This window comes from Anabrus simplex, chromosome 11, assembly GCF_040414725.1.
Source record: "Anabrus simplex isolate iqAnaSimp1 chromosome 11, ASM4041472v1, whole genome shotgun sequence".
NCBI lineage: Eukaryota > Metazoa > Arthropoda > Insecta > Orthoptera > Tettigoniidae > Anabrus > Anabrus simplex.
In genome coordinates this window covers 95,667,275-95,937,888 of record NC_090275.1, presented here as the reverse complement: position 1 = coordinate 95,937,888, position 270,614 = coordinate 95,667,275, and the positions used below count along the sequence as shown (strand labels likewise).

At 39.5% G+C, this 270,614-nt stretch overlaps 2 protein-coding genes across 7 annotated transcripts; one reads left to right on the top strand and one right to left on the bottom strand.

Annotated features, from left to right (window-relative positions):
* Window positions 1–30,014: 30,014 nt before the first annotated feature.
* Window positions 30,015–168,007, top strand: LOC136883478 (uncharacterized). 6 transcript variants are annotated; one of them, XM_067155812.2, is made up of 8 exons: window positions 30,015–30,107; window positions 112,792–112,944; window positions 127,226–127,333; window positions 138,512–138,623; window positions 147,599–147,690; window positions 154,787–154,910; window positions 159,327–159,416; window positions 167,500–168,007. In XM_067155812.2, exons 2-7 carry the CDS (start codon window positions 112,875–112,877, stop codon window positions 159,400–159,402), a joined length of 582 nt encoding a protein of 193 aa, XP_067011913.1. In that variant the 5' UTR covers window positions 30,015–30,107; window positions 112,792–112,874; the 3' UTR covers window positions 159,403–159,416; window positions 167,500–168,007. The 6 variants fall into 6 exon arrangements, with proteins under 6 accessions (XP_067011913.1, XP_067011914.1, XP_067011912.1 ...); XM_067155813.2 differs by lacking the exon at window positions 30,015–30,107 and adding an exon at window positions 45,697–45,781; XM_067155811.2 differs by lacking the exon at window positions 30,015–30,107 and adding an exon at window positions 68,544–68,674.
* Window positions 168,008–200,880: 32,873 nt separating this feature from the next.
* Window positions 200,881–265,646, bottom strand: LOC136883462 (mucin-2). The gene is made up of 2 exons (XM_067155773.2): window positions 265,544–265,646; window positions 200,881–203,715 (listed from the first exon to the last, which is right to left on the bottom strand). Exons 1-2 carry the CDS (start codon window positions 265,544–265,546, stop codon window positions 201,103–201,105), a joined length of 2,616 nt encoding a protein of 871 aa, XP_067011874.2. The 5' UTR covers window positions 265,547–265,646; the 3' UTR covers window positions 200,881–201,102.
* Between the last annotated feature and the right edge of the window lie 4,968 nt (window positions 265,647–270,614).

Here is a 270,614-nt window from a genome sequence, read left to right as displayed (position 1 = left end):
GTTGATCAGGGACCGGAAAACGAGTTATAGGACATGGACCGATCATAATCTTACTAAGAGGTTAAATGATAAAATTGAATGTAGAACAAAAGCTAAATGTTTCCACCTGTTCAATACTATTTATTGTAACCTTAAAAAAGTTACATATATTTGATGAAACTAGTTTCGGTCTTGGTAGAGTCAAAATCAATAAAGTTAAGGCAAGACATGAATTATAGATAAAATTTATGAAGCAAGCATGTGGTGTTGATATTCCATGCAGGACTAAGAACTTACACGTGACCTGTGATCGTGATGAGGGTTTAACGTCCAAATCTTGTCTTGCACCCTGCTATTATGTGGAACTTGTAAGAGATTTCTTGAATTGTGAGTTACCAGATCGCTGAATTGGGAGAAGTAGTCCATCGATTGCTTGGTCCCCTAGAAGCCCCGACATTACGCCACTTGATATTTTTTTATGGGGGTTTGTCAAGAATCAAGTGTACTAGATGCCAGTTCATGATTTACCAGACCTGTGCCATCGCATTCGTGCAGCTATTGAAATGTTATGCCTTCGATGATGCAGAAAACTTGAAGAGAAGTGGAATACAGATTAGATATGTCGCACCACTAATGGTGTACATAACGAGGTGTATAGGTGTGCAAAAAAGCATTTTGAGCCTGTTTGTAGAAACAAACCACCAATAAATATCTCAGCTACTTCTAAAGTTATTAAATTTTATACTATCGTACCTTTAACACGGACACGCTGTATTATGCTTTCCTTTTTATCTTTCTTCATTTTTCTGTTCGTACGTTACGTATAAATGTTGTCTAAATGTAACTTAGTTACTGGTAGGGGAATAGTGTAGAGATAAGAGTTGGCAATATTGATTTGGCAGAACATTGTTTTTGTAACAGAATATATGATATAGTTTCTCCTAGGGGGAAAAAAAAAGATAATAAATAAGAGAAGAGTCGTTAAGTCTTCAGTTGAGATCTTGTGTAAATAGTAGTGGAAATAAATATATACAGGGTGTCCCACCCAACTCTGCGACCCCAAATATCTCCGAAATGAAACAAAATATGATAATTCCAGTTGGCCAGGAACGTACCCATGTCAGGGGCTCACACAATGAGAAGGCACGCACAATCCACAAAGGCAAACAAATAACACCTCCAACACCAAGTTGCGCTTTTTTTAAATGGAACATGTATGTTTATTCTAGCAAAATGACAACTAGAGCTACAACTAGTGATAACACACTTGGTTCCACTTTTCTAAACACATTTACTAGTGGCCTATAGCCCTCAGAAACTTCATTGTTGTGCAGTACATCTGGCATGAAAAATGCACCCACAAATCACCAGTAGCATCTTGTCCAATGAAACCGCGTCACTTCAACAGATGTTCGAAGTGCCCTCCGTTTGCATCAATACAGTTTTGGAATCTGGTAACAAGAGAGTGTTGCACGGATTGCAGTGTTTCTACGGATATTGCCGCACACGCCACAGTAATACGATGTTGCATATCCTCTGTCATTGGCGGTTCTTGATACGCTCTATCTTTCACTGTGCTCCAGAGAAAGAAGTCTAATGGTGTCAAGTCTGGGGACCGAGGTGGCCATCGCACAGGATCTCCCCGTCCTATCCACCTATTGGAAAATGTCGCATCCACAACGTCTCTGGAAACTCGTGCTGAATGTGTGGGACATCCATCATGCTGGAACCTCATTGATAGACGCGTTTCCAATCCCACATCCTCCATGAGGAGCGGTAGAGTGTGTTGCAGAAATGATGAATATCGCTGTCCCTTTAACGTTTCCTGATAAAAATAGGGACCTAAATTACGGTTACCAATGATACCGCACCAAACATTGACACTCCACTGTCGTTGGCTTGGCAAATCCAGTGGGGATTTTGCTCGGGCCAGTAGTGCATGTTCCACAGATTCACATGACCATGATTTGTGAATGAAGCTTTGTCCTTAAACAACGTATTACGTAGTAATGCTGGATTACCTTGCAACTGCTGAAGTGCAAAACGACAGAATACAATGCGGGATTCAAAGTCCATCCCGTACAGTTCCTGGTGCAGTGAGATATGGAACGGATGAAACCGATGCCTTTGAAAAATTCTGCTCACACTACTGCAGCTTATTCCAGAACCTCGTGCAATCTGTCGGACACTCACCTTAGGATTGCGCGCTACAGCAGGCACAACAGCAATTTCGTTTCCAGTGCCAGTCGCTGTCTTTGTACGTTGTAACTTTGTGGGACCGCAGCTCCCTGTTTCCCTGAGTTTTGTGCAGATGTTGGCAATGTTACGAGGCGAAGGACACCGTCTATCTGGGTAGCGTTCAGCGTACAATGCCACAGCTGCAGTTGCATTTCTGCGACATTCGTCGTAAAATAAAATAATATCCAGGTATTCGTCTTTACTGAAGGCCAGCATATCGACTAGATGATGGCAATTTTTACACGCCACACGAAAACACAGTTTAATGTGTCAATGAAATGAAATGTCGTATGGCTTTTAGTGCCGGGATATCCCAGGATGGGTTCGGCTCGCCAGGTGCAGGTCTTTCTATTTGACTCCCGTAGGCGACCTGCGCGTCGTGATGAGGATGAAATGATGATGAAGACAACACATACACCCAGCCCCTGTGCCATTGGAATTAACCAATTAAGGTTAAAATCTCCTACCCAGCCGGGAATCGAACCCGGGACCCTCTGAACCGAAGGCCAGTACGCTGTCCGTTCAGCCAACGAGTCGGACAATGTGTCAGTATGGAAAGCAATATTCGAAACGTACGTGAATTACGGTACAGTATGGCAGCAGACTAGATCAGGAGACACTAGTACACTGAAGCTAGAACGTGCCCCGTGCTGATATCGGTTTGTTTACAGAAGGCTACAGGCCAGTGCAAGCAACCCCTGCTCTGAGCACAGAAGTACATGCATTGCATTATGTCAGAAACAGTGGCGCCATTGCCATCCTCTAACAGCCACGCATTTCAGAAAGTATGAGGCTTAGAAACGTGAAACCAAATTTGTTATCACCAATTGCAGCTCTAGTTTTCATTTTGATAGAACAAGCATACATGTCCCATTAAACAAAAAAAAAAAAAAAAGGCAATTTGGTGTTGGGGATTGTGCACACCTTTTCATTGTGTGAGCCCCTGACATGGGTACGTTCCTGGCCAATTGGAATTTTCATATTTTGTTTCATTTCAGAGATATTTGAGGTCGCAGAGTTGGGTGGGACACTCTGTATATATAAAATAAGAGTTTTGTCTGTACATTGCTCAGAATTGAAAAAGAATGGTAGTTATGTATCGGTCATGTCCACAGAAACAAGGAAATGCACTTTTTACCCTCTCTGTAATTTCTATCTGTCTGTATGTACGTACATACGCGCATCACGAGAAAACGGCTGGAGAGAATTGGATGAAAATCGATATGTAAAGTCGGGAAATGACCCACGACAATTTAGGCTATAAATAATTTTATTGATGCTGAGTGAAATGGTAGTTCAGGGGAAGGCCTAAAATCTAATTCTCAAATATGAATGTTATTAGTGGTCCTATCAATAAATACTACATAACTAAAATTATATAGAATTACTATTCCGATCATTTATGTCTTATACATTTTTACCGCATCTGGTATGATAACAGCAATATTCACGAATTTGCAATTTTTTGCTAGGTCCATATTAACGCCGAGCCACGAGAAACTGGGATAACAGAGTTTAATGAAAATAGGTATATAGAATCGGGGAATAAGAAGCTACAGTCTAAACTATAAACAATTTTATTCACCCTGGATGAAATGGTAGTTTAGGGGAAGGTGCCTAAAATGTAATTTTTTAAGTACCTATCTATTGGTCCTATCGAAAAGTACTACATAACAAAAGTTATAGAGAATACAATTTCCGATCATTTGTTTTATTCAGTTTCACCATACCAATTATGATTATTTATTTGGCTTATGATGAGTGACAACCTATAAACTATTTACACAACCAGTGAAAGATGAGTACAAAGTAAATACAAATTATCATATCTATACAGTCAAAGAAAGCAATTTACAGAGTTTGAAAGAACAAGAAGAAAACACAATATATTTACATCGCTATCCACCTATCAACTCTGACAATTCATATATACACACTGAGTGCGAGTGATGTACATCTCACTAAATGTGAATGTCCAAACCCGCCACCCACTTCACTGCTTCGGGTGTTGCTGAGTTGAGGTCTTCCATGGAGTGGACATTCCTGCACTACATGTTTCATTGTTTGTCGAACCTCCCCACAATCACAGTATGGAGAAACTGACCAGCCCCAGGTGTGTAAAGTAGATGCTGTTCTACCTACTCCACATCTCATGCGATTTAGTCTACTCCAGGTGCAACGTGGCAGATCAAAGCCTGCCAGCTTTGTGGATGGGTTATTAATATCCACTATTGCCCGAGGTGGGGATAAAGACCACTCTGTTAACCATTTAGAGGTGGGGTTGAATTCGCTAGATGTTATCTTCACGGCAGTCTTCCAAGCAGGCTGGTGAGACTTCAGGCGTGTGCATTTCTGTCTGATATCCTCATGAACAGGTAGATGTTCATTCTTTAGCATTCTGGTCCATAGCTGAAAAAGGGCCTTCTGTCTCGTGATATGTGGAGGTAGTATATTGCTGAGAACCGGTAACCATTGGGTCGGTGTAGCACGAAGTGTACCAGTTATGATCCGCATGGTTTGACGAAGTTGTGAATCTACTAGCTGTGTGTGAGCACTATTAAGCCAGACACCAGAGCAGTATTCTGCTGCAGAATAGACTAAGGCCAGAGATGTTGTCCTTAATGTGTTTCCATCCGATCCCCAAGAAGTTCCAGCCAATCATTGGAGAATGTTCTTACGACTTTTTAGTTTGTTGGCGGTTTTCTGCAGGTGATTTTTGTACGTAAGAGACCTGTCCAATGTTACTCCTAAGTAATTGGGATTGGCACAATATTGTAGTTCATGACCCTTGAAGAATACCCTTGGATGGTAGTTTGCTTCTGCGTTGTTCAGATGGAATGTAGATGTCACTGTTTTCTGTGGATTGGGATGAAAGTACCATCTTTGAAAGTAGTCATCCAACAGTTCAAAGTCTCAGTTAAGAACTATTTCAGCTTCTGCGAAGTTGGGTCGTTGAATTGTAAGGCAAATATCGTCCGCATATATGAACTTTCAGGACACTGTTTCAGGCAGGTCGTGGATGTATAAGTTGAAGAGAGTAGGAGATAGAACCGACACTTGAGGCAGACCATTGTTGACTTTGTGGAATTTGCTTCTGTTGTGTTCTGAGTGAACTTGAAATAGTCGGTTGCTTAACATTCTGTCAATTAGTGTAGTAATTTTTAAGCAAGGAACAGCTTTAATCAATTTAAGCATAAGACCTTCCCTCCAGACTGTGTCGTATGCAGCTGTAAGATCTAAGAAGACAGACGCTTTTCAATTTCTTCTCAAAACCAACCTCCAGATATGTGGTCAAGGGCAGTACTTGGTCACTGCAGTCACGGCCGGGTCGAAATCCTGCTTGCTCAACTGGAAGGAATGCTTCGATGGCTGGTGCTGTTCGGTTTAGTATCAGTCTTTCTAATAACTTGTAGGTGACGCAGAGTAGAGGTATAGGTCGATAGCTTTGTAGGAGAGTTGGATCCTTTCCTGGTTTCAGAAGGCAATAATTTTTGACTTCTTGAAGATTGGGGGAAGTCTTCCTGACTGAAGTATGGAGCTGAAGAATGCAGCGAGCCATCTTCTTGTAGCTGGACCACAATTTTTTTAGTAGTTCTGGGTAGATTCCATCTAGTCCTGCAGCTTTGCCATTTCGGAGTGATTTTAATCCCTCGTCAACCTCTTGTGATGTGAAAGGTTGTGAATAGGTTGCGTTCGGTTGTGTTTCTCGTTTTGCCTGTTTAAGCTCAGTTTTAACCCATTTCGTGGACAGTTTATTCCTTGTTGTTTTAGAGGTGGAAACGAGGTGATTCGCTATTGCTTCTACCTTGATTGGGGAATGTTGTTTTGGTGGTATGGATGTAGAATCTAATTTCCGAATAAGTGACCATGCTTTTCTGCTGGAATGGGTGAAATTCATGTCTTTTACAGTCTTTACCCACTTCTCTTTTCTAGCAAGTTCAAGTGATTGTAGTAAATCTGTTGCTTTCTCGTGACTGCTATTTTCTTCGAATTCCTTACTCAGTCTGCTGGACTCTTCACTCCTTCCCGGTATATAGTCTTTACGGAATCCTCTAGAAATACAGGTTTTTGCTGCTGATTTTATTAAGCCAACAAACCTCATGTAGTTCTCTGGGACAGGTTTAATCCATCTGATGTTGGCATCAGTAGACTTGGCATAAGCAACCCAGTCTGCTTTCTGAAAGTTCCAGCGAGGTCTGGGTGTAGATTGTATAACTGGTATCTGAATTCCTATTTGGTAGATTATGGGTCTGTGCTGGCTGTGCGGGAAGTTATTGAGCACTTGTCTCCTAACACGGCAAGATGGTGACATAAAACTGTATGAGACAAAGCAAAGGTCTGGTGTGTAGTCACATTTCCAACGGCCAGGGTGAAACGTTCCCTTATCTTTGGAGTCATATATCAGTGCAAGGTTGTTTACTTCAGCCCATTCTGGTGGCTGTTGAAATCTCCAAGGATGATGTTATTATGAGAGGGTATTATGGGAATGGGATCAGGCCATGTTTCATTGGGTGGCTTGTAAATATTTGTTACCATGATGTCTTCTATTTGTACTGAGGTGGAGAAATAGGTTGGATGATCGCTTACTGGTAGGGTACTGTAGTTGCAAATGTGATTTCTAATGTAAGTAGCAATTCCATATTTAGCATGGTCGTGAGCTGCTATCATTTTAAATCCTGGTATCTTTACCCTTGCCAATAACTCTTCAGTGTTCTCTGTATGTGTTTCCTGTAGTACGACAATGTCAACTGAGTGCTTCTGTAAAATGCTTGATAAGTACTTACTCTTGGCTCTACTAATGCCTTCGATGTTAAACTGGCAGATGTTGATCTGTGGGCCGATCTTCCGTGTTTGAATTCATAGTCCTTAGAAGGACTGTTCGACGAATATAGGTTATCTTGACCGAGAGGTCGTTTGACAGTTCGGTCTCATCTTGATCGTAGTTGCTCGCTTAGCACCACCCGGGGGACACGTGCAGGGTAATGGTAGGTAATACCTGCGGACGTGAGCAACAGTGGACCCCCACCAATTATGATAGGAGTGGTATTTCAGAGTTGGAAGAAAACTAAATGTGATGACCTACATTGTCGAAAGCTCTTAAAATTGATCAGCAATAACATTACATTGACCATTGTTTGTTGTGATGTTCTTTGTCTCTTATGCTGCCACTTATCTTTGATAGATGAAATTGCTGCTGTGCACAGCCTGTATGAATATTGGCAGGAATTAGCTGGGCATGCCACTCCTCTGGTTCACACATTTTCTGATACTACTGGTGCGTAGCACACTAGTTCATCATAGTATTCCAGCTATTCAATCCCTACTCTGACATGCACTGATTGGAATAATCAGTGTGCACACTTAACAGAATAATTTGCCTGCAATGCAGATAGTTTTTTCCCCGCTAGTGTAGTGAATTGAGATTTTCCGACTCATTGGGTACTCCTAGGAAATAGATGAGTAAAAGGACATTGTTTTTGCCCTGGAACTGTACACTGTTCGCAATCTTACAACAATTCTGTATACAATGTAGAATTCCGTAACGAAGCACAGGTGCATCACTTAGTTGCAATAATAAGACTGAATACTTGATACTTTAACTTATACCATACTATGCATCAGCAATCTCTTTGGGCCCGTTATTTTGCAAACATATTTCTAGACTCTTTATAGCCTATCACCATCAAGGCATTGTGTTCAGGTACATTAGGCAAGATTACTATTCAAGCCTAGTGAAACGCTGTTGACCTTCTGACGTCTTCAATTATAGATCACTCAGATCCTTAATTGGCACTTTAGTCACAATGCTGCAGGTTTCTAAGACTGCTATCTCTTCTGCAGCTCAATGTAGATGATGTTCTTAAGATTTAGCAGGTAAGGTTCATCCTGCATGTTGAATCTGGTCTAAACAACGCCTCTCTGGTAGCTCACTAAATAAGTTAAATCTCACTGGATGAAAACACATGTTTATTTTACATTATACACCACTTAAACACTAACAAACACATCGTGCAAAAACGCGTGGCATGGCCGAGCTCTTACTCTCTCACACACTTCCCATCATGCCCCTCTACTCTTACTCAGAGTCCTTGACAAGTGCTGCCACTGTTCCACATTTCGTTATGTGAACTAAACAGAGCTAAGCAACCAAACATGCTGCCCATCTAATTTGGACTACAAATTACAAATGAATGAACAACGTAACACAGAAAGGAGTATGTACATTTACAAGTCGCCAAAGAAGAAAAAGGAAACAATAGCCCTGTAAACTTTGCACAGTTCAGTCAAGTGGTTCTGTGGTATAACAAAATACATAGAATATATGACTCAGTAGCAAAAAAAAAACACACACACAACTACATGTCCATAGATAATGGGTGCCTCATAGGTCAGTAGGTAGGAAACAGGCATATCTTCGTCAGCTTCAGGATGAACCTCCTCTATGATGCCAGTCTGCCACCTAAATGGTGGAAGATTGCCCTCCTTGATGAGGACAAGTGTTCCCATCTGGACGTTGGTCTTGGGGTTATGCCATTTGGTTCGCTGTTGTAACTGAGAGAGGTAGTCACATGACCATCGCTTCCATATTTGCTGTCGACACTGCTGAACTAGCTGCCATCTGGATACATTTGAAATTGAAGTAGTAAGACAGTCTGGTTCAGGGAAGGATAAGAGTGATTCTCCAATTAAAAAGTGTCCAGGAGTGAGGAAGAAAAATTCATCAGGATGGTTGGGTAAGGGGGTTATTGGTCAGGAATTTAAGCACGCTTCAATCTGAGTTAAAAGGGTGTATATTTCTTCAAAGGTGAGAAGTGTGTCTCCGGCTACCCTCTTGAGGTGCTTCTTCACTGACTTGATTCCTGCTTTCCAAAGACCTCCAAAATGGGGAGCATGAGGTGGAATGAAGTGCCAGTCAATACCTTCGTTGGAAGCAAATTCCTTAACAGCAAACTGATGACTGCGGGACCTCATCAGGTGCTGCAACTCCTTCAGCTTTCTCATTGCTCCAACGAAGCAGGTTCCATTATCACTAAAGATCTTGCTGCATTGTCCACGTCGTGAGATGAACCTCCGTAGAGCTGCAATGAATGCCTCAGTAGATAGACTGCTAACAAGCTCGAGATGACTGCTGTTGTGGCCATGCACATGAAGAGGGCAATGAAACATTTGATTTGTATCCTGCTCCTAGGGGTGTCATGCTTGACATACAAGGGACCTCCATAGTCAACTCCACAGTTGAAAATCTAACACCAACCGACTTCCCGCGTGTAAAAGCGTATGATGTTCATGCAGGATGATGAGTTAGGTGATACGGTGTTTGGGATGGAATATGAAGGGATGTTTCTGGTCATAGGGGCTGAAGAGTTTTCAAGTCTACCGCCCACCCTAATCAAATTGTCGCTGTCAGGAAAAGGATGAAGTGCCACAAGTTTGCTTTCGGATGGGATCGTCTTCCCCTGTTGCAGGCTGTGTAGTTCTTGAGCAAAGGTGGAACGTTGCGACATGCCAACGACAACCTTCAACGTAACTCAGCCGTGGTCAATGACCCATGACGCCTTTCAGTAACATTACTTTGAAGATTTTGAAGAAATCTAAGCAGATAGGCTGTCACTCGTTGCAGTCTAGACCCACAGTTAACAGGTCATGGTTAACTGTTATGAGGCAAACAGCTGGCGCTCGCTCTTCTGGTATGTTAGAGATTGTTTCCTTTAAGACTGGCTAAGTTGATGGATGATTCTGAACCCAACTAGGTCCCGTCCACCATAGCAGCATTGTCTCAAGTTCCTGTGGTTCAAGTCCTCTAGAAATACAGTCTGCGGGATTGTCTTGTGAGGGAATGTGTTTCCAGTCCACTACTCTTGACAAGTCCTGTATTTCGAACACCCTGTTAGCCACAAAAGTCTTCCAAGAATTGGGTGACCCTGCTATCCAAGCTAGAACTATCGTAGAGTCCGTCCAGTCATATCGAGCGTCAGTCTACATGTTGATAGCTACAAACACCTTATTCATCAATCAGCTCAATAGTACAGCACCACATAGCTCCAACCGAGTTAGCGAGATTTGCCTTAGAGGTGCCACTCTCGACTTAGCAGTCAACAGGGAGACGGTAACATCACCATTCATACTAATGCACCACAGAAAAATACAGGCGCCATACGCTTTCTCCGATGCGTCCGAGAAACCATGTAGCTCCAGGCGAACCATTGCTCCGTTACATGTGACTCCTTGGTATGACGATGTTGCTCACTGCAGATAGGTGTTTATGGGTGTTCATCCATGAAATTTCAATTTGTTTGGGGAGGGATTCATCCCAGTCTACTTGTTGTTACCAAAGTGTTTGGATGAAGAGAGCTTGCATCATACAATAACTGGACCAAGTAGTCCCAGAGGATCAAATATGGCTGCTACAGTAGCCAGAATGGTGTGTTTAGTCCACTGTGGAGGAGCATCCTTAGTTAATGTAACTCTGAACTTGAATATATTTTCAACAGGGTGCCAGAGAATACCAAGTGCTTTCACAACATCTCCAAAATTTAAATTACAAGGGACCTGATTTTCTTGCAGTTGTAAAGGAATGGATGCCAATATGTCAGGGTGATTAGCACGCCATTTCCTAAGTCTAAATCCTGCTCTGTTTAGAAGGGAAGTCATTTCCGCCTGTAACTGATGGGCATCTTGGATGGAGTTGGTTCCAGTCAGCAGGTCATAAACATGGAAATCACGTGTCACAACTCCACAGGCTCGTGGAAATCTTTGTTGCTCTTCCCTTGCCAACTGAATCAGACATCTGGTTCCTAAGAATGGAGCTGCTGCCGTTCCATAGGTCGCCGTTGTAAGCCTATAGGTCTTCAGCGGTTGATGGGGTGAGCTGCACCAAACAATTCTCTAAATCGTGGTCTTCAGGATGGACGCTGATCTGGCGATACATTTTCTCGATATCTGCAGTTATGACGTACTTGTGGGTATGATACCGAAGGACAGTGGAGAACAGATCTTGTTGCACTGTGGGTCCGACCATCATAATGTCATTAAAAGATACTGATGTTGTAGTTTTAGACGACGTCGTAGTACTACCTTCCTTTATAACAGCATGATGGGGCAAGTAGTAGTATCTTTGACTTTGAATAGGGTCTTCAACTTCCTCCATGTGTTCCAGTTGGTGATATCCTTGCATGAAGTTAGTATATTCCTCCTTCAGTGCAAGCTGTCTTTCCAGTCTTTTCTCCAAGTAATGGAAACGTTTCTTAGCAGTGTCCAGTGAGTCTCCTAGGTTGCTCCGATTGGAACAAAGGGCCAGTTTAACCACGAAACGTCCCATTTCTTCTCGAGTGGTGTGCCTCTGAAAGTGTTCTTCACATTCCCTTTCTTCCTTTGTGAGTGGATTGGTCGTCACTTCTTCCTGTGCCCAGAAGCGCCCAACCTGTGCATGCAGCATGTCACCCTTTAAAAATAAAGCCTTAGTTGTAGCACTTCGATGCTGTACAGAGTGGTTGGGTATACAGCCAGCAAGTACCCAGCCAAGAGTAGTGTTTTGAAGAGTGGGATGTTCTTGGGTCCTGGTTACTGCAAAGTCTTGAAAGTATTGTTTTCTATAATAGAATCCTAATTTAGTTTTACGATTTTATTTTTGAATAATTGCTATTATAGACTTCATACTCAAAGAACTATTGGGTTTGGTAGGCTTAAGCCCCATCCATAAGTTAATAATAATAATAACAACAATAATAATAATAATATCCTTGCTGCTATATGGGGGCTTCATTCATTTGATTCCTGACCCGGTCGAATGACTGGAAACAGGCTGTGGATTTTCATTTTTTATTATTACTGCATGTATGAATTGGGCTATATATAGCATTTTATAGGACATACCTTCAGGTTTTGTAAATTCCCCAACAATAATATCATTTATGAATGTTATTTGGAATGTAATTTGCCGTTCCTTCAAACTGAAGCGTGTAAGCTCATTTCTCAATCTGCTACTTGGCACCCAGCCATACACTTGCTACATGTCAGTTACAGCAGTCATTTGTGTGGGGTTCAAAATAGTTCTCTAACATACTTTAAATTTATGAACCAGGATGAAGTGGGTGTGAAGATTTGAAAAGTTCTTAAAGCATTTTATTACAGCATTTTATTATTATTACTTCATGTATATTTTTACATTAATGAACTGTTTAAGTGATGACATACTTAAATAGAGTTTAAATTCTTGTTTATCTATTCATGTTTAGGAAGTGAGGGATAGATTATTCAGCTAATAGAGCAGAGAATAAATAGACATCATCATCTCTTATTCTCCGTAGCTAAATGGTCAGCATAGCAACCTTTGGTTCAGAGGGATCTGGGCTTGATTCCCAGTCATGCGAAGGAGTTTAGCTACGTCAGGTTAATTCCTTGAGGATCAAGTGTTTGTGTCCAACATAATACACTTTTTTTTTCTCCTAGTGGCTTTACATCGCACCGATACAGATAGGTTTTATGGTGACGGTGGGATAGGAAGCGGCCGTGGCCTTAATTAAGGTACAGCCCTAGCATTTGCCTGGTGTGAAAATGGGAAACCACGGATAACGATCTTCAGGGCTGCCGACAGTGGGATTCGAACCCACTATCTCCCGGATGCAAGCTCACAGCCGTGTGCCCCTAACCGCACGGCCAACTCGCCCGGTTAATACACTCTATGATTCGCAACAGTGAATACATCCCTTCACATGGGGCGATTGCAGAAATGACATCTGGCCATAAATTTAGGCCAGATCCACACCAACAGCCGACTCCAAATAATGTGGAAAAGGCCAGGAGGAAAAAGAAGAAGAAGAAGAAGAACTGTGTTCTTAAAAATGTATTTCAATTAAATACGAAATCAAGTTGGAAAAGACAATATTTACTCCGACCTTAACCTGTTCACTGCTAGCATATTGAGCGACTATCAGAACACTCCATGCTGAATTATTTTTTAAAATATAATTTCTAAAAATGTCCAACTCCTTGGCTGAATGGTCAGCGTAGAGGCCTTTGGTTCAGACGGTCCCAGGTTTGATTCTCGGCCAGGTCGGGGATTTTAATCGCGTGTGATTAATTCTTCTGGTGCGGGGACTGGCTATTCTTGTGTTTGTCTCAACACTCTCCTCTTCATACTCAAGACAACACACCACATTACCAACCACCACAGGGACACAATAGTGATTATGTTCCTCCATGCAGGGTTGGCGTCGGGAAGGACATCCAACTGTAAAACAGGGCCAAATCCCTATGTGCTACTCATTTCGCACCCCTAACCCCACAAGGTGTGGAAAAAGCTGTCAAAGAAGAAGAATATAATGTGTAAAAATTATATGAAATACTGTATATGAAAGCCAAAGCAAAGCAAAGTCACCTCCATACAGGCCATGAAGGCCCTTGGAGGAGTGGAAGGTAAAGGCTTCCACCATTGTTAACCTCGGCACGTGATCAGGTAGAGTGGTTAGCTCTACGCCCGGCTGCCTTTGCCCCCAGGAATTAACCTGGTACTCATTTTTGGTGTAGGCTGAGTGAACCTCAGGGCCATGTGCACCTCTGGAAGTGAAAATCTCGTTTCTTAAATTTTACGATTTCCTGATGGGGATTCGAACCCATGTCCTTCCGGGCGAACCGAGCACGCCTTTACCGCCTCGGCCAGGCAGCCCCTACTGTATATGAAAAGTGAGCAAAAATAAAAGAAATGCTATCTGAAATGTCAAAAGAATTCCAGAATACCTTTCAGTTTCATTATTTTTTTGTACAGAAATTGACAGAGAAAATCAGAGTTGTTCATTAGAGCAAAAAATACACTATTGTATAAAAAGTTTGATATCCATTCTCTGATATCTGAGCACTTGTTTTCTGTTTCAAAAGTATTCACAGCTTCTGTAAGTTTGAACTCTGAAAATGTGCACCATCCGTTACATGAAGCCATTTTTACAAGCCTAGGTTGCTTACTGAGCTGAGTGCATTATTTCAGATATTTAACTGCTGATAGCGTAAACATGCAGTCTTGTGTTTTGACTGATGACCCATTATGTTCCTAAAAGAGGTAGCTTGCTGCTGCTCAAGTTTGAAAACCAAAGGAAACTCCAAAGGTATCTTTTTTTTCCTTTCAAGAAATTTAGTTGAAGTTGCCAACGAAATATCTTGGGCACAGAAAGGACGTGATGTAACACTGCACACGAGATATCTCACGTGTCGCAGTGTAAGGGTTAATGTCTTTGGCCTTCTGTTCCCAAGATTGCAGCTGGAATCGGTGGCATTTGCGCATTTAAAGTACTCTGTGTCCTCTGCCACATTTAAAAAACTCCTGCACAACATAATATTCCTGGCACCCACCCCCAGTATCTGTTAAGATTATTAGCCATTACCACAGATGTAAACCATTATTGTTGTTCTACGTCATTACAAAAAAGAAAACATTTCCTTATTTATTTGAGATGCACGATACCATTTGTGATGTGAACAAGAAAAGATCTAGAAGACCTCATGCACCTTCAAGCCCTGCTTTTTTGGTTATGATCTTAGAAAAGTTTACAGAAGTCTGCTACATAACGTGCTCATGAGACAGGTTAGCGGTGTGAATATACAATGTATTTTGAAAGCTGTTAAATGGAAAGTGCCGGGCTGAGTGGCTCAGACGGTTGAGGCGCTGGCCTTCTGACCCAACTTGGCAGGCTCGACCCTGCCTCAGTCCGATAGTATTTGAAGGTGCTCAAATACGTCAGCCTCGTGTCAGTAGATTTACTGGCAGGTAAAAGAACTCCTGCGGGACTAAATTCTGGCACCTCGGCGTCTCCGAAAACTGTAAAGTGGGATGTAAAGCCAGTAACATTATTAAGTGGAAAGTGTACATACCAACATTATTGCACACAATAAAAGAGGATGATCCTGATTGCCGAATGGTGTTTTGCAGAATCTGCTGGGACACTAGATAGGATGAAGAGGTGCATTTGATTTCCCAGCATGTTCACCAGATTCAACACCTTTGGACTTTTACCTTTGGGGGGCCTAAACGATGCCATGTATCACAGGAAACCACCTATGCTGGAGGATCTTCACAAGAAATTACAGCAGCATGCGCAGAAATCTCCTCGAATACATTGACCAACACTGTTCAAGCAACTATTCGCTGTTGTGATGTGTGTCTGGCTAATGGCACCATTAAGAAAGAAAGACAATGCAATAAGGTAATACAAGAATATGATATTGAGCAAAAAGTAAATATTCTTGAATGTGGTCATCCAGCATATCATTATGATTATCTTATCACTGAATGTTTTTCTCACATGAGGTACAAGTTTACACAGATGGCTTGAGAACACCCAAAGAGGATTGTACTAATCTAGTAGGATGTGCCTTTGTTGTGTATAAAGATGAAGCAGAAATGTATTTTAAGACTATGAAACTTTCCTCCCAGTGTTCCATTTTTCAAGCAGAACTTCTTGCTATAAAATATGCAATTCAGTGCATGTATACATAGTGATTCGCAAGCAGCTCTGAAATCTATAAGTAACAAATATAATTTAAATTCTTTGGCATGTAGCATTAGAACAGATCTCTTACAGTATGGAAAACATATCTGTTTTAAGTGGGTTAAAGGGCATGAAGGTCTATTAGGTAATGAAAGAGCAGATGAGCTTGTTAAACTTGCAGCATTAACAGTGAAACTGTATACAAAAGAGCCCCTATATCAAAAGTGAAACGTGAATTATATAAATTCACAATCAGTGAATGGTCAAAGCTGTGGAACTCAAGTAATAAGGGTGAAGTTACAAGAACAATCTTTTTTCCCACGGTACAGGACCGCTTGGACTGCAGTTTATTAAAACCACACTTCACCAGCACTCAGTTTCTTTTGAGTCACGGAAAATTTAAATTTTACTTAAATAAATTCAGAATTAGTAGTAATAACAGTTGTTGTGGAGATGAAGAAACTGCAACTCACCTTATTTTTGATTGTCCATTCTTCAGCAACGCTAGATATATTTTGGAACAACACTTAAATTGTTGTACAGTAATGTTAGTCAAACCTGAATGAATATTGAATTTTCACGACCGCATTGTAATCGAAACTGACTTTCAACCTATTAGGTCATGTTACGTACATTTAGTACATGTTGAAGAGATGTCAAGTACAGAACAAAAATGACCAACCAGACACCAGTGGGATCCGAACCCACAACCTCCCGATTTCGCGTCATTTGCTCTACCAATTGAACTATGGTGGCCTAGGCCATCTTTGTTCTGTTGGAAAGGATCTAAGCTACAGGTCTGGTACTACTACCGTCACACTGTAGAGTGCGTTTAAGTTGCCCGTTGAGGGCCAAGTCAATGAATATTGAATTTTCACAACCGCATTGTAATCAAAACCGACTTTCAAATTATTAGGTCGTCTTACGTACATTTAGTACGTGTTGAAGAGATGTTAAGTAGAGCAACCGACGCAAAATCGGGAGGTTGTGGGTTCGGATCCCACTGATATCTGGTTGGCCATTTTTGTTCTGTACTTAACTTTTCTTCAACACGTACTAAATGTACGTAACACGACCTAATAGGTTGAAAGTCGGTTTCGATTAGTCAAACCTATTTTTAGGATATTTCACAAGATCTGTTGTTTGAATGCATTTTTTAAGTTTATGCAGTTTATTTTAGAAAAAATTTAAGAATAGTTTTCCTTTTCTCCCAGTTTAATTAATTTGTGTGTGTAATCACTCGCTTCAAAAATTTTGTAGTATATGTTTGTACTATTTAAGGTAACTAGTTATAACCTACAGCCCTAATATGCTAGACAAAGTAGGGCTTTTTCATGGATAATAAATAAATAATAAATGGCAACCATTTTGAGAACTGAAAGTAACTGAACAAGTGCAGGAAGCTTGTATTAAGCCTGTAATATATCATTCAGTTCAGTACTAACACACAATAAAGAATTTATATTTGTTAAAGTGTGTATATATATTTTTAACGGACTCTGTATTTCTGGAAGTGGTTACTTTTATACCTGTGACTTTAAACAGTACAATTAGAAAAGCAGAATGTAAGTATAATGATAAATGGTCCAGCTGCGAAGAAAGCAGTGAAAACATGTATTATTTTTCATTTAGAAAGTTAGTGTTGGAGCAGTCTAGCATGTCTTCTCGCTGTAGTACTGATCATATTGGTCCTTAGCGTCAAGTCAGCTTTATTGTAACATCTCCTGCTGTGAAACAGCTGAGAGTGAAGGATGCTATTCTGAGAAGAGAAGTACACGTGAATAATGACTCCTTCCATCCTCCCGGAACTAATGAGCAAGGTGCTGACACTTGGGAAGTTCCACACACATCAGTCTGTGTCACCCAGTTGAAAACAACATTCAAGTTAAATTCTTAGACAAGAATCCAGACTTGTTGTACACATTAAGGACATCTGAAATCTGATCTTCATCCCATACTGTTTTGCTATTGAAAGACTTCAGAAATAGTGTATGCATTCATCTTTCTAGATCTGAGGTTTGCAAATCTGACTCTTGCCTGGAGGCCCTAGGTTCAATTCCTGGCCAGATTAGGGATTTTTATCTAAATCTGAACATTTGATTAAAGTTCACTCAGCCTACATGAGAGCAGTTGAAGAGTTTGAGTGCGAGATAGTGGCCCCACTCTAGGAAGCCAAAAATAACTAATATTACGCTCACCACGTTTCACCTTGTAATCTACAGGCCTTTGGGTTGAACAGCGTTTGCTTGGTAGACCAAGGCCTGTCAGGGTTGTAGCAACGTGTTTTTTGTTTCTTTGTTCATTTTTTGGGAGGTCTGATAGTAAATGGAAATTGACCTTGGCTGAATGGTTAGTGCTGAGACCTTCAGTTCAGAGGGTCCCGTGTTCGATTCCTGGCCTGGTCAGGGATTTTAATCACGTCTGATTAATTTTTCTGGCTCAGTGACAGGCTGTTTGTGTTTGTCCCAACACTTTCCTTTTCATATTCAGACCACACACCACATTACCAGCCACCAGATAAACACACAATAGTGCTTACACCTCCCAGGTAGGGTTGGCATCACGAATGGCATCCAGCCATAAAACAGGGCCAAATCTACATGTTCAACACAATTCACACCCACTATCCCACAGGTATGGGAAAAGTGGTAGGAAAAGAAGAAGTCGATGGAATTTGAAATGTAGGAATGTATTAAGCTAGATAAGAAATGAAAATATACACAAATAAACCTGTGTACCTTCAAATTGTCAAATATATAAATTATTTAATTAATTTATGAGGTACTTTCAGGTACCCAAAAATCCGGTAATTTAGAACCTCATACCTCCAAAATACATAGAAAATTGGAAAATTTCCAAAACTCTCCTAGGAGGCCAAGCTAGAGGGTTCAAGTTACAGCTCAGAAGCAAAGGAGTATAAGTACATAAGCATCTTTTTCAGCCTATGGGAAACACTTTCTTCCAAAGCAATGACCTATTGTTCATACATTTATTCTTACTGTCAAACTCAAAGAAAGTGTTGAGGGAATTTTTCCAAATACTAAGGAGGTAATGATCCATAAATGATCAGTAAAGGAAACTGTATTGAAGTGATTCTGTCGGTTGGTCGTAGGTGAGGGGGATTCTGCTGCTAATACACATCATTAATCTGTCCCGCCGAGTGGCCAGTGTGGCATTTGCCCATGAACAAAAAAAACTTGCCTTTATGATTCTACTCTGGACAAACTGCTTGGATCATGTCTTTCCCCTAGCCATTGTTGTTTTCTTCCAAATCCTTAGTCCAACTACATTGCATTCCCCATAATACACACTAATTAATGCTCGGACTTCCGTGGATTGTCAAAAATCCGGAGTTGTCCGCAATTTTTCTTTCACTTTGCCTGTACTCTTATAGGTTTAATGAAGATGGTATGGTATGCAATCAGCAGCAGATATAAATACATAGACTTTTTTTTATTATGCTACACAACACTCCAGTGGAAACAATTTTAAAAATATGGAAGATAAAAAGAAAAAACTACTGTATTACTGTGCCATGGAAGCAGACCCGACCAGCAGCTGGAAACTGCATTTGATGATGATGTTGTGATGATGATTGGGCCATGATCAGTTAGGCTTTTTTTTTTTTTTTCCTTCAAAGGTTGTTCACTCTTTAAACATTAAAATAGGCATTAATCCTGGAGAGGGCACATAAAAATACTCTCGTGAGGAGGCGCGCACATTGTTTTAGACCGGGTCATGAAAATGTAACAAAACTTAAGCAAACTGTGTATTTAATGTTACAAAACAAGTAAATAATTTTGAACCAACATATAAATAACATTCAAAGGTGCTTTAACAATATAAAGGTTAGATGTTAAAGAACTTAGTCATTTTGCATCATCACTAGATTCTTGAGTTTCCGTGCTGCATTGAACATGTCACTGCCAAGTGTTCTTTACAGATATGTCGTTGGCATACATGGCACCTAGTCTTGGTTTTTTTTTTTTTTTGTTTTTTTTTTGTTTTTTTCAGTAGGTGCATTTTCAGGTCGTCCTAGTACTTGTGGAGCTGCAGAGGGTTCTTCTTCAGGCAATCCTAACATCTGGCGAATGTTTCTTTTTAGCCCTGTAGGGAGAGTTTGAATAACATTGCATTCTTGCAAATATGTTACGCATAACTGTTGGCTTAGTTCTTCCAAATAATTACGCCTTTGAATGTCAAAGTTACCTTTCACATGCTTGTAAATAATATATGAATTAACACCAGTAATGTTCAAGATAGTAAAAAGCAAAGTCATTGGCCAGTGGTTGCTTTTGCGTGAAACTGAGAAACATTCTTTATACCAGTCAACTGCATCAACACCCCATTTAGTTGAATTGTAGAACATCATGATATATGGCTTAGAAGCATCTTCAGATTCCGGGTCAATATCATCGCTGACGTGCATGCTGGAAATTATAATCATGACTTCATTTTTCTTTGGAATATAGGCCACCTAGTTAGGTTTACTCTGAAGGCAAAGATGCTGGAATTTACAGGCTTTCCTTTTCCGGTTCCTACTAATGTTAGATTATGGTCTTTCAACAGGGTTTGTGCAAGTGGGATAGAAGTATACCAGTTATCAGTAGTTATTGACCGCCCTGTGCCACTAACGGGTGCTATCATCCTCTTTACAACTGCAAGTCCAGAATTATCAACTCTTAAAGGTCCCTCAGGTTGTTTTCCTGCGTACACCTCCATATTAACCGTGTAAAATGTTTTTGCACATGCTAAAGAATGCACTTTGATGCCGTATTTGGCTGGCTTGTTCTTCATATATATTGCCTAAAGGCACACTGTCCCCTAAATGCCTCTACCGCATCATCAACGGTCACATACTCGCTCAAAGAGAAGCTAGTCTTGTATTTCTCGACAACATTTTCAAAAATGTCTCGAATGGGGGCGAGCTTGTCTAATAATCTTCGCTCTTGCATGTTGTGGCATCATAAAATCTTACGGCTCTTAATAGAAATTTAAATCGTTTTAAGTTCATGGTGGTTCTGAAGAACTCAATCCCAAACCGATCAGTTCCTCACAAATCCAATAGATTCAAATGAAATGCATTGTAAAACCCCGCCAAATAGAGAAGACCAATAAGTGCCTCTATCTCACTCCTACTTGTGTCTCGGGCATCACTTTGTTTCGAATACCCAGGTCGTACTTTTGAAATACGTTGGTTAGTAAATCTTACAATGTCATCCAACACCTCATCCACAACTAATATTTCCATGCTTCTATCAGTGAGTTTGGTTTACAACGCGTCATCCCAGGTAAGGGTCTCACTATATTTTGTGCAGGTGTTCTTGTATTTCTATTCCATGGAGAACAGTGGACAGCCCATGTTGTTATGTTGTCTTTTCCAGTGTACTGAGGTCCTTGGCACTCAACTTGCTCCTCTTCATCAGCAGATTCCTCTGAATTGGAACTTTCTTCTTGTATTTGTAGTTCGTCTTGCATGTCATCATCTGATGCAAGTTCATCAATTGCTTCAACAGCAGGTTCATTGATAAAGAACTAGTGCCTAACCGTTCCTGGATTTTGAGCTCTTTCCTCTTCTCTTGCCATTTCCTTCTCAACACTTTCTAAAAGTCTTAGGATTTTTCTCATTCCCTATTTCTATCCATGATATCTGTGGAATCAGTGTATAAGAAGGCACTATTTACACAAAAATAAAGCTCTACTGACACTTTCATACTACATTAACTGAATGAAAAGAATTAAAACTTAACTCATAAACATGCACACATCAGGGGGCGCGCCAGGAGGTTTAGACCGGGTCCGTCAAACAATAGGTTTTCTGAAACTGAGGAGCGGGAAAGGTGAATTGTTTACACCCACTGATAGTGGACGAGTCCAATGTAAGGTACTGAGGGGATGGAAGCCAGTAGCCCACTACGTTAAGAACTATAAACAATTATCTCTGAACCGGTCGAAAAGACCGTGACGCGCCCTCTCCAGGGTTAACTGTCTATTCTCACTATTTACATGCACCTACATATATTTTCATATCAGCCTGTTGGTTAATTTCAGATCATCCATTCATTTCATGTCATCAAATGCCAATGACTTATGTATTAATACAACAATCATCATCATCTAGATTAAGCAATATTATAAGCTAACACTAGGAGAATAATCTACTAGACTTGGAGTGGAAAAGTCAAATAAAAACCCAGCCATCAAAATTCATAGTGACCTGCAATCAGATAAGTAATTCTCTGATGTCTACATTGCTATGATGGCAAGTAGAATGGGAGTTGAGATCATCCATTCAGACTGAACGAGGTACCACAACACTTGAATTCCAGATGCAAGACCAATGTCTGGAACGTGAGTCATTGGGCTGCAGTCCAAGAGACAACCATCTTTCATTCATGATGGGTGGAAAACGGACAATACGATGTTAGGCCCCTTTAAACAACAAGCATCATCATCAAAGGGACAGTAGCAGAAGTACTAAAATCAACTGGTGCATCATCTGTGAAGATCAATAACAGTACTTTTCAGAACACACCAGGAATTGTGGGGGGATGCATAATTCTCAAACATACCCTGCCAATATGAACAACTAAAGACGAGTGAATTTTTTTTTTTCTTTAACAATTTGCCTTTAACATTGCAACAACACAGATAGGTCTTATGGCATTGATGGGATAGAAAAGGGCTAGGAGTGGGAAGGAAGCAACCGTGGCTTTAATTAAGGTACAGCCTGGTGTGAAAATTGGAAACACGGAAAACCATCTTCAGGACTGCCAACAGTGGGATTTGAACCTACTATCTCCTGAATGCAAGCTAATAGCTATATGACTCAAACTGCACAGTCACTTGCTCTGTTTATGGGGTTTAATTCAGTGCTGTATTTGGGCCAGTACACCATATGAACAAAAGTAAAAACATGTAGTTAGCATACCCACAAAAACCTATGGAATTGAAAATACTACATAGTTATTTGTTTGTTTATAATTGGGCTGCTATAGCTACTACTGTTTTTTTAATTGCATTCTATTCCCTTTGTTCTAACAGTTGTCCATTGTTTGCTTTTCTTGAGAACTATGAACAGCTGCCTGAAGAGTTGCTGCAGTATGATAAGTTAATTTCAAAATTTTTGTGGCTTGTCCTTAAATTGGGTTGTTTACTCTAAACTTATAGTATGACGCCTCATCAATTCTGCTGCAGTTTTGCTTATTTTAAGAATCACAAAGGCACCCTGTTGTCAGCTGTAACGCTCTAGGAGGACTGCTACAAGAGTGCATCAGGAGCCTCCTTTGAATATAATGCTAAGTGATTTTAACAGTAACCTAAAAAAAAAAAAAAATACAATTACAGCACTGATCTAACTGCTTAGATATTGATTTTGATATTGTGAGAATTGTATTGTAAAAATGTTTGTTCTTTTCTGTTACCTACTCTATATTGACCCATTGGGTCCTTTCCTCCTTTGATGTTTATCTTTTGTTCTTAGACCTTTAACTACCTGTATTCATATTTATCTCATATCTCTTCGATTTTCCTATATTTATCCAGCTTTATTTTTATTGTACACTTCCCTCATTAAGAGTGAACATCTGTTTCATGTGGACCGAGCTCGATTGCTGCAGTCGCTTAACTGCGGCCAGTATCCAGTATTCGGGAGATAGTGGGTTCGAACCCCACTGTCGGCAGCCCTGAAAGTGGTTTTCCGTGGTTTCCCATTTTCACACCAGGCAAATGCTGGGGCTGTACTTTAATTAAGGTAACGGACGCTTCCCTCCCACTCCTAGACCTCTCCTGTCCCATCGTCGCCATAAGACCTATTTGTGTCGGTGCGACGTAAAGCAACTAGCAAAAACAAAAAAAAAAACAAAAAAAATGTTTCATGTGGTCTTTGTCTTCTCTTTCTGTTGCTCCCCTTTTTGCACATTGACATATCATTGTGTTTATCCTAATACTTGTCCCTATGCAAGTTTGTTTGTTTGTTTGTTTCTTTCTTTCTTTCTTTCTTTCTATAAATGACTTTTTTCCTTCAGTATTGCATTGGTATCATTAAATTACAATTGTCTGCATAATATAAGTTATTTTCATTTGCCTTTTATTAAAACATTATTTATTTAATTGTCTGAACTTTATTCATCTCAAAATTTTGGGTTCCAAAAAGGAAAGCACAATTTAATTTCATCGATTGCAAATGTTAAAAACATTCCAGCACTTTAGATCTTTTCAGTCATGAAATTACCAGCATTTTACTCCTGTGTAGCAGTGGGATCATCAGTTGAATTGCTACAACTTTCCTAGATATTGGTAGTTGGTGCACTATTGAGGCACCACTGCAGTACTTCCACAAGTGGAAGTGTTTCATAATTGAAAAGTCCTAAAGAGCTTAAATGTTTTTATTCATCTCGTTTATAGTTTATAAATTTATTACATTTATGGAAAACACTGATTCAACTAAACTTATGTTCCAACTTTTTTTTTGCCGGGCTGAGTAGCTCAGACGGTAGAGCGCTGGCCATCTGAGCCCAACGTGGCAAGTTCGATACTGTCTCAGTCCGGTGACGTAAGCCTCGTGTCGTTAGATTTGCTGGCACGTAAAAGAAACTCCTGCATGGCAAAATTCCGTCACCTCGGCATCTCTGAAAACCATAAAAAAGTTAGTGGGACGTAAAAGCCAATAACTAACATTATTATTATTATTATTATTATTATTATTATTATTATTATTATTATTAAAAAATACATTTTTAAAATATCCTTCCTTCATGCTTTGTGATATGTTTGTTTTATCCTGCCTCTTCTTAGAGTATATTAAGTACTCAGACTACTTAGGACCAGACTTCCCTTTCCTTCGTGTTTGCTGGTAAGTTTTCATGCGCTGGGTTATCTGCTATCTTTGTCTGGCTAAGCGCTTCCTCTTCTCCCTTTCTTGAGTGTTTACTCTAGCAATCGCCCATTTCTGAATATTGTTTTTGTATGCGGTTCTGTTGTGTATAGTGTCCTGTGTATTGCCAGATTGTCTTATGTATTCTCTGATTCTGTCAATATATCTGGTGTATCGTTCATTCGTTGTCTGGCTCTATGACTAAATGGTTCAAGGGGTCTCAGGTTCTATTCCCAGCTGAGTTCAGGATTTTTTCATTTGTTAATACCTCTGACTCGGAGGCTGGGTGTTTGAGCTGTCTTCAGAATTAGAATTCATCTTAGGTAGGGCCTCATTCTCACAGATGCATAGTTTCCTGAAGGCTGTCAACTGGAAAGACCTGCACCAGACTTCTCCGAAGACTGCCGCTGTTATTATTATTATTATTATTATTATTATTATTATTATTATTATTATTATTATTATTATTATTATTATTATTATTATTATTATTATTATTATTGAAATAAATTGTTTAGTCAACTCAATAAACTTAAGATAGAAACACCTTTACAGTATATAATTTGCAACAGTGGTTGAGGGGTTATAAACATTTCAGTTGAAGGTTGAAGTTTAAATATCATGAAGGAAAAAGCATGAGGTAAGAGACAGGCGGCCAGAAGGACCTTGGAAAAGGTCATACCGGTACGTCGGGAAAAAACAACTAACAGAAAATCTATGAAGATAGAAATGATGCTTGATGTTTTAAGGGGCATAACAGTTAGGTCACTGGCCCTAGAAATTCAAAATTGTTCATGTGGAAAGTTGGGGAGGTTGCTAGTTAAATACACTTTATTTTATACAATTCTAAAGTAGCCATTGATCTGTTTGAACATTCTAAAATAAATGAATTCAGTATACAGAGTGCGGTATTTGAGACTTCTGTGGTGGCTTGGATAAGCAGAATCTTGTTGACTACTTTGACAGAGTGTCTGCAGTCCTGGTGACTGGACAATAAAAATAATAAGTTGTGCCTTCTATTTCTAGCAGCTGTTGTCTGCTTTTATGAGCTGTCTGAGGCACATGTGGAGTCTCTTTTACTACTTTTTTTTTTTTTAGCTGTAGGGAATAAAAGACATTCCACAACAGTCTTGCCTTTAACTACCATCTCTTCTCTGTCAACGAGTTGGCTTATATATTCAGACTATTTTGTACTGGTTTATGAGCATTCTTCTCTTCTGTATCCTATTGAAGTTTGTTAGAAAACTAACAAGGAAATTTGTTAACAGCAGTGTTTTGTTCTGTGTATTTATACTGTTCTTCCCTTCATTTATTGATTACAACTCCCAGCAGTTATGTTGTGAATGTAGTGGTAACCATGATGTTTTAGCTGGCTGGCTCTGGCATTGGCTCCACTTACATATGATTCTTCTTCTTCTTTCATCATGGCCTATTCACAGGTTGTTCTGTCATGGTTTCGGTTTGGCCTATCCACAGGTTGCTCTGTCATGGTTTCGGTTGTCTTCTTCTCCTCCCAGAACCTCAGTCCGACTCCATGGCTAAGTGGTTAGCGTGCTGGCCTTTGGTCACAGGGGTCACAGGAGTCCCAGGTTCGATTCCTGGCAGGCCCGGGAATTTTAACCATAATTGGTTAATTTTGCTGGCACGGGGGCTGGGTGTATGTGTTTTCTTCATCATCATTTCATCCTCATCATGACACGCAGGTCGCCTGGGCGTCAATTCAAAAGACCTGCACCTGGCGAGCCGAACTTGTCCTCGGACACTCCGGCACTAAAAGCCATATGCCATTTCGTTTTTCCCATTCTTCAGCTGAGATTTTCAGTATCTTCTTCTCTTGTCTCCCCCATTGGTGCTTCTCTATCCTGTTCCTGTATCTTTCCATGTCATTGAGCTCAAGCATGTTGGTTGGTGTATATTTATTTCTCCAGTTCTCTATCTCTTCCACCTTAATCCCCATCTCGGTCCAGTTCTTCCTGAATTGCACAACCTGCTTGGTTCCCATTTTTCCTCTTGCCCTGTTCATTGTCTCCCATACTCTTCTGGTCATTCTCTCAATGTCGAGCAAATTTTACTCTTTTGATTCTTGTGTTTCATTACAGTTCCCCCTTGATCTTCGTTCCCATCTTTTACCTCCTCGTTTGGTCGTAGTAAATTCCTCAGCATTTTTTTCTCTTCTTTCTGCAGTTGTTCTGCCCCATGTCTTCGTAGTGTTATCATTTCGGCTGTGTAGAGGACAATGTTCCTCACTGTTGTGTTGTAGGTTCTGATCTTCACGTTCATTGATATGTTCCTTTCATTACACTCTTCACTGCATCTCTTTCATCTTCACTATCCAACCTCCTGTTGCCCACCCCCATTCTCTTATAATGCTCATGGTATCTCTTCTTGATTTCTGTAGCATTGATCTCACGAACTCATTTCTGCAGCTTGAAGTCTGCTACTATCTCTACTGTTAATCATACAAGTTTCAAGGGCATATGTAGTTATTGGCATGAAATACCATATACCTACCTGATAAAGAGTTCTCTTCTACATAAAGGTATTTAGTTATCCCATAGAAGAGACCTAATTTGGTGATAATATTGTGCTCCTCTTTGGGCTCTGTTAGTGATTTCAGCAGAGAACTTTGCATCACTAGTTACAATACTACCAAGATATTGAAAATGATTAACGTTTTCTAGTTTCTCGCCGTCCAGTTGGATGTTAACCTGTAGGGCTTGCCTGCTGACTGGCATCACTACTGTTTATGTGTGGCTGATTTTTAGGCCAAACTACTAAAACTGCTGGTTCCAAGTGTTTAATTTCTGTTGAACTACTTCTCCTGTTCCTTCCCAAATTGCCACATCACTATGAAGATTAATGCATTGAAGTCTTCATTAGATTCATTCTTCACTCTCTTTATTACTTCATCCATCACCATAATGAACAGGAGAGATGACAAAGTGCCGTCGTGTTGCACTCCTTTATTTGTAGTGAACCAGCCAGAATAACCATCTCCTATCTGGATACAGCTCTGGCAGTGGTTGTACAACATTTTTACCTTGTTGGTAAGGTATACTGGCACGTTCCTTCTTTCCAGACATTCCCATAATTTGTCTCTTGGCAAGCTGTGATGTGCCTTTTCTATATCCAGGAAGACAAAGATGATATCTATTCCCTTCTCGCACTGTTTTTCCATTATCATCTTAAGTGAAGATAAGGTCTGTTGTTGTTCTGTTGCTTTTAAACCTGTACTGTTCCTCTTGAAGTTGTGGTTCAGTAATGTCCCTTAATTGTCGTTCAATAATTTTTTCCATCAATTTAAGTCCGTGTAACAGAAGTGTGATTCCTCTGTAGTTGCCACATTTTTGTCTGCTTCCTTTCTTGAAGAGGGGAACAATGTTGCCTTTTGTCCAGTCTTCTGTGATCTTCCCTTCTTATGCTAATAAAACCAGTTTTAAAACTATTAATATAGCTTAAAAAAACACAATACTTAAGATAGAAAGAATAATAATTAGAACATGCATAAATAAACAGTATTAGTTAATGGAGAATGGGGAATAGCATCAAATAAAACCGTTTATAAGGAAATTAAAGCTGAATTGAGCACAATTTGGAAAAAAAACATATATCATTATTTAGACATCTAATCACAACACTTGATACCAGAATTAGGAAATGAATATGGAAATATTATGTAATAGAAAGACCAAGATCAAGTGGATTACAGAAATTAAGGATGATATTAAAGAACTACAATCCACCTCTGTGGTGTAATGGTTAGTGTGATTAGCTGCCTCTGCCAGAGGCCCGGGTTCGATTTCCGGCTCTGCCACGAAATTTGAAGAAAAGTGGTGTGAGGGCTGGAACAGGGTCCACTCAGCCTCGGGAGGTCAACTGAATAGAGGAGGGTTCGATTCCCACCTCAGCCATCCTCGAAGCGGTTTTCCATGGTTTCCTACCTCTCCTCCAGGCAAATGCCGGGATGGTACCTAACTTAAGGCCATGGCCGTTTCCTTCCCTCTTCTTTGTCTATCCCTTCCAATCTTCCCATCCCCCCACAAGGCCCCTGTTCAGCATAGCAGATGAGGCCACCTGGGCGAGGTACTGGTCCTCTTACCCAGTTGTATCCCCTGACCGAAAGTCTCAGGCTCCAGGACACTGCCCTTGAGGCTGTAGAGGTAGGATCCCTCACTGAGTCCGAGGGAAAAGCCAACTCTGGAGGGCAGACAGATTAAGAAGGAGAAGAAGAAGATGTATTATTATTATTATTATTATTATTATTTTTATTATTATTATTATTATTATTATTATTATTATTATTATTATTATTATTATTATTATTATTATTATTGGTAATGGCTTTATGTCGCACTGACACAGATAGGTCTTATGGTGACGATAGGATAGGAAAGGCCTAGGAGTTGGAAGGAAGCGGCCGTGGCCTTAATTCAGGTACAGCCCCAGCATTTTCCTGGTGTGAAAATGGGAAACTACGGAAAACCATCTTCAGGACTGCCGACAGTGGGATTCGAACCCACTATCTCCCAAATACTGGATACTGGCCGCACTTAAGCGACTGCAGCTATCAAGTTCGGTAAGAAGAAGATTAAAGAACTACAAATAACAATGGATGGTCTTAAAAAAAACATGAAATTAAGATACTTCAAGACACATACACGAGGCTACAGACCAAGGTCAATAAAAGGTCTAATGGGAGGGTGTTTTCAGTTTAAGAAAGGAAGGCAGCATCTCTCAGAATGAAGAAATATTGGACTGTAAGGTAATCAAAAAATGCTTTGTTTAATTTGGCTTGAATAGTCCAATGTAGGCCATAAAATGTAAAATAAAATAATTAAACAAATAAATTATTAATTATACGAGGCAAAAGATGGGGTTGTACCTTAATAGAGGCCACTATCTTCAGTCCCAGCCCTTTACTATCACATTGTTGACTGTAAACTTGAATGTGTTAGTTCTACGTTACACTGCTAGCAAGGAAAACAAATATAATGACAGCTCATTGAGGGAGGAGGGAGCAACTGAAAGAAATGGCAAGGACAAACATGGAAACACAGTTCTAACATGTGTTCCTATATATATCTTTTTCTTTCATTTTTTGTTTGTTCCTTTCCATTACTCAAATGAAACTGTCAGTATGGTTATGCTTTGTGTGTATTCACATCCTCGTTCCTGTATTCCTGACTTAGATGAACGTAGGACAGTTAGGTAAGTCTGTGGGTTCAGCTTGTTTTCTTTGGTATTAATTCTGTGTGGAATGATGTGACCGTGTTTAAAGAGATTGTATTACAACAGAACAATTTGATGGGAGTAAAAGGAAAAAAAAAGAAACATTTATCTCAACTGCTTTATAGCTTGTTATTGTGACAAGCTTAATTATGTGCAGACAGTATAAAAAGTGTTGCCTGGCTATAAATAGGGTAGTCTCTCTCTTGGGGTCATGGAGCTATGGGCAGTTCTGTGCTCCTTGGGGAGAGTGTTGTGTGTATATTAGGTCACTGGTCTCAAGGTGAAGTTCACAGCATGGAGTACTGCATGTAAGTAGCTACAATCTCAACCAGCTGCTTTCTAGTAACTCATCTAGTTCTTCTGGAATTTTGGCTAAGGATCTCCATTCGTACACCTGAAAAAATAGCATGCCTTTAATGACTGTATTGTTGGTTTTCCCCCTTGATAGTTTAGTTACTTGGGTCATCACAGATATTTACCTGTGATATTGTACTGTTTGTGAGAGAGTATGTCATTTTTGAGCCTAGCAAGATGATGATGATTATTATTATTAAAAACAAACTTGTATTAAAATTATAATGCTATGTCTCTGTACTTGCTAGATTGCACATATTTTGCCCTTGAAAAGTGTTCTTCATAATGGAAGTACGCGGTGAGTTGGCCGTGCGGTTAGGGGCACACAGCTGTGAGCTTGCATTCGGGAGATAGTGGGTTTGAACCCCACTGTCGGCACCTCTGGAGATGGTTTTCCGTGGTTTCCCACTTTTACACCTGTACCTTTAAGGCCATGGCTGCTTCTTTCCCACTCCTAGCCCTTTCCTATCCCTCCGTCACCATAAGACCTATCTATGTCAGTACGACGTAAAGCAGCTTGTAAAAAATAATAATAATAATCATGGAAGTTACACAGATCTCTCACTTTTGTCCACTATTAAATGTTAATATTGAATCCAACTTTGAAAGTGAGTGCATAATACAGCTCCTGATCTTCCTTTTTTCTTTTATTTTTAAACATGCAATTTTGACCATTTAGGACTACAGTTAACACTTGTAATGTTTTCTGAATTTCCAGTAGTCATTCCTCTTGGTAGAGAATGTAGTTCTTCACTCTTCAGACCACTTTACACCAGTTTGTCTTCTCACACTTTGCAGAAGATCCATTATCCCACGTACCCAGATCGTGAACTTCTGCCTTGAACCGTGCCTCAGAGGCACCAGCTAGGTCCTCCTCCATTGCAGTTGACCATGAAGTGGTTCATTTCCTAGTCATCAGGAGATAAAGAATTCTGTGCAATATTTTGGTGGTAGGCATTCGAGATAAGTGACAGTAAAATACAACGCTTCCTGATAACAGTCTAGAGCTTTTCAAATTTAGAGTACCATTCTGCATTTGACCCCAGCATTTTGATGTGGGCAAAGGTTCTTTCATTTCGATCCTCTCAATCTCATTATGGTGAGCGATGACCAAGCACTCCATGGTATTTAAGGCTTCAGGACATACTCCTCCTGTGTAGTGACTGTATTTGGCCTGCCATGAGATCAATTTAGACTTACTGTATATGTGGGTTTACTAAAGTGAAAAGCTGATTTAATGCAATTGGCCCAATATTTCATGGCTTCTTTCTCTGATAGTGAAGTACTGAAATTTACCTATGATGATAATGATTTACAAATAGGTACAAAAATTGAAAGCTAAAAAATCTTTCTGGTTTACTCGAACTTAGCAAATATGTAGCACACTGTAGACACACCGAAGTGAGTGAAAGTACGGAACAGAGGCATTGGGTTAGGATATAGTACGATATCTGCAGTACTTATTTGATTACTGTTCGCATGAAGAAGCTATACCAAGTGAATAGAGAGTTGCTATTATAATCACAGTGTACAAAGGAAAGGGTGATAAACATAAAGCGGATATTGAAGTCCAGTCGGCTTGACATGTGCTGCTTGCAAGCTCAGGGAAAGCTTTCTTTCTGATTGCATTAGACATGTTTGTGAAATTACTAACTGGTTTGATGTAAAGCAGTTTAGGTTATTCCAGTGAAGTTCAACTTGTAGGAGTCCAGCAAGATATCCACATACGGATATAAATGTTCACACAGAGGCCCATTGACCCATTAGTCAGTATAAAATAGGCGTACTTTGTTCAATCCGTCATGGATTAAGTACAGCTCACGAGTACGTAATGAAGGATGACGAATTCTGGAAAAAAGTTATTTTTTCAGATGAAACAAATTTAAGATGGAAGAATGTTGGTGTGAAGGGAAATGAATACAGAGTTTGAAACATCCAACCTCTGGGCTACAGTTAAACACGGTGGTGAAGGTGTTGAGGTGTGGGGGTGAATGGTGGCTTCAGGTGTTGGGGACCTAGTGTTTATAGATGGAACAATGGAGCAGTATGTTTATTTGGATATTTTGAAAAACAATTTATGACATCATACCCAAAAATTGGGTCTACAGGCTGATTACTACTTTCAGCAGGACGATGACCTGAACCTGTTATTGGATTGTTTATAATACACCTTATACCCTGAAAACCCCTCCCCAGTCGCCCGACCTTAATCTCATTGAACATCTATGGGATGAACTCGAACGACAACTCGGAAAGCACCACATATCTGGCAAAAACCAGCTGAAAGAATTGCTTCTGCAAGAATGGAATACTGTACTATTGTTGAAGAAGTCGCAAGAAAATTAGTAGGTTCAATGCCCAACAGATGAAGAAGTTTTTATTCACGCAAGGGAATGCACACGCGTTACTGAACCGTACACAAATGGTGATAAACGCATAGTTTAAGTTGTTGTTTATGTCAACCCACAAAAAGACTAGAAGACATTTGTCTTTTAGCACAGCAGTTCTTTTAAGTTTGCGTATGAGTATAAATATGAGTATACAGTTATAAACAAAATGTATTTCTGTTAAATATCTATTTAAAAGAGCAATTACTATTGCCAATATGTTCACATGTCAAATGTCTGTACTGCTGTGGGAACACTTATGTCCGTCAGTGTAGCAGATGTCTTAGATTCAGGAGGTCAGGTGAACTGTATTGCTATTCACCTATCCTATGATAGGGCAGATCATGGGAGTCTACTGATCAAACTGAGGCCTATTGGACTAGGCAAAAGTGTGATTGAATAGAAAATAGAACTTAGAGTATTAGAAAAAGTGAAACATTATCTGATCCTGTAATGATTAAGATGGGGTTCCACAAGGCAGTATTATTGGATCTTAATGTTGTCATATATATAAATGATATAAGTAAAGAATTCGAGTCATTAATAAGGCTTTCTGCGGATGATGTTATACTTTGTGGAATAACAAATAAGTCAGTGTAAAAAAGACCTCAACAGTGTCTTGAGATTTACTGCAGACAGTTAATTGTATGTTGATAAACAGGGTGGTAAATTTCAACAAGAGAGGTCCTCTCAGTTTCAATTATGGTGTTGATGCGGTCAAAGTACTCCATGGGGTTCACTGTAAGTACTTAAATGTTAATATATAGAAAAATCTTCTTTGAGGTAATCACATAACAGGACTGTAAATAACGATCTCTTCATTTAGTTAAGAAGGTATTTAGGTGTTGTAGTAAGAATGTAAAGGAGAGGGCATGTGATTGGTAAGTAAGGTAACTATAGTTCCATTGCACAAGTCCTTTGCCAGGATGACTTTATTCAAGAACTGGAAAAGATCTAAATGGAAGCAGCACGATTTTTGTAGGGGTGATTTTCCATTAAAGAGTGGTGTTACAAACTTTGCAATGGAAAGACTTGACAGTAAGGAGATGAGCTGCTCAGCTAAGCAGTATGCTGATATAGATTTCGATTCCCATAGGGAACTTGAAGTATTTGTCCTGAATGAGTAATGTAAGGAATACAATTATTATCATATGAATCTACTCATTCATGACAAATATTTCAAGTTGCATATGGGAAATGAAATCTATATTTTCTGATGGCCTAGTAGGCATCAATTTTTTTTTCTTCTCAAGTCTCTCATAGTGCATTGGGACGGGCTGGGTCTCCAAGTAGCCTATGCAGTAACCTTCTCTATGTTTGTACAATCATTTAAAATGTTTAGCCAGAAGACCGATCATCTCAACCACCAACCTTACAACATCCATTAAGCATCTTCCATATCCCTCACCATTCTGCAACCCTCCTCTACAACTCTCCTGGACAGAGAGTATGCGTAACCTACTAGGTGGTCCACCCCTCCCTTTCAGGGAGGGAAATGAAAGCTTGTAAGTAGTAGTAGTAGTAGTAGTAGTAGCTTTCACTACATGCACTAGCTATGCGTCTTGGAAGGTGTGCTAGTTATTGACTGATGAACCCAAATTGGCACACTGGGATGAACAAATATTTCCCTATGGGAATTGAAATCTACATTTTCTGATGGCCTAGTAGGCATTTTTTTTTTATTTTTTTTTTTTTGTAAAAGAGACCAAGTCTTTCATACGAGTAAAATGAGCTGGAAAATTTATAATTTCCAATAAGGGACCAATTACATTGGACTTAAGCAGTATATTCTGAGCTGTAAGCAAATTATTGAGGCTCGCGGGACCCAGAATGATCTGGAAAAGGTAACTACAAGAATTTTTTTCCATATGTTTATGTGAAGAGTGCAACTGTGGAAGTGTGGAACCAGTCTCAAGCAAGTCTGTCTTGATTGAGTCATTGTTGTGTCAATTGCGAATAAATGTGAGATGGTTGTCAGTTTTGTGCCCCAGCAAGTAATGATTCAAAACGATCTTGATTATGGAGCGTGCCATGAGTTAGGAAGTGAACAGCTCTGGAATGAGGCTGCACTGCGAGAAGGCTTGTTGGGAAGCAGGAATTTGGCACGGCAGAGTTCTATGTGATCGCCCGAATGTGTGTTACGGTTGCAAGTAAAAACTGTGTTGAGTGGAAAACTCAAATGCAAGTGAACTTGCCAAGAGCTGTAGATAGTGGTTGAATAAATCTTGTGGATAGTAAAACATTCTACTTCTCAGTGCAGTTTGTTAACAAGGAAGCCATACTTTCCAGTGGCAACTTAGTAAAATGTAACATAAAAACTTTCCAGCCTGTCAGACACACAGCAATTTCAATATAAATTATAATGCTATAATCATACCTGTAAAAAAAAATTAGTATAATAGTGTGTAACCTAGTGAAACATCCGATACACGAATCTACATCATCATATGCCCTCACTCCATATGAGCACTGTGAAGAGGTTTAGAACTGAATCCAGGGTTTTGGCCTGAAATCTAGTGATTAGAAACTGTATACCACCACCTCTTGTACCTTGCCAGCCATTCCACCAACAGGACTCGACTGGCTAACCACGGTATCGGACCACACATACTTCACACCTTAACAATCATGGCCACCATGCATGCTAAGGACTCTGCCACAGTAATAATTTTATTTGTGGATATAATTTGGAAAAAAACAGTTCTTTTGCATCACCTTTAATCAAGTCATACATTAACACGTGTGTTTACATTTCAACTGATGGCCTGTCCATCAAGGAGACAGGAACACAATGTTTTATTGTGCTCATTTGCTTTACCTATCAAGAAACTGTAAAAGAATGCCTGGCTTAAGTCCAACACCTTGCGGTTCCTGTTGTGAGCTATTTGTAGCATACAGCAATATATTTCATCACACAAACAGCGTACGTATGCTGTGATATATAAGTACATGCATTCGTCATTGAAAACAGTAGCAGTGTAGCACTGCAGTTTGACGTATTTTGAAATGAAGAATAAATCTCTGTAGAATGGACATGTAAACAGTCCACAAATCAACAGATGTTATAAAGACTACTAACAGGCTCATAATGTTTCTGGTTGTATAGATTATTCTGAATATCCAGAACTTCCATTACTATCACCAGAAAACTTTGAAAACAGCTTTTATATTTTGCCAAGGAAAGACAGTATGTAGGCAACATAGTTAATGATACACTCAGGTGCCTTGCACCAGGCTCCTCACTTTCATTTTTTCTGTTTAAACTATCTCGGTCTACTCTTGTTTTCTTCTGACCCTGACTGTGTTAAGATTTTTTTTTTTTTTTTTTGCTAGGGGCTTTACGTCGCACCGACACAGATAGCTCTTATGGCGACGATGGGATAGGAAAGGCCTAGGAGTTGGAAGGAAGTGGCCGTGGCCTTAACTAAGGTACATCCCCAGCATTTGCCTGGTGTGAAAATGGGAAACCACGGAAAACCATCTTCAGGGCTGCCGATAGTGAGATTCGAACCTACTATCTCCCGGATGCAAGCTATGTGTTAAGATTAGGAGGTCTGGGGAGTTTTATGCCTTTCATGGCTCTCCCATTTCTGCAGATGTTTATTTAGTGTACTTCCCCTTAAAACAACCAATGCCACTGTCATCTCTCCATTTGTTAATACTTCCAGCCAATGTAGACTACTTCAAACACATCAGCCTTTCATGTGACAATGATGTCACCTGTCTTATGGCTCTTCCTGTATAACAGTTGATGATGATAATAATAATAATAATATAAAAATGATGACATTCACTGAAACTCTGAAAGTAACCCTAAAATACAATTATACCGTCATTTCTCCAAATGCAAGACGACCCCCAATTTTGCCTTCAAAAAATTAGATCAGGCTTAAAATGTGCTTTTTAAAATCATAATTTTATTTATAACAAAATTTCATTTGAGAAAAAAAATAAGTACCAGTACCATGCAAATCCTACTTACTTCCCTAATAATTATCATTAGAGGTATCCATAAGGTATTGAGTAAGGAGGATACTGTTCAACGATAAATCATTGTTATAGTGATTTAAAGAATATTAGCTAAGAGGTATCTGATACTGCCTTTGAAAGTTGAGGGAATTACTCTTCGCGAGCCCACATTCGTATCGCATCTCATGTTGTGACCATTCCGACCTTGAGATTTTCGTGCATATTCCTCACAATTTCATGTTTGACTTCTTTAAAGCGTCCTTGTTGCGAGCCACTGAATGCCTTTCTTGTGCAATGCGCAGTTTTAGACTATCTGTCTTCACGCCAACGCCGAACATTGGCATTAGTTATGCCGTAATTTTTTTGCGGCTGCACAATAGGGGTATTCTTTATTTTAACAACTTTTAACTTAAAATTGGTATTATCATATCGACGAGATCCCGTTGAAAATTTCCCGGCAATACCTGTTCTACGTGTCTCTGCAACACAACGATCCGTCATGAAAATATTCGTGTCGTCTCTAAAATTGTTACTTTTACTAAGCGTCAGGTATCTGCTGCCGCTAGACGCACGTCTAGCGATATTTATATAATAAAGACGCGGATGTTGAAAGTCAACGAGTTTAGCACGCCGTGAAGTGGCCATTCCGCCCTTGCGTTTTACGCCCACATAGCCCTCAATTTCATCTTCGACTTCTTTAAAGCGTCCTTTTTGCGGGCCACTGAATGCAGTTGTTTGTTCAGTACACACTTTTAAGCTACTTCTTCACGCCAACGCCGTACATTGGCTTTAGTTATGCCGTATTTTCTTGCGCCTGTACATTTCTTCTTCATTACCGCTTGTTCAATAACCATTAACTTTAAATTGGCATCACAGGCCTAATATAGACGAGAACCCGTTGAAAATCTGACGATCCATCGCGAAAATATTCGTGTTGTCTATAAAACTTATCTTTTTAAGCGTCAGGTACAGTAGACGCGTTATAACTCTGCCACTGAGTAACCGTGGCCTTTCTAAGAATTCTAAGGGCTGCATCCTTGCTATTCCAATTAGAATGACATTTCCTGCGCAGCTGGGGCTCGGAAGTACATTATGATCTACCTTGCAATCAGCTCAAGAGAGTAATGTTTTGATGCCATTCTGCGGATTTGAGAAACGTTTTTATAAAGGGTAGTAGAATGTCATTTACTCTTCACTATTTCCCGAGAACCAGTGACATTACACAGAGGCACTGTACCGGTACAACCCTCTGCCGCGGCTAGCGATGTCTAATAAAGACGCGGACGGACGTTGCTGGTCAACGAGTTATGTGCGGGGTGGGGTTAAGGGAAGCAGCGTGGTTCCGTTGTAACTGCCGGTAGTGTTCATTACTGTTAGGTCGCGAATGCAAGACAACCCTTGATTTTTCACATGCAATTTTGAGGGGGGAAAACGTCGTCTTGGATTCGGAGAAATACGGAAATATTTGACGATTTACAGTATCGCTGAAAGTAATTCTAATACATAATTATAATATAAGTATCATAATAATTTACCATTCACTCACATAAATAATGCTATTTGTTCGGGGCGTCGACCCATGTGGATCTTTTGCCCCAACTGGCACCATATTGTATGAACCTGAGTGTAATTGGAATGGCGGTAGTATGGAATGTTGTGTGTGAGAAAAAGGAAGAATAAGGACGTCACAAACACCCAGTCGCCAGGCCAGGGATATTAATCGTTACAATTAAAAAAACCCTGACCCGACCAGGAATCGAACCCGGGGCCGTCGGGTAATAGTCGGACGCGTTGCCCCCTACACCGCGGGGCCGGACTATATCTTGCCTTAGTCATCCGTCAACTAAGTTTGATGAATCAAGCATGTACCTTCAGCAGTACACCTGAAATTTCATAAGTTTTATAGAGGCTAGTAGAATGTCATTTACTCTTCACTGAAATGAAATGGCATATGGCTTCTACTGCCGGGAATGTCCGAGGACATGTTCGGCTCGCCAGGTGCAGGTCTTTCGATTTGACTCCCGTAGGCGACCCGCGCGTCGTGATGAGAATGAAATGATGATGAAGACGACACATACACCCGGTCCTCGTGCCAGAGAAATTAACCAATGATAGTGAAAATTCCCGGCCCTGCCGGAAATCGAACCCGAGACCCCTGTGGCCAGAGGCCAGTACGCTAACCATTTAGCCATGGAGCCGGACTACTCTTCACTATTTCCCGAGAACCAGTGACATTACGCAGAGGCACTGTACAACCGTCTGCCGTGGCTAGGGAGTTCTATGACCTGGCAATAGAGATTGTGAAACAGCAGTTGTAGACAGTAGTGTGGTGATTATTTGATGGGAGGAATTTAAAGTGTGATGAAAACTAATTTGGTTCATCTGCATTGAGCTTTCTGTCGAGAGCAATTTACGACGGTCTTTCGGTGGAAGCCATGAGAGTTTCCTATAATAAATTGTTATGTAGCTATTTAAAATCCTGTCCAGTTTCTTATTAGGGGCTGCCTGGCCGAGGCGGTAAAGGCGTGCTCGGTTCGCCCGGAAGGACGTGGGTTCGAATCCCCGTCAGGAAGTCGTAAAATTTAAGAAACGAGATTTCCACTTCCGGAGGTGCACGTGGCCCTGAGGTTCACTCAGCCTACACCAAAAATGAGTACCAGGTTAATTCCTGGGGGCAAAGGCGGCCGGGCGTAGAGCTTACCACTCTACCCCATCAAGTGCCGAGGTTACGGATAGTGGAAGCCTTTACCTTCCACCTCTCCAAGGGCCTTCATGGCCTGTATGGAGATGACTTTGCTCCAGTTTCTTATTACTGTCTTGAATTATGACCATTAAATGACTGCATGAAGAAAGAACATAAAGCAATGAAGTGAAAAGATCAAGAAAAAAACAAGTGATAAATGAAGTCATCTGTAGAAAGATAGCAATGGACAGGAGAACACAGTAGGATAAACACAATGACATATCAGTGTGAGAAGAGGGAATAACAGATAGAGGAGGTAAGGACAAATGTGAAAATACAAAAGGACAACAACAATCTCCATACCTTCATGTAATCAGAGTTGGGAAGTTATTGAGTAAAAGTAATCAAATTACTTGTAACAAATACTTTTTAGTAACTTTTACTTGTAATCATTACCTTTTACAAAATGTTATTTTTAGTAATAATGTTCTTGGCTTTACGTCCTACTAACTACTCTTTTACGGTTTTCGGAGATGCCGAGATGCTGGCATTTAGTCCCACAGGAATTCTTTTACGCGCTAGTAAATCTGCCGACACAAGGCTGACGTATTTTAGCTGATAGTGATGGGCAGTCTGAGACGAGGTCTCAAGACTTCTCGAGACTAGCGCAAGCACTATTTCTCGCAAAAAATTTCGAGAGATCTCGAGAGCGTTGTCCCTGCATTGTGTGGCGAGCAGCGTGTCGTAGGCCTACAGGTAGTCGGAGCCGAATGCTGTTTGTGCCGAGTATGCGAATAGCAAACCACGCGCCTTCTCCATTCCGTGAATGTGTGTCAACAAGCGACTAGGGCGTTCAATTCTACCGAGGTATATTTTGACACAATATAACATAACTATAAAGGATACGCATTCTGGCATTGTATGCACTGATAGGTACACGAATAAATAGGCTAAGTACAGAAACTGACGGCTACTGTAGGTACACGTACCTGGATACTCGGGACGATGCAAGATGCGCCTTGCTGCATATGCAACCACCATTACGCATGAGTGGAATGTGTAATCTAAAATTCTTGAGTTTGCTCCAATTCTTTTGACAGCTAGGTGTACAACGTACATCGTTATCAGACCCCATATTCAATATCATATGAGCACCGTTTGTGTTTACCGATATTTTGGTGACGAAGGAAATAATTCCTTACAATGTTATAGATTATTCGCATCATAATTAGGTACTTCGATATATGACGGTGCAATGTGTAATTATGTATAGTTGTACGTGACAACTTGAAGACGATGTCCGAAACGCAACGTAAGTCGTGGATGTCGGTTATTTTGAAGAGATGTCACATAGCACAGCCCGCTGCATTGCTTGTTCAAAAGAAGTAAAATATGTCGACAGAAATACTTCTGGGATGATCCGCCACTTAAAAACGCATGAAGAGGAATCGTCACAGAACACCTCCGGCCCGGTCTGCATTCACAAGTAGCTACCCTGTCGACAACGATTGCGAGGTATCCAGGTAGATGTACATCCTATCTACAGTTATTAGCAAATTATACTGATTATTCAGCCAAGAAGTCCACCTGAAATAACTCCTAAATTTAAAATACTGACATTCTGTTTTCGCTTTCGTTAATGGTATTTTAAGGAGCTCATAGTTCAACATGAAGTGCATTCCTAGCTTTTGACAAAATTTATAGTCACACACGTTTCCATATGAGAACTACTGATTATATACTATGAGGCTTAGTTTCTGGGACGTCACTCAGCTCGCAGCACACGAGAACGGTCTCGAGAGCGTTGCCCATCACCCCTGTCGAAAGTATTGGAGCAAACTCGGGAATTGTAGCTTATACGTTCCACTCATGTGTAATTGTGGTTGCATATGTAGCAAAGCACATCATTCCCCATCTCGAGTTTGAATAATGCACGTCTCTATTATCCAAGTAGGTGTACATCCTATCTACAGTCATTCACAAATTATGCAGGGATATTCAGCTAAGATGTCCACCCCAAGTAAGTCGTGAACAGTTTAAGATACTGACATTCTGTTTTGACTTTCGTTAATGGTATTAAGGGGTTCATAGTTAAACATGCAGTACTTTTCCAGGCTTTTGACAAAATTTATTGGCTCACGCGTTTCCACATGAGAACGTTATTTCACGCAATAGCTGCTGATGATATACTATCAAGTTTAGACTTGTAAGTACTAGTACATCGCACAGCTTGCACTACAGGAGAAGCGGTCTCCAGATTCTCGCGAGAGTCTTGAGATCTGCGACGTCAGTCTCGAGAGTCTCAAGCGAGAGCGTTGCCCATCACTATAAACACCTTCAAATACCACCGGACTGAGCCCGAATCAAACCTGCTAAATTGGGGTCAGAAGGCCAGCACCTCAACCGTCTGAGCCACTCAGCCCGGCAAATGTTATTTTTACTTGTACCGTAATTTACTTGAGAATGCTCAGAATAGCCTGGACAGATTTTGTAACCAATAATAAAGTGTTAAGGAGAGCTAGAGTTGAGCGTGAGCTGGCAGATGGCTTATTTAGGCCATGTTTTACGAGGTAGAAAGTATGGGCTTCTACAACTCATATTACAAGGAAACATAGGTCAGCGAGGAGCTGGTAGACCACCGTTGTCATGGCTTCAAAATGTCAAAGACTAGATTTGCATCAACAACACAGAACAGCTCTTTAAGTTGGCTAAAGAAAGGGGTGCTTTCTCCAGGGTGATCGCCAAACGTTTGGGGGACTGAATATGGCACTTGAACAAGAACTAATTTACTTGAAGCACAGTTGTAATAGCATAATAATAATAATAATAATAATAATAATAATAATAATAATAATAATAATAATAATAATAATAATAATCATGTTGTGGTAATCGATATACATCACATGGAAGCAGAAAAATTAAGTGGTGATGAAGATAACTTATTCACTTCCACTGCAGCAGAACCAGTAACTTCACCAGTGTTGGATGAGGTACTTTCTTACTTCCAAAGACATCAAACTTATTCTACAACCGGTCGAGTTGGCCATGTGGTTACGGGCACGCAGCTGTGAGCTTGCATCCGGGAGATAGTGGGTTCGAGCCTCACTGTCGGCAGCCCTGAAGATAGTTTTCCGTGGTTTTCCATTTTCACCCCAGGCTGTACCTTAATTAAGGCCATGGTCGCTTTCTTCCAGCTCCTAAGCCTTTCCTATCCCATCGTCACCATAAGACCTGTGTGTCAATACGACGTAAAACAAATTGAAAAAAAAACTACAATATCTGTCACTACTGGGGATGTTCTTGAAATTGAACACAGGTATTCTTTCAAGTGCCCTGTAGAGAGTCTTTTTAGCAAATGCAAAAATGTACTTTGGTTGGCAACAATAATGCTAAGAACCAATTATTTTGTATTCAAGTAATTAGAAAATTACTTGAAATACTAGAAGCCATTAAAATAAAAAGTATGGGAAAAAGTAATTTTGAAGGTTCCTCACCTAGTCATGACTTAATATCGCTATGCTAAAAGAAAAACAAAATGAATGAATATTTTTTTCTTGGCAAAGTTCTGCATCATGACAGCCCCATCAAAAAAAAAATTTTTGAGCAATTTCCTTAAGACTGGTGTTCTGTGCAGGCAATTCTGCTTTAACTGGTTAATTGTTGAAAAACTCATTTTTAATTGAGTAAAATATTTATCAGGTAACTGTAATCCAGCCCAATTATGTCTGACATGACATCACCTTTCTTTTCGGTCTGACGCTGGGTGTGTACTAGGGCTGAAATGCCTCTCACAAAATGTGACAACACTATTTTTGCATTGATAATATCTCTGTATCTGTTAATGATATCACCATTGTAGTTATATTACTACAAAAAAGAACTCTTAAACTACAAAATGACACCAAAAATATTTTCTGGGATATCGCCCATCAGAAGAAGATGGCCGCCAAAACAAGACCTCATTTTCGCAGTACCACACTCGAGGTCAATCTTTATAACTCCAAAACTGTCAGTCCAATATTGAAAAACAAGGTGTTGTTTGGAAACCTACATAATATCCTACAAAACATTTCAGTGGGCAAAACCGTTAGCAACAGATGTCTTTCTCGAAAAACATTTTTGAAATTTTCATAATATCCACCCCAAAACACAAAATAGAGCAAGCAAAAACATCCTATTATTCCACCATTGATAAGAGGACTAATTTTTTAACAAAAAGAGACCAAAATCAACTCTGCAGAATCAAAATTGAGTGTGCAGCAATCAAAAGAATATTGTCAGCACTAGTGCATCGAGTGCACCCATGGAAATGAACAATAGCATGGATACTACTGTTCGGTCGGTTGGGAAGGCATCTGTTGTGCTTATTAACTCCAGCGTCATCGGACCAGACGTTGTCACGCCTTTAAAGTTAATGACACTACTTCTGCCAACTTTTTTCTTGTATTCTTCCTGTCTCTGCATACAATGCCATCTTCAAATAGATTGGCTCTTTCCTCAATAATCCCAGTTCTTGTACATCCATTTCTTCTAAGGTCCCAATTAGCTTGTTTCTGCTTTCTAGCCTCATAAGGAAGGCGGACATCAACTCTCATTGAGGAGCCATCTTGACATATTTCTCCCTCTTGATGTGGAAAGCGAAGGATAAGGAGAAACCCTGATAAACACAGGAAAAGGGAAGGGACAAAAAGATAAGACAAATAAGGTGGTAAAAGATTAGGAACCCAAAAGAAACATAAAGGCAACCCAACAGGTCAGTATCAGTAATGGAAAGGAACAATGTGACGTATCTATATCTTCTCCTATGCGAACGGGTCACTTAGGACCATGCGGAATCAACATTTGTTAAGCTTTCTTCCTTGCCCAATAGTTCTTCATTTTGATTGATTGTTGTCATTTCTGTTGCTCCAACAAAGTACATGGTGTTGGTTTCTTATTATTTTCCTGTCCGACTCGATGGCTGAATGGTCAGCGCACTGGCCTTTGGTTCAGAGGGTCTGAGATTCGATTCCCGGTCGGGTCGGGGATTTTAACCTTCATTGGTTAATTCCAATCGCTCGGAAGCTGGGTGTTTGTGCTGTCCCCAACATCCCTGCAACTCACACACCACACATAACACTATCTCCACCATAATAACACGCAGTTACCTACACATGGCAGATGCCGCCCACCCTCATCGGAGGGTCTGCCTTACAAGAGCTGTACCCGGCTAGAAATAGCCATACAGAATTATAATTATATCGTTTTCCTCAAATCCCCTTTTCAGAACAATTTTCCTGATTATATTCCTATCCCGCAGATTTGGTGATCCCAATTCAGAGAGGTCTTTTTCTACTTGATTATACCATTTTGATCTCATACGTTGGTGACATGGTGCACTTGCTTTTCTCCACTCTTTAACAACTTTTTCAAGAGCACAGTTAAATAGTAAAGGGGAGAGCCCATCACTTTGATGTACACCTGTGTTTATTTCAAATTCATAAGAGTTTTTTTGTAAATTGTTCAGAATTTTTAAAAATGGTATTTCTGTATCAGTCGTGTCCACAGTAACAAGGAGGTGCACTTTTTAATTTTCCATCATGTCTGTCTGTCTGTCTGTCTATCACTCTGTCTGTATGTACTGTATATCCATGCATCACAAGAAAATGGCTTAAGAGAAATTAATGAAAATCAGTGTGTTGAGTGGAGGAGTGATGCACTACAATCTAGACTATAAATAATTTTATTCACGCTGACTCAGTTTATTGGAAGCTTAAAATTTAATTCTCAAATATCTGCATTATTAGTGGTCCTATCAATAAATACTCCATAATTAAAGTTATAAATAATCAAATTTCCCATAATTTATGTCTTAAACATTTTTACCGTACCAGCTATGATAACAGATATATTCATAAATTTTTGTTTTTGTTGCTAAGTCCATATCAACGCCAAACCACAAGAAATTGGGTAAACAGAATTCAATGAAAATCATTACGTAAAGTCGAGGAATAAGGCACTACAGTAAAGAACACGTTAAATAAAATGACAGGTCAGCATTGGAAGAGGCAACTTGAAGGGTCTTGCCTAATGCTGGCGGGCACTCAATCATAATTTTAGCTTATGTTTGAGAGCACAGGAAGACTTCTTTTCTCTCAGTCATTATTTTCATTTCACAACAATTGTGAATCATAGAAGCTTCTTGTCTAGTCATATATCCAAGAGAAACCTCCAGACAGCAGGAACATATTGTCTCTATCAAGAGTCCATTTGCTCAAGCCATTAACGGTTTCAACATCCATTCTGCTGGGTTATGTTCGCCAATAAAATCTTGGCTTGGCAACATCGCATAAAAACTAGAAGGTATGCTGTTATTTTTGGATCTTGTTGCAAGTTTGATTGCAGTGCATGACCAATTATCTAGAGCGACATGACGTGGCTTGTAGAAGTGTTAATCGCCTATCGTTAATATTTAGTTGTATTATTACGTTGGGGTGTGTAAACATATTGCATATACAGCACTTCTTGCTCTAAATACTTTACACTGGACTTCTTGGGACTTTACTCCCCAGTGAGATGTGTAAGCTGAGCCTAGCTCCTGTCTAAGGTAAGAGCTGTGGCTAATGTTCCTTACAAGCTAACAGCCATTGCTTACTAATGATTTGTATTTAGCTCTGTAACAGTTTACCTTTAGAAATCTGGGCCTGTAAATGAAACCACAAATATTTGAAGCATTCCTCTTTGTAACTAACAGTCTAGAATGGAGTAGGCATATATATGGATGGCATATAAGAGCTGAAATGATGCAGGCTGGTGGAAGCCTTGTACACATGCACGAGGACACAAAGTTTGCCACTGTAAGAGCAGAGATGCTCATTGCTCTTTGGTAGGAGATTAAGGTGTGAAGTTTATGCATGTGTTATTGTGCATGTTACACCATGGTGATCAATAGAAAATCTATTGAAGACGCCTTTCTGTTAGAACTCTGAGAAAAAAAGTGAAAATAAACCAGTTGAGTACCAAGCAAGTGGCTGTGGGATTTGGAACATGTAGTTATCGGCTTGCATTCAGGAGAGAGCAGATTCGAACCCCACTACTGGCAGTCCTGAAGATGGTTTTCCATGGTTTCCCATTTTCACACCAGGCAGATGCCAGGGCTGTACCTTAAGCAAGGCCTCAGCCGCTTCCTTCCTACTCCTAGCCCTTTCCTATCCCATCATCGCCATAAGACCTATCCATGTCGGTGAGACATACAGCAGAGTGTGAGTGAAAGAAACCAGTTGAGTAGGGCTATTCCAGAGTTAGTGAGTATTATCTTTATATTATTATATTTTTTATTATATACATTACTGTCTGGAGAGCCTCCAAGGCTCAGACAACAGCACGCCGGCCTCTCTCTGCTGGGTTCCGTGGTTCAGTGCCAGTCACTTCATGTGAGAATTTTGCTGGACAAATCGGAGGTGGGGCAGGTTTTTCTCCAGGTACTCTGGTTTTCCCTGTCATCTTTCATTCCAGCAACACACTCAAATATAATTTGATTTCATCTGTCATTCATTAATCATTGCCCCAGAGGAGTGCAACGGGCTTCGACAGCCGGCACAGTTCTTATGTTCACCACTAGATGTGGGCTTCATTCATTCCATTCCTGACCCGGTCAAATGACTGGAAACTGGCTGTAGAGTTTAATTTTCACATTACTGTCTGTATGTTGTTTACTTTCTTTCTACCCTGTACATTGGCTATGAAACATCAGTGCAGCTCACAATTGATTTCTTGCATGAGCTGCCTCTTGGGCAACAGTACAGCTATTTCCCAAGGAAAACATACACCAAATTCAGCAAAACTTTAGGTTTGTGATAAATGCTGTTCAATTAAAATAGAAATTGAATGTTTTATTCTTTAGAATTGATAGTATATGGCCTCTAAATTTTAAAATATAAGTTCCATATATTTTCATGAAAATATCATGTGTAGAATAAATTTGGTATTTTTTGTAACAATGAAATGACATAAAACATGTAAATGATAAACTTTATTTATTATATTTTGCTATCTGACTTTACTCAAGGCAACTGAAAGGGGAGACTAGGGGCTCTGAACATTGGAGCATGGGTTATGACCATAGCATTGCTTCCACCTACTTGTTTCAGGCTTGTCAGTTTCATCTGTCCTATCCGACCTCCCTTGGTCAACTCTCGTTCTTTTCTGACTGCCACAGTATTAGGTTTGTGAGACCTAGAGAGTAATTCATTTTCTCACCCATCGTGGCCCTTGTCTTTCTTTGGCTGATACCTTCATTCTTCAAAGTGTCAGACCTCTTTCATTTTTTCTCTCTGAATAGTGTTAATAGAGGATAGTTGCCCAGTTGTACTTCCTCTTAAAACAATAATCACCACCACCAACTTGGATACTACCAAGGAATAAGCTAAGATGTTATTTTTATTAATATTACATAAATATTTACAATGTGTTTACCAAGCAAGTGGCTGTGCAGTTTGGGTCACATAGCTCTCAGCTTGCATTTAGGAGATAGTGGGTTCTAACCCTATTATTGGCAGACCTAAAGATGGTTTCCCATGGTTTCCCATTTTACACTAGGCAAATACTGGGGTTGTACCTTAATAAAGGCCACAGTCACTTCCTTACCACTCCTAGTCCTTTCCTATCCCATCATCGCTATAAGATCTATCTGTGTTAGTGCGACATAAAGCCAAATGTAAAAAACTGTTCTTTAACGTGAAGGAAACTCAGCCCTTTCTGACGCCCCACACCGTATGACCAGAAATAATGATCCATGATGGACACCTTCTCTGTTGAGAGAACCATTATTGCAGAAATCAACACAACACTAAGCTCACTGTATGTCAGTTTACTATATAAAACAAACAAACAAACAAACAAACAAACAAACAAACAAACAAACAAATAAATAAATAAATAAATAAATAAATAAATAAATAAATAAATAAATAAATAAATAAATAAATACTGTACTTCATTACTAAGGAAGCCTGGATAACACATGAGCCATAATGTCAGTGTCATTTATTTTTCCGCATACTCTGCAAGTTCTGTAGATTTCTGACTTCAAATTTCTTATCTCTTTTGGTTGGTGAGAAGAAAAATATATTATTTTCAAATGATTAATATCAGTATCTTTCATCATCATGTCTTATGTCAGTTTTATTTTTGTAATTGAGTTGTCATAAAGAGGAAATGTTTTGTGACATTATTGAAAGTTATTTTCTTTGGCAATCTGCCCTCTGTCTCTCTTTCTCTCTCTCTCTCATGTTTGGCCGTGGAGGTTGATGAAGCTATTGAGACGTCACTCAGTCTCTTTTCAAACAAGTGAACTCCAAGGTATCTCCTTTATGTGGACCGTTTATTTGTGTGTCACTTTGTAATGTGAATAAAATGTTATAGTTTCACTTCTTGTATCTCTTCAGCCATTAGCATCTTTCATGTTAGTAAGAGGGCCTACAGAGATTTGGATAATAATACAGGAATGAAAGTCTCTCTACTCATTGAAATTACTTGATCTGTTTAATTGATTATTCAATTTTTTAAAAATTCAACTTCATTTTGTCATGAAAACATAGCCCGGTGCTGGGCACTGCACTGAACACAAAATGTGACTCTATTTTGCAATTATGATATCTCCCTATCCATTAACGATATTGCCATTGTGGCTGTTTTGTTTCAAAGAAGAACTCTTAAATTACAATTTGAAACACAAAAAAAGACCATTTATGTTATGTTATCTGTCAAAACAAAGATGGCCACCAAATAAGACCCCTTTTGGTGGTACTGCACTCAAGGGCAATCATCTTTATTTCCGAACCGTCAGTCCAATTTTGAAAAACGAATTGTCGTTTCAAAGCCCACATACTCCCTAACAAAACAATTGAAAAATAATTTCAGCCGGTGAAGCTACTAGCAAAAAAGAAATATTTTCTAAAATTTTCAACAAATTTTCATAATGTTCAACTTTAAACCATAATAAAGCAGCAAAAACACCTGGTTATGCCATCATTGATAAGAGGATTAAATTCCAAGCAAAATCAGACCAAAATCAGCTTTGCAGAACCAAAATTGAGTGGGCAGCGATCAAAAGAATACGCAGCGCAAACACCAACGTGCGACTTCAAACACATCAAGTATGCCCATAGAAGTAGACGATAGCGTTGATACTACTGTTCAGTCAGTTGGGGAGGCATCTGCTATGCCTGTTAACACCAGCTTCACCTAAGCAGACATTTTCACACTTTAAGTTAACGAGAGTCCACCGATATTTTAAAATTTAAAAAAAAGATTTCTCTGAAATTGATCCAAATTTTTATTTCTCCACTTCTCTTTCTTTGATAGATATTTGTTCCAACAATCTGATTTTTTTGTTCTTATTTTCTATTCACTGACTTTTTGGATTAATTTCATTGATATGCTGGCATTTCAATACAGCTTTGGCAGGTTGTTCTGCTGTTGATAGATGTGGTGTAATTTTGAGCATATCAGGAAATGATCCTTGCCCATTGTAGAATTCTGCTGTTTAAATGTTGTGCAGGAACTACCACAGCAAAACCTGTCCTCAGTGGATACCCAAGGGACCAGAATTTTTTCCCACTGTATACAGGATTTCGGTTCATAAAGATTGTAAAAAAAAAAAAAAAAAAAAAAAAAAAAAAGACATAAAAATCATAAGTGCATATATCTGTTAGATACAGGGTCTCTCATATAAATCCAGACCGAACGCACGGTGTTCATACTCTGCGCTACGGCAGCTGCCTCAGGCGAACTTATGCCACGTGCAGCCGCCTCGCTTTAAGTGTGTATACAGTATTATATTAAATCTTACCTTATAAAAGATGCTGGAAGTGTTGTCCTTCCTGGGTTATACAGGCATTGTATCTGGTAACCACATTCTGGCTGACACAAGTGAGTTCTGCCACCATAATGTTTCCTTTCAGTTCCTTCAATGTGTGAGGATTCGTTCGATTCACTTTTTCTTTCAGTTTACCCCGCAAGTAAAAATCACACACTGCATTTATTGCCATATCAAAAGAAATAGGCCCTATTATTCGTCTTGCACTAACAGCACACCAAACACCAATCTTCCTACAATAATGAGGGACTTCATAAACACCATTAAGATTTTCTGCACACCTATAGTAAGAGTTATGACTGTTCACACAACCATTAAGATAAAACCAGGCCTCATCCGAATAGAACACAAACTATGGGTCGAATAAACAATAATTCAGTGATACAAGATACCACTCAAAATATCTCACTGTTGTGGCTGGATCTGCGGGTTTTAACATTAAAACTGTTTGTGTGTGTGCATGCATATTGTTTATTGATCACTCACCTAGTAGTTTCAAATTTATTTACAATTTATTTATTTATAATTACTTGAGTCTGTTCTTGTGAAGGTGGCATTTCACCAGGAAATTGCTGAACAAATGCATCACGTACCTGTCAAGCCGATTCGTATTTAAAATGACTTTTGCATATGAAAATAACTGTCTCATCATGTTAACAGCTGAGATTCAGACTGGCGTCTGCTAGGTTGAATGATTTTGTTTGGTAGCAGATACAATAATGACTCTAATCTTACACTTGTACACACCAGTTCATCAGCACTAACACAAATCTGTTCTTGCTTAGAACCTCCTCACAGTGCACAGTAGTACAGTACAAACACTTATTTAGAAATAACACCAATGGTAATACTGTACAGTACTCACATTTACTTCTTCCAGTAATCCAAAATTGTACACTGGATACACGGATCTCAATTAAAATACGGCCACGGAAAATAATGTTGAACAATTGTGTGACTTTTTTGTTAGTGAAATAGACTGAATGTTCTTTACGGCTGTCAGAGCATGTTGGTAGGACTTCACATCACATAAACTATCTTCTTCATAGTCTTTGTTCTCATCTTCATCGCCGTTAATTTATGTTTTCTTTTCTTGGAGATGATATTTAAGAAATGTTTTCTAACGCTGACTCTGTCTCAGCTTGTAGATCAATAGTCATGTACTGTTCTCCACTGACATGAAACATAATTACATTGTTCGAGAGTTTGTTGTAGCAATCGGTATCTCAGCCATCTTAGACCCATGTGGAATACATTTGTACAGAAAAGGGTTAGGAAGGAAATTTAATTTTTTTTTATAGTCGCAAAATATATTTCTGTTTCCATGTCAGACAGGTTCCGCTAAATACAGGTAAAACTTACGTGAATATTAAACCATAATTCACGGGACCAGGAAAGTTTTCTGGTGTGGAAAGTTTTCCGCTAAAGGCAGATTTTACTGTATTAAAAGTCTTGAATTTACAAAGATGTGCTGAAAAACATCAGTGGAACAGATTGCCCACAGTCCATTGCTAGACTCACTGGTAAGCTGTAGGAGCATGGGTGGGGGTGGTGGGGGGGTTCACATTCATTACAGTAGTCCTGAATTATTAGTTAAGAGTTACTGATGAATGAAGTTGGAAATAAATTCATCAAAGCAGCTGTTGTAAATGTTGTCCATTGTTCTGGATACAAACTTTGCATCAGCATAAAATATTCTGAAACACTCGTATCTCCACCTCTGAAATTTCACTGATGAAGGGAATGGTAAAATAAATAGTTTTCTATCATTATAAGGTGTATTGACAAGGCGGACTAAAGTAAAACTATTTTAAATAGTTCTGTAATAGATGGACAGTACGCAATGGTATCATGATAAACGGGGTTGATGGGGTTGAAAGTTCCTTATGGGAATCATTGTAAGTACTTAAGTGTTAATATAAGGACAGATCTTCATTGGGGTAATCACAGAAATGGGATTGTAAATAAAGGGTACAGATCTCTGCACACGGTTATGATTGTGTTTAGGGGTTGCAGTAAGAATGTAAAGGAGAGGGCATGTAAGTCTCTGGTAAGACCCCAAATAGAGTACAGTTCCCGTGTATGGGACCCTCACCAGGATTACTTAATTAAAGAACTGGAAAAAATCCAAAGAAAAGCAGCTCGATTTGTTCTGGGTGAATTCCAACAAAAGAGTAGCGTTACAAAAATGTTGCAATGTTTGGGCTGGGAAGACTTGGTAGAAAGAAGATGAGCTGCTCGACTAAGTGGTATGTTACATGTTACAAATCTCATATTATGGTCCGTATTGAAATGTACTTAAAGTCAAAGAATAATACTAAAATTATAAATTCCACCTATTCAATACATAAGAGTTTTTTAAAATTTAAATTTAAGAAATAGATCTTAACAAATTAGATACAGGGATGTGTTTCGCTCATAATGAGGGCATCATGAGCACATTTTCCTTTTGACTTTTAATATAAGAAGCTACAACCACATCTACCTGCTAATATAAATATAGCTACCTTCCTGATGAGTATTTGTCCTCGCTCCTAAGTGCCTTAAGAAGAGTGCCGTCTTATCTTTTCACATAAGATTAACAACTTCAACAGACAAACAACTTTGGATTTTAATTTAACCACCACTATGAGTGACTTTTATCCTAAATATTAAGCTTGCATCTGGGAGATAGTAGGTTCGAATCCCACTATCGGCAGCCCTGAAGATGGTTTTCCGTGGTTTCCCATTTTCACACCAGGCAAATGCTGGGGCTGTACCTTAATTAAGGCCACGGCCGCTTCCTTCCAACTCCTAGGCCTTTCCTATCCCATCGTCGCCATAAGACCTATCTGTGTCAGTGCGACATAAAGCCACTAGCAATAATAATAATAATAATAATAATAATAATAATAATAATAATAATAATAATAATAATAATAATAATAATAATAATAATAATAATAAATACATCTTCTTCTTCTTCTCCTTCTTAGTCTGTGCGACGTAAAGCCCCTAGCAAAAAAAATAAATATTAAGCTATTATAAGCTCCTTACGCCATCTCCAGAATAAGGCACATATTTACCAGATTTCATTTCAACGTAGTAATTTAATTTTAACTCACTACTTGTTACCACATTTAAAAATAGGACATTCGTTAAAAATCTATAATAAGGATTGATTATAAGACTTTGTCTTAAGAGTACTTATAACTACTGTCTTCCACTTGCTAGTCTTTTTTAGACATTTGTACCTACAACAGTATCCTCTTGTTTATATTTTAGACCTTCGTTAAAAACTACAAATATGAACAATCAGGATCCTGATTTTTAATTTCTTTCAGGTATGAGATTTTTAGACCATATTTGGAAGTTCATTTAGATAATCTCCTGTTTTATATGTTTACAGTTTAAGTTGATTAGTAAATTTTTAGTGACATTTCATTTTACAGGAGTGAGGGGCAAGGAATGAGCTTCAGTACTGCTAACTGAATGGAACTGAAATCTGAATTGGATGAGTAGTATGATCGATATGGATTTTCAAAACTATTTTGTCTTAAGCCCACAACTGCATCATACACACACATATTATATCATGTCTTGTATGACCTTTTTCTTTATTATCCACAATAACATCAGTCACAATAAAATAGACTGGCCTGCCTCTTTTTACCAAGGATGCCTGGAGATTTGCCAGGGTGAGAGCAAAAAATGTTTTCATCCTCTTAATTATGGAAACAGATTTTTCTGTTATGCAACAGCTCATTCAGTCAACTTGCTGAGTGGGGAAGAGCAACTCTTTTGTCTTTAATTTTTTTTTTTTTATACCACAGCAGTCTGCTACTTAGGCTATTATTTTTCTGCCCTCGCTGTGATGTTTCTGAGTAGGTGTTCCAGGGTGTTCCTGCGATGTACTTGGCCATTGCAATAGCTTTCACCTGCATTTCTTTACTTTACTATATAAATAACAGTAGTATTCCAAAGTATGTGATTACACTGCCAGATGTCTCATGACAGTGCATAATCGTGTAAGCAATGAACTTCATTTTTAAGGTGCGTAATGATGGATGTGACTTGTTTTTTTATAAAAAGGAATTGACATTAATGACAATCAATTTATGTCAATGTATTGATTATGCCCCCCCCCCCTCCCAAACCCCATGGCACTACAGCCCTTGAAGGGCCTTGGCCTACCGAGCGACCGCTGCTCAGCCCGAGGGCCTGCAGATTACGAGGTGGTGTGTGTTCAGCACAACGAATCCTCTCGGCCATTATTCTTGGCTTTCTAGACCGGGGCCACTATCTCACCGTCAAATAGCTCCTCAATTCTAATCACGTAGGCTGAGTGGACCTCGAACCAGCCCTCAGGTCCAGGTAAAAATCCCTGACCTGGCTGGGAATCGAACCCGGGGCCTCCGGGTAAGAAGCAGGCACGCTACCCCTACACCACGGGGCCGGCTAATGTATTGATTAGGAGGATAATAAATCCTTTAAATAAGAAAATAAATACATAATCGATTCATTTTTTATGTCATAGATTAGCAATCCGTATCTCGAAGATAACAGAGGTCTACCGACTCAGTACTAAGGAGCCGAAGTGTCACTAAAAGTTTTATGGATAGTAATTGTTCAAATTCATGTACCCTGTGAGAAAATCGTAAGTCATTTGTGCTCATTTTGCATATTTGTTTTTTGGTATTTTTTGTGTGTCAAGAAGGTGCTTGGCATTTATCATCCACGGGCTGTCCCAGTTACAGAATGATAATGTAATAGAAAATTAAAGAACATACAGGTATATACACAAATATGCATATATATACAAATAGACATCTTCACATATTTTCTACAGACTATTCACATAATTTACAAAATTAACACATTCCACCCCTAAGAACAGCTTTCTGAATTGCAGTAGAAGGGTAGTGAAAAATGTCAAGTGACCCTTCCAGCTAATTTATGGTCCTAAGGTCTTCCATGAACCAAGAATTTTAGTGTGCAACTGTCCTACATTTGGGAAGGTGAAATGTACATTTCTGCCTTGTTCGCCTGTTTGGAACATGAAGGCAGTATAGTCAGACAGTCCACTTTACTCTTCAAGCATTCACTTGCTAGCATTGCGTTCGCACATTTTTCGATGCATTGCCAGCAAATTGATTCCAAGAATTTTTACAGATATTTCATACCTGCTTGAAGAGAGTGGCATGCCCAGGAATCCAAAACTAATCCACTTCATGAATCTTATCTGAACTCTCTCAAGATGATATATGTGGCTGTTTTGATACGGGAGCCACACCTCACAACCATACTCAAGAGAGGGTCTCACCAGGGAATTGATAAAATAACTTCTGATTTTATTTAAACTGTTTAGATTTCAAAGTTTAGTGATGGTAACAGCTTAACAATGTTTTCAACAAGTTCATACCTGTGGAAGTGACACAAGTCCTGCTTTCATTTAGTAGAACAATTCCTCTAAAGCAAAGTGCTAGTATACGAGATATTAACAGAGTTTCCAACCTTTGAAATGGGTTGTCAGTAATTCATTCCCCCTATCCTACTCTACCCACAACCATAAAGGCATGCTCAGTTCGCCCAGAAGGACATGGGTTTGAATCACCGTCAGGAAGTCATAAAATTTAAGAAACAAGATTTCCACTTCCGGAGGTGCATATGGCCTTGAGGTTCACTCAGCATACACCAAAAATGAGTACCAGGTTAATTCCTGGGGGAAAAGGTGGCCGTGCGTAGAGCTAACCACTCTACCTCACGAAGTGCCAAGGTTATGAATAGTAGAAGCCTTTACCTTCCACCCCTCCTTTCCCCTGTGAAGATATTTTCGTCTTCTGGACCTTAAGCAATTCCAGTGTAATGTACTGTAATGTAGGCCTAAATTCTGTTTTATTTTTCCTAACAAAGTGAAAGCTCCTTCTGAGGGAAGGTTACTGTGAGGTACATTTAATACAGTAATAATTCACATTGAATTTTACAGCGGTCATGGCTAGCAAAAGGAAGTCACGAGTGAATAACTTTAGTTGCAAACTCACAAGCATTGAAGTGAGGAGGGTTCAGGAGGAATGCTCAAAAGAATTGAACATGTTTCTTCTTTCCTTTTTTTGCAGAAAATTATTTTTAGGATAATGTAGCTTTTCTATAATAATTTCCCCTTGGCTTGTTATGCCGTAATCATGAGACAAAATCCATAATAGTTGGCACCTCTGCGTTAATTATACCAGAAGTCTGTTAAGTCATCAGCCCATGAGGCCAGGTGGAACCTTATAGAGCACCACCAAAAGTTATATGGTTGTAAGGGAACAGAAAAAAAAAAACCAGTAGTTGCACCTTCATGAGGAGTGCATTAGCTTGCCATTGCGTTTGTCACCGGTTTAGAAAAATGCTACTGAAGCTTAATTCACCCCACGAGCAACACCTTTCGTATCGCTCAGACACAATAGTTATGCTCCGAATGTCATTACCCATACTGTCACAGCCATAAATAACACAGACTTTGGTGGAAGCTTGTTGGCTTGTGCCAACAGACAAATACAAAAATATCACATCCTTCAAGCATTAGCAATAGCCATCAATCATCTTCTTCTTCCTCTGCCCATTTTTTCATGCCTTGGTGGGGTCATGAACAGAAACTGTCACATGTTGTTTTCCTGACATCAGCGCTTTGTGAGGGATGTATGCACTGTTCATGTTTCTGTAGTGGTTACACTTGGGTAGATCGTGGGAGATTACTGCCAAAAATGAGGGCTATTAAACTAGACAAAAGAATGATTGAATATGTGGCTATATGTCTAGAAAATAGAACTCAGAGAATTAGAGTAGATGAAATGTTATCTAATCCTGTAATGATTACGAAGGGGTCCCACAGGGCTGTATTATTGGACCTTTATCTTTTCTTATACATAAATGATGTGAGTAAAGAATTGGAATCACAGAAAAAGCTATTTGCAGATGATGATGTACTCTATAGAGTAGTAAATAAGTTGTAGAATTGTGAGCAAATGCAGGGGAACCTAGACAAGGTTGTGAGATGGACAGCGGACAATGGTATGACGGTAAACAGGGTGAAAAGTCAGGTTGTAAGTTTCATAAAGAGGAGAAGTTCTCTTAGTTTTAATTACTGTGTCATGGGGTAATAGTACCTCATGGGGAACACTGTAAGTACTGAGGTGTTAACAGAAGGAATGATCTTTTTTGGGGGTAATCATATTAATTAGATTGTAAAACAAGGTTACAGATCTCCTCACATGGTTGTAAGGGTATTTAGGGATTGAAGTAAGGATCAAAGGAGAGGTCTCTGGTAAGAACCCAATTAGGGTATGGTTCTAGTGTATGGGAGCAGGACTACTTGATTCAAGAACTGGAAAAGAGTCATCGAAAAGCAGCACGATTTGTTCTGGATAATATCCGACAAAGGAATAGTGTACTTCCAAACTACCTTAAAAAGATGTTCCATCAAATCAGCATTTGTTATGTACTGAACTAGTTTTATTACACTAGAAGACCAGTTTCAACTCATCATGGAGTCATCTTCAGTTCAAATATTAAAGTCAAGAACCATTATACAATTCCATACATACGGATAAAAAGTTGTAATAAAGTATCATATGTTACGTAATATCAAACTGTCAAGGATTCTGGAAAATAATTCCTCATTGTCCAGTTATTTACATTTATAAAAATGTCCCTGATTTAAAAACTCATATTGAAAGTAACTACCGTAATATTACATATAAATAAATAAGTTATGCTGCAGTAAGACTGAAATTCTTTCTCGTAGAACTTTAACACTTCTGTGAACTGAGGATCTGGTCTAGGAAGCCAAGATTAATGGCCGAGAGGATTCGTCGTGCTGACCACATGACACTTCGCAATCTGCAGGCCTTCGGGCTGAGCAGCGGTCGCTTGGTAGGCCAAGGCCCTTCAAGGGCTGTAGTGCCATAGGGTTTGTTTGTTTGTGAACTGAGGATATAATTATTTGTCTTTTCTGGTATGTGCCGTATTTCTCTGAATTCAAGACTTTTGCCTTCAAAAGAATTAAATCAGCCTTATAATGTGCTTTGTGAAATCATTACTTTATTTATACCGGTACTTATTTTCATTTTTAATTTGAGAAAAAATAAACACACACAAGTATCATGTAAATTCTACCTGCTCCCCTAATAATTTTCATTGGAGGTATATGGTACTGCCTTTGAAAGTTCAGGGAATTCCTCTTTACGAGTCCAGATTCGTATCGTATCTCATTTTATGACCATTCCGACCTTGTGTTTTTCATGCACATACCTCACAATTTCATCTTCGACTTCTTAAGCGCCCTTGGTGCGAGCCACTGAAAGCCTTTCTTAAATAGTACTGGTACGCAGTTTTAGACTATCTTTAAACTTTCTTGCAGCTACACTATTAGGTACGATATTCTTCATTTCCACATGTTTAATAACCATTATCCTAAAATTAGCATCATAATATCGACGGGATCATGTTGAAAATTTGCCGACAATACCTGTTCTACGTGTCTCTACAATACAACGATCCGTCACGAAAACATTTGTGTTGTCTATAAACTTGTTACTTTTACTAAGTGTCAGGTATCAGGAGTTAAATGTCAACGAGCTTTGTTCGTCGTGTTATGGCCATTCCGCCTTTGCATTTTAAAACTTGTTACTTTTACCAAATACAGTAGAGACTGCTTTTACTAAGCGTCAGGTATCGACTGCCGCTAGATGGACGTCTCGCTTGACGGATTTGGCCGGCTTCAGCGGCTAGCGATATTTAATACAGACGCGGATGTTGAAAGTCAACGAGTTTTGTATACCGTGTTATGACATCTCGTAGGCAATGGTTATGGCCATTCCGCCCTTGCGTTTTACGCGCACATACTTCACAATTTCATCTTCGACTTCTTTAAAGCGTCCTTTTTGCGAGCCACTAAATGCATTCTTTATTTGTAGGCCTACAGTATGCATTTTTAAGCTACAGTACTTCGTCTTCACACCAATGCCGAACATTGGCTGTAGTTATGCCGTATTTTCCTGCGGCTGCACAATTATTCTTCATTCCCGCGTGTTTAATAACCATCAACTTAAAATTGGCATCAGAATATCGACGAGAACCCATTGAAAATCTGCTGGCAATACCTGTTCTACATGTCTGTAGAATATGAAGATCCATCGCGAAAATATTCCTGCTGTCTATAAAGCCGTTACTTCTATTAAGCGTCAGGTAAGTTACAGTAGTAGTGTTATAACTCTGCCACTGAGTAACCCTGGCCTTTCTAAGAATTTTAAGGGTCGCATCCTTGCTATTCTAATTCGAATGACATTTCCTGCGCAGCTGGGGCTTGCAAATACGGTACATTATGATCGATCTTGCAATCAGCTCAAGAGAGTAATGTTTTGATACCATTCTGCGGATTTGGGAAATGTTTCTATAGAAACTAGTAGAATGTCACTCACTCTTCACTATTTCCCGAGAACCAGTGACATTACCCAGAGACACTGTACAATCAACTGCCGCCGTTAGTGATGTATAATAAAGACACGTACGGACGTTGATGGTCAACGAGTTTTGTGCGGTGGGGGTTGAAGGGAAGCAGCATGGTAACCATGGTAACTGTCAGGAGTGCTCATTACGTCGCGAATGCAAGACGACCCTTGATTTTTCACGTGGAATTCTGGGGAAGAAAACGTCGTCTTGGATTCCGAGAAATATGGTATTAGACTAATGTCAAATGGGTCTTGTTTGCAAAGTTCTGTCTAATCTGTCTAATTAGTTACTTTCAATGTGAGTTTTTAAATGAGAGACCCTTTTATAAATCAGTTTGGTATTATGTAACATAAGTTATTTTATTATAACTTTTTATCTGTATGTATGTAATTGTACAATGGTTCTTGATTTTAATATTTGAGCTGAGGATGACTCCATGATGAGTTGAAACTGGTCCTCTAGTGTAATAAAACTAGTTCAGTACTAAACAAGTGCTGGTTTGGTGGAACATCGTGTTTAAGGTACTGTAGTTTCGAAGTAAGTTAACATCAATATGGAAATGAAAATTATTTATCTAATGTTGCAAACTTTAGTCTGGGAGACTTGGGATTGAGGAGATGAGATGCTCAACTATGTGGCTGTCAGTGGAGAGATGGCGTGGACTGAAGGTAGATGAATAAGTTTGAGTGGAGTTTTTAAAAGTAGGAAGTATCTTAATGTGAAGATAAAATTGGAATTCAAGAGGGCAAATTGGGGTAAATATTCACATATATATATGAGGAGTATGGGAATGGAATAATCTATCAAAGGAAATGTTTGGTAAGTTAAATATCCAAGTTCTTTGAAATCATAAGAAAAGACTGGGTAAATAAATGATAGGGAATTTGCCTCCTGGTAACAGCCCAAAATGCAGATCATTGATTGGATTGTGTATGCAAGGAGCTGTGTATTGAGATGAACACAGGACATGACTATAATCCGCTAGCGGGTTTAAACCCCACTGTCAGCAGCCCTGAAGATGGTTTTCTGTGGTTTCCCATTTTCACACCAGGCAAATGCTGGGGCTGTACATCATTTAAGGCCACGGCCGCTTTCTTCTCACTCCCAGGCCTTTTCTATCCCATCGTCACTATATGTGTTGGTGCAACGTACACTGACTGACAGAGCAAATGCAACACCAAGAAGGAGTGGTCAGAACTTTATGCCAATTGCAGGGTAGACTGGCGTCACTGAGGTATGCTCATGATGTGAAATGCGCCGCTGTGCTGCGCACGTAGCGAACAATAAATGGGACACGGCGTTGGCGAATGGCCCACTTCGTACCGTGATTTCTCAGCCGACAGTCATTGTAGAACGTGTTGTCGTGTGCCACAGGACACGTGTATAGCTAAGAATGCCAGGCCGCCGTCAACGGAGGCATTTCCAGCAGACAGACGACTTTACGAGGGGTATGGTGATCGGGCTGAGAAGGGCAGGTTGGTCGCTTCGTCAAATCGCAGCCGATACCCATAGGGATGTGTCCACGGTGCAGCGCCTGTGGCGAAGATGGTTGGCGCAGGGACATGTGGCACGTGCGAGGGGTCCAGGCGCAGTCCGAGTGACGTCAGCACGCGAGGATCGGCGCATCCGCCGCCAAGCGGTGGCAGCCCCGCACGCCACGTCAACCGCCATTCTTCAGCATGTGCAAGACACCCTGGCTGTTCCAATATCGACCAGAACAATTTCCCGTCGATTGGTTGAAGGAGGCCCGCACTCCCGGCGTCCGCTCAGAAGACTACCATTGACTCCACAGCATAGACGTGCACGCCTGGCATGGTGCCGGGCTAGAGCGATTTGGATGAGGGAATGGCGGAACGTCGTGTTCTCCGATGAGTCACGCTTCTGTTCTGTCAGTGATAGTCACCGCAGACGAGTGTGGCGTCGGCGTGGAGAAAGGTCAAATCCGGCAGTAACTGTGGAGCGCCCTACCGCTAGACAATGCGGCATCATGGTTTGGGGCGCTATTGCGTATGATTCCACGTCACCTCTAGTGCGTATTCAAGGCACGTTAAATGCCCACCGCTACGTGCAGCATGTGCTGCGGCCGGTGGCACTCCCGTACCTTCAGGGGCTGTTCAATGCTCTGTTTCAGCAGGATAATGCCCGCCCACACACTGCTCGCATCTCCCAACAGGCTCTACGACGTGTACAGATGCTTCCGTGGCCAGCGTACTCTCCGGATCTCTCACCAATCGAACACGTGTGGGATCTCATTGGACGCCGTTTGCAAACTCTGCCCCAGCCTCGTACGGACGACCAGCTGTGGCAAATGGTTGACAGAGAATGGAGAACCATCCCTCAGGACACCATCCGCACTCTTATTGACTCTGTACCTCAACGTGTTTCTGCGTGCATCGCCGCTCGCGGTGGTCCTACATCCTACTGAGTCGATGCCGTGCGCATTGTGTAACCTGCATATCGGTTTGAAATAAACATCAATTATTCGTCCGTGCCGTCTCTGTTTTTTCCCCAACTTTCATCCCTTTCGAACCACTCCTTCTTGGTGTTGCATTTGCTCTGTCAGTCAGTGTAAAACAAATGGTAACTATAATCCGCAGGCCGCTGGGAATCATAATAACAGTAACCTATCAACCAAAGGACCAGACAACAGCCATCAGTTATAACAACATAAATAATTTTTTTCTCTTAAATCCTACCTCCCTTAAAAATTCCATGGTTCAACAGCCCATTAGGGTGACTACTGCCTAGCCAGATGGCCTACAGATACTGGAATATGACAGGGTCAGCGTGATGACATCCTCAGGTGACTACTTTAAACCATTTTATGATCATTGTCTATTTGTTTGTTGAGTTTTTGTTTTTATTTATTGTGGTGATAATTTTAGTTATTATAGGATTTATTTTATTATATATGATTTAGTGATTTTTATTGAGTGAGAAGTATTAAATTTGAATAGGATCAAAAATTGAGAAGAGATTACTTATCATTTTCAGTTTATGGAATTTGAAGTTAATGACATTTTATTTGTTGGTGTTTTCTTGACAGAAGCAAAATCCCTGAACTGGCCAGGAATCAAACCCAAAGTCTCTGGGTAAGAAGCAGACATGCTACCCCTATACGATGAGGTTGGTACCAAACCAACAACAGTTTAAATGGCACCATAATGAAATACTGATAAATTCCATTTAACGTAAACATTTAGTTGTTAAATTAGCCTGCCTGGTGGTCATGATGGTTAAGGCATTGAAATCTAAACAGTCTGATACCGTGGTTAGCTGGTTTGAGTCCCGTTGGTCAAAAAAATTTCACCATCAGAATGTTGGCTGGCAGGGTAGGGGAGGTGGTGGTATACAATTTCTAATCACTGGACTGCATGCCAAAAGCCTGGATTAAATTCCAAACCTGTCCGCAGTGCTCATATGGAGTGAGGGCTTACGACACTGTTGATTGTGATTCGTCTGTCGGATGGCGAGGTTAAGCCTTGAGCAGACCCCTTGGTGCTATTCGAAAGGAGTAGGCTATGTGCCGGCACCAGGTTTCACCCTCTCCCTTCCTACTATCATATTGTATATCACGTCATTTATTTCATCTCATTAACTCCTCTGATGAGGTTGACGTCATAAAAACCCGCCACGACAGATTCATCTCACCTCATACCCAACCCTGTTGAGAAACAGGACAAGGGTTGGACAAACAAACAAACAAACAAACAAACAAACAAACAAACAAACAAACAAACAAACAAACATTTTCTTGTTACATTCACTCTTTTGAACCTTTAGCGTGTTACTTAGTCTCAGACTTCTCACCAGTCAGTGAACTTGGCTTGATCTGCAGCCAGTTCATGATATGGAGCTGCTTTTCAATTTAAATTCCTTGTTTATTTGCCTGGAGAGCAAGGTGTTACACATCTCTTTGGTATAAATAGATTTGCTGGTGGGGAGCAGTGAGTTGAGTTATGCTTGCCACATGTCCAATGAAGTATTTACCGCATAGCTTACGTAAACATCATTTGCTTCTTAATGCTCCTTTGAGATCAGTTTATGAAAACTGCTTGACAGAAATATCAAGGAATTAGTATGTTTATTTAAATATTTTGTCATCTTCAAATATATCTGCCTAAGAGCTTTCTCAAATAAAAAGAATGTGATGTAATGTGAAGCAGTACTTATGCCCATGATCTTAACAGTACTACTACTTCAACTTATAAATCTCATTTTTATCCCATATTGGCATCAACTCAACTAAGGTTTAGGTTGAAGGGAGAATCTCACCTTCCAATAGTTAGTTGCTTTTTATGACAAGTCTATGTAATCACAAACATATTCCAGCTTAAAATCTAGTTGAATAACTAAAAAGTATATGTTTTGTTCCTCTGATACGGAACATCTTGAGTTGTTGACTTTTAAGTCTGTCATCATCCACAAGTTATTAATGCACATACTAAAAACTATAGCAATAACTCCAGCATTTTGAAGAAAGATCACTTTCTACGATTCCTTACACACAAATTTGAACATTGACTTGTTGAGTGTTTTAACTCATATGAAGGAATATTTTATCTCATCATCATCATAAGTGTTTTTTTTATTCATATGTGCCAATTTTTGTATCTTTATACACATTTTCAGCTGAAGATGTTCTAAATCAGAGAAATGAAACATGTACCTTTTTAGTCATTTAACTAGACATTAAGCTGGAATATGTTTCTGATTACATAGACAAGACATAAAAAGCAAATAAGTATTGGAAGGTGGGATTTTTCCTTCAACCTTAACCTTAGTCGACTACTACTACTACTACTACTACTACTACTACTACTACTACTACTACTACTACTACTACTACTACTACTACTACTACTACTACTACTACTACTACTACTACTACTACTATTACTACTACTACTACTACTACTACTACTTTTTGTTACGCCTTCAGTACAGAGGCCAGTTGGGTGCTCTAATAGGGGTATACTGAGCAAGACAAGGATAAGTTTGCCATTGCTTTCCTCATTGTTCAGAAAGTTCTATTGAACATGACTGACCAATGAGTAACACCTGTCATAACACTCAGACGCACTAGTTGTGCTCTGAATGCCTTTACTCAGCAATATCCATACCGCAGCAGCTTCCGTACTGTCATAGCTATGGAGGAGACTGAGACTTCTGTGGAAGCTACACTTTGATCTGGCCTGGATCAAGAGACAGTTGAGAAAGTATTGCAGCTATCAAGAAACCCAAACTTTAGTTGAGCTGATGTCAATAGGGATAAAAGTGAGATTTATAAGTTGTAACTTAGCCAATCAGGCAAAAAAAACCATCAAACACTTTGCCCAGGTGGTTAGAGGCGCGCGGCTGTGAGCTCGCATCCGGGAGACAGTGGGTTCGAATCCCAATGTCGGTAGGCCTGAAGATGGTTTTCCGTGGTTTTCCATTTTCACACCAGGCAAATGCTGGGGCTGTACCTTAATTAAGGCCACAGCCACTTCCTTCCTATTCCTAGGCCTTTCCCATCCCATCGTCGCCATAAGACCTTTCTGTGTTGGTGCGACGTAAAGTAAAATAGAAAATAAAAGTTTTCCGTTGTTTCCCATTTTCACAACAGGAAAATGCTGGGGCTGTTACCTTAATTAAGGCCACGGCCGCTTCCTTCCAACTCCTAGGCCTATCCTATCCCATTGTCACCATAAGACCGATCTATGTAGGTCCAATGTAAAGCCCCTAGCAAAAAAAAAGAAAATCATATCAAATGTGATGGAACTGGGTACAGCCCCAGCATTTGCCTGGTGTGAAAATGGGAAACCACAGAAAACCATCTTCAGGGCTGCCAACAGTGGGATTCGCACCCACTATTTCCCGGATGCAAGCTCACTGCCGCGCACCTCAGCGCGCACGGCCAACTCGCCCGGTTTTGAGATGATCAACAACTTGTCAAAGGATATGGTGACACAAGCGTACACTTTATACGTCTTAGTTTTTAACAGTCTGATGTTACAAGACCCTTTTAATGAACATTTGGACATACTGTTACGTTTGGATTGTAAGGAACAAAACTATTTTAAATCTGTGGATAGATATAGTCACCCCTTCTTACACCCCCACTCCCTCCCTCTCCCAGTTTAACATATATTCAATGTTTTAAGTACTAGAGAATGTTTTAAGACCATGTATGGAGACTATGTCTATATACTTTTTTTTTTTTTTTTAAGATTTTCACCTATATATATTTGTAACTGATGATGTTTAAATATTAAACAAAACATGTACCACTAATTTACAAATCTGCTTAAGTCAAAACATATTGTATCGAATAGGTGGAACAATTGTTAGTGATTTATTCATTTATGTTATACATCCATATGGACAATGAGGTTGATTGTTTGCAATCCTGATTGGGAATCGAACCCACGTCCTTCCAGATGAACCGAGCATGCCTTTTACTGCCTCGGCCAGGCAGCCCCTAAGAGAACTCCTACAGGACAAAATGTCAACACCTTTACATTGCCATAAACTGAGATCAAACCCACCAACATGAGCCCAGAAAGTCAGCTCTCCACCATATGAACTTTTTAGCCTGGCTATTTTCTTCCAGGCTACAAACAAGATCGTTATCTAGTTCTGTGTTAAGTAAACCCATTCAGCTGGCTTTAGCAATCCATATGTTGTGTCTGCAAGCTGCCCCTGGAATACTCTATCTACTAGCATATAATAAGGTAGATGAGAATAGGAAAAGTGGAAATTGCTGTTAATATAAAACTAGAGGGAAATAAATTGAAACAAGTAAAGTCATTCAGGTATTTGCAAGTTTGTTAACATGCAATGGAAACTGTACAGAAGAAGTAAGAAGCAGAATATCTATGGGAAATACAGCTATTGTAACTCCATGGGGAGTAATATTTTTTGGAAACGGAGAATTCACTTCTCCTTTAGCAGGTTAGCATTCCCTTTTTGCTAACATGGCGGGACCATGCACTTGGTCTGCCACTGCTAAGCAGAGTCCTGGAGGGGCGTGCCAATCCAGCTGATGAGCCCAAATGGCACGTCTGGGCGAAACTCTGCAAAATGCACACAGCCTAACCACCCAAAAGCTGGTTCTATTCATGTGATTGTAAGATCTGCAGCCGTGAAAGCCATTTTTGATATTGTAACTCCATGGGGAGTAATATTTTTTGGAAACGGAGAATTCACTTCCCCTTTAGTAGGTTAGCAATCCCTATTTGCTAACACGGCAGGACCATGCGCCTGGTCTGCCACTGCTAAGCAGAGTCCTGGAGGGGTGTGTCAATCCAGCTGATGAGCCCAAATGGCATGTCTGGGCGAAACTCTGCAAAATGCACACGGCCTAACCACCCAAAAGCTGGTTCTATTCATGTGATTATTGGAAAGATGTTTTTGACATCTAAAGCAATCCCTATAGTGTGGTGTCATATGGAGCTGAAACATTAACATTAAGAAAGGAGGATACAAAGTATTTGGAAAATTTTGAAATATGGTTGTGGAGAAGAATAGAAAAAGTGAAGTGGACAGATAAAGTGCTAAGAAGAGTAGGAGAGAAAAGACACCTGATTAAAATGATAAGGAAGAGGAAAATATCCTGGTTGGGTCACATACTATGCAGAAATTGTCTTCAACAGAGGTTGACGGAGGGAAAAATAGATGAAAGAAGAGGAAGAGGAAGAAGAAGGTTTGGAATGTTAACAGACGCCATGAACACTGAAACAAGATGTTCAGGACAGAGAATCATGGAGATTGTCCAGTTGATACCTGTCTCAAGATAGATTCACAAAAGAAGAATAAGGTAGAAGAGGGACCTGTAAGTAATACAAATTTAACAATACATTAATGTAAGTGTAGGCGGTAAGAACAGTAGGGGTACACCAAGGAATGAATATGACAAGCAGATTAGAGCAGATGTAGGATGCAATAATTACGTAGAAATGAAAAGGTTAGCATAGGATAGGGTAGCAAGGAGAGCTGCATCAAACGAATCTATAGACTGATGACTCAAACAACAACAATCTTATTGGAAACCTGCATTAAGTTAAAATTAATTAGTTATAAGATCACTGTATGGCATAAGTATGTAGTTGAAAATTTTAAGACCATGGGTTCAAACCTGGCAGAAATAGTCAAATTTTTGAAGGATGAAAAAAAGTCCATTCAACACTCTTTGTCATAGAATGTTGGCATATAATATATCTATGGTGACATATTCAGTGTTTTTGCCAGGCTGAGTGGCTCAGACGGTTGAGGGGCTGGCCTTCTGACCCCAACTTGGCAGGTTTGAGACTGGCTCAGTCCGGTGGTATTTGAAGGTGTTCATATATGTCAGCCTCATGTTGATAGATTTATTTGCACATAAAAGAACTCCTGTGGGACTAAATTCTGGCACTGTGGCATCTCCAAAATCCATAAAAGAAGCTAGTGGGATGTAAAGCAAATAACATTATTTATTATTCAGTGTTTACCTGATGTAATTAATCAGAACTAACAAAATATGTTCACCATTCCCAGTGGCAATATCATATCTCATATATGTTGCCCCTTTATGACAGAAATTAAAGGAATTGAAGGGTTTGCTGTGATTACTGCTGCCCATAGCATCCTTCCTGGGACTATCATACACTTTTTTTCAGTTATATTCTAGCAATATAAACTGATATGTTAATTGGCTAACTTTCAAAGCATTGTGTCTCTCTGTGTTTATCTAGTAGTCCCAGACTGAGTCCAAAAATTGTTAAGATAGGTTGGCCTTTTATCCTGTAGTTGTATACAAGAATGAAGGCAGCGTTCACTGCTATTAGTCCGCTCTGTCTATCATCGTGACCAGTGTTTATTATTGCTGATCTCCATCTGCGGGTCACACCCACACTGCCAGTATAAATATACTTCTGTGTGTGATATATGTTCTCAGCTTCAAAGAAAGATTGTTCATTCATGCATTTCAAAGAATGTTCCTCCACTCCTTCAGTTATTAATATTACTATGTCTCACTTATTTTTAGCTGGCATGGTGACATTAGTCACCCATAAGCCATGCATTAGACCTAGCCTTGGTTCAATTCTAGAACTCTCTGTAGAGTGTGTGGACTGAGATCTGGTGATGACTCTGCTGCCACAGGGCCCTCTGGTCAGCGTTACACCAACAGTAAGCTATAAAATATTCTAACTTTGTGTACTTTGTGGATATTTTCCAACAAGTATTACTCAGTAATCATTCAGTATTTTTTTATTTCAATATTGGCACCTGAGCCAAGGCTCTTCTTGGTGCAATACAGATGAATTAAAATGGCGGCTATATTCACAATACAAATCTTTAGTCGGTGTCAGAATGGGCAATTTGAAAATTGTTTTTAGTGCTCTCTTCCTAAGGACGTCTATCTTTCCAAATAATTATTTTTTTCCAGCATGCCCAGACATGGATCATGTAAGCGATGTGGCTTTCAATAAGAGTAGACTAAATACCCCTCTACAACCTCTCAATCTACTGAGGATACCAATCACAGGGTTAATTTTATTACAGATAGTCTCCACCTGATTATTCCATGACAGATTTTCATCTATAATCAGTCCTAAGAATTTAGTACTCTGCACTCTCATTACTCTATGAATGAAGAAAAGCAGATTTATATCCAAATTTAATGCATATAACATTTGTGAAAAATTATGTAGTTTGTTTTTGTTAGGTTAATACCTGCAGTTAATCAGCTGGAATTAAGCCATGTTTCAAGCAAATAATTTATCCTGTTGCATATTTTGTTCAAATTCATGATTGCTGGAGCCTGTATAGAAAATATTAAACGTTGCTAATATGTATGTCTGCAGTGATCATCCTATTCTGATTCAAATTTATGCTTTAAATTTCTTAGAGTGCTCTTGTGTCCCATTGATCATTGGTCATTAGTTTTCAACTTTCTCTATAAATAAAATTTGTGTATTGTCTGTACATTGTGAAAATCATTCCATATCACATAAAGATCTTGGAGATCACTGATTCAATTTCTGTTTGTCCACGTATTTGTTTGTTGGGTCACATGAAAACAGCTGGACATAATTTTATGAAACTCAGCATATATTTCATAATTGTGTTACCTTAGATGCTGGACTCATTGACCTTGTAATATGCAGAGAAAAAAAGGGGAGCTAAGAGGGTCATTGAAATGGTCACCATTTCAAACAAACCAAAACCAAACCAAACCCCACGGCACTTAAGGCCCTTGAAAGGGCCTTGGCCTGCCCAGTGACCGCGGCTCAGCCTGAAGGCCTGTAGATTATGAGGGGCCGTGTGGTCAGCACGACTCATCCTCTCAGCAGTTATTCTGGGCTTTCGAGACCGGGGTCACGGTCAGACAGTTCCTCAATTCTAATCACGTAGGCTGAGTGGACCTCGAACCAGCCCTCAGGTCGAGAGAAAAATCCCTGACCTGGCCGGGTATTATAAATTTACTCATTCGGGACAAATATTTCAGGTTCCCTATGGGAATCAACATCTATATCATCTGATGGCCAAGCAGATGACAATTTCTTGGTAATGAGACAGAGTCTCATAGTGCATTGGCACTGCTGTTGGTTCCAAGTAGCCTACGCAGTGGCCTCCATGGTATGCACTAGCCATGGGTCTTGGTAGATGTGCTATGTGCCAAATGAGCACAACTTAGCACACGGGGGTGAAACACTGGCAAACAGGAATGAGTTAGCTGGAAAATTAAAAATGTCCAATAATGGACCATTTATATTGGTATTATAAATTTACTCATTTGGGACAAATATTTCAGGTTCCCTATGGGAATCAACATCTATACCATCTGATGGCCAAGCAGGCATCAATTTTTGGTAATATAATAATAATAATCGTATGGCCTCAGGTACCATTTGCAGACATTTCGATTTGACGCCATCTGGCTGTCTGCTCGTCAATTTCGACGTTCCGGTTTACTCTGTCTGCCATCTAGCGGACCTAGAGTAAACCGGATCTCTCTTGGGCATCTATGGCTGAGATTTAATTAATTTTGTCGGGTAAATACCAAATGTATCACCAGAGATCTTTTACATGCCGACATCGTACGACATGGAGTGTCGATTGGACTTTTTTCCGCCCTTCAAAAATCCGACTACCTCTGCCGGGTTTGAACCCGCTATCTTGGGATCCGGAGGCCGACACTCTACCATGGATCCACAGAGGCAGCTAATTTTTGGTAATGGGACAAAGTCTCCAATAGTGCATTGGCACTGCTGGTGGCTCCAAGCAGCCTACGCAGTGGCCTCCACGGTATGCACTAGCCATGCGTCTTGGTGGGTGTGCTGTGTACCAACTGATGAGCCCAACTTAGCACACGGGGGTGAAATGCTGGCAAACAGGAATGAGTTAGCTGGAAAATTTATAATGTCCAATAACGGACCATTTATATTGGTATTATTATATGACATCTTGTTCTTAAAATTGAAATTATTTTTATCATGACGTTGCACTCCTGTTCGATTTTTAAGGACAAGAGGCCATATGTCATTTTTATCTATAAAGTGGACGTATTTCTCACTGTGTATATGTACCAATATCCATGTGACAATTTTTATAAGGTCTGTTATTCGACTGATGATGTTCCGCTAGAGATGAAATATGTATCGATTTTAATGTAGTCTATTTATAAAGACGCAAATTGTATAGTAAAGGTGGGATACATGATAAGGATTGATAAAGTGATAAAAATCAGTGTTTGAGTTTTGTTGGAATTCAGTAAGAGCACATTTGTTGTAAACCATTCACTTGCTGAATATAGGGTATCCTTTGTCAGCTGTACTACATCCAAGGTTATGAATTGACTACAGTTCTTCTACCATTACTGATATTTGTATCAGCAGCCTGCATATTGACTGAGGGAAGCAAGAGTAGGATCCAAGCAACTGAAATGAGGTTCCTGAGAAGCATCAAGGGAAAAAACAGATGAGTCAGGGTATGCAATAAAGTGACAAGACAGATAGTTGCATAAGCATAACAGGGATGATTCAGAGATGTTGAAGTGGTTTGGGCACATGATGTGTGTGCCTGAGGAAAGAATTTCTTTCTAAAATCTAAAGGCCAAGCTGACATAGTACAGTATAATGCCCATGAGATGGTAGAACATGCTATAAATCTATTTGGTCCTTGATAGTGAACAGGAAAAAATGAAATAAATAATAATAAGCACTCTACGGGTTAAATACCTCTTCCCTCTGTCAAGATGCCACTAGGTGTGGAGCTAAGCTGTGAACATGTGGGCAGAATTAGCGAGTGATAAACTCCTATTACTAATGACTTGCTTCAGCTGAGCTGTGTATCACTAGAGAGCCAGAGCCATTAAATATAGAACTAACATGGGCTGCAGCTAACGTGACAGTGGAGTGACAGATGTTCCCCACAAACAAGACTCATGTTCCAGCTCAGTGACTTGAATTATCTACAGGAGATCAATCTCTGGCCTAATTCTTAGCCACCCAGAAGTACAAAGAGAGAGAGAAACACTTGTATATATACAGTATTACAGGAATTCACATTCAAACCCCAACTTTTACACTTCTGCAGTTTTTCAGGACAGGTTATTTGTTTGTGTTGAAGCCATTTTTTTTTAGGTTTCAACAAGTTAACATATAACCTTTAAGTTTTGCAGTCTGTCAAAACTAATGCAAGATAAAGAAAACACTAAGAAATACCTAGAAAAGAAAACAGTTTATGAATAACAGGATCTATTATGAAATGTCTGGAAAAGAAAACATTTAATTAATAGCAGAATGATATGTTTCTTTTCTAAAAGAACATCATCACATTCTATTAAATCACTTTTATGATCTAAGTTTATAATTTTCATGTTCCATATTGATGGCAATATAATTATTGTAGATAAATGTGCTAATCCACCTAATCAATTTTTTCTTTCTTAATCTGTTTACCTTCCAGGGTTGGTTTTTCCCTCAGACTCAATGAGGAATCCCACCTCTGCCACCTCAAAGGAAGTATCCTGGAGCGTGAGACTTTGGGTTGGGGTATGAAACTGGGGAGGAGGACCAGTACCTCGGCCAGGCAGCCTTACCTGCTATTCTGAACAGGGGCATTGTTGGGGGATGGGAAGATTGGAAGGTATAGACAAGGAAGAGGGAAAGAAGCGGCCGTGGTCTTAAGTTAGGTACCATCCCGCCATTTGCCTGGAGGAGAAGTGGGAAATAACAGAAAAGCACTTTGAGGATAGATGAGGTGGAAATCAAACCCTCCTCTACTCAATTGACCTTCCAAAGCTGTGTGGACACTGTTCCAGCCCTCGAACCACTTTTCAAATTTTATGGCAGAGCTGGGAATCGAACCCAGGCCTCTGAGGGTGGCAGCTAATCACAGTAACCACTACACCACAGAGACAGACTAATCCACCTAATCAATACAATATAAAATTAGTACTTCAGTTTATTTTAATCATGGTACTAGTTTTGGCCTATTGATATTAGGCCATCAAAGCCATAAGGTCTTAAAACACTTAAAAAACTAATTGGCCATGCATATAACAAAAATAAGTCGCTCTCTTGAGGATGTAACAAAACACTTGAAAATTCTTATGATCTGTTGGTATAATTCAATAAATATAAATCACTGACTTGAAGGTCTATAAATAATTTGCTGAACACTTGTATAAAATTAAAAGCAATTGGTGAAAAATGAAGATAGAATAGATCGATGTTAAATTAGAAATCAACTAAGATCTAATTTTTATGATGCGTAGGTAATTTCAGTGTTGTTCTGAAGTGCCATATCATATATAGGCTATTATTAGGGTGGGGTCGCCACTCCTCAGGAGTACAGATGCCTTTTGCAACTGTTTCTCTGAAGTACAGATGATGCTGACAGGAAAAAGTTCTTCCGTTTTATCTGCCGTCAGTATTGGGTGATATCATTAGAAGAAAGATGAGGGAGAGGCAGGTGGTCAATGCCTTGAAATTGTTGACAGTTTCAAATCCCTAGGGAGTGAATTAATGCATAATACAAGGCTGGACATGGAGATTAGCAAAAGGGTGCAACAGGGCAATGCATTCTACCAGAGTGTAAGAAACCTTGTCTGGAATAAGGTAGTACCAAGGAAGTGTAAAGAGATGATGTTCAAAATGTATTATATTGACTTACGTGGACAATGACAAGTAGGGAGGAGAGTAGAATTCAAGCCAGTGAAATGAAATACCTAAGAAATATCATAGGAAAGGCAAGGAAAGACAGACTGAGAAATGAAGATGTGAGAAAGGAGGTCAGAATGGAAAGCTCAAATGAGAGAATTGATAGGAGTGAACTAAGATGGTTTGGACATGTGGAGAGGTTGGGGGAGAAAAGAATACTAAAACAGAAGATCGAGATGAAGTTCAAGGGAAAGAGAGCAAGAGGAAGACCTAGAACAAGGAGGATCGATTCAGTAAAGAGGAATGCAAGAAGAAGAAACCCAAACTGGGGCAAAAAATGATGGAAGAGGAATGGTGGAAGGAGAGAGAAAGGCGGAGAATTGCCGTAAATTCCCTGACCTGGCAGGAGCTGAATAAAGAGAAAGGATGATGATGATGATGATGATGATGATGATGATGATGATGATGATGATGATGATGATGATGAAATCATCATTTCATATTTGTGTAGATTAGATGGGGACAGTGTATTTGCTGATGGAAACATCACTATTTACATTTCACCACAATGAGAATTTGTAGCAGTTTGAATTTACCTTGTGATTTCTACACATCCAAATCCTAATGCTCCATACTCGCATGTCGAAAGGAAGATTTCATTGCACAGATTCTGTTAATGTGTATAGCTCATTTTTAGAAAAAGGTCATGCCTAAATAGTTTGAATTTGATGCATACTATATATATAAGGGTAAGTAAAAAGCAAGCTTCCCTAATGTTTTGTAGGTGAGCAGGTAAAGACAGGTCAACATGAATACTGTTTTATTTTGCACTGCTCTTGTAGTTTATAATATTTTTCTATAAATGTTAGAATCTTCAGTCTGCTAAAACTAATTATTTTTTGCTTGTCTCATTTTCAATGTAGTTAATGCAAATGATCAGTGTACAAAGTCCATTCTGCCAGGTGACAGAAATTACTTAGGTTTAGGTGAAGGCTTAATATTTCTTTGTTTTTATTTGTTTCAAATATATACAAATCTTTTTTTTTTTTTTGATACACAAATTTTGTGATTGAGATTTTGAGATTTTACCAGACAATGTGTAAATAATAATAATTTTATTGGCTTTACGTCTCATTAACTACTTTTATCGGTTTTTGGAGATGGCCAGGTGCTGGAATTCAGTCTCGCAGGAGTTCTTCTACGTACCAGTAAATCTACCGGCACGAGGCTGACATATTTGAGTACCTTCACGTACCACTGAACTGAGCCAGGGTCAAAGCCAGACAATGTGCTTGGTTTTGATTTTAAGGGGACGTATTTAGGAATGATTTTCAACTCTAAATATTTTTTTATTAAATGCAATGGATTTGTCAATTTTCATGATTTTAAATTTTGACTGATTTGAGTCTTTTGGATCCCTAATTTGCCTGACTGGCTGAATAATTTGTAATATCTGAAGCCATTTCTTTTCATTTTTGACTTGGTTAATAAAAAGTTTTTTTATATAATCATCAGAACAATTGGAACATTTGTCACAGCGTAAAATGGGACTGATGCCATGTTTGTTGGACACCCCTAACTCATTCAGTATTACACAGCAGTTATAATTGTTTTCATGAATGCATCCGATATTAATGAATGGCCTCTCCACTCTTCATGTTTCATAGTTCTTTGAGCTTCTGCATATTCACACCACCATTTCTGCACTTGTTGGGCAGATGTCACTTTCTCTCCCAGTACAGACATATTTCTCCTGTCACTGTTGAGAAGTTCCAACTTTATGCCCATAGAAAATGGATCAATATATGGACCTCCTCCCTTATGATCTCCTTTCTGCTTCCCAACTTCATCTGCAGTGAGGACTTCAACACTCATTGAGTACGATCCGGACAGATTTTCAGTCATAATGATGGAAGTGTAGGAATGAAAAGGAGGCTGGATAAACACAGGAAAAAGGGAAGAAATTTAAGATAAAGATGAGTACAAGAGGTATCTCTATAAACTGGTATTGATGAGGGATCTATAAAGGTGGCATTGTGTGAAGATGAGTTTGTAATTTTTATGTTTTTATGTTTATTCGTGTTCCTACTTTCTGGGTACTCTCTATCCACATTCATCATGTTTTATCCACCTTGGTAGAAGTTCCAAGACTTATGGTCATGAGATTTAAAGCTACATAGACTTACTAGTGAGTAGGCTGATTCTGGCAGAATGCCTTCTGTCTTGTTATGTTAAAGGGGGACCCTTTTCTTCATTACATTGGTTGAACCAGAGTAGCAAACACGAGACAATGCTTTTCTGTTCTAAAAATAAATGACTGTCAAGGAAATTAATGAGAGGATTTCTAAAAGCCATTCTGCACCATTCATTTTGCCTAACAAAATAAACACAGTATTGTTTCATCAATATTCTATGGCTAATGTTGGCTTCATTAAATCTTCCAGTTATTGTTATTTCTTGATCTATTTTTACTGGTTGAGGCTAAGCCATGGACAGTGAGTTATGCAATCTGAGTGTTGCTTAAATCGTTCGATCACACTTGCACTTCAAAGTGTGATATGTAGGTTCTGGATTTTTATGTAATATTAAAGTGCAAAATGTGTACTGTACATTAAAATGTAATAAATATTGGTGAAATATTTAATATTCATAAAATATGTGATATTAATAAAAAGATTAATTACTTAATTAATGCACTAAATTTACAGAATGTTTGTATATTCCTTTCATTATGACTTATGGTTATGGTACGAGACAATAAAATTGTATTAAATACCTCCATATTTCATGACAAAATCATCGTTGTTGCTTTAGATAATTTATAGAGTCTACTGTCTTCTAATTTTGACAGTATTAAATAATCAAATTAAAGGCATAATCTAAATACTTCAAATATTTACAGATAATGTTATGCAATGTAGCTCATTTCCTGTTGCTCGCATGCTCTGAAAATGAAAACATATAATTAATGTTACTATATAAAGTTAATATAGAATCTGCCTTCAAACCCCTATTAAGTTACACAGATAATACGGTAACTTTTTTTTATCATGATGCACAGTGTGTCACCGAGTTCTTCTGTATGTTTTCCTTTGTGATGTTTCAGTGTTGATCTGATAAAATTCCCTTGTAGGCTGAGAGGACCGTTCAACATCGCAGGAAGTCACAGTGTATATTTTGAAAGATAAAACTAGCTGGGTGAAATATCTTCTGGGGGCTCTTCTTGTTTGCCACTAATGATTGTGCAAACAGACAAGGAGCTTGAATAACCTAGATTTCATTTATAGAGTTTGTTAGAAATTCTGACCAATGAAAGGCACCTAGCCTTCCCAGATTCTGTGAAGGGATTAGTGCTGTTGTCTGCAATTGAGGCGCTTGGACCTACTGTATTTCACAGACAAAGGGTTAGAAATCCCGGTTTTAAAGGAATTTTAAAGCCTATGTTAAACAGTTGAAATATATTTTATAAAGACAAACACAAAGTGACCTCTGTACAGGCCATGATGGCCCTTGGAAGAGTGGAATGTAAAGGTTTCCACCATTGTTAACCGCGGCACGTGATGAGGTAGCTCTACGTCCAGCCGCCTTTGCCCCCAGGAATTAACCTGGTACTCATTTTTGGTGTAGGCTGAGTGAACCTCAGGGCCATATGCACCTCTGGAAGTGGAAATCTCGTTTCTTAAATTTTACGACTTCCTGACGGGGATTCGAACCCACATCCTTCCGGGCGGACCGAGCACGCCTTTACCGCCTCGGCCAGGCAGCCCCTGAAATATATTCTATATGACATGTAATTCACCAATTATTTTATTATACACTCAACTTTAAGTTTACTGTAATCGGATCAACCGTGTTGCGGCTTAACCGCGATATCAAAAACACTAAATATGCACGGTACAAAAGCAGAAAACCATGACTGATCATTTTCAGAAACAGTAAAGTTAGAAAGTCTGAATATTTTTCTTTGCCTTATTAGTTTCAACGAAAAGTGCTGTTTAGTTTTCCATTTATTAATTGTGCTAAGTGTTACTTTTACTGCAATGTATTGAGTAAGTTAATGAAAAGCAATACAGTAGTATCATTTATTATAGGAGAGCCTCTGTGGCTCAGGCGGCAGTGCGCCAGCCTCTCACCGCTAGGTTCCGTGGTTCAAATCCTGGTTACTCCATGTGGGACTTGTGCTGGACAAAGCGGAGGCGGGACAGATTTTTTGTCCAGATACTCCTGTCTTCCCTGTCATATTTCATTCCAGCAACACTCTCCAATATCATTTCATTTCATCTGTCATTCATTAATCATTGTCCCAGCAGAGTGCGACAGACTTTGGCAGCCGGCACAATTCCTATCCTCACCGCTAGATGGGGGCCTTCAATCACTCCATTCTTGACCCGGTCAAATGACTGGAAACAGGCTGTAGATTTTCAGTATCATTTATTATCATTTTAACTGTACTTTCAGTACACCTGTTCTATTTTTTACTTTTTGTGGGTTAACCATGATTTTACTTATCCCAGTTAATCAAGAGTTGAGTGTAGTCTGAAAATTAAATGAGCTGACACAATTTTTAATTTTTTTAAATATTTATATAGATATGTAAAAAAAAATTACATTGTCCACATAATGAAAAAATGTACTGTAGTATTACTAAGAATATGTCTGCCGCCGTAGCGTAACGGTTAGTGTTATTAGCTGCCGTCCTCGGGGGCCCGGGTTCGATTCGCGGTACTGCCAGAAATTTAAGAATGGCAGGAGGGCTGGTATGTGGTTCAAATGGTACACGCAGCTCACCTCCAATGGGGGTGTGCATGAAAAGAGCTGCACCACCTCGGGATGAGGACACGAGTTTTACTAAGAATATGTAAAAACATGTAAACTGAAACACAGATATAACCATATCGGAACCATAATTCACCAACATTTTTCTTTTTTTCAGTTGTCCACAAGTAAGGGAATGGAATATGTAATATGTAAGAATCTGGGCTCTAGTGATGTATAATATTTCTTCAAGGAGGAGAACCTAGCTTGAAATATAGGAATAGGTTCTTAGCTAGAGAGACAATGTAAATGAAATATCAGAATATTTAGGATGGAGGAGAGGACTAGGCTATTAAATTGAGAGACAGTGTCAGAGACATATAAGAATGTTTCAATAAATCAGTCAATTAAAATCTCTTTTTGCATCCAGGAGATAGTGGGTTCGAACTCCACTGTCGGCAGGCCTGAAGTTGGTTTTCCATGATTTCCCATTTTTATACCAGGCAAATGCTGGGGCTGCAGCTTAATTAAGGCCATGGCCGCTTCTTTCCACTCCTATCCCATTGTCGCCATAAGACCTATCCGTGTCCGTGCGACATAAAGCAACTCATAAAAAAATAAAATCTCTTTGCAAATTAAATACTTTTCCTATGGGATAAGCAAATCAATGAGGACAAAATACCCAACTCATACAAATATTAAATACATTAAATATATATATTTCCATACAAGCAATGAAAAAGGAACTAGGAACTGACAGATAGTCCACAGCTGAGTGGTCAGAGTTTTTGCCTTCGGGGTCCACAAGGCCTCAAGTTCAATTTCCTGCCAGGTCAGGAGATTTTGATCTCAAACAGTTTGTATCCTTGGCATGGAGAGGAAGCAAGTAACTCACTGACAATGCTGCGTAGCCTGCCTAAATATAATGAGAATTCTACTTTTGTCGCTTTTCTCACATCTGTGGGGTTACAGGTTGATTTGACCCCGTTTTATGGCCGGATGCCCTTCCTAACACCAATCTTATATGGAGGGATGTAATCACTATAGCATATTTTTTTGGTGGTGGTTGGTAGTGTGATGTGTTGTCTGAATACGAAGAGAAGAGTGTTGGGACAAACACAAAGACCCAGTCCCCGAGTCAGAAGAATTAATCAGATGCGATTAAAATCCCCAACCCAGCCGGGAATCAAACCCAGGACCCTCTGAACTGAAGGTCTCAACACTGACCATTCAGCCAAGGAATCAGACCAATATCTAATGAGAATATGATGAGTTTAATCTACAGTACAAATGGAAGGTAAAATGAAATGTAAGTAAGTTATGAAAAAAGTACATAAAAGTAATCTGGGAAGAGAAAGTAGCAGATTAATAAGTGACAGACTGCCTTGAGGAGTTCTGGACGGAGTCCATCAACCTCATTCATGCTCCTTTCAAGCAACTGCAGATGTGAGTCTTCCCAGTAGATGAACAATAATAAACATATTGGAAGGTCATGTAGTAGTTAGCAAAAACATAAAGCCAGAGACTGGCGGTGTTTATTAAAGATCTGACAACTCACATTCTGCTGAGAAAAGAAACAAATTCTTGATATATAAACATCCTGTTAGGAAGCAGAAATGTCCTGTGAAATGCTATAATGAACTTCAGATGATGGTATACCACTTTATTTAGAACTTGTGAAGTGACTCACCTGACATTTGTTTTGGTAATGTAGTTCTAGTTTCTCATTGGAGGTTTCAGGTTGAAACCCTGGCAATATCATACTATCCAAACAAATCTGTTTGCAAATGTAAGACTTACAAGAAGCTTGCAAACAATAAACTACATGGTGGTTCCCTAATGACTTACAAGGTCTTGATTTCAATTATTATGTATTTTAGATATATTTCAGCTAGCTATGGACCACGTTAATCCAAATGTTTTCTTCCTCGAGCTTTAACATTTCCTCAGTAACATTTCATTCATTGCCGATGTTGTTGCATCCTTTCTTGAGTCCATGTCTTGCCTGTTTTAAGCTTAGGCTTTTCTTGGAAACTCTGATGTTCTTTGAATTTCACCTCAAACCAGTTAGGCTTGCGGAAATCTTCCCATGCAATCCCCACTTCTTCCAAGCCTCTTTTCACCTCCGTGAACCAGGGTCCTTTGCTTTTTCCATCCCAGAAAGTAAGTAAAGATCTAACTTGTCAATTTCATTGGGCTCATTCGTGCTATGTGACCATATAATACAACTTTATTTACAGAAGTAAAAGGTTTAATCCCATCTAATCAACACCTTAATTTGAGGTAATTAGCATTAACTCATTCAAAAGTTTTTTTGACTAGTTTTGATCATCTTCAGAAAATCAAAGCAAATGAGTTAATGCTAATTACCACAGATTAATGTATTGATTAAGTGGGTTTAAACTTTTACTTTTGTAAATAAAGCCATATCCCTCAATACAGGCCTCAATATGAAAATTATTGCCTAAATTACAATTCTTTTTTCCTCATCACTTCTGTTATTTTTTTCATATGGGTGTAGAGTTTACAGGTATGCCATTGTCTATATTTGCCGTTTCCTTCATCATCATCATCATCATCATCATCATCATCATCATTTGTCACCTCGTCGGTATGGCTTTCGGAGAGGTCATTCGACAGTTAATGCAGTATTAGAAGTGGTGAACACTGCCAAAAGAGCACAAACAGGCAATCATTATTCCCGTAAAGTGGCGCTTCTTGTGACACTGGACATGAAGAATTTCTTTTAACTCAGCAAGATGGATGGACATGTTGGAAGCACTTCAAGAAACATTCAAGCTTCCAGAGTATCGAGAATATTGAAAGACTATTTGAAGGATCGCTTACTGCTGTATAATACAGAGGATGGACAGAAGACTAAACGAATTACAGCTGGTGCAGCACAAGGATCTATCCTTGGCCCAGGCCTTTGGAATATTACTTATGATGGCTTACTGTGACTAGAGATGCCTGGAGATACAACACTTATAAGTTATGCTGACGATGTATCTGTAGTGATAGTGAACCGTGATCTGGAATTGGTGCAACTTAAACTGAATCAAGTGATGCGACGGGTGAAGGGATGGATGAATAACCACAGGCTACCACTTGCTGATCATAAAACGGAAATTGTTCTTTTGACAAGAAAAAGAATTGAGACCATTGTGTCGTTTCAAGTTGGACAGATAGCCATTGAAACAACTAAGAGTGTGAAATATTTAGGCATTATGCTTGATACCAAACTCACATTCTGGCACCATATCCAGAGGGTGACAGACAAGGTAGCAAAATATATGACCGAACTTCGCTGACTGATGGGCAATATCAAAGGTCCAAGATCCAGAAAACGACGACTTCTGATGTCAGCAGTCCAGTCAGTACTTCTGTATGGCTCTGAGGTATGGGTTGAATCACTGAAGATAGGAAAGTACAGGAGAATGATAGCTGCGGTACAATGAAGAACAGCTTTGCGAATAGCATGTGCATATCATATGGTATCCAAACCTGCAATCCTTACCGTAGCTGGAGTAGCACCTATTGACTTACTGGCTTTTGAACGACAGGAAATCTGGCATACTCAAGGAGAACTCGGACAGAAATTCGCAAAGAAGTTAGCCCATAGCTGTCGAATGGAGCACTGGAAACAGAGACGAGAAAGTGATCCTCGAGGGAAATGGACAAAGCGAATAATACCATGTTTAAATGATTGGATTGAACAGACTCATGGTGAGGTAAATTATTACATTACTCAGCTTCTAACAGGGCATGGATACTTCTGTAAATTTTTACACAATTGAACATAGCCAGCAGTCCAAAATGCATTTACTGTCATGATGTAGATGATGCCCTACATACTTTCTTCGTGTGTAATCATTGGTTGACACAAAGAAGTATTGTGGAAGCTGAACTCGAAATACTGACGCCAGATAATATTGTGCTTGTGATACTGAGGAATCAGTAATCTTGGGATAGGGTGACAGAATATGTGGAAAGTATCCTGTGCCAGAAGAAGAGGGATCTGGCTGCTTTTGAACATCAGTGAAAGATGAATGAAGGAGGAAGAAGTCTGAATGACTAAAAGCATGACACTGCCCTGAAGTAATGCGAGAGCGGTTCCGGGGTAGAAACAAACATTGTGGGAAAATGGATGTGTGTTATTTAGTGGGTAAGAATCCCATACACTTGTGGAGTGCAAACCCTTCACGAGTGTCTCATGTAAGATTTTCCACAAAAATATATATATATTATAGTATATTATTATAGTATGAAGCAACTGAGGAAAGAGCACGAAGTTCGGAGCATCTGAAGAAGTACTGGGAGGACCACAAAGCCTGAACAATCCCTTTAAAGAGACCTGAATGACGGACTAACTAAAGTGATCCTATGTGGTCATAAAAGAAGAAGTATGAAGCATTATTTTGAGCAACATTGAAACTATTTTAGGCTGATCTTTATTTACATGAATTCAGTAGGAGGATTGAATCACATTGGGGAATTCCCACTTCCAAACAAACTTGGTTATGAGCCACCACTGATGGACAGAGGAAGCCATAACCTTCTACTTCTCCAAGGTTCTTTATGGCCTGTACAGAGATGACTTTGCTTTAATTGCTGTGAAGGAAGTGTGTATTTCGTTCTAGAAATCAGATGTCTTGTCAGAAGTGAGAATGCCTTATTTTCTACTTAAACTCGTTTCAATGTTTTATTTGGGCTACAACCCAACTAAGTTGAAAGAAGAGATTTATAATGAGGTCTGGGTTGTATCCTCTTGTTTATTCATCCCCACCCTCTGGTCTCTGATTGAAAGAGTCGTTATGTGGAAGCTGCCAGGTCTTGGCTACATTACAAGGAAAGTGAATGTTGGGAAATTCCTGCAGAACTGTCTTCCTTTTTTTTTTTTCTTTTTTTTTTTTTTCTCCTCTTCACCTGCTCTTCTCTCTTCCACCTGAAATGCAGGGCCATTACAAGCATGTTATGTATTATGCTGTTTATCATAGATAATCTGCAGGGATATAAATAAGGTTTTGGAATAAAAACATGTGTTGTTATATTGTTGAACCAGAATTCTTGTCTAGAGAAAAAGAGGAGGTGTGCCAAGTTATGTGCTGGCAGGGAGTTCAGTTCAGGTTGACCTGTGAACAGACTAGTCATTAGGCAGCCAACTGCCATGGGGAAAGGATGCGTGCTGTGTTTCAGTAGACTTTGACCTATTTCATAACAATATAGTTATGAGTTCGTATGTTCATGTTTGAAGCTATGTGAAGTGTTTTAAGAGAATTTGCTCAGTGTTAGAGTTGTGCAGTGCTTCAAGAGATTTTGATAACCATTATAACACTTAGTGGTGAAGTTTTACAAATCTCTTAGGAAGGATTGTGCTGTGTTTTAGAAGGCTTTTTTACTTATTCCAGAAAAACACAGGTGAGTTTAATTTTATACCATAGTAAGGTTTTATGCAGCCTTTTAGGCAGATTTGACTTATATCATAGGTATTGATATTAATGGCAATATCTTTATGTAGGATATGAGAATTGCATTCCATACCTCTAGACTTGGATATTTTCCAGAAAATAAATGATGAGCATGGCCTGTATTTTTATGACTTCCTTTTAACGTATACATCCTAGACATTGCTAATCTATAATAATAAAAGGAAGTATTCATGCATGTGTCTGTGATGCTCAGCCAAATCTACAGCACACAGAGATCTGAAATTTTAAACATAGGTAGATGGAAGGGGATCAAAATGCACCTCAAAGCCGGATTTTTAATTTTTGTAATTTATAAACCACTTATTTATTATAAATTTCAAACAAAAAATATGGTAACTAGTTATTAGGTGATTAGCTGCCACCCTGGAGGCCCAGTTTCGATTCCCGGCTCTGCCACAAAATTTGAAACGTGGTACGAGGACTGGAACGGGGTCCACTGAGTAGAGGGGGTTTGATTCCTACCTCGGTCATCCTCGAAGTGATTTTCCATGGTTTTCCACTTCTCCTCCAGGCAAATGCCAGGTTGGTACTTAACTTAAGGCCACAGCCGCTTCCTTCCCTCTTCCTTGCCTATCCCTTCCAATCTTACCATCCCTTCACAAGGCCCCTGTTCAATATAGCAGGTGAGGCCACCTGGGTGCAGTACTGGTCCTCCTCCCCAGATTTATCACTGACCCAAAAGTCACACACTCCAGGGCGCTGCCCTTAAGATGGTAGAGGTGGGATCCCTCGATGAGTCCAAGGGAAAAAACAACCCTGGACGGTAAATGGATTAAGAAAGAAAGAACTACTTATTAGTTATTAGGTTGTATAAAGGAGTACAATCTTACTTACTCACTCACTCACTCTGTAGGCTTCTGAGGGACGTGAACTTTCTGTACTGATCTCACAATCCTCTTCCATCCTTTTCGTTCTTGAGCCTGCTCTTCCCAGTTATCAATTTGGATGGTCCGGCATACCTTGTTGATCTCCTTCTTCCAGGTGCTTTGGGGTCTTCTGGAAGGTCTTTTCCCATTAAGAGATCCCTTGTTTAGATCTCCTGGTGCTCTGTTATCCTGCATCCTCAGTACATGTCCAGCCCAGCGCAGTCTGTTGGAATCTTGTAATTAGATCTTTTCTGCCAGCTTTGAGAGACAGGATCGAACCATGGGCAAAATACTTTTCTATAAACTTCATTCTCAAAGACTTACAACTGCTGCTACTCTTTCTTGGTCATACTCCATGTCTCGGAACCGTATAGAAGTACTGATCAAATAATTGTATTGTAGATAATCATTTTTGCATTCCTTGTTAAAAACTTGGAGCCTAATATTGGGCTCCTAAAGTAAAATGCCTTATTTGCATTCTTAATTCTAGCTTGGTGTTCCTGTTGCCTTCAGTTTTGCTCATCGATTAATACATCAAGGAATTTAAACTCCTCTACTCTTTTAAATATATATTTCCCAATCTTTAAAGGCAATCTGTCAACCTCCTCATGATTTGGTCTCTGTACAACTATGTAATGTGTCTTTTTATCATTTACCCATAAGCCAATTTTTACTGCCATTTCCTCTAGTTTCACAAATAACTGCCTAATTTCTAATTCATTGTAGCTAATAAGAACAATATCATCCGCATATGCAAGGACTTTATGTTGTCTCTCCAATATGATGCCAGCAGGTACAAGAGCTAATTTACTGATTATCTTCTCCAGTGCAATGTTGAATAGAAGAGGAGATAGTGCATCCCCTTGTTTCAGACCATTTTTATTCTGGAAGGAACTTGATTTTCTGCTCTTGAGTAAAACACAGCTAACATTACCATCCAGATACAGTTTGCACATGTTAATTAATTTTATGGGAAAGTCAAACTCTATTTTGATGTTCCACAGCCCTTGTATATGGACTGAATCATATGCCTTGAAGAAATCTATAAAGAGATAATGAACCGACTCCTTATGTTCCCTCACCTGATCGTTAATAGTCTTAATTGCAAATATGTTGTCTGTACTGGATCTGTTACTACGAAAACCATTCTGATAGACCCCAATAACATTTTCAGCAAATGGTTTTAAATGCTGTAAAAGAATAGAGGACAGAATTTTGTAGGCTGTGTTTACAAGAGATGTACCACGATAATTTTGAAGTTCTTCCTTATCCTCTCCTTTATGAATTGGAACAATAAGTCATTCATGCCATTCTTTTGGAATAACTTCATCATGCCATATACTTAGAATGATCTTATATATGTATTTATGTTATCTTTCTCCACCATATTTAATAAGCTCAGCAGGTATGTTGTCACTACCTGAAGATTTACTGTTTTTTTTAACGTATAAAACAGTACTTTGTAATACCTCTTGATATGATGGCTCTGGTATTTGTTCTTCTGATGGGGAACTAGATGGTTTAGCAATACAGGTTTCTGGATCATCACAATTCAGCAAGGAATCAAAGTATTGCTTACAGTAATTTAATAATTTGTCCTGATCAGCAATTAAATTTCCAGACTTATCTCCCATAATACTTGATCTTGGTTGAAATCCTTTTTTAATTGTGTTGACAGTTCCATACATCTTGCGGATGTTCCTGTTTCTGTAGTCATCTTGGATTGATTCTGTTTGTTGTCTCAGGTACTCTTTTTTCTTTCTACAAATTAATTTACTACATTCTTTCTGTTTTTCTCTGTATAGTTCCTCAACCCTCCTCTACGAACCATGTGACCTTGCCGCGGTGGGGAGGCTTGCGTGTCCCAATGATGCAGATAGCCGAGCCGCAGGTGCAACCATATCGGATGGGTATCTGTTGAGAGACCAGACTAACGAATGGTTCAACGAAAGGGGGTTAGCAGCCTTTCGGTAGTTACAAGGGCGGCAGTCTAGATGATTGACTGAGACGGCCTTGTAATAATACTCAACATGGCTTAGCTGTGTTGATACTGCTACACGGCTGAAAGCAACGGGAAACTACAGCCGTAACCACCTCCCGAGGACATGCAGCTCTCTCTGTATGAATGATGTACTGATGATGGCTTCCTCCCGGGTAAAATATTCCGGAGGTAAACTAGTCCCCCATTCGGATCTCCGGGTGGGGACTACACGAGAGGGGGCGATCATCAGGAAGATGGATACTGACATTCTGCGAGTCGGAGCGTGGAATGTTAGAAGTTTGAATCGTTGTGGTAGGTTAGAGAATCTGAAAAGGGAGATGGATAGGCTAAAGTTAGATGTAGTTGGTATAAGTGAAGTACGTTGGCAGGAAGAACAGGATTTTTGGTCAGGCGACTATCGAATTATCAACACGAAATCAAACAGGGGTAATGCAGGAGTTGGTTTAATAATGAATAAGAAAATAGGGCAGCGGATAAGCTACTACGACCAGCATAGTGAAAGAATTATTGTCGCCAAGATAGACACCAAACCAATGCCCACCACAATAGTGCAGGTCCATATGCCTACTAGTTCAGCGGATGATGAAGAAATTGAAAGAATATATGAGGAGATAGAAGATTTAATACAATATGTCAAAGGTGACGAGAATCTAATTGTGATGGGAGACTGGAACGCAGTGGTAGGCCAAGGAAGAGAAGGTAGCACAGTAGGAGAATTTGGATTGGGACAAAGGAACGAAAGAGGAAGTCGGCTGGTTGAATTCTGCACTGACCATAATTTAGTCCTCGCCAATACTTGGTTCAAACACCACAAACGACGGCTGTATACGTGGACGAGACCTGGAGACACTGGAAGGTATCAAATAGACTTCATTATGATTAGGCAGAGATTCAGAAACCAGGTGTTGGATTGCAAAACTTTCCCAGGAGCAGACGTGGACTCTGACCACAACTTGTTGGTCATGAAATGCCATCTGAAGTTGAAGAAATTGAAGAAAGGAAAGAATGCAAAAAGATGGGATCTAGACAAGTTGAAAGAAAAGAGTGTGATGGATTGTTTCAAGGAACATGTTGCACAAGGACTAAATGAAAAGGCCGAAGGAAACACAGTAGAGGAAGAGTGGAGAGTCATGAAAAATGAAGTCAGTAGGGCTGCTGAAGAAATGTTAGGAAGGAAGAAAAGATCAACTAAGAATCAGTGGATAACTCAGGAGATACTAGACCTGATTGATGAACGACAAAAATACAAGAATGCTAGAAATGAAGAAGGCAGAAAAGAATACAGGCGATTAAAGAATGAAGTGGATAGAAAGTGCAAGGTAGCTAAGGAAGAATGGCTGAAGGAGAAATGCAAGGATGTCGAAGGCTGTATGGTCCTAGGAAAGGCAGATGCTGCATACAGGAAAATCAAGGAAACCTTTGGAGAAAGGAAATCTAGATGCATGAATATTAAGAGCTCAGATGGAAAGCCACTTCTAGGGAAAGAAGACAAAGCAGAAAGATGGCAGGAGCATATCCAACAGTTGTATCAAGGTAACGATGTAGATAATTTCGTTCTGGAACATGAAGGGGCTGTTGATGCTGATGAAATGGGAGACCCAATTTTGAGGTCAGAGTTTGACAGAGCTGTGAGTGACCTAAATAGGAACAAGGCACCTGGAATTGATGATATTCCCTCTGAATTACTGACTGCCTTAGGAGAAACCAGCATGGTAAGGTTATTTCATTTAGTGTGCAAGATGTATGAGACAGGAGAAGTCCCATCCGATTTTTGGCAGAATGTTGTTATACCTATTCCCAAGGAAGCCGGTGCTGACAGGTGTGAAAACTACCGCACTATTAGTTTAGTATCTCATGCCTGCAAAATTTTAACACGTATTATTTACAGAAGAATGGAAAAACAAGTTGAAGCTGAGTTGGGGGAAGATCAATTTGGCTTCAGAAGAAATGTAGGAACACGTGAAGCAATCCTGACTTTACGTCTGATCTTAGAGGATCGAATCAAGAAGGACAAGCCCACGTACATGGCATTCGTAGATCTAGAAAAGGCATTCGATAATGTTGATTGGACCAGGCTATTTATGATTCTGAAGATGATAGGGATCAGATACCGAGAACGAAGAATTATCTACAACCTGTATAAAAATCAGTCTGCAGTGATAAGAATCGAGGGCTTTGAAAAGGAAGCAGCAATCCAGAAAGGAGTGAGGCAATACTGCAGTTTGTCCCCTCTCCTTTTCAATGTTTACATAGAACAGGCAGAAAAGGAAATCAAAGAGAAATTTGGAAAGGGAATCACAGTCCAAGGAGAGAAAATCAAAACCTTGAGATTTGCGGATGATATTGTTATTTTATCTGAGACTGCAGAAGATCTCGAGAAGTTGCTGAATGGTATGGATGAAGTCTTAGGTAAGGAGTACAAGATGAAAATAAATAAGTCCAAAACAAAAGTAATGGAGTGCAGTCGAACGAAGGCAGGTGATGTAGGAAATATTAGATTAGGAAACGAAGTCTTAAAGGAAGTAGATGAATATTGTTACTTGGGTAGTAAAATAACCAACGATGGCAGAAGTAAGGAGGACATAAAATGCAGACTAGCACAAGCAAGGAAGAGCTTTCTTAAGAAAAGAAATTTGCTCACTTCAAACATTGATATCGGAATTAGAAAGATGTTTTTGAAGACTTTTGTGTGGAGCGTGGCATTGTATGGAAGTGAAACATGGACGATAACTAGCTCAGAAAGAAAGAGAATAGAAGCTTTTGAAATGTGGTGTTACAGAAGAATGCTGAAGGTGAGATGGATAGATCGAATCACAAATGAAGAGATACTGAATCGAATTGGTGAGAGGAGATCGATTTGGCTAAATTTGACGAGAAGAAGAGATAGAATGATAGGACACATCTTAAGACACCCAGGACTTGTTCAGTTAGTTTTTGAAGGAAGTGTAGGTGGCAAGAACGGTAGGGGTAGACCAAGGTATGAATATGACAAACAGATTAGAGCAGATGTAGGATGCAATAGTTACGTAGAAATGAAAAGGTTAGCACATGCTAGGGTGGCATGGAGGGCTGCATCAAACCAGTCTATGGACTGATGACTCAAACAACAACAGTTCCTCAACATTTACATTCTTATTAGACTGCAGCCACTTATTACACCATATTGCCACTTCACTAACTGCACCTTGACATGCCTCATCGAACCATTTCTTTTTCTTACTAACACCTTTTGGTATCACTTTCATTGTTACTGTTGTCATGATTTGTTTTGTGTTATTCCACATTCATTCACAAACTTCGCCATTTGTTTCATTAATATCTTCTGTAGGATATTCTCCCAGAATATCAAATCTGTTTGCAGTTTCCACATTATACTTTAATCTTTCATCCTCCTACTTCAGTTTCTCAGCGTCAACTTTGCATCTTCCCTCAGTCTGTGATTTACAAGAGGTTTTCAATTTAATTTTAACAGAAGCAATGATCATATTGTGATCAGATCCTATCTCAGCTCCTCTGTAAACACTGATATCAGTTATGGAGCTTCTATGGCTGTTATCACTTAGTACATGATCTATCTGATTGGCAGTCTTACTGTCACATGAATACCATGTTTCCATGTTTCCATGTTTATAGGCTCAATTGTTTCTGTATTTGAGTGGGAAAGTGGTACACTGAACATTCATGTTTGTGGATGTAGCGAAGTTGATTAGTCTAATGGCATTATCATTGCTTTGTCATGCAGACTTTCCCTTCCTATTGTTGGCACAAAAATTTCTTCTTTTCCAACTTTTGCATTGAAATCACCCAAAATCATTTTAATATCATGTTTGGGTAATTTATTCCACAGTTCTAACAAATCCTCATAAAATGAGTCTTTAACATGTTCATCCTTCTTGTTTGTCAGGGCTTGGCAGTTCACCAGTGATATGTTAAACTATTTAGAATGTACCCTCAAATAGCATAGTCTTTCGTTCACAAGTTCAAAGGACAGCACTGACGATACTAATGAATTTTGAACACAAAATGCAGTACCAAATTCGTGGGGTCCAGTTTCTTTACCACTCTTAAAAAGTGTATACTTCTCCATGTCCTGTATACCATTACCTAATAATCTAGTCTCTTGAATTGCAATAATTCCCACTCTATACTTCTTCATCTGTTGACTGAGGATTTTGAAGGATCCAGATTTATACAGGGTTCTTACATTCCAAGTTCCTATTCGTAAAGCTGATTTCCATTGCGGGTCGTCATATTTTGATATCCATTCTTATTCATCCTAGGCAAATGTGAGATATTCATACCAGCCTTTTTTAATTTTTTACACAGTGCAACCGCCACTATCTCTCGTAACCCGCCGGCCAACAATCTGATGGTAAAAATCTTCACGGCCAGTGGGATTTAACCATCTAAGCTGGGAACTACTACTACTACTACTAAACGTTTTCATTCCTCCCCTGAAGGGGGAGGCGGGCCTCTTAGACGGTAACGCTATCTCTCAGGCCGGGAGATTTGTTACGGTGAAGGAGATGTGCGGAGAAGGTGAGAGGGTGGGCGGCCGTGGCCTATACTAGGAACTGTCCCGGCATTTGCCTTAGTGCAGTAGAATGGAAAACCACAGAAAACCATTCTCAGGACAGCCGACAGGTGGAGCCAGGCGTGTAGTCCGGCACTGTGCCCCAGACCCGTCTCCCGAATGCAGAGGCGTAGAGCCACGGTAGAGCTGTGGCCACCTTTCCTCTGCTCGGTTGGCCGGTCAGGGTACAGAGCATGTGGGACAACAACCCATTCTGCATCCACCGATCAAACTGGGAACCAAACCAGAAGAATTAAAATACTGCCTGTTGCTGATCGCTTAAAGTTGTAGGACTTGATGTTTGGAAATGGTGCTTCTCCTATGGTAAACTCTACATGGGTTGTTCAAGAGTTGGAAACACAAACACACCACACATGTTAGCTCCAAATGGAAGGACAGTCAATATAGTTTATCTGGAAACTCTATAAGTAAAAATTACTTTTTTTTTAATAATATGGTTTTAATATTATTTGTACCATCCACCAACCCAGTATGTTAAGCATTGAAAGTAACAATATAATTAAAAATAAAATAATGTAATTCATGCTTTATGTAAAAACTGTGTGTGTTAATACACATTTATTACTATTGTAATGGTTATAGCACCCGCCATGCTAACTGGCAGCGAGCCGAGCTCGTCACACATTGCCCTACCCCCCTTACGCTCGACCGCGCCAATCGCGACCAACCTTTAAGTGCTGGGCCGGCCCTTCTCTCTTCTATCCGTGGTCGCGCTGCATGGGACGACCGAAATTACTCAGCTGTTAATCTGGAGTCTTCTGTCTCGCGAGGTTCCTGGATACATCTAGCATCTGGACTGTTCTGGAAGGCCCTGAGCAGGTATATAAGCAGAGGAGTAACTTGGAGTGACAGTCAGTCAGTCAGTGAGAGTCAGTTAGTGAGTGAGTGAGAGCAAGATTGAGTTCGCTGGAGCGCAGTCAGTGATGGCCTGGGAGAGTGCAGCCTGATGGAGTATCTGCCTGCTGGAGCTGAGGACTCGTTCCTGTTCCCCTGATGTCGTGTGTGTGTGAGTCCCTTCTGGCCGGCTGCTAGAGAAGAACCTTGTGTGTTCTGGAGCGGCGAAGAAGGGTACACTGGGTGACGATGTGTGTAGACTGCGAACGGGGTTCGACGGATTGAGTGAACAGCGGATACTATCCTGACCTGCGAGACTGATGTGTAGGCTGTGGACCGTGACAGCGCTAACGAGTGTGACTGAGTGGCCAAGTGAGTGTAGTGTACATAATCGATGACTCTGTGTGTGCGTGTGTGTGTGTGTGTGTGCGTGCGTGTGTGTGTGTGTGTGTGTGTGTGGCATTGTAGATGGAACATAAGAGAAACTAAGGGAGAGAGCGTGCGAACAGTGTAAGGGTGTGACCGTGTACGTGTGTAAGTTGTAAGCTTGGCTATCGTCTGTGTGTGTGTAAATCTGTAATTGTAGTGCTTAGTTAATAAATCTTAGAAATAGGACGCTACCAGGTTCTGTACTCATTTATTTATTTATCTACCCCGCCAACACGTTACACTATTTTGCTTTTAAATAAATGGTAAAAACATCTAAAGGTTGAAATAACAAATGCGTGCAAAGCCACAGGAACATGCTAGTTTATATATAAATCCGTATCATGTCCCCTACATTACAGAAATATACATTTATCAAATTTTTTTCTTTATTCTTTGCCCTTTTATAATAACCTCTAGTCTTTTTTTCTATTTGTCACAATTATTTTGACATTTTTGATGATTCAGTTTTAATAATTCCCAAATTTCAAGTCATTGTTCTGTGTTCTGCATTATTATGTAGTAATTTGTGTGCATTTATATTGTGTAATCAATAAATACAAATTCTCAAACTTCAGAAATTTCAGTAGATACTCAACTGATGAGCCCACTGCTACACTGGGGTGAAACGCTGGTAATTTCACAATTGAAAAAGCCTAAAGAGCTTAAATGTTTTCAGTAGATACTGTGTGGGGGTTAGCAGCCTTTTGGAAGTTGCAAGGGCGGCAGTCTAGATGATTGACTGATATGGTCTTGTAATAATACTCAACATGGTTTAGCTGTGTTGATACTGCTACATACCTGAAAGCAGCGGGAAACTACAGCCGTAACTAACTCAAGAGGACATCCAGCTCTCTCTGTATGAATGATGTACTGATGATGGCTTCCTTCCGGGTAAAATATTCTGGAGGTAAACTAGTCCCCCATTCAGATCTCCGGGTGGGGACTACACGAGAGGGGGCGTCATTAGCAAGATGGATACTGACATTCTGCGAGTCGGAGCATGGAATGTTAGAAGTTTGAATCGTTGTGGTAGGTGACAGAATCTGAAAAGGGAGATGAATAGACGAAAGTTAGATGTAGTTGGTAGAAGTGAAGTACGTTGGCAGGAAGAGCAGGATTTTTTGTTGGGTGACTACAGAATTATCAACACAAAATCGAACAGGGGAAATGCAGGATTTGGTTTAATAATGAATAAGAAAATAGGGCAGTGGGTAAGCTACTATGACCAGCATAGTGAAAGAATTATTGTCATCAAGATAGACACCAAACCAATGCCCACCACAATAGTGCAGGTCTATATGCCTATTAGTTCCCACAATAATAATTATTAAATTAATGTTGTAATGGTCCACTTTTCAATGTTGTATATGCAATATTTTGATTTACATTAACTAGGGACTAGTTTCGGCCCAGGCTGGCCATCTTCAGCCTTAATATAAATAATCTAATAACTAAACAAATGTACATACACAGAATTGACCAAAAACAAATGAACAAATATAATACAATTGACATTAAAATGAATGAGAATAAACTAGGCTCTAAATTCTTAGCATTTCGAGCACGCTCATCATCGAGACTCTTTCACGCACTAATATTCACAGAACTGTTACTTCCATCACTGCTAATCATTGCAATTTCAATTGTAAACCAGGAACTGGTAAATGTTGATCCTGTAGTCAATCACCAAATCTAGTTGAGTGGTGTTAGCTGTACGCAAGTCACTGAACGCCGCTGTAAACAACCACCAGCTGACGCAGAACTGCTAGATGGTGTTTCAACATCAATCAATGTAATAAAATGAAATGCTCTCATAGTGCTTGTTAAAATCCTGCTGAAATGTTGTTGGACACTGTTAGGACGGCATATAAAGATGTGGTTAAAACAGATACATTATGTCTGGTATAAAATTTGCAATTCATTGCGGTGTCCATGAAGTTAACTTGAATAAAATTAGACAAAATTTAATTAATGAATTGAAGGAGAGAGTGTATTAGTTAGATGGGATAGGTTATATGAGACTTACCTCCCATTGCGGCACGTGGTGTGTGGCCTATTGTTGTGTGTGCCTCATACTAATATTAATTTAATAATTATGATTGTGATTACAGATCAAAACTATAAAGTTTATATCCTATGTTTATATCCTATGCCTACTAGTTCAGCGGATGTTGAGGAAATCAAAAGAATATATGAAGAGATAGAAGATTTAATACAATATGTAAAAGGTGAAAAGAATCTGATTGTGATGGGAGACTGGAATGCAGTTGTAGGCCAAGGAAGAGAAGGTAATACAGTAGGAGAATTCAGCTGGTTGATTTCTGCACTGATTATAATTTAGTCCTTGCCAATACTTGGTTCAAACACCACAAACGATGGCTGTATACGTGAACGAGACCTGGAGACACTGGAAGGTATCAAATAGACTTGATTATGATTCGGCAGAGATTCAGAAACCAGGTGTTGGATTGCAAAACTTTCCCAGGAGCAGACGAGGACTCTGACCACAACTTGTTGGTCATGAAATGCCATCTGAAGTTGAAAAAATTGAAGAAAGGAAGGAATGCAAGGACATGGGATCTAGACAAGTAGAAAGAAAAGAGTGTGAGGGATTGTTTCAAAGAACATGTTGCACAAGAACTAAATGAAAAGGCTGAAGGAAACACAATAGAGGAAGAGTGGATATTCATGAAAAATGAAGTCAGAAGGACTGCTAAAGAAATGTTAGGAAGGAAGAAAAGATAAAATAAGAATCAGTGGATAACTCAGGAGATACTCAACCTGATTGATGAATGATGAAAATACAAGAATGTTAGAAATGAAGAGGGCAGAAAAGAATACAGGAGATTAAAGAATGAAGAGGATAGAAAGAGCAAGGTAGCTAAGGAAGAATGGCTGAAAGAGAAGTGCAGTGATGACGAAGGTTGTATGGTCCTAGAAAGGTAGATGCTGCATTCAGGAAAATCAAGGAAACCTTTGGAGAAAGGAAATCTAAGTGTATGAATATTAAGAGCTCAAATGGAACGCCACTTCTAGGGAAAGAAGACAAAGCAGAAAGATGGCAGGAATATATCCAACAGTTGTATCAAGGTAAAGATGTAGATGATTTGCTTCTGGAACAAGAAGAGGCTGTTGATGCTGATGAAATGAGAGACCCAATTTTGAGGTCAGAGTTTAACAGAGCTGTGAGAGACCTAAATAGGAACAAGGCACCTGGAATTGATGACATTCCCTCTGAATTACTAACTGCCTTAGGAGAAACCAGCATGGCAAGGTTATTCCATTTAGTATGTAAGATGTATGAGACAGGAGAAGTGCCTTTCAATTTTTGGCAGAATGTTGTTATACCTATTCCCAAGAAAGCCGGTGCTGACAAGTGTGAAAACTACTGTACCATTAGTTTAGTATCTCATGCCTTCAAAATTTGATCATGTATTTTTTACAGAAGAATGGAAAGACAAGTTAAAGCTGAGTTGGGAGAAGATCAGTTTAGCTTCAGAAGGAATGTAGGAACTCATGAAGCAATCCTGACTTTACATCTTCTCTTAGAGGATCGAATTAAGAAAGACAAGCCCACGCACATGGCGTTCGTAGATCTAGAAAAGGAATTTGATAATGTTGATTGTACCAGGCTATTTAAGATTCCGAAGGTGATTGGGATCAGATACCGAGAATGAAGAATTATCTACAATCTGTATAAAAATCAGTCTGCAGTGATAAGAGTCAAGGGCTTTGAAAAAGAAGCAGCAATCCAGAAAGAAGTGAGGCAAGGCTGCAGTCTGTCACCCCCTCCTTTTCAGTGTTTACATAGAACAGGAAGTAAAGGAAATCAAAGAGGAATTTGGAAAGGGAATCACAAACCAAGGAGGGGAAATTGAAATCTTGAGATTTGCCAATGATATTGATATTTTATCTGAGACTGCAGAAGATCTCGAGAAGTTCCTGAATGGTACGGATGAAGTCTTGGGTAAGGAGTACAAGATGAAAATAAATAAGTCTAAAACAAAAGTAATGGAGTGCAGTCGAAGAAGGGCAGGTGATGCAGGAAATATTCAATTAGGAGATGAAGTCTTAAAGGAAGCAGATGAATATTGTTATTTGGGTAGTAAAATAACTAACAATAGCAGAAGTAAGGAGGACATAAAAATGCAGACTAGCACAAGCAAGGAAGAGCTTTCTTAAGAAAAGAAAATTTGCTCACTTCAAACATTGATATAGGAATTAGAAATATTTTTTTTGAAGACTTTCGTCTGGAGCGTGGCATTGTATGGAAGTGAAACAGAAAAAAAAGAGAATAGAAGCTTAGGAAATGTGGTGTTACAGAAGAATGCTGAAGGTGAGATGGATAGATTGAATCATGAATGAAGAGATACTGAATCAAATTGGTGAGAGAAGATCGATTTGGCTAAATTTGATGAGAAGAGATAGAATGATAGGACACATCTTAAGACTCCCAGGACTTGTTCAGTTGGTTTTTGAAGGAAGTGTAGGTGGTAGGAATGGTAGGGGTAGACCAAGGTATGAATATGACAAGCAGATTAGAGCAGATGTAGGATGCAATAGTTACGTAGAAATGAAAAGTTTAGCACAGGTTATGGTGGCATGGAGAGCTGCATCAAACCAGTCTATGGACTGATGACTCAAACAACAAAGAACTGTTTGGGCTTTTCAGTGTACAAAGATGTGATGTCAGATAGTTGACATTCTTTTGCATTTCAAAACATGTATATGACCACTGTCATCTATTTCATTGCAGTAGGAGGTAAATAATGAAACTTATATATATGCACATGCATTTGATAAGTTCTTATCCAGTAACACATTTACCACACAAGTACCTTTGCAGTTTGGGTCACATACCTATCAGCATGGAGAAGAGCAAAACAGAGGAGAAAGAGAAGGAAAAGAAACTGTTAGTATCAGGGGAAAAACCTAGAGGTTGTTGAATACTTCAAATATTTGGGAAGTGAAATAATCCAAGATGCAAGGTTGGGAAGGGTACAAGCAGGAAATACATACTACCAGAATGTAAGGAACCTTAAGTTCCTATGAAATGTAAAGAGATAATGTATAAGATGTACTATACCTTTATATTAACGTACGCACCAGAGGCTTGAACATTGACAGCAAGAAATGAGAGTAAAATTCAAGCCGGTGATATGAAGTTTCTGAGGAGTATGGTAGGGAAGACAAGGAGTGACAAAGTAAGAAATGTTGAGGTCAGAAAAGAGATAAGGGTAGAAAAACTGAGTGATAGGATGCAGAAGAATAAACTGAGATGGTTTGGACAACTTATGAGGATGGAGGAAGGAAGGATACCAAAACACGTGTTGGAAGCTAACAAGGGAAGTACCCCGGCTTGAACCGAGAAAGTGGGCTTAACATATACAGTTGTACCTTTGTCAATAGCTATCAAGGCCATTCATCTGTAAAAGTACATGTTCGGTCACCAGGGCCATCTGACAGGCAGCACACAGGCCGCGCTGCATTGGAGCTGTACACGCAATGCCTGTTAGTCAGTTGCAGTGTGTCGTAGTATAGTGCACACACAACGTCTGACATGAGTAGGTGGAAGCCAATCAACCCTGTAAATGTTGTGAAGTTGCTGCGCAGAAAGGTACGCTGACGCTACACACTGGATAGTGAAGATGTAAGTGGAGTGGAGGATGGGCCATTTGCATGCATGTTATATGATATTGTAACGCAGAAATACAACGGATCTGTAACAGAACTACATACCGACACATTGGAGAGTAATGGTCATTGTGAGGCAGACAGCATAGACGAAAGAAGCACATGAGTATGAGGGTTCCAACCGTACCAACAATCCAGCAACGGAGGAAACTACACTTGACAGTGATTTCGCTCCTTCACCCCCAAAACGTGCATGAACAAGTGTGATAGGGAGTATTGATGACCAAACATTGGACAACATTCATGAGGATTATTATAATCGCAGTTACAATTCTTATCAGAAACTAATGAAGCGTTATCGCTGCATTAGGTTGAAATCAAACTGCAAGGTAATTTTATATTATGTGACGCGCAAAAGGCAATACCCAGGTCTGTTCAAGGGAAACAAAGCATTAAAATTGAAGGCTTTAAAAGAGTCTGTAAAAGCACAATTTGACAGAGCTAGAGATAATGGATCAGTGGTCCACTACTGGCACATTCAAGCGTGCGCTCTGGAGGCCGCTAGAGCAGTTTCTCTGGACAATTTTAAAGCTTCATTGCATTGTGTCAGGGCCTTCAAAGACAAATGTAATATTTCGTCCAGACATATCACTATTTTCATGGCTCGCAAAGAGATTGAAGAAGAGAATCTTATTATACAAACAGTAGACACATTTGTGGCAGATGTGAACATGTTCATTCAAGATGGGAACATAATGAAGAAATGCGTGTGGAATAGTGATCAGAGCCACTTTTTTATGAACTAACATCTTCTGCAACTCTTTCAAACAGGTTGCAAAGAAACTGACAGCAATGTGTCCATGGAACATCCATGTTGAAGCGAGTAAAAGCAGAAAAATGACTAAGGCACACATGAAGAGCTTCTTTAATTCGGTGCTCACTGAACATGTTGGTGAGAGAGGTCTATTACTTTGCAATTCATGGTCAGGGCACAAAGACTATAGCGTCATTGAAGAATGTTTTCCAAATAAAGATATTACATTAAAGATATTGCCACCAAACTCCGGATGTATATTTATTTTAGGCAATACAAGCTCTATGTTAGACGTCTTGTTGATTTTGTACGTTTACAAATAGATATCACGCAGGCTACGTTACATGATCGATACTTCATCATCCGTCATCTACAACCAACTCTCTGCACCGAGATACAGACCTATGTTAACATACGCATGGCAAAGAGCAGGTTATGATGTGGATGTTCCTGTTGCTTCGTTTGATAATGTGATCACTGTGGCATTTGAGTTTGGACTATTACAATGCAGGAATATTGTAAATAATGTAGTATGTCTACATGTTTCTCTCATTAAGTGTGCATACTGTTCCATTTTGCTGTGTTTTAATCACTTTATTAAAACTCCACATTTACACTTCGACGTCGAATAAAGGACAACACAGTATCTTCTATTGTGGGAAAAGTGACTATGGTCAACACAGTACTGCATGTGTTAAGAGCTCTTGTTGCAAGCACGTGTTCAACCTTTTGCCAGATGATACTACACCACATCTGTTTCTTATTACTATAGTGGTCCGAAGTGCCTGTTGCACAGTAGTTTCTGCTAAGAATTGTGTTTCTGCAATCTTCGTATGCCATAATTTCTAAACATTGATTGTACACTAATGCGGGGTTTTACAGATAAATGCTCTTGATGGGTAGTAGAACAGACATATCTTCGTATGTTAAGCGCATGTCCAGTCCGTTTTTGCCGTTCGAGCTGGGGTACTTCCCTCGTAAGATAGAAGGAAAGAGGGCAAGAGGGAGGCCCAGAGCAAGATGGATGGACTCTGTCAAGAACAATATAAGAAAAAGAAGACTGGACTGGAATACAATTACCAAAGAGGAGTGGCAGAAGGAGAGGCAACGGTAGAGAAGTGCGATCAACACCCCGACCTGGCAGGAACTGGACAATGGCAAATGAAAATGATGATGATGAGCTGTCAGCTTGTATTCAGTAGATGGTGGGTTCAAACCCCACTGTCGGCAGCCCTGAAGATGGTTTTTCATTGTTTTCCATATTCACACCAGGCAAATGATGGGGCTGTACCTTAATGAAGGCCATGACTGCTTCCTTCCTACTTGTACCTTTTCCTATCCCATCGTTGCCATAAGGCCTACCTGTGTTGGTGCAACATAAAGAAAATTGAAATTGGGTAACTAACGATGGAAGAAGTAAAGAGGACATAAATTGCAGACTAGCACAAGAAAGGAAGGCCTTTCTTAGGGAAAGGAATTTGCTCACTCCAACATTGGCATAGGAATTAGAAAGATGTTTTTGAAGACTTTTGTCTGGTGTGTGACATTGTATGGAAGTGAAAAATGGATGACAAATGTCTTACAAAAGAGAGAATAGAAGCTTTTGAAATGTGATGTTACAGACGGTAGTTTAGTTTTGGGGGAAGTGTAGGCAGGGATAGACTAATGTATGAATATGACAAACAGATTAGAAGAGATGTGGGATGCACAGTAATTACATAGAAATGAAAATGTTAGCACAGGATAGCATGGCACAGAGGGCTGTGTCAAACCAGTCTATGGACTAATGACCCAAACAACAACATATTAAAAAATCACTGTAAGATGTAAGAGGCATTGGCAGGGTGGTGTGAGTACCTGTTCACTTCATTACGACAAAAGAGATGACTGATTTTATGAATATGCCAAATAAATGTAAACTGGAGAGTAAATGCTACCATATTTTTGAAAGCAAAGTGAGTGAATTTATACATGGTTTTATTTTGTTACTTTGGACTATTTCAGTAGATTTTGTTTAAATTTTTTTTTTTATTCTTCCACTTCTCCTCAGAATAACTAGATTTTTGGATTAGCGCAGTTCATTTTAATGAGACTATTATTATTTAGTGATATTTATAAATATTATTCACTCCATTACATGTACAATCAGAAATAAAATATTTTTGAGTATTTTTTATTTTCAAGCTTTTTGAGGATATTTGTGTTAATTTAGATGTCTTATTTAATTAATTAATTTATTTATTGGTAATGAAAATCCAGGGCTGAGTTTTTTGATCATTTGTTAGGGAAAATATGCAGAATTCTTCAGAAGATTTTGTGGGACAAATATACCTGTACATTTTGTGCTTCAGTAATCTGTAGTAAAATCATTTCTGGCTTTCTGAAATCTTCTACTGTCTATAAACTATACTCCCCGGCAGGTATAGCCCCTCCTGGTGTATGTTGTGAAGTTGTAGCACAAACTGAATGAACAGACTCAGCAGAGGACCATGCTCACCTATTCTTTGGTCACCAACCTCCAAGGCGATGGCTCAAATCAAGGAAAAGCTTTTTTGTAGACAACAGCAATGCTCACTGCAAAACCTAAGGTAGCCAGGAACACAGATTAGGCAATCCACTATATAACCAGAGTGGATGAAGACCAAAGAAAGCCTCCCTGCAGGTCATGACACCAACTGGAAAATCTGGTGATCACTCAACAGACTTTGGAGTGGTGTGGGTGGGGAAATGTAGAGTGAATATACGTAAATGAGGATAGCTACAGTGTTCAGATCTCTGCAGGTGTGGGGAGAGACAGAAAGTGTTACACTCATGCCTGTGAACTGTGTCTACACTTGCACAATGCAAGATTTAATAGTAGGCTGTGATAGTGTTATGAAAGTGGCCCATTTGTGGGAGAAGATAATCTAATCTGAGTCATTTTATTTATTTTTTAATTTATAATTGTAACATCCCTTTATAGTATTGCTTCTGACTCAAGCAAATAAATAAGTAGGTATTTTTTTAATTCTTCAATTTAAGTAATGTAGGTTCTTTGAGATTGTAATACACAGCATGTCTGGTGCAGGCCCCTGCCCTAAATCAAATCTCTCTGCAAAAAATCCTGTTCAACACCTCATAAACATGAACTTATAAATAGTTCAAAGGTTATTTCACCTCACTGCTCCATAAGCAAAAGGAAGTTCCCTGTTACAAACTGTATATTTGACTCTATAGGAACTGTGTTCCATGAGTGAAATCCATGAATATTTTTCAGTTTTGTAAATTCACACATAGTCTTTATGTTTTTTTCTGAGGAGTATCACTCACTTTTGCTTGCTAGTTGCTTTACGTCGCACCGACACAGATAGGTCTTATGGCGACGATGGGACAGGGAAGGGCTAGGAGTGGGAAGGAAGCGGCCGTGGCCTTAATTAAGGTACAGCCCCAGCATTTGCCTGGTGTGAAAATGGGAAACCACGGAAAACCATTTTCAGGGCTGCCGACAGTGGGGTTCGAACCTACTATCTCCCGAATACTGGATACTGGCCGCACTTAAGCGACTGCAGCTATCGAGCTCGGTATCACTCACTTTTAATCAAACACGTATATGTCTTAAGAGATACTACAAGATGCAAATGATATAGCTATAAGATTGCACAAAGTGAGATTGTCTTGCAGTTAGGGGTGTGCAGCTGTGATCTTGCATTCAGGAGATAATGGATTTGAACCCCACTGTTGGCAGCCCTGAAGATGGTTTTCCACGGTTTCTCATTTTCGTACCAGACAAATGCTGCGGCTGTACCTAATTAAGGCCACAGCCGTTTTCTTCCCAGTCCAGCCCTTTCCTATTCCATCATCGCCATAAGAACTACCTGTGTCAGTGCGACGTAAAGCCAATTGTAAAAACAAGTTGTGTATGGTAATCATCATGAATATTTTCAAGTTGTTCTTCAGAAAATTTAGCTAAAATGCTAACAGTGTTGGATTTCCTGTCTAGTGATGGTTCGTATTCACTAGAACTGCTAGCTTCTGTTTGAAGCTACAGTTTCTGCCTGATACTAGCTTAAAACCACTAATCATTGTATCGTCTACAAAGTCTTTTTCTTCATCCACTATCTTATCCAGTGTTTTTGCAGGTGAGCAAACAAATGAGCTGTGATGTTTTTACATAATCAGATCCACCAGAAACACTGCAAAAGTATAATCATCCTGTCCTACACATTCTTCCATACCAGGCGAGTTGGCCATGCGGTTAGAGGCGCACGGCTGTGAGCTTGCGTCTGGGAGATAGTGGGTTTGAATCCCACTGTCGGCAGCCCTGAAGATGGTTTTCCATGGTTTCCCATTTTCACACCAGGCAAATGCTGGGGCTGTACCTTAATTAAGGCCACGGCTGCTTCCTTCCAAACCCTAGGCCTTTCCTATCCCATCATCACCATAAGACCTATCTGTGTCGGTGCGACGTAAAGCCACTAGCAAAAACATTCTTCCATTGGGTAATGCCTTCTAAACTTGGAAGCCATGTCACATTCCAAACACTAATGGTTTCGTTCGTATTTGCTGTGTACGTTTGAAAGTACTGTAAGATGTATAGTAAACACATCAACTACTAGCTGAGCTAACTGATTGACTGGCAGTTCAACTCCCCATTCTGCAAGAAAACAAGCATTGTTATAGACAAACCAAGCGGTAGACAATCAAATGCTTTTGCAAGCTTGTTAAGATCATGAGATGGGTCTGTGTACACAGTATTATGATATTTTTACAATTTGCTTTTCATTGCACTGACACAGATTGGTGTTATGGCAAGAATGGAATAGGATAGGTCTAACAGTGAGAAGGAAGCTGCTGTGGCCTTAATTAAGGTACAGCTCCAGAGAGCAAGAGTGAGAATAGGAGATGAGTTAAGTGAAGAAATTGAATTAGGAAGAGGTGTAAGACAGGGCTGCTCTTTATCACCGACACTATTCAACATCTATCTCGAAGAAATAATCAATGAAAGTTTTAATGGAAATAGTGGAGTTTGTGTTGGAGGTAGGAGAGTAGAATGTATAAGATTTGCAGATGATATGGTTGTGATGGGAGAAAGCGAACGTGAAATGATACAAATGTTAGATAAACTCAACATGAAACTAGAAGAATATGGAATGAGAATTAATAAGAAGAAGACCAAAAGTATGATAATTGGAGGAAAAGGTAGAAGTTGTCATATTAGTATAGGAGGAGAAGAAATAGAGCAAGTCAGTAACTTCAAGTATTTGGGAAGTATGATCAGAGATGATATGTATTGCACAACAGAAATTAAGAAAAGAATTGCCATAGCAAAAGAAGGCTTTAGGAAAAAATCAAAATTATTTTGTGGACCACTAAACAAAGATTTGAGGAAAAGACTTGCTAAGTGTTACATTTGGAGCATAGCGCTGTATGGCGCAGAGACTTGGACATTGAGAAAGAAAGATGAGAGAAGATTGGAGGCACTAGAGATGTGGGTATGGAGGAGAATAGAACGAGTGAAATGGGAAGACCGGGTAAGGAATGAGGAGGTATTACGAAGAGTTGGAGAAGAACGAAGTATTTTACAAACCATTAGAAGGAGAAAAATGAACTGGGTTGGACATTGTTTGAGGAGGGACTGTTTACTGAAAGAAGGAATAGAAGGAATGGTGAAAGGCAAACGAGGAAGAGGAAGGAAAAAATATCAAATGTTGGACAATATCCAAGGAAATAAATATTCGGACATGAAAAACTTGGCGCAGGACAGGCAACAGTGGAAGAGGTTCATCCCATGACAAGACCTGCCATAAGGCAGAATACCTAGATAGATAGATAGATAGATAGATCCAGCATTTGCCTGGTGTGAAAATGGGAAACCACAGAAAACCATCTTCAGGACTGACAATAGTGGGATTCAAACCCACTATATCCCTAACGCAAGCTCACAGCTGCGTGCCCATCACCGCACGGCCAACTCGCTCAGTAGTATTATCAGCAAATTCTTATTTGAGCCATGAGCCCTCCCTCATAAGGGACTTTTTCAGATTATTGAGACAACCTGTTTTGTGCTATGATATTCTCACTCACTTTCCTCATTTCCAAAATTTAGTATTAACATGAGATTGCTGAATTTAATGCACGGCAATCATCTCTAGTCTTGGTATTCTTTGTCTCTGTGACAGCCTGCATTTGATGTAAGAAGAATTCAAATGAATAAAGATAATTAACATTTGTTCTCTTTTGTTGTTGATCAGGTTTTTAACTATGTCGTATATCTGTAACTGTGAGGTTCTTAAGTCTGTCAAAACTAACTCAGGATAAAATAAATGTAAAAATATACCCAAAAAAGTAACATTTAATTTTATATTATGGAGAATTTACTTATTTTAAATTATTGACACATTAGACAAGATATGGGCTTTTGGGATTCTGCCACGTCAAGAAAACAAGGTGAAACTCTTGTCGTCGGCTCCCGCTTGGAGCGCTGTGCCAGCACACAGTGAGCCACCTGGTGATGAAGGAGCGTACCACTACAGCTTCAACAGTAAAACATTCTTCAATTCAAACTCTCATTATTGTAGAAGTCATCCTCGTGAACAGTTGAGATTTTCTTCCGAAGACGCGAAGCAATGTTCTCTGCGAAACATAAATTTTCACCTTGTTTATTGACACGGCATAAGCCAGTATCATGTCTACAAGCCATGGAAGCATCAATGTTAATATTGACACATTGTCACACATTTCATCCATGACTCATGCAGTGGCTGTTCATTGTTGTTGTTGTTCTTATGTGTTTTTTGCCATGGAAGATGTTGGAGATGTGTACATGGAGTTACGTGGTGATAAAACATAAAAATTAATGCTATTTGAAGCAGCGAAAAGTCCACTAAGCTACCAGAGTCATAAACCTGGCCCTCTGCTCCTGGATTAATGAAGGTAATATGAACTTTATGATGTATGCGTTATTTATCTGATGGAAATGGATTAACCTATATTGTGGTGGTGGCAGATTACTTGAGCTGAGAATACAGAGATGCCTCTTTTTCTATAGATGGGTACGGAACCACAGTGCTGCAATCAGGCAGAGAAACAATTCAACAAGGTTTGGTTAGATGTTCTTTGATTCATGATGTGTCTGAATACCTGTGTTTTTACATTACTGTGAAGCACATTTCAACCAGTCAGAGAAGATTTCTAATAAAAGAGTGTGGAGATTAATTACAGTATGGTATGTCATTTTCCATATCCTTATAAGGAAGGAAACTTTTTTATTTTATACCATGTCATAATTGCCTTCTTCCCATACTCAAAAGAGCATGGAAAATGACACTTTATCATCATCATCATCATCATCCTAAACCATCTCCAGTTTCCCGGGTGTGGTATATGAGCCTCCTCCATCTCATCCTGTCCTTGTACCATTCTTCCTCCACCAACTTGTCCCAATCATGACCTCTCAGCATTACATCGCTCTTAACTAAATCTATCCATTTCCTTCGTGGCCTTCCCACGGGTCGTATTCCTTCTACCTTTCTGTCAAATTCCTTCCTTGCAGTTCTGTTTACTGGCATCCTCTTCATGTGACCAAACCACTTCAGTCTTGATATCTGAATCTTATTTAGGAGAGAATTGTCTATTCCTACTTCTTCTCTAATTTTCTCATTCCTAATCTTGTCTTTCCTGGTTTTCTGGATCATAGTGCGTAGGATTTCATTTCAGCTGCCTGAAGTTTGGAATTATCTCTATTGGTCAGTGTTGTGGTTTCGAGACTGTATGTAAGAATTGGTGTATAATAGGACTTGTACAATGTCATTTTTGTTTTCATGGGTATTTGCTCATCCCACAGCAGGTGTCTTACCTGGTGGTAAAATTGTGCTGCCTTATTGATTCGATTGTTCACCTCATGTTTTGCTAGGTTGTCATTTGCTATAACGCTACCCAAGTATTTGAAAACTGGAACGCTGTCCAGTTGAGCTTCATTTAACATGACTATTGGTTCTGCTCCTTCCCCATACACTTTCATCACCACTGTCTTGGTCTTGCTGATGTTTAAACCATATTTCTTAAACTCCTCATTCCAGCTTTGTATTCTCTCTCCCAATTCATCTTCTGAGTCACTCCAGATCGCAACATCATCTGCAAATGTGAAGGCTTTGATATCTCCGTGTTCTTTCCTTTTAATAGATTTCATTATTACATCCATTACAATAATAAATAGAAGTGGTGACAATGAGCTGCCCTGCTGCACTCCTCTCTTTGTTTCAAACCAGTCCGACAAACCACATCCTACTTGAATACAGCTTCTGTTCCCACTATACAACATTTTCACTTTGTCTATGAGGCTGTCTCGCACTTGAAGTTCTTTCATGCATTGCCAAATTCTTTCCCTTGGTACACTATCGTACTGTAATTATTTTCCGCACTATTTTATTACAAATCATCTGTAATTGGTTGAAATCTGTTTTACAGTAACATAAACACAGATAGTTAGAAAGATCATGAATCATGGAACACCAAACTTAAACTTGTTGAATTGTTTCTTCCCTGATTGCAGCTCCGTGGTTTTGTACCCTTCTACACAAAAAATGTAGTCTCTACTTCCCAGCTCAAGTAATCCTTCATCACAATACTGACTAACGTATAGGTTTATCCATTTCCCACAATTAATATTGCATATTTCACAGTTTACCAAATGTTTGTATTACCTTTATTAATCCAGGACCAGAGGACCATTTTTACGACTCTGCTAGCTTAGTAAACTATTCACTACTTCAAATAGCATTAATATTTATGTTTTATTACAACATAACGCAAGGTACACATCTCTTATATCTACAAAGCAAGACACAAACAGGGGAAAAAACCACGTCAATTCATGGATCAAACATGGGCAATTTGTGTTGTGACAAATCAAAATGATTTATAATTAAATTAATTTAATTTAAAATAAGTAAATTCACCATGGTATGAAATAAAATATTGTACGCAACAGTCACTAAAGTGATAAGTATATGTTACTCATACCTGCTTGTAAAATATCTCTGGTGACGTCTTTGGTGTTTAGCTTACAAAATTAATTCAAAACTTAACCATAGGTTGCCCAAGAGAGGGAAATTGAAACTGATGCATTGACAGCCTAGATAGCATCAAATCAAAATAACTGCACCCCATAGCTTCGTCCATAAGATGATGTTCAAGATGATTTTTTTTTCTTCTTCATTTTGGCCATCTGAGGACAATGTTAATTTGTATGAGCTTCATTTCTCCTGGTCTTTCTCCTTTACCAATATTTTTTCATTCTCATATTTTGCTATCTTCTTCGCTCTTCTGTCCATCATGATTTTGTTCTGGGCCTAGTTCTATCCTGCAAATCTCTGCAAGCTTGAATTTTTTATTTTAAAATCACTCTGTTATATTTCTCTGGTTCCAGTATTCTCATTTTTTCCAGATCCCTTTGTACCTCTCGGATCCGTGTACTTTGGTTCTCTTGTTCCCAAGAAACTGTATTGTTTGCAGTGTTAACCTCTCCTGGCACATTCTCAGGATGTGTCCGAAGAACACGCTCCTTCTTTTCTCTGTCTTGGTATTCAGTTCTTGGTTCTCGCGTCTTCTAAATTGATCATCCTCTATTCTTTGTATTCCCAATATCTTCCTGAGAATCTTTCATTCCAGTATTTCTAATCTCTTAAGTACTCCTGTTCTTACAAGGTTAAGAGTTTCTGCTACGTATAGGTCTTCAGGACAGATCAATATCTGGTAATGCCCGCATTAATCAAAATAGTCTTCTTATTGTAAATGTTCGTGGTTAGTTTGTATGCTAAATTCATTTTGTTTATTCGACCTCCCATTGCTTCTTTTTCTGTCAGCCCAGTTTCTACCCATACTCTTCTTCTTCTTCTTTGTCGTTTAGGCCTACTGAGGACCACGGGGCTCGTATCTACTCTTGGGTAAAGTTGTTGCTTTTTCTACCCATATTATTATTAATTTTTTTTTTTTTACATCGTTATGCCCTACTCAGGAGCACGGTTGAACTTGCTTAGCTGATGTGTTGGCCTTCTTTTCCTCCCAAAATCTCTTCATCCTCTCGCTGAGCTTCTTCCTTTGTTCTTTTGTCCAAGTAATAGTAGCTCTGGTGTTAGGTTTGTCTTCAAAGTTGTGATTGTCGATTTTGGTTCTGAATTTACATCTGCCCTGTACAATGTCTTCTGAGATGTTGATTTCCTGGAGATCTGTTTCAATTTTACGAAGCCAGCTGTTCTTGATTTTTAATGAAAGGGCCAGGTTGAGAATTCTTTTAGTTAGCCTGTTAGTGTTCATTCTGATAATGTGTCCATCAAATTTCAATCATCATTTCCGAAAAGTGTGAGAATTTTTTTCAGAATTACAATATATCTCCTGGGATGATTTTTTCTCCATATTTCATCTATACAAACTGGGCCAAACATTTTTCGTAAAATTTTCCTTTCTCGTTTTCTCAATGTCTTTGGTTAAAGATCCGCCACCAATGATTAAGGTTTCTGAGGCATATAACACTTCAGGTTTGATCACTGTATTATAGTGCCTAAGTTTTGCATTTTGAGATATTGATTTTTTTTATTATACCTGTTCCAAGTGATCCTGTATGCTTTCAGTAATTTGGAAATTCTTTCTTTATTTGCTTCGCAGTTTAAACCAGAGGGCTGAATATTTTCTCCCAAATATTTAAATTGGTTCACTTGAACAATTTTGCCGAATTTAGTCATCATAGGTTGTCCATCTAAGTATCGTGAGGCTCCTTCCATGTGCTGAGTTTTCTCACAGGAAATTTGAAGTCCCGTTTTGATGGCAATTTCATGTAGTTTTTCAATGGAATGAATTGCTTCATGCCTATTATTGGAAAGGATTGCTATGTCATCAGCAAAGGCCAGACATTGTATGTGAATTCTGTCTTTACGTAGTCTTCCAAGAGTTATTCCATTAGTTTCCTTTTCCCAGGTCCTAATTACTTTCTCAAGTACCAAGTTAAACAGTAATGGTGATAAACCGTCCCCTTGACGGACCCCGGTATTAACAGGAAAAGGCTCAGATATTTCGCCTAGGAATTTAACTTTTGAAGTAGTGCCAGTTAATGTTTGTTTGATTAATTCTCTTGTTTTTTTATCTACTTGAAATTCTTTTAGAGTATTGAAAAGTGTTTGACGGTCTATAGAGTCATATGCTTTTCTGAAATCTACAAAAGTAATGACTGTTTGTCTGGTTTTGCGCATTTGGAGGATAGTTTTGAGATTAAGGATTTGTTCTGTACAAGATCTTCCTTTTCGGAAACCTGCCTGGTATTCACCAATTAGATGGTCTGTTTGTTTCTCAAGTCTAGTGAGCAGGGCTTTGGAAAACATTTTGTAAGCAACTGGTATCAAGCTAATTCCTCTATAATTATTGATGTTCGTTTTATCTCCTTTCTTGTGTAGTGGATGGATTAGTGCACATTTCCAATCTTCCAGGATTTCTTAAGTGATCCAGATGTTCTCAAGAATCAAGTGGATTTTCCGGGCTACGCTGTCACCTCCTATCTTAATCATTTCGGCAATTATACCATCTTCCCCCGGGGCTTTGTTATTTTTGAGTCCATGGATTATTTCTTTGACTTCTTCCAGTGTTGGGGGTTGAGAATCTTGATTAGATAAGGGTTTTTCAAAGGTGAGTTGTTCTTTAGGGGATTCACAGTTTAAAAGATCCTGGAAATAAACTGCTAGAAGTTTGCAGTTCTCTTGATTATTCGTTTCCAATGTCTCATCTGGGTGTTTGAAGCAAAGACCAGGTGCCTGATAATTTGATAATTCTTCTCTGAAAGTTTTGTAGAAGTTTCGTGTATTGTTTTTTGTAAAATCTTGTCCAATTTCTGCCAATCTGTAGTGTTTGTATTTGCGTTTTTCAGACCTGATAATTTTTTATGTTTGTTTCTGTATTTTGGTGAATTCCTGCCAAGTTTGTTCAGTTTTATGAGAATTCCAATTCTGCCAGGCTTTAGTTCTTAAGTTTATGGCCTTGTCGCAGGTTTCATTCCACCACCTATGTTTGCGTTTCCCGGGTGGTGAGTGAGAAGCCTTCAAAAGTATGTCTTTGAGTTCTAACCAGTTCGAAGGATTGTGAGTAGGAATACTTTCAAGGAAAGTACTAGTGTTCTGTTTAAGAAATTCCAGATCGACATGCAGGTTTTTTGTTATTCTGGGTTTGGACCTGTTTGGTTGAAATTTGACCTTGATTAAGAATAGATGGTGGTCAGAGTTAATGATCCCCTTTTTTAACTTTAACATTCATCATTTCTTTTGGATTTTTCTTAGAAATAGCTACATTATCTAGATGAAATTCTCCCAAGTGAAAATTTGGGGATCTCCAGGATGTTTTCTTGTGTGGAAGCGCCCGGAAATGTGTCGACATTAATTTGAGATCAAAATTTTTGCAAAAATCAATTAATCTTTCTCCATTTTTATTAGTTCTATTGTGCACTGGATATAGTCCTACCATGGTCCTGAATTTCTTTTCTCTACCAATTTGGGCATTGAAATCTCCTAATAGAATTTTTATGTGATGATTTGGAATTGTGGCTGTAGTTTCTTCTAGCAGTTCCCAGAAGTCTTCCACCATTTATGGATCTTTTTGATTGTAGTTATTGGTGGGTGCATGCGCATTAAGTAATGTATAAGCTTTGTTTCCTGATTTAATGGATAGCGTTGAAATTCTTTCAGAAGGCAAAGAAAAGTTAAGTACTGAGTTTACAGTGTTTCTTCTTACAGCGAATCCTGTGCCAAATTGTAATTGTCTCTTATCATGGGAGATTGCTGGCTTGCCTTTGTAAATTCTATAATTTCCTGAGTCAAAATGATTTTCATCCGCGTATCTGGTTTCCTGGAGTGCTAAAATTTGGATGTTTAAGTTAGCTAATATGTCTGTTAATTGTTTTAACTTCCCAGTTTTCCGAAGTGTGTTGATGTTTAGACTACCAAAGAAAGTTTTGCATTTTGGGTGAAGAGATTTGGGAAGCTCCGATACATTCCCGCATGATGTTCTCGGTCCCCCAGAATCTGATGACCGAGAAAAACTAGCATGTCTACTAGGGCCTAGGATAGTTATATTGTAGGTTGATTCCATCATGCTATCAAGTTAAAAGTATCGGGGACATCGATCTATGTCGGTGTCATGGTTACAACTGAAGTAGTGAGCTTCAGAGGTTGCTGAAGATGTTGGCGAGCTGTGCCTGTTTTTGGTCCGCGAGAGGTATTTTATTTCCCTCAAACCCTCTGGACAAGTCCGGCGAGCCTCTCGATCTGCCACCTGGGATGCACCCAATAGGGGAACAGGCTGAAACCCCCACGGGTTTATTATTATTATTATTATTATTATTATTATTATTATTATTATTATTATTATTATTATTATTATTATTATTATTATTATTATTATTATTATTATTATTATTATTATTATTATTATTATTATTATTATTATTATCAAGCTCAATAGCTGCAGTCGCTTAAGTGCAGCCAGTATCCAGTATTCAGGAGATAGTGGGTTCAAACCCCACTGTTGGGAACTCTGAAGATTGTTTTCCTTGGTTTCCCATTTTCACAACAGGCAAATGCTGGTGCTGTACCTTATTAAGGCCACAGTTGCTTCCTTCTCATTCCCACCCCTTTTCTGTCCTATCATTGCCATAAGACCTGTCTGTATATAATGAATAGTAAATTGCATATTTTTGTTTCTTGCAGGTGGTGCTCATTTGAGAGCACATGTTCATCACCTAGCTGATGGAAATGGAACAAGAAGGAGGCATTTCCTGACCTGAAAAGTCATGATGAAGCTGATGAATATTGTGGCAATACTGACATGGCTGCAGGTAGCACTTGTATCTGCACAGTTCGGTGAGTAAGGAGGTTTTATCTCTTTGAATATGAGTGTGAAAGTCTAACACAACACAGGGCTATTTCACAGGATTTTAAACTTATGAGTGTTTTCTTCACTATAACAGTGATATTCACAGTCCGTTTTACCCCGTCATGTGGTGACATAGGTACGTAATATGGTATGCAGTTGAAGGTTAGCATGTCTTTCAGCATTTACTTCTGCCTTCAAAGTCGTATTGTTTCAATTTATTTATTTATTGTAACATATTAAGTAACAAAGATTTCATTTTACTTCAAACCATTATCTTTCTCACTGTTCATTTTGAACTTTTTACTAATTGTTTTTATCTCAGACTTGGTATATAATGACAAATTCTATCTTTGCTTTCACATCTGTCTGTCAGTTTGTTGAAGTACTACACTAAATCTACAGCAGCATTTGGCATGAAAGCTAGTATTTGACTAGGACATATACTGAAAGAAAACTTGGATAAAAATTATTACAATATTCTTAAGTTGAGAGCGGGTTTAGATTGCGGTCCTACTTGTTTTGGCACATATTTTCACAATGGTTTGGAACAAAATTGAATATAACAACATTTGTAGCCAAACAATATTTTGAGCCCATTTTGTTCAATCCATTTTCTGATATCATGAGGCATTACTCTATTCTACGGTCTCTCAGAAAATTCAGGAATAATGGTTTATTTATAAGTCCTCGGGCACGTACCTGAGTCCTAGCTCTTGTTACACTTACAGTGTACAGACTACTACAGTCACAATTATAACACAGGTTAGCAGAAAAGATTCAGCACACTTATCTCTATGAAGGAAGAAAGAAGGATATTCTAGATATGGTGCTGATAAAACTGGATGAGCTCTTTAGGGAAAATGAAGTGACAGATGGTGTAAGTGATCACAAAGCTTATTTAGTTGTAGTTGAAAAGAAAATGTGATAGGAAGGTTGTAAAAGGAGGACTATTAAGCAGTACCATATGATTGATAAGAGCGGCATGAGGGTGTTTTTAAAAATATATCAGTGGAAAATGGTAAATAAAAATGTAAACTGCCTACGGGATAGGTTTAAAGCACTTGTTAAGGAGTGTGAAATCAGATACATACCATATCTTTAAAGGTGGTAAGGAATTGTAAAGACCCAATATATTATAACAGAGAAATAAACAGTTTAAGGTTAGAAAGAAATTAGCATTAGAAACATTCATGGAAGGAACTTACTTAGAAATTGAATTTAGCAAAGAAGCCAGTTAAGGATAACGTAATGGCAAGCGTAATTGGTAGTCATATGAGTTTTAGTGAATGTATAAGTACTTTAAGGCAGAAACAGTTTCCGGGAAGGACATTCTAGAAATAATGAATGACCAAGGGGAGTGTATATGTGAGGATTTACAGCAGGTAAAAAATAGTTAGCTAGCAGTATGGTTGGACATATGAATAATGTCCAGGTAGCGTAGTGACTAATACTAGTGAAGTTCTAAAATTTGCATATGATAACAAATATGTGTACAAAAAGCTGCAAAATTTGAAAGCTATTTTGCTATTTGCTTTACGTCACACCGACACAGATTAGTCTTATGGCGATGATAGGACAGGAAAGGCCTAGGAATGGGAAGGAAGTGGCCATGGCCTTAATTAAGGTACAGCCCCAGCATTTGCCTGGTGTGAAAGTGAGAAACCACAGAAAACCATCTTCAGGGCTGCCAACAGTGGGCTTCGAACCCACTATCTCGTGGATGCGAGCTCACAGCTGCGCGCCCCTAACCGCATGGCCAACTCACTCGGTAGTTGAAAGCTAAAAGGGCAGTTGAAATTGATAAGATTTCGGGGAATATACTGTCCTAAAGGCAATGGTTTGGAATATTATACCATATCCAATGTATTTATCTGATTATTGTTTGCATGAAGGAGCTATACCAAATTAATGGAGAGTTATTATAGTTCCACTGTACAAAGGATAGGATGCTAAACATAAAGTGAATAATTACAGGGCAGTCAGCTTGACATGTGTTGCATGTAAGCTCTGGGAAAGTTTTTTTTTTTTTTTTTTTTTCCCCAATTGTATTAGACAATATAGAAAATGGTCGCGTGAAGTGCTCGACCTGAGTGTGTTGCTCCGATGAATAGGTGATTTATTTTGGCAAGCTCTATGTTTTAGACATATTTACTGCCGTCAAACCGATGAATGCTCACAGACTTGATATAAATTCAATGAAGTGTAATCAGGTGAAATAAATAACTAGCAAGATTGCTGTCATTAAGTCAAGGTGAGCTAGAACTCCACAATTGAAGTCAAGACAAGGCCCGCTGCATATGGCATATCTCAACAGCAAACTTTATGATTATAGCTCCAACGGAGGATGATTATCACTTCGGTATTGCACATCGGCAATACAAGCAGTGCTAGTGTATGATGAATTGAAGTGCAGTGCAATGGATTCGTGATAACGGGTTTGCTATACATGTGAAGTGAGAATATTCGTGATTTGGAGTACTATTATATAGTGCCTTATAATGTGGAGCAATACGATAATTTTGATGTGGACAGTAATATTGTATGTGTCTACTCCCTAATTATTTATCGTTCTATTTTTTTTCTCCGAATTTTATTTGAGAACATGAGAGCACTAAGGAAAAAAAATGTCTTCTCAAAATTTGCACATTGTATCCCACTCTCCCGAAAAAACATACAAAGTATCTTTTACCAGTGTTCCAAATAAGTCCTTTACTTATAACTCACTTTTGAGATGGGAAGAATACATAGAATGGCTATATGATCGGGACAATCGACCAAATGAAGAAGAACTTGAATTAGAGGAGGAAGATATAGTTAAAGAGGATGATAAAGGGGAAACCATACTGAGAAGAGAGATCGAAGCATCACTGAACGAGATGAAAAATAGAAAAGCAATGGGAATAGATGAGATTCCTGTTGAATTGTTAAAAGCGTTAAATAATGAAGGGAGAAAGGAGTTGATTGGATTATGTAATCAAATATACATGACAGGAAAATGGCCAAAGGACTTCAGTGAAATCATCTTAATCCCTATGGAAAAGAAAAAGAACAGCAAAAAATGTGAAGAACATAGGACATTGAGTCTAATTTCACATGCAGCCAAAGTCTTACTGCGGACGCTCAACAGAAGGATATATGGAAAGCTGAATAACTTTATAGGTGAAGAACAGTTTGGTTTTAGGAGAGGAGTTGGAACAAGAGACGCCATTGGACTTCTGAGGGTGATAGGAGAGAGGTACATAGAAAAAAACAGGAAGGTTTATGCTGTATTTATTGACCTTGAGAAGGCTTTTGACTGTGTCAGATGGGACAAATTGATGACAATCCTGAAGAAACATGGAGTTGATTGGAGGGATAGAAGGCTAATAAAGAATTTGTATATAAACCAGAGAGCAAGAGTGAGAATAGGAGATGAGTTGAGTGAAGAAATTGAATTAGGAAGAGGTGTAAGACAGGGCTGCTCTTTATCACCGACACTGTTCAATATCTATCTCGAAGAAATAATCAATGAAAGTTTTAATGGAAATAGTGGAGTTTGTGTTGGAGGTAGGAGAGTAGAATGTATAAGATTTGCAGATGATATGGTTGTGATGGGAGAAAGCGAACGTGAAATGATACAAATGTTAGATAAACTCAACATGAAACTAGAAGAATATGGAATGAGAATTAATAAGAAGAAGACCAAAAGTATGATAATTGGAGGAAAAGGTAGAAGTTGTCATATTAGTATAGGAGGAGAAGAAATAGAGCAAGTCAGTAACTTCAAGTATTTGGGAAGTATGATCAGAGATGATATGTATTGCACAACAAAAATTAAGAAAAGAATTGCTATAGCAAAAGAAGGCTTTAGGAAAAAATCAAAATTATTTTGTGGACCACTAAACAAAGATTTGAGGAAAAGACTTGCTAAGTGTTACATTTGGAGCATAGCGCTGTATGGCGCAGAGACTTGGACATTGAGAAAGAAAGATGAGAGAAGATTGGAGGCACTAGAGATGTGGGTATGGAGGAGAATAGAACGAGTGAAATGGGAAGACCGGGTAAGGAATGAGGAGGTATTACGAAGAGTTGGAGAAGAACGAAGTATGTTACAAACCATTAGAAGGAGAAAAATGAACTGGATCGGACATTGTTTGAGGAGGGACTGTTTACTGAAAGAAGGAATAGAAGGAGTGGTGAAAGGCAAACGAGGAAGAGGAAGGAAAAAATATCAAATGTTGGACAATATCCAAGGAAATAAATATTCGGACATGAAAAACTTGGCGCGGGACAGGCAACAGTGGAAGAGGTTCATTCCATGACAAGACCTGCCATAAGGCAGAATACCTAGATAGATAGATATTCGCTTGCAACGAATGCCAAAGTGTATTCTACTCTGAACAATTGTGAAATTCCATGGATAGCACAAAAATGCATTCTCAGAGAATCTACAAAAGTGACGGAAAGGAATATTGTCGTGTGTGTCAGAGACAGTGCACCAAAGAGGTAAACACAGTAGGTGCAAAGAAAAGACGCATGAAAACTGTACCAGTCTCATTAGTCAGGAAGTAAAAGATCTAGAAAGAAAAATCGTCAGATAATATGGCTGTACGAAATATGCAACCCAGAGACATTGGATATGAATAAATCATATGGTGTGATAATAGCCTCCCTGGTAGAGAAGGCAGAGTACTTATTAAAACACATTAAGGAAAACATGCAAGAAAATACTGAAATTATCGGCGCAATGTTAACGAAGAAGGTTGGAAGAGGGGGAAATGATGAAAAGGAAAGTGAGGTAAAGGAGGAGAACGATCCCTTAGGTAACTGGAAAATGGTGCATGAAAATCCCATCAGGAAAACTGTAGCCGCTGAGGAGGAGAAAATATGTGATGAAGAAGAGGTCAGCAAAGCTAGGGAAAATACAAAGAAATTATTTAACCAAACTGGGATAAGTGATGAGTCTACTGAAATAACACTAACACTATGCTCGGATATTAGTCAAACAACCAAATTAGACACCTCTGTAACAAAGCAAAATACGGAAGAGAGTACAGAAGAGAGAGTTCAAGAAACAGAATGTAATACAGCAGGGAACAGACCATTACAGCACCTATGTCAGTTGTAAGGAGAACATCCAAACAATTTCAGAGCACTATAGGACATAATGATGAAAAAGAGACCTCTTCTGTAATAAGGAAAAAAACCCAGCAAAATTGAAACAAAACAACGAAAAAAGGTGCTGTTCAGCGATGGTGTCAAGAGGGAGGAAAGAAGGCAAAAGTGCAATCAGTGCAGTGGAGAGTACGGTATGGCTACACATCTCCAGATTAACACCAGATGCAAATGAGCAACTAATAGAAACATACCTATGAGAAAATGGTATTGTTGGCAACATAAGCTGTCAGGATCTAGGAAGAGGGCAACTTGATAAAGCTTTCAAGATTGGGGTTCCACTTTGTTACAAAGAAATGGTCTATTTGGAAGTTTACTGGCCTGCAGGCATTAAATTTTGCCCCTTTCGGGCACCTTGGGCATTTAAAGGAATGCAAAACAGTGATCACTGATGAGTGCATAAAGTTATTCAACTGGAATTACAAGACCTAAATACAGTAGCAAGAATTATACCTGAAGACACATTTAACCAGTTTGACATTTGTACCGACAGAAACATTAATGATCAGTCTAAATTAGTCTAAGCTTTTACCACCATATGTGATGTTTTTGTGAACAATACAATTTTTAATGCATGTCAACTGAGGATGACCCCCTAGGGGTCGAAACTAGTCTTGACTATTTGACTATATTTACCTGCTTAATGTAAAATAAATTTGTATTGATAAGGTGGAGATTTGTATATATATTGTTTTTCTGTAAAGAAACGTTCTTATGCGATGAATCAAAGACAGACATCGATGGATTCTATAATATACATAATATGGCATGATAAGGAGAACAAGGCAGACCGATGGGAGGGGTGAGTTGCCTAATTAAACCTCACTTATCTCCTTTCAGAATAATATACAAGGAGGAAGATTTATTGATTGTTGAAACAAAAATATATTTCATAATTACTGCATACTTTAATCCGGACTGCACATCTGTAGGCATCATAGACACTTTATCACACACTTTCAGTGTAATCCCTCATAAAGGAAAAGTAATCTTAAGTCATGATTTCAACTGCCCAATAGACAAGGAAACAAGAAAAACAACAGAAGTACTGGCATTCATTGAAGAAGAGGGACTAAATCTAATAAATAAAAAGGATGCATACAGTGACATATGTCACAACGACATGAGTACTCTGGATTTAGTATTTACAAGAGGGTTCACAACATGTGGTCAGAAACAATTATGGAAAACAGATGGGGCATTGATAAGGAAGCATATTCTGATATCAACAGAACTTAAACAGGAACAGGAATTAAAAAGAATGATAAATACAAATGGCATTAGTCGTAAATTAGACAAGAGAGCTTTAGAAGAGATGTCTGAACTACATTAAAGTATATACTTACTCATTGCAGAAAATAAGTTAGACGAAGCAGATAGGACCATAGTAGAAATGATTAAGGAAGCAACTGTTCAGATTAGACCAAGAAGAGCAAAACGATGGTTTGACACAGAGTGCTACCAGAAAAGAAAAGACACTCTAGCCAGTTTAAGAAGTCTTAAAACATCAAAATGCAAGGAAACCTTGGAGGAATATCAACACCAAAGGCAGGAATACAAAAGACTAATAAATAGAAAGCAAACGGAATTCACTGAAAAAGAAGCCATTAGACAAGCAAAAGCTGCAGAAAAGGATCCTTTCCAAGCCTTACAGACAAAGCAGCTAATATTCGCAATGTCTATTCCCATGGAAAGATGGGAAAATCATTTTAGTAAAATTTTATCGCACAAGGAAGTGAGACCAGATTTTACAGAAGAAACATATTTGAATGAAATAATAAATAAAGAGGTTCAACCTATTCAATACAAAAGAATAAGAAATACAGTGATTACATTCTTATTTAATAATAAGTAGAAGTGGTACCGGTTTCGACCCTAGTCCAGGTCATCATCAGCCGATTAAAACATGAAAAACAATGCATAGGAAAAAGAAGAAGAAAATAAAAGACCAAGTTCACTCCAGATCAGTAGAAGAGGCAATATAAAAATGACAGGGATATACACTGTGAAATTCGGAAGAAGTAAAATGTAAGTCACTTAAAAGAAACAGTGCGTAATTTTCTGAACGGCAGTATGGCACACGCAGTGTTAGGCAAAGTCTTATAATGTTGATGAAAAGCAGAGAACGGTTAAATGAGCTAGCTTGTATACACTGTCAGGCACAAAGTCATAACACAATCGAACACATATGTAGATCCATAATCGTACTGAAGCTGAAGATGAGTAGATCAATTGAAGTAACTTGCCAGCTCCCGGTGAACAGCGATATATTCAATATCAGGCACTGTGGTTTCAAACGCCAACGTAAAATGAAGAATAGCTTAGTGATTCAGTATTTGCTTCGGTTGTGGGAATGTAAGTATATATAGACACATATAATATCATTCAATAAGTAATTGTGATCCTGTAGAATTTTTGGAACAGTTGTGGCCTAAATATCCTCACTAGCTAATCAACAGCTACGTTATACTGAGTGATTATTGTGGTGGTCGGTCGGTCGGTTGGTTGGTTGTGGCCTAAATATCCTCACTAGCTAATCAACAGCTACGTTATACTGAGTGATTATTGTGGTGGTCGGTCGGTCGGTTGGTTGGTTGGTTGTGGCCTAAATATCCTCACTAGCTAATCAACAGTTACGTTATACTGACTGATTATTGTGGTGGTAGTGATTATTGTTTTAAGAGGAAGTACTGCTGGCCAACCGTCCTTCATTTACACTAATCAGAATGAAGACAGAAGAGGTCAAACATTTCAAAGAGTTAAGATATCAGTAAAAGAAAGGGAAGGGTCCCGAGGACGTGAAAATGGAATACTCCCTTGGCCTTGCAAATCTAATACCATCGCGGTCAGGAAAGAATAAGAGTTGACCAGTGGAGGTCACACAGGAAAGGTGAAATTGAGAAACCTGATATAAGTAAATGAAAGCAATGTCAGACTCAGCTAGAAGCCTTTGGTTCTTCTTCTTATTCTTCCATCGCCCTTATCCAGAGAGCTCCTGGATCAGGCTGTAGATCATTGACCTCCATCCACGTCTTGTTCCTCCTTCGTACATGACATAAGCGCGCCGCTTCTGGGCTAATCCTTAGATCATCGTTCTCATCCCTAGGTTACCAATCCAAAACTTGTCATATTTCAGTCACAAAACCTTGAATATTATTTATGAGTCAGTCCACTTTTCACGTTTGTAACTTGTTAAGTTTTTGACCTGCCTGCTGTCATTTCTTGATGGATACAGTACTTTTGCATCCATCTCTTGGCACAGGCCAGAGTAAAGTGTAGCTTCCACCGAAGTCCCAGTCAACATCCATGGCTGTGACAATATGGAAGTTGCTGGGGTATGAGTAGTGCTGAGTAATGACATTCAGAGCATGACAAGTGCATCTGAGTGTTATGAAAGGTGCTGCTCATAGGGTCAGTTGTGCTGCAATAGTACTTTCTGACCCAGTGAGGAGAGCAATGGCAAACTACCTCACTTCTCATCTTGCCTAGTACGCCTCATTTTGGTGCTGCCATTGGTTTTTGGGGTTTCCTTATAACCGCATAACCTTTGGTGGTGCTATTTGAGGATCCAACCAGCCTATGGGCTGATGACCTAACAGACAGACAAGTTTTTGACATGTACTGTAGATATACCCGTATTCATTTTTGAAATTCACTCGCTTTTCCAATTCTTTTTACCCACTTCAGTGGATTTTCCAAAAGAAAAAGTACTTGTTTCTTTATTTTTAAAGGAGATTCCAAATACCAGTTTTCACCTCTGTAACATCTTCAGTTTTGAGATATAAGTATCCTCATAAAAAGAATTTAAATTCTTCACTTCTTTCCACTCCTCGTGCCCCTTAAGTAGACTTTCTGAAAGCAATAAATACGTGTTTCTTTATTTTTCAAAGAGGTTAAAATATGAACATTCACTTCTGTAATATCTTCAGTTTCTGAGATATAAGAACCCTCATAAACAGAATTCAACTCCTTCTTTATTTATTGTCACCTCCCCCCATCTTAAGTCGATTTTACAAACCAAAAAATACCTGTTTCTCTATTTTTAAAGGAGATTACAAATACCAGTTTTTACATCTGCAACATCTTTAGTTTTTGAGATATAAGTATCTTCATACAAAGAATTCAACTACCGGCCGAGTTGGCCGTGCAGTTAAAGGTGCGCGGCTCTGAACTTACATCCAGGAGATAGTGTCAGCAGCCCTGAAGATGGTTTTCCATGGTTTCCCATTTTCACACCAGGCAAATGCTGGGGCTGTACCTCAATGAAGGCCACGGCTGCTTCCTTCCAACTTCTAGGCCTTTCCTATTCCATCGTCGCCATAAGTCCTATCTGTGTCAGTGTGATGTAAAGCCACTAGCAAAAAAAAAAAAAAAAGAATTCAACTAATTTTTCAATTTTTCACCCCCCCCCCCCTTTAGTGGCTTTTCAAAAAACAAATAAATGCCTATTTCTTTATTTTTAAAGGAGATTCTAAATACCAATTTTCATCTCTGTAACATCTTCAGTTTTTGAGATATCACTATCCAAATAAATTGAATTCAACCCCATTTTCAGTCCTTTTTAACCCCTGTTGCATGGTTTTTCCAAAAACAAAAAACACATGTTTCTAAATTTTTAGAACAGATTAAAAATACCAATTTTGACGTCTGTAATGAGATGTTCTGTAGATATTCTCATTTTATAAATTCACACGCTTTTCCGGTTCCCCTTAAGTGAATTTTCCAAAAATAAATTATCTATGTTACTTTTACAGGAGATTCCAAATACGAGTGTTCATGTCTGTAACAATTTATGTTTCTGAGATATACTGTAGATATAGTATTTTTTTAAATTCACCCCTTTTTTCACTCCTATTCACCACCCATTAATTGGATTTTCCAAAAACAAAAAAGTATGTATTTCTTTATTCTTAAAGGAGATTCCAAATACCAATTTTCATGTCTGTAACATCTTCAGTGTTTGAGATATATGTATCCTCTTAAAAGGTATTCAACCAATTTTTCACCTTTTTTCAGCCCCCCTTAACAGGATATTCTGAAGAAAAAAAAGAAAAAAAAACATGTTTCTTTAATTTTAAGGGTGACTCAAAATACCAATTTTTTACGTCCCTAAAATTTTAAGTTTTTGAGATTTAGATATGGTCATTTAATCAATTCACCCCCCTTTTCACCCCTTTAGTGATGGAATATCCAAAAATCCATCCTTAATGACCACCTACGCTCTAATTTAAATATATCCCCAAACTTTCATTTCTTTATGTCAAGTAGTTTTGGGTCGGCGATGATGAATCAGTCAGTCAGTCAGTCAGTCAGTCAGTCAGTCAGTCAGTCAGGACATGTTATTATATATATGTACTAGCTGATGTACCCGTGCTTTGCTACAGAATTCTACATTGTATACAGAATTCTAGGCTATGTAGTGTACACATTTTGAGCAAGACTGTATCATATTGCATAGCTCTTAATGTTACCCTGGAAACGCGACGGAAAATTACCAAACATCTTTTATCATATGAATACTGCGTTAGGGAATTTTCATTGTAATGGTAGACCTGCTTGCCAACCATTAGTGACAATCAGTTTGGGGAATTGCATTATAATGGCAGACACTCACTCTCCACCTGACTTTTTACATCCTCAGAAACACTGTCTTAGTGGTTTTCCCAACTGAAATGAACATAGGTCATTACAATGACGTCAGTAGGAATGGCGCGAGTAAAAGCAATGATTTCACATGAAATACTCCATCAAATGAAAAACCACACATTTTCTTACTTTCAATGAACAGTACTACGCTGCCGATCTAACAGTCCAAAGTTCTAGAGCTGGAATGACCAGGCCGCGGACAGCCATGATCCGTGAACACTCTTAGTCCCAGGGCAAAAACTATGCCCTTTTACTTATCTGTTTCCTGGAGTACCCAATGAGTTGGAAAATCTCAATTCACTACACTGGCGGTGGAAAAATCTATCTGACTTGGAGGCAATTTTTCCTCCAAGCCAGAGGAGAAACCCCCCTCTTCACTGCTAATTTTGAATAAAATGAATGTAGAATTTAATAAAAGTGAAGTGGAAGAAGAACTTTGTAAGAAACGGCTCTTTTCAGGGTTGAATTTAGGGTTATTTAGTGAAGTGTGGTGCTATAATTTGGAATATGCCTAAATTGTAATTCTAGACCAGGTCATACTACTACTACTACTACTACTACTACTACTACTACTACTACTACTACTACTACTACTACTACTACTACTAAGTGAGCCTCTGCCTTAAGAGTGTACACTGTTCATTCAAAGCAGCGCGTCAGAGTAGGGATCGAATAGCTGGAATATTATGATGAACCAGTGAGTTACGTACCAGCAGTATGGTATCAGAAAATGTATGAACCAGAGGAATGACATTCTAAATAAGAAAATTTTCTAACTCCCCAGCTATTTCCTGCCAATATTCAGTCAGGCTGCTATACTCGGTATGCAGCAGTAATCCCATCTATCAGAACTGAGCCGCAGCATAAGAGAAAAAGAACATCACCAAAAACAATGGTCAATGTAATGTTATTGTTGATCAATATTATGCGCTTTCAATATTGTAGGCATTCACATTTAGTTTTCTTCCGACTCTGAAGTACCACTCTTATCATAGTCGGTACGGTAAAATTGAATAAAACGTAAATAGTCAGAAATTGTATTCTCTATAACTTTTGTTATTTAGTACTTTTCGATAAGACCAATAACGTATGTATTTAAAAATTAAATTTTAGGCACCTTCCCCTAAACTAAAGTTTCATACAGGGCGAATAAAATTGTTTATAACTTAGACGGTAGTTTCTTATTCCCCAACTCTGTATACCGACTTTCACTAAATTCTGTTAACCCATTGTCTCGTGGCTCGGTGTTGATATGAACTTGGCAACAAAAGTACAAATTCATGAATATCTGTGTTATCAAAGCCAGTACGGTAACAATGTATGACATAAATGATCGGAAATTTAATTCTATATAACATTAGTTATGTAGTATTTATCGATAGGACCACTAATAATATAAATATTTGAGAATTCAATTTTAGGTCTTCCTCTAAACTACCATTTCATTCAGTGTGAGTAAAATGATTTATAGCCCTGATTGTAGTGGCTCATCCCCCGACTTCACATACTGATTTTCATTAAATTCTCTTCAGCCGTTTTCTCGTGATACGTGTACATACAGACAGATAGACAGGCAGGCAGGTAGGCAGGCAGGCAGAAATTACGGAAAAGTAAAAAGTGAGCGATACAGAAATACCGTTCTTTTCAAATTCTGAGCAATGTACAGACAAAACTCTTATTTTGTATATATAGATTTTATGGAACAATAAGAGCAACATTTGATGGATTACAGAAATTGAGGAAGATATGAGGGAACTACAAATTACAGTAGAATATTCAAAAAACAAAACAGAAAAAATCAAGAAACTCGCAAACCAAGATCAACAGATGGGTGATTTCAGACGAAGAAAGAAAGCTAAGATCCAAGAGAATGAAGAAGTACTGGACTGACAGAAATATGAAAAACCCTTTTTATAAAATCGACTAAAGTGATCCAATGAATGCCATAATGTATAAATAAATAAATAAATAAATAAATAAATAAATAAATAAATAAATAAATAAATAAATAAATAAATACAGTACCGGTATCATTTTGTTTGCTATATTTGTTGTCCATTCTCATAAGATTGGAACTACAATACTTTATTTTCAGATTAATGGCAAAAGACATGCTAGCCTGAATAAACAGATTTTTAAGTGTTAGGCTGAGTGGCTCAGATGTTCGAGGCGCTGGCCTTCTGACCCCAACTTGGCAGGTTCGATCCTGGCTCAGTCCGTTGGTATTTGAAGGTGCTCAAATACGTCAGCCTTGTGTCAGTAGATTTACTGGCACATAAAGAACTCCTGCAAGACTAAATTCCGGCACCTCAGTGTCTCTGAAAAATATAAAAGTAGTTAGTGGGGAATAAAGCTAATAACGTTAATTAATTACATTTTTAAATACACTGAATACTTTACAAATACCAGGGACTTTCTTAAACATGGGTGTGTACCTTCTGTCTTAAAATAGGCACCTAAACAGTTTGTAATTTGTCCTGACTCATTCAAGCAGGCAGTGAAATATCAGTCCTTTCCAAACTTGATTATTTGAGCTAGTCCCTTCAATTTTTGTCCTTTATCTAGAAAACTCCCAATCCTCAGTCCAGTTCTTTTTCTTCTAGCCCTGTGATACTGACAGTTTCTGAAAAAAGTTAACAACCTTTCCTTTTGTAGTATGATTACAAAGTGGCTAATGAACTTGAAAAACTGCCTTGCATTTGCAAGTTAAAATTAAAAGTCAAATTCATAATCTTGATAATTTTGTGAATAATCCTAGAGAAGTTGTATATTATCCAAATGAATCTGAGCCAACTTCATTGGGACTGTTGGTTAGTCATTGTCTTTCTCTTCCCAAGTGGGCTTGATCACAACTGACATTTGAGTGTCATTTTTAAATGTTAGGCTGAATGGTTCAGATGTTTGAGGTGCTGGCCTTCTGACCTGAAGTTGGTAGGTTTGTTCCTGGCTCAGTCCGTTGGTATTTGAAGGTGCTCAAATATGTCAGCCTCGTGTCAGTAGATTATTTACTTGATTATTTGAGCTAGTCCCTTCAATTATTTTTCCTTTGTCTAGAAAACTCCCAATCCTCAGTCCAGTTCTTTTTTCTTTTAGCCCTGTGATATTGACAGTTTCTGAAAAAAGTTAACAACCTTTCCTTTTGTAGTATGATTACAATTAATTGTTTAGTAAACTCCCAGTCCTCTGTCCAGTTCTTTTTCTTCTAGCCCTGTGATACTGACAGTTTCTGAAAAAAGTTAACATTTGTAGTATGATTACAAAGTAATCTTTGGATTTCAGCATGCTAAAGAGAACTCTTGCAGGACAAATTTCTGACATAATGGTGTCTTTTAAAATCTATAACATCTGAAGGGACATTAAACAATTAACATAATTGATTACTTCTTTACAAAGAGTGTGAGTGGTAGCTAAGTATTTGAGTGTGGCAACTGACCCTCTGACAGTCGCATGCATGCTGTGTTGTTCTAGGCGAGGAGTGTTCTAGCACAAGAGCTTGCATGCCTCATCAGACATGTTACTACGGCTACTGCAGCTGTGACCGGGGCTTCGTGCGCAATGAAGAGTACTGTTTTCCAGGTTAGACAATGGTTGGTTACTTGCGTGTACAGTATTAACTTCAGTGTTTGTTCAGTCATAAATATCATCTTTTCTGGTTGGTCAAGGATGAAAACTTGCATCATCTCGTCTAGACTCACCTGCAATATCACTAATACAATAATTAATCATCACCATCATCATCATCTTATTAAAGATGGTAGATTATCGTCCAGCTCCTTCATTCCATATCACGATATCTACAAGTTAACCAATATCTTTAAGAAACAAGGCGTTAAAATAGCCTTCAAAACCAACTATAAGAACATGAACGTTTTACACAATACTTCACACATCAACAGGACCAGCAGTTTTTTAAAATCAGGAGTTTATAAGATCAAATGTAACACCTGTGGAAAAACCTACATCGGGCAAACCGGTAGAAACTTCAACATCAGATACCACGAGCACACTAACGCAATAAAATACAACAAGTTTTCAGCCATCGGCCAACACATGCAAGATTATAACCATAATTTCACCAATATCGAACAAGACATGGACATCCTCGTATTAGCAAACAAGGGCCCTTTACTCGACATAATGGAAAATTACTACATACACCTAGACCAATACTTTAACGCCAGTCACAATCTCAGTGAAATCTCAGAGAAACCCAACATACTCTTCGATCTATTTATCACTTTCCTCAGAAACAATAATGCAGCCAACCAAAACTCAATCCTAAATTTAATCAAAGGTACTTTTCCGAGACAATTACCCTTTCTCCCACACCCTTCAACCCCACTTTAAGCCCTCTTCCCCTCCTAAACCACCTCCACTCTTCCTAAGCCATATATAATTTTATGTGTCATTTCACATTGCATTCTTCATTGTAAAGACTTACTGTTTTCCATGATTATATAATTTTTACAACACTAAGCCCCCTTTTATACTTTGTTCCAAACCTCTAATGTATATTCCTTGTATATTTATTAGCTATTACTCACCTGTCCCATACTAACATCTCTTTTCATTTACCACATTCACTTGTTATTCCATAATAATCTTACTGTTAAAATGAACATGTTCTTAGGATTTCGTCAAGAGTGATCTTTGCTTTGATGTGGCTGATGATGACCCCTAGATGGGTCGAAACTAGTTCCATGTAATTTTAAAATATTGTGAATATATTTTGTATTGAATAGGTGGAAACCTTTACTATGTTGTTACTCATATGTTATTCTCAGTTCAATACGGACCAACAACATGAAATTTATAACCCTTAATGTAGTAGTAGTAGTAGTAGTAGTAGTAGTCCCCACCTATCCTTGCCAGAGCTATTACTATATTACTTACTGATCGAAACTTAAATGCTTCATTCTTTGACACTGCCAGAGGTGCAGATCCAATTCTCTACCAACACCTTTTATGATTCTTTGGGCACCCAGAGGCATATATTTTAATTCTCGCAGGATTTGGGATGGTTTCACACATTATTAGCCAAGAAAGCAGGGAAAAAGGAAGCCTTCGGTAAATTAGGTATAATTTATGCCATGATGGCAATTGGTCTTCTAGGATTTATAGTATGAGCCCAACATATATTTACTGTAGGTATGGATGTAGACACTCAAGCCTATTTCACTTTTGCAACTATAATTATTGCTGTTCCTACAGGAATCAAAATTTTTAGCTGACTAGCAACCCTATCCGAAGTCAATTTCGGCTCGCCAGATGCAAATCTTTTGATTTGACGACCATAGGCGACCTGTGCATTGTGATGAGAATGAAATGTTGATTAAGACAACACATATACCCAGCCCCCGTGCCAGCGAAATTAACCGATTATAGTTAAAATTCCCGACTCTGGGGCCCCAGTGACCATTTAGCCATGGAGCCAGACGATGATAATTATGAGAAATTTTAAAATATTTTATGTTAAAATTCTGTCTTCAGTGCTTTAATAAATGTGGAAATCTCTTCTGAACCTATGTTATTGAATTCTGTCTAAATATCAGATGGGTTGCTCTCCTCTGCTCTGAACTGCAGTCCAGACAGGAAAAGTAAAGGTTTAAATGAGGATGTGTTCGGAACATAGCCAAAAGTCTTGATGTAAAATACATACCACGTGATAGATATTGTTTAAGTAAAATATCTAGTTGGTATGGGTTTGAAATGTTATTGTTTATATTTTATTTCTTACTTCTAAACAAATTTTCAAATCTTCAAGATAATGAGTTCCAAATAATTTTTCACCATTGGGGTAGCAGATGTGTGCGGCTGAGGCTCCAGCAGCACAGAAATGGCCTCTCGATGCTCAGTGCCTTAACTCTGAAGTGCTGCCGATAAGCTTTTTGAAGCTTGATATTAGTGATTACGGATGTAACCATGTTATGGTTGATTACAGAAATAATAATAATAATAATAATAATAATAATAATAATAATAATAATAAAGAATTAAATTTTAACCATAGTAAAAGAAACACTTAGATTCAACAAAATCATCACAGCACAAAATGCAAAAAAACATAGGTTAGGGGACATGACAACTACGGAATGGATGTGGAAAGCGGCATGGAACCCTGAGAGGTGATGGAACGTAGCGTTTTGCTATGAAAGAAAATGGAGAGGGTAAATATCCTTGGATTACAATAAATTTTTTTTTAAAGCGGAGACAAAATCAGAAATTCAAAATTGAAAGACCATAGTACAAGGAAAATTACATATTATAAGATGTAATCGTAGAGAGGTGCAGCACGCTTAAAAAATATTGGTCACTAAATTCAACCCTATAGAAACCCTAATCCAATAATACATATCGACTAAAAGGAGGGCTAGTCCCTATCTACACAAACAAATATAGAAATTAAACCAAACACAGGGGTACACAAAACTTGATTATCTAAAACACTTCAGATAATGTGCATAGATTTTCCGTACATATGAAAGGTGACACAGAAATACTGGGAGGCAAGCCCAAGGAATAATTATAACATAATACAAAGGTTAAAAGAAAGGGTATTGCCTCCAAACAAACACTATAAATGATGTTAGCTGAGAAGCTAAGTAATTTTGACAAAATTAGCAGTGAACGTGAAATTCAAGGGCAAACTCCTGCGTAAGAAAAGGCTAAGTTGTCACATTTGAATGAAGTTAAAAACCAAAACAAAGGTAGAAACAGAGCTTACTCTGAGACCGGGTTTCCAACGAGGGGACCGAAGGATGAGCACGGTCACTCACTAAGATGGTCAGATGATCAAAGACATAGAAGCTACCTCACTCCCACCGAAGAAGCGGGGTTAGATCAAGAAAGAGGAATGGTGCAACCACCAAAGAGAACCAATCAGAATGCAGAATTCACCTTCGACTTGCACATTCACTAATTACATTTACTTTTAATATCCCCAATCAAAAAGTCTCTTTCTTGCTGACACAGTGATAATAAATGTTTGAGAAAAGCCATCATTTGGTAAATCTCTTCCAGAACTGAGCATGTAAATACAGGCACTTTCACAAATTTTGACTAAAAAACGAAAATATTAAAATCCACAGATTAATGATAATTTTGATATAACCCTTAAAAAAGAGTTTTTAAAACAGAATTTAAAATGATCTGGATAGGTCCAGATTAATGAGATAGAAACAATTCTTCCAAGTTCAAAAGTCCAAACAGAATAAAATCTTATACAAAAAATAATAATTATAATACAATAAAATAAGAAATTTCAAATCATTTCCCATCACTGTCTTTATACTGTCACAAAGGATTTTTGGAAGTAGATAAACATAAAGTATGGGGCTATAATTTGGATTGTACTGACAAAATTGTGATTTTATTTATAAATATATCGAAGCACAGAGTTTAACTGATGATAAGTGCTCACGACTGATAACCTTCACCTTATCAACTTACACAGATTCCAGTGCAGAGAAGTTGCTCTCTCAAATGGACTACCTACACAATTACAAAACATCAAACCAACAATGAAATATTACATTACTCCTCCAAACACATCCTCATAAAGAACAATTAATCAGCATTAGTAATTTATTCAAACAAAATGTAGTAATTTATTCAAACAAAATGTAGTCTACAAGTTAGATTGGATCATAATGTCAGCAACCTAAAATCAAGCCTAAAATATAATTTAGCATGTCCTGTTATAGTATAATTCACTTTGAGATATTCATTTACTAACTATATAATTTGTTATTTCACTAACAATCGGCATGATCTGACAAGTTTTAGATTCTCTTTGAAATATATATATATATATAAAATCATAATTAACTGTTGTTTAAGAAGCACTGTTTGAAATCTGCACTTGTAAATATCATAATCTACTGTATATAAATAAGTTTAGTCTATACTTTAGTCGGAATCAAGAAATTTCAATTTTCTGTATCAATCATGTTTCTAGTTGAGTACTTCAACTTTTCTTTAAAAGAATATTTCACCTTCCAGTACTTACTTTATTAACAAATCTATGAATTTTACATAGGTTTAACTTAATATCTCAGCATCTAATTATAATAGCACACCTTTCGATCCAATTTTGCCGAACATCTTCAGCTAAGGAAAGTGTATATTGTGAAAATTAACATAAACAATTAAAACATTAAAAGATGTAAAATTTGAATTAAAATGTTTATATTTATGTCAGTAAAACACCATGGGAACTTGATCTACTTTGTAGGACACTGAATAGAATCCATGCAAACTGTGACAGATGTGTTCATCTACTTCAGAGTCCGACTCCGTTGGCTGAACGGTCAGTGTACTGGCCTTCGCTTCAGAGGGTCCCAGGTTCGATTCCCGGCCGGGTCAGGGATTTTAACCTTAATTGGTTAATTCCAATGGCATGGGGGCTAGGTGTATGTGTTGTCTTCATCATCATTTCATCCTCATCACGACGCACAGGTCGCCTACGTACGTCAAATAGAAAGACCTGCACCTGGCGAGCCAAACCTGTCCTGGGATATCCCGGCACTAAAAGCCATACGACATTTCATTTCATCTACTTCAGAATTGGATAAGATTACTGTTAGAGAGTGTCATCTGAGCTCTTATCCTGAAAACCCCAGAGATTTCTTGGACACAACACTAGAATATCTAAATGTAAATCTATTTAAATATCTCAGTTGGCCTGTAATTTATAAATACATTGTATTAAATAAATTGTATTAAGTCGCATAGCTCTTAACGTTACCCCAGAAACGTGATGGGGAAGTCACCATACGTCTTTTCTCATGTGAAGACTGGGATAGGGAATTTTCAGTGTAATGGCAGGCCCCCTTGCCTACTATCAGTCACAATCAAATTGGGGAGTTTTCATTATGATGGTAGGCCCACTTGCCAACTGCCAGTCAGAATCATGTTGGGCAGTTTTCGTTATAATGGCAGACGCTCACTCTCAACCTGCCTTTTTGCATCCTCAGAAAGACTGTCTTTGTGATTTCCCAACTGAAATCAACTTAGGTCTTTACAATGACGTCAGTAGGAAGGTCACGTTTAAAAGCAATGCTATCATATGAAATACTCGAACAAATGAAAAACCGCACGTTTTCCCACTTTTAATGAAAAGTACTACGCTGCCAATCTAACAGTCCAACGTTCCCAAGCTGGAATGACCAGGCCGCAGACAGCCGTGAACACTCCTTTGCCATTATTCCTGTAAGTGTGCACACTGCTCATTCCAGTCAGTGCCTCAAAGTAGGGATCGAATAGCTGGAATACTATGATGAACCAGTGTGTTACGTACCAGTAATATCAGAAAATTTATGAACCAGAGGAATGGCGTACTAAAGAAGACAGTTATCAAATGCCCCACCTACTTCCTGCCAATATTCAGGCAGGTTATTATGCTCGGTACGCAGCAACAATCCCATGTATCAGAGACAAGTGGCAGCAGAAGACAAAAAGCACATTACAACAAACAATAGTCAATGTAATGTTATTGTTGATCGATTTTATGAGCTTTGTATATTGTAGGCCTTCACATTTCGTTTTCTTCCAACTCTGTGATATTAGGGCATCTAATGTAAAGTGACTCCTCCTTCCTTGTCTTACTATTCAAGTGATCGTTCCTTTATGTTTTCTCATTTTTATAATTGTCTTCACAATCTTCCTTGTCGATATGGGCCGATGACCATGCGTTTTTATCCTTAAGACAATCATGACAAAATTCATCGCCACTTAACATGATTGAACAACTAAGCAACAAAAGTCTAAATTCGTGAATTCCTTTTAAAACAATAATCACCACCACCAATCTTATCATAGTCAGTAAAACTGAATAAGACTTAAATGATTGGAAATTGTATTCTCTATAAGTTTTGTTACGCAGTACTTTATGATAGGACCAAATACATAGGTCATTAAAAATTAAATTTTAGGCGCCTTCCCCTAAACTACCATTTCAACCAGGGTGAATAAAATTATTTATAGCCTAGACCTAGCTCCTTATTCCTCGACTTTATATACTGATTTTCATTATATTCTGTTCACCCACTTTTTTGTGGCTTGGTGTTGATATGGACTTAGCAAAAGAATCAAAATTAGTGAATAACTCTGTTATCATAGCCGGCCGCATGATGTAGGGGTAGCGTGCCTGCCTCTTACCCGGGTTCGATTCCTGGCCAGGTCAGGGATTTTTACCTGGACCTGAGGGCTGGTTCGAGGTCCACTCAGCCTACATGATTAGAATTGAGGAGCTATCTGACGGTGAGATAGCGGCCCCAGTCTAGAAAGCCAAAAATAATGGCCAAGAGGATTCGTCATGCTCACCACACAACACTCGTAATCTGCAGGCCTTTGGGCTGAGCAGTGGTTGCTTGGTAGACCAAGGCCCTTCAATGGCTGTAGTGCCGTGGGGTGGGGTTGTTTCTGTTATCATAGCCGGTACAGTAAAAATGTATAAGACTTAAATGATTTGAAATTAAATTTTATATAACTTTAGTTATGAATTACTTATCGATAGGACCACTAAAAACATAAATATTTGAGAATTAAATTTTAGGCCTTCCACTAACTACCATTTCACTCAGCGTGAATAAAATTATTTATGGCCTAGATTGTAGTGACTTATTCCCCAACTTTACATACCGATTTTCATTTAGTTATCTTCAGCCATTTTCTCATGATGCGAAGAAATCATGAGATCTTGTGGTATAGTTCATATTGTTTACTTTACATTTGGTGTGTAATAAGTAATAGTGATATACAATGTGGGCAGAAAATAATTAGGTATTAATTAATGGCTGTAGAATGTTTGATATTAATCAAATCATAATGAAAATAGCATGTATATGAACATCATTAAATAATTTTTGAATCTTTATGTATTGGAAATAGAGACGCTGGCTCTGAGAGGTGGTTTGCACAACAATAACAAAGGTAGGGAGTAAGCGCAGGTTGCCACATGTTATGAAGTGTGGAATTCCATTGTTTTTGTTCAGAGATGGTGGCCTACATTGAAGGGAAGGAATGCCACAATCCATCCAGAGACAATAAAGAATTATCACTTAAACCTAGTGATTCTCCATCTACCGTCCCCCAGTGAGGAGAATGTGACAAATGTGAAGGACGTGTTCTATCACAGCTCAGTTAAATCAACTTGTCAGGCAGCTCACAGAAGTGGACTCACAAGATACGTGGTAGGGAAGATATTACAGGATGAATTGTATTTTCATCCATGGAAATTGCATCATGCACAACAGCTGACACCAGAAGAATGCAGCTACAGAATGGAGTATGGAGAGTTGATGCTGGGTTGGCATGAGGGCTGGCCTCAGCTATTTCAAAACATCCTCCGGAATGATGAGGACATATTCCATGTAGGAGGTTCGTCAGTCGACACAGTTGTCGTTACTGGGCTAAACATGGTTCTGTTATGATGGAGAAGAAGATGCAGAGCCATCCTAAAGTCACTGTGTGGTGCGGAATGACAGCCACATATTTCATTGGGCCGTATCTCCTGCATGACACCACGAATGCGATATGCTACCATGAGATAATTGAAAATTACATATGTCTAATCATGTCTGGATGGTAAAACATCAACAACATTATTTTCGTTCAGGATGTTTAACATTCTTATTTTGCAAATGACTTGCAAATATGATTGGAAAAGAAGTTTCTGGGAAGTTACCTGGAGTGACACAGACCTAAAGAATGGCCTTGCAAGAAGTCCATACTTCACACTCTCTGAATTTTTCCTGTGAGGTTGGGCAAAGAAACCAGATGAAACTTCATACACTGGAAGAATTAGAAATATAAATCCAGGACGTTATCACCAATGTTCCACGTGACTTTACCACAAATGTTCCATGCGACTTCCCCCCAGAAGATTGTAGATTCCATTCCCAGCCATTTGAACAAATTGGTAGACACCGCATTGAATTTTTAGGTATGCATCAGTATTCCTAAGTAATAATATACACATACCTAGGCCATCTATGACAGCTAATGGTGTGGAGATGTTGAGGATCCAACCAGCCTTCAGGCTGAAGACGGGACTGACTGAACATTAATTTCAATAAATTAGCATTACAAGTATAGAATTTATACTTCTTTTTCAGTATCTAATTATTTTCTGCCCACCATGTATAATACCATATGCTTAATACGAATATCAAAGGATATGTATTCCTTCATAGAGAGAATGATGTCATGAAAGGAAAAAATATGAGCTCAGTAAGAGACAATAGTATGAATTATTTTAGATTTTATATCATGGTTTATGTAAACATTGATATACAGTACTTTTTATTTGTTTTACTACTTTTGTAATTCCTTATAATTTTGCCACTCTGGCTCCATAGCTAAATGGTTAGCATACTGGCCTTTGGTCCAAGGGCCCAAGTTCAATTCCCGGCTGGATTGGGTATTTTAACCTTCATTCGTTAATTCCTATGGCTTGGGAGATGGGTGTTTGTGCCATCTTCAGCATTAAATTTTTATTATTATTATTATTATTATTATATGTAAGGCTTTTCAGGCATTTGCTCTATTAACCAGCGTTTTGTCTTAGGTCTGACACTAGACTCATCAGAGTGGGATGTGCCAGACCCTACCCACTGACGCTGGGGTGTATGCAGGTGAACTTATCAGAAGCCCTTATAAGAGGCACAGTCTGATAACTGCATATGGGAGATAAATCTCCACAATGGAATTATTGCCCGCCTAGCAATTCTGAATGGAAAATTCTAAATTCCCATGGAGGGAATTAGATATTTTTCACCAATGGAGCATGTCAAAAATATATTATATGTAAGGCTTTTCAGGCATTTGCTCTATTAACCAGCGTTTCGTCTTAGATCTAACACTAGACTCATCAGAGTGGGATGTGTCAGACTCTACCCACTGACGCTGGGGTGTATGCAGGTGAACTTATCAGAAGCCTTTATAAGAGGCACAGTCTGATAACTGCATACGGGCAATAATTCCATTGTAGAGATTTATCTCCCGTATGCAATTATCAGACTGTGCCTCTTATAAGGGCTTCTGATAAGTTCACCTGCATAATTTCGTCTGTTATTTGTAACAATTGTCAGTGCACGTTCTGTTCATTTTCTACTCGGTATGCTGTGAACTTGACTAGTGCAGTGCTTATGTTGTCAATGCATTGACGCCCAACGGACTATATGAACTCTTGCTCCAATACGCTACGATGCAAACATGTTCTCTTTGTTGTATATTCATCATTTTGTTATCCTATTCTGTAAATATCTGTATAACTGTGTATCCTAACTCGTTATCCTCCTACTTTTCCCTTACATATGTCTATACATACCACTAAACATTTGATTTTCTTTTTACATATATATATTGTACACGGCCTAAGAGCTACTTTGTGTAGCTGATAAGTTCGCCTGTATAATTTCCATAGGGTAGGAATGAAATAACCTTCTAATAAATAAATAAATGTTCACCTGCATACACCCCAGCATCAGTGGGTAGGGTCTGACACATCCCACTCTGATGAGTCTAGTGTCAGACCTAAGACAAAACGCTGGTTAATAGAGCAAACGCCTGAAAAGCCTTACGTATGATATATTTTTGACATGCTCTATTGGTGAAAAATATCTAATTCCCTCCATGGGAATTTAGAATTTTCCATTATTATTATTATTATTATTTCTTTCTTAATCCATTTACCTTGCAGGGATGGTTTTACCCTCAGACTCAATGAGGGATCCCAGTGTCCTGGAACGTAAGAGTTTGGGTTGGGAGTATAGAACTGGAAGGAGGACCAGTACCTCATCCAGGCAGCCTCACCTGCTATGCTGAAAAGGGGCCTTGTGGTGGATGGGAAGATTGGAGGGGATAGACAAGGAAGTGGGAAGGAAGCAGGGCCATGGCCTTAAGTTAGGTACCATCCCAGCATTTGCCTGGAGGAGAAGTGGTAAACCATGAAAAACAACTTTGAGGATGGCTGAGGTGGGAATTGAACCCCCTGTACTCAGCTGACCTCCCTGAGGCTGAGTGGACTCCGTTCCAGCCCTCGTACCACTTTTCAAAGTTCATAGCAGAGCCGGGAATCAAACCTGGACCTCCGAGGTGGCAGTTAATCACAGTCATCATTGCACTGCAGGGGCAGATAATATTATTATTATTATTATTATTATTATTATTATTATTATTATTATTATTATTATTATTATTATTATTATTATTATTATTATTATTTTATTTTTCACTGGTGAAAATACCTCATTTAAAAAATAAAAACTGTGATTTTGGTTTTTCTTTCTTGGTGTTTGATGTGTAGGTAAATAAGAAAGTAGGATAAAGATGATGTAAAAAAGGAAAAAGTGGGAGATTCATATAGGTGGTAAATGTAAACTTGTGTCCTCACCCTGAGACAGTGAAGCTCTTTTCAGGCACACCCCCAGTGGAGGTGACCTGCATGTACCATTTTAAGCACATACTCCTACGATTGTTAAATTTCTGGTAGTACCGGGAATCGAATTTTGCCTCCGAGATGGCACCGAATAGTACGAACCGTTATGCTACAGAGGCGGACATATGGGTGGTAGAAGGCAAGGAATACACAGAATAAGACTCCATTGGGTTAATTTACAGTGTGTAATACAGGTGAGATGTTTGCTTGTTCACCATTATTATTATTTAATTGTTTCTACTCTGTCTTCTTGTGTTATTAATTTGCTCGATAATTTAAAACTTCTTTAATACTGAGCCGATCTCAATTTTCAGTGAAGAAGTATGGTGAGTCCTGCTTCTTTGATGTGCAATGCGTAGATCATCGGATGACTTGTCGTGAAGACAACTCATCGACACCGGTCGTTAAGACATGTCTTTGTGACAGGTAAGTAAATATTTTATTGCTGTCTTCTTGTGTTATGTTGAGTCACACAGCCAGTCAAGTCATCTATAGAAGTATAAATAGGATAAACACAATGACAGATACCGCACATTACCACTGATACACAGAGCAATTTGTCGTTCTATATGTGACCACTCATGGGAAGAGTACAAGTTAAAAGTAATTGGGCTCGATTATAGTTATCTGAGAAATATTTTACTCAGTTACGATTACAAATTATTTATATTTTCAAAGTAATCAGCAAAACGATAATTACAATGATTTTATGGAATGTTAATCTTAAGGGATCATAAGTTATCGTAAGTTACGAACTTACGAAGAACATAAGTACTGTCCGCACACTTTATCTTGATGCATTTGTGTACGGGGTGTGGAGTAAGGAGGGAGCTGTCCCGGTATCGATAGTGCTGCCTGGTGCTGCCAACTGAATGAAAATGAAATCTGAATTGAATCGAGAATATGATCGATCGATATGAAATTTCTAAACCGTTGTCATCTTAAGCCAACAACTATGTCACATACACATTATATAACATTATAAAACATATCTCTCGATGCGAATCTTGTTCCTAGCATGAATTCTATACTTTGACTTTGATGTGTAAACAACAACAGTACCAGTACGTAAAGTTTACGCCAGATGTCGCACAACGATGCTTAAGCGATTCATAGTTTGTGTTTCAAAGGTTGCCAGTATGAATCTCGAAGATCGCCGCGGTCGACCGATTCAGCACTAGGATGTAAATGCACCAAGATAAAGTGTGCGGATAGTACATTCACTTCAAACAAATTAAACAATAGATCACTACATCTGATGAAAAGGAATACCTGTTCAAATCACGAATGTTCCCCTTAAAACTACATAAGTCATTATCCATATTACTACAGGTGTGCTAGTTGATTTAAATACTGTAATGGAAATTTATAAATGATATACTTTGTAGTACCATAATTGTTAATGAGCCATGTGAATAGCCTTTTTTCCCCAAGGTATTCTGGTTGCCACTGATCACGTATATCCGTGTATATCCATGGCCCTAGACAACTTAGATTTCTTTGTCCCAGTAAAGTGTTCTGGCGTGGAATACTTATTCCAGTTCTGTCTTGCAGCCTAGTGCAAATTTTTTACTTGTGTTCTTTGCAGAAGAGCTTTAAATTTTTATGCATGTTAGGGTCACTGACTGCACAAATAGCTGCTGTATGTTAAGTAGCATGCTTTGCTGGAACAGTTCATATGTTAGAAATATTAGTGGCTTTTTTGTACATGACTTTCAATATGTAGTTCTGGCATGTATTTACCTGAGCCAAGTGTGAATCAAGTATTCCATCCCAACTGTTAATTCCATATTGTAATTGCAATTGAACTAAGGCAAAGTATACAGATTTCAAGGCTTTTGTTGAAATAACATTTCTAATTCTGTAAAATATATAAATAAGCTTCTGAAGTTTAATGATCAAATTTGATGCATGAAAATTCCATTTCAGATAACTATCTGTAATTATCCCTACTTATGAAACATTTATTGATTTCTGTAAAGTATAACAGTTGCAGCTTTCAGTATTTTTGCAAGTTGGTGTGTGGAGTCTTAGTGTTAGGTTGTCTGAGGGTTGCATTGTTTCGTTATGCGAGAAGCAGAGGAATTTTGTTTTATTTTCATTTAAAGTAAGTAGGTGGTTGTTTAGTCCTATCTGAACTATGACTAGGGTTTCTTGAGCTCTGTTGAAGGTGTCCTCCCAAGTTTCACCTGTGACTGTGACTACTGTGTTGTCAGTATATGAGTTAATTTTTGCATTACAGTTTAGCTCACACATCATTGATATATCATCCACAAACTGTGTGGCACCACCTGGGGTTCTTCTGCTTCGACCTTATGAACTTCAGCCCTTGCCATTGTCTTCTCAACTGCAGAATATTGCTCTCCAGTCTGGCTGAACAGCTGTTACACAAAACTGGTTGACACACAGCTAAATCATACTTTGCACATTGTATTGAGAATCATAAAATTTACCCCACTTTTTGGTTACCAGTTCTGAGCCATATTCCTCCACCTCACCTACGGAGAAAGAATGCCTTGCTGCGTGAGTACCAGAAGCTGTCGAGGAATTCCAATCTGCCAATTCATGGAAACATACCCAATGCCTTGAACAACAGACTTCGGTCCAGAAATCCACCAATAAGGACTGCCAAAATTTCAGCCTGCAGCAGGATTGGATTCAAGAATGGTCTTCGATGGCTCCAGCTGAGTATCAGAACTTCCCCTGTATTACAAGAATACCAAAAAGATTTGACCTACCTCGCAAAACTTGGACAACCTGCAATCGTATCGGGACAGGACATGGCAAGTGCGCTGACTTCCTCTATAAATGAGGCAAACTTCCCTCCCCAGAATGTAGCTGCGGTGCCCCTAAGCAAACAGTTCATCATATAGTGGAACAGTGCCCATGAATGCTTATCAGGGTAACCCAAAATACTTTCTTGACCCAAATCCTTCTTGTATAGACTATTTGCAGAGCTTGAAGATGAAATTGTAACCTACATAGTGTATTGTATATTTAATTTGTGATTGTGTGTTTTTATTTTTAATGTCATACACTAAATAAATAATAAAATTGATATATAACAGAAAAAGAATTGTTCCTAACACTGTTCCTTGGGGTACTTTGATTTTTACTTGAGCATATTTACTTAGGGTAGCCTTGATCCTTACCTTTTGTATTCTGTTAGAAAGAAATCTTTTAATTAAATTTTGAGGAATTCCATGAATGCCTACTTTTTCAAGTCTACAGTCTACAGAATCAGATGCCTTTGTTAAATCCAAAAATATAGAAATAGTCCTTTTGTAACTATCAGTGGTTTTATACAAATAATCAAATATACAAATAATGAAACCATCAAAGCAATAATTGCTTTGATGGTTTCATTATTTGAGAATACTAATGGAAACCTGGCCAGGAAAGAAGAGGACATTAGAGAGGTTCTGAGGAATCATTTTGATCACCTATTGAACAGGATAGAAGCAGATCAGAGAACAAAAGAACCAGCTGTTGAAACCTGCACAGAGGTACCTCCCATTACATGGGCAGAAACAGAAGCAGCCCTTAATAAGATGCTGCAAGGGAAATCCCCAGGAATCGATGAAGTCAGCATGGACATAATTAAAGCAGCAGGAGTCCAGGTTTTACAGTGGCTACACAGAGTGTTCAATGCAGTTTGGAAAGATGGCAAGATACTTACTGATTGGAGCAAGAGTACATTTATCTTCCTGTTTAAGAAAGGAAATCACCGAAAATGCTCCAACTACCGGGGAATAAAACTCCTTTCCCATGGGCTTAAGATTCTTGAGAACTGTAGCAGCTGTGTGTGAATGGGTGACGGACATTCATCCTGGTTCAAGACCAAAAGTGGAGTCCAGCAAGGCAGTGCACTATCCCCATTATTGTTTATCACCATCATGGATGACATAATGAAGAACATCAAGAAAACTTCTGGTGAACTAAATGCAATGGCCTGTGCTGATGATGTTATGATCTGGGGAGAAACTGAGGAACAAGTACAGTTGAGACTCAATGAATGGAAGGTTAAGTTCCAGGAGTTCAATCTCAAGATAAGCGAACTCAAAACAGTAGTGATGGCAATAACCAGAGAGGGACGACCAGCGAACATCATGTTACGAAACAATCCACTAGAAAGTCCTCCACCGCCAGCTTATTGAGATACGTATTCACAGCTCATTTAAGTTCTTCATCACTGTCAAATCTTTTACTCACCAGAAAGTATTCAAGCTTCGTAAAGAGATGAAAATCCAAAGGAGCCAAATCCGGGCTATACGGGGGATGGTCGAAGGTTTCCCACTTGAATTGCTGCAAAAGTTGTTGTGTTATCGCAGCTGCATGAGGCCTGGTATTGTCATGACGCCTGTAGACAATAGACCTCGCAATTTTATATTGCCCGCTGTAATTTCTTTTATGTTTCACAATACACATTAGCATTGAGCAGTACACCTCGGTGATCCCAGAAAACGGTTGCCATGAGTTTTCTGGTGGACAGAACTGTCTTGAATTTTTTGGTTTGGTTGGTGAATGAGCATGATGCCACTCCATTGACTGTCGTTTACTCTCAGGTGATCGTCCCCAGTAATGATGCGAATCAGGAAAGAGTCTCCTTCATCGGCATAACGTCCCAGAAATGTCTGTGCTGCAGCCATACACTTGATTTTGTGCTCCTTTGTAAGCATACGAGGGACCCACCTTGCACAGATTTTTGAATAATGCAGATGGTCTTTGACAATTTCATGAACAATTGTTGGAGACACATTAGAAAAATGGTCACAGAGTTCATCAATTGTGACGCACCGATCGTTCCTCACGCATTCGTCTACTGCGCTCAGCAGTTGGTCTGTAATGACAGATGGTCTCTCTGAACGCTCCTCATCATGTGTATTCCCCCTCCCCAGGTTGAAGTTGCGACACCAGCGCCGAACAGACGACTCGTCTATCACGTTGTCTCCATACACCTCTGTTAATTGGCGATGAATATCACAAGGTCGAACGTTTCGTGCATTAAGAAATTTAATCTCGGCCCTCATTTCACAACTGGCGGGTTTCTCAATTTGTTTAAATATTTTAAACGATCACAGACTCAACATAGGCAATGCTAGCGTCACACAGCCTTGCACAGAGCAGGCAGACAAGCCACTGACGCGGTCTGACCTTGCCCAGAGGCTACCCGAGTTGTCAGCGCTTCATGCGGCGCTAACGGGTACTACTTTCCGGATGGCCCTCATAATAAACAACACCATGCAGAGGCAACTTATGTTTAGGGAGCTTTTATAAGCTAAGAAACATGTATTGAACACTTCTTGAGATAAGAAATGATGAATGCCACTCCAGTCAATCAATCAATCAATCATCATTGATCTGCATTTTTGACTATCGCCTAGGTGGCAAATTCCATATCAGTTGTTTACCTAGTCTTTTCTTAAATGACTTCAAAGAACTTGAAAATTTATCTAGTATTTTCCTTGGTACACTATTCCAGCCCCTAATTCCTCTCCCTGAAAGTGAACATTGTCCCCAGTTTGTCATGTTGAATTCGAACTTTATTTTCATATTATCTTTCCTACCTTAAAAAACTCTGCTAAAGCCACTGATGTTTCGGAACATATCACATAGTTGAGCAGCTCGTCTCCTTCCTCTCAAGTCTTCCCAGCTTGAAGTTCGTAACATTTTTTTAAACACTCTCCCTCGTCGGAAATCACCCACAACAAATTGTGCTGTTTTCCTTTGGATCTTTTCCAGTTCTCGTATTAAGTAATCCTGGTGTGGGCCCCATGCACTAGACCCATACTCTGATTGAGATCTTGCCAGACACTTCTATCCCCTCTCCTTCACATCCTTACTACAACCCCTAAATACCCTCATAACCATCTGAAGAGATCTGTAACCTTTAATTACAACCTTACTAATGTGATTACTCCAATGAAGACCTTTCCTTATATTAACACCTGGATACTTTACAATGATCTCCAACACATACTATCACCCCATTAAGACAGTAATTAAAACTAAGAGGAACTTTCCTTCTGGAGAAACTTACGACCAGACATTTCGTTGCTTTTACGCTCATACCACTGTCTGCTGTCCATCTCATAACATTGTCTAGGTCTTTTTGTAGTCATTCACAATCTGTAACTTATTTACCACTCTATACAGTTTAACATTATCCACAAAAACATCTCTGTGATTCCAGTTTTTTTACTCATATTATTTATACATAATAAAGCATAAAGGTCCAGTAATACTGCCCTGTTGGACCCCCACCCCTCTTAATCAATACAGGATTGGATAATGCTTCACCTATTCTAATTCTCTGAGTTATATTTTCCAGAAATGTTACCACCCATTCATCCACACTTTTGTTTAGTCCAGCAGCCCTTATTTTTGTCCATCTCCCATGATCTACCCTATAAAATGCCTTAGATAGATCAATGGTGATACAGTCCATTTGACCTCCTGAATTTAAAATATCTGTTATATCTTGCTGGAATCCTACAAGTTGAGCTTCACCATCATTTTTCCACTGATCATAATTACTTTTTAAAAACTTCACCATGCCTCTATATTGATCATGTTTTATTCCCTACCAGTCCTACTTTTAAGCAGGGGATGCCCTAACCTTTTCCGAGGTTGATTTCATACTCTCATACCATATATAGGCTATTATTACGATGGGATCGCCTCTCCCAAAGGCATTTTATACCTACTGCCAGGTGTTATTCTAGGCCGCTCCACTGGAGTACAGTCGCCTTCTGTAGCCGCTCCTCTGGGTTTTCTCTTCCGCCACTAATGCCATACCAAAGTTCACCTTCTCTGTCACTGTTGCCGTTGGGGTTTTCACCCATACCCATAGGATCTGGTCATGAATTTCATAGAAACAGAAAAGGCATATGATATTGTACCCAGAGAGAAGGTTTGGGAAACCATGGTTAAAAAGAGACTCGGAAGAGAAATGTTAGAAATGGTGCAAGCAATGTACAACAACTGTGTTAGCAGAGTACTGACCCAAGTTGGAAAGACAGAATGGTTTAGGAATAAGAATGGACTAAGACAGGGAAGTCTGCTGTCACCTCTTTTGTTTATTATGGTCATGGACAAAATTGTAAAGGAAGCAAAGGAAGCCTATGGAGATAAAGAGATGAAGATACTGCTATTTGCATTTTATGTTGTGATCTGAGGAAAGGACAGCAAAGAAGTGCAACAACAACTAGATGTACTGAACAAAAAAATTGAGAATTATGGATTGAAAATCAGAACAGTGAAAAGCAAGACTATGGTGATGTAGAGAGGGAAAAGGCAAGGATAAGGCACTGTGAAAATTGGAAGTCAGAGTCTGGAAATTGTGGACAGCTTTAAATACCTAGGAAGTGAATGAATGCAAATCAGCACCATGTCTAGAATAACTTTTCTCTGTAGTTGGTTCCATCACTTTCTTATTCAGCTCTCCTTCCCAGATTAACTTATTCACCATTTGTTGGTCATGCCTTCTGTCATTCACATTACCTTCCCAGTAAACTTTTGGTAAACTGAGATCAGCTGCTACAATAAATCATCAAATGTCTGGCTCCATCACTAACCTTAATTGGATCATTGATTAATTCCCCTGGTTCAGAGACTGGATGTGTGTATGTGTCATCTTGAACTTCAGAATTCATCATAGTTAGGACGCCATCCTCACAGCCATATAGGTCTTCTACAGGCATCAGTTTGGACTATGATTTTTTTTTTCAAGCTGCGCTATGTCACACTGGCACAGATAGGTCTTATGGCGACGATGGGATAGGAAAGGGCTAGGACTGGGAAGGAAGTGGCCGTGGCCTTAATTAACATACATTTGCCTGGTGTGAAAATGGGAAACCACGGAAAACTATTTAGAGCTGCCGACAGTGGGATTCGAACCCACTATCTTTCGGATGCAAGCTCAGAGCAGTACGCCCCTAACCACACGGCCAACTCTCCTGGTATTATTATTGTACCAGAGGTACACCTTCCCTGGCTATTAAACTGCGCACCTTCTCTAACGTCATCTATGTAAACAAACTTGAACTTGTGAACTACAAGAAACTTTGGTCTGCAACTGTTAGATGTCTCTACCATCGGTTTATTTGCTGCCTCTAGCAGGCTAGACTCTAAATATTTCATAAAGAAATGTTTATTTTTGAAGTTTATTCAGCTGGTTCTTAGGATTGTTCTTTTTATGTACTGAAGTTGTCAACACTTCAGCTGGTTCCTCCTTGATTGTAATCAACCTACTAAAAATTTGGAAATATTTTTCTAGCCAATTAAAACTGGGAGTGTGGATGGGAATCCAGCCTATCATTAAAGAGTTCTGGAAGCTTCCCCTTAAAGTACTATAAAAGCAGGGCACTTTAGGGCCGTATCATCTGAATTGCTCCAGTGATTGTGAGTGCGGCATGTCTGAAGGGAGGCAGGGGCGTGGCCTGTGTGAGGAAGGCCCAGCAACTCAAGGTATTGGCAGAATTTTCATAGACATGTGATAGATCCTGAGCATAGTTTGAGGGGAAGGCTTCAATCTATTTTATTTGATGTAAATTTCTAAATCTGATGGTTTAAATGTAGGATTTTCGGCAAGTCTGAGGACTTTGTTCTATTCCCTACTGGAAAATATGTAATGTAAGGGAACAAAGAGTGATAACCCTCTGTCGGTTCCCATTCGACCTTGCATGGGGTGACTAAAGTTTTCAAAACCTCTAAATTCCTTAAATCTTCTTTGGCATTAACATTTCTCATTTAGTCACTCTGGTGTAGTTTAGGATTAGCCTCTGTATCTTTGGACCATAAGCCCACTTAGGGTTTTAACAATTTCTATAAGGAGGGCAAGTGTTTTGCCTTCTAGCCATTTGTTTATGGCCACTCATGTGCAACCTTTTCTTTTTACACTAAGGCCACTTAGTACGGGCAATTATGCCCCTGTATATTTATTTCTGTGTGTAAAGCTTTTCTGGTGTTTGTTCCCTTTGGGAACAATGAACCCTATAACTGTTGAGCAATAGATAAGTCCACATCGGGGCAACTGTGTGTAAATACTTTAATTGAGACAAACTAATAAGTTGTCAGGCAGAATTGGAGTGCGCCATAAGAAAATAATGCCTGTGCGAGGCAGGACTATGGTATATTTGTAGCGCAGACTCCTATGTTGTATAAGTGATTGGAGCAAAACATGCTCTCGTAAAATACAACCCACAAGATTTTTATCCATCTGTGAGCCATGGCAACCATGGAACAATTATTATTATTATTATTATTATTATTATTATTATTATTATTATTATTATTATTATTATTATTATTATTATTATTATTATTATTATTATTATTATTATTATTAAAATAATATTTGATACAGAGCCAGAACTATAACCATGTTATTTGTGTTCTAGGTTCCATGCTTGGAGTGAAGAACTACAGGAATGTGTTCAAGCACACAATACTACTGTTATCCTCTCAACACTTAAAGTGGCTAACTCTCTGGGTAAGTTAATTTGATGGAAACATTTTATATTTTATCTAACCTCTTTAACACTGAATGCATACAAGAGCAAAACCATAATGATGGATGGACATGTGCTAAGGTTCACTTCGGTGGAGTGCCAAATGAACGAGTCTAGTAGTTTGAATACCTGGGGTCACTGATGACATTGAGTGCAGCGAGAGTGCATAATGGGATTGAACAGGCGGCTGCCGCATTTGTATCACGTATATGACTTCAGATCTGGAGGTCTTCCAGATAACATATGTCTGTCAGTTTCTTACTGTTACTCTCCATGACCACATTCACAACTGAACCACTCGGAAATAATGTGATGATTAGACTTGGAACACCAGGTCAAAAGGAGCTGCCGGGCTGACAAGAGAGTATGGCTGGAGCACAAGAGGGCCCAGGCACAAGAGGAAGCAGATTGGAGTGACACCAAGATGCTGTATCATATTATTTGTAAATTAACTAATCAAAGAAGCAGCTCACATGTATCCATTAACATGACCCCTGAGGTTTGGGTCACCATGTGTCCCGAAGCATGGTACTCTTATCCGTCGGTGCGAACTTCCCAAAATTGCAGAGTAAGTAACTACGTCCTAGTTACAAATTTTCAATAATTAATGGCAACATAGTGTTCCTGTTGAAGTTAAGGATCGGGGCATACTGCTAGTTTTCATCGGCCCACCGGTGACCCGAAGGAATTTTTTTTAAATCTTCCATTCATATCACCGGGTGAGTTGGCCATGCGGTTAGGAGCACGCAGCTGTGAGCTTGCATCCAGGAGGTAGTGGGTTCGAACCCCACAGTCGGCAGTCCTGAAGATGGTTTTCAGTGGATTCCCATTTTCACACCAGCCAAATGCTGGGTCTGTACTTTAATTAAGGCCATGGCCGCTTCCTTCCCATTCCTAGGCCTTTCCTATCCCATCGTCACCATAAGACCTATCGGTGTCAGTGTGACATAAAGCAAAATTACGAGAAAAAAAAAAAAAAACCTCTCGCAACTGTTTATCAACTGCTTTTTCCAAATACCTGAGTAGAATGACTGAGAACACTTTCTGAGGTTCTGAAAGAAGGGTGATTCCTTGCCAGTTATTGCAGCCACTGAGATTGCCTTTCTTTACAAAAACACCACTAACTACTTGTACAGTTTTCAGAAACACCAAGGAGCCGGAATTTATTCCCACAGGAGTTCTTTTACATGCCAGAAAATCTACCAACACAATGCTGACGCATTTGAGCACCTTCAGATACCATCAGACACTGTTACCAACTTAGGGATTTTACCCCTAAATTTAGGGGGATTTAATCGTTCCAGGGGGGAAGTTGTGGGGATACACGAGTCAGGGATAATTTTAGGGGGGGAATTACTTTTTGAGGAATTTTGAAGGGCTATGGGAATGACAATTATTATTTATTTCATTACTATAGCATGCTTGGGTCCGCTAGTGTGTCAATTTTATCTTGAGGTTTAATATTTTTGCTGTTTGGCAGCCCGTCTCAGATACTGCAGTTAATCATGCAACGTCATGATTTTCTCTTCTAGCAGCTCTAAACATATGAACCCTTCACGTGTCTTGAGATTCCCTCATCTTGCCTCTTTTACGAATGCAGCAGCCGCCTTATTCTTTTCTTTCTTTCTTTTTGTATTGACTACTAGCAGATAGGTGTATTAATATATAATCTGCTGAAATTTTAAATTAAATATTTACTACCAATACATCATAATATTAGATATATGCATATCTCTCGCCTTCTCTCTCTGTCCCTCCTTTCCCTCAGTAACCGCAGCAGCATTTCTTTCTTTCGGTAAATGTTGAGGGGAATCACAGACTTGGGGTCTCACACATAATTCATTGGTCCATTGGTAGAGTAAATGTCACTAGTAGTCAACGTCATGTAGGAGGGAAATCCCCGCAATACGTGAATATAGCAGTATGATAACGTAACTCGAAGCAGTTTTGACTGTGACTCTAACAGTTCATGTAGTTGTAAGGCCATTTGCATGGTGTTTTTACAAAATAAGGCAATATCTGTGATGTGTGAATAATATTCTGTGGAGTGATTTATTTCTTTTGTGAATAATGGCAGCAGCATTATTGTTTTCATTATTATTATTATTATTATTATTATTATTATTATTATTATTATTATTATTATTATTATTATTATTTGGGGGGTTATTGTCTCATTTAGAGGGTTTTTATAAGTGATCTGGGGGAATTTGGACTTAAGTGTTGGCAACACTGCCACCAGACTGAGCCAGGATCAAACCTGCCAAGTTGGGGTCAGAAGGCCAGCGCCTCAACCATCTGAGCCACTCAGCCCAGCGATTACTTAATTGGAGAACTGGAAGAAGAGATCCAAAGGAAAGCAGCACAATCTGTTGTGGGTGATTCCTGACAAAAGAGTATTGTTACATAAATGCTGCAAGCTTTGGGCTGGGAAGACAGCTCAACTATAGTTGGGCCTACGAGAGTTGAAGTCTGACATTTGAGCGGCGAAAGCAGTAACTACAAAGTACGCTGCATTGTCATAGTTACCTCAAACTGCGGCCTATCATCCTTTCATACAGGCTGAATATCTAATCAAATATGTATGCCTAATGCAATTCAATAAACTTTGACCCGTTCCTAAGCTGGTGCTAATAATTCCGGCATTTAAGACAGAACACCTCATTGCCGATAAATATGAGATTTCATATTCACTAAACTGACAATAAGCTCAACAAATGCACATGTTAAATAGAGAATAGAACTGTACAACTAGTCATTGATTAACTTACAAAAAAAAATAACTAACAACGAAAATAGTATTCAGGAAACTAACACTTAAATTATTACATAAAGCAGCAACAACTAACACAGCTAACAATGTACTACTTCGAATAATATCACAAAAGCAACTGAGAGCAAGCCAACCCACGTGGAGATAGCATCCTTAAATATGGCATCCCTATTATTGTTGCCATAGCAACAGACCATTTTCGGACAGCGTTAGTCAACTTTTTCCTTGCCGGTGGCACTAAACGTCAGACTTCAATTCTCGCGGGCCCAACTATAAAGCAGCATCTTCTGAGCATTCAGAGGAGAGATGGCGTGGAATGACATTAGTAGATGGTTAACCTTGAATGGAGTATTTAAAAATTAGGAATCAAGATAAATTTGGAATTCCAGAGGAAAAATCGGGCCAAATATTTGTTTATAGGAAGAGGAGTCAGGGATTGGAATAATTTACCAAGGGAGAACTTTGGTAAATTTCCAGATTCTTTGAAATCATTTAAGAAAAGAATTGCAGGAGATTTTTATATGAAAATCAGGAGAAACAATTGATCAAAACTGCTTATTCTACATGTCTTATGCAATACATAGTATGCTGTACATATTAAAACACTTATTATCTCAAAACCAGACTCTTGCTATACAAGGCTACAAGGCTAAAAATTACACATCTCTATTCCCCCACAGGAAGTATGTGAGTGAGATGATTGGTCTCTGATAAGCTTTCAGAAAATAGTATGCACTCATCCTCCACACATGTGAAGCAGTCATTAACTCAGATGCCATTACTTAGCAAATGGATAGATTAATATATTGTATCACGAGCCCACGCAATTATGCGAGGTGCAATGCTATTTTTATCAAGTAATAAATAAAAATATGCCAGAATTGTCTCCAAATGGCTCCTAAAATCTCTAGAAAAGTTACTAGTTGCTATTTTTGAAATTCTGTCCCAAACTTTTTAAAAAAAGAGACTCCAAATCTAGCCACTAGCTTATAGAAACAACTAGACTGATGTGAGCGAACATGAACATAGCAATGTATAATATAACTATTTAAAATAGTTTATTTGAATCCGTCTTGATCAATACACTCATTAAATGAAAGAAAAACTATTTATTAAACCGAACATGTTTTGGGAAGTCTCAACCATTCCCTTCATCAGTGGTCAGATCAAAGAATAAAACAATATAACACAATCTTTTGTTTTACAATTTAAGGAAGTATTGTGTCCTAATATACATATCAGTGAGTAAGGAGAACTTATGAAATATTATAAAAATGATCAATACATAAAATTTTTGTTGAACTGAATGAGAATACTATATAAATTTAGGATCATCAAGTTTTTCTTTTCTTCTTATTTCTGTTCCTTAAATGATCATAATTATGCTAGTCTATACACTTCTACACTTCTCTCATTTAAACTTGATTCAAAATTATTTTTTTGTGTAAGGTAAATTTCTAAACTTTCCAAAACATTAATTAATTTTCCCTTTTTGGCCAAATGTAATAATTTCATGTCATTGGAAATGAATTTATGATTCATTTCAACCATATGTTCTCCCATTGCCGAATATCTTTTATGTTTGACTGTATTAACATGTTCTTTGTACCTTATAGCCAAACTTCTTCCAGACTGTCCTATGTATCGTTGTTTTCATGTTTGGCATGTTAATTTGTAAATTCCTGATTTATTAAATATACATTTATTCTCTATCTTATCCGAATTGAAAATTATCTTGTTAGTGTTATTATCCATTTTGTATGTGACATTGATGTTCTTTTTCCTGAAAATTTTTACCAGTTGATAAGAATGTTTATTTCAAAAGTTAGAACTGAAAATTTCTTTTTCTCTTTTTGCTCTTTAATTAAAGTTGTTTTTGGTTCATTTTTCACTTTATTTATCATTCTATTAATAAATCTTTTGGAATATCCATTACTACGAGCAATTTGATGGATTATATTTATCTCTCTATTATGATTCTTCTTAGACATAGGTATGTTCATAGCTCTATTAATTAAACTGTAAAATGTTGCCTTTTTATATTGACCTGGATGATTGGAGTCATTTCTGATAATAGTATCTGTTTGAGTAGCTTTTCTGAAAATTTGAAAATCAAAATGACCAGAATTTCTAGTAACTGGAATCTGAAAATGATGGGACTTTAAATTATTTAGATATAACAGTTACTAGAATGCAGACATAATATCAATAGAGTTTTAACTAATGCTAAGGCATGGTTAAATGACCACGGCATGGGTTTATCCCCTACCAAGAACATGGCCATGATTTTCACGCATAAACATAACTATAATAAAGATGCTTTCAGAATCACTAACATTATAATTCCGACTGTAGGAGTACACAAATATTTAGGCATGTATTTAGATAACCCCATTTTGAATACCTATCGAGGAAAAGCGCAAAAATTTACCAATATATTAAAAATGACAGTTCAGTGTAAGTGGGGTGCTGATCCAATAACAGTTTTACTACTTTATAGGCATACAATATGATCGCATTTAGATTACGTATCCTTTTATTTTGATATTGCATTATCCACTCTTATTCAAAACCTGAATGTAATTCAACATAAAGCACTCAGATTATGTATAGGCGCCTTAAACTCTACCCCGACTAACGCACTACTTGTTGAAATGTGTGAAATGCCTCTAAGCTGTCACAGATTGTATTTAGCTTCTAAATTTTTACTGCAATGAATGGCACTAGTCAGACAACCTGTAATACCTAAAATACAACTATTGGCAGAATATAGGTAACGTTCTCAACAGCAATCATGAAATCCTGCTTTGTTAGAAGCTTTCCATTTGACATGACAATATCAAAATAGTATTCAACAAAATCTTTCGCTTCCACATAATACAATGCTATATAATGTTATGCATTACAAACCTAATATTATAGCAATTCATCACATTTCCTATAATAACAGTACAATGAAAATTTCCGATATACCTAACCCAGCAGTCAAAATGGCGATTCATAATCTCAACCCTAATCTCACAATATATGCAGATGGATCCAAACACATTGAAGGCACAGGTACCGCATGTTATATATCGCAGCGCAACGTCAGTGAGCAATATATCCTTCCTAAAAATGCCTCAATATTTACTGCCGAGGCTTTCACTATCAGACAAGCTTTTCTCTACATAAAACATCACCAAATCACAAAGGCGATAATTTTTACAGATTCCTTAAGTGTCCTTCAAAGCTTAATGCCACACAAATCATATAAAAATGGGTACATCTGCAACATAAGATTTCACAGATTACACCCCGATAATTAAACTTGCTATTCAACACAAATGGCAGCACGACTGGACACAATCGGTGAAACTAAAGAGAAAGTATTACTATCAAATTCAACTGAGCATTCCTAGTCACCCATGGTTTTCTAAAATGAAATATTTACAAAGACATATTACTACCATTAACAGATTAAGATTTAATTATGCTTTTACCCCAGCTTATAAATTCAAATTTAAATTGAAACTAATGAATTCACCCATGTGTTCATGTAATAATAGCATGGTTGACATCAATTTTTTTTTTTTCAGTGTTCCCATTTCACCCTACATAGAAATTTTTTAAATACAATCTGCAATCACAAAAAATCCGAGTTCCAACAACTGTAGCTAATCTCATTCAAAACCCTGCACTGTCAATTGTTGTTGCTATACAAGAATTTTTGGATAACTGTAATATCAATCTACAAATTCGCTTGACTGGTGAGAATTATGAGCTCATTCAAATCTCATCCTCCTCTACATACCTGTCAACTAAGACGTCGTAACGTTCTATTCTACCCTCTTTGGTTCTAGTCAAGTAAACCTAGTGTTTCTACAAGTGTCGAACAAATCAAGACATCGCGAGTGAAACTCAAGTCTGTTCCCTTGAAGATAAGTGCTAATAAGTGTAATGCCTGGGTAATGGCTATTCAGCAGAGCTCAAGAAATTTCTACGAAGGAGAAGAAAGAAAGAAAGAAAGTGCCCAGTGAGCGATGGACTTCCGGCCACTGGAGTACAAAGCTGAAATGGCAGGATCTGAAAATAACTGTTTGAAGTTCACCAAAAAATAAGCTAAAATCCCAAGAAATAATAGAATAATCAGGAGGTGGGAAAAACTGTTGAAAATCGGGAGTCTCTTGCCTAAATCAGGAAAGTTGACAGGTATGGAATAGGTAAACATCTGGTAGGGAATTGCCACTTGGATGACAGCCCTAAATACAGATCATTGGTGATTATGATTGGTGATGAATGTCACATCTATTTTTCTGTTGCAGAACATATCCAGTTTGAAGGCCAGAATGTGTTTTCCTGGATTGTTGCTGCTGGTCTCACTGTCGCAGCATTACTTGCCGTCATAGCTCTCGTGTTAATTGTGTATGGCTGCTGCTTATATGAGTGGTAAGTTAATGAATACAGAATTTGAGGAAAGGTCTGAGTAGAGGTGGAAGGGGAATCTGGTGCACCAGCAGAATTGAAAACATCTAGTAGTTAAATCACACACCACTGTCTCATTAGTGAGATTGAGCTGGAATTATGGTGCAGCTGTTGTTAACCCCTTATAGGTTAGTGGCTAGATATGTAGCTGCCACTTTCTTCTCTTTAGACTCAATTTCTCTGTAGTCTGCAAGATATCATGTTAGTACTTTTTATGGGTGTAATTTTCATCATACTGTTGTATTTTGACTGCATATTACCACAGTTGTTCTAGTGTTGAGTGGCCACTATTCATCCAGGTTCAGTGTGTGAAAGATAGTTAAATAATTGTGACTAAGTGTCCACACATATATAGCCACCAACCACCCATCCAAACAGAGCATGAAGAAATGTAAGCATTAAGGGGTGAGCATTAAGCAGTTACCAGAGTGTCATGTTGTAGGTGTAAAAAAATAAAATAGTGTCCACAACACTAATGTAGGTGTTTTTACTTAAAACATTTTTTCATGAGTTGAGGATGCAGATAAGTTGAAATTAATAAATTGAATGAAACAAATAAACAAAATGTACGGTATATTTTTATTGCTCATCATTTACAAAGTGTTGGTATATTTTCAGAAACTGTTGAACACAGGGCAGTGAAAGGAGTAGTAGGATATAGGTATACGATGATACGATGTATGATTTACAGTTACCGTAACAGTTTCTGAAAATACTGTGAAGCTAACATCCGGTGCATTCCAAAACTTGGGTCTCATCCTGTATCAACTTCTGACACTTCAATATCTTCATAGCCCATTGTACTTGAATCACTGTCATTGCTAAAGGTGACACTACCATCACCTTCAACTTCCATTGCTTGCACACTTCTAGCAGACACTGACTCGGCTGTCGCTTTGCGTTTCTGTCGCTCCCTAAATTTTCTGGAACATTCCATTGATGACGTTACAGGCTTCTTAGATTAAAAATTTGATGCTCTTTTATCCTGTAAATTCATTCTCTTGGCATTCACATTCTTATATTGGAGGTATTTAGACATATTCCCTGAAATGCAAGTACGGTATATATAGATTATATAATCCCTATTCGATCTGTCCTTCACAGCGATATTGAGAAAGTGAGAATGTTTTGACTGCCGAAATTGGTACCAGATATAGATTGTTATCTATCCTTCACAGGAAAAATGCAATGAAACTCTCATGATCATAAATTTTAAAGAAATGTATGTTCTTTTAGTGAAGTGATCGTGTCCTATTCACCACACTGACGCACGCTGGTCCATATATTGGCATGAGTACATCCATCCTTGAGTTCTGTCATCTTACACAGCAATGCTGAGAAGATGAGAGTGTTTATAAGGCTGAAATCGGGACCAGATATAGGTTACAAGAAAAATGCAATGATGACCATTATATTTGAACTGTTTAGTAAAAAATACTTTCTTTTAGTGAAGCGAATGAATCATCTTCACCATTCTGGCATATGCAACATCATTACCTCTATTTATAATCATGAGATAAAACTCTTATTACAGAGTTTGAGGAGTAACATCTAACAAATTTTGATCATAGTTGTTCGTTGTAGATATTTCCATAAAACTGAAATGGCATATGGCTTTTAGTGCTGGGAGTTTCTGAGGACAAATTCGGCTTGCCAGGTTCAAGTCTTTATAATTGACTCCCGTAGGTGACCTGCGCGTTGTGATGAGTATGAAATGATGATGATAACGACACATACAACCAGCCCCTGTGCCAGCGGAATTAATCAATTATGGTTAAAATTTCCGACCCTGCCAGGAATCAAACCCGGGACCACTGTGACTAAAGGCCAGCACGCTAACCCTTTAGGCATGGAGCCAGATGGTATTTCCATAGTAGGGATATTATTTCAGAGTGCTGGAATGCACAAAGACCCAATCTAGGACACTGTAAAATTAACAGAGTGATAACAGAGGAAGTTCTACGCGTGCCTTCTGATCATATGATACCAAAGTACAACTTTGAAAAACCATTTGAGACCCAGATAATAAAAAAAGAAGACTGGGATATCAACAAATGGAATACTAAAAAAGAAGATATAATGTGGTGGACTGATGGCTCAAACACTGTGGATGGCACAGGAGGAGGGATCAACGGGGGAAGACCTGAGAGATCAGTTCAGATGAGCCTGAGCAAACATACTACAGTCTTTCAAGCTGAAGTGATAGCTATCACAACATGTCTTGAAGAAAATTTGAAAATGAACTATAGCAATAAGAACATTTTCATTTTTACGGACAGCCAAGCGGCCATTAAGGCACTAGAAGCAGTCCGGATAATATCCAGAATTGTCTGGGATTGCCACTCACTTCTCCTGAAGCTCTAAAATATAACATTGTCAAAATAATATGAGTACCAGGGCATGCAGGTATAGAAGGAAATGAAAAGGCAGATAAACTGGCCAGGAAAGGGGCAGAAACACATTTTGTAGGCCCAGAACCTGTATGTGGGATTTCCTATGGACAAGCCCGACACTACATAGGAAAATGGGTACAAAAGAAACAAATGGAAAACTGGAAAAATACTCCAGAATGCAGGCTTGCAAAGGAACTGATAAAAAGACTAAACAAGAATCATACTAAAGAACTGTTGAAACTCAGCAGAGAAAATATAAGATGGGTAGTAGGACCATTGACAGGACCCTACCATCTGAAAAAACACCTACATAGAATTGGAGTAATAAGAGACAACATATGTAGGAAATGCAATGAAGCAGAGGAATCAGCTGAACACATACTTTTCAAATGTGAGGCACTGGGTAAAATCAGATTCTCCACTCCAGAACTACCAAGTGAAGAGAGAGAAAAAATCCAAGAGGACCCAATAAGGACAACCTGCAGCTTTGTGGAGGAAGCGGGTATATATAGGTGGAAATGAAGGAAAAACATGGTAGCAAAAGATCTTAGAGGTCGACACTAATTAGGAAGTAATATTTAGAAGCCCCATGGAGGAGGAAGTGGTGTAATATCTAAAATTGACAAATTTAAAACATGCAAAGAACTCTTTAAAAAGTTATTCAAAAACATTTTTGCCACTGGTATTGCTTTTTTTCTCTCTTAAAGAGTATGTTATTTTCTTATTATTATTGAAGTTAAACATTCTCTTCTCGTTGACACTGTTGTAATGAAATATTTTGTCCTACATTTAATATTTGAAACCTTATGTGGAGACTTCTGGTGTTTATAATGTTGTTACTGGGTGAGTTGGCTGTGCAGTTAGGGGCACCCTGAAGATGGTTTTCCGTGGTTTTCCAATTTCACATCAGGCAAATGCCGGGGCTGTACCTTAATTAAGGCCACGGCTGCTTCCTTCCCACTCCTAGGCCTTTTCTATCCCAGCATTGCCATAAGACCTAGCCGTGTTGGTGTAACGTAAAGCAAATTGTAAAAAAAAAATATATAAAAAATAATGTTGTTAGTTTAAAAGGGATTCTTTTGGTGCTTAGCAGGGGAAACACTTCTCTACCACAGCTGAAGTCTGATATTGATGTTCTCTTATCTACCAATATGATGTTACTTTTGTTAAGGAGTCTCCCCTCTACCTCCAGCTACACATTGTATTTCACAAACAGGTGGGAACAATGGCAGGAGGGTACTTAGAATGAGGCGATAAAGGCTACTTTAGGAATGAACTTGATGAATGAAGCTGTACGCATAAACCAGCTTCGGTGGTGGGGTCATGTGAGGCGTATGGAGGAGGATAGGTTACCTAGTAGTATAATGGACTCTGTTATGGAGGGTAAGAGAAGTAGAGGTAGAGGTAGACCAAGACAATGATGGTTAGACTCAGTTTCTGATGATTCAATTTTTTTTTCGCTAGTTGCTTTACGTCGCACCGACACTGATAGGTCTTATGGCGACGATGGGACAGGGAAGGGCTAGGAGTGGGAAGGAAGCGGCCATGGCCTTAATTAAGGTACAGCCCCAGCATTTGCCTGGTGTGAAAATGGGAAACCACGGAAAACCATTTTCAGGGCTGCCAACAGTGGGGTTTGAATCTACTATCTCCCGAATACTGGATACTGGCCGCAATTAAGCGACTGCAGCTATCGAGCTCGGTACGATTTAAAGATAAGAGGTATAGAACTAAACGAGGTCACAGCACTAGTTGCAAATAGAGGATTGTGGCAACGTGTAGTACATTCACAGAGGCTTGCAGACTGAGCGCTGAAAGGCATAACAGTCTATAATGATAATGTATGTATGTATGTATGTATGTATGTATGTATGTATGTATGTATGTATGTATGTATGTATGTATGTATGTATGTATGTATGTATGTATGTATGTATGTATGTAAGTTCCCCTAACCAAAATTGACATTGATGTTTTCTTGTTGTAGCTATGACCGCTGCACTGGAGACTACATAGATATTGAGAACAGTAGATGTTCTGGAGAGTGTCGTCGCTACCGGTGATGTAAATTATACAGGTTGGTATCTATGTAATTGACAAGTAGGAAGACTTCAGTTAATTGATATACAGTTAGTTTATACAGTACTTAAGTCCAGGTATATGACACTGTTGTAAGGCCAGTAGCGTTGTACCGAAGCAAATGCTGGCCAGCTATTAAGACTATAATAAAAAAAGTACACACGATGGAAATGAGCATGAGATGGTCCTTAGGAGTCACTCGGCTGGACAAAATACAGAACAAGAAGATCAGAGAAATAATGAGAGTGGCCTCCATTGACGAAAAGTTGTTGGAAAGAACACTCGAATGGTAGGGTCACATCCGGAGAGCACAGCCCGCTTTTACTGCAACAATAGCATTTAACTTTGAGGTAAATGGGAAAAGACCTACAGGAAGGCCAAAGATGGATGAACACAATCAACAGCGGTAGTGGTGATTGGGAATTAGAATTGAGGGAGCCTAAAATTCATAGACAACAAAAAATACCTGAGTTTGTTAATAATTAAAGGAAAGCTGATAAGACAACAGGGCTTTTTTTAACCCTCCAAGTGGCAAACGCCTGATATCCGGCATTTTATGCGTTTGCCCAGTGGTAACGCCTGATATCAGGTGCTTCAACATGCTCTTTATTTTATTTCGTTAATCAAATGATTATTTATCGAAATGTGCTAATTATGAATCAATTGAAGGAGAAATGTTTGGTCATAATCATGAAATAGTTTGTATAATAGCATCTTGTACTAATCTATTGTAAATCGTTGCCAAAGTAGCGTCATAATCCCGCTGTCTTGTGCTAGCTGCTACATACTCAGCGGCCGGCCACACGTATGTCTCAGCTGAGCCAGCTATATTTAGTCGCCAGTTTTCCTTCTGAAATCAATCTGAAGTGTTGATATGCTCTCATGTCAGCAATACTGAATCATTTCCTCACAGGAACAGTGAATAAATCTTCAAAGGGACCGTCTCAGATTGTTTTAGGTACAAAACTTGAACCTAGGCAAACCATTTACTTTAGGCAAGGTGACGTTCTACTGGTTGCTTATAAAGAGACGAAAAGACGGAAACCAGTTTATTGTCTCACATCTGGATGTCACGCTGAGGACAATGTTGTAAGGAGTCGAAAGGGAAATGAAGGGTTGAAACCACTACTGATTCATAAGTACAATATATTCATGGGAGGTGTAGATAATAAAGATAAGTGCATTTTCCATGCCACTTGTTCCAGACACACCAGAAGGTAATGGAAGCAATTTTTTTCAAATCTTCTAGATATGACACTATTCGCATGCATCCTGTATATAAAGAATACTGATAAGCCTTTAGCAAGACGAGACTTCATGGTCAGTATAGTTAGGGGACTGCTAAATGAACAGTTCCCAATTCCAGTTGTGAGGCCAACAGGTCATGCAGTAGGCTCCCTCACATGCTGTTGAAAAACTGCCACAGAATAACAATCGCCTATGTGTCGTGTGCTTGCAAGAAAAAGAGGAATAATTCTACATTCTGGTGTCCAGGATGTAATGGTGGTATTCACCAGGGGTGTTATTATAAACTACTGCACTTCTGGAAGCCTGACAATCATGGTGTAAAAAGAAAGACCCACCCAAGTGACTCTGAGTGAAATGTACAAGTGGTAGCATACAATTGTTGTATATATTGTTGTCCAATTTTTCCAGCTAAGAACAGTATTATAAACTATATACCAGTACGCAACTATTTACTATGAACTGGTGCTCATTTTGTATATGTCATTTTTTTAAATTTACCTGAATATAAACGTATTATATATAGCAAAACTTTTGCAAAAATAAATAATATAAACAAATTCAACATATTTTTGGTCTTACACTTTGTGGATGATAAATAACAGCGTTTGTATCACCATCATCTTATTCCTTGTACTTTTGAGGATAGAAGCGTGTGCTGTTTATGTATGCATAATATGTTAACGATTTTTAACACAATTTATACTAAGATTCTGCAACACCAGTAAAATATTGCTGCCACTACAGGATAAATGACCGCCACTTCAAGGGTTAAATAATTCCTATAATTCATAGTTTCAGGCAGCTAAAATGGAATAAAATGTAATGTTTTCTCCATAAAGTTGGACTGCCCTCAGAGGCAGTGGTGGTGATTATTGTTTTAAGAGGAAGTACAACTAGGCAACCATCCTCTATATAACACTAATCAGAGAGAAAATATGGAAATGAAGGTATCAGCCAAAGAAAGACAAGGGCCACGAAGGGCATGAAAATTAAAGACTCCTTACGCCTCCATACGTAATACCGTCGGGGTCAGAAAAGAACAAGAGTTGATCAAGGGAGGTCGGATAGGGTAGATGAAAGTGAGGAGCTTGGCACAAGTTAGTGGTAGCAATGCCAGGACTCATCTGAGGGCCCCGTGGTCGCCTATCCACGCTCCAAAGTTCAGAGCCCCTGAAGCCCCTTTCAGTCACCTCTTATGACAGGCAGGGGATACCATGGGTGTTATTCTATCGCCCCCACCCACAGGGGGGACTACCCTCCCTTGGCTCTCCTGGGCGTCGCCACTAATCAACAGCTATATGAAAGCTACAAAGCTAAAGTCATGTGATGTTCAGGATAGGATGAAGTGGAGGAGGAAGAGGTTATACAGTCAACTCCCTGGTTTTTTTTTTTTTTTTTAAATGCTATTTGTTCAGGGTGTCGACCCATGTGGATCTTTTGCCCCTCTTGGCAACATATTGTATGAACCTGCATGTAATTGGAATGGCGGTAGTGTGGAATGTTGTGTGTGAGGAAAGGAAGATTAAGGACATCACAAACACCCAGTCCCCAGGCCAGGGATATTAATCATTACAATTAAAAACCCCTGACCCGGCTGGGAATCGAACCTGGGGCCGCTGAGTGACAGGCGGATGTGTTGCCCCCTACACTGCGGGCCGGACTTCAACTCCCAGTTACTCTGTCTAATGGAGAGGAGAATATGAACAAAACATTGAAAAACATCAAACTTAAATTCATATCGAAGGTGTTTTGCAAAAAAAGGGTGTTATGAACAAAATTCCAACTTTTTGAGAGGTGAAAAAGAAGGTTTTAAAAGTGATCTTTTGATATTTCACCAACTTTCTGTACATCAATATTTGCAAAAATTTTCTGGAAGTCCATTCATGTTAATGTTACAAGGATAAATTAAATGACAAGTTAGTAATATCCTGATAGCCCAAATTGATAATAACACACTTTTTGCAATACACCATAGACATTCAGAATTTTTAAAATTTTACATTTTGAAGGTCTACCACTATCACTGTTCCACAAAAAATCCTCCAACTTTTCTTTTCATAAAATTGCAAAGAGTTCATTATCTTATTCCATAATCTGCTGCCAATTTAGTAGCCAACTCTGCCTTCTCAATTTTTTTCTTTTTTTCAGAGGGTGCACACAAAATCTGTATATTTCCCTGTTATATATGTATCATGAAAGTTGAAACATACCTTTAAAGAATCCAAAACATTAGTATGGATTCTTCTGTGCTCTCTGCATAGTCCGTACAAAACTAAGTTCTCTTGTTCATGCCAGTCAGCATCCTTGGGGTCACTTTCTGGAAGGTTGAGTGCACCACAGTTTTTTTAGTTGATTGTTATTATGCACTTCTGTGTGTCCTCCTTGATGAAAGCCCGGAGAATGTTATGCGATATTTTCAGACGAGTTGTCCGATCCAGCCGTTATCAAAGACTTTGTTTAGACGGTGTCAAACATCCAATATGAAGTTGGCTGGCACCCCTTCATGTGGAAACCAAACACTATCAAGGATTCCCACATCTTGCAGTTGTAGAACGAGCTAGTTGTTGATCATTTGGAGACAACTGACGATTAACAGAATCTCTGAAAAGGAAAAACTTGGTGGTGCTTTCAACTATGGAGAGACAATGGAGGAGCACATACTGATGTTTCAGATTCCTAAAGGTGCATTCCACCTTTTGTGAATCATTTGTACTAAGATAATCCTAAAAATAAGGTCACTGGGCGAGTTGGCCATGCGGTTAGGACCGTGCAGCTGTGAGCTCGCATCCAGGAGACAGTGGGTTCGAATCCCACTGTCGGCAGCCCTGAAGATGGTTTTCCGTGGTTTTTCCATTTTCACCAGGCAAATGCTGTACCTTAACTGAGGCCATGGCAGCTTCCTTCCCATTCCTATGTCTTTCCTGTCCCATCATCGCCATAAGACCTATCTGTGTCGGTGCGACGTAAAGCAAAGTAGAAAAAAAAAGAATAAGGTCCGCTATTTTTTAATAAATACATAGACCTTGCTTATTTCTACAATGGTTTATATTATTTTACAGCTTGAACATTTAGCTATTTTTCTACATTTTTGTAGATGCTCTGACAGTTTTTGTATGCCCATGTCACACCAGCTCGCCGCCATGCTGTTCAGGAAGTTGTGGGTGGCACTTCGGGAAACCTCAGGAACCAAAGTGCAGAGATCATCCAGGGTGATCCGCCGATCTTCACGCATGATTTGCTCAACCTTCACGACTGTCTCGACGGAAATTGACGGTCTCCCGCTCCTTTGTTCGTTTGTCATGAATTTCAGTCCGACCGGCTGCAAACTCTCTACACCACTTACGAACATTTTTGACATCCATGCACGACTGACCATACACTTCCATCAATTGGCGATGGATTTCAATTGGTTTAGTACCATTTGCATTCAAAAACCGAATAACTGCGCGCACTTTGCACTTGGTGGTAACATCCAATGGGAGCTCCATTCTCAACGGCTGCCAAGCCAAGACTGAGTGTCTCAGCACTGCTTGCGCATGTTTATATGCGAGTGCGGGAAACACTCTTCACAATATTGTGAACAACAGCCACACGAATAGAGTTCTGTATTTTTTTAAAAAATAGGAGACCTTATTTTTGGGATTACCCTTGTACAAATAGGGAAGTATACGGACTTTGTACATACCGTGTACAAGTTTTACATTTCTCTGCCCTGATGAGATAAAACTGAAGACCATACAGCCTGCTTAACAACAGAAATGTACAATTCCCACTGAGATGCTAGACTGAGTATTCTGTTGACACACGGTGTAAGGTTTAATACTGTCATAGAGGCTAGATTTACTAACAAAACTTAGAGGTAGCCTACTTCGAAAGCAGAAGAAATACTGTACACTAAGTATATTTAAGTGGAAAATAAAATTTTAAAAAAAACAACTATTTATTCAAGAATGGAATTTGAAAATTATTTTTAAAATAATAAAAAAGTTGTATTTAGCAGAAAAGGTCACACACACATCAAAAGAGAATGCAAGTTCCCTGAGTAACAGAACACTTGAAATTTATATGATTAATCTACTCTCACACATAAAGCAAATGATGTGATCAGCAATATTCACATCATCAGTTAGTATGAGTTTGCGTGTCTCCTGCCGGCCGAGGTTCCTCCTGAGGCCAGAGAGATCTGCACTCTCTGTGAGGACGTGGGCCACGGTGAAGTCAGCTCCACAAGAACACACTGGGAGTGGGGAGGGTCTTCCCTCTTCGAAAGGTGAGAGTATGTAGATCTTCTATGACACACAAAACTATGGCCTCTCTCCATGAAGGTCGGAAAGAGGACCGCCACACGGTAGTAGTCTTTTTAATATTGCTCTTATCTTGTTGGGAGTTTGTATAGCTAGCCACTCTGATTCCCATGATGCCAAGATGGTTCGATGTAGCTGAGAACAAATATCCCTAGCTGGTACATTCACAGCTTCTTTTGCTGCTTCGTCTGTAAGTTCATTTCCCACAATCCCAACTTGACTTGGAAGGTGGTGGTGGTGGTTATTGTTTTAAGAGGAATTACAACTAGGCAACCATCCTTTACATAACACTAATCTGAGGCAAAAAGTTGAAGGGTTCCAACACTTCGAAAAATGAAGATATCGGCCAAAGGAAGACAAGTGCAATGAAGGGCATGAAAATGAAAGACTCCCTAGGCCTCGGGAACCTAATACCGTCACGGTCGTAAAAGAACAAGAGTTGACCAAGAGAGGTCGGATAGGATAGATGAAAGTGAGGAGCCTGGCACAAGTAAGTGGAAGCAATGCCAGGACACAGCTAAGGGCCCCATGGTCACCAACCCATGCTGCAAAGTTTAGAGCCCCTGGGGCCCCTTTTAGTCACCTGTTACGACAGGCAGGGGATACCGTGGGTGTTATTCTACCTTCCCCACCCGCAGGGGGACTTGGCTTGGGAGCTGTGCAAAAGTGATTCTGGTGCCACTGTGGTTAGGTGGTTTGAGTCCTGTTGGTGGGAAGAAAGAATCACCATCAGAATGTTGGTTGTCAGGGTAGCAGAAACAGTGGTATACAATTTCTAATCACTAGACTGTGAACTAAAAGCCTGGATTCAATTCCAGACCTCTGTGCAATGTTCACCTAGAGATGGAGTGAGCGCATATAAAGCTGTCAATGGTGATTTGTCCAATCTATGAAGACATTTTTCTGCCTTGTCAATACTTCACATTTTATTATATTACTTCCCTTACATGTTTCAAGAGCTCAACTGCTCTCTTTCTCAGCAGTGCAAAACATCAAACAAAATCCTTGGACATGACACATAAAACAAATAAATAAAAAATTGAAAATGTTAAAACAACCCTTTGTGTCTAAAATGTTCACTTATCTTTACTATGTCATTTAGTAAAACCTTTAAAAATAATGTTCAAATCACAAGCTGAATAAAACTTATTAAGTTAGTCACTATATATACTAATTTGAAGGCTGCCTGCTCTGTACTTGAAAACTTCTTCTTTCCTTAAATCCTTATTTACACCTAAAAAAGAAAAACATTATATTAAAAAATTTTAATCTGTAATTCAAATATATTATTTGTGTATTTTATTCCAAAAATGTCAATTGACTTACTGCTGAAGTTCTGGGACCTTTCATATAAAGCAGTATTTCTCCTCTTAATCTTGTCCGACCGTGATTTGTTTATCAGATTGGGACATTAAGCCTTGAGCAGTCCCGTTGGTGTTGTTTGACAGGAGTAGGCTACGTGCTGACACCGGGTTTTACCCTCTCTCCACCTCATTATCGTCATCATCCCACATCCAGATGTGCGAATAGAAACAGCTGTACCAGGCAAGCCAAATATGTCCTCAATTGTTCTCATCGTTGTTGTTTCTTCTGGGCTCTGATTCATTCATTAGTCATACAGAAGATGTGCCTGTAGAACAGCAATATTTTCTTTTTAAATGACCATGCTATTGCTTTTATCTTGCTGTATGATTCCTCATTAGATTTCAATCTTACCTGCCTATCAACATATGAGGATAATCCCAAAAATAAGGTCTCCTATATTTTTTAAATACAGAACTCTGTTTGTGTGGCTGTTGGTCACAATATTGCGAGTGTTTCCCGCGCTCGCATATAAACATGCGCACACTGCGCCGAGGCACTCAGTCTTGTCTTGGAAGTCGTTGAGAATGGAGCTCTCGTTGGATGTTACCGCCAAGTGCGAAGTGCACGCAGTTATTTGGTTTTTGAACGCAAAAGGTTCTGAACCGATTGAAATCCATCGCGAATTGATGGAAGTGTATGGTGAGTCATGCTTGGATGTCAAAAATGTTCGTAAGTGGTGTAGAGAGTTTGCAGCCGGTCAGACTGAAATTCACGACGAACAAAGGCGCGGGAGACAGTCAATTTCCATCGAGACAGTCGTGAAGGTTGAGCGAATCATGCGTGAAGATTGGCGGATCACCCTGGATGATATCTGCACTTTGTTTCCTGAAGTTTCCGGAAGCGCCACACACATAATTTTAACAGAAAAGTTGAAATACTAGAAGGTGTGCGCAAAATGGTTGCCAGATGAAAGATGAGATTCACAACTTCCTGAACAGCATGGCGGTGAACTGGTATGACATGGACATACAAAAACTGTCACAGTGTCTACAAAAATGCATCGACCAAAATCATTATGTAGAAAAATAGCTAAATGTTCAAGCTGTAAAATGATATAAACCATTATAGAAATAAACAGGGCTATGTATTTAAAAAAATTTTGGAGACCTTATTTTTGGAATTACCTTTGTATAACATATTATACATGTTATTTTATATTTTCAGAATCTCCATCCTTTCCACTTGTGCTTCAGGACAGTGTTATGCTGTGTGGTTATTTTCTGGCTGGAGAAAAGCCTGTATTGAAGTTACAAAGCTCAGAAGAAGTGTTTCACCATGAGCGTGACTGAAGAACAAACAGTGTTCTGCAAGACTGTTATTCAATGCTGCAGTAAGATGGACATTCCAAATGCATTTGCTGTGGTGTTCAGGGACAGTTCAATATGCTTTCTCAGATAACAGGACTAGAAGTTGAAAATGGGGCCGATGACTTTCGATGTTAGGCCCCTTAAAACAACAAGCATCAGAAGTTGAAAATGCTAATTTATTAAACATAATTGTCAATTGTGACAATATTGTGTGAGTGATTTCAACAGGACTAGAAGTTTAAAATGCCAATTTATTAAATGTTCTTGTCACTTTTGACAGTTTTGTGTAAGTGATTTGTTTATATACATTTTCTTGTTGAAACTTTATATAAATTAAATGCAAAGTCTTGTTTTTTTCTATTTCATACATACTACAAAATCTACCCAGAATTTCAGAGAATTTGTTCATGAAAACATGAACTTTAACACCTAATTTGCACCATTACCTTTAAAGTTGTCAGCGTGGGTTTGGATACAGCAATTCTATGGTTTCCCCATTTTTGGAAACATTCACGGAAGTCCTCTGGCTTCATCATGTTCAGTGCCTCCTACAGTTCCACTTGCATTTCTTTAGTGGAGTGGAGCGGAGTCAAATAATAAAGAAGAAATGATCACTCGAGTGGGTATTAGTATAGTTTAGTTCTTGCTGCATTCTGTACCGAGCTCGATAGCTGCAGTCGCTTAAATGCGGCCAGTATCCAGTAATCGGGAGATAGTGGGTTCAAGCCCCACTGTCGGCAGCCCTGAAGATGGTTTTCCGTGGCTTCCCATTTTCACACCAGGCAAATGCCAGGGCTGTACCTTAATTAAGGCCACGGCCGCTTCCTTCCACTTCCTAGGCCTTTCCTCTCCCATTGTCGCCATAAGACATATCTGTGTCGGTGCGACGTAAAACAAAATAGCAAAACAAATAAAAAAAAAACTGTACTCTGTCAATGTCATTACTTTTTTGTGGCACATTGCTAAGTGGTACCGGTCACAATTTTGGTTGCACAACTCATGCGCACAAGTATTGCTGGGATTGAGGTACGATTTGTGCATTCATATCTTGTGGTAACGGTGAATCATGCCGCTATGTGTCCGAGTTCTTGATTTTCCTTTGTCCGGTCTCAATCATAGTAGCATAGAAGTCTCATTCTATCTCTCTCCTCTTAACCTCTCTTGTCTCCAGGTGCTTGTTTTACTGCTCTGTTGATGGCAGGGACAGTTGTATTCTGAGATCTGCAGTATAGAAGGACTCCTTAGCGAGTTTGAAGATCATCCTCGACAGTGCTGTTTTCCCCACCTCGTAGATCATCCCTGAGTTGTAGCTTTTCCCAAATCAGCTGCAGCCCATAAGTTACTATGGGGTGGAGATAGTGCAGTTGAAAAGCATCATTGCTGTTGTTGGAGATAGGCCTGACAGATACTTTATGGAGAAAATTGCTTTTGTGGCTGCTGCTGTTCTTTCTTGAAAGTGACATCAAAAAATGAATTTGTTGTAGTTTGTAGGATGATCCCTAGATATCTGAAATTGTTAAGGGCTTGCCATTAAAATAGAGTTTCCCCCTCCTTTTCTAAAGGTCAGTTAAACAGTCTTCTCAAAATTGATTATGAGATTTTTTTTTCCCCACCCATTTGCCTAGTGCTAGTAAAGCTGCTTGTAGATCATTTCTATTTGGTAAACCTATCACCATGTCATCTGTGTAAAGGAGGAGTATGTCTACTGTGAATATATTGAACAACAAAGGGCTTAAGGGATCGCCCTGTATGACCACATTGGTTTGTTTGAAGGTATCCGATGTATACAAGAAATAAATTGACAATACAATACAATATATCAGGTAAATAATATTACATCAGTCTTGGGGCTAGTTTCAGCCACTTAATGGCCATCTTCAGCCAAAATAAAATTAAACAGATTATGTGATAACTAATATATACATACGACAAAGACAATGTTGCAGGATTAATTATAATTATTAAACATATTTTAATGTTATAATTATTATATTATATTATTATATTGAGAAATGAAAATCCACAGCCTGTTTCCAGTCATTCCACCAGGTCAGGAATGGAATGAATGAAGCCCCCATCTAGCGGTGAGGATAAGAATTGTGCCGGCTGCCGGGCACTGTTGCACTCCTCTTGGGCAATGATTAATGACTGACAGATGAAATGAAATGATAGTGGAGAGTGTTGCTGGAATGAAGATGACAGGGAAAACCGGAGTACCTGGCGAGAAACCTGTCCCGCCTACACTTTGTCCAGCAAGAATCTCACATGGAGTGACCAGATTTGAACCATGGAACCCAGTGGTGAGAGGCCGGTGTGCTGCCGCCTGAGCCACGGGGGTTTATTATATATTATATTATAATTATTAAAAAGATTATGCGATTACTAAACCATATATATACAAGACAAAGACAATGTTGCAAGAATAATTATTATATTATTATAAATATAAGACAAAAACTATGTTGCAGGAATAATCATAATTATAATTATATAATTATAATTATTATATTATTCCTGCAACATTGTCTTATATAAATATGTTTTAGTTATCACATAATCTGTTTAATTTTATTTTGGCTGAAGATGGCCAGTAAGTGGCTGAAACTAGTTAATTTATTTCTTATAATTGCACTTCTGGGGTCGATGACATAAAGCTGTTGGCTGGAACACAGTGGTTTCAAGTGGCTCAAGACCGAAGACGATGGAAGCATATGGAAGAGGCCTATATCCAGCAATGGATTGAAATAGGCTAGAAAAGAAGAATTGCACTTCAATATAGAAGAAAAATGAAATTTATAGCTTATAATAAGGTATCCATTGTGCTGATGCTATAATCAATTTGCACAAAATTGACTGTCAAGATGTTTTCTAATGACCTGACTAGTGGGTGTGTTTTCCCCGGTCATATCTCTTATCTTCATTACCAGGATTTCTCTGCTTAGCAGATCGAAAGCCTCCTTGTAATCAATGAACACTGCATACTATTTTCCCTTTGGAAGGGATGTCTCAGGGCTTCATCTACTTCTTCCATTGAGCACCTGACAGCCTGTATTGTAGAGTCAAAGCACCTTTTCAACCAAAGTTTCATTTTGGGAAAGAGGAAAAAATCACACGAGGCCAGATCAGGTGAGTTGGGGGTTCCAGAACATTGGTCACATTGTCTTTTGTCAGGAAATCCATCACATTGAGCGATGTTGTGTGTGGGTGCAATGTCATATAATACAGTAACAATTTGCACCTCACATTTTCCCTCAGTCGTCTCAAAACATCTTTATAAAACTTCAATCAATCAATCAATACTGATCTGCATTTAGGGCAGTCGCCCAGGTGGCAGATTCCCTATCTGTTGCTTTCCTAGCCTTTTCTGAAATGATTTCAAAGAAATTGGAAATTTATTGAACATCTCCCTTGGTAAGTTATTCCAATCCCTAACTCCCCTTCCTATAAATGAATATTTGCCCCAGTTTGTCCTCTTGAATTCCAAATTTATCTTCATATTGTGATCTTTCCTACTTTTATAGACGCCATTCAAACCTATTCGTCTACTAATGTCATTCCACGCCATCTCTCCGCTGACAGCTCGGAACATACCACTTACATGTAATAAATATCATTTTTGGTCCGTATTGATGATATTTGATTGAAATAATAACATTAAGTTATTTATTAGACCACCTAATCAATACAAAATCGTCTTGGATGATTTACATAAATTTGTTAGCTAATAGTGGTACATGTTTCGCCCTCCCTGAAGGCATCATACACACGTAGCAAGAAGTCTACTGTTGCAAATACTTCTAACTCATAATATTACAAGCTATCTTTGTCACCGTCAAATGATTCCACTTTTATATGCTTTTTCAACTAAATTATCTACAAACTCACAATTTACAACATTTGAACATCACTTCAAATTTTGAGATGGTCCATAGTGATCCTATTTGAAACTGTTCTTCAACTTCTATTCACCAACTTCATATCCTCAACGTGTTCTACAACTTCACCATATGCATCTGACTTTCGTCTTTTATCTTCATGATCATGATTAACTTCGGATCTCTCGACTAACTTTGACTTTTATTCTCTCTTCTTTACTTTGATTATATAAGATTTTTCGCCATCGTCTAATTATAACCGCCAGACTATCAACTTTACTTTTATGCAATCTTACTACTTGTTGTATAACAATCTGTTGTTTTATCCATTGTACTTATTTTAGCAGCCTTCTAATGTTAATTTTGTTAATACTTCCACTATTGTATCTCATCACATTGTATTTTTCAAACCATCATCGTTATTTTTAATGTTATTTTACTTCAAATCTCTTCAAGATTTTAAAATTCATTTCATTACTACATGTTATTTAGACGCTTATTTTTAATTTAAGGTTAAGACTATGGCTGATAATTTAAGGTTAAGACTATGGCTGATGATGCCTTCAGGGAGGGCGAAACATGTACCACTATTAGCTAACAAATTTATGTAAATCATCCAAGACGATTTTGTATTGATTAGGTGGTCTAATAAATAACTTAATGTTATTATTTCAATCACATACCACTTAGTCGAGCAGCTCTTCTTCTTTCTCTCAATTCTTCCCAACCCAAACATTGCAACATTTTTGTAACGCTACTCTTTTGTCGGAAATCACCCAGAACAAATCGAGCTGCTTTTCTTTGGATTTTTTCCAGTTCTTGAATCAGGTAATCCTGGTGAGGGTCCCATACACTGGAACCATACTCTAGTTGGGGTCTTACCAGAGACTTATATGCACTCTCCTTTACATCCTTACTACAACCCCTAAACACCCTCATAACCATGTGCAGAGATCGGTACCCTTTATTTACAATCCCATTTATGTGATTACCCCAGTGAAGATCTTTCCTTATATTGACACCTAGATACTTACAATGATCCCCAAAAGGAACTTTCACCCCATCAACGCAGTAATTAAAACTGAGAGGACTTTTCCTATTTGTGAAACTCACAACCTGACTTTTAGCCCCGTTTATCAACATACCATTGCCTGCTGTCCATCTCACAATATTTTCGAGGTCACGTTGCAGTTGCTCACAATCTTGTAACTTATTTATCACTCTATAGAGAATAACATCATCCGCAAAAAGCCTTACCTCCGATTCCACTCCTTTACTCATATCATTTATATATATAAGAAAACATAAAGGTCCGATAACACTGCCCTGAGGAACTCCCCTCTCAACTATTACAGGGTCAGACAAAGCTTCACCTACTCTAACTCTCTGAGATCTATTTTCTAGAAATATAGCAACCCATTCAGTCACTCTTTTGTCTAGTCCAATTGCACTCATTTTTGCCAATAGTCTCCCATGATCCACCCTATCAAATGCTTTAGACATGTCAATCGCGATACAGTCTATTTGACCTCCAGAATCCAAGATATCTGCTATATCTTGCTGGAATCCTACAAGTTGAGCTTCAGTGGAATAACCTTTCCTAAAACCGAATTGCCTTCTATCGAACCAGTTATTAATTTCACAAACATGTCTAATATAATCAGAAAGAATGCCTTCCCAAAGCTTACATACAATGCATGTCAAACTTACTGGCCTGTAATTTTCAGCTTTATGTCTATCACCCTTTCCTTTATACACAGGAGCTACTATAGCAACTCTCCATTCATCTGGTATAGCTCCTTCGGTCAAACAATAATCAAATAAGTACTTTAGATATGGTACTATATCCCAACCCATTGTCTTTAGTATATCCCCAGAAATCTGATCAATTCCAGCCGCTTTTCTAGTTTTCAACTTTTGTATCCTATTGTAAATGTCATTGTTATCATATGTAAATTTTATTACTTCTTTGGCCTTAGTCTCTTCCTCTATCTCGACATTATCCTTGTAATCAACAATCTTTACATACTGCTGACTGAATACTTCTGCCTTTTGAAGATCCTCACATACACACTCCCCTTGTTCATTAATTATTCCTGGAATGTCCTCCTTGGAACCTGTTTCTGCCTTAAAATACCTATACATACCCTTCCATTTTTCACTAAAATTTGTATGACTGCCAATTATGCTTGCCATCATGTTATCCTTAGCTGCCTTCTTTGCTAGATTCAATTTTCTAGTAAGTTCCTTCAATTTCTCCTTACTTCCACAGCCATTTCTAACTCTATTTCTTTCCAGTCTGCACCTCCTTCTTAGTCTCTTTATTTCTCTATTATAATAAGGTGGGTCTTTACCATTCCTTACCACCCTTAAAGGTACAAACCTGTTTTCGCATTCCTCAACAATTTCTTTAAACCCATCCCAGAGTCTGTTTACATTATTATTTACCGTTTTCGACCGATCATAGTTACTTTTTAGAAACTGCCTCATACCTGCTTTATCAGCCATATGGTACTGCCTAACAGTCCTACTTTTAAGACCTTCCTTTCTATCACATTTATTTTTAACTACCACAAAAACAGCTTCATGATCACTAATACCATCTATTACTTCAGTTTCCCTATAGAGCTCATCTGGTTTTATCAGCACCACATCCAAAATATTTTTCCCTCTGGTTGGTTCCATCACTTTCTGAATCAGCTGTCCTTCCCATATTAACTTATTTGCCATTTGTTGGTCATGCTTCCTGTCGTTCGCATTTCCTTCCCAATTGACATCTGGCAAATTCAGATCTCCCGCTACAATCACATTTCTTTCCATGTCATTTTCCACATAGCTGACTATCCTATCAAATAATTCCGAATCTGCATCAGTGCTACCCTTTCCCGATCTGTACACTCCAAATATATCAAGTTGCCTATTATCTTTAGAAATGAGCCTTACACCTAGAATTTCATGTGTCTCATCTTTAACTTTTTCGTAGCTTACAAATTCTTCTTTCACCAGAATGAAAACTCCCCCTCCCACCTTTCCTATCCTATCTCTACGATACACACTCCAGTGCCGTGAGAAAATTTCTGCATCCATTATATCATTTCTCAGCCATGATTCAACTCCTATTACAATATCTGGTAAATATATATCTATTAAATTACTTAATTCTATTCCTTTCTTTACAATACTTCTACAGTTCAACACTAACAATTTTATGTCATCCCTACTTGATTTCCAGTTCCCTGTTCCCTTATCACCGCTCCCTAGGCCATCCCGTTTCCCTGAATGTACCTCCCTATTACCCTTCCAAACAAATTTCCTAACTTACACGTACCACTGCGGTTTAAATGAAGGCCATCCGAGCGCAGATCCCTATCTCCTACCCACCCATTAGGATCTAGAAATTTCACTCACAGTTTCCTACATACCCACTCCATAGTCTCATTTAAATCCCCAATCACCCTCCAGTCAGTATCCCTCCTACACAGTATTCCACTAATAACAATCTCCGCTTTCTTAAACTTCACCCGTGCTGCATTTACCAGATCCCACACATCTCCAACTATGTTGGTACTTATATCAGCTTGCCTTACATTGTTGGTACCAACGTGAAACACTACCACCTTCTCCTTCCCCTCCTCCCTCTCTTCTACTTTCCTCAACATCTGCCTCAATCTAATTCCCATTGACAATCTGATGCAGTGGAATGAACACTTTGTGCACAGTTCCTCAAATGTCAAAAAACATTCTCAGCATTTTCTTGATGTTGCTATAAACTTGGCACACTTTCTTTCAGTCATGGAGAGGTCACCAGCATTCTCCTTTAGCGTTTGATAAGTTTCAGCTTCAGTTTATTGAGTCTGAAGCTAAATTTCATGCAGATTTTTTGCTCCTTAGCATCAGCCCTTTCAAAATTTGCGGAGGCATGAGAAGACAGTGAGAAGAACACCACCAAAATTTAAAAGTGCATGCACTTACGAGGATGCCAGTTGCCAGACTAATAGTTGAAACATACATCACTCAGAACTTGGCAGAATATTAAAATTCTCGGAAATTCTAGGTAGCACCTTGAAAGTGAAAGCAGGTATGCTCCAGATACTTTTTATGTGCATTTGATTCCTATACCTTCTATTATGCATGCTGAATACCCTAGAAATTAATTTTAATTGTCTATTAACCTTATCACTACTACTCCTGTGCGTCGTAGTAATGGACTGGATCATAAAATCTGTCAAGGAAATGGACATAAACTTAACACCTTAGAATTTTCCAATGATGTGTTGATATAGGGAGAAACAGAAGCAGAAATACAAGAGAAATTGACTAATTAGAGTTTGCAATTAAATTGAAATAATAAATAAGGTAGTGCAACCTATTCAATACAAATAAATAAGAAATGTAGTGTTACATTCCTATTTAATTATAAGCGGAAGTGGTACCGGTTTAGACCCCAATCCGGGTCACCATCAGCCGAATAAAACGCAAAAAACAATGCATAGGTAAGAAAGAAATTAAAGAACAAGTCCCCATATAAACAGTTAAAAAGGCAATATAAAACAACAGGGATAGGCACTGTAAAATCCAGAAGAAGTAGAAGGTAAGTCATTTAAAAGAAGCAAGGCGCAATCTTCTGAACAGCAGCATAGCACACACAAAGTTAGGCACTGTCTCAAAATGTTTACGAGAAGCGGAGAACAGTTAAGTGAGCCAGCTTGCAAACACTATCAGGCGTGAAGTCAAAACATAATCCAACAAATATGAAGATCCAAAATCGTGCAGAAGCCGAAGACGAGTCGCTCGATTGAAGTAAATTGCCAGCTCTTGAAGATCAGCGCAACATATTCAACGTCCGGCACTGTGCTTTCAAACGCCGACTGAACTCGAACAGTTCAATACGGAACATCATGAAATTTTTATCTTTAATTAGAGTTTGAACTGAAAGTAAGCAAAATAAAGACCATAGAAATTAATTGTGAGCAGAAGAGGAAATAATTCAAGCATCCATTTGCAGAGAATTAGAATAGCATCTCCTTCCCACTTCAAGTACCTCGGAAGTATAATCCCAAAAGATAACATAGTCAAACAACAAATTCTCAGCAGACACAGTAAGCATACAACTTTTGCAATCAAGTCAGAAAGCTAGTTTGTTATGTCAGAGTACTCCAAACCAAATCCCATGGTGCAACAGTCCCAAAGGGCCAAGGCCTACCAAGCGACCGCTGCTCAGCCCAAAAGCCTGCAGATTATGAAGTGTTGTGTGGTCAGCACAACGAATCCTTTCGGCCGTTATTCTTGGCTTCCTAGACCGGGACCACTATCTCACCATCAGATAGCTCCTGAATTGTAATCACGTAGGCTGAGTGGACCTCAGATCCAGGTAAAAATCCCTAGTTTGGCCGGGAATCAAACCCAGGCATGCTACCTCTACACTGCGGGGCCAGCTCAAAGTACTCCAGAAAGACAAAATAACTATGTGTCATACCTATTTTGTACCAATTCTCATCTTCAGTTTGGAGACATTTTCTCTACTAAACGAAGACCTCAGCAGAATTCAAGCAAGAGAAATGACAATCATCAGAACTGTGAATCAAAAGACCAGAAGGGATAAGATCATAAATGAAGTGAACAGGAAGGAAGCCGGCATCAGGTTCATATCACCAGTGTATAATGAAGTATACACTTCACTTCTGAGGAAGAAAATAAAACTATACCTGAAAAAGGAACAACTTAATTAAAAATAGAATGAACGCGTTTCGTCCTTGAAAGAACGATATCAGATTCTATCAAATCACAATAGAAAATATTTATGTTTAAATCCTTAAGTATTTGAAATTTGGAAGTTAACATAATGAAGTTCTCCAACAGTGCTTCCTCACTGGCTAGACTAGAAAGGGGTGAGGAAGCAATAGATTTAAACATAAAAATGTACCGAGCTCAATAGCTTCACTCGCTTAACTGCAGCCAGCATCCAGTATTCAGGAGATAGTGGGTTTGAGCCCCACTGTTGGCAGTCCTGAAGATGGTTTCCCATTTTCACACCAGGCTGTACCTTAATTAATGCCATGGCCACTTCCTTCCTGTTCCTAGCACATTCCTCTCCCATCGTCGCCAAAAGATCTATCTGAGTCGTTGCGACGTAAAGCAGCTTGTAAAAAAAAAAAAGAAAAAATTGTTTATACATTTACTAAATGGGTTGCTATATTTCTAGAAAATAGATCTCAGAGAATTAGAGTAGGTGAAGCTTTATCTGACCCTGTAATAATTAAGAGGGGAATTCCTCAAGGCAGTATTATTGGACCTTTATGTTTTCTTATATATATAAATGATATGAGTAAAGAAGTGGAATCGGAGGTAAGGCTTTTTACGGATGATGTTATTCTCTATAGAGTGATAAATAAGTTACAAGATTGTGAGCAACTATAACGTGACCTCGAAAATGTTGTGAGATGGACAGCAGGCAATGGTATGTTGATAAACGGGGTTAAAAGTCAGGTTGTGAGTTTCACAAATAGGAAAAGTCCTCTCAGTTTTAATTACTGCGTTGATGGGGTGAAAGTTCCTTTTGGGGATCATTGTAAGTATCTAGGTGTTAATATAAGGAAAGATCTTCATTGGGGTAATCACATAAATGGGGTTGTAAATAAAGGGTACAGATCTCTGCACATGGTTATGAGGGTGTTTAGGGGTTGTAGTAAGGATGTAAAGGAGAGTGCATATAAGTCTCTGGTAAGACCCCAACTAGAGTATGGTTCCAGTGTATGGGACCCTCGCCAGGATTACCTGATTCAAGAACTGGAAAAAATCCAAAGAAAAGCAGCTCGATTTGTTCTGGCTGATTTCCGACAAAAGAGTAGCATTACAAAAATGTTGCAATGTTGGGTTGGGAAGAATTGAGAGAAAGAAGAAGAGCTGCTCGACTAAGTGGTATGTAAACTGTATATAGGATAATATCTTTTGTTTATTTCCACCTATTCAATACATTACATTGCAATACATTTTGTAATGTATTGAATAGGTGGAAATAAACAAAAGATATTATCCTATATACAGTTTATGAAACTTTCAATACGGACGAAAAATGATTTTCATCACTTGTAATAAGTGGTATGTTCCGAGCTGTCAGCGGAGAGTTGGCGTGGAATGACATTAGTAGACGAATAAGTTTGAATGGCGTTTATAAAAGTAGGAAAGATCACAATATGAAGATAAAGTTGGAATTCAAGAGGACAAACTGGGGCAAAAATTCATTTATAGGAAGGGGAATTAGGGATTGGAATAACTTACCAAGGGAGATGTTCAATAAATTTCCAGTTTCTTTGAAATCATTTAGGAAAAGGCTAGGAAAGCAACAGATAGGGAATCTGCCACCTGGGCGACTGCCCTAAATGCAGATCAGTATTGATTTATTGATTGTATTGATTGATTGATACTAAATATTTTTGAGTGTAATTTGATAGAATCTAATGATTTTCTTTCAAGGACGAAATATATAATTTGATTTTTAATTAAGTTGTTTCTTTATCGTAATTCTATTATCATATGTTTTTTTTCAGGTAGTTTCTAAAGGTAATTTATTCATAAATTAGTTTTGGCAGACTGAAGAAGCTAACAGTTACACGAGGGCTGTAAAAAGAGTATTGGCAACGTAGTCCAGACACTCGCAGGAGAACGGGCATGTGCAGATAGGATATGGAAAGGTCAGGTGGTGCTGTTGTTGATGTGTAGTGTGCATTTGATGGGCATCCAATTGGGAGTGTTGTGGCTGTGTGACGTTGAAGCGAAGAGTGTCGATTTCACCACTCTAAAGCATGTTTTCAAAAGATGATCAGTGTTTGTGGATTAAAATCGAGGTTGCCCATGGCAAAAATGCATTAGAATGTTATTGAGAATTACATGAAGCCTGTGGCAAGAATGCATTACCGTATAGGATGGTTGCACGCTGGGTCTAGGCATTTCGTGCGGGTCGGAATGAGACTGAGAATTTGAACCGCATGGGTCGGTTGTCCATTCCTCAAGATCTGATTGACATCGTGAGTGGTCTCATTTCCGTGGACCATTGATGGACTGCCTGGGAATTATCCATTGAGGTTGGTCTCTGTCATCAAACGTGTGGCACATACTGACGAAATGTCTTAACATGAGGAAAATTACGTCCCATTGGGTTCCACATCAACTAACTGATGTATAGAAATGGCACCGGTATGCACTGGCTAACATCCACCTGGACAGATACCGCAACAAAGGAGACTTCTGCAGCGTAACGTCACCATTGATGAGATGTAGGTATGAGTCTATGATCCTGAATTAAATCGAATGAATGGCGTCACCCAGGTTCGCACGTCCACAGATATTTCGACAGGAACACAGCTGGATGAAGCTTGTGCTGATTGTGGCACACGACTATGAGTGTGATATTCTTATGCATGCTGTGCCTGAGGGACAAACTATCAACAGTGACGACTAATGCTGATTTATGGAGTGACATCTGCATCTGGCTATGCGGTCCAAATACTCACGTTTATTGGGAGATGATTGCCCTATCGTGTTGGATGACAAACACACATTGTGATGTCGCAAACAATGTCAAGCTCTTATTGCAACAGTGGCATTGGGAGGTCTTGGAATATCCTCCGTACTCACCAGACATGAGTCTTTGTGACTTCGGCCTGTTTTCAAAGTTGAAGGAACTCCTCCGAGGCTGCCGATTTCCTGACATGGCATCTGTACTCTATGTAGTAGGGTACTTCATCTCCATCACTATCATCAATGGAGAACGCCTTGTCAATGATCCCCAACGGCTTCCGAACATTTGGAAAAAGGTAATAGACTTTGAGGGTGACTACAATGAAGGAACTTGTTAGTTCATTAAATATTGCATTCTATCAATACTTTATTTACAGTCCTCGTAAATTAGATTAGATTTTGCACAGTTGCAGCAATAATGTTATCTAGTAGAGTTGGGTGGCACGAGGAGAGACAGAGCACACGTCAACAGTCAGTTTCTCTAGTGGTACTGTCAACTTCACCATTGTCCGGTCCCAAGTCCAGAATGGGAAAGGAGGAGGGTTAGCTGCCTTGGCAACCAGAAGTAAAAACAGCTAACATGAGGGTTGAGCAACGGTAAATAACTCAACCCCCCATAGGGGCCAACGGCTTTGGGCAGATGAGCTCCTTTGGGTGGGGTGATGGTCCCCTCAGTGTAGGAAATGACACTGAAACCCATCATCTGTGTCTTTGGCCCAACAGCAAAACTGAGGGAGGAACCTCCTTTCTGTGGTTCACATCGGTCGTGGAGGCAGATGAGGTCATGCCAGATGGACTGGCTGTAAAGCCGCAACTCAATGGTATTTCGAGTCTGTGGCAGTCTGTTGCAGTTGTGGTACTAGAACCTGCATGTCGCATTTCATTTGTACCGCAGGGTATAGTTCCGAGATTATAGTGAGTGTGGGTCACTTCCTTGCAAGCTGCAATCCACCTTAAACAAAATCCCGCTTGTGGCACTTTTTCCTGCTGTCACTCCCTTCAACTCAAGTCCAACAGCGATGGGATAAGGATGGTGGAGGTAGGTTTTCGGGTGAAACTGGAAGCTTCTAGTTTGGACCTGCACATTGGCAGCAGATGTATAATGGTCGTCTTTCTGGGACCCTTTGACTTCTCAGGAATTCAGTCCTGCATCTGCATTTGGGCAGGCCTATTTAGGATCACCGTTGCCCACCCTGAATGAGGAAAGCCCTAGAAAATGTGGGCTAAACATCGATAGTCACACTCTCAGCCGGCTGGGAGGTCGCACCCATTGGGTCACCCCTTATGGGGTCGAAAAACGAAGATTACCAAAACTTTGATTATTGGAACCTGGTATGTTCGAACCCTACTTGATTTGAAACACAATAACAGACCTTAGAGAAGAACAGTGCTTGTCACCCATGAGCTTGGACGAATGAACATTGATATTGCTGCCATAAGTGAAACCAGACTGTCCAGTGAAGGTAAACTTACAGAGTTCAGCTCAGGCTACACAATCTTCTGGAAGGAAAAAGATGAGGGAGAACACAGCATTCATGGTGTGGGATTCGCTGTGAAGACCACAATGGTGAATGATTATCAGCTAACTCCAACCGCAGTCAGTGAAAGAATTATGACCCTCCGAATCCCACTATCTGGTGCCAAATCTATGACGCTCATCTCTGCATATGCTCCCACCTTGGATGCTGATGTAGAAGCTAAAGACCAATTCTGCAACCTGCTGAGCACTACCATAACCAAAGTACCACCAAGAGACAAACTCTTACTACTTGGCGATTTCAACGCCAGAGTTGGTAAAGATCACCAATTATGGGGAAATGTGATGGGAAAGCATGGACTTGGCAACTGTAATGCCAATGGTCTACTGCTTCTTGGTTTATGTGCTGAACATGAACTCTTCATTACTAATACTCAGTTCAGCCTGCCTAATCACTACAAGACCACTTGGATGCATCCTCGCTCAAAGCACTGGTACATCCTTCTAGTAATGACATCTAGCCACAGACATCAAGAGGCCAAGTGACAAGCAAGAAAACTCCGTCAATTACAACCCCACCCTCTTCCATCCATTCAGTGTGATTTGTGTAGGCGTGTGTTTTATGCCAAGATTAGTCTGTTTAGTCATCGTAAACACATCCATAAACTGAGTTGAACTGGTCAATGTATGCAGGAAGAAGTTATATATACTCAGACTGAGTTACAGCCGACTGTCAACCAGAGATGTCCAGAAGAGCCTTGGTGAACTGCTTTCTGGTGGTGATGATTATTGTTTTAAGAGGAAGTACAGCTGGATAACCATCCTCTAATAACACTAACGGAGGAGAAAAAGAAGAGGTCCAGTCCTATGAAGGATATAGGTATCAGCAAAAGCAAGAGAAAGGCCACAAAGAGCATAGAAATTAAAGACATCCCAGGCCTCACAAACCTAATAGCCATCTTCTGGATGGGTGATATCAGAGCAAATGAGACTAGACAAGTATTTTATGATTCCTTTCTCCTAAATTCTTAGGTTCATGTTTTCATTGTCATTTCTTCATTATCAGTAGTGGCTGATGATCACATGGGTTTACACCTTATAAAAACAATGACAACAACCACTACTATCACCATCTCTATTTCACTTGTTATCATGTTAGTAACACTGTTGCTGGACTTCCCTATAACAGTTTATTATCTTTTGGTATTGCCAGTCCTTGGACTGGTCTGATGCAGTTCTCCAGTCGGTCTTACCTTACTCATATCTCACTCTTCCATCTAACACCTTGGCTGCCGGAGCAGTACATTGTACCTCTGAGTGAGTTTCTCGTAAGGCCATGGGGGTACAAAGTACCACTGATAGATGTTGTTAAATGACTTAACTTGCTGGGCCAGCGGACCACAGAGCTTTTCACTTTGCAATGCTAGTGTGCCACTATGGCCTTGCAGAAAATCCTGGTGTGCTTGGTTTCCAAATTATAGTTTTATTTTTTATTAGTCCTACCTCCTCTTATTAACAATATGTATCTGTTCAAGCAGTTTAGCCATGCTCTTTGGTGTGCCAGGTTAGCTAATTTGCAAACTCGGGATTTGAGAGATAGTGAGTATGAGCCCTACTGTCAGGAAACCCGTTAATGGTTTTCTGTGGTTTGCCGTTATGCTTACCTTATCAATTGGCCGCACCGAATCCTTCCAAATTCTTGCACCTATACCTATTTCTCTAAGCTGAAACTTGATGCTTAATCCAATAAATTTAGCATTAAAATGAGCATATTTGCATTTTATAAATTGACAACAAAGAAAAATTACCAACGAGCATTTCACAAGGAGTAAATAGGAAATCATTTATAGGAATACAGTGAAGAAAAATATTGATTTATTTGTAAAATTTCAGCATAGAAAATAATCACCGATTTTACAGATCTACAGTACTTGAGTTGATGTAGACTTTCGTGGTCTATACATTTGCCTTTAGAATCTTTGCTGCAGGGTAGGTGAAACATGGCACTATCACTTCACATCCCTACTATAGAACAATGAATGCCTTAGCAATGTAGTGTTAAGCACTAGTAACCTAAACATGGCACAGTCTGTTTGCTAAAATGAGTACTATCAAGCGACACAAGCTTCTAGTACCACTAGATTGTACCACTCTGGCAATCTAGCCAAAACCATAAAAACATACAGTGAACTTTTCTGTGGGGCCACGGCGATACCTTGGGGTACTAGGAATTTTTATTGTATTTATTATGTATTTATTATGTATATTGAACACTTAAGCGAAATATCACTTCGAATATTGTTTTACTTCTGATTTACTATGTGCACAGTAGAAAGAAACCCACATTTCTAGCTATGTGTCCTGGCAGTCTCGGAGTGAACCTGGCCAGCTCTCTTGCTCACACATACTGCATGCTGCAAAACAAACAACACTGAGATGTTATTTAGGTGCACTGGTACAGATGTGTTCAAAATGTGTGGCACCATGTGGCACATACTGTTCATGATGTTTTTGAAGATTATTGAACATGTTGATGAACAAAGGACTCATAAAATTATATCTTCTCATATAATTCAGGAATATTTGTAGGTGGGCCATCTGTCTTGAAAACCAAGTTTTTCAACATGCCCCATATGTAGGCATCTGGAGCCATGAGATCCAGGCAGCAGGAAGGGTACGGGAATGGGGTTCCGCGAGAAATTAGGTGATCTCCAAAGTGTTGTTGCAGTAATATGACTCTCCCACTTTGGGGACTGTAACACCTGTTGGAGAAATCGTCCATGATTCTTGTTTGGGACGACTGTCCTTGGGTTCCTGGGGACTGTAACACCTGTTGGAGAAATCGTCCATAATTCTTGTTTGTGATGACTGTCCTTGGGATCCCTGTTGTCCCTTTCGTTGACATAAGACTGATGTCACAGCACAGAAATCATCAACTGCAACCAACAACTTGGTGCCTCTTTATTAAATTGCTCCTCGTACTGTTTTTTAATGTGAAGCAAACTTGGTCCATTCTGACTCCCCGTTCTGTATGACAGGAAATAATGTTCTGCTGTGAGAACTGTAATTGCAGAAATCAACACAACATTGAACTCACAATATTTCAGTATGTTATATCCAGTCTCTGCAAATAACCTCAGCCTTTGTGGGTGAGGTTAACTTCTGAAAGTAACCAGGGTGAGCTGACCCCTACAGAGCGTGTCCCCAGGTGGTGGATAGGGGGCCTCTACAATATGTAGGGCTGGTTGAAATACCCAATACAACCCGCGGACCAACATGTAGCCCAATCCCTGGGGGTTTTAAAATACTGGGACACCCTCTCTCCAGGGGTCATAAATATGGAGGGCCCCTGCTCTGGGTTATGCTGAAGTCCTCAGCAGCATCTTCGGCAGAGAAGATGAACTTCGGTAGGGTGGAGATGGCGGAAGGGGCAAATCCGTAGCGTCTGTACTCCAGAGGAGCGGCTAAGTTTGAACCTGGTAGTAGGTATAAAATGCCTTTGGGTTTGGCAAGCCCATCATAACAATAGCCTATATGGATAAAGCAGATATGATGCCTCGGAAAAGGTTAGGGTATCCCCTGCCAAAAGTGACGTGCAGCTCTTTGAGTGCTGGGAGAACTGTGAGAAGTGGGTAACCAGCACCAAACTTCATCAAGATTGCAACAGTAAATGTCCTGACACTGATGGAAAAGACAGAAGAACTGGATGACTTCATGAAAGAAAAAGATATAGCCGTACTTGGACTGTGTGAGACCAAGAAGACGGGTACGGGAAAGATTCTTCTGAAGGAAAGATACAGGCTGTATTACAGCAGAGGACCTGAAGCAAAAAATAGAGTGGCCATCATATTTAGAAAAGAAATCCAAGAATATGTGGAGTCTACAAAATGCGCCAGCAATAGGATGATGGTGATGAGACTCCAGTTTGAAAATGGCATGAAAGATCTATTCCAGTTGTATGCCCCACAAATGGGTTGCATAGAAGAACATCTAGAGAACTTTTTAGAGGAAGTGGAGAGACAGATAGAAGATAAGGAAGTGCTGTTGATGGGAGATCTAAATGCACAAGTTGGAATGGAAAGACAAGCAAAGGAAGATGTTGTAGGGCTCTTTGGATATGGAAGTGTAAATCCAGAAGGTGAGTTGTTGGTGGAATTTTGCATGAGGAACCAAATGATTGTTGGAAACACCTGGTTTAGGAAGAAGAACAGTCAGAAGATTACAAGGTATGGTTGGGGAGACAGACGAACAAAGACCATGATTGATTTTGTAATCGTCGAGAAAGAACACCGGAAGAACCTTTTAGATGTTACAGCCATGCCTGAAGAAGCCTTTGGTGGAGAGCATAGAGTTGTGATAGGAAAACTGAAAGTGGGAAAGATTGAAAAATCCTCATTAAGAAGAGAGAAAAGAATTAAAGTATCGAAGTTGAAGGAGAAAAGCATACAAGAAGAATTTCAAAGGGAAATAATACCCTTGGTACCTAGGATGGAGATAGGGAATGTTGAAGATGAATGGAAAAGATTTAAGGAAGCACTGGTTGGATGTGCAGAAAAGGTATGCGGTGGAACATCAGGAAATGTGAAAGGCAAAGAGACACACTGGTGGAATGATAGGGTAAAGAGTAAAGTGAAGGAAAAGAAAATGGCATGGAAAAGATGAAAAACATCTAGGAAGAAAAGAGAAAAGGCTGGCCCTTATTTACATAGAAATTGAGAGATGATATGTAGGGCAGCAAGAAATTATTGTTTGGTATCTTAAGAAACAAAAAGAGAGATCAAGTAAACACCAGATTTGTGAAGGATGAAGGCAGCATAATATTAACAAAGCCAGAAGAAATAAGAAATAGATGGAGAGAGTATTTTCAGAAGTTGCTGAACATGAGAAATAATGAAAGTCATTCAATAGACCACTAGGAAAGGCAATTAGTTGATGAAGAAATGGATAAATAAATTACAATGAATGAAATTGAAGTGGCAGTAAGAAAGATGAAGAATGGAAAAACTGTTGGAATAGATGAAATTTCAGTGGATATGGTAAAGGCCGCTGGAGCTGTAGGCCTTCAGTGGACATGTCGAGTTCTCAGGATTGTCTGGGAGAATAAGGAGGTCCCTGAAGATTGGCAAAAAGGAATAATCATCCCAATTTTCAAGAAAGGCGATAAGAAAGTACTGAAGAACTACAGGGAAATTACTCTGATATCCCATGTTGCTAAGATAATGGAGAGGATACTGGAAAGTAGGATAAGGTTGAGGTTTGAAAATCAGATACAAGAAAATCAGTTTGGTTTCAGAAGTGGAAGTTCAACAATAGAGCCCATTTTCATTATGAGTCAACTAATGGAAAAGTAATAGGAGTATGGGAATGATATGGTGATGACATTCATTGACACTGAAAAGGCATATGACAGTGTCCCCAGGACTGAAGTTTGGGACAGTCTGGTGCAAAAAGGAATTGGACAGGGATTAATAAAAATGATCATAGCAGTGTACAAAGAATGTTGTAGTTGCATACAAACACAATTTGGCAGGACAAGTTGGTTCAAAATCACTAGTGAGCTGAGACAGAGAAGTGTTCTATCACCAATTCTGTTTACAATAGTAATGGATGAAATCATCAAATTAGACTTGCAGACAAGCCCCTGGAAGTAGTGAATACATTCAAATACCTGGGGAGTGAATTAATGGAGAATGCTCGACTGGGTGCTGAAATTAGTAAGAGGATTCAAGCTGGAAGCTGATCATAGTTTAAGAAACATATTATGGGACAAAGATGTGCCAATGGAAGCAAAGAAAACTATGTAAAAAATGTATTACGTATCTATAACAACTTATGGAGCAGAAATTTGGACAGTGACAAAGGAGGATGAGAGTCAAATACAGGCAGCCGAAATGTAGTTCTTGAGGAGTATGATACAGAAGAGTAGAAGAGACAAAATAAGGAATGAGAAAATCCGGGAAGAAATTGCAGTGTAAAAAATGAATGATAAAATAGAGAAGAGCTGATTAAAATGGTTTGGGCACATAAAGCGAATGAATGATGAAAGAATGCCAAAAATAATGTGATGGAAATGCAAATGCAAGGTAGGAGAGGCCACGAAAGACCATGATTGAGATGGAAGGACACAATTCAATGCAGTATTAGAGAAAGAAACCTGGACTGGGACAGAGTGTTGGAGGGGAAGTGGTAGATAGACTGAAGAAAGTGGAGAGGGATCATATTTGCCCCTACCCGGCTACAGCTGGATAATGGGAAATGCTGATGATGATTATATACAGTTAATTTCTAGGAAGATAAGGGACTATCATACATTAAAATATCAATGAAGGCAATAACTGTTATTTTGACAACAAATCAGCAGGTTGTTAACTTAAGATCCCCCAATCTCACCATTCTTCACTTCTGAAAGGGTTATCAGTAACTAGAGTGACCAGACATCCTCCTTTACCCAAGATATATCCTACATACGGGGGGGGGGATCAAATATAAAGGGGATTTTTTAAAAATTCATTTATTGAAAAACACAAGGCAATTACAATTTATTTTTCCACATAGTTTCCTGCTTTGGAAATGCATTTGTCCCAGCGTATGGGCAGCTTTTTGGTGCCCTCATCGTAAGAAGAAGAACACTGTCGTGTCACCAGCCAGTTGCGCACGAAGTCTTCCACACTCTCGTCATCTTCAAATCATTGTCCTCCTAGAGCTTCTTTAAGTGGTCCGAACAAATGGAAATCGCAGGGTGATAAGTCTGGGCTGTAAGGAGGATGATCAAGTGTAGTCCAGTGCATTTCCTATAGTCTGGAGACAGTTAGAGCTGCACTATGGGGTCATGCATTGTCGTGGAGGAGGATGATCTGTCGAATCGGTTGGTCTCGTCTTTTGCGGCAATATGCAACCCTCGCCTTGTTCAACAGCTCTCAGTAGTAAGTAGCATTGATTGTGCATCGCTCATGCAAAAAATATATCAGCAAAATGCCTTGCCGATCAGAAAAAATGGTTGCAAGAACGTTGCCAGCTGACAGTCGAGTCTTGGCTTTCACTGGTGCTGCCTCCCCTTTCCTCCGCCACTCCTTACTGGCTTGTTTGGATTCGGGAGTGTAGTGGTGGATCCATGTTTCATCGCAGGTGACGATATGACTTAAAAATGCATCACCTTCTTCCGCAAACCTTGCTGTAAGGCTCTGACAGACCTCCAAATGTCAAAACCCATCTGGAACACACTTCACAGAACTGTAGGTCGTTTGTGATGATTGCTTGACAGCTCCCATAACTGACTGTGACTTGTTCTGCAATTTCTGATACTTTTACCTGTCGATCATCGTCAATAATGTCTTTAACCGCATGAATGTTTTTGTCTGTAATGCTGGTCCGAGGACGGCGATCGTGTTGCTGATTTTCCACATGTTCTCGTCCTTCCTTGAAATTTTTATGCCAGGCAAATACAGGCATCCTCAACAATGTTTCATCACCGAACTGTGCAGTCAATCTCTGGCATATTTCTGCCGCTGTAACTCCTTCATGAGCAAGACATTTTATAATTATGCATTGCACAGTGGAGGGTTGCACCTTTTATTCTGACATCATGAGCATTACTGATGAAACGGAGGGTAATATCTAACAGCATGCTCTCCCCACTCCTAACGGTCCCACCTAAGCATAGCAGAAGTGCGGGGCCAGTCCTACCAACTGTTGATGTTCAAGAACAAAAATCCTGTTTATATTTGATCGACCTTTGTACATTTCCTTCTGTCTGTCATCCAGGAGATATTTTCAATAATTCCAAAATATCCTTTATTTGTGATCATAGTAACTCCAACTGTAATATTTTGGCAACTTGCTTTCAAAGCAATCTTGTATTTAAACATTCCACCATATAATGGCATGTCAATAAGTTCTATAACTATAGTCTAAGTCAACAAAGTATTTAAAGAATATAAATTCATCAGAAAAATACAGTTTTGTAAGTCTACATAATAAAACATTTGTTAATTGCTTATAAATAATTGTTTTTCCATTAAAATAAAATACCTTATTTTACCCACTTAAAATGACTTTCCCTGGGCATGTTTAATAAAGTGATATAACACATATTTATATATTATATAAAGTGGAATTATTGGAATCAATAGGGGAGTATTTTTAACTTTTATTCTGCAATGTCTTACATTTTGGTTCCAGACTATGAATCTCATTTTAAATCTGTATTGACGGTTGAACTTCTTACAAAATTGTACAACACTATTTTAATCCTCCTAGTCAATACTGTACATTTTACATCCAATTAAGATGAAACTTCACACATAAATAGACGTTTCGACCCGGCATTGGGTCATCCTCAGTAGTAGAAATTAGCTTTCTTTTTTGCCTGGATGGCATTCCCATTACAGACGATGAATCTCATTTTAAATCTGTATTGATGGTTGAACTTCTTACATGCCATTCCAGTGCCATCCAGGCAAAAAAAGAAAGCTAATTTCTACTACTGAGGATGACCCAATGCCGGGTCGAAACATGTCTATTTATGTGTGAAGTTTCGTCTTAATTGGACGTAAAATATATAGTATTGACTAGGAGGATTAAAATGATGTACAATTTTGTAAGAAGTTCAACCGTCAATATGGATTTAAAATGAGATCCATAGTCTGTAATGGGAAAGCCATCCAGGCAAAAAAAGAAAGCTAATTTCTACTACTGAGAATGACTCAATGCTGGGTCAAAATGTGTCTATTTATGTGTGAAGTTTCACCTTAATTGGATGTAAAATATATGGTATTGACTAGGATGATTAAAAATAGTGTTGAACAATTTTGTAAGAAACTACATTTTGGGGCACTATATCGTCTTTTTCTCTTTATGACATCTGGTCACCTTGCATGTAACAAATTTCAAAATGCGTAAGATGTAAAACATCATCATCTCTAGACAAATCACATATACTCATAGCGTGATGCTGGAATAATAACTAGTACTTTATACTTGAAAAACTGAAACAACATAACCTATCACCAATAACACTGGGAAGAAAGAACAGAGGTGTTGAAATAAACTACCCAGCATTTGCAGATGATTTTGCCATACTTTCAAAAAACCTGAAAAATGTAGCAATACAAGTCAATCTCTTGGAAGAAATAGCCAACAGAACAGGTTTAAGAATTTCTGTAGAAAACACCAAATTTATGACAAATATAAAAAATGCCCCAGAATTTCTAGTAACATAAATTGGTCAAAAAAAGAAGTTAAAAGAATTCAAATATTTGGGAGAAACAATTCAAGAAAATGGTTTGGGAAAATCCACTGTAGAAGAAAGGATACACAAGATGGAAAGAGCATACAGTATAACTAGAAATATCTACAACAACAAGTGTTTATCTAAAAACCTCAAAATACAACACTACAACACAGTAGTCAAACCGGAATGCTTATATGCGAGTGAATGTTTAGTACTTAATTACAAGCTGAATAAATTAGAAGTACTGAAAAGAAAAATTATACAGAAAATACTTGGCCTGCTAAGAACTATAGAACTCTGGAAATCAAGAAGTAATGATGAAATATACCAGAACATAGAAAATATAACAGATACAATGCGGAAGAGGTGATTGGTATTTTTTGGAAATTTATACAGAATGGATGACAACAGGTTAACCAAACAGATCTTCAAATATCTTGGGAACAAGAAGTCAACAACAACCTGGATTCATGAAGTCAAGAAAGGTTTGGAATGAAACAACATAAGGGAAGAAGAAGCAACAGAGCGAGAGAGAGATTTTTAGAAAGAAACTGTTAAAAATGGAAGGATTCTAAGGTCGCAAGGGAAAGTAAACAGGCTCAAAATGGTCTGAGGAAAGGAAAGGGAGGCATAGTGAACAGATAAAGGTGTATTCAAGGAGGAAGAAGGAACAACAAAGGATGAAGCATTGAAATTGCCTCATGGTCCTTAAAAGACTGTAAAGAAGAAAGAAAGAATAATAATGGTGCTGGTGTATGACCTCCAGAGAGGCGAGGTGCAGGTCTTTGGATTTGATTCCTATAAGCGACCTGCACGTTTGTGAGGATCCTACCTAGGGTAAATACCCAACCTCTGATCCTTAGGAATGAACCAATGAAGGTAATCGAATTCAGGACCCCTTAAATCAAAGGTCAGTATGGATAAACCATGACAAGGCAAGGCCCTATCATCCACATTGATAGTAGATATGGTGATTGACATAGATAGTCCAGCTATAAATTTGGCTGAGGGTTTTACTAGTAGACTACAGTACCGGTATGTGTAGATTATAATCTTTTCTTAAAAAAAAAAAAAAAAAAAAAAAAAAACTCCACCACTTTTCCCTTTGCAAAAATCAAATTATCATAAACATGTCTCTTGGTCATGGCAATTCATCAATAGCTGCTAATTTCAGATGACCACCAGCTGTAAGACGTAACCTGCACGGTTGCTAGGTAACATTGTCTGGCCATCCATCCATACCTTACATCACAGCCTGCACAGTTGCTAGGTAATATTGTCTGGCCATCCATCCATACCTTACATCACAGCCTGCATTGTTGCTAGGTAACATTGTCTGGCCATCCATCCACACCTTACATCACAGCCTGTATGGTTCTTAGGTAACATTGTCTGGCCATCCATCCTTACCTTACATCACAGCCTGCACGGTTGGTAGGTAACATTGTCTGGCCATCCATCCATACCTTACATCAGGGCCTCTCAAACACCTAAAATCTCACGCATGCAAATCGAGGCACAAGAGCTCCGTGCACTGTGCATCGGTCCCGCTCGGTTCGCCTCGAACCAACGCTTCGTCTCTGGGCTACTTGGCTAAGCTCGGCTCAACTCGGCTCGGATGCGGAGCGCTACAGAGCAAGTGAGGGAGACAGGCGGAGCGAGCAAGACAGGCATGGGGAAAGAGAGAGACAGTGCTCTCGGATGCGGAGCACCAAATCGAGGAGTGGGGGTCTGCACTCTTGTCAACCAAGTGAAGTCGTCTTTTGCACAGTGCATGCACTAGGCGCAAGCACTCTGAGAGGCCCTGCCTTACATCATAGCCTGTATGGTTGCTAGGTAACATTGTCTGGTCATTCATCCATATCTTAAATTACAGCCTTCACGGTTGCTAGGTAACATTGTCTGGCCATCCATCCATACCTTACATCACAGCCTGCACAGTTGCTAGGTAACATTGTCTGGCCATCCATTTATACCTTACATCACAGTCTACACAGTTGCTAGGTAACATTGTCTGGCCATCCATTCATACCTTACATCACAGCCTGCACAGTTGCTAGGTAACATTGTCTGGCCATCCATGTTACATCATAGCCTGAATGGTTGCTAGGTAACATTGTCTGGCCATCCATCCATACCTTACATCACAGCTTTCACGGTTTCTAGGTAAAAATGAAATGGCGTATGGCTTTTAGTGCCGGGAGATCCCAGGATGGGTTCAGCTCGCTAGGTGCAGGTCTTTTGATTTGACGTCCGTAGGCGACCTGTGCGTCATGATGAGGATGAAATGATGATGAAGACAACACATACACCCAGCCCCCGTACCAGGGAAATTAACCAATGATGGTTAAAATTCCCGACCCTGCCGGGAATCGAACCAGGGACCCCTGTGACCAAAGGCCAGCACGCTAACCATTTAGCCATGGAGCCAGACGGTTTCTAGGTAACAATGTCTGGCCATCCATCCATACCGTACATCACAGCCTGCCCTGTTGCTAGGGTTATAGTTTCCTCATACTAACTTCAGTCATGCTAACTTATGTAACACAAATTTTCAGATGACTCCCAGCCATAAGTCTTATTGGGCATGTCAAAAGTATGAGGGTTGGTTTTTAAGTTTTGGCAACTATTTTATTTAATGACACATAGCATACATACATGGTTCTAAGTTTCATAGGCCTTCGATATAGTCACCAGTGTTGTGTACATTGTGCTCCCAGCGATGTGAAAGCTGTTGGATCCTGTTGGTACTGCCTAGTCTGTCGATGGTGCGAAGAGAGCGGTCGGTGGCCTGCAAAATATCTTCAATTGTACGAAAGCACTTCCTGCATAGTGGTTCCTTCATCTTTAGATTGAAGTCACATGGGCTTAAATCCAGAGAGTATGAGGGGTGATAGAGCACCCCCAGCAATTGAACAATTTAGACACAACTCCTGCTGTGTGTGCCTAGCACTGTCATGCAGAACGATGGGTGGGTTATCCATGAAGTGTTGCCTTTTTCTTCTCACAGCTGCTCGCACATTGTTTTGCAAAACTGAGCACTAGTACACCACATTAATGGTCTGCCATGGAGGAATGGTATGCGTTAAGATCACATCCGATGCATCGTCACTAATCCGGACACAGTCAGTACTTATCTGTGGGTGACCAGATCGAGACATGTTCAACACACGTTTGCATCCTTGGTGCGACCTCTAGCACACTGGATTTTTAACCCGCTTCTGTGTTCGTGCTTGAAAAACATGGCAACAGTCTTTCGCGAGTGCTTGCTCACAGCTGCTCATCTTCACCTGACCACTGTAAATGGACATGGAGGAAGAAGGGTGAGGTCATGTGCTCTGGGGAAGGGGATGAAGGTCAGCAAACTTTGGTAAGAATAACACAGTCCGGCACCATTGCATGGCTATGCTGGAGCATGGTTGTCTGAACTTAAAAAAACAACCTATGTGAATTATTGTGGCTCATAGTAAGAGTGTTTGTAATTACTCTACATTGTTATTTCATTTTGAAATACTATATGAGGTTTCTACAGAATAGGCTCTGTGTTTCACACTAAGCATCCTACTGTACTGCAGGGGAACAACCTCCAATTTTTTTTGGGGGACGTGCCCACTTAAATATAAGCAAACAAGTTTGTTCTGGACATAAGTCTATTGGCACTGAAGGGCTCCTTTCAGATTTTAAGAGATTATAATGTACCGGTAGGCCTGCACTTCCATTAGAAGAATATCTAAACCACATTGTAAATACTCTGTACTTTAATGAAGACATCTTTTGTGCGGTATGCTTTGTCGTAATGACAACCCATAAACTGGGAACCGGAAGTAATGTCATTGAATAGCATGATACTAAATCAGGAGTGTAACTAGTGCCATGGAGGGGGGGGGGGGGGAGGGGTGCACAAAGCCATTCTATAGTACAGTATACCTGAATATGTAATTATGTTTATATTTGGAATGTAAACAGTGAGCCTATTTTGTGCCAAATTAAATTATGCAATGTGAAGTAATTTTCTTGTCTTTTGTACTGATGTGACATCTAACCATAACCTACTTACAGCTGTGATCCACATTTCACATGATATTGCAACATTCTCTTCAGAATGTTGCGTATACTGATGCGACACAGGGTTGAAGAAATTTGTTGAATCCCTGAGCTGTATATTAACTGGCAGCTGAGCTGGGGCTGGTATAGGACATGCACACACAAGCTCAAAAAAGTATCAGCACAGTAAACCCGATTGTTGGTCAGTGCTGCCAGGTCTCCCGAGGTACTTTCCCGCAATCACTGAAGGGGGAAATCTCTGACCCTCAATTAATCAGATAAGGATGGTATTTCATAGTCAGGTGTCGTCAGTTCAATTTGTGACTTGGTGACGTGTGCACAAATCTATATTGTAAGTTCATCTAAGTATTTAAGTGGTTTCCAAAACCTCAAGAGAGAACATGAAAAGGAAAAATCATGTTAAAAAGTTGGGAAAATGTATTACTTCTTTAAACATGTAGGTGGAGATTCTATAACAGGTTCCAGTAGAGAGAGATAAATGCATTTATTTCTGCTTCCCCCATTTGGAGGGTGCCAAAAAGGCAAAGCTTATGTGAAAAGTTGATTGATAACTAACTGCAAGGGTCATCTAAAATATCTGTCTATAAATGATTGGTATAACATATTATAGCCTACTTATTACTTATAAAAATCATATCAGTCAACAATTTTGAAATCCATGAAGAACTCCTTATGGGACAAAGATATAGCTAAGAGTATAAATGAATTTTTACTATTGTTAACGATCCTTTCAGGGCTGCTAACCCAATTTCCTTAATAAATTGGTTATCCATATTCAATTTCTTACAAGATTTGTGAAATGTGTGAGTAATAGTGTTATCTGAATCTGGCATGACAGTTGAAAATTTAAATGAGAATGCAGCACAACAATAAGAGGAATGAAATGTTTGCATTAGTGAAATTTCAGCACAAAATGATTTTGAAATTTTGAAACTTATGTTAGTGATATTTTGAAAAAAAGAGAGTGATTTTGGAACTGATAGTGCAGAAAATATCATTGAAACATTGTGGCCAATACAGTGGTGAGTCAGATATCTGGAAATAAAGGTTTGTGGCCTCTGAACTTTAAAAGAACTGGTCAAACTTCTGATAGTAGAAAACTCTATCAATGCTAGTACGGTAGTGTCCCTGTTTATGTACAGTGCTGCAACTTTATCTCACACAGCATCTATGGAACAACAAAACTATGGAAAATTGTGATGAATACCAGTTCTGGTAAGTTTCAGTTAATTAGGCCCTACTTGTGTAATATAACTCTAATATGTATGATTAATGTTGGAAACATCACTCTGCACTATGTCAGAATTTGAGGAAGGGGGCCCAAAATAGTACTTTGCTGGCAAGGGGGGGGGGGGGGGGGCGGCGCTTCCTTTCTTAGTTATGCCACTGTACTAAATAAAAGAAAAAATAAGAGTGTACGGTATATATTGCATCCACAAGAGGGCGATTTAATGGTAAAGACGGCTCTGAATGAGCTGTGCCACACAACGCACATAAAACAGGTTTGAATTAACAACAAGGTCTTGTTTTGTTGCATGAGTGAATGAATCAAAACCTACAACCTGTTTTCCAGTCAGAGACGGAATCAGGGATGGAATGAATGAAGCCCATCTGGCGGCGAGGATATGAATTGTGCCGGCTGCCGAAGCCTGTCGCATTCCTCTGGGACAGTAATTAATGACTAACAGATGAAATGAAATGATAGTGGAGAGTGTTGCTGGAATGAAAGATGACTGGGAAAACTGGAGTATCCGGAGAAAAACCTGACCCTCACATCGAGTGACTGGGATTTGAACTACGGAACCCAGCGGTGAGAAGCCGACGCGCTGTCGCCTGAGCCACGGAGGATTTGTTGCATGAATATTACTACTTAATATACGGTATAGATATATTTGTTAGGATTTCTGAGCATCCTAGCACTATCGTGGTGGAGATGGTGTATACGGTACTAGTTGAAGGGGAATTACAACAAGGCTCGAAAGAAAAATCATGTTATTTTCTTTAGCAGTAGTTTTTCTTGATAACAATAATTTTAAACATTGCAAAGCGAAGTCGTACTACCGCTCTGTTGACATCGATATTATTATCAAGTAGGCATGATCGACTTACGTATGAATTTTCATCTTCAAAAATAAATATCCCATGTTTACCTAAATGGATAGTTTTCCAGCTTTGTTTCTCAGAATAATTAGAAAGAATGATACGACATAGTTTGAACTACAAATTTAAATATAAACATTGTAATTAGGCCAATCATTAACCCAATACTGCTTTCAATTAATGAAGTAGCTAGGAAGTAAATTTCTCTTGTTTGACAGTACAAAGTAATTTTCGTGTAAAACTTTGTTTTCTTGGTTGGTACGAAACAGCTGTCATGGCCGTGTGACTTTTGAAGTTGTTTTATTATTCCTAATAAAGTGGAATACATATTTACTTACAAGAGCTGCAACTATGAATGTATTAATAGCATCATTAATTGTGTCATTTATATTCATTTTTGGGCAACACTTGACCGCCAGTGACAATATCGACAAATTATGGTGAGTGATTTATTTCATAACCTGCAATATTCCTTTTTCTTTGAGGTCATCTTTCCCTATGGTCCAGTTATTGGCCTAACTACAGTACTATCACATATTTATAATGGTATATGAACCCATCCATAGCGTAAATTTATGATGTTTTCCTGGTGCGGTAAATATATTCATCGTGATCGGGGAAACAAATAATTCAAGTGTGATTGACATAGAACATCTTTATTATGAACGTCTGTGTGACAGAATGTAATAAATATGTACATAAATACTTATTTTATTTGAATATATACAAAAGTAGATAACTAATTATTTAAAATGTCTATGACATCTTCGTATGATTTAGGAAATGTAGTGTACATTTCTTCAATGGAAGAACATTTCTCTGCAGGCGACATTAAAATTATAACAGTTACACCACATTTTCATTCTTGACTTCATTTATAATAGCCAAGGTAGGTTTATAAAATTCACTTTCTTCTATGTGCTGTTGTCTTCTAGATAATGCCAGTCGGCAAAGATGCGGCACAGAAAACCAGACAGTTGTTCAGGTCTAAATAGCGTTTTGTACAGTTCGAAGGTACTTATATGTGTACTGTAACCGTAATGACCATGCAAGTATATGATACGACTCCAAATTTTAAGTAACTGTCATCTGACTGTACCTAGCTGTCACTATAGGCTATATTTATATATACATGTCTATTGGTAGGCTAAAGGTTAAATTGTGTGATAACAAGTGAATATCTTTGATAAAGGCAATATATATATTTACATTTTGAATAATCCATGTCAGGTTTTTGGTATTGACTTTCACTGTTTCCTTTTTGTTTTAAGTCGTCATTAGCTTGTTGTCTATAATTAGACTGTCAGTGATTCTGAAATATCGAGCAATTTAGCTGCGCGATTTGGTCGTGCAGCTGTGAGCGTGCGTTTGGGGGATGGTGTGTTCGAACCTCACTGTTGGCAGGCCTGAAGATGGTTTTCCATGGTTTCCCATTTTCACACACGCTTCTTTAATTATAGTAAGGCCATGGTCGCTTCATCCCCAGTCCTAGTCCTTTCCTATCTCATTATCGCTGTAAAACCTGTGTCGGTGTGATGTAAAACAAATAGCAAAGAAGGAAAAACTGCTAGATTTTTGAAATGTTATGTAGCTCTCAAACCCAAAAAGGGTGGCCAGCACTACCTCATGCTGAACTGTCTCACACTTACCTAATGATCTGCCAATATTACCTTCTCTGTACCCAACCAAGGGCGCCCATACATGGGGGCAAGGTGGGACCGCGGCTCCCCCACTAGCTCTCAGGGAAAGGGAAAAATCTAATGTAGTCAGGTGTTTTCCTTTCAAGAAAATTATTTAAAAGTCAGTATTACGTAGAAGTGGTAGTATTCTACCATCATCACACATCACAACAATAAGAGGAATTCTACCGCAGAATACAAGTTGCCATTTATCTTCCAAATCTTAAAAATACTACATACCCCCAGGTCTAGCCCTCCCCCCCTAACTATAATAATTTATCTTTCTCAGGCACAATCTTTTTTTCCATTCACAATTAAGTTACTATCAACAAATAAAGAAATCCTTTACCCCTTTTTACTATACTTCCACTAATTTTTTAAATTTTTTTTTTGCTATTGGCTTTACGTCGTACTGACACAGATAGGTCTTATGGCGACAATTTCCACTTATTTCTGAGGCCTATGTTGTATAGGATTTTCAGGTAATTTCTTGTTTACTAAATGCTATAGGTTTATTGACAAGATATGTAATACTAAAGTATAGTTAAAAGGAAAATTTGAAAGACATGGATGAAAAATGTGTGTTCAGTTTCTAAGAAAATCCTATTCATTTGGAAAAAGCAAATAGCAAATAAAAAAGACACAGTTTTACCTTTGCTCTTTCGGGTTTGAATCTGCAATCAGAATTGTGTGACTGAAAGGCCCACAACTTGTTATAGGCAGTGCCAAAATGAAGGTTTGATAGTTTTACTCATTCGCTATTTCTTCAGTTTTTCTCTCTCCTGGATTATTTAATTTCGTAGACTTTTACTGTTGTCCAAACGACCATTGATGAATTACACCTACAGTACATGTATTATTAGAGATATTTCAATAACATCCATTATCAGACATTTACCATATCCACAAGTACTGGTACTTGGAACTTGTGAGCAAAAGTAAGTATTCGTAGTCCATATAGTGAATTAACAGATATGAACTATGTCATTGTATTTGTCAGCTCATTTGTTTATCAACTTACCAGGAATCTGTGACTTTTTGTTGTAGGCTACACTTGCCATGAAATCCATTTTACAGCCACTTTCTAAGAAATCAGACCTTCTGTTGCTATCTCATAAGGAACATACTTAAATGCAAATTTGCAAGTGCAATATCTAGTTAGGACCATTTGAAAGTGTCAGTAGACCAGATGCCCTTCCTGGTGTCAACCTTATCGAAGGAGTTAATAAGATAAAATGAATAATGTGATATATGATGGTAGGAAGGGAGAGGGGGGGGGGGACCCAATGCCGGCACGTAGCATAACCCTGTCGAATAGCACCAAGGGGTCTGCTCAAGGCTGAACATCCAACCCGACGGACGAATCACCATTAACAGCGCCGTATGCCCTCACTCCACATGAGCACTGCGGAGAAGTTTGGAATTGAATCCAAGCTTTTGGCACACAATCTAGTGATTAGGAATTGAATACCACCACCTCTCCTACCCTGCCGGCCAACATTTTGATGGTGAAATTTTTCGACCAGTGGGACTCAAACTGGCTAACCTTGGTGTCAGACCCTATAGACTTGATGCCTTAAATGGTCATGGCTACCAGGCGGGCAGAGAGAGCAACATTATGAAGTGTATTTGTTACTCTTCACAAAGTGGACATCACTAATGTTTATAAAATGTTCAAAACCAATCTCTGATTTGCACCATTGGTATCAAATGAAGAATGGTGTGCCACAGAGATCCAGAAAGTTCACATAGCAAGATCAACTAGGATTTTTAAAGCATTCAGGATCATCAGCTGAGTATTCACTCTTGCAGAGTTTCTTTTTTTTCTTGTTCCTACAAAATATTTTGCACTGTCTGTAGCTATGCCATGAAGGATAGCCATTCATGGTAAAAACACAACCGATTGGTTTGCATTTGGTTGCATGCAATCACATTCCATCAGTTCTTAAATACATGTTATAACATTTGTAAACACCTAGCTGATTATCCTGAACACTTTACAGTCGCAATGAGTTTGCCGTTGATCGTACTGGTGCAAAATTTCACAAACACAGTGGAATATCATTTTTCATTTGCTGTTCATGGCGCATGTTAATGGTTTGTTTTGAAAATTTTGTGAAGTCTACCAATACATACCATAGAAACAGCTAATATTTTGCTGTCACTGTTGTAAATACTGACACGTTCAAATGGTACATACACAAAGAAATGCTGTAGTCCACCTTTTCAATACAACATTTAATCAGAAGTGAAGAATCATATTTTTATCATGTGATTCTTCACGTGTATTGAAAAGATGGAACTATCATGGCATTTCTTTATGTACGTATAGTTGACGTCAGTATGGAACTCGATATGAAACTCATTGTATGTAACGTTCAAATGGTCCTAACTAGTCATTGTGACCTCACACTCAAGCAGGTTCCTTGTCAGTTTTCCATTACGAGATATTTTCAATAGTTTAATGTTGTATTTTTTGTTGTACTTTGGCTATTTTCTTTTTACACTGAGAAATTGATCACGGAACAGTAACCGGCAAAAAGTTTCTGGGATCTCCTACTTTGGGTGCTATCCTGATATTCACTTTATTCTTTCCTTCCTCTCCTACTTCCAGAAATGAGTTCCAGTCGAGCAAAAAGTAAAGTCCGTTTGGCCTGGCAGGTGGTAATTGTTCTTCCACGTTGGCATCACTGGGTGCTGTTTCTCCTCCCCCGAAAGATTCTGCAAGTGCATCAAATGACGGTACTCTCTGTTCAGTACTCTCCGTACTTGAATCAGTTGTGTTAGAATTTGTGTCATTAGGCTGTTGCCGTTTAACCTCGTTCTTATTGGCATCGTAAAGCTGCAATAATTCTTCTAGAGCAAGTGGATCAGGAGCATTTCCTATCTGATCTAAGGGGACAAACTTTGTTTTGGTCTTTTTCGTAACAGTATCTGGAGTTGTAGTAGTTGAAGTTGTACTATTGTTTGATGCAGTAAGCAATGGGAATGATGCATCAATTACTGTCATTTGTTCAGGTGTAAGAGTACCATTTTCCTTTACGAATTTTTTAATTGTCCTCAGAAGTTTATTTAGCCTCTCAGCTTCTTCTTCTGAGGGATTGAGAGTAGCAATATGTTGTGAAGGGTTAAAAACATGCTCTTTCTCTTTTGTGTCATCATTCATTGAAGGATTTTTTCTTGATATTGAAGTTGGGAGTATTCCAAGACTTTCTAACACTTCTCTCATTTCATCTGTTAATATCTCAGTGCTGAAGTTTGGTACAGCTTTTATTGGTTTGGATTTTGGCATGTTGTCTTTTGAAGATGTTGGAAGTGCTTTTTGGGATCTGAAATTATGGTAGGTTTCTCGCCCAGTATCTGATGCTGACACCAAACCATATGAAGCTAGGAAATCTTGCATATCTCCTCCAGCAGGTGCTGTTCCTACTGGTAGTGGTTTGAAACTCACGTATGAGCTGGGATCTATGACAGGACTTGCAGCATGTGCTCGAGACAGAGGAATTGGAGAGATTGGTGTCTGAACACTTGTAGTTTCTCCATCAGGGGATGGAAGCAGTCCGAAAGAAATTAGCAGCTCCTTCATGTCTGGGCTCAGAGACTCGGCAGCTTGTGAAAGATCTAACATTGGTGCTTCAGTTGTCGTGGTAGTTGTAGTTGTTGTCTTCTCAGTTACTGGTACTCTGTGGTGGAAAGGTTGTGGCCTTAGTTGTTCTGGATATAAACCAATTGAGGCCAATGCTTCTTGCACATTATCATCCAAAGCTGGTTCTTGTGTAGTGGTGGTTATCACTCTATTACCTGTGTATTGACTGTTGTACCGCACCTTTTCTGTCACTTCTGGAATCGGAGTCATGAAGAATGTAGGTTGTGGATCACTGGGGGGTTGAATATGATCCTGAACTTCAAATGAAACAGAAAGCTGTTTAATGTCTTGTGGTAAGCCTAACTGGAAATCTGGACTTTGTGGGCCTTCAGTAGATGTAGCTGTATATGTATTTGTTGTTGCCCGGTAACCAGCTGCAGGCCGTCCTGTTGGCCTTCGTTTCCTGTGCCTGGTCACTTGATTATTTACTACTGTATTTGGAGATTTGGGAAAATTGTGTGAAGGGCTAGGTTGATTTACTGTTGTTGAATCAGTGATGGGTAAAAATGGAGCTGCAGAAGGTTCAGGATGTCTTGAATCTTGATGATTTGTTGTGGCTTCAATAGCTTGGATTGAAGAATAAACAGCATCATGATAGCTCTCTGTTATTTCAACAGGTGTAGGAGAAAAATGTCCCGAGTTCCTTGTTGGTTCAGGTTCTTTGCCGATTGAGTATGAGTCATCAGTTGCTGATGCTTGTTCTTTAAAGGGTTTGTTTGAGAATTTATTAACCTTTCGAGAGGGATTTGCAGGAGCAGGAGCAGGTTGTTTTAACACTGGCTGTTTTGTTGTTTTGGACACTGCCTGATATGAAGATGATGTAGAGAATCTTGTTGATGGTATACTAGGAATATCATACGGTTGCTCAGTAACATCATGTGGAAAATAGTCATCCTCTATTTCAGTGATTGAAATTGTTGGTGGTGTATATCTGTACTGCTGGGAAGGTCTGTTAAATATTACATCATCTCCTGGTTTGTCAACTATTTTTGTAACTGGTGCTTTAGTGTACAATTCTTGGATCTTAGTATCACTCATATCCTTTGCGTTAAAGGGTAACACTAACATTAGAGCTTTTGCATATTCCTCTCTAGACTTTTGGTCATTGGGATATGATTGTTCACTGCTCTGATGTCGGAGCAGTTCATTCTTGACATTTTTATCTCGAGATGCAGTAAGGTTATCAAGTATCTCCAAAATTTCACCCCGTGATAATCTTGGTAAATTAGGGTTGGATTCCAGAATTTTCTCTACCTCTTCAATTGTTCCATTCACATCTAGTGGAGTATCATTGTCTTCAGCATATGAAGAAAATACTTCGTTAGGAAATACTTCGTTAGCCCCTGGCTCTTCTTGTTCGTTTTCAGACTGAGTTGTAAGAGGGAAGTCTGTTGTCGATTCCACAGGATATTCTTCGGTTGTAGTCGGTAGAGCTGTTGCAAGGAAGAGCACTCCTACGGTGCTCCAGATTATTACTCGTAGCAGCTGTAACAAAAATAGAACATGTAAGTAGCAGGATAAGAATTTTGCTGATCTGAGAAATTCTAAACAAACAAACAAACAAACAAACAAACATCCTTAAATTACTTAAAACTCAGTGACTTGTTCTTCCTAAATATTCTCGTATTGGATCTAATGATTTACTCTTAGTAGGAATTCGACTTTTCCTCTTTCCTATTAACTCTATATTAGAACTTCATTTAGGCCGTATTTGTGCATAAAATTACTTGGTTCTTCTAATGGAATCTTTTAGAACATCATTTATTCAGTATCAAATTTCATAGAAATTGAAATCGCGCACCACATTCATCAAAACTATATATTTATTTAAAAAATGTTTTATGAATATTATATTTTCAAATGGGATCTTGACACGATTATTACTCGTTCTTCAAGATATTTTCATTGTAAGTGTTCGAATTCTGTTGTCAAATTCTGCAGGTTGTATTTCGGGTAGCAAACTAATAATAATGTCATTTGCTTTACGTCCCACTAACTACTTTTACGGTTTTCGTACCAGTGTATCTACCGACACGAGGCTGACGTATTTGAGCACCTTCAAATACCACCGGACTGAGCCAGGTTCGAATGTGCCAGGATGGGGTCAGAAGGCCTTAACAGCCTGAGCCACTCGGCCCGGCGGGTAGTATACTTTTAGCTTATTAGCTAACTAACGTGATTGTACAGCTCTCCATGTGGCGCGGCATTTTAAACAGTTCTTTCCAACCGAGAGATACTGCCGCTCTTCTTATACATCGGGCTTCAGGCTACGGCATATCAAACAAACTAAAGCAGTGATAGCATAATATGAAGTTAATTTAAAACTTCCCAGATTTGCATATGTTCTTAAAAGCAGATATTGTTCTTCGGAGTTCGGGCAGAAATTGTTCTTGGGAGTTAAATTTTCATAATTTTTGCCCGCGCACTAGCCTTTTAAAATGTGTTGAATACTAAATAATATTTATTGGATGTGTGGTTTTTTTGCTGGTATCTATTTTGTTACAATAATAGTGACCCTGCTATGCTTGTTTGAAATGTTTCCGAAGAACGATCCTGGCAGAACATGAAACTTCAAACGAATTTCTTGGTTTTTGAAAGGAGGATGATGTGATTCTAAGTCCGACTTACTGGCTGAATGGTCAGCATAGAGGCCATCGGTTCAGAAGGTCCCGGGTTCGATTCCGGTCGTGTCAGGGAATTTAATTGCATGTGATTAATTCTTTTGGCTCGGGGACTGGGTGTTTTTGTCTGTCCCAACACTTTCATCTTCAGACAACGCACTACACTACCAACCACCACAGAAACACGCAATAGTGATTACATCCCTCCATATAGGGTTGGCGTCAGGAAGGGCATCCGGCCGTAAAACAGGGCCAAATCCACATTTGCTACGTAGTTCGCACCCGCGACCCCACAGATGTTGGAAAAGCTGTAGCAGAAGAAGAATAAGACGATTATGTGATTCTAAGCATTTCCAGTATGCCTTGCCAAGCTGAGTGGCTCAGACGATAGAGCGCTGGCTTTCTGACCCAACCTGGTAGGGGTTTCTTCCTGGCTCAGTCCGACCGTATTTGAAGGTGCTCAAATACGTCAGCCTCATGTCGGTAGATATACTGGTATGTACAAGAACTCCTGCGAGGCACAATTCCGGTACCTCGGTGTCTCCGACAACCGTAAAAACAGTTAGTGGGACGTAAAATAATATATCTTAATTCGCATAACATCAAAATATAACGCTATAATAATCGACATTCCCAGTTGGAATCTTTACCAATTAAGCCTAAGATAATTTAGTATATTAGTCCCTGTCAGCGATAGGATTCGAATTTCGGATGTTCGAACGGTACAGCTTCTCCGTTTTATCTTGGAGAGTGAGTGAGACGCCCAGCGTTGTTGTTGGGAATACGATGATGTTGAATGTGTTGGTGAATGTTTAGTTTAGGAAGGAAGATACTGTTGACATATGAAGACTTTTATCTTAAGAGAGTGTAGACCAGTGTTTTAAGTTATATGATGATCGAGCGACGTTGTCGAAGCCGGTACCGTATTTGCATGACGGGCCTCACGTGTAGTACGTGTTCCTAATTCAGCCGAATACACCGTTATCGGATACGAAGGGCGTTGTGATAGCTTTACAAATGCGATGAGAACAGAATCAGGTCGTGAAAGTCCGATAGAACCAAAATGGAAGATTAATCGCGTCGAAGCTTTCAGCTATAGCACATTATAAGGTAGCACAAGTAGAAAGTGAAAAGGAATATTGTTAGTCGCTTAATTGAGTCGTTTCTAGGTAACTAATACTCCATCCTCGGGCTTGTGCTACTTTTTGGCTTAATTTACAGATAATAATAATAATAATAATAATAATAATAATAATAATAAACAAGGTTTTCATAACATGGACAAGAATAACTATTTTTAGGTAATTTTTATATCCTGATTGCGAATATGGCCTTGGAAAACTGCCTACACGTCACATTTTTCATAAACTCATATTTTTAGTTAGCGAATCGTATAAAAATGTGTTAAAACCTACCCACTTTGAAAGAGGTTATGTTCTTTAACATAGGTCTTTTTCATAAATACGTATAATTTCCGTTCTTTTAAAGTACCATTTGGGGCCGATGACCTTAGATGTTCGGCCCCTTTGAACAACAAGCATCATCATTAAAGTACCATTTGAAACATACTGTCTCGTTTGTGCCTGCACGGAGGATAGGCATATCCGGCTGTAACTGACTAATGGAAAGAAAATAATGGTTGCTTGCCGTTGTGTTGTGAAAATTCGGTTGCTTGCTGTTGTATTGTGAGACAAGAGACGTTTAGTTCTGATTGTGGAAGTGTCGTGAGCGGTACTAGTTATTCTGCAATAAGTGCTAAATGGATCGCAATCGTAGTTCATGTAAAAATTCTCCAAATCGTTTCTGGTATGTTTGTGGGGATTAACTTTGAAATCGCAACGTCGATCAATTACAGACAATGCAAAAGAAGCGTATTACTAAACGTTGGGCACTACACGTGTGTTGTGTAACGTGTTATGTGAAGTTAAACAGAATGGTTGCGGGGGAAAAATAACAATATGTCTTTTGCTATTCCAATGATTTGGCGACAGCCTACTATTGATATGGAAAATTGTTACTTCTGTATTACCAAAACAGAGAGATTTTCAAGGAAATCTAAATGTAACATTGTGTATCCTAATCTGCCATCAGCCACAAAACCCGTGCTACATTCTTCAGAGCTTCCTGTCCCTATCCCCCCCCCCCCCCAATGGGAAAGATTGCCATTCCAGAGGAACAGAAACAATCAGAATCCTCAGACTACCCTTCAAATTCCACTGATCCTACCTACATTTCCGAACATCATAAAATACCTCATCTGATACGACAGGCAGAACTTAATGATCTAGTTAGGAATTTAAGTCTTTCCAAGCAACATGCTGAACTATTAGGTTTTAGATTACAAGAGTGGAACTTATTAGCAAGAGATACCAAGATTTCAGTGTTCAGAAAACTAAATAAGATGACTACGTATTTTGCAATGGAAAATTCTGTTTATGCGTGCTAAAATTTGATCGTGCTGATGGATGAATTGACCGAGTATCTTCTGGTAAAAGAAGATCGCCTCTACCAAGTGCCAACAGTCTCCTTGAGGGTGCATGGGCGGGTAGAGGTTAGGGCACTCCATTGTCATTGGACAGGAAATGGTCCCAAAAGGCGGAAGAACCTACAACTGGTCAACGGCATTAGGATGCGGAAGGCAACGGGACACCACTGCATTAAATATCCTGAAGGATATCCCTTTGAGTTCACATGGCATGGCTCTGTTCAACGTAAAATTATTATCCGGAGTTTCTATTCCCCCATTCGGATCTCCAGGGGAGATGCTTTGAACGCTGCTATGACTAGAAAGCCCGACCGTTTTGGAAAGATCAAAGTGTATGACAACAAAGTTCGAATTGCTACATGGAATGTACGCAGCTTATTTATGACGGGGAAGCTTACAAACCTGGAAGCAGGAAGATGCAGGCTGAAAATTGACATTATTGGGTTAAGTGAAGTAAGATGGCCTGGATCAGGGATTCAGGTTATGAAGGAAGGATCCTTGTACTTTTCAGGGGGAAATGATATTAACCACAGGTATGGAGTTGGCGTGATTGTGTCATCAGTGATTGCAAAATCAGTTTTAGATTTCATTCCAATTAGTGATCGAGTAATGTTAGTAAGGTTGCAAACATCACACCGACCTATGAATATCATCCAGGTTCATGCACCAATTTCTGGTAAAGATGATGAAGAGATAGAATAATTCTATGGTACCTTGAATGAAGCACTGAAACTTACAAAGAAAGGAGAGATAACATTGGTCATGGGTGATTTCAACTCAAAGATTGGCCCGGTGCTGAAGATGATATTGTAGTGAGCTATGGTCTTGGTGAACGAAACACAAGGGGAGACAGATTAGTGCAGTTTTGCGCAGAACATGAAGTTTTCGTTTCTGATACCTTTTTCAAGCTTCACCCTAGGAGGCTATACACATGGACTTCACCCGCAGATAATGGAAAAAAAGACTGTCAGAAATCAGATCGATTTTATTCTAGTGAAACAAGAGCTGAAGAAATTCGCAAAATCAGTATAAACTTATCCTGGTGCCAACATTAGCAGTGACCACAACCCAGTAGTAATGGACTTCAAAATGCAACGCTTTAGAAACGCTACAGGGTCTGTTAAAATATCAAGACGCATAGACATCAGAAAATTGGCCAGTTCTGATGTCAAAACTAGTGTTGGTGCTGTTCTGGAAGAAAAGATGGAAGCAATAAAAGAGTCTCAACATATAGAAGTAGAATCCACATGGAATTCCATGAGAGATAGCATAATTCAAGTCCAGGAAAATAACACTGAATACGTCAACAGCAACAAAAAAACAAAACTGGATGACTGATGAAATCCTAGACCTTATGAATGAAAGAAGGAAATATAAAGACCCCGTTAAATACAAAAATCTACACAAAGGGATACGTAGAAAATGCAGAGAAGCAAAGGAATCCTGGATGTCTGACAAATGCAAGGAAATCGAGGAACTTCAGGTGAAACACGATCACTTTAACCTATATAAAAAGGTGAAAGAGCTGAGTGGTTTACAAAGGAAGCGATGCGGACAAATATTAAGGAACGCCAACAATGATATTATTTCAGGAGTTGAAGAGAAACTTAAAAGATGGAAGGAATACGTCGAATATCTCTTCAAATATGACAGAGATGATTCTCCACCACCTGACGAAAGAATCATTGAAGCCAATTCTGAAATAACAGAGTGAAATATTGAATGCCATTAAACTTCAGAAGAATGGTAAAGCCCCTGGTCCAGACAGAATTTACGCTGAAATTGTTAAATTGTAGCTGAACAGGACTCAGCCGGCCTCAGTCTACTAACATCGTTGTTCAACATTATCTATACATCAGGAAAGACACCTTCTGACTGGCTGAGATCAACTTTCGTGCCAATACAAAAAAAGCAGAATTCCTCCCAGTGCGATGGTTACCGTATGATTAGTTTGATGTCCCATGTACTCAAAATATTTCTGCGAATCATACACACCCAGATTTACAAGAAATGTGAATCTCATATGGATCATACCGTTTGGTTTCCGAAATTGGGTCGGCACACGCGAAACACTCTTCTCCTTAAATCTGCTAGTACAGAGGTGCAGGGACATAGATCTCGATGTATATGCATGTTTCATTTACTACAAAAAAAGCCTTCGACTGTGTTAAACATGAAAAGATGGTAGAGATATTAAGATCGACTGGTATTGACCAAAGCGATTTACGCATTATCAGCGCACTGTACTGGAATCAAACCGCAGATGTCAGAGTCGACCAAAGAACACCAGAAACGACTACAATCAGAGAAGGTGTTCGTCAGGGATGTGTGCTATCACCTCTCTTGTTCAACATTTATTCTGAAGCAATATTTAGGGAAGTGTTGCTGAAAAAAAAAAAATGCGCGATAGTTATAAATGGACAGGCAGTTAACAGTATCAGGTACGCAGATGATACTATTGCCATAGCAAATGAATGACCTGCGCTCCAACGCATGATAGACAAATTAGTCCAGCTCAGTGAAGAGTTTGGTCTGTTTGTCAATGCTTCCAAGACCAAAGTTGTAGTCTTCTCTAAAAGAAAAATTCAAGCAACCCTGTCAATAAAAGGCAATAACATTGAACAAGTATCCTCCTTCAAATACTTGGGCACTGTGCTAGATGAGGAATGTGATTCTAAGAGAGAGATAAAATCTAGAATAGAACAGGCCAGGAGACAATTTTTTAGTATGAAACAGCCATTTGCAAGATCGGATCTAAGTCTGCAATTGAGAATGCGAATGATTCGGTGCTATGTGTTCTCCATTTTTCTCTTTGGATGTGGAAGCTGAACCCTTGACGAAAATCTAGAAAAAAGAATTGATGCTTTTGAAATGTATCTATATCTCCGCCTACTCCGAATACCTTGGGTGCTGAAAATTTCAAATGACTAAGTCCTTCATCGCATGAAGAAACAAAAATAACTATTACTTACTGTAAAAAAAAAAGGAAAACCCAATATCTAGGGCACATTATGAGAGGCGAGAAGCAGCTATTACAATTCATCATTGAAGGCAAGATACAGGGGAAAAGGTCTGTAGGCAGGAGGAGGAATTCATGGATGAAGGACATCCGAAGATGGCACAACTGCACTTCAGAAGATGCTTTCCATGTTGCAACATCACGTACGGAGCTGGTCATGTAGACCGCCAACCTCCGCTAGGAGAAGGCTCCTCAAGAAGAAGAAGATGGATGAATGAATTAGATGTTGAATACAATCCAGAAGAAAGGCGACTGTTCATCGATTCATCAAAATTAGCTTAGAAGCAGTTTTATTACACAATGGCAATACAAAACCTTCCAGTACAGTGGCTCATTCAGTCGCTATGAAAGAAACTTATGAAAACATATCACTAATTTTGAATGCAGTAAATTATAATGAACATCGCTGGACAAATTGTGACGATTTAAAAGTAATAGCTGTGTTGCTTGGATTACAAGGAAGGTTTACTAACTTCTGTTTTTTTTTTTAATGTTTGTGGGACAGTCGAGCAACAGCACAGCATTATGTGGTGAAGGAGTGGCCTATCAGACAAGGTTATATTCCTGGTGAACATAATGTTAAATATCCTCCACTCGTGCAACGTGAAAAAGTACTTCCGCCTCTGCTTATAAAAGTATGGCTTTTTTTTTTTTGTTGTGAAAGCTCTAGATAAGAGTGGAGAAGCCTTTCAATACTTAAAGACTCTGTTCCCTAAAATCAGTGATGCTAAATTAAAAGAAGGCATATTTGTCGGTCCACAAATTAGAAAACTTTTGAAGGACATCATTTTTGAGAAAAAACTTAACCCTAAGGAATTACGAGCATCTGTTGTCAGAGGAGTTTTAGGGAATCACACGGAAAAAAATATCACCAATTAATAGAGACGTTACTAAGAAACTACAAAGAAATGGGCTGCCGTATGTCACTGAAGATCCACTTCTTACATTCACATTTGGACTTCTTACCTGAGAACTTGGGGACAGGGAGAGCAATTTCACCAATATAATGGAGCAACGGCACCAAGGAAGTTGGGCGATTATTGCTGGTTTTTACAAAGGGAAGATTCCAGTTCACATAAAGGCAAAAAAAGCATTTTTCTCTATTTTATTCCATGAAGAGTAGTTTTTATAAGTCTCAATAGCTGGTCAGTTATTAATATACCACTTCTATCGCCGCCCTTGAAAATTTTCGTACAAAAATGAGAATAAAGTAATTTTAATAGATCAAAAATTCTGATTTATTCAATGTATTGAGTAAATTCTATAACACAAAAACGTGACTGTAACGAACTTTTCACTGTCATTTTCGTGCTCAGCGCATGCAAATTACTTAAGATCAGCCTGTTTTTATTAATCTTATGGGGGAAAAGTTCAAGTTTGTTGAGTAGTGTTATCAAACCTGAAGCGCTATACGCTTCGGAAACCTTGATCATTGAAGGCAGATCACTTATTAAAGACATAGAGAAACAGGATGGGAAAATACTGAGGAAAATATTTGGTCCAATCTACTCGAAGGGAATTTGGATGAAACGGAAGTCTTGGGAGCTCTATCAGCATTCTGAAAATAAGACCGACACCATAAGGAAAAGGCGATTTATATTCTGTGGCCACGTTCTCAGAATCCAAAAGGATTCTCAACCTTGCTATTTCAATGAAAGTGAAGAACAAGTGGCTTAGTGAAATAGAAAACGGCCTTCAGGAAATTGGCATACCATAGGAAATTTTTCAAGATCGAATCCATTTCAAAAAAGCAGTTAACAACCATAATTTTGCTGAGAAAATTATACCAGGACCAATAAATCATGGACTGAAGAACGGAGGAAATGTTCAGTGCCCATATGAAGAGGTTTTGGGAGAATAAAAAAAAAAAAAAATCAGCTAAGTAAGTTCTCTCGCGCCCCACACTGTAATAATAGTCTATTTCTCTCTGGTTTGACAAATTTAGGTACAGTTAAAAAAAAAAAAACATTTCGGTTAAATAGAGGCGAATAAAAGGATAGGAGGAAAATAACCCTCCCGAAAATACTTTCTTTTTGTTATACATCGCTTTTCGGAGACTTACCGGAATCTGATTTATACCAACATGAGCACGGTTCGAGAGCTCGCCAAGATTGATATTTTGAGTTCAAATTCGAGGTTGTGGCTTTACCTCTCCGGGAGATACAACCCTGCGTGTATGTGCGGCGAAAAATAGAAAACAATCATTCGAATCCATTTTTTCCTCTTTTCCCCGCTCGACGACTTCTCACGAAAAAACCCCATTCCGTTTTCAGATTGCGCGCACTGAAGTACACAATAATTCACTCAGAAAAACGTTTTCTAAAATATTCCTGAAATTTGTAGATTTCGCTGATCGGTGTAAAAAGAACCAGGTGCGATTGACGAGTCCCGAATTGGACGGCTCATAACTTCCGAACCGCTCACCCAGTTTCAATGTTCTTAGTGCCCTCTCGAAGCACTTTCCTCCTTCCTTCCAGCAATGTGAAATATTCCAAAATCGATTAACGTCCATGGGGGGGGAGGAGACAAATCCGAGTGAGACGAAAACATGGTTACGTACCAATTTAACCCTTTTACAGTGCTTTGATGGAAACGCTGATATTTCTTAAAATACGTCCAATTAATCTCCTATCGAAAATTATCGCGCTGCATCGTTCCATTCGGCAGAAATTATCTTATCGCTGTTACCAGTCTAGGTTTTTTCGATAGGTTAAATCTCACTCAATCTGATACAAGTAGGCCTACGGCTTTTCAGATGAACGGACGACAATTTCCCTCGAAAGTTATAATTGGAATGGTCATTAATAAAGCACAATATCAAACACTGCAAGAGGCGTGGCTATTTTTTGCCATATCCTTTTTTTTCCTCACGCACAAAAATTGTATGTGGCCTTTTACCGTGCAAAGTTTATCAGTGACATAATTGTTTCAGTTTCAGATAGTGGAAGAGAAACGGTATCGTATTTGCGTATATTTTAAACATTTTATATGTGACTGTATGAGTGTATTTAATTATTAAGTCAAATATCTAGTTTTCCTGGGTGCCTGTCATATTTTCTACTTTTTTATGTACACGTTGTAACTGCGTATTTCAGATGCACTACTTTTTTTTTATTGAACTGCTGTGTGTTCTGATTCCCTGCATTGATTTCTAATTAAATATTTATTACCTTAAGGTGATATTTCAGCAAGTTTAATCTACCACGCCCAGTAGTAATAAATTATAAAATAACGTCAGCCATGAGAAAGAGGAGACTTATCATCTGCGGTAGAATAACACCCGCGGTATCCCCTGCCTGTCGTAAGAGGCGACTAAAAGGGGTCCCAGGAGTTCCTAACTTGGGAGCGTGGGTTAACGACCACGGGGCCCGTAGATGAGTCCTGGCATTATTTCCACTTACTTGTGCCAGGCTCCTCACTTTCATCTATTCTATTCGACTTCCCTTGATCAACTCTTGTTTTTTTTTTTTCATACCCCAACGTTATTAGGGCATCCGAGGGCTTAGGAGTCTTTCATTTTCACGTCCTTCGTGGACCTTGTCTTTCTTTGGCCGATATCTTCATTTTTTCGAAGTGTCGGTTCACTTTCATTTTTTCTCTCTGATTAGTGCTAATAGAGGATGGTTGTTTAGTTGTACTTCCTCTTAAAGCAATAATCACCACCACCTTTCATACTTCTGTATCGTTTACCTATTATATGAAATCTTGTTCACCTATTCCCTGTGGATGAGGGCGGTAGAATAACGTCTACGGTTGCCCCTGCCTGTCGTAAAAGACGACTAAAAGGGACCTCAGGGGCTCTAAACTTTGGAGCGTGGGTTGACGAGCATGAGGCCCTTAGCTGAGTCCTACCATTATTTCCACTTATTTGTGCCAGGCTCCTCACTTCCATCTATCCTACCCAACCTTCCTTGGTCAACTCGTGTTCTTTTCCGACCCTGACGGTATTAGAGCCCTCGAGGCCTAGGGAGTCTTTCATTTTTACGCCCTTCGTGGCCCTTGTCTTCCTTTGGCCACTACCTTCATTTTTCGAAGTGTCGGATCCCTTCCATTTTTCGCTCTGATTAGTGTTATATAGAGGATGGTTGCCTAGTTGTACTTCCTCTTAAAACAATAATCACCACCATCACCTCTTAGTCACCTATTTATCAACACGCATGCTATTAATATCCCAAACAAGGAAACTGCCGGATTCCTGTTCAGAATCAGTCAATTACCGTGCTGTGGACAGACTGTGTAACTGTAGGCCTACAGGCGTACAGTGAAGTTATTACTAAATTGTTTTTACATTGAGTGGCCAAAATTCATTGGAAGACACTGAATGTGATGTTAATAACGAGTTGCTCCTCCGCGAGCCCTCAAAACGGCAGCAATACGGCGAGGCATCGACTCAAGGTGTTGAAATCGTTCTGGAGGAGTCTGGACCCACGCATCTTACATTGCTACCCACAATTTGGTCTTGTGTTGTTGGTGCGGGGTTCACCGACAGCATCCCATAAATGCTCAATTGGATTAAGATCGGGGGATATGGAGGGCCATTCCATGGCCGTAACTTCACTGAAATGCTCCTCCAACCACCTGCATGCTACCACAGAGCGGTGACATGACGCATTTTCCTGTTGAAAGATGGCATCTCTATCAGGATACTCTAGGGCCAGAAAGGGATATAGATAGTCTGAAAGAATGACCACATAACGTGCACCTGTCAGCGCTCCCTGCAGTCGGACAATGGGGCCTAATTGCGACTATGAGAACACCGCCGAGACCAAAACAGCCACCTCCCGCCTGGGCACAACCTTGTTGACACGCAGGATCCATAGCTTCATGGGGCATAGGCCACATTCTCACGCGCTACCAGCTCGATACAACTGGAATCGGGAATCATCGGACCATACCACACGCCGCCACTTTTCCATGGTCCATTGCCGATGTTCGCGGGCCCCAAGCACGTCGTTGAGCTCTGTGTCGAGGTGTCAGCTAAAGGACACGAGTTGGTCGCTGGTTGGTGAAGGCTATGCGGTGCAGTTGCCTCCTTACAGTCCTGGTAGAAATGGGTTCCTGACTCCCAGCATTCAAGTGGGCGGTGATCAGACTCACAGTAGCCCGTCGAGCGCCCAGTACGGTTCTGCGGAGGCGACGTGATGTCCGTTCAGTAAATACCCGTGGCCTTCCCGTGCAGTGGTAACATTCTCTCAGCGATATTGAAAATCCAGCCTTGACATGTTGACCTCGGAAACCCGAATTCGCGTGTAATCTCCGCAATGCTTTGATCCATGCGCCGATGATCATCCCACGTTCAGAGTCATTTAACTCGAGACGTGTTGCCATCTTCACGACACTGGTGTCTGTGACAGACTGTTCTGCTACGCCGCAGCTAGCCACAACGCTCAGGGGTCATATACGGCACATCTTCTAATGGGAAATCCCTTCCCGTGACTTTTGGCCACTCAGTGTACATCTGGATGGCAGTAGTGATTCCTCGAGTGGATCTGAGGAGTCGAGTTCGGAAAGTGAAGGATCGACTACAGAACGTTCTAAGCAAACTCTCTGCTGAAAAGCTGATATAAGGAAGTGGTGATGCAGAGACATGTTAGAAGGTCCGTTGTTTAAGGCTGATCATTAAAGCGAAGATTTCGTCATAAATGCCTATTTTTATCCTCAACCCAAAATTGTAGGTTCATACGTCTAAAATTGGTTTCACTCTATTTGTGAGGGAAATACATGGGTTTTACAAAGCCAATGGATGCCTATTTCGTGCATTAGTGCCTATTTTGAAGACATTTGCATATTAAGTGCCTAAAACGACAAATATTTTTTAAATCATATTTTTCCACCCATCTTTACTTCGTTAGTTTTATGATAGCCGCTGAAAGCAGGTATTATTTGCAAGTAGCTACCAAAGACAGGCACTTACATGTGATTAAAGGACCAGTGGCGTAGATAAGGGGAATATACCTCCCCATGAGGCGCTTGTACTCATTATTTTAAATATATACGTTTATTATTTTATTATATTTACGAATTTAAAATAACATTCATTTTCAAAACATAAATTTAAAATTGCGTATTATTATTATAATCTAATATATTAAGAGTTTACTAAAAACAGCTTTGGCAAATCTATCCGTCTGTTCTACTAGACCGATTTGCTTCATTGTTGTTGTATTCTCTCCGGAATTACATGCCGGTGAATCATTAGACGTTGATAGGTCTCTAAGTTCAGCCAACTTTGAGTAATCATAAAATCAAATCATTAAATGATTGCTCCAATAATTGCAGGCGAAGGCTTACCCTAACCCGCAATATATTCTCTACTTAGCAGGTTGCTAAGCGACGAACACTTTCATTAATATTCTGATATATATCTGTGGTTTTCATCCTTAGTAATGCCATTGCATACAGCCATGCTTGATTACTACCTGTGAAGTCAGAGAGTATACACATCCTCTGACCACGGAAGAATACTATTCCTTGCTAAATACTCTTTGATTTTCTAACCTTTCGCAGCTTCCAAATATATTCAGCAGATGGCAGACAGAGCGTTCCCAATAACTTACATGCTGCTAAGAGAAAAAAGTCTACGTACAAACAGATTCCATCATGACATAGGCTACACCTTAGACATTCTGTGAGAACACCTATCGAATGATAACCTAGCTACACTAGAAGGAGTGAAGGCCATGTATTTTAAAGTTCTCTGCCTGGCAGAAAAACGCTCCTTCGGGACTAACCTATGAGCTAACAAGTCAACCGTTCTATACAGAACTGCGATTAAAAATACCATTGCTTTCTACGACGCAATACCAAGCTTTACATCAATAACTGCAGGATAAAAAAAAAAGCGAATATATGGATAGATTTTCATCAAGCAGATGACATGATGACGTCAGAATGGATGAATTTGACTACGAACTGCGGCATACCATAACGCGCTTCTTACTAAATGTTCATAAAGCCATTGAAAAGGGCAGGAAAAGCAGTATGACTACATCACGCATATCAAGATGAGTTATCTGACCTATTTATGACCAATGCTGCGGAACAGCACTGGTCCTGTAGTTATTATTATTATTATTATTATTATTATTATTATTATTATTATTATTATTATTATTATTATCATCCATAATCCCCTCTAAGGAAAAGTCGTGTCTACGCTACTGAAATAACCACGACCTTCTTTCTGTCCTCTGATTTCTGCTTGGAGCAAGCTGAACTTGAACCTGCACCCTGCACTGGCCAACCCCTAGATTTTCACCTTTCTCACGCACATTTCTTCCAAGTTTGAACAACTGCCTGAAGGCTGTAGGGATTGCTCATAATAATAATAATAATAATAATAATAATTATAATAATAATAATAATAATAATAAAACCCATGGCGCAACAGCCCTGAAGGGCCTTGGCCTACCAAGTGACCGCTGCTCAGTCCGAAGGCCTGCAGATTACGAGGTGTCGTGTAGTCAGCACGATGAATCCTCACGGCCGTTATTCTTGGCTCTGTAGACTGGGGTCGCAATCTCACCGTCAGATAGCACCTCAATTGTAATCACGTAGGCTGAGTGGACCTCGAACCAGCCCTCAGGTCCAGGTAAAAATCCCTGGCCTGGTCGGGAATCGAACCCGGGGCTTCCGGGTAAGAGGCGGGCACGTACCGGCTAATAATAATAATAATAATAATAATAATAATAATAATAATAATAATAATAATAATAATAATAATAACTTTACCTTTTCCAGATTTTGATGACCTCTGGGCCCTTGGCGTAAAGCCTTTAGCTGAGGACGAAGTGGTAGGCCTATGATTCACATATGCTGAGTAATTTTAAATGCTAAGGAGATGGTTTTGGTTTTTAGTGTCTATTTTGCGATTTTTAAGTGCATATTTGCCTGCCTATTTTGTATATTTTTAGTGCCAATAAATCCTCGCCTTGCTGATCACAGTCAGGCGTTTAATTTTGCAGATATCACTTTCCTATTCGTGTAATGTTGCAACGGCGACTACAAGTGAGAGACATTCAGCTGTCATGAGAGTCAGCCCGATATCTCATTGGCTATGACAGTTGTGACCGTGCGCGTGATTGGAGCAGACGTACGAAAGGCGTCGCCGTCAACAACGATGCCGCAGTGATGTTATTGGGGTGGTTGCCAGTGTGCTGTGTTGTAAGTCGATGAAAACATCCATCCATCCATCCCCAAGTCAGAGGTATTAAACATACGCAATTAAAATTCTCGTCCTAACCGGGAATCGAACCTGATACCCTCTGAACCGAAGGTCAAGACGCTGACCATTCAGCCGAGGAGCTGGACCAGAAAATCTATAGTAAGTTTACAGTTCACTGTATCCACTGCACTTCATTCCGTGCCAGGCTGAGTGGCTCAGACGGTTGAGGCGCTGGCCTTCTGGCCCCATCTTGGTAGGTTCGGTCCTGGCTTAGTCTGGTGGTATTTGAAGGTGCTGAAATACGTCAGCTTCGTGTCGGTTGATTTACTGGCACGTAAAATAACTCCTGCAGGACAAAACTCCGGCACATTGGCGTCTCCGAAAACCATCAGAACAATAACATTATTATTCTTCATACCGTTCCTTCTCATAGGATGTACCTCATTCGATTACTTTTAGTCAGTTGCTGACAGTCTCGTTTAAAAAAAATCCCCTACACCAGAGTATAAAGTGAAAAATTGAAAATATTTAACTGATATAAATATATAACTTTGTTGTTGTGGAGGAATTAAAAAAAAGGTGTCCTTGGTTTTCTTTGATTGAATAATACAATATATGTTCCAGAGATAAAGTTCCTGTTGTGACTGGTGATGTAATACTGTAATTGCCGGGTATTCCGCGTGTACACAGTGCTATATGGGCGAGTGGAACAGGTTGGACACAGTGTGCCAAGTGTCCGTTGGCGGGATGGTCTTTAGGTTTCTGGGTCAAGCGGGTGCCCTCAGGGTACTCCAAACTTGTCGGTGCGACTTTTTTCCTCCTCCCTATGTAGGTCCAGGTGAAAGTACGGCGTGTTGTACGCAATGGTCTGGTCTAGTCATGGTCGGCTTGACTACAGAGCAATGCTTCATCAGAAGAAAGTCTTGATCCATAACTTTCTCAAGGTCACACGATACACACACCTGCACGCTTCTTCCAACCGAGACAGTGACGAGAAATGGTAATAAATGCGCCTAAAGCCTTACTTTCCTTTTCTATCCTTATAAGTTTTTTGTCTCTCGGATAGTTAACACGGTACTTTTCAACTTATTTCAGCCTTTTGCAACTGAAAATACCAGAAGGGGCTAATTTAAAATACTTACGTGATAAACGTCATTGTCGGAGGCTTGTTTCACTTAATGGGTACGAGTCGAACATTAGAGTGGAAATTTCCGTGACATTGCTCAAAACTAGCGGAATGAAATGGAGTTTCTATATTTCTATACTTTTCATGCTCGAAAATTAGAGGAAACACACACCCGAATTTACGATTGACACATCTTTTTGATCTGGGTTATAACTGTTCATTTTTCTCATTTTTTTTGCGTTTATCGTAGGTTAATATTAGTCGTAATTACACGGCATTTTACCAATTAAAGGATGCCGGTACATATTACTGAAGTTTTAACAGTAAATCAGTTTATATGCTTTTATAGCCTCAAATGCACTCTAATTATACAGTATTTTAATAGTTCAGTGACTTGCTGCTTATACATACTCAGCTATAAGTTACTTCATAAACATTTCTGAAACGGTTCTCATCCCTTGGTATATAGGTACTGATACACATCAACATTTCAGAACCAAGTGCTGAATTTCGTTGGCGATTATTGGAACATTAAGAAGTTGACACAGAGAGAGCAAAGTCTACACGAAGGCGTGTTACAAGTTTCAACTCTCCAGCGGGAAATTTGAGGACAGAAATAAATATGGTCCTGACGTACACATACAGACATGGAGGAAAGTATTCGTACAGTAAAAGATGTTACAATAAGCGACGTATAACTCGATTGATATTTCGTGTGTATATTCTATTCCCCTTAGGTAGCCTCTTTAAGATTTTCCCATAATACCAAAGATCAACCGCAAGTGCAAGACTCCATATTTGTATGTGATAACGAGAAGTCTGACTAGGTGTTAAACGAGTTGTATTGAGTGACTGGTGGGATACAAGTGGTTGAAATGGGTCGTAAAGGAAAGGAAACCACAGTGGAAATGAAGCGGCTGATTGTCTCATTAACTCGTGAATGGAAATCGTATTCCGAAATCGCAAACATCGTTGGGAGAAATCGTCCGACTGTGCCGAGTATATTAAGCGATTCAAAGATACGAACTTGCTAATAAACAAAGAAAGAGTTGCAGACATGATATAGACTTTTGGGCTTATGTCGTGTCAAGAAAACAAGGTGAAACTCTTTACGTTTCGTTGAGAGCTTTGCTGTGCGTCTTCAGAAGAAACTCTCGACTGTTCACGAGTCTTCTACAATAGAAACGTAAAGATTATTCACTTATTTTCTTGACATGGCATAAGCCCAGAAAGCCTATATCATGTCTACAAGTACGGACCGTGAAAGCATCAATATTAAGAAAGAAAGAGTTGGTCGCCCATAAAAACTGGCCACCAGGAACCGATGCACGTGATGCAAATGATCAGGATGGACCCAAAATCTACGTTTAGTCTGATGTTATCTACTTATTTTTGAGAACTGTTCGGAAAACAAGACACCACGAGGAATAAGGCGTCTCATCATTCATGCAGGATACAGAGCTAGGGTACCTAGAAATAAGCAAGAAGAATCGGAGGAGCAGATCGGAGTTGCAAAAGCTTATGTAGGAAATGATCTCGATTTCTGCAACAGCATTGTTTTCTTGGACGTAAGTAAATTCAACTTATTTTATAACGATGGCCATGTTTTCGTTTGGAGGACGTCCAGTACTGCTCTTGAATCTAGAATATTTAAGCTACTGTGAAGCATGCTTGAGGTGGTGTTATGGTCTCGGGGTGTATGCCCGCGTCTGGTTTCGGGGAGCTAGTTTTCACTGAAGGAACTGGCCAGATTGGCTCATTTTGGTATTCTGAAAGAAAATTTGAAGAGTGTAGGTAAACTGTGTTTGGGAAACGATTACTGCTTCCAGCACAGCCGAGAATGACCGTCTGTGGGTGCTATTCGCTCTACACCCTAAAACCCCAGCACAGTTCCCCTTTTCAATCCTCTTGAGCAGCTCTGGAGTGAACTGGAAAGAAGAGTACGAAAACAGCGCAGCTCTAGTTAATCTCAGCTAAAAGAGTTGCTTCTGAAGGAATGGCATAATGTTGGAGCTGATACAAAAGGAAATCTAGCGCACAGTATGAGCATGAGACTGAGGTGCGGAACAGAATTCACCGTTGTTACGAGAGTGTATGAATACATACCTCGTATTGAGAGAATAATAATTTATTATGTGTGAAGAATGTTAACATGGTATCATTACTGTGTCCGTACGTTGAAGTGGTTATTGTTATCTTTTCGTATGCCAAAAGTATTTGTCCTCTTGTGGGTGGAGGCGGTAGAAGTTATTCGGTATCCCCTGTCTGTCGTAAGAGGCGACTCAAAGGGGCCTTAGGAGCTCTTAACTTGGGAGCGTGGCTTGGCGACCACGGGGCCCTTAGCTGAGTCCTGATATTGGTTCCCCGTACGTGTGTCAGGCTCCTCACTTTCATCTCCCTTCTCCGACCTCCCTTGGTCAACTCTTGTTCTTTTCCGACCTCCGATGCGATTAAGTTTGCGAGTTCTAGGGAGCCTTTCATATTCACGCCCTTTGTGGCCCTTGTCTTTCTTTCGTCGATAGGCTACCTTCAGTATTTTCGAAGTGGAACGTAAAACCAATAATATTATCACCATCGTTACTTTCACGTTCGTGTGCCAGATTCCTGGCATTCATCTCTTCTATCCGACCTCGAGAGTCTTTCATTTTCTCTCCCTTCTTGTTCACCTCCGTAGTGTAACTGTTAGCGCTATTAGCTGCCCTCCGGGTTCAATTCCCGGTATTACCAGAAATTTACGATTGGCAGGAGGACTGGTGTGTGGTTAAATACCGTAGGTGCTCTCGATTGCACAATCATTGGCCGACGCAGAAGATGGCTTTCTTTCAAAATCCTCTTCCTCAAAGTGGGATGAACATATTTCGCGAGTGCCAGGATTCCAACGGTTACCCACTGTTTACGGATATCCGCGTTTTGAGAATGTGTAAAATGGTTTTCCGTGGTTTCCCATTTTCACACCAGGAAAATGCTGGGGCTGTACCTTAATTAAGGCCACGGCCGCTTCCTTCTCACTCGTAGGCCTTTCCTGTCCCACCGTCGCCATAAGACCTATCTATGTCGTTGCGACGTAAAGCAAATAGCATAGAATGTATAAAATGAAATATTTCAATGCCGGCCAATTTTTGTACACTCAAGGGTACATGCACCTCACTTCCGCCTGAAAAGATATGCACGAAGACACAAATTTACTGTACACCATTCGTGAGGATATCTTCATTCTTAGACAGTTCAGACCTCTTCCCTTTTCTGTTGTGATTAGATTTACACCACTTGATCTTTACCAACAGACTGAGTACCTCCTTGGGTCAAGGTCCTGGACAGTGTAGCGATTTCTGTATGGGTTAGGGGAGACAAGTCGGTTCGGATCCCGCTGTCGAAGGTCTTAAACTCGACTTTCAGCTTGTTAGGTCGTATCGAACATTTCGCATATGCCGACAAGATGTTAGGTAGGCCTACTGGACACAAATGACCAACCCACAGACTTCCGATTTCGCGTCTGATGCTCTCCTGATTGAACTACGGTCATTCTTGCTGTGTTGTGCTGGCCGTAGTGCCAGACTTGTAGCTAAGATACCTGCCTATCTCATTTATGACTGATAATATGGAAGCAGCAGGGGTATGAGTGGTGTTGAGCAATAACATTCAGAGCATCACTAGTGCATCTGAATGTTATTAGCGATGTCTGGCTGATTGGGAATGGTATAGAAAAGAGCTAGGATGGGAAGGAAACGGCCGTGGCCTTAATTAAGGTACAGCCCCAGCAATTGCCTTGTGTGAAAATGGGAAACCATGGAAAACCATCTTCAGGGCTGCCGACAGTAGGGTTCGAACCCACTATCTCCCGAATGCAAGCTCACTGCTACGCGACCCTAACCACACGGCTAACTCACTCGGTATTTTTGTGTTCTTATAATAGTATAACCTTAGGTGGTGTTATTTGAAAATCCAACCAACCTCCTGACTTAACAGACACTAATTACGAACGAAGCAAGTAAAGAAAGCTCCTTTTATTTTCATGGCATAATTCCGTCTTGTCTTTAACAGTTTTTCATGCCTAAAATTCTAAAGGTCTAATCATATGTTGATGGTTGTGTTTATGGTTCTTCCAAAGCCATCAAGGGCCAAATATTAGTGTGAATAGTTTCTTCAAACAAGGTTGAGTAGTTAGGTTATGTGAACTTCGCGACAATAACAAGTGGGACAAAATGAATTCATTTGTAAGAACACTACAGTGATAGAAGTTATCAAATAGATACATTGGTTTTTAGTGCCGGGAGTGTCCGAGGACAAGTTCGGGTCGCCAGATGAAGGTCTTTTGATTTGTCTCCCGTAGGCGACCTGCGCTTCGTGATGAGGATGAAATGATTAAGAAGACGACACATACACCCAGCCCCCGTGCCAGCGAAATTAACCAGTTATGGTTAAAATTCCCGACCCTGCTGGGGAATCGAACCCAGGACCCCTGTGACCAAAGGCCAGCACGCTAACCATTTACTATAGCCATGGAGCCGGACAATAGATACATTGAGGACGTACAACTGACCTTAGCCTTGAAGTGTGCAGTTGGCGGGCGATTTAAGTGTATTTACTTCCACACCTCAGTGTTAGACTGACTTGGCGGAAACCACTAGTTCACATGCTAATGTGTAAACTGGCCTCACTTGTCCTCTTTAGAGAAGACGGATATGAAAGCTGCCTCACATCTTACCAATTCCAAATGCTCGTCTATCTAGCATACTCATAGTCCTGTGTCTTTTTGTTGCAATTCCAATGCTTCTGTAGCTACTTCCTGTTTCCAGCCTAGAAAGTTTTAGAATCTCAATGATCTGTTAGCATAGGCACCGATTTCTATAATGTCTCTTTTGGGGCGGGAGTTTAACCTCTCTCTAAAGCATTTGTAAATAACGTGTCAGAAAAATAACACACATCTTTAAGTTTGGAATTGTTCGCCCTGATAAAAGACAAAAATTAAATCTCATTTAACGATGTGCATAATAAGCAGATTATTTAACACGAAGAGTTAATGATATGTAGTCTTACGTTGAATGTGACGCAATTTATCACACTTCAGGAGCGGACAATGGTCCAAATAGAAGTTGCATTTATTTCAGCTACCCAGCAATTTAAATGCTTTTAGTACAATGTATGGTTTAGAGTGAAAACTAAGATAATTTTATCGATTACACTTTTAAAAATCGAATTGCTGCTTCTGGATTATTTATGTCTACGAACTGTTATCTAGTATGCCGGTCCCGCGGTGTAGGGGTAGTCTCTTACTCGGAGGCCCTGGTTCGATTCGCAGACAGGTCACGGATTTTTACCTGGCTCTGAGGACTGTTTCGAGGGCCACTCGGCCTATGTGATTAAAATAAATTGAGGAGGTATCTGACGGTGAGATAGCGGCCCCGGTATAGAGCCAAGAGGATTCGTCGTGCTGACCACATGCCACCTCGTAATCTGCAGGTCTTCGGGCTGAGCAGCGGTCGCTTGGTAGACCTTCGGGGCTATTGCGCCATGGTGTTTGGTTTGGTTTTGCTTATCTGATATATTTCATTTCAAGATATTTTCCCTGAAAACAGACTTTTACGTAAGTATTGCAGAAAATTAGTTTTATATTAACCATTTTTGTTTTTTATTTGAGTCTGTATGGACTGCGTGTTAACAACCAATCACATTTTCAGTGTCTGTGTCTTGTTCGTCTGCCGGCTTTGACATCCTGCCAGTATCTCTTGAGCCCGTCGATCAGCGCTTTCTTCCGCTTCTCTGGTAAAGGGCCTCTCCGTCTTCAGCTTTTTACCATCCTTCGGAAACTAACCCTGTCATTGATTTTATTCTCCGTAATGCCCACCTCTCTCAGATCTTTCTCACATTCTTGGAACCATCTCAACTTAGATGCCTTTGGTTTTTGAATATTCCAGATTTTCTTTGTGAGCCGGTCAGTATTCATACGGAAGGTGTGTCCATAAAACAACAATCTTCTCTTTCTAGTTGTTGTTATCGGTTCCATCTTGCTGTACACTTCTGTATTGGCTTTCAGTCGAACCTGCCCGTCAACCCATCTGTTGACCAAGATCTTCCGTAGTAGCCAGTGTTCTCTTTTAAGTACCGTAGTTGATGGATTTGTCCTTTTCGGTTCATGCACAGGGTCTCCGAAGCATATACGCCTTCTGGTCTAACAACCGTGCTGTAATATCTTAATTTGGATCCGAAACTCAGCATCTTATTATAGATGTTTTTAGTTAGTTGGAACGCATATTATTACATTATGTAGCGTATTTTTTTTACACAATCCTTATTTAAGTTAGCCTATCACTATTACCGCCTTTTATTGTTTTCCGGCTTATTTACAGCTAAGTTTTCAATGTTTTTTATTTTTTATATTATTTACTGTTGTTGCTACACAGTACCATACCACAGACACGGACTGCAAGATTCTTCTCTAAATGTTCAGTTGAGCATCCCCTGTTTCCTGTTGTATTATTTTGCACACTTCTAGTGAAACGTCCTGCATATTGATACTATCATCACGCGTTGGAAACACTGGGGGATGAGGGTGGGAGGCACAGACACCTCTGCAAAATCTTTGGGGGTCTCCAGGCTCCTCCAGTCCCTAGGAGTCAGTTCTTCTGTTGTAACAAAGATTTTGACATGAATACTTCTTCGTTTGTGATGATTGCTTGACAGTTCCCGTAACTGATTCCGACTTGTTCTGCAATTTCTGATATTCTCGCCCGTCAATCGTCGTCATTAATGTCTTTGAGTGCTCAAAGACGGCGATCGTGTTGCTGATTTTCCACACGTTCTCGTTCTTCCTTGAACTTTTTATGCCAGGCAAACACACGCGCCCTTTGCAATGTTTGATCACCGAACTGTGCAGTCAATCTCTGGCAAATTTCCACCGCTGTAACTCCTTCACGAGCAAGAAATTATATAATAATGCGTTGCGCAGTAAAGGGATGCACCTGTTGCTCCGACATCGTGAGCGTTACTGACGAAACGGCGGGAAATATCTAACAGCACGCTCACCTCACTCCTAACGGTCCCGCCTAAGCATAGCAGAAGCGCGGGGCCAGTCCTACCAACTGTTGATGTTCAGGAACAAAAATCCCGTTTTAATTTGACCGACCTACGTAAATTGGGATGCCAGTCTGAAAGGTTGAACGCCGTTAAGGATAAACCGCGCGTAGAACTGTCGAGTTGCGTAAACACATATGTAGGGTAAGAGTTTACTTGTCCACCAATAAGAACGGTTCTCAAAATATTCACGGTCGCATCATGACAGATCGTTTTATCTCCCGCCAGTGCAGTACAGTGGAGATTGTCCGATTCATCGGGCATTTCTCGGACACAGATGCGTAAAAGGGCATATTTTTCGCCCTGGTATTTTCATGTATTCACTCTCAAAAAAAAAAAAAAAGGAAAGGAAGAGGAAGAGGAATCGACGCACTGCTCGGGCATTTTGTTCTGGGAGGTCAGTCTACTTTGAGAGTGCGTAGCGAGCACACGCGTTAACCGATTTGAGTGAAATACAGATCCTTTTGTGTAGAATATAGTAAATATATACAACACGAAATGACAGAAATACTGTGTGAAAAAATTTGGCAGTGTCGAGGCATATGGCGAATGTATATACTCTATGCGGAATTTTAAGAAACATCAATTAGAAGAAAGAGCAACTTGTGACGATTCCGAAGACGTGCCACTTAACGAAGAGACGGGATGAAACGTGATTTTTAGTTCAGCGGTGAAGCAGTGAGAATTTGTTTTCGACCTCTGTGATTTTAATTAGTGACCAGAGGCGATTCCCAGTTGCCAGTGAATATGGGAGATCAAGTCAGCGGTTTTTGGGATTGTCCGTGATGTCCCGTTATGCAGTTTCTGTTACCTCTTATGTAGTGCGATTAATCAGCTGTTTGGAAGTACTGGTGAGTTTAATCAAAATCGAGGGATCAGTCGATCGATCAATCAGTCACCACTGACCTGCATTTAGGGCTGTCACCCCGGTTTACCTAGCTTTTTCTTAAAACATTTTCAAAGAACTTGGAAATTTATCGAACATTTTTCCCTCAATAATTTATTACTTCCTTACTCTTCGTCCTATAAATGAATATTTTCCCCAATTTGTCCCCGTGAATTCCATCTTTATCTTCATATTATGATCTTTCCTACTTTTAAAAGCTCCACTCAAGCTTATTCTCATTCCACGCCAACTCTCCACTGACAGCTCGAAACATACCACATATTCGAGTATCTTGTTTCCTTAATCCAAGCCCAAAGTTTGCAACATTTTTCATAACACTACTCCTTTGTCGGAAATTATTCAGAACAAATCGTGCTGTTTTCCTTTGATTTTTTTTTCTTTTCTCGTATAAAGTAGTCCTGGCGAGGGTCCCATACACTGGAACCATACTCTTAACTACGGTCTTACCAGAGACTTACATACCCTCTCCTGTACATCCTTATCACAAACCCTAAATACACCATGTGAAGAGATCTGTAACCGACCTCGTTAATATGATTACTCCAGTGAAGATCATTCCTTATATTAACGTCTAGGTACTTAGTGTTCCCCATGAGTAGAGGCATGATTTTTTCGCATTAATTTATGTTCAATTTCGCGAAAAGAAAACCATTTTTCGCGTTACTTCGCGAAATAGGGCTGACCTTATCGCTTTAATTTCGCTTTAATCATTTAGTAAAATTATTCATAAAATGTTTTATTCGTGAGATTTGGGAATTATGTGAAAGATAGGTACATAAATAAAGAGAAACAAAATTGATAATAATTCATTATGCCTTATGTAATCTTGATTAGAGCTATAATATAGGCCTAATCAAGATTAATAACAAATTGCCCTAACACTATATATGGCCGCAGCTGTCACTCTACTGTATAATGCCATACCACTAAGGGATTTTACAATTTTAATTAATACGAAGAAATACTGTACTTCTGTCGAATTGAGAAGTCGTTATTCTGTCATCTGTTTCTCTTCATACACGATATATTGGCATACAATTTCAAGATCGTTATTTTCAGTGAATTTCGCTGCATTTTCGCACTTAGCGCAAAATAAGTGCATTTCGCTTTAAACTGGCAGTGTCGCTTTAATTCGCAGTAATTCGCGAAAAAAAGGTCACTGATTTCGTAACCAGAATCATATGATTCTTTAAGATATCTCAAAATCGCTTCAAAATATGTTTTATCGCGCTTATCGTTAAAGCGAAAAAATCATGCCTCTACTCATGAGGTACTATCACCCCATCAACACAATAATTAAAACTGAGAGGACTTTGGTGAAACTTACAACTTGACTTTTCATCTCATTTACATTCGTACCATGGTCTGCTGTCCATCTCGCAACATTGTGTAACTCCCCCTACAGTCGCTGACAATCCTGCAACTCATTTACTGCGTTATACAGTATAACATCATCCGCAAATAGCCTTATCTGCCATTCCAGTTCTTTACTTATATCATTTATATATAAGAAAATATAAAGGTCCAATAACACTGCCTTGCGGGACCACCTTCTTAATCATTACAGTATCAGATAACGCTTCACCTACTCTAATTCTTTGAGTTCTATTTTCTAGAAATTTAGCCACCCATTCAACCAACTCTTTTGTTTAGTCCAACAGCCCGTAATTTTCGTCAGTAATCTCCCGTGATCTACCCTATCAAAAGCCTTGGATAGGTTAATAGCGATACAGTCCATTTGACCTCCTGAATCTAAACTATCTGCTATATCTTGCTGGAATCGTACAAGTTGAAGGGATGTGCTGGGTGTCAAAATTACGAAGAGATAAGATATTGCACGTACATTAAACGTAGGGAAGAAATATTTTTGCTGCTTAAGATGACCCTGAATATATAAATTTAGAAAATATATGTTGTAGTTAGAAACTTGGGTAAATCACACATTAATTGAGAATATTCTTTATTATTGTAGAATGTTTTACTTTAAATACATGTGTAATTTTCAGTTGGTAACATATAATCTTAAGATAATTGATAAGAATGGTTGAAAAATATGTATTTAAACAAATAACTTGAAATCAACAGTTACTGTTCTAGAACTCATACAGTACAAGAGAGCACGGTCAGAAGAGAGCTGAGTAGTGACAGGGAATTATTTCATGGTGCAGTCAATCAATCACCGCTCGGTCACTGTTTCACCGGTTAATGGGAATAAACTTACTGGAATAATTGTGATTTTTCAGTCACCGATGAGAAATCACCGTTAGCGACCTTTTTCTTCCATCTCTATTTAACAGTGCTGAACGGGAGAGAAAGAAGCGTGGTCGCCGCTCGACCTCGTATTGCCGACAGTGATTCGCCAGTGGATGTCGACATCGATGTGAGTTGTAATAAATGTGCGTTAAAACTGGAACAGAAGTAGTATTGTGATATTGAAGTTATTCCCACTTGATTGAAACTACTATATTTCGATCTTTCCTCATTCACACGACGTACTCACGTTAAAACAAATATTGTGATCATGTCCCGGTGCAGCCTGCCACATGTTTTAATTACACCATATAAAGTTCATATAAATATAATAATAATTAATTCATTCGTCCAAGTGATTTGGTGCGGAGATAGAAGATGAACTTTTCTTGAACGAAAATTTTCTTATTTCATTTTTTAAAATTATAATGCGAGGCAAAGGTTTTGAGCGATTTAGTTACGAGTACGAAGAGGGAATTCAGCAACTTGTTTACCTAAACGCCTCTACGTAACTCGGGTAACAAAGGAACAAGAACAGTAGTGACGTCGACATGATCGACCACGAATAAGTGATATAATTTGATTTTCTGGAATAGACAGATAGATACTGGGCGAGTTGGCTGTGCTGTTAGGTGCACGCAGCTGTGAACTTGCATGCGGGAGATAATGGGTTCGAACCCCACTGTCGGGCAGACCTGAATATGTTTCTCCGTGGTTTCCTATTTTCTCTCGAGGCAAATGCTGGGGTTGTACCTCAATTAAGGCCACGTCCGATTCTTTCCCACTCCTAGGTCTTTCTTATCCCATCGTCGCCATAATATCTATCTGTGTTGGTGCAACGTAAAGCAGATTGTTAAAAAGAAATAGATAGATGCCTTTACAGTCTTAATACTATAAAAATGATTAAAACTTAAAATATTAAGAACTACAAAATAACAGTAATGTTTAAGGCAGAAATATATATATACCAAAGAAGTAACTACCTGCATAATACAGATTTGAAAAATATTAACTTCATTACAGTAACTCGGAAAAATGCAAATAATTAAACCACTAATAATAAAAAAATTAAATGTAACTTTTTTGCAGTAATAGATAAAAATTAACTACTGTAATTTGTACTAACTGCGTTGACTTTTAATTCGTAAATACTGGTGTTTTAAATTTAATTATTTAATAACGGCGTATGCCTTTGCTGGAGGAACCTAGTGTTTACGGTGCACTATGTCTTCTGGTATAGGCCAGAGCAAATTTGTTACTTTCGTTTATCTGTCTCAGTCTTATCCTTGGCTTTGGCAATATTAAAGTGGCTGAGGTATGAGCGATGCTAGCAATGCTATTCCTTATGCAGCAAGTCCCTGCTATGAACTGTGTGAAAATGTTGCTTATAGGGTCGGTTGGTGCATGCATTGCAGTGGGCTTGGCAGAGTGATATGTAATAGCAACTTTTGGCTCGGTGAAGAAAGCAACGGGAAACTACCTCACTCCTCATTTCCCTAGTACTCCTCTTCAGTGATGCCTAGGACATCTATGACAGCTGATGGCGGAACTGTTGGGGATCCAACCAGCCTTCGGGCTGAGGACTAAACATGCATACAATAACGGCGTGTGGCTTCCGGAGAGGCCTGGTGAAGGTCTTTTGAGTTGACGCCTCATAGGCGTCCTCCGCGTCTGTGAGAATGGGGCCGTACCGATGATGAATTTTAGTGCTGAAGATGAGACACACACGCGCGCGCACAGCCCTTGAACCATCGGTATTAACCAATGAAGATTAAAAGCCCCGTCCCGGCCAGGAATCGAACTCGGGACCCCTTGGACTAAAGGCCACCGCGCTAACCATTCAGCCATGGAGCCGACGTTAAATTATTAATATAATGTTGTTAAATGATATCAACACATCAAGAGAGGTATAGTATAGGTATAGTATGAAAATTATAGATGTCAACTAATTTACTACTACCCGAGAAATAAAGCTAATTTGAGGTACCGTAATAACTTACTGTTTTCTCTAACTGTACACTGATATCACATGATCGGTATGGAGAAAAACTGTTTTCTCTAACTGTACACTGATATCACATGATCGGTATGGAGAAAATCTGTGTTGTTTCTTCCTAATTTGTTTATTAGAGTCAATCCTTCAAGATATTAAAAAATATAGAATACAGAAAATAGGAAGTGATTCGGTTTTACGTTTTCTGAATAAATATTATCTGAAAAATTACATAACTTTTGTAAGTCTTCCTCTCCCCCTCCCCCGTTGAATTCACCCAATAACTTCAAACGTTTTCCCTCCAAACACTAATTTATGATCGCCCTTTGTACTCACGACAACTCAAATGTTCAAGCCAACCACTTCTAAGGGCTTTCTTAAGCAGGAGGTTTTAACTTGGCGACCTTTGGGTGTCGGCTTCAATCTAGCACAATGATTCCCAAACTTGAGATCCCTGTGAAAAAATGGACCGAGTCCGTAACGGACCACATTGTCTGATACGTGGCATTAATAAGCAGACTATTTAACACGAGGAGTTTATGATATGTAGTCCTTCGTTTAATGTGACGCAATTTATCACACTTTAGGAACGGACAATGTTCCAGACAAGTAGAAGTTGCATTTATTGGACTTTCGCAGCAGTTTAAATGCTTTTAGTATAATTTATGGTTTACAGTGAAAACTAAGACTAAACTAAAATTAACAGAAATAACTCTTTTTCACTCTTTGCATCTCAAAAGAACAGAAAACATCAATGGAATATATGGCGTTGTTTTTCTTTAACGTGACATGAAGAAATGCTGAACTAGTGATACTCAAGTGGGGGAGGGGCTGTTTGAATGATTTATAAGAGGGGGACGCAAACGCAACTTATTCGGAAGAAAAAAGAAACATATGACCTGATAAAAAGAGAAATTAATATACATATGGCATTACAAACAGATTTAAAAAAAACGAAACATCGCTGTCGTAGGGTTAAGCTGAAGTTGCTCTCTTTTCCTGACGCATGTTTTATTTACAACTCCGGCGAATTACAGTATGTTGCCCCCTTTCTTTTGGGGAACATTTCATTCTTCGAGGTGCGCGATTCTCTTTTCTCAGTCGGAGGTTATTTGGTTAGATGTAGAACCCCTTATAAATCATTACTTTCTCGTACTATGGGGAACGCGAGGTTCTTAATGTTCTTCCCCGGTAGTGAATGATAGATACCGTATAATATTTGCTGCGGAATGCCCTGGAGACAGCATTGTTATGTGGTCATTAAATCTACTCGTTGAAATACCTCTAGGGTATTGACTTTCATTTTCACACTTTCTTGCTTTGACCCATTACGAAACATGTGTCCTCGCTGTTGCTTGACGTAATGTAACTCTTTCGTGGTGGGGGTGGTCGGTGTCACGCAAGCAGATGTGACGTTTCTCGTGTGTGCTTGTCTACGACCCTTTTTTGTTGGCTCCTTACCCATATGACTGCATTCATCCTCGAACCTCATGGCTATCAGCCACAATTAAAATTGTGATATAGAAAGTGAAGAGGTTTACTCTTAACCCGTTGAAATACGATTATTTCATTTGATAAAGCATGTGGCTCCTTAGCTGAGTGATCAGTATTTTGTCATTCGAAATCTGGGCCTCGGATACGATTCCTGACAGGGGCGAAGGATTCTAGTTTAAAACAGTTAATTCCCTTCGGTCGAGGACTGGGTGTTTGTGGTGTTCCCAACACCCTTGCAACTCATACACGACACTATCTTGCGCCACAGTAAAACGCAGTGTCCTATACACGGCAGATGCCGCCATCCCTCGCCAAAGTGTCTGGATCACAAAGTTCCGGGCAACATTTGAGTTACATTTTAGATTCCCAACGTCTTCGTGTTATGACAAACTTCCGTCTATTGGTGGTCGTAGGTGAGAGTTCGTATTCGCATTCTGAGAGGGATCACATTTATAACATTTTAAACATACTGTAATTGCCAAGATTGCTCGTCGCGCTAACGAAGAAACTGGAAAATTATTTAATCTTCCTCGTAATAATTAGTCATTTGACTTAGAAGTATTTACTACTACTGCTGCTACTACTACCCCAAAATTGCCATATAATCTAAGAGGCGAAGATCAGAGGCTGCTGCTAATAATAATAATAATAATAATAATAATAATAATAATAATAATAATAATAATAATAATAATAATAATAATAATAATAATGGCGTGTGTTCTTTTTCGAGTTAGCGCCTTGTAAGCGATCTCCGCGTCTGTGAGGATGGGGCCCTACCTGAGATGATTTCTAACGTTGAAGGCGGCACAAACCCAGTACCCTTTTGAGCAAAGACCAGCGTGCTAACCATTTAGCCATAGAGCCGGCAGATCAAAGAGTGTATTCTACGAACAAGATGTCATATTTTTGGTTCAGAGTGGTTACCGGCAGGCCTGTACAACTTGCTAATTCCGGGCAGCGTGGCCCCCACGCTGGCCCAGGACAAGTTCAGGGCCATTTCCTTCTCGCTGTACGTTTGCTTCTACTACTGTACATCATTGCTTTCCTCATGGCTGTCGCAGCCCCCCTCTCTCCGCCGACCAACACAAGATCCGCAGCTCTACAAAGTGACCGCCAAATCAGAGAAAACTATAATAGTGCGAACATTTTCTCGACCATCTACTAAAACCTTTCTCTGCTAAAATCTTTAGTACGCTCGGTATTGTGTACTTGTGAAAACATCTATATATTAAAAAAATTATGAAAACTAAAGTTAGTCAGTCTAGCCATTCTATCCAGTCGATTTTCTTCATTTTTTAAAAAAAACTGAAAGGTATTCATGCACAGATTTGTCATCAGGTACTATAAATCACTTAACTTCCGCCTTCCTCAAATTATTTCATTTTTCAATTTTTTTTTTCTCTTTGAAGCAATCATATCTTTGGTTCTAATTGAGATACGGAGTTCGTTTTGGCCTAAGAAAACTCAGTGGATCAAGCTCTTTCATTTGAGCTCTTAACTATTCAAACTGGTTGATTCTGAGGAACGTTATGAGTGAACATTCAATTTGACGTCTCATTTCTTTAACTTTTCTCATTGAAGCAGTCATATCTTTTGTTCTAATTGAGGTACGCAGTTCAAGTGTTTTCTTGACATATTACATTCTATTACCACAGCAGATCATGTGCTTTATTTCATTAACTCGAAACTCTGCAAATATATCCTTGAAGATAGTAACGAACAACACCATAATTTGTACATTGCGGGCGGAACCAGCGGGAAACTGCTAGTTTGTTTTGAATGAAATGTAATGGAATTGTATACAAGCTATATTCGTTCTTCCATGTCAGACGTTCACTGAAAAAGTGTGTTTCTACGTTCGAATAAATAATAATAATAATAATAATAATAATAATAATAATAATAATAATAATAATATAATAATCGCAGAATAGTTAGGGTAATCAGCTACAAGAATGGCATCCACAAAAAACGATCCAATAAGGAAGTCTATATAACAACATAGAGAAAATTACAGACACGATCCGCTAAAGACGGGCACGATTATACGGTCACCTCAAACGAATCGTTCGAAGTAACAGCAGTGAAAGTAGGGAGAATGATTGATGGTACAGATGGTAACGCTGGCAGAGGTCGCTCGCACTGTAAAGACGAAGGGGTAAGTTGGAAATTAATTATATATATGGCTATTCTTGAGATCGTATCACTGAAACCAGTTTATTTATATCAGGCTGAATTAGCCTCAAGTCGGCCTCCGCTCACAATCAGAGCGGTATTCGTCTTTGATGAACACAAGTCTTGAAAATCCTTACTCACATAAAATATAATTTGTCAAAAAGGGCACTAAGAACTAGATTTCTCTCTCGACAAATTCCGGCATAGTGCTTTAATGCAAAAGTCAGAAAGAGGGTCGTCGTCGTCGTCGTCGTCATCATCATCATCATTATCATCATCATATCTTCGCTTCAGCAAGCCAGGTGCTGTTGTGTACGAGCCTCCTCCAGTTTGTCCTGTCCATCCACAGATGTTGTTCAGATATGTGACGCCACTATGCATTTCTAATTTTAAGGTCCTTGAAAATCTGCTTCTCCCAAACATCACGAGGTCTTCCTCTTGGTCTGTTCCCAGGAATACTGCGATCAAAGTATGCTCGAGGTGTCCTGTGGGGATCCATCCTTTTCATGTGACCCTACCATTGGCATGTCTTCACTTCTAGGGTCTCCAGTAAGCCTCTTTCCAATCCAAGCTGCTGTCGGATATCCACATTCCTTATTTTATCCATTTTTGTTTTTGTAGACAAGAACACAGTAACTTCATTTCTGTTGCTTTAAGACGACTCTTTGTTGATCCAGTAGGTGTTGCTGCTTCCAGACCATACGTCAGATATGTACCAGATATATTTTGTACAAGCTGAGCATGGAAATTAACGGAAATGTTTAATTCCAAAGTATTTGACGTACGGTACAGCCAGATAGAATGTGTAAGTTTTCTGTATTATGTTGCTAATCTCCTGATGTATGGTGCTGTCTGAGGACAGAATACTACCTAAGTACTGGAAGTTGTCTACAGTGTCCATCTCCTCATCTCCAATTCTTAGATGAAGAGTTGGAGAGTTTCTACTCATCACATACGAACTGTCTTGGTTTTGCTGATTTAAAGATCTAAGGTTGTAAAAGCTTCATGCCAAAGATCTGGTCCAGCTTGTACTTCCGCTTCCGTCTCACCCCATATCATTACATCAGGAGCAAAAACCAGGCCATGAGTTGTCAGATCGTTTCTTTTAACTGCTTTTAAAATTTCATCCATTATGATTATGAAGAGAAAGGATGTATTTATAATATATTTTTTCCAGTATTTTGTGTTCCAAGGAGGCCTATACTGGTAGCAAGTGATATATTCATAGTTTACTCACTTGCCAGTAGGTGGCAGACTTAACAAAGAATTTCCTTTCCCAAAAGGACCCTTTCTAGTATTATTTTAAGATTGTATTTATTTCAACATTTTGCTCAGCCATCAGTCAACTCCTTAGATACCACCGATGGTACTCGTACCGTCAGTTGAAAGTGCTGGCTCTAAGAGTGCGATGTTAAACCTTGAAACCTCAACATCTTAATAAACACCCTCATAATGTTAAACTGCTCTGTGACTGTGGTTGACACTTTGTGATGCCAGGTTAACCACATAACAGGAATAGAGGTAACAGATGACCCTGTTCTCCAAACCGATTATGAACAGTATGTTCCATGAAATGGAGTGCGCTGTGTCTATAGGGCAGAAGTGTGTCGACAAGTTATTAAGTCAGTACGTGAGATTGCGCGCGAGAGCTCAAGCCAGCCTTCCGGAGCTCCGTACCGCATTTAAGTATAGGCTGTGAAACTAGACATTGATTAACCGTAACTGATTTTAGCAAGGGATTCTTTTTTTTTTTCTCTCTTATACATTCCTTTGTCTCTTGAACCAGATTTCGTTAACATCTTATCGACTTCTCATAGCTTTTTTCTCCTTTATAAATTGTTATAACGGTTATATATATTTAATTTTTTCCCATTTCAATCTAGTAATTAGAAAGCGACCATTTAGTTGTATCTAACCCAGGGGCGTAATGTTAGGGCCTGGAGGGTCTGCAGAGCAGGCGGGCCCGGGCCTTTAAGGGGCCCTGCAGACTCCTTGCACAAAATATGTAAATTATATAAATTAATATGTAATTCTTGTGGATTTCAATTTATGACTTGATAAATTAGGTGAGTCAAGTAAATACCAGCATTGCGCTTCGCGTAATCGCGTGGGCGCGTGATGCAATGTATTAATGTATGAATTTCCTAAGTAACAGCATTTGAGTGCATGAGTTCATATTAATTTTGGAAGGCTTATCAGGGACCGATCGTCCCATGCACACGCGTCTTGTAAGCCTGTCAAGGAATGTAGATTGGTAATTTAATTTCCTTATGATGTTAGTGCGTGCTGACCACACGACACCTCGTAATCTGCAGGCCTTCGGGCTGAGCAGCGGTCGCTTGGTAGGCCAAGGCTATGGGGTTTGGTTTTTTTGTGATGTTAGTGATGAATTGATGACATTTGGAAGTTCCGACCAGAACGGCATCAACTCTAAGCTCGCTTGCAATTATAAGACCAATTAAATATTTTTCTTTGAACTTCGAAATAATGAATAATTCCTTTGTTTACGTAAATTGAGAATATATTGCATCACTTATTCCTGCTGTGACTAGATTAGTTATTTATAGCTTTGTGGTCGCTTGGTAGGCCACCCATGGCCCTTCGGTGCTGTTGCGCCATGGAGTTTTGTTTTATTCATAGGTTTTACATTTTATTTGAGGGGCCCCGAACTTTAATTTTTGCAGGCGGGCACTTATAACATCCGTAACGCCCCTTATCTAACCCTACTGTATCCTATCAATAATACACGCTTAACCAGACTGTATAACCTCACATTCGGTGTTACAACAGTAGAGCAAGATCACAACTTCAGATATATTGACTGTTTACTTAATCACGAGTCGGACAGTTCAGTTCAATGGAAATAAGATCTCGGGTTGAACAGGCAAGAGCTGCATTTAAGAAAATGGCTAAAACACTCAGCAGGGAATTTAACAACAACAACAACAACAACAACAGCAGCAACGTACATACTCCGCTCCGTTCGTTGTCGCCGGGCATTTAAATGCTTTATAGTATTTGCTTGGAGCGGGGGAAACGCGCGTTTCCAGTTATGGGCTCCTTTTCAAAATGTTATATACTTGTTCCCCGCCCCCTATAAGCCCTCAAAATGTTTAATAGTAATTAAGCTACACTCTGTATACGTTTGGAATTAGTCACCATCCCAACGTTCGTATGAAACTGAAAACCTGTAGAAACTTCAATCGCACGTGTGTGCCTTCTCTTAGTTGTGATACCTCAGTATTAGGACATCCCGTTCCAGCTCTTCAAAACTGTCTTAATTCTTGGCATCGTCGGGACTCGCTCATGAGCCTTTCCGTGCTATAAATTACGAGGGTAAGTCAGAAAGTAAGTGTCCCTGTTTTATTGCTCACAATCAGAAACAAAGGAACGAAGCTCGCTTCGGCTTATGTATTCGATAGTTTGTAGTCACACCAACAAATTCCGCACAAGTCAGAAAGCCAGAACTTTGGCACAGTGACAGCTGCAAAATGACGAAAATTAATTTGCAATTCCTGTGGAGCAGCTGGCGGACGTAGTGCATATGATGTCCACGGGTGGCGCATAATTGATTTCTATGAAGCGTCAGCCGTGTGCTGTCTTTGGTAGTAAAGGGATACTTTCACAATGAGTGAGCAATGTAGTCTATATTTTATTTCTTCATTGTACAACATTTTTGATAGAAATGTATCCCACGTCCTGACGTCCATGGAGGTTTGCTTTATACATAGGTTTTACATTTTATTTGAGGGGGGCCCGAACTTTAATTTTTGCAGGTGGGCACGTATAACATTCATTACGCCCCTAGTCTAACCCTACTGTATCTTATCAAGGATATACGCTTAACCGCATCTAACAACAGTGCTTTATCGAAAAAGTGAGTGGAATGCCATGATATTCTGCCTCAGATGTTTGGGAACAGTGCTTAATCGAAAAAGTGAGTGTACGAATGGTGCAAGCGCTTCCGCCGTAACAGTCGGGAGAGCGTGAAGGACGTGCGATGGTCAGGTAGGCCCGTGATGTCGTGCACCGACGGAAGCATGGCGAACCAACTCTTGACTGAAGATCGTCGATGGACGGTTCGAATGTTGTCGGAGGCCACATGAGTGTCGTATGGGAGTGCTTATGTAAATAGTAACCGACAAGTTGGGTAAACGTAAACTGTGTTCGCGGTTAGTGTCTCATGACCTGACTCCCGATGAGAAACAAGAGAAGACTTTATCGACATGACGGATAGTGACCCCCAACTTTCCTGAACGCGTCGTTACAGGTGGTGAGTCGTGGAGCCTAAAGTACAACCCAGAATCGAAGGAACAAAGCATGGATTGGCGCGGCCCAGGGTAACCGAAATTCAAAAAGGTTAGGTGCGAGAAGTCGCTCATCAAAACAGTGCTCATTACTTTTTTTTTTAAATCCTGGAGGGATCATTCATAAAGAATACATACCAGAAGGCACGGCATTAAATGCGAACACGTAGACTACGTGAACATCTTGGATCAGGCGTGTGCACCCCCAGTATACTTCAAATAGATCCTGGTGGCTGCTGCCGATAGTGCACGTCCCCATACCGTTGTAACCGTGCAGCAGATCCTGGCACGTAAGGGGGGTGTTGTGCTTCATCACTCCTCCCCCTTACCAGATATTACCCCTGCTGATTATTCCCTTTTACCTTGCTGAAGAAACACTTAAAAAGATAATGTGGACTTTCATCGCAATGTGACCGATGGACTCAACCGCATCTCACAAGCTACCAAAGTGTGTGAAGTATGCGAGACCTCTACAGTGCGTAACCATGGGATGGCGATTATTTTGAAGGAAAATAAGCTCTGTTCCTGCATACATGTAAAAATGCATAATGAGATTAATCATTCACCGTGTTTATTGATCACAGGTTGTATAACACGTCAGCCGCTTCTTTGAAAGTGCACCTTTACTGAGCGAGTAGTCACCCGAAATCTGACAACATTCATAGGAGGACTTTGTCTGTATACGGAGAGAAAGTGATGTCTGTTTAACAAGCGTCGAGGTGGTGCTATGGATTTGCAAAGCTCAAAGGACTGTGAAAGACTAACGGGGTGGTCGTCCATCATCAGGTGCATTCGTAAATGCCATTGATGAAATGTTACAGAACAGATATGTGGTTACAGGTGTTCAACGAACAGAATACCACTTTCTGTCGTCAAGGACGTTATGACAGGTTTTTTTTTTTTTTTTTTTTTTTTTTTTTTTTGCTAGGGGCTTTACGTCGCACCGACACAGATAGGTCTTATGGCGACCACGGGATAGGAATGGCCTAGGAATTGGAAGGAAGCGGCCGTGGCCTTAATTAAGGTACAGCCCCAGCATTTGCCTGGTGTGAAAATGGGAAACCACGGAAACCTATCTTCAGGGCTGCCGACAGTGGGATTCGAATCCCCTATCTCCCGGATGCAAGCTCACAGCCGCGCGCCTCTACGAGCACGGCCAACTCGCCCGGTGACAGGTGTTTTAAAGATGGCCGTTCAATGAGAGATGAAGCTGGGAAGCGGAAGTGAACTCGTCGGAGGCTGAAAAGAAATAGATGTAGAAGATCTGGGATTGGTAAGGAAAGAACTCATTGAGGACGGCAGTGTACGAAGATGTGGAAATTATCCTTGCCCTTTAGTGTTTTCATGTTTGTCCTGGTCTCTTCTCTCTTTCTCTCCCTCTTCCCACATTTCATATGTCAGTGTGTTTCTTTCCTTCTTCCTATCGCTCTCTGTATATGATTTGCTTCTTCCGGGAAGTATTTCGTCCACTGCTTTCTTATTCTGACATTTCGTTCAATTATTTTAGTCCATGCCAAATTCGTCAACAATAATTTTTCGTCGATTTGAGATCGTCCAGGACATGGCATTTCGTCGCCTTTTCCCCGTCTACTCTTTTTATCCACTCCAAATTCACCCCTTTTCTCGTATTCCTATTTTCGCTTTTATTTTTATTTTATAATAACAATATAAATTGTTATAGTTTACGTAGAGATGTGGATTAAATAAACAAAAAAAAAAAACCCACAAAAGCATAGACATTTCGAAGCAGTTGTTGCAAGATACGAAGCCTCCGTGGCTCAGGCGGCAGCACGTCGGCCTCTCACCGCTGGGTTCCGTGGTTCAAATCCCGGTCACTCCATGTGATATTTATGCTGGACAAAGCAGAGGGGGAACAGGTTTTTCTCCGAGAATTCCGGTTTTCCCTGTCATCTTTCATTCCAGCAACACTCTCCAATATCATTTCATCTGTCAGTCATTAATCATTGATCCCCTGTGGGTGGGAGACGCAGGCGAAGAATACACCCACGGTATGTCCTGCCTGTCGTAAGAGGCGACTTAAAGGGGCGACCAAGGGATGATTGAATTAGAACCATGAAACTACTTTTGATTAGTACCATCACGCGGGGAACACCATGGGTTGCCTGTACTTGCGAAATAGGTTTGTGATTAGTAGCAGCAGAGTGTGTGTTACTGTGGGCTTCCAGTACCCGTGAGTCGTACCCTTGTGAGCAACACCACTAGTCTGGGCGTTACCTGCGCTTAGTATCCACTATGTGATGGAACACCACGGGATTACCCTCGCCCGTGATTAGTACACCTAGGTGAGGAACACCATCGGTTTGCGTTGCCTATGTGTGGCGCCATTATGTGAGGAACACCATAGGTCTGCGTTACCTGTACGACGTCCAATACTTGTGAGTAGTACCATCATATTGTGTGGAACACCGTGAGTCTTCGCTCCTTTTGCTTAGTACCCCAACATGACACATACCATGGTTATACTTTACTAGCGATACGTACCATTCTGAGGGGCCTTTGACCTAGATTTTGGACCCCTCTAGACATCAAGCATCCTCGATTCAGGATAGTGCTTTAGAAGTGGTCTCTTGGTCAGTAATACTATTATTTATGATAGTTTGTTGAGTCGGATCCACTGATTGTTTTAAATTCGTGTCCATCCATTCATTCTTCGTGACTCTTTTATTTTGGTCAGTGGATGATTTTGATCTTTTACTTTGTCATTTCATTTCGTACCATTGAGGGCCGATGACCTCGATGTTAGGCCCCTTTAAACAAGCATCATCATCATTAATCATTGCCCCAGAGGAGAGCGACAGGCTTCGGCAGTCGGCACAATTCCTATCCTCGCCGCAAGATGGGGGCTTCATTCATTCCATCCCTGACCCGGTCACTGACTGAAAAACAGGTTGTAGGTTTTCATTCATGTTGTAAGATACGAAAAATACCAATATATTTGACCAATATATTGGACATTATAAATTTTCCAGCTAACTCATTCTTGGTTGCCTGCGTTTCGCCCCAATCAGATGATTTACTCATTCGGGACAAATATTTCAGGTTCTCTATGGGAATCAACATCTATATCACGAAAAATACCGTCAACATATCGATGTAGGTATGTCCCTCGAGCCTTCAGTTCCAAAACGGAGTTGTACTCCGCGTCTGAAAATAATAATTAGTAGAAATGATCCGTTCATTTTCCTAGCAATTTCCAGCCCCTTATTTAAAACGTAATAATTGGAGCCTAGCCTGTTTCATCCCTTTAATAAATTAAGCTTTCAAAAAATCACAGCGTTATTCGAAATCTGTTGGGCAATTACTGATAGACTACGCAATTAAAATGCGGACGAAAATATGTGAGGACTAAATATGAAAATGAACAAGAAAGGCAAGAGGCCACCGTGGATGGATTAGAAAATGAACGAAATGTTTGGGAATCGACTTGCTTTTGTAACTTTGTCAGTAAAGGTATCTATTCAACTTCAAATCAGAGGAAGCTTACTTCTTTAATATCCTCGCACTAGATGGACAGTTGTTAAATAGAGCAGATTTGTATGAGACGAGATCATCTAAGTTTGTCTTCGTTTGGAATTCCTCTGTGTTTAGCCAAGCTTCGGAAAAGTGCATTGAGTCACAATGGAGACTTTCATGGTCGCTGGATTCAGAGATTGGATGTTTTGCTGTAGTTATTTTTCAAATTACGATAATAAGCTTCTCGGAAACGAGTCGCGGTATTGGATACAGCTCTCACATGGTACGAGCAGAAAGCGAGTACATTTCACATGTTTGATGATATACTGGCTTGCGGTTGGGCTGGTCGTTCCCAGCACGATGTTTTTTCAGAAGACACTTTAATACACACTGTTACACCTCGCGTTTTTGTTGTTGAAATGTTATCATTTCAGATCCTGTAACTTGAAGTGAAGTTGACGGTAAAAGGTTTACACATGTCGCGCTCATCCTGAATTACCGTACTAAGAAAATGATGCCACGAACCTACTACGCTGGCGTAGCAGGGGGAGAGGTGATACTCCCACGTGGTGCGTCCCAGGTGGCAGATAGAGGGGTCCTCACCGGCTTGCCGGTGGACTTGAGCGAAATAAAATAGCTCTCGCGGACCTAACACACATCCCCCTCTGGGTGGGGGTCGCAGGCGAAGAGAACACCCACGGTATCCCATGGCTGTCGTAAGGGTCGACCAAGGGATTTATTGATTTATTTGTTTCGTATGGCGTATAGAGGGTACAGAGAAACTATATATACACTTACAGTAGATAGAACAACAATCGGACAAAGGATCAGTTGATGGTAATATGATTTAATGTCCAGAGAATTTAGCCAATTCACTGCCTCTTCACTTGCCACATGAAGTTCGTGGTATCCTCCCTGGTGGACTGTCTGAGCCACTTCACCGCAGTCGCAGTGAGGGCTGGAAATTTTTCCCCACTTGTGGAGCCAGAAATTGCATCTTCCAAGACCGGTCCGCACTCTGTTCAACGAAGCCCAGATTCTCCTTGGAAAGTTGAACCCAGCAAGTTTCCTACAAGGGTCAGATATCAGCCCTAGCTGGTCAGGGTTTGAAGCAGCCCACTCTTCCCTCCAGGCATTATTCGTGTTGTATTGACTCAACTAGCCTCTTTCCTACTTGCCATGATGGATGTCGAGATTTTAATCTTCTATGCTTCTGAGGGTTGCAGTCCTGATAATCGAATTAGAACAGTGAGACTACTTGTAATTAGTACCACCACGCGGGGAACACCATGGGTCGCCTTTACTTATGCGTAGTACTACTATGTAAGGTACACAATCGGTTTGTGATTATTATCGAGAGGGAATACCGCGAGTCTACGCTACTTTTCATTAGTACCGCAACATGACAAATACCATGCTTCTACTTTCCTAGCGATCGGTACCATTATGAGGGGCCGATGAGCTGGATTTTGGACCCCTTTAGACTACAAGCATCATCGATTCAGGATTGTGCTTTAGAAGCAGTCCCTTGGTCAGTAATACTATTGTTTAACGCTAGTTACTGGGAATGTGTGGCATTGCGGGTCGGATCCACTGATTGTTTTACATTCATATCCATCCATTCATTCTTTGTCATCACGCTTTGAATTCTAATCTGTGGATGATTTTTGGACTTTATAATATTGTCATTACATTTCGTCTCATTTCGTACCATAAGGGCCGATGACCTAGATGTTATGCCCCTTTAAACAAGTATCATCATCAACGTTATCATCAAAAAATTGATGCAAGGTCGTGTAAATGTTCATTGAGATCTCGCCTGCACTTAGAGATCTGAAACGGCACGACGCAGGCCGGGGTGGCTCAAATGGCACAGTAGAACATTTTATTTCTATGTCCAAGGTTCGATCCCCGGCCTAGTCCGGTGGTATTTTGAAGGTGAACTCCTGCCAAGTGTCGGTAGATTTATTGGCACCTAAAATGAACTTCTGCAGGACAATATTTCCGGTTCTGCGGCGCAACGTCTCCGAAAACCGTTAAGTAATTAGTGGGACGTCAAACAAATCATAATATACAGAGTGTAACAATAAAATACAGCTAAACTGTCAGAAGACACTCCTCGCACGTAGAAGAAAAAAATATGTTGTACGGACGTGGGTCCGGAAACTCTTTATTTCCATGTTAGAACTCATTTTCTACAACTCTGCAAAGTACATTAATGATCGGAAACACATAGGAGTAGGACGTATTAGCATACCACATGAAACTCTTTCTTAAATGAAGTGTTCAGAATGCATCGTCCGATTCCTTGGTTGAATGATCAGCGTTGAGGTCTTCGGTTCTGAGGATCCCGAGTTTGATTCCTAACGAGCCGGGAATTTTAATTCGTCTGGCTCTGGGACTGAGTGTTTGTCCCAACACTCTTCTCTTTAACCACAACAGAAACACGTAATAGTGATTACATTCCTCCACATAGGGTTGGCGTCAGGAAGGATATCCGGTCGTAAATCCGGACCAAATCTACATGTTCCGGCCGAGTTGGCCGTGCAGTTAGGGGCATGCAGCTGTGAGCTTACATTTGGGAGAGAGTAGGTTCGAACCCCACTGTCAGCAGCCCTGAATGTGGTTTTCGTGGTTTCCCATTTTCACACCAGGCAAATTGTGGTGCTGTCCCTTAATTAAAGCTACGGCCGCTTCCTTCCCACTCCTAGCCCTTCGCTATCCCATCGTCGCCATAAGACCTATGTGTCGATGCGACGTAAGTCTACGTTGGAAAAGCGGCAGAAGAATAAGAATAAGACGCATGCTCAGAATACTAACGAGGGGTATGTTCAATATTTCATATAAGAAAGAGTTTAATGTGGTATGCTAGTACGTTCTGTTCCTGTATGTTTTCCATGGTTAGTGTCCTATGTAGAGTTATAGAAAATTAATTCTAACATGGAAATAAAGATTTTTTGGACCCATGTCTATAATAAAAACATTTTCTTCTACGTGTCAGGAATGTGCCCTGAAAGTTTGGCCCTACCTTGTTTTTTACACCCTGTATAATACAAAATGGTGTGTGGCATGGCCTTGGAATAGAAGTTCTGGTCTTCTTAACCGAAATTGGCGAGTTCGATCGCGGCTCATTCTGGTTGAATTTGAAGGTGCTCAAATACGTCAGACTCGTGTCGATTTACCGATACGTAAGAGGACTCCAGTGGGACAACATTCTGGCACCTCGACAGAAACTACCCCGTCAACAACGGGTATGACAGCTAGTAAGCTGTAAAATCGGGATATATGTCTGCAGAGATTCATCATCATTGGGACGACTGCCCTTTGTGGACACTGGCCTTCCACGGTGATCCTAAGGATCTTGATGTCCTGACGCACATGTTTCTCTTACCTCAATTTTGGTTATCCTTCTGGCAACGTATTAAATATCTTCTACATTATCCTATTATCATTGGCACGTACTGCATGTTTAGCTCACTCTGCTTTCTTTATCGCAATGCCTTTATAATTTCTGGTCCATTAAATAGCCTGTTAAACTCAGTTGAATTTTCGTAATTTTACCGGTAGTCACATTGTCTTCTGGATAATACAAATTTTATTTTCAGAATCGGTTAATGGTTTGATAATGTGCTTGTGATTTTGCCCTTAACTGGCGCTCAACATTTGTAGTAATATTCAGGGCACATTTTAATCTTAGAAAGCTTTCAGGTTTGGAATTCAGTAGTAGTAGCAGCAGCAAAGTGGTTGACGTCACGACTGCCAGCACATTGCGCTCGTACGGAGCGTCAGTCGCTCTTGGCGCGTCTACAGCAACCCTGCCGTTCACTTTCCAGACATTATCCTCTTCCTCAGCCGGCATAACAAACGCGTTGCCCGCCGTTATTACAGCGTATTACGCACTACGTAATTTATCACCAGGAAAATACATTGATTCACTCTCTCCACAAGTGCAGATTTTATACGTACGATAGCGACGTTTCTATGCATCAATGAAAATTACTCAATCTCTTGACAGGCACTGGCTCGCGGCGACCAAGGCTACCACGGAATTAGATATAAAATTGAACTCTTGTAGGGTTGGCCCCTCCATTTTAATTGCCTTTATTAATCTCTCAAACAGTGGTGTGGTCTGGAGTCAAAAGAATCATCCAGGAGCTTTCTTTTATCACTGCGAACATTTCCCATTCGAAGAATTCTGCAGAAATAGAACGGCTGAATTCCGATCTCGCCTGTTTTAAGAAATATCGGTCATTCATACGTAACTTTCTACGGGTAACGGACCGTGCGTTGACTTGATGGAACACAAACCTTGTGTGGTCGCTTGTTTTGGCCTTCAGTATTCTTTTGCGTCAGCTGTCAAAACAGTGACAGCACACGTCTGAATTGTTAGTCTAATTGTGTTGGAGTTGCGCTTAATGGAAAAATGCCTTAGAAATCCTACCGGAACAGTGTTCTAAACTGTGACAAAGTGTGACAAAGTATTTATTTCTTTGATGCAGAGGACGGTGGCTCGAATTTTGATTTCTGTGTTGCAGAACATTTATGTGACATGCTCAGTTTCTAATTAGTTAAAGATAAGTGGTATAAAACTAAACGAGGCCAGAGAGCAAGTTACAGATAGAGGTTTGTTGCGGTGTTTAGTAAATTCACACACACTTGCAGACTGAACGCGGAAAGGCATAACAGTCTATAATGAATGTATGTGTGTGTGTATTATTGCATTCTTCGATGTAAAGGATGTCTAGCTGTGAATGTAAGATCGCCATAGAAGATGTTGCAATGTGCGGAATCATCTTCTGTATGGAGTACTTCATTGGGAATGCAGCTAAATTCTTGTCGTTTAGCATTCACCCAAAAGCCTATTTAGGATCTAGAACCTAAATATCTCTGGCATTTGATAGTTTGTGTCAGCCTGTGAAGCAGGATGAAAGGAAGCACCTCATAGCCTGTGTTAAGAGCGGTGTTTATTCATCATCAGCCATCACATTTAGTTAATATAGCGTAGTTTGTTAGACGTTTCCCTCCGTTGGTCAAGATTGCAGGGTCGAATTTCGACACAGTCAGTTAACTTTGAAGGGTTTGTGAGATCTGTCCCACTTTTGTTGCACTCTTTTCAGAACAAAATTGCGGCTCTCCAGCCCCTTTTGAGACCGATGGATGAACAGGCGTTCATTATAATAATAATAATAATAATAATAATAATAATAATAATAATAATAATAATAATAATAATAATGTATACAGTCCTTTTTTATTTTGTTTCGTTGATGGAAAAGTTGGTGCCTTTGCATTTTAGTTTATATTGTGGTCTATTTCTTTTGAGTTAAACGCTATTTTCAAAGTCATAAATGCCAAAGGAGATCTAAGAGCACTTATAAAATACAATGTTGATTTCTAGGTATACGAGGTGTGAGATTAGTAATGCACTTTCTACGGTAGCTCATCGTGTGATCACACTGACCTAGATTCCACACCTCTCAACGTCTTTCTTATTCCTTAGCTTTCGCCAGTTCCTGTGTAAAGCCGATGACTATTTCAGATGAAAAGAAGTTCCGGCCCACTCCCATAACCTTTCTCGGTGGGTGGAAGTTGACATTACGTTCACGATGTCTGCTGCCTGTTGTAAAAGTATATTGTGCATAGCGCTGCATAGTAGCAAAGGAAATTCAGTGCCAGATTGAATTTAGCAATTCTTTTAAAGACCAGTTCAGTGTAACGCAGGGCTGTTTTCTCTCACCGTACCTTTTTAATGTATTCATTGAAGAAGCCATAAATAAGTTCAAGGCTAACACCAAAGGAGTAAAAGTAGATGGGCGCCATATCCAATGCATCCGATTTACAGATGACATAGCAATTGCAGTAGACTCCGAGAAAGAGTTTTCCAAAATGCTGAATATATTATCAGCATTGTCAGATTCGCGCTTAAACATTAATGTTAAGAAGTCCAAGGTATTAGTTATGAGTAAACATCTTGAACGAATTCACACCAGCATCAAGCTTACTGACAAGATAGTGCAACAAGTGACCATTTTCCCTTATATAGGAAGCCTGATCAGTGATGACCAGTGACAGCAGGTGCAGCAAAGAGATCAAAAGGAGGCGAATATCGCTTGCCAAGCTGGCGTTTAGTAATAAATACATATTTTAATCAGTGCAAATTTGGATTTTGGAATTAGGAAGAAATTTGTGATTTTTTTGTGCGGATTGTGCTATTGTATGGCTGTGAATCTTGGGCAAGCAGAGATCAGGATTGGAAACGACTGGAAACGTTTGAGATGTGGGTCTGGAGGCGAATCTTACGGATTCAGTGGAGTGAAAAGAGAACAAACAAAATCATTCTGTAAGAAATTCGAGGAAAGAGAGAACTGATGCTAACGATACAGAGAAGAACAGCTAAATTCACTGGCCACATCTTGCGACACAATACCTTTCTTACCAATCTGCTGGAAGGAAAAATCACGGGGAAGAAAGTCCGAAGACGAACGAGGGAAAATTCCTTCTAGATTTGGCACAGAGTCTTCATTATGGTTCCTGTTATAAAATGAAACGGGAAGCCGAGAACAGGGATCACTGGTTACATTTACAAGGCCTTGCCTTCAGACACTGATGATGATGATGAGTATCATAAACAACATTGCCTCACTGGCCGACCGGTGAGTAATGAACAAGTGATGTGTTGTTCAGTCGAGACAGACAGCTGAACTACTATAGCTCATGACCAGAGAATCCAGTTCGCCATCACCAATTATACCAAACGATTCCAACTGAGGTGCTCCCACGACGCCGGCCGGCCTGCCTCGGCAGCAGCCCCGGCGCTCTGCTGTAGCACCGGTGAGCGCGCAGCTTACGAAAACAATATTATTTATGACAATTCTGTGAACACGTAAACAATTGATTCTGTACATACATTGCGTTTGCCTTAATGTACATTTAGCGTTTAAATCTATTGTTTTGCTGCAACTAATTTACCAATATTGGGTACAATCGATTTGGCAGTAGAAATTCTAAGTTCAACCTCTAGGACAACATCAGACAGAAGTCTTAGTTCTACATTTATTTAAATTCAGAATTGAAAACATCTGTTTACATGCATAAATTGTACCGAACATTGACGTAAATTTTAAGGCAAGTGCATGAAGTCTGGGAAATTATTGTGGGAAATTAAATCACCGTTGTAGTGGTAGTACCTGTCCATTAGGATCTCGTTGCACTGTAGTTTTATCAGCTCTGTTTGGAAATATGATGGTGGTTTTTCAGGACGCGCTGAAAATGGGGTCAAATATTTCAAGGTGAGGTGCCATATCATTCATTTCTTTGAATCGGGCATTGAATTCATCGCTCAAAGTCTGTAACGACGTCCGATAGTCTCCAAGATATCCGTAAGTAGACAAATACAATGATTTTAATGAACTAAAATTATAAAAATTTCCGGCTTCAAGCTGATTTTTCAATAACAAACTCTGCATTTTGAAAGCTTTAATTCCATCACACATGGTGCTAATCAATGTGTTTCTCCCTTCAATGAAATATTTAAAGCATTCAAATTCCGCAAAGTTGGTTGTGGAGAACCTTTCATCTCCAAGAACAGAGCAATTTCTTCAATTATTAGAAAGAAGGTTGCTAGCATTTTCGCGCAACTTAACCAGCGCACAATACAATAAAAGGGAATGTCGCCACATTCTGCCTCGAGATCTTCTAAAAATTCTTTGAACTGCCGATGGTTCAAATTTTGCTTTCTGCAGAAATTTACACATTTTGACACTGTATTCATAATAGATTTAAAGTTTCTTGCACATAATTGTTCTTGGTGTAAAACACAATGTACTGCGTGGGGTAGGTGGGGAAGGACGGTGCTGCTGAGTGCAGCGCTGGTGCATCCCAGCACTAAAGTGCTCGAGTTGGAAAGGCCTGAATTACACTAATGCTCGACAGAGATGAACTTTTCCGTTTCTGTACAGACAGATCGCGTAACGACTGTCGAAGGAACTAAAGGAATTAAAAGAGGTGAATGGTAGCTCGAACTCCTAGTTGCATAACTGCTTATGAGATTACAAAGAGAGTTTAAAGTATTTCATAGCTTTTAGTTTCATTGAAGACTTTATAGAATTATTGTCTGACAGTCTTAAAACTTCCCATGTACCGCAGTGAGGTTCCGTAGAAATATGCCTACCACTTCCCCTTTGGGTTGAGGCAGTGGAATTCATCCGCAATATTGCCTGTCTGTCGTAAAAAGTGACTAAAAGAGGACGTCCGGGCTCTCATCTTAATAATAAATAAATAATTTTATTAAAGTAACTTTTATATTCTATTCTTCTGTACATGCAGATCGCGTAACGACTGTCCAGGGAACTAGAAGAACTAAGAGGTGGAGGGTAGCTCGCACTGCTAGCAGCACAACTGCTTACGAGATCACAAAGGGAGTTTAAAATACTTCTTAGCTTTTAGATTCATTGACGACATTATAGACATTGTCGACATTATAGACATTCCAAGGAAAATGAGAAAAGGTCGGAAGAAGAACAAGAAAAATAAACAATAATGTACTGGTGTAAAAAAATGTTACTCTTCATATTTGCAATTAGAATTTTAAGTATATTGATATGTCTATCCTGTACTACGCTAAAAAAAATCCTAGGTGTCTCAGTGTATGTCTTCTTCTAGTCAAATGCCACCAAATTGTTCTCCTTCATTCTTCTTCTTCTGTCTTTTTTTTTTTTAAATACAAAACATCTTCAGCAAATGTCTTTGTTAGCATTATTTATAAGCTGGTATTGCAGATGTTTTTGAGGTACCGGTATGTAGTTTCCATAGACGAACTAAACTTTCCTTCAATACACTCAACTGGGTCACATAGCTAACAGCTTGCATTCGGGAGACAGTGGATTCAAACCTCACTGTCGGCAGCCGTGAAGATAGTTTTCAGTGGTTTCCCATTTTCACGCCAGGAAAATGTAGGGGCGGTGCCGTAATTAAGGCCACGGCCGCTTCTTTTCCACTTCTAGCCCTTTCTTGTCCCGCCGTCGCCATAAGACCTATCTGTGTCAGTGTGACGTAAAAAAAAAAAGAAAAGGATACTGGACAAACACAGATGTCAACTAAGTGTTGTGACAACTACGAGGCTTGCAAAGCAGTGACTAATTATTTTTAAAATGTATTAACGGGATATTTTTATCCCATTTTCGACATTTTCAAGACCGGGATGCTCTTCGAACATTTCCTGTTTCATACTGTTTTCTTCCATTGTGTGAAATTCTTCCTGGTCGCGGGAAAGATTTTCGTCGACTATGAGTCTTTTCCAGTTACGTAACGTCATCAGTTTGTGGGGCGAGTGTTGGATGCTCTGAATCTTACCTAAGTATGGCATTGTCTATTTAAAGTGCTAGGATACATTCTTTCACGTTTCATGCCGACCTCCATCGTCAAATCTAGTTCATACCTGTCGGTCTGATATACTGGTGAGTGCGGCTCCTGTTCAGAGGGCCGCAGGTTCGATTTCCAGTCGGGTCGGGGATTGCAACTTTGTTTGGTTAATTCCTGTAGCTCGGGGACCGGGTGTTTATGTTCGTCTTAATACACATCTTCATATACACCCAGTATAAACCACCACAGAAAAACGCAATAGTGAAAACATCGTTCCACGTAGGGTTGGCGTCAGGAAAGGTATCCGACCGTAAAACTGAGCTAAATCCATACAGTGTGCTGATCCCAGGAAATTGGAAAAAGGTCAGAAGAAAAAGATGGCAAAACTAATGATGTACTGGTGAAAAAAATGTTAATATTAGGGGCCTAATCTTCAAATTTACAATTAGAACTTTACATGCCTGGACTTGTCTATCCTGTACTACCCTGAAAAAGTTATAGATGTATCTTATCAGTCTGTCTCTTCTAGTCAAATTCCACCAAATCGTTGTTCTCTCGCCAACTAATAATATTAATGTTATTTGCTTTACGTTCCACTAACTACTTTTTGCGATTTTCGGATACGCCAAGGTGCCAAAATTTAGTCCCGCAGGAGTTCTTTTACGTGCCAGTAAATCTACCGACACGAGGCTGACGTATTTGAGCACCTTCAAATACCACCGGATTGAGCCAGGATCTAACCTGCCAAGTTGGAGTCTGAGCTACTCAGCCCGGCCCTCTCTCGCCAACTCGATCCAGCACCTCAGTATTCATATGTAACAGCACATTTCGAACGCTTCTATTCTCGTTTCTGCGCTAGTTAGTGTCCATGTTTCACTTCCATACAATGCCATCTTCCAGACAAAATTCTTCACACATCTTCGTAACATCTATGTCTAAGTTTTAAGTAAGCAAATGCATTTTGTCAAAGACAAGCCTTCCTTGCTTGTGCTAGTCCGCATTACACGTCCTCCTAACTTCTGCTTTAATTTGTTACTCTTAGCGGACGAAGAAAGGGCTAGGAATGGGAAGGAAGCGGCCGTGGTCTTGATTAAGGTACAGCCCCCACATTTGCCTGGTGTGAAAATGGGAAACCACGGAAAACCATCTTCAGGGCTGCCGACAGTGAGGTTCGAACCCACTATCTTCCAGTTTGTAAGCTCACAGCCGCGCGACCCTAACTGCATGGCCACTTGCTCGGTAATTTTTGAAAACGCTAGTACATACCTGAAAAATAAAAATGTATTATTAATAGAATAGTAGGTTTCCTTCCGTTGGAGCATCATCAGATTCTTTCAAGTCACTGTATGTGTGTATATGTACATGGTGCATTTGCTGGCGAGACCTAGCGTTTACAGTGCACAGTGATTTCTGGTATCGACTAGAACACATCTGTTACTTTCATTGACCTGTCTCCATCTCAGGGATGTAGTACGGCCATCATTACCACCATCCCTCATACCTCCCTCATACCCGTCACTTTCATATGGTGAAAGCAAAAGATGCAGCCAGTCTCTGCTATGAATGGTGGGAAAATGTTGTTCATAGGATCGGTTGGTGCGTGCATTCCAGTGGGCTTGGCAGATTGGCATGTAATAGCAATGCGTTGCTCAGTGAGGAAAGCAACGGGAAGCTATTTCACTCCTCGTTTCTCTAGTGATGCCCGGGCCATCTACGACAGCTGATGGTGGAGCTATTGAGGTTTTAACCAGCCTTCGGCCTGAATAGTCGTGTACAAGATTATTTACGTTGTGTTAACTTGTCACTAATCAAGAATGGGTGATATGTACAAGTGAAAGAGTATGCTGTTATTAAGAATTGTAACATTCAAATGGCTTCTTTCACTTGTACATAATGTCGCCCATTCATGATCGGTGACAACAAACAATATTTGCGCGTGGGCGCACACATATGCAAATAAATTACTTGAAATTATGTTAGGTTGTTCTTATCGAAAGACATATCGTTCTATGATTGCAATAAAGGGATTTTTTTCAGGTATGTAGTAGTGTTTTATAAATTTGTATATTGTGTTCGACAGACTGGAAAACCGAAAAGTTTTGCTCTATCTGACTGAAAATTAATTTCTCATCTCTTCATCTGACTTGCAGCCACTGTTCTAAAGGAGTGATAATGTGAAAGAAAACTTGATGTAATCGAAGGTTTAAAGTAAGATTTCTAAGATTTTATCAACCATTTTCTCAGACCCTATTGTTTGGGAGAGTGAGAATGGATAACGTTGGTGAAGGTGCATTTAAATGCATGTGATAGTACATGTGAACTAGTGGACTGTGATATACGACAAGACATCCTGGAGTTGCTCTCCTTTCTTCGTGCGACAAGGAAGAGAAATCTAACAGCTTATCCTCTCTCCGAATTCCGCGTAGCCTTACGAACTGTAGTGTTGAATATTCAGAACTGGCATTTCGCAGTGCTAGACTTGACAAATAACCACACCCTAAATGCATAGTGAACGTTCAGACGAAGCAGGAACACGTGCGAAACTAGAATATAAGCAAATTCAACTGATCTGACTGCGGTTGTTTGTAAGTCATCAGGGAAGAATGTTAATGGTCTGGAAAAGGAGTATATTAAGACCCAGACATACAAAAGGTCCTGTAGTCCTTTCACTGCATCGTTTAGCCCTTCGTGGTGATTATTGTTTTAGGGAGAAATACCATCCTCTATTAAAGAGGGACCTTACTGAAGTTCTCATCTTCGTTAACTTTAACCTGATTTATATCGAGTTCGGTAAAACAATGAATATAGTCTAAAGAAAAATCAAAATTGGCGTAAATTGAGCAGATTCAAAAAAATGTTTTATCCTCAAAATGCTCCAGGTGCGCTCATTTCTGGTTTGAAGCTTGATTCTTAAGCTTAAGAAGGGTAGAGGAATGATTTTGTAGTATTATGCTAGGTATTAATTAAATATTGTATTTTAACAACATTCTTGTGTTCATAAATGGCATGGAATCTTAACAGTTGATTTTTAACTACTGTAAAAATAGATACTACAAATTATGAACATGCAGATGCACATTTGTATCAAGTTCGAAGCTAATCAATTTAAAACTGGTTTGAATTGTAGAAAGAGTTACTTTTGTTAAAATACAAAGCTGGAATGATGTGCCTTATTAAGTGGATGTGGAGGTGTGACTCGAATATCTGCGCAGGACCTTTAAAAATGACCGCACAGTAAAAAAAAGAAGTACGTACCACCATATGACCCAAAGTTTGAAGCGTCTACGTGAACCAAAATCTCATTTTTGTTTTTGGCCATTTTTGATCCGAAATGTCAGTAGTGTCCTCCCTGAACACTAACAAAAAGATAAAAAGAAAGGGGAGCGTCATCAGTTTAGCGTAGACATTTTTTCGTGGACAGAAAACCGACACCGTGGTAGCCAGACAACCAGTGTTCGTCATCTTCTTCCTCACGTTATTACCGTGTGCCAGAACTCTGCCTTCTATATACAGTAGGTACAGATGACGCCGTGTTTTAAACGAGTTTCCACTGTCTTTGACTGGCGTTTCGTCTGGGTTACAGCAAAGCCCCTTACACTTGATAACATCACCGAAGGCAGGATAATTTTTCTCATAATACGTAACTTCCGAATATTTATGCCCATACAATTGCGAAAAATCAGCGACCATTTTGTTAGACGTAGATCTTGATAGGTGGTGAACAACCAAAGAATCTGTACTCGCTGTCTTGTGTTCTGAGCCCGAAAACATATCATGATTCAGTGCTTTTCCGCATAGCGGACAAATTTACATGACTGTAGAATCTTTTTTTTTTCTGGAATAAAATTGGCTTGTAAATAGGAGGACTGATCTAGTGAAGATAATAAAGATGGCCACTATTTGTATAACAACATTGAGAAATGGCGCTATACCGAGCGAAATGGCTACACGGTGTACGTCATGCAGTTTTAAGCTTGTATTCAGGAGTTGATGGGTTCGAGCCTTGAAGATGCTTTTTCTGTAGTTTTCCAATGCCATGCCAGGCGAAAACCGGGGCTATACAATAAGGCCACAGTACTACTTTGTGCAAGTTTCCACTCTGTTTTTTTATTACACCAGTTTGGGAATTTGCTTTAGGCCATATAACTTCTCTGAGAATTCGCATTACTTCGTTAACGATCTTCTCTTTACCAAAAATGGTAGCTGCGTGCTAAGATAATTGTATAACCCTACGATAAGTCATGCAGGTATTTATAAGATTTGACTTCAGGTCATTCAGTTTGACGAACTTGTTATGAAGATTGTTTAATCAGGTGGTTCATTTCGTACTAGCCCAGATAACAGTGTAATTACATTTGATGAAGCACTCCCTAAGCTGCGAGATCTTGAATGTGGACCTGCTTATCATAGACCGGATGGAGAGAACTATGGTTTGTCCGCCCTGCAAACACCGTGTTCAACATGGACTACGCCCGACTTCTTCCGGTATTTAACAAAGTCTCCATCATCATGTCAGCACTTGGCCGATTTCATTCGTATGTTTGTGAACTTGCCACACCTTATTCTGAGTCCAAGTTGGCGGGTTTGATCCCACATTAATAGGATGGTGTTAGATGGTGCACAAATACACCAGCCTCGCGTCAGTAGATTCAACTGGTCCGTAAAAGATCTCCTGCGGAACAACATTTTTTCGAAAATCATAAATTAGTGGGACGTAAAACCAATGTGGTTTTATTTATCATCTTTAATCTTCTTCACGTTTGTCCTGCTTGGATGCGAAGTCCGCTTTCTTACTGACCAATCGCCTCTGTTATGGCGGTCGATGGACTGGAACAGCTCTGAAGAGCCACTATTTCTTGGGTAAAATTTGCCTATCTCTGAAACCCACATTGTTGCGTTTCAGACACCGATATTTTATTTTTATTATTATTAAAATAATAATAATAATAATAATAATAATAATAATAATAATAATAATAATAATAATAATAATGTAATCGTATGACAATCAGGGTACACCGTGTGTGTAGTCAACCGCCTTCACCTACAGGAGGGCACCTATCCAAAAAAGCCAGTACTAAAGCGTGCACCGCACCAATCGTAATCTCGAAGAGCTTGAGATCAACATGAATATGTTATATATATGTATGGCCTCGGCTACCGTGTGTTGGTGTTTGTTGACGCCATTTAGACTGTCTGCGTGTCAGTTTCTGCGTTTCGTTTTACTTTACCGGATGGTAGAGAAACTGATCTCTACTGGATGACCAATGGCTGGGTTTTAATTGGCTTTGCCAGTTGAACACCAAATGTACTGCCACCAGAGATCTTTGCTGACATCGAACGACATGGGTGTTGAAAGTACTTTTTTCCGCCCGTCAAAATAATAATAATAATAATAATAATACAGCTGCATCTGCCGGGTTTGATCGTGGGATCCAGAGGACAACACTTAACTGCTGACGCTAAAAACCTCAAGAAACCTATCTTGATTGACGATTATTAGACCACGTCCTCCTCCTGTGACCGAGCGAGCTGGCCGTGCGATTAGGGTCGCGCAACTGTAAGCTTGCATTCGGGAGATAGTGGGTTCGAATCCCACCGACGGCAGCCCTGAAGACGGTTTTCCGTGGTTTCCCATTTTCACACGAAGCAAATGCTGGGGCTATACCTTAATTAAGGCCACAGCCGCTACCTTCCCAATCATAGCCCTTTCCCATCTTTCCGTCGCCGAAAACCTACGATGTGTGAGTGCAACGTTAAAAAGAATCTTTGCCGGGCTGAGTGGCTCAGACGGTTAAGGCGCTGGCCTTCTGACCCCAACTTGGCAGGTTCGATCCTGGCTCAGTCCGGTGGTATTTGAAGGTAATCAAATACGTCAACCTCGTGTCGGTAGATTTACTGGCACGTAAAAGAACTCCTGCGGGACTAAATTCCGGCACCTCGGCGTCTCCGAAAACCGTAAAAGAGTAGTTAGTGGGACGTAAAACAAATAACATTATTATTAAAAGAATCTTCTGTATCCCAGAGAGCTTGAGACATAGCGAAGCAAGAAAAAAATAACTGGATGAAGAGAGAGAAATGGTTGATTGCTGCTAAAATACAAACCCCCCTCAAGTCAGAAATGAAATAACGTATGGCTTATAATGCCGCGAGTGTCCGAGGACATATTTGGCTCGCCAGGTGCAGGTCTTTTGATTTGACGCCCGTAGGCGACCTTTGCGTCGTGATGAGGATGAAATGATGATGAAGACACATACACCCAGTTCCCGTGCTAGTGGAATTAACTAATGATGGTTAAACTGACCTTGCCGGGAATCGAACCCGAGACTCCTGTGACCAAAGGCCAGCTCGTTACTCATTTAGCTGTGGAACCGGACCCTCAAGTCAGACAATGTACAGTTTACTTTCATTTGAAAGTATAGTTAACATTAATGAATGCGAATACTATTTTATTAATGGTGATCATGTTATTTTTTCTGAACCAATGAATGCTCGCGAAGAAATTCGCTACTGTTGGCTACAAGACCCTAACATTACTGAGCTCGATAGCTGCAGTCGCTTAAGTGCGGCCGGTATCCAGAATTCGGGAGATAGTAGGTTCGAAGCCCACTGTCGGCAGTCCTGAAAATGGTTTTCCGTGGTTTCCCATTTTCACACCAGGCAAATGCTGGGGCTGTACCTTAGTTAAGGCCACGGCCGCTTCCTTCCCACTCCTGGCCCTTTCCTGTCCCATCGTCGCTATAAGACCAATCTGTGTCGGTGTGACGTAAAAAAAAAAAACCCTAACATTGTAATGCAGTGTGTAAGCCGTCGCAGACAGTGAGTAATCGAAGAGCTAATACACCCCATCCTGCTTACAACAGAATAACTCCGTGCGGTACCAGATGTTTTCGCGAAAGTCTGTAGTGCTATACGCACGTGGTTAGGCTGTGTTTATGTTGATCTCAAGCTCTTCGAGATTACGAGTTGGTACGGGGTACGCTTTAGTATTGGCGTCTTCTCCCGATCGATGAGCTGGGGTCTGTTTTTTGGATAGGTATCATCCTGTGGGTGAGGGCGGTTGACTGCATACGGAAAGGGGAATCCCCAAGGGTTCTTTTCTCGCGAGCATGGGTTGGTGGCCACTGGGCTCGTAGTTGAGCCCGCTATTGCCTCAGCCTAGTTGAGCCAGACGCCTGACTTTCATCTACCATATCGACCTCTTGTTCTCTTTCGAAAGAAAGAAAGAAAGAAAGAAAGAAAGAAAGAAAGAAAGAAAGTCGAGAGGGTCACCCTTCGCGTTCCGAAAACAAATCGCAAGCGGGAGAAGAGGACGAGAATGAGCTGAAGTTGTAGATCGTAAAAGATAAAACAAGGAAGACGGCACAAGTAAATGCAAGAAATAAGTTTCAGTCCTGTAAAGACAACACGGAACACAAGATGTCGATGGAGATCAATCTGTCGCTTTAAGATTTAGTTCTAGGGATGACGGTGCAGTTCAATGCTCTACCGGTACTGGCAAGCTGTTCCGCTACTGTACAAGTAAAAGTCACTCGGCCAGTTAATCACGTTCTACGGCTCCGGCACAGGCGAGCGAGTTATGACAATCCTTAAAATACGACAACACGGGACTTTTTATCAGATACATTGTATCTAACCCTAGAGCACATCAAGCATATAGCGTACTTTAGTGTCGTAGTCGAATAAGGGCTCGCCTTCTGTGGTGACAAGCTCGAATTTCGCGGAGTCGGTTAGCTTTCAATATTACCGGTAATTAAATTCTAGAGTCCTGTGTTGGTGGGTTTACTAGCTTGTTAAAGAACCTTCTTCCAGCGTAAAGTTTTCACATTCAAACAACGTATCAAATACATATTTTTACTACTTATTATTTATTTATTAGCTGCCACTGTGGATCAGTGGTAGTGTCACCTTCCGGATCTCAAGATAGCGGGTTCAAACCCGGCAGAGGTAGTCGGATTTTTGAAGGGCGGAAAAAAGTCCATGCGACACTCCATATCATACGATGTCGGAATGTGAAAATCTTTGGTGACACATTTGGTATTTACCCGACAAAATTAATTAAAACTCAGCCATAGACGCCCAAGAGAGATTAGGTTTACTCTGCCATCTAGTAGGCCTGGAGTAAAACGGAACATCGAAATTGATGAACGTACAGCCAGATGGCGTCAAATTAAAATGTCTGCACACGGTAGCTGAGGCCATACGAATATGTATTTATTTGTTTACTGGTAGAGCAACCGACGCGAAATCGGGAGGTTGTGGGTTCGGATCCCACTGGTGTCTGGTTGGCCATTTTTGTTCTGTACTTAACATCTCTTCAACACGTACTAAATGTACGTAACACGACCTAATAAGTTGAAAGTTGGTTTTGATTATTTATTTTTGTTATACTATCCTCATATGGTTAAGGAAAAGCATGTTTTTATGTATGGCAGACCTGCCCATTTTTTAAATGATATTTGTTTGTGGCGTCGACCTCTGCAGATCTTTAGCCACTACTTTCACCGTATGATAGGAACCTGCGTGTGTAATTGCAGAAGTGTAGTGTTGAATGTGAGGAAAGGAACGTTAAGGACGACACAAATACCGAATCCCCAGGCCAGGGATATTAACCATTTACAATTAAAAAACCCTGACCCGGCCGGGAATCGAACTCGAGGCCGCCGGATGACAGGTGGACGCGTTGCCCCCTACACCGCGGGGCCGGAATAGACCTGCCTTAAAACGTATCTTTCTTTTTTGGCTTTGGCTTAGCCAAAGTTTGAACAAAATGAGTTCTTGTTTTACATATTGCAAGAGTCACCGTAACGTATATACCACTTAATGCTGAAAGGATTTTGTCCCCATCTAGCGTACCGAGTAATTGTCTTTACTCGGTGACAAAGCAGGAATCAATCTAGGTTGGCGTGTCTGTGTTTTTTTTTCTTTTTCGTTCATGGATTGTTATAGCTTGCTTCTTGAGTTTCTGATCGCCATCTGACCTTTGTAATTTCTTTTAGCGCTTTATCGTCAGAAACAAGAATGATCCACAGTACACCTACTTAAGAATATGTATAGCATCACAGGTTCCTACAACAGTGCCTGGCTGAATGCTGTCCTCCTTTGAAATCCTTTTTCTTTATTCTTTTAAAAGATGGACTCCCACGAGGAAATGCTCATTGAAGGGAGCAGTATACTTGAGATAGAAAACTACAAACCCGTTGAGGCTCAGTGCCCTATATAAAGGGTTATATATATGATCAATGATGATAATATTGTAACAAAAGGTATTAACGGATAAACCTAGGATAAATTTTAATACAACTTACAGTAGCTTAACTCCTCTCGACTTTAATTTTTTATGTTTTTTTAAAATTTCAAGTTCAAGTTTTGGTAATTCATTGTATAGTTATGACGTGTTGTGCATAATACTATTTAATCCATATTTGTTTGATTTTCTGGGATGAAGGCGTATTCTGTTCGAGTTTCTTGTGAATATCAGCATTACTGGCCAATTTAAAGTTCATATAAGCACTACCTGTGTACCACTTCCAAATGAAGATTATAGCGTTATACTGTATGGTATGATCAATTTTATGTATTGTAGTATCCTTAAAAATAATAGTGAAGGCCATGAAGTTTTGTAACTGCTCTTTTTTTTTTTGTATGACCTGAAGTTGTTGTAAGAAGTCATTTTTGCATCAACCTCAAATGATACATCCCCCTGTGGGTGGGTGTGATAGAATTACACCCACGGTATCCCCTGCCTGTCGTAAGAGGCTACTAAAAGGGGCTCTGAACTTGGGAGCGTGGGTTGGCGATCACGGGGCCCTCAGCTGAGTTCTAGCATTGCTTACTTGTGTCAGGCTCCTCACTTTCATCTTTCCTATCCGGCCTCCCTTGGTCAGCTCTTGTTCTTTTTCGATCCCGACGGTATTAGAGCCCTCGAGGCCTAAGGAGTCTTTCATTTTCACGCCCTTCATGGCCCTTGTCTTCCTTTGGCCGAAACCTTCATTTTTCGAAGTGTCGGATTCCTTCCATTTTTTTCCCCTCTGATTAGTGTTATATAGAGGATGGTTGCCCAGTTTTACTTCCTCTTAAAACAATAATCACCACCACCACCACTACCAAATGAGACACATGTATAGAAAATTACACTCTGAACCCAAGTTTGTGTGTTCGGTCCCGGCTCACCCCGATGGTATTTGAACGTTCTCAAATACGCCAGTATCTTGTCTGTAACCGGGTGAGTTGGCCGTGCGCAGCTGTGAGCTTGCATCCGGGAGATAATGGATTCGAACCCCGCTGTCGGCAGCCCTGAAGATAGTTTTCCAATTTTCACACCAGGCAAATGCTGAGGCTGTACCTTAATTAAGGCCACGGTCGCTTCCTTTCCGCTCCTAGCCATTTCCTCTCCCATCGTCCCCATAAGACCTATCTGTGTCGGTGCGACGTGAAGCAAATTGAAAAAAAAATAGAAGGCGTCCTGAACGACGAAATCAAGGCAAGAGAGCTACTCACAATGAGGAGTAAAAGGACGGCCATATTCCTAGGGCACACCCTACGACAGAACGATTATTCTGAGGGGAAACGTTCTGGCAATGAGAGGGTTAAGAAGACCAAGGACCAAAGTGTTAAGATCTGATGTTAAATCTTCGGTATACCTCCTACCATGTTACGAAGCACGAAGCTGGTTGCGTCGACAAGACATCACCTGTAGAAACTATGCCCCTTCAAGTACCTGCGCGTCCGCACCTGTTCGCAGCAGTCGTTGTAGAGGCAGTTGCTGGGATGGTGGCATTTATAGCGAGTCCTCAGGCACCTTTCCTATTTCCAGCCTTAAGTCACGTACAATTATGACAATTTATGATGCCAGGCACCATTTACTGTATATACCCGGTGCCCCAGAATCGCCGATGATTTTCTGAAGTCATACTCTATGTACTTGAATGACCCACGCTTTGTTGATTGTATCTTGTAGGGGCGTCAGGGGTGGACAAAATTAGACATGATGTATTTTATTCGCTTTTAATATTCATTGTATCATGTTTACGATATAATAAGTTACAAGGTATGTTGGTAACTGAGGTGAAAATTCAGGTTGTAGTTTCTTCTTTTTTTTTTTAACAATTTGCTTTACGTCGCACCGACACAGATAGGTCTTATGGCGATGATGGGATATGAAAGGCCTTGGAGTGGAAAGGAAGCGGCCGTGGCCTTAATTATGGTACAGCCCCAGCATTTGCCTGGTGTGAAAATGGGAAACCACGGAAAACCATCTTCATGGCTGCCGACAGTGGGGTTCGAACTCACTATCTCCCGGATGCAAGTTCACAGCTGCGCGGCCCTTACCGCATGGTCAACTCTCTCGATGGTTGTAGTTTCACCAAGAGGATACGTCCTCTCAGTTGTAATTATTGCGTTAGGAGTGAACGAACCTCATGGACACTACTGTAAATACCTAGGTGTTAATACAAGGAAATATCTTCAATGGGGTAATCGCATTAATGAAGTTGTAAATAAATGTTGCAGATATCTTCACATCGTTATGTGGTAATTGGTGTGTGTGTGGGGGGGGGGAGGTGTAGTAAGGATGTAAAGGAGAGGACGTATAAGTCTTTGGTAAGACCACAGTTAGAGTATGTTTCCAGTATATGGGACACTTTCCCATTTCCATATCAGCGAAACCTTAATCTAGGCCGCGGTCGCTCCCTTCCCAGTCCTAGCCTTGACTTATCCCGTCGGCGCCATAATGCTTGTATGTGTCGATGCGACGTAACAAATAATAATAATAATAATAATAATAATAATAATAATAATAATAATAATAATACCGATCGATGGAGAAACGATGACGATGACAAAAATGTTGTAAACTTTGGGGTAAGAAGTGAGGAAACGAGCCGCTAGACTAAGCGGTATGCACTAACCAGTGGAGAGATGGCGTGGAATGGCTTTAGTAGACGGGTAATCTTGAATGGAGTCTTTAAAAGTAGGAAGATATGAAGAAAAAACTGGAATTCAAAAGGAAAAAGATGGGGCAAATATTCGTTTATAAGAAGAGGAATTAGGGATTGGAATAATCTACCAAAGGAGATGTGCGTTATATTTTCAACTTCTTCGAAATCATTTAAGGAAATACTAGATAAATATCTGATTGTAATTCTGCCTCCCGGGCTGGTCAGGTCAGTTTAGTGGTGATTGATTTAAAACAAGTGGAAATATTTCACACCCGGGAAATGTCATCATCATAATACAGCTGTCCAACGGGAGTCTTTAAAATGTGCGGAACGAATTTGAAAGAAGATAATGAATTAATTATCTGTAACCCGTGCTCTGTAGACAGGTGTTTATGGATGTTTAGTCAGGTGTTGCGGCGTGCTGTGTGTTGCTTATTCTGGAAAATTTCATGGCGATTCTGGGATACCTTGTATAATACGTGCGCTGAAGAAAGTTGACGCGTGTACTTCAACAAGTAATACCGTGTGTGTGTGGGGGGGGGGGGGGTATGGAATGCATCTAAGGTATTCCCTGCTTATCTTATGAGACGACTAAAAGGGTCAGCCTTCACAGGCTGTCAAAATGGACGCACATAGTGTCGAAGAGTGGATCTGGTATTTTTTCCACTTAATTGTGCCAGAGTCCTCACTTTCATATTTCGTCTCTTTGTCGGTAATCTTCCGACCCCGACGATATTAGGTTTACAAGGCCTGGCAAGTTTTTAATTTTCCCTGGCCCTTCCCTTTTGCTGATACCTTAATTCTTTTGAATGGTCGGATCTCCTTCGTTCTCTCCTAGGAGTAAAGAGAGAGCGATTTCTTCCCTAAAACACTAATCACCATAATCACTACTTCAAACAAGTAAATAACAGCTTTAAAGACTCACCATTTCTTCGTTGCTCTCGGTCACTCGTGGCTGAACGAAAGCTGTACTGCTCCGTTCTTATCCTGTCGGCGCTCCTCCAGCGACTGAAGGAGGAGTAGTCTCCACTGTGGTGTGTGGCCAATGACTGCCCCACTTAATGGCCAGGTACACTCTCTGCTGCCACACTCGCGCGCTTTCTTCTCTGTTGGCCAACCTGATTGACATGTGAATTCCCCTCTTTAGACGCATGTTTATCAAGTGTAGCAATTTTTTCCTCTGATCTTTCTTCCCAGTTTATTGTTTTTTTAAATATATTTGTCTTCCAGGGCTCCTATCTAATGTATAGTGGCTGGCGACAATGAGTATATTGCGAATATCTTGAACAGAAAGTAAAAGGAATGAAGAACTGCTTCTTCTTAAACAAGAATGGCACAGTACGTTGATGTCACAGATAAAGGGAAAACTCAACTTACCGCCCACCTGTTAACACATTCCAGTTGATGTATAATACTTGGAGACAAAACATGACGACCTCAGTTCCTGGAAGCAAGCTGGAAGCCAGCTGTCCATCACACGCTGCACTCTACTGAGTTAGCGAGTTCTAAGGGATCCTTGTTTGGTGTGTAGTGGTTGCCAAGCCACTCCCTTCCACACCCTCTTCAGTCTTTGCCCTTTGTTCGGGTTGAGTGCAGTGTAGTGATCCTTTTAGCATAATACCGTAATAATAATGTAAATAAATAACTCAGTTTACATCGAAGTAACATATAATGAAGTCCAAAAAATGTTATATAATTGCTCTGCTTTTTTAGTGCTGATGAGGTAGACGATTTGGCAACTCCGGCTGCAGTAGACGTATAAATCCTATAAGCCGGTAATAGACACTGGGCTGTCGCCGGAGAGTTGTGGTGTGAGGCGAAATCGTCATGTTCTGTCCCCAAGTACACCTGCACTGCTGAAAGGATGTGTTAAGGAAGAATACACAGAGGAAGACCTATAGCAACATTCCTCGATAGCATAGCCACAGCTTTGAGAAAATTATACAAAGAAGTTTATGAGGAGCGGCATAGTGTATCATCCATCAGAAAAGAGAAAAAGAGAACTCATCCTAGACCCCCTATCCCGCCTATTGCCGCTATTGCACTGATAAAATGAAATGGCGAATGGCTTTTAGTGCCGGGAGTGTCCGAGGACAAGTTCGGCTTGCCAGTTGCAGGTCTTTTGAACTGACGTCGGTAGGCGACCTCCGCGTCGTGATGAGGATGAAATGGTGATGAAGGCGACACATACACCCAGCCTCCATGCCAGCGGAATTAACCAATTATGGTTAAAATTCAGGACCCTGCAGGGAATCGAACCCGGGACCCCTATGGCCAAAGGCCAGCACGCTAACCATCTAGCCATGGAGCCTTACCAAGCGTCCGCTGATCAGCCCGAAGGCCTGCAAATTACGAGGTGACGCGTGGTCAGTATGACTAATCTTCTAGAGCAGTACCCCTGGGGGTACGCCTGAGACTTTCATTGGGGTACATGAACACCCTTTAGGATAAAAAATAAAGAAAAATTGAAATGTGGAAATAAATAAGAAGAAAGTTAAACACGTATATATAGAGGCACGCTTCGCTTGAAAGTTTCACCTGGACTACGACCCATCAGAAAACTGTGTCACACCATGCAGACACTTTCATCCCATTGGAATGCCGATGGTCCGCAATGTCTGAATTCCAGAATTAAGATCGAAAGTTTATCATCCTTATTAATTTATATTGAGGTTAAAATCTAGCGTTTAGTGACACTTTCATTCAAACAGGGTATCCTACGTAAATTTCTTGTGATGAGTTACGAATATTTATTTAATTTCACAAGTTCGTCTTATTACGATGTGTATTTAAAATAATGGTTTATAATCAATTACAAATGCCTTACCCCCTGTGGGTGGGGGACGCAGACGAAGAATACACCCTCGTTGTCCCCTGCCTGTTGCTTTTTAAATTGTGGTCAGTGGATGTTTTTGGGCTTTTAATTTGTCATTTCATTTCGTCTCATTTCGTGCCATCAGGGGCCGATGACCTAGATGTTAGGCCCCTTTAAACAACAAGCATCACCATCATCATCAACAACAAATGTCTTAATAATTAGCCAGGTACTCATATTTTAAACCTATCATTTAGGGACTTTTTCGTGGGGTTAAATTGAACTTTTAGTTATGAGTGAGGGGTACAATCTCATAAGTTTGAGAACCTCTGCTCTAGGTGTTTATTATGAGCTTTCTACACAATCTCACAATCGGATAGTTCCTCAGTTGTTCTCATGTAGACTAACCAGCCCTCAGATCCAGATAAAAATCTCAGATTTAGCCGGAAATTGAACCCGGAATCTGCGGGTAAGAGGTAGGCTCGCTATCTCTAGACCTCAGGGCTGATGTTCCTAGACCCAACTGTGTGAACTGAGTAGGATCACCACCACGCAGTTTGACGTCAAACGAAGTGGAAGAGGCTGATATCGAGCATGGATACCTCACTTAAGTGACACATTCTTTTGTTACCGATGTGGAACCTGAAGAGTCTCAGTTTCAGACCTCAGCGAGCAGTCTTAAAATTGGTATCACAAGTAACCAAAAAGTGGAAGTTTGCAGTATCATGTTGAAATACTCCTAATTTATTACAGAACTATTTCTAGGGAAATTTGAAATGAATTGCAATGGCCGGCTCCGTGGTCTAGAGGTAGCGTGCTTGCCTCTTACCCGGAGGCCCTGGGTTCGATTCCGGGCCAGGTCAGGGAATTTTACCCGGAACTGAGGACTCGTTCGAGATCCACTCTGCCTACGTGATTACATTTAACTGAGAAGCTATCTGACGGTCAGCTGACGGCCCCAGTCTAGAAAGCCGAGAGAGTTTGTTGTGCTGACCAGTAGCAGCGATTGAGATTTAGAAGGGGGGAGGACACAAATTTGTAGACAACAAAGAGTACCTGTGTCTGTGGGATATAGCGGCCAGGAGGATGGGGGGGGGGATGGGGTAGACATCAACATTTTAAAAAAATGCTGTGGGTTACTTTAGTCACGTCATAGTTCGTGAACCATGGGCAACGGCTGAGTAGCCTAGTAAGTGGTCCTGAGAGTCGGGATACCAGTTGCTATGGAATAGGAGTGGGCATTTCGGACATATTCTGAGTCATGGCCCTCCTTGTGCTCAGGCGGCTAGGACTATACAAACCACCGGTGGTCCATAAACCGTTAGAGGAGAGATCCTCACTTGGACTATGTGCAAGTTGGGTAGCATCCTGCTTCATGAATCTACCGAGCTCAGAACGTTTTAAGCAAGCCTCGGACCTATGGAAGTAACGGAGTCCCACTCCCATTTGACAGGCGAGGGACTCCTTGGAAACAACTTGGCGAACGAAATGGAATTCGATGGGGAGCTATCAATATTAATGGGGCTTATGGAAGAAAGAAAGTAGAACTGGCTGAGTCAGCAAAGAGAGTGCATCTGGATGTGCTAGGAGTAAGTGATATTCGGGTAAGGGGAGATAACGAGGAAGACATAGGAGATTATAAAGTGTACTTGACGGGTGTTAGAAAGGGAAGGTCAGCGTCTGGGGTAGGGCTCTTCATCAGGAATGCCATTGCACGCAACATAGTTTTTGTTAGGCACGTAAATGAGCGAATGATGTGGGTAGATTTGTCAGTGGGAGGAATTAGGACTAAAATTGTCTCCGTGTATTCACCATGTGAGGGTGCAGATGAGCATGAAGTTGACAAGTTTTAAGAAGCATTGAGTGACAGCGTGGTCAGGGTCAACAGCAAGGATATTATAGCGCTAATGGGCGATTTCAATGCGAGAGTTGGGAATAGAACTGAAGGATACGAAAGGGTGATTGGTAAATGTGGGGAAGATATGGAAACTAATGGGAATGGGAAGCGTTTGCTGGACTTCTATGCTAGTATGGGTTTAGCAGTTACGAATACATTCTTCAAGCATAAGGCTATTCACCGCTACACATGGGAGGATAGGGGTACCAGATCCATAATAGACTATATCTTAACCGACTTCGAATTCAGGAAATCTGTTAGGAATGTACGAGTTTTCCGGGGATTTTTCGATGATACAGACCACTATCTGATCTGTAGTGAACTAAGTATCTCTAGGCCTAGGGTAGAAAAAGTGAAATCTGTCTGCAAACTAATAAGGGTAGAAAATTTCCAGAACGAGGAAATTAGACAGAAGTACATGGATATGGTAAGTGAGAAGTTTCGAACAGTAGACAGTAAGCAGGTTCAGGATATAGAAAGAATGGGTGGCATACAGGGATGCAGTAGTAGAAACAGCAAGGGAATGCCTAGGAACAACTGTGTGTAAAGATGGGAAAAGGCAAACATCTTGGTGGAATGATGAAGTGAGAGCAGCCTGTAAACGTAAAAAGAAGGCTTATCAGAAATGGCTCCAAACAAGGGCCGAGGCAGACAGGAATTTGTACGTAGATGAAAGAAACAGAGCAAAACAAATAGTTGTTGAATCCAAAAAGAAGTCATGGGAAGATTTTGGTAATAACCTGGAAAGGCTAGGTCAAGCAGCAGGGAAACCTTTCTGGACAGTGATAAAGATTCTTAGGAAGGGAGGGAAAAAGGAAATGAACAGTGTTTTGAGTAATTCAGGTGAACTCATAATAGATTCCACGGAATCACTGGAGAGGTGGAGGGAATATTTTAAACATCTTCTCAATGTAAAAGGAAATCATCCTGGTGGTGTTGCAAACAGCCAAGCTCATGGGGAGGAGGAAAATGATGGTGAAATTATGCTTGAGGAAGTGGAAAGGAAGTAAACTCCATTGTCATAAAGCAGCAGGAATAGATGAAATTAGACCTGAAATGGTGAAGTATAGTGGGAAGGCAGGGATGAAATGGCTTCATAGAGTAGTAAGATTAGCATGGAGTGTTGGTAAGGTACCTTCAGATTGGACAGAAGCAGTAATTGCACCTATCTATAAGCAAGGGAACAGGAAGGATTGCAACAACTATCGAGGTATCTCATTGATTAGTATACCAGGCAAAGTATTCACTGGCATCTTGGAAGGGAGGGTGCGATCAATCGTTGAG

Coding starts and splice junctions, on each gene's coding strand:
- LOC136883478 (XM_067155812.2), top strand. CDS start 112,875: ATGATGAAGCTGATGAATATTGTGGCAATACTGACATGGCTGCAGGTA. Junction 127,334..138,511: donor TGAAGAGTACTGTTTTCCAG/GTTAGACAATGG, acceptor CTCAATTTTCAG/TGAAGAAGTATGGTGAGTCC. Junction 154,911..159,326: donor GGCTGCTGCTTATATGAGTG/GTAAGTTAATGA, acceptor TTCTTGTTGTAG/CTATGACCGCTGCACTGGAG.